The sequence below is a fragment of the Perna viridis genome, chromosome 11 (assembly GCF_037379345.1).
Source record: "Perna viridis isolate PV_CMFRI_1.1 ecotype Kerala chromosome 11, ASM3737934v1, whole genome shotgun sequence".
Classification (NCBI taxonomy): domain Eukaryota; kingdom Metazoa; phylum Mollusca; class Bivalvia; order Mytilida; family Mytilidae; genus Perna; species Perna viridis.
Window position 1 is genome coordinate 22,544,930 of NC_142455.1, and position 254,804 is coordinate 22,799,733.

At 32.5% G+C, this 254,804-nt stretch overlaps 7 protein-coding genes and 7 long non-coding RNA genes across 27 annotated transcripts; 3 read left to right on the forward strand and 11 right to left on the reverse strand.

Annotated features, from left to right (window-relative positions):
* Nucleotides 1–4,261: 4,261 nt before the first annotated feature.
* Nucleotides 4,262–8,559, reverse strand: LOC148603382 (uncharacterized). Of its 2 annotated transcripts, XR_015916798.1 has the most exons (4): nt 7,736–8,559; nt 6,599–6,707; nt 6,001–6,104; nt 4,262–5,429 (listed from the first exon to the last, which is right to left on the reverse strand). It is a non-coding gene; the product is annotated as an uncharacterized LOC148603382 (long non-coding RNA). The 2 variants fall into 2 exon arrangements; XR_015916797.1 differs by lacking the exon at nt 7,736–8,559 and having other exon boundaries at nt 6,599–6,822.
* Nucleotides 8,560–12,348: 3,789 nt separating this feature from the next.
* Nucleotides 12,349–15,374, forward strand: LOC148603383 (uncharacterized). Its single transcript, XR_015916389.1, has 4 exons — nt 12,349–12,520; nt 13,627–13,693; nt 14,374–14,447; nt 14,783–15,374. It is a non-coding gene; the product is annotated as an uncharacterized LOC148603383 (long non-coding RNA).
* Nucleotides 15,375–17,682: 2,308 nt separating this feature from the next.
* On the forward strand, nt 17,683–28,817 carry LOC148603384 (uncharacterized). 4 transcript variants are annotated; one of them, XM_088551808.1, is made up of 3 exons: nt 17,683–17,924; nt 23,480–24,499; nt 28,593–28,817. In XM_088551808.1, the coding sequence occupies exon 2, from the start codon at nt 23,484–23,486 to the stop codon at nt 24,492–24,494; it is 1,011 nt and encodes a 336-aa protein (XP_088407934.1). In that variant the 5' UTR covers nt 17,683–17,924; nt 23,480–23,483; the 3' UTR covers nt 24,495–24,499; nt 28,593–28,817. The 4 variants fall into 4 exon arrangements, with proteins under 4 accessions (XP_088407934.1, XP_088407932.1, XP_088407933.1 ...); XM_088551806.1 differs by lacking the exons at nt 17,683–17,924; nt 28,593–28,817 and adding an exon at nt 18,045–18,158 and having other exon boundaries at nt 23,480–26,407; XM_088551807.1 differs by lacking the exons at nt 17,683–17,924; nt 28,593–28,817 and adding an exon at nt 21,819–21,970 and having other exon boundaries at nt 23,480–26,407.
* On the reverse strand, nt 26,720–32,346 carry LOC148603385 (perlucin-like). The gene is made up of 5 exons (XM_088551813.1): nt 32,191–32,346; nt 30,541–30,638; nt 29,859–29,952; nt 28,128–28,335; nt 26,720–26,771 (listed from the first exon to the last, which is right to left on the reverse strand). Exons 1-5 carry the CDS (start codon nt 32,222–32,224, stop codon nt 26,735–26,737), a joined length of 471 nt encoding a protein of 156 aa, XP_088407939.1. The 5' UTR covers nt 32,225–32,346; the 3' UTR covers nt 26,720–26,734.
* A 932-nt stretch (nt 32,347–33,278) lies between these two features.
* Nucleotides 33,279–36,502, reverse strand: LOC148603386 (perlucin-like). 3 transcript variants are annotated; one of them, XM_088551810.1, is made up of 5 exons: nt 35,779–36,502; nt 35,111–35,205; nt 34,471–34,564; nt 33,925–34,141; nt 33,279–33,321 (listed from the first exon to the last, which is right to left on the reverse strand). In XM_088551810.1, exons 1-5 carry the CDS (start codon nt 35,831–35,833, stop codon nt 33,297–33,299), a joined length of 486 nt encoding a protein of 161 aa, XP_088407936.1. In that variant the 5' UTR covers nt 35,834–36,502; the 3' UTR covers nt 33,279–33,296. The 3 variants fall into 3 exon arrangements, with proteins under 3 accessions (XP_088407936.1, XP_088407935.1, XP_088407937.1); XM_088551809.1 differs by having other exon boundaries at nt 35,111–35,208; XM_088551811.1 differs by having other exon boundaries at nt 33,279–34,141; nt 35,111–35,208; nt 35,779–36,433.
* Nucleotides 36,503–39,874: 3,372 nt separating this feature from the next.
* Nucleotides 39,875–47,010, reverse strand: LOC148603387 (perlucin-like protein). The gene is made up of 5 exons (XM_088553268.1): nt 46,877–47,010; nt 43,383–43,477; nt 42,127–42,220; nt 41,406–41,607; nt 39,875–39,927 (listed from the first exon to the last, which is right to left on the reverse strand). The coding sequence occupies exons 1-5, from the start codon at nt 46,917–46,919 to the stop codon at nt 39,891–39,893; spliced, it is 471 nt and encodes a 156-aa protein (XP_088409394.1). The 5' UTR covers nt 46,920–47,010; the 3' UTR covers nt 39,875–39,890.
* Nucleotides 47,011–48,607: 1,597 nt separating this feature from the next.
* On the reverse strand, nt 48,608–50,825 carry LOC148603388 (uncharacterized). Its single transcript, XR_015916763.1, has 4 exons — nt 50,738–50,825; nt 50,276–50,332; nt 49,684–49,761; nt 48,608–48,710 (listed from the first exon to the last, which is right to left on the reverse strand). It is a non-coding gene; the product is annotated as an uncharacterized LOC148603388 (long non-coding RNA).
* A 1,625-nt stretch (nt 50,826–52,450) lies between these two features.
* Nucleotides 52,451–57,502, reverse strand: LOC148603389 (uncharacterized). Of its 2 annotated transcripts, none has more exons than XR_015916764.1 (4): nt 57,342–57,502; nt 55,281–55,343; nt 54,427–54,501; nt 52,451–52,558 (listed from the first exon to the last, which is right to left on the reverse strand). It is a non-coding gene; the product is annotated as an uncharacterized LOC148603389 (long non-coding RNA). The 2 variants fall into 2 exon arrangements; XR_015916765.1 differs by lacking the exon at nt 52,451–52,558 and adding an exon at nt 53,396–53,523.
* A 5,190-nt stretch (nt 57,503–62,692) lies between these two features.
* LOC148603390 (uncharacterized) lies at nt 62,693–71,327 on the reverse strand. The gene is made up of 5 exons (XR_015916826.1): nt 71,169–71,327; nt 70,518–70,571; nt 65,611–65,697; nt 63,180–63,220; nt 62,693–62,776 (listed from the first exon to the last, which is right to left on the reverse strand). It is a non-coding gene; the product is annotated as an uncharacterized LOC148603390 (long non-coding RNA).
* Nucleotides 71,328–75,950: 4,623 nt separating this feature from the next.
* LOC148603391 (uncharacterized) lies at nt 75,951–78,300 on the reverse strand. The gene is made up of 4 exons (XR_015916908.1): nt 77,728–78,300; nt 76,694–76,738; nt 76,398–76,421; nt 75,951–76,044 (listed from the first exon to the last, which is right to left on the reverse strand). It is a non-coding gene; the product is annotated as an uncharacterized LOC148603391 (long non-coding RNA).
* A 23,986-nt stretch (nt 78,301–102,286) lies between these two features.
* LOC148603392 (uncharacterized) lies at nt 102,287–130,746 on the reverse strand. 7 transcript variants are annotated; one of them, XM_088551868.1, is made up of 8 exons: nt 129,928–130,746; nt 125,732–125,841; nt 106,635–106,688; nt 103,928–103,978; nt 103,515–103,565; nt 103,102–103,152; nt 102,852–102,884; nt 102,287–102,397 (listed from the first exon to the last, which is right to left on the reverse strand). In XM_088551868.1, the coding sequence occupies exons 3-8, from the start codon at nt 106,648–106,650 to the stop codon at nt 102,339–102,341; spliced, it is 261 nt and encodes an 86-aa protein (XP_088407994.1). In that variant the 5' UTR covers nt 106,651–106,688; nt 125,732–125,841; nt 129,928–130,746; the 3' UTR covers nt 102,287–102,338. The 7 variants fall into 7 exon arrangements, with proteins under 7 accessions (XP_088407994.1, XP_088407990.1, XP_088407991.1 ...); XM_088551864.1 differs by lacking the exons at nt 125,732–125,841; nt 129,928–130,746 and adding exons at nt 112,501–112,740; nt 122,319–122,558; XM_088551865.1 differs by lacking the exons at nt 125,732–125,841; nt 129,928–130,746 and adding an exon at nt 112,501–113,717.
* Nucleotides 123,066–130,778, reverse strand: LOC148603393 (uncharacterized). Its single transcript, XM_088551861.1, has 3 exons — nt 130,744–130,778; nt 130,337–130,361; nt 123,066–124,444 (listed from the first exon to the last, which is right to left on the reverse strand). Exon 3 carries the CDS (start codon nt 124,435–124,437, stop codon nt 123,460–123,462), a length of 978 nt encoding a protein of 325 aa, XP_088407987.1. The 5' UTR covers nt 124,438–124,444; nt 130,337–130,361; nt 130,744–130,778; the 3' UTR covers nt 123,066–123,459.
* Nucleotides 130,779–134,213: 3,435 nt separating this feature from the next.
* LOC148603394 (uncharacterized) lies at nt 134,214–205,237 on the forward strand. Its single transcript, XM_088551541.1, has 31 exons — nt 134,214–134,511; nt 141,934–142,020; nt 144,709–145,041; nt 145,675–145,844; nt 146,160–146,349; nt 148,655–148,753; nt 149,468–149,575; nt 149,819–150,043; nt 155,216–155,373; nt 156,117–156,269; nt 156,585–156,738; nt 158,337–158,639; nt 159,718–159,929; nt 163,343–163,559; nt 164,084–164,521; nt 170,103–170,294; nt 171,489–171,567; nt 172,681–172,859; nt 174,028–174,180; nt 174,747–174,860; nt 184,476–184,592; nt 185,857–186,090; nt 186,585–186,858; nt 187,341–187,519; nt 189,509–189,637; nt 192,989–193,105; nt 194,810–196,369; nt 196,885–197,009; nt 198,527–198,605; nt 201,206–201,435; nt 202,139–205,237. Exons 1-31 carry the CDS (start codon nt 134,427–134,429, stop codon nt 202,322–202,324), a joined length of 6,879 nt encoding a protein of 2,292 aa, XP_088407667.1. The 5' UTR covers nt 134,214–134,426; the 3' UTR covers nt 202,325–205,237.
* A 22,655-nt stretch (nt 205,238–227,892) lies between these two features.
* LOC148603395 (uncharacterized) lies at nt 227,893–231,200 on the reverse strand. Its single transcript, XR_015916574.1, has 4 exons — nt 231,104–231,200; nt 230,023–230,085; nt 229,124–229,177; nt 227,893–228,049 (listed from the first exon to the last, which is right to left on the reverse strand). It is a non-coding gene; the product is annotated as an uncharacterized LOC148603395 (long non-coding RNA).
* Nucleotides 231,201–254,804: the final 23,604 nt, after the last annotated feature.

A 254,804-nucleotide genomic window follows, 5' to 3' on the forward strand; every position in this document is an offset into this window, starting at 1 on the left:
TGCACGTGACTATTTGTTGTTAAGACAGCTTTTGGTCTGTATTGTACGTTTTGGTGGTGATAAAGTAAGAAAAATGGTAAGTATTGTAATATGATTGAGGTGTCCTTGTTACTGTAAACGTGATAATGTAATAAATGTTAAATTTGGGAATGATTCAGGTTCATTCAAACATACTTCAAGCACATGTTCAAAAAACACTATTTGTGATGTAACTATATTTTTGGGGTTCCGCGTTAAGAAAAGTCATACTGCATGTAGAAAACATTACCTTTTGAGGAGTATTGACAAGTTTGATTTATATATCCAAACGTCAAATATTAATTATAGTATGTTTTTAACCAAGTATCATGAAACCGTCTTCAATGTTTATGAATGACATCATTTACGTTTACTTTCACTTCCGTTTTTTGGGGTTGGCATTTCATAAGTTTTCGAGCAAGATTTAAGTAATATGTTGATCTTGATATTGTTTAATGTAAATACTGACTCCTAGAAAGGTAGTAGGTCAGATATTTATTCCGATAGTTCAAATCTATAGATGTTTGGGCCAATGGACTATTTTTAGTGACCTATTTTCACCACTTCATACAGCAACAATGTCAATGGAAACGCTAGCCGATTTATTTTCAGTTTTATAGACAGTTATGAAATAACAGAAGGGGCATATCATGAGCCAAAGTTCCTTTGCTTCCTTTGCTTACGTGTAATTATTATCACGAGAAAGCGTATGAATACAATGTAACTTGGAACGTATAAATGCAGAGCAAGTAAGTCGGAAATACAGAGCAAGTTCACCGAACAAGTTCACACTACACGTTGACGTACTCCCAAATAGTTAGGGAGAGTAATCAGGGGAACCAATCTTCTAGCGGTAATTCAAAATAATGTAATCCAGGAACAAAGTCCAGACATGGGGACAGACTTACACAACAAAGAACATAAAGTAACTAAAATAATACATACAAAGTAACAAAAGCAAATGAGCAACTCGGACCCCAATAAAAACTTGGAGCATGGACCAGGTTAGGGTAAGCGTCCTCTGCTTTTCTAGAAACACACGCCCAGCTGGTCATAAAAAGTCGTCCGGGGTAGACGAAAGAGGAACGGAAAACTATGACACGTTGATTAAATCAGTTTTAATGGCGCAGATGGATACACCGTAACGATCTACGAGTTCATGATGACGACCATAAAACTTCTGTAGTGATGACTTCAATCTTGTAGTAACATAACCCTGTTCCAGAAGCCTATTTGTTAGAACTCTAGCGCGATACAAAAAGTCTGCTTAGTTTCGGCAAGCTCTGGCATAACATGTAAGTTGTGATATGAACAATCCATACGCAGGTGCTGAAGGGATGTTGCCACAGATGAAAGGAGAGTTGACAATTCTGAATGAAAAGTCTTGTTTGTCGTAAATTTCATAGTTTTCCTTTACCATCGATTTCTATGTGTAGTTCAAGATATTAGGCCGACTTCATAGTGTCTTCCGGGTCAACGTGGGGTCTGGGAGTAGGCCAGAGCGCCAACAAAGCAACCAAGCCCCTAGTAGGACATGTTCTGACTGAGTTCTTCGGTCAGGTGTCCCGTCGGTACCTCCATCAACTAACAGACATTTACCAAGACAATTCCCGTAAGGGGCTGTCGAGATCTGTCATGATAGCCAAGACCGTAGAAAAACACCAATCGGAAACCGAACATGGCAGATTGTATTTGGCTGTCAGGCGCGTAGCTGAGGCCAAATTGAAGTGTAGGCAAAATTACGGCAGGGGGTCTGGGCAGAAGGCCCCCAGCAGGTCCAGGGGGCGAAGCCCCCCCCCCGAAGCTCCGCGGAGATAGCGTTTTAGAGCATCGTTTATGCCTCTCCTGGATGTTTTTTATCTAAAAAAAAAATGGCAAAATTGAGTGCAGGCAAAAGCTTTTTTTGCCTAAGGCAGCTACGCGCCTGGCTGCAGTGCTGACAACATCACTTGGAATGTAATGAAACAGTCGGGGAATTTAAAGGACTTGATGCTGTAAGAAAGCGTCATTAATGCAATCTCCCACCACCCCGATACTGTCGTTTGACGCTTATTGCGTTTTACAATAACATACGATATTTTCAGCCAATAAGGGAGAACCACTGAAGGAATTCAATGGGAACCTGACTTTGAATTACAAGCATTATTTAGGGTGGATAAGAAATAAGAACGGACTTCAGGATACATGGTTAACATTATTTAGGATCGTTTGATATGGAAAAAGGACTAGGAAGTTTTAACTTTAGTTGGTAAATACCTTGCTGAAAGCTATTAGTATTACAGTCGGACTGGATGAGGGCAACAAAATAAGTCGCACATGGCGTACATTTTATTAAAATACAGAAACTGATATCACTGGGGGTCAATATCATTCTGTTATATACCCTGCTGAGTAGAAAACGCATTTACATGAAATGTGATAAATTTATTGTTCATTTTTAATTGGTTTGTTCTATATACGTATCATACACAGAAACGTAATATTAATAACCGAGGGCCATCTTATCCAACGGACCACTCGCCATTATACCTGTTACAATATATACATCACCACTAAAACATCAAAGCATTGAAATTCTTCTTACTGCATGTACATATTCCAATTTTTTAAAAATATTTTAACTTGACCTCTTCTCTTGACCCCCCATATTGCAATCCACATTAAAGTACCAGACAAGAAACCGTTCACTCGAATGATGTAGAAAATATTTCTAAGTAAACAACCATACATGTATGTAGATGTAAATCTTTTCAGGCACGAAAATGATGCTAACAGATTTAAAGGAACTGTAAAAGCGTGAAAATGTATATACAGCTATCGTCTCTGGAAAGACACAAGTCTTCAGAATCTTTCATGATAACAATTTCTTATGCAGAGGGTATCATCGGTAAACTTTCATTACGATATATTTCAATACATTTCTTAGCATTCTCTAAGGTGCCGAACATGACTTTGTCCGTGGTTGTTGTGTTTATTCTACCTTGTTGACATTTTTTCTTGATTTACATGTAGTTATCCCAATGATATCACATAACACCTTGATAGTTCATCCCTTGGTCTGAATACAAAAAAAAAAGATATCAATCATATACATGTATGACTGGATTCACTGATGAAACATAATACACACTGGCGGATCCAATTAATTTTGTGTAAGATTTTGGCTAAAATGAGCAAGTAGATGCTACGAGTTCCCTCCCCACTTAATTGCCTCCGATATACATTTGTAGAAATATATTCTAAAATGTCCTAACGTAATTCCTCATTGATGTTTAAACATACATGTAAAATGCATTGAACATGTATTATAATAATTGAAGACGAAGTCTTATAGACGGTAACCCGATACGAAATAAATCGTTAACCTCACCCGATTTCAGTCTGACAGGAAGTTAACCTGTAAAACCAAGATAGGATCTTCACTTGTTTCAAATCTTTGACAAAAACCAAATGTTTATCTGTTTAAAGCTCACATCAAGTTTTTTCTAGCATTTTCGGACATTTTAAATGCATGAATGTCTGCTACAGCCTCGTCGTGCTTATTTAAATAGCGACAATGCACATCTACAGACACTAGTCATAGATGGCGTTAATTTCTCTGTGAATAGTAAGTTATCATGACAAGTACACTTTGGCAATGTTGAGTCAAGAAATCACTTCTGCACTCATCCTTAGAAATTCCAGGCTGTTACATGAAATGTTTTTAAAACTGCTAATATTGGAATGTCATTGTCCTAACTGTACAGGTTTATCTTTGAACACAAGACAATTTAAATTTTAAACACTGAATTGCAGATCTTGCCCGGCTTTTTCTTCAACCTACCTTGTCATGTGAGTAACCATTGGATGCAGATTCGCATGGGATTTAATGAAATGCATTTTATTTTACAATTTTTGATAAAATAAACTTATAGTTTCAATTTAAAAATCATGGGATTTTTTTAACTCATGGGATTCTTCATTATCCCATGGGATTTTTTTTGTCCCATGGGATTATTTTTGTCCCATAGGATTTTTTGTTTGTAAATCAATACAGTTAGAAACATATAAAAATGGGTACATGTGTATGAAGAGGTATTATGATAAGATACCAGAAAGTACAAATGTGTGTGTAGATTGCATAAAGCTATAGAATTTAAATAATTTTCGTCTCTATTATTTATAAGCAAGTAATAACCAATGCATTCTCACATTTAGTAAGTATATTTATTACTATATTAAATTTTATAAGGAATATGCATGTTTTTATGTATTTAATTATTCAACTTAAAAAAGAATTGAAGCTTAATTATCTTGATAAATGTTATTTCTTGAACATGCTTTATAACATAATACAGTTCATTTTTTTGCATTGCAAAAGTACTGATATTGTTGATAAACTACAAAAAGGTTAGTCTTTCATCACAATTCATAACCATATCCACATTCAACACAAAAGTATCTGTATTTTTTGGCATTTTATGTCCATTCTTAAACAAAAAGTGTTAAAATGCAAAATCAACTTTATTTAATACACCCCACTTTTGTGTAAAAATTGGGTTGATTTTGTACAAAATTTTGGCAAAAATGAGCAAATTAACGCCTAAACCTTCTTTCATAATTTCCAAGGATATGAAATAGATGCCCATGCAATTTGACAGGAATTAAATGTCTGAATTAAAGTCTAACTTATCATTTTGAACCTTATATCATGGGCAAGAACCACAGTTCATATAAACTATTCCAATCTGGCTAACATAGACATAATAAAAACACCTAATATTGTCATGAATGTAAACAGATATAAAATTACTTAAACAGAAAATGAATGCTTGATACACATTACAGCACATCAAATCATAGTAAGGTACAATAATGTATGTTCTAAGTTTTTCCTGAATTGGCAGACATTTATTAACGATTATTTAAAAAAATTAAAACCTTTTTTGCAATGGTGGGGTTTTGAAAAAAATGTATTGATTTCTTCTGATGAATAAACGTGTAACTACATTCCTATTTTCAAATTTACATGTTTGTTGCTTATGTCTAAACCCCTACAGTTTCCTCCAATTTTACCCTTCTGTGAATGAGGCTGATACATCTAAACTATTTCTTGAATGTCAACACTTTAGCTTCTGTGGGAATAATATTAGAAGTCACAAGTGCATGTATGTACATATATCATATTTAGGTAGCAATGATGATTTCTTTACAACTGTACTCCAGTATCACCAAAAGAAGATTCTCAATTTCTCATTTGATGGTAATAATAGTAAAAGCTCATGTTATGTACTGCACACTTTGTAGTGATGATCTGATCATGATAGTGTTGCTCTTAAATATAATGTGAAAATCCTCCTAAAATTTTGCAGGAATTTCTTGCTGTATACCGGTAGCTATTCTGACCATAGAATCCCAACCAATAATGATACCTAAAAAATAGTTAAGAACTAAAAATGTCATAGTATTGGGTAGATTTTTAATTTTAAAAAATGCAAACAAAGCACAAAAATGTGATGTCAAGGTCAATGGTAATTAACCCTAGAGCATGTAGAAGGCTATACATCTTAAAAATGCTTAATAACATGCCAATTATCAAAGACCTACCTTGAAAAATAATAAAGTAACAACCTAATGTAAACATGATTTGTGTTACTGGCTGACTAATTACTATGAGGGTGATTGGTCAGTTTCAGCAGGCAACAACCACCCCCTCACTTTTCAAAGCCATGCCAAGCATAATCTGTAGGTCTTCAACTCTTAAAGGTTTCTTACAAATATTTATAACTTATTAATGTATTCTGATTTATATGGAACTCATTCATGTATAAAGACAGAACTTAATGTGCTAAGTTGAAAAATTGACTACAAGTAATATGCTTCTTGTGCTCAATTAACTAACAGAGTGCACAACATTAATAACAATTTGAAGTAAACTGATTACCTAAAAAAAACATCAAAATCATGTACGAGTAATGTTTTACCATGCATATATAGGAATACCTGTAATTACAAGTTATCACATGTTGCTCTCACTACAGGATCCAAAACCCAATCCATCAGGTTGGTCAATGTATTAATAATCATCGGGTATTCTCAGGTTGTCCCTACAATATACAAAGCTAAAAGTACTGCATTGAATCTCTACTGATGCATTTCTTCACATATTTTTTTTTAAAATGCCTCGAGTGGTTTTGGAGGAGCTGTGCTAATAAGGTTTTCACATTAAAAACCAATCAGTTTAATTATCTCCCTTTAAGGGTCTAGTGCATATATTATATCTTTACATAAAGCCTAATTTTCCAATTTTAATAATATAAAAAATTAGATGACTTTTTAATCATTCAAACAGTATGCGTGAAAGTTTCTGATAGTCTGTTAAACGAAAAACAAAATCAAACATCTCCACTACTATTTTGCGAGTTTAAGTGTGCTTTCTATTAAAATGTGCGTCATGAAAGCTTCCTGTGTATTCAAAGCAAAACTGTTTCAGCCTATTGACAATGTCATCAAGATTATGTTAAAAAATGCATACCTGTGGATGAAAAAAAATTGTTTAATTATTTAATAATCATTGGGTATTGCATGTATAAGTACTTACTGCTACGGTAAATGTGTCAAATGATAATCGCCCTTTTTAATTGGTCAATATTCTTCTCTAAGAAATGTGTAAGTGTCTCTCTTTTAAATACAAGTCTTCACTTAAAGTTCTGAAAAAATAAAAATACAGCTAGACAAATTTAGTTGTACAAGTATTAAAATGCCAGCCACATGTGTAAAGATTGAGATAAATATGGTTCTGTTAAAAAATTTCTGTTGGTATTGAAACCTCCCCCCTCCAAAAAAAACCAAAAACAAATGCCAATCAACATATTTCAATCTTTGCACACAGCATATCTTATTTTAAGTTCTATTTAAGAACTTTTACGAACTAACATGTATTAGGAACACATGCTAAGCAACAAATCCAGTTAAAACTTTATGCAGGATTGTCAGGTAGTGCCTGTTTTGTACTATAAGTAAACAAATTGTAAGTCTATTCTACTGACTGAAAACTTGCGACTTGTTCTTGTAATTAATGTTCAAATGAGGTTGAATTGATTACAAATACTTTAATTCTTCTTTGACAGATAAGTAGCTATATGCTGGGCAGATCCAGAAATTTGTAAAAAGGGCTGGGTGTTCATTTTTCACTAAATAAGTATAGCTGAAAAAAACTCCCCATTACTTAACAAGACATAATTTTAAATAGAAATATTGATTTTGCTTGCTGGTTAAATATAAATAAAAATATTGCACTTGCGAAGCAAAAATTTTCATCCGGGTCCCCCCTCCCACTTTGTAATGTCCATTATTATTTTTATAAGTCTTGCAAAGACGGTACATATAGAGTAAAGCTCATGGTGCTCGCTGATTTAAGCAATGCCTACTCCATATTATAAAATTGGTAAGGAGTGACCAGTCCCTGTAATATAAATTCCCTGACCACGATAACTTTAATCATTAAATATTACAATTACAGTGAACCTAATTCAAAAATTGGATTCTTCAGATACAATAAATATTCCCCCTTCATATAATGCTAAAAAAAAATTCTAATTTTATAATGGGTAAACACCGCACATGAATTCAGCTGTAGTTCCCAACCTGTGACTGTGGAAGGAGGAAACTGTTTCAGGAGCAGAGTAGTCAGAGCAAATCATGCAGATTTTCTGGAGCAGTACAACTCCTAACTTACTGTAGTCGGAACTTGATGTATGCATTCATTGCTGTATTGAATTCGTTAGTTTCTGAACGACTGCAGCATCAACAGGTACCAGTATCGTATTGCATATCCCTGAGCTGGTGTACGTCAAAACATGGATGCTATAAAAATATAGTGCATTTTCTTTTTGCCTCTCTACAAAATAATGTTTTGTCAAAAGATATGAACAATGACTTATAAAATAGAGCAAACATCACACTGTAAGATGAAGAACTTTTTTAAAAGAAAATCTAACATAATATCATAAAAATGTTCCACTGAAAAGGTTGGTTTGGTGAGTGCAAAACGAAAGTGAAAGTAGGGAAAATGGCTATTTATAGTTTGAGACTACTTTTCTGTCCGATCTTCGTGAACTCACCCTATTTTCTTTGCGGGAAATTATTTTTTCACATGTCCTTAGAAATGCTACATAAGTGAAAGTTTTATTGAATCAATTTACATATTTTTTTTAAAATCCTAAAAATATGCACTTCACTATAGAAGTCTATGGGAAAATTAATACGATACTGAGACCTTATCTCGCTGCTGGGACGAGGTCATAGCGGGGAATGAACCGTATACAAAAGCGTCTTGTGTCATGCGTGATTTCGGCACCCCGTTTCGCCACTGACTGACAATACATATCCCAGGTTTCCTCTGTAATTATCCTTTCGTCTAACACTTGTTGTTATATCGATGCAGGAACGCACAAGATGAGCATTCCTGTAACGTAGTAAATAGTTGTATAAAAAGTTATTTCATAGCTAGCGAAGGAGTTAAATTTAGGTAAATGCTATTTATAATATAAATCCTTGGGCTAACGAATGAAACTGCACTTTCTCAGGACTTTGTCTTGATTAAACATAGTACGTGTACATTTTAATACCCAGATCTAACGTAAGATGCTGGCATTTCCATTCGTCCACAGGATGGTGCCATATCAGAAAATAACCTCCATGAAAGCGAACCTCTTTCACGGGCTGCAGTAATTCGGTTTTGTAATGTAAATTAAAGCATGGACTGTAAAATCATTGGTGACAGTTACACGCATAGACCTGTAATTAATTATAACTCCCTGTTACATGTACGGTTCCAATTCGCTAGTAAAATTATGAAAACCTTATATAAATTAAAAGAAAAAAAAACTCATTCACTAGTAAGCAGATCCTTTCAGTAAATATAATTATATACAAGGACTTTTATAATAGCCTATCAAAATCCTTTGGTTGTTATCTTAAAAAAAGAAGTATTAAAAATGATATAATTGGATTAATGTGGATAATTTCATGCAAAATTTTGGTGAAAATGAGGAAATATTATACTACGACACACCCCTTTTAGAACCCACTTTCAAAATCTCGATTAAGTTTACGTACGACACTACACAGGCCAGGTGACGAATAGAATCGCCCTGAGGTAATTTAAAAAAAAAATAATTGTTTTATGGCTCAGACAGAACAGGTGACTCAACAGGTGACAGGATTTACCTGTCCAATATTGCAGTAGATGTTCGTTCCCTTACAGTTCTGATCATCCGTGTGTATATAGTGTACAAAATTGCGTTCCTGTTATATACAAGAAGCTTTTATAGATGAGACGATGACAAAGGTATACTAGTATATTCCAACATTACAGTAAAAATCCTTAATTGTATAATTTCAAAATCGTCTATAACATGTAGGGAAACTGAAGCTCTAAAGTTTGTCATACCTCTGGTTATAGCTACAATTTATATGATATGCATTAAACTGTATTGTACATACGTGTAATAAGATTCACCCATTCTACTTTTCGAAACACTATACGGTGGAATCTATATGTACAATCTATACCTGGTGTACACTGAACATACTATTTTGTACAGTTCATATTGGTTACTAAGTGTCTACACGTTGAAGTTCAATGAAAGTGTACATTGCGCGTTTTTCGATTCAACGTTTGCGCCAATTGGATAAAAAACTAGTTTAATTGTCCCAACATATTTCCCCGTGGTTGAATTGCGCTTAAAAAGACTGGCACTAATTGTGTCAGTCTACCTGTAAAAGGTAGTGATGTCAAGTATTTCATAAAAATATGAAAATAAAATAGAAGTTAGGAATGTATATATATCCAAAAAATGCCAAAAATCTACACTTTAATAGATTTACCTTGTATTGGATCTAGTATTGAAAAATATTTTAAATGGACATTAACTCCGCCCGGATAACTTGCCGGTCCCAAGTCTGGATGTCCCTATCATATGTAAAATCAATTTCAATTCTTCCTATGCGCGGTTGAGCCACGGTGCTTCACACGTCATACAATAAGGACACAGCCCATGTCATGCCAAAAACTGTTTTAAAATATAGGAGATTTCTTCGTGATGTTATCACTTACCTGTGATTTGAATTTGGTTGGCAAAAAATCCCTTGATTGACATGGGGCATCAACTTTATATCATCATAACGTTTTCGTTTTTTAAGACAATTGAAAAATTCTTTTGGTTCTCTACACTGCCAATAATACTCTTTTTATCCACGGAATTTTAAAATAAATATTCAGTAATTAGACTATGTGAGCATAAATAATTTTTAATGATAATAGAGGTTTACATATAAATATCATTTCAAATTTATATTTTAAGTAAAAGAGTAAAAAATTTACACACAAAATATGAATTATTTTATCTAAATGAAACATTTTACAGAACCAAAACTGGATATAAAATAACAAAGTTATAAAGTTTTGAAAATTGGGATTCTAATCATGAATTTGCTAATTGTTTATTTCGTTGTTTATTTGCCAACCAATTTGACACTTAATGATATGAAAATTAGTGAATATGATATCACTAATGAGATTGGCGAACTCTCCTACAGTGGTCCAATTTCTATTTAAAGACTCCATGAGCGAATCAATGAAATACCAAAAAAATGTCATCCTTAAAGATCTGACAAGAATATCATAACATTATATCCCTTACGAATAAGCCTATTCAACGGTTTAGTTTACTTATTGGGCGAGTATCGAGCTTTCCTTGCTATGTGTAGAATATTACCGTAAAACAAAGGGTGAGAGACAAACATGAATATTTTTCCATAACAAATGAATGGTTATTAACAAAGTTATCGAAGTGATAAACTCTATGTAAGAGTCAAAATGAAGAGTCTGCATAAAATTTAAATGGTATTATCAAAGTACAACCGGAAAGTTTGCAACCATTGTAATGGTCATCGTCACTCGGTACAGGCATTTCATTTGGACATTGAGGATTAAACCAGGTTTTATGGCGGCTGTCCTTGGTCTCCTTATAAATTGATTTTTTAATGTGACATTTGTGCATAAGAAATAATCAAACAAATAGTTGCTTCACATATTTTCGATAAAAGTGAATAGATTGTATCATTTTCATAATTTTCTTGGGTAAATTTAGGGTCCTATGTCAGCTCCTATTTTGTAAATATCTTGATCTGCCACACGAAACACGTACGAAGCCATATTACGGGATGTATTTATTACCTAGATTATAAGTTCCCCCAGCTAAACCGACCACTTCCTGTATATTGTACTTAATTAACAGTAAAACGGAATATCGAGCTGTTAATACCTGTAGTAATTTTCTCGTAATAAACGAAAATTTGAGTTTTACGTATACATTTTGACTGCAGATTTTAATTTTTTAAATTCATTGTAAAGATCAATCCAAATCAATATCTTTATAAGTTAAGTAAGGCAATCATGCTCACCAGTACAATGTTACAACAAACAACAGTGCATATCCCAGTATTCTAACACCTGAACAGAAGATAATATACGTTACAAATGCAAATGCCCAATCATAATTAAAGTAATTAAGTTAAGACTGTAAATACATGGAAAAGGAACCTACATAAATTATGCACCACCTTGAAATTTCCAGTGATTTTGAAATATATGCATGTACTATATTTTGAAAGAGGAGGGGCTTCTAAAATAATAAGGCTAGACATACTGGCGTCACAACTCGATACAAAATGAAATTCATCCTCGACACTTTTCATTGTGCACAAAGCACACTATCTATTTGACATCTCTATACCATAGTAACCCCCAGTTTCAACAAACAAGGAATGTGATGATTATCTTAGTTTACATCTAGTAAGGCATTTTTGTAATAAGTCCGTTTTGTTAAATATTTTTGCAGACTTGGTATAAATTCAACAACAAATTTGTACAAATAACACTTAGGAGAGCCCTGAAAGGTTCCGTTTAGATCAAATGTTAAATACCAGTCAACATAAAATTCAGACACTGCTAATGGAAAAGTGATTCATGTTGGATAAAAAGTAATTCACGGTGAAGAAAAACCTACCAAACAAACGATGCTTCTGTGCAAATTTCATTTACAATCTACATTTTTGTACTTACTTTTTCTCTATTTAGCGCAACAAACAAATAAAAAACTAAGACTGGTTATGTGATCAGTAACTGTTTCTAAACAAGAAATAAAATTAAACTGGGTTGGTTTTTGATGTGCTGTTTGATTTTTAGAAAGCCTGATAAAAAATGTACTTACGATTAAAATACTAGGAGTGTGAAATGTGGTGCACGATAGAACGTTTCCATGTGTTGTTACCTTTTGGTCCATGGTCAAATCATAACTTGTCACATTACACCATAATTCGTTTCTTTCCCCTGTATTTCCAAACTCATTGAGAAACTCTTCGCATGAGAATAAGCACGCGAGAATAAGAACTTTCACTGCTTTCAAAATCTTGGATGCAATTGATATTAAACTCGTTCTTTCCAAAATAGAAACAGGTTAGTATCATTCATTCCCGAGTATTCGATATTGTCGTTTAATAAACGGAAATAAACGCGAGTTGAAGGATCACTCAGTCATAACCATTTTACTGCTACAAGTGGGGCTGCATGTACTGGACAACAACAGCACGTCTCACTTCCAGATAATGTTTACTAAAACCATGTAAACATGATGGCTTTTTAAAGGGTATGGTCTGGATTAGACCCCCCCTTTTTTGTTGGAATTTTTTTTCAATATTTTGCCATTTTTTGGGCAAATGTGGCAGAGTCAAACTTTATAGTTTGCATATTTTAAGCAATGATTTTTATTTATGTACTGCAATGGTAATTCTTCTACAAGTGATGGAATAAATATCGAGTGAAAAATGTGACTAAAACAGTATAAGCAATGACCATTTTTGAATGCTGGAATAATACATTTTGTATATGTTCCATAAGTTTATCTGTGCACGCAGTAAGACAAACTAGATAGAGGTAGGTACTGTCTCACATAAGATACAGTACAAATGTTTTTTTTTTGTTAAAATGTAAATACGGATAGTTATGGGTACAAATGTAACTTGTTTATGTTGTTAATCTTCTGTTTTAACAATTCAGAAAGGCTTTAAATTTGAAATTAACAATATAGATATGATCATTTGAAACCATAATAGATTCAGTGCTTCTAGACCCAAATGTAGTACAGAGTTTTGATTTTAGCATTTTAAATATAAAAATACTAGTTTAGTTTTTCAACCTGTCCATCACACACTGAAGATTGGATGCAAGTTTTCATTAGTGGGAATTGGGGTGTAAGATTTCTTGTGTTTGAAGTGAAATTGTGTTACGATTTGGAAATTGTATATATATGGCATATAAGTTGTACTGATTTCATTTTTTCTTCTCATGGACTTTCATCAGTGGAATTGGAATATTTTTTTTGGCACCACTTTTTGCTCTTTTTTCTGAACATTGATTAAAAAAAATTGGTGACAGAATTTTGGAAGCCAGTGCAGCCCCTGTTTCAGTTACATGTTTATAACTCCATTTTACTGTCTATATACAGAATCTGAAAGTTATCTAATTTTGAAATAATGCATAATAAGTATAATTTTGTTTTGAAGGTGCTCTATGTTGCTCAAGAGAGATTAGAGGATGCATGAAAGGATTCTTAGTAATGACTCATAAAAGGTGAGTGACATATAAAGAACTTGCAAAATTAAATATTTAACCAACTTTGTCTGAGGCAAGATAAACAAGCTATAGCTAGATGTTAAGTTCTGGTAAAAATCACTATTACTTGCTATCAGGAGATATCTCTTTTTATATACAGATGCTTTTGTTATATGATTAAGCCAAAAACAAATATCTTTATTGTGTGAATATTCAATTGCAAATAGAGTTTGTCAAGTCCTATTCTAAAATTATAGTTGAACTGGACCATTATTTTTTAAGCTCTTATTTTTGCACCACTAACATACCTTGTGTTTCAAAGGTAATAAAGGGAACCAATGTAATAGCGGCAATCAAAGGAATGTAATTCAGGGACAAAGACCAGACATGGAAAACAGACATACACAACAAAGAACATAAAGTAACTAAAATCATACACACAAATTAACAAAAGCAAATGAGCAACTCAAGACTACACTAAAATTGTTACATTTTTTGAAAGTTCAACGACAGCTTTCTCCACAATCTCTTAATTAATTTTGATTAAACTTACCCCCAGCATGTTGGACTTAACATTGAATGTTACTTATGTGTATTACAAGATAACTGCTTTAAGGATGCTTGCAATGAAAATTAATTCAACTAAATTGAAAGGTACCATATGTATTATTATGCAGAATTGTTTTTCACCATTTCAGGGACCAGCCACCTGCTTGCCTCTATGGTGAATGACTAATTCAGTATATGCAAACTTGATAGCTTATCATATCAGGTATACACTATTCTCCAGAATTTTTGTACTCCTGCTTTTTGAGACGGGACATATTATGGCATACTGGTGTCCGTCCATCTGTTCTTCATACTTTGCACAATAAATCAAAAGTGCTGCCACGAACTTATATAGAAAGCACTTTATCTGTGTGTCTGTTTGTCTGTTCATGTTATCTTTTAGATGTCTGATTGCAAGTAATTTCAACTGTTGATATTAGAAATGAACATATATCAAGAAAGAAAAAATAAGATCACTTTGATGACAAATAAAATGGTATTGTAAAATATTTTATGTATTTTGTTTGCATAAAGATTTTTACTTGTTTTATTCTACAGAGATGAGAAATGAAGCATGTTTCATGGGTTGAAGCTGACCAAGAAGAAAAAGAAGCGCCAAAAGGCTGATTATGGACCTGAATTTAGACTTCCATTCGAATTTTTATAATTCATTTAAATACTACGATAAAAGTACTGCTCATACAGCATTCTAAGTTTATATTCTTAAACAGCATATTTATAGTCAGAGTGTCTTTGAATATTTTTTTCTATTTCGTTGTTTTACATTTGTGGTTGATAAGTGAAATTTTCAAAGTGATTTCATTTCAAAGCTATAAAAGACTAAAATCTTCAAAAACATCCCAAAACAATACAAAAAACCTCTCTCTTTTAGTCATTCAGCTTTTTTATTCATACTGCACAGAAGAAAAATGCACTAAGTGAATATGTAAGGCATACACTCTCTATGACTATCATTGTGTTTTAACACAAGATATCCCATGGGAGAAAAAAAATCCCATGGGAGAAATTAAAATTCCATGGGAGAAAAAAAAGTCCCATGGGAGAATAAAAATACCACGGGACACAAAAAAATCCCATGAATTTCAAATTGTAACTACAAATTTATTTTAGTAAATATTGTAAAACAAAATGCATTTTATTAAATCCCATGCAAATCTGCATCCAATGTTTACTCACATGACATGGTAGGTTGAAGAAAAAGCGGCGCAAGATTTGCAATTCAGTGTTTTGCAAATTTAAATTGTCTTGTGTTTTTGGTGACTTATCTTCACTTAATTTCTAGACTTATTTGTAAGCCTGTTTATCTCTTGCGAGTAAATTATCATCCATCTTATTCTGTTCTTGGCGCTACGAACAATCTCGTGCCAATTGTAGTCTGCTTTCATCATCTTCTCTGTTGTTAAGCTCCTCATGGAGTTACTCGGTCTGCCTCTTGGTCGTTTTCCTGCGGATTCCATAGAAAGGAAGTCTTGTAATTTAGATTTTTTTCTGAGGGTATGTTCTGTTCAGGTCCACTTTCTCTTAATTCCGAATCTACATGTTTAGTAAGCTGCCAGAGAAATGCGATTTAGCTATTCTCATTCTTCTCAGTTCTTTTAATAAATGTTTCGATCTTCTTGTCTGAGACAACATTGGTTACCCATGTTTTATCTCCGTAAAAGTCTTATCTAAAGGTCACTTATTCAGCCAAAAGTCATATATTTAATTAAATTCTTGGAAAATATAAGGTTAGTCCAACTAGACAGTTTAGAATATTTCAAATTGATTTGTAATAAACTTCCTGATTGTTCTCTACGAGCAAAGCATGTTAAGATTGTTTAACCTTGCTTTGTACTATGAGGTCGATCGGTCTGCACTCCGCGATTCAAAATATCAAAACAAAATAACGTTTGATTATACCAAATTGAATCCATTTTAAGTCGTAAAATATTGTTAGCGACTTCTTGCACTCGTAATTTCAGTGTTTTACATTCGCGTATGATTTGCATAGTTATATATTACTATACCACATTATGCTGCTGATCGGTGTCGTGTTTACCGTCAGTTCTAGATTCATACGAGATCATGTGTTCTACGTGTGGTTTTTGCTTGTATCGGGACGGGAAATTTACATTAAAATATGAAATGATCGGTTAGAAGTGAACTTAATGCAATATTACCCAGTTTCCGATTCAGACACAGGGACTTGTTACAATTGACTACATAGGTCATAAACTTTATTAGGGCTCTAATATATCATTGCCAGTTGCTTAATCTGGTTCCTAATCTGTTTTCCTGGTCAATATCATAAGGGACTCAAAGATCGCAAAAAAAAAATGAGAGGAACGAAAACATTACCCGCACTTCCTGGTAACCAGTTGTTTTGATTGAGGAACATGAAGGTCATCACGGTAACGAAAGAGTAATTATATCAAGGGAACCAAGATTCTAACGGAAGTCACCCGATTTTAGAGCATATCGCATCCGTGCCACTTCGGATGTTGAAAGCAAGCCAAAATCAGTGGCATAGAATATTAGACGATTAGCGACTTTGAAGACCAGTCTTTGAATAAATGTTGGACTGCCATCCATCTGAAATCAAGTTATAAGGAATGTATCGTGGATTATAAAAAGTGTTAACTTGCCAAAACAAAAGTAATTGCGTTTTTCAAAAATATGAAACCATTCCTTGTAATTTTGGGTTACTATTCCTTCTATCATTGTAAACTGTAATCCTTCAAATTTGGAGAAAACTTTGTAAATGAACACCGTATATAACTGCCAGAAAACTACATTAAAGTTAACCCATCACTGATAATAAAAGAAAAGTGGTGAGAAAAAAAAACGGCGTTTTTTCTGTCTTTCTCTATCTATAGACCCCTGGCTTTCGTTTACAATTTACAGTCATGATGAAGTCCGTTCTTATTTAATATCAAATGCATGTCTGGATTAAGAGTCTAGAGAAATCGATATTTTTAATTTGTATTTATCATTTTTATCATTCCGCTTTCATGAATATTTCATGACTTAAAAATATTGATTGTGGTTACTCCCCTTTCACATATTAAATTTAAGTATTTGTAAAAATCTGGCATAATTTATTTTATACCTTTCTATTTATAGTCGAAGCGGTCATAAGGATGACAGGGATTTCCCGTTTATAAATAGTGAAGTTACAATATACATAATTTAATATTTTGTTTTTTTTTTCAAATTTAGTAAACACGTCGATTTTGAACAGTCCGTTACTAGCATGTCTTAGACCTTTCTTCTTTATATACTCATTCTTGCAAAGGAAAAAGAAATGTTTATTCCGTTGTGCCCCAATGTTTTTGAAGTTTAGAATGTCACATAAGCGATATAAATGTAGATTACAAACACCAAAAAGTACTCTATCGGCGAAAACTTTTTCAGGAAGCTACATGTGTACTTAGCCCACTGCCTAATGTTTGTTTAGGATTAAACCGACAACACACACCCAGGCAACACCCACTAAAATTTTGTGAATTTTCTTTTATTGACAAACTACATGTATAGTTGTAAAACGCTATATATGTATTTACATGTATGGTAAAGTGTGTATGTGATAACATCCATATAAATAGCCTTATCAGGATCGGAAATATTGGTTTTGTGTGCCTCGTCATTTTTATCAAATGTAGTGTTTATCCTGGTTGTATTCGGATCAACGTGGGTTCAGGTAAGGAATCACTATTTTTGTTAGGATTTTTTCTACAGCGTCTTAATATTTTGATTAGATCAATATCTTACCTGACAATCGTAAGATTGAAAAAAAAGGTTTAATAAATGTTATCTTTCTACAAACATATTCCCTATAAACACGTATACTGTTTATGTACCGGAAGTCAGCAACAAATTTCATTGATTTTAACTGGAGACAGACAATCCACTGTACTGATTCCGATTAGTCGTTGTAAGTACTGCAATCTTGATTTTCTAATTGATCTTTGACCAAATTAGTCCTTAAATTAAGAAAAATATTGCTTTTCATCTCCAGTCTTAAACCGAAATCATATCAAGAGAGTCAATCATTTAATTACAGTTTTATGCAGTTTTATGTGGTCCATTGTTAACAATTGCTCAAAGGGAAAAGATAGAAAATTTCCTTTTGAAAATGGAATCAGTTTTACATAAAAAGCGGCGTATGTCGATATTAAATGAAGGTTTTGGATAATTGAATTAATGCTTACTTTCAAGTTTACTTATGTTGAACGTTGAATGTTCAGACATTCAATACAAAATCGCCCCGTGCAGGTCCGGGTGTTAAAAGAATAGGCCTGCAGCAGCGCTAAGCTTGTCGTAAAAGGCGACTAAATAGTGCTCAGAAACCTAGTCGGGGGCTAGGCGCTCTGCCCACAGAGCAACTGGGATGTGTGCCTCAGGTGGTGGAATGGGGTACCCCTGGCGTGTTACATGCTGGGGTTGTCAGGCTATAATACGGAAAACCTGACCGCAAACCATAGTGGTGCACCGTGTTGGGAAAGATGCCACGTTCCTCGCACGTTAAAGAACCCTGCTGTGGTATTCGATAGGAGTAGGAACCTTTGCCCTCCGCCACAGGAGGCTAAATTGCCCGATCTTACCCATCCCTCTTTTTCCAGTGGCAATCAAAATTTGTCGACCTTATTATCCTTGTGACCCATCCTTTTTTTTTTCATTTCATATTCATTTTATCATCCATTTCATGTTCATTGTCTGAATATAGCTGAAATATTGCTGCTCGGACGTTAAACCCCAACAAACAAACAAACAAACAAACAAACAAATCAATACAAAATCAATGTCAACGTTTGTACATTACACTTTACATATGGTACTTATATATTTAACTGTTGTTATTCTAATTGTATATTTGTCGTTTTCACATGTGGTGAGACTATTATGAAATATTTAATCTGAATCAGTATGTTCAAAGGCCTACTCAGTTGGTACTGTATATAACAGATGAGTAGCGCTGTCATATCACTCATCATTTATCATTTTGCAACACGAAAACAAAGCAATTTAAGCAGCAAGATGTTGCAGTACATTGGAATATATTAGCTTGTAGCTGAGACATTAACATGAATGAAAGAATCATTTGTGTGAAAAAAAGTCATTTTTGATCGAAATATCGTCTAGATGTTTGATCTATGTAAAGGTTACACGTGCATGCCATTATATAATAACTGCAAAAAAAAAAGTATATTAATTTTTTGGCATCAAGAGAGAAAGATGGCCACTATCGTGATACACTGCATAAATACATATATGATACAGCAGTTTTGTTAAAAGTTAACCATACTCCGGTACAGACCTACTATACCCCGGTATGGGATTTAAGGGTTTATCCACATTTCTCCAACATTTTACTTTTTTCACACCCTTGACTAAAACAACAATCAATCAAGGCTGGGATCAAGAGGCCCATTAAGGGGTGGTTTATGGTACATGTATTCATACATATAAACTACTTGGTATTGCCTTAATAGCCTGAAAAAATCAGAAAAAAAACTGTCAATTGTCTTGCGTGCCAAGATACAACATTGATTCAAGCTTGTGCCAAAACCTGCTAACTGGCAATAGGAGAATTTTTTTACATCACTGCTTGTATTGATTCCATTATTATTTTTTTATTTTTCAACTTTTTTTTTGCCTTTTTATATCAGAATTTAGTTAAAATCTACTTCATTTTTTTAATTATAGACTTCCTTAAAGTTTGCAAAAGTTCCCGATGATGATTTTAATGTTTTTAGTGTCAAATACTGCTTTTCTTAACTTTTAAATAAACATTTTTTTTCAGAGTTCTATTCAAGTTTTTATCGCCTATCAAAAACTCTTTTAAAAGAATGGCATTAATATATTTTTATTGCAATTTGTTCAATTTATCAATATTAATTTTACATGTAACATCAGGTTTATCAAAATAGCTTATGGCAAAGTTTTGGCAAGCTGGAGTTCCTTTCACTTTTTTTTTTTATTTTTCCTTGTTTTCTTCACAATTTTTCAAGTGGAACTACATGTATGTTATTTGAAAGAATAACGAATTAGTGAACAATAGCTACGTTTAAAAGGTAAAAAAGGAACTTGATACAAATAGAATATGAATAAAATGTAAAGATATTGGAAAGTATTTTTCAATATTTTCACGTTTTGCTGGGAGTGTTCGTTTAAACGCACGATAGAATCGTTCGTTTATTTTTGTACTTTGATTAATTCCTTGATATGTAACTGTTATTTATATATTTTTTGCTATAATAAATTTTAATGTTTTTATTTATTCTATTTTTTATTTTTTTCTTTCTTCATTATAATATTATTTTTCATCGTTCGTCTATTATGCGTTTAAATGCACGCTCTGAGCGTGTCTATCGTGCGTTTAAACGCACGCCAGGAGCTTTCGTTTATCGTGCGTGTAAGGAGGTAGACCAAGGATAGGGGACATACATTTTAAAATTGACGTGCTTTGGTCATATTCCATTTCACCAAAGCCTATCAAGCTTTCATTTGAAACAGAATGAAATCAGTCCAAGTTACGTTGATGCTTATATGAAATTAGTGTAAAATGCTGAATACAAACAATGACTTGCAAGAGTTATGTCCCTTACCCTAGGTCTACCCCCCCTTTAAACGCACGCTGGGAACGTTCGTTTATACGCATGATAGAAGCGTTCGATTATCGTGTGCGTTTGGGTATTGTGCGTGCGGGAAACTTGAACGTCTCTGGGTGTGTATACTTGTTACATTTCATGGAAGAAAAGACATCTTTTTCGAATTATTTTCAACACTTGGCTGCAGCTTTATTTGAACTTCTGCTTATCATATACATGTTTCATAATTCGTTGTACATAACATTATAATAATATTTGTACAGGTGGACTTGGTCAAATAAATTAACCATTCTTGTGCAAAAAAGGTTTGTGGCGCAAACGATATCTCTAAGAATATTGCACGAAAGATCGCTTTGTCCTGAATTTGTCATTTGGTGGGAATTTTATTCCCTGTTGAACGCTGAACGATTTTATGTTTTGTTTTTGTTTTTGTTTTGTTTTTTGGGGTTTTTTTTTGGCAATCTTTTTATTAAAAAATAATATGATGAAGGAGAAACCTTTTAACGCTCTCGAAGAAACATTAATTAAAGATATTTGTGTCAGCTCTTATTTGATATATTATACCTATGATAAACTTTGAAATGATATATCGTTTTGATTGTACTAAAGCATTATACTAATTGTCATGGTCTGATATGTCTATTGGCCGAAATTTCCGGCATTCGTAAGGAATTATTGGTTCTCATGGTCCGAAATGTGTCTGGATCGAACTGTCCGACAATGGTAAACCTTATGGTTCTTATAAATTGCGGAAGATTTCTTTTATTTAATTTAGTTTCGTTTAATTCTTTTTCGATTTGTATCGTTTAATTTTGTTTTTATTTCGTTTCGTATCTTTCTTTTATCGATTATTTTCGTTTCGTTTTGTTTCGTTATCGTTTCGCAATTTTAAATAACTAAGAATTATGATTAATATTGATTACAGAATTTTCGTAAACACCTTGGCGCCATACTACAGACTGTTATGGCCAAACCTATCTTGGAAAAGCTTTGATTCGATTTTGATTCGATTTGTATTGAATCATCGAAACTTGCAAATATTTTCCGAGACTGGTTTGGTTCTCAATCGCATATATATACAAGTATACGCAAATGAAGCTGCCATGATGCTGTTTTTCAGCTCCTGAAAATGAAGGTACAAACTAATATTGATGCATTGTGTTTCTTGCAATAAGTATGCAAAACCAAGTTGATAATACAACCATTTACGTTACGCTTTCTTCGGGAGCGTATTTTAAAAAATCTGCCCGTGGAGTTCTGAAGTTTTCTCTTAAAGCAATTGAAATTACTGCCAATTTATTTGTCATTTCCACGCATTTGAGACCATGGCATGCATAGAGTTCTCAAATTGATTTATTTCACATATTTCATCGCTTCATTATGTTTCCTCTTTCCAACGTTACATCAAGAAATAATGCATAATTTAAACAGTTTTGTTGAAACTAATTAAGAGTCCGTTGCCATGACCACATTTTGCGAAAATTAATGTTTATTTTTTGCACATATATATAAATTTACATACAGGTGCAAATTCGGCCATGTGAACGCATTACCGTTTTGTGTAAAGTTGGTCCCGACCTAGTGCAATAGTATTTTGGTGGATATTTTTTAGAAATTGATTTACACGTAAACGGAAAGCAAAATTTACATACCCCGTTTTCCGGTAAATAAAGTGAGGTGCAGATAAAACAAGCAGGTTATTATTAAGTTCTTCCATCGATCTCTTATTGAACCTGGTCCAGGCTCCTAATTTTTAATGTCCAGAGTCCGAGTTGCTTATTTACTTCTGTGTTTTTGTTTTTTTTTAATTTCTTTTTATTTTTTTTTGTATGCGTCATTTTGGTTTTTTCATGTTCGTTGTTGTTTGTGTCTGTTTTCCCTGTCTTGTTTTTATCCCTGGATTATTCCATTTTTTTATTTCAGCTAGAATCTTGCTTCCTTTGTTTACTCATACGCCTTTTGACCTCATTTTACCTCAATACAATAACAAAAAATCCGGAAAAAGTCGCCAACGGTCAGTAAATAAAGTAAACAAATAAAGTAAACTTAAAATCAAATGTAAATAAAAAAAAAGTTTTTTATTTTCAAACTAAGTAAATTTGTGATTTTTTTGCCCTGACAGTATAATGGTTGCAGGCATAATCATAGATTTTCTTATTATTTTCTTGAAACTAAGCTAAGGAAAAAGAAAACGATGGCGTTGCGGGGTTCCGTAAATTTTTACGTCATTCCCGCATTTGTCCTTCACCTTTCCGACGTACTAGAACTTGACCCAATGTTGTTGACCATCGACTATAAACGTAAAGTTGAACACTATTAATATCAAGTAAGTGTGCACCATATCGTAGTATGGATATTCAAGCGTATTAAAAACCGCATGTAATGTACAATAGACAAATAACCATGCTGGCACGCATGTTTTTTCGCAGTGATTGTGCATGGGTCTATTCTTCGCCTGACTTATAGTTGTCACTTTGCCTGTTGCCTGAGTCTTACCACATAAAGTAATAAATTAGCAGGGAACCAGAAATATGGCGGGAAATCATGGTATTTCAGCTAATTTTTTTTAAAGAGGGCCTCCAACTGTCTGCTCCGTAAATCCTTAAAATAAACTTTAAATTTTTTTCTCACTCTATTTTTCCAGGACAATGCGGGGAAGAACTTTAGCTGTGTTGACATTCTCATTAACTGCTCTTGTGCTTGTCATGTTAGTAGCGCGGAATAGTCAGATTTTCATCGCTCAGGAGGACTTGAAAACAAACAGTGATGTTGCCAAAATTCAAACAAAGTGTAAAGTCGACTACACTAATATCTATTCAATGGATTTAAAAAAGTGGTCGAAAAACTCCCATGTTTGTGCTGAATGTCAGCATTTCAATAAAGCAACATTGAAAACGCCGTATGGTAATACGCCAATATTTGTTTATCCGTCTGCACAGGATCCGTGGGTTTCTGGTATTATATCTTCAAGTGGGAGGTTTGAAGCAGAAAAATCAAGTATAATGTTCGAGCTTTTAAAGAGAGATGCAAATATAAATCTTATAGACATCGGGGCCAATATTGGTGTGTATACTCTGTCGGCAGCTAAAATGGGAAGACGTGTTCTGGCTGTTGAGGCTTTGGATAGAAATGTCCGCCATATTTGTGCTTCTGTCGCTGCAGGTGGTTTGCAGAACCGTGTCACGTTAGTGCATAACGCCATATCTAACAGCAACGGAGTTGTTAATTTGGGCGTAGATAAAAACAACATGGGTGGAACATTTGTTGACGTCGATTCAAAACACATAAAAAAACTTAAACTTGGACGGGCGAATGGGACGTATGGAACGGTGCATACGATAAAAATGGACGACCTTTTAAAAGTTCCTGGAATAGAAAATTTTCAAAATGTTGTTGTCAAAATGGACATTGAAGGATTTGAAGCAAAGGCAGTTGAAGGAGCGTCGTCATTTTTCGATAAATTGACAATTCATGGATTTATTATGGAATGGGAGTTTCATAGAGGGCAAGCTACTGCAAAAACGATTTTGAAATTTATGAAAGACCGGAACTTTTTACCTCATTCCCTTAGTTCCGGTAAACAACCGTTATCAGAAGACAAGTCTGCCTCTTGGGGATATGATGTTTTGTGGCTTCCAAAAAATAATCAGAAAATGTAGTTCAGGTAATACTTGAAAAAAACGTCCATCTCCACCTTCGTACATGAACGTTCTACCTGAAAGGTATTGCATACTGTAATTCGGTTGAGGTACCAGAGTCATCCTTATATAAGCAAAACGGGTGTTGCCGGACGTTTTATTTCGATATACTAAAGTAATTCTTTTCAAGTGAATTCTGCGCAGTGACATGCCTTTTTTATTATTTAAAAAACCAACGGTTTTGTCTAATCACTAAACGCGACTTTCTATGTTTGTATTATTTTCTAGACCAGCTATATTCGTATTCAAATTTATATGTTCTACGTTTCAACATGGATTTCTGACTTCAGTTTTTATTTGTGTCAACAGTACGTGTAGTGTACATTTTTAACTGTACCTTGGCGTACAGTATGTTTTGGCCCAGGATTTGTAATGTATAGAAAATACTCGCTTTGGGTTTTACTATAATTCATTTACATTTTCTTACTCTTGGATAAAAAAGTCTCCTTTAGTTAATGGAGAAGTTGATAGCCAGTTGCAAGATATCTTTTTTTTTGTTTTTTGTTTTGATATGAACATATCTATTATTTCCATGTACATTTACGTGTATTTAGTTCTAGTATTTTTTTTTTATCTTACTTGGCACCACAAACTTGACAATAATTGGATATAATAAACGGCTAAAATTATACAAAATAGTAAATGCTTTCAAAGATCACCAGACCAGAGGGTAAAATCATACCCGCACATGTACATGTACGTCTGGATGTACTTGTAAAACACTGGAATAGGGTACAGACCTACAAGTAAGATGAGCGCACTAAATCTTTGGCTAATAGGTTTCTTTGTGTATCTTTTTTTATATTTTAAGTGTTTAAGACTTTTTTACCCAAAGAAACTTATGCATTTTAGCTTTTCCGTCCGCAATTGAATCCTAATTAAATATTACAATAAAATAATTTAATTGAAGACCGTGCATGTGTACATGTTCATGTATGATTTTGTGAACTGTGGTATATGATTTTGTATTAAGATGATGTGTGTAAACAAAACAGATTAATGTTAAATTAGGGAGAAAATATGGTTTTAATGGGCATTCTAAATAATAAAAATACGGTTAAAAAAATTCACTAAGTTTGAAGAAGTATTTGTTAACACTATTTATGCCACTCTATGTACACATACTAAACTTCATTAACTCAAGGAGTTATTGGTTTATTGGAGTCACCTTGTCTGTCCGTCCGTCATTCCGTCCATTCAGAATTTGCCGCAATGATCTGGACTCGCAATGAATGGATTTATTACACAATCAGTATGTGGCTTTATATAGCTATATATTGGGTATATATTAGAAGTGTTTTTGACAGCTGTCCGATTATTTAAACTTCGTGTTTTGTCTTATTGTTTTTACTCTATGGAAATGGTAGAGAAAGTTTCCTCTGCCGCTGGACAGATTGATTTCACATGTGGCGTGTTGCTTTACATGTGTATAGATTTGACATACGTTGTAAGCGATTTGATTTTTGTCCAATATCAGAGTATTCGGGAGACAACTATTCCATTGAAAAGTATACGTACATGTATAATATACATGTAGGAGTATAACTAGCATGACAACGCCATCGCTCGCAACTTTACAATTTCATTTTTTCGATTTCTTTCGTTTAAGGAGGTAGACCTAGGGTAAGGGACATAACTCTTGAAATCAGTGATATATTCAATTTCACTAAAGCCTTACACGCTTTCATTTGAAACAGAATGAAATCAATCCAAGTTACTTTGATGCCTACACGAGATTGATATAAAGACCCTGAAGACAAACGTTCCAATAATCTGTAAGAGTTATGTCCCGTACCGTAGGTCTACCTCCTTAAATGGTTAACAATCAAAGTATTTGACGCAAATTTTCAATAAAGCGCAGTCGAAAAAGGTGATTCTAGACAATTATTTGCTGATTTTTGCCCAAATTTCTCGAAATTAACAAAATGTTCCAGTAATAGGGGGTCCCCTCCCCAGCGGATCCACCAATGCTCTCGTTCTGGTCTATGTTAGCAAAGAAACATTTTTTTAAGGACAAAAATAAGCATGGACATTTATATCACAAATACAAGAAACAATGACAACAGTTTATGTGAGTGAAAAGAAAGCATGGATATAAGCCTTGCATCTTAATTGCATTCAACCAATTTCAAATATCTTATAATGATAAACATGCGCAGTACAGCAAGTCAATGAAAATACCTATGAACGAAATTCATGCTTTATTTTCCAATGATTCCGCTTCCTAAACCAGGTTTTCTGAAATAAAGTACATGTAGTAAATATAATAGTGGTTCTGTAAATCATCGACCACTTCAGAAATTTCGATAAAACTAAAAAAAAGGTAATATTAATCATAAGTTCTGAGGTAAATTATTGTTAAGATATGACTGATGTACATGTATGATTACACTGTGAAAAATAACCCTTTAGGATCCGCGATTTGATTCCCTTGGTCAATAAACAAGGTCCATGTGATCTTCATAAATATATATTTTGTATAGTTACATGGTCTAACACCACTCCAATCTACTTTCTGTTTTGATGACCCTGCTCATCGAACAATCAGATTTCTTCTTTCGTGATTTTTAAAGCATTATTCAAAGGGAAAACTCCGAGGATTCTGAAAAGGTCATCTGATCTGAACAGTATGTAGAATGGAGTGCTGTTAGATCCTACATGCAGTGACCAAGTGGTGTAATAGACCTATTATTTTAATTATACTGAGTTTAGAACTGCATGGCTTCCGTAAATCGTAAATCGTCCTATATGTTTGTAATGATTAGTTTTCTATTAATTTGTGTGCACAGTATGATCATTTTGTGCGCACAAAGTATTATTTTTTTCCCTTGTATGTTCCTATGAGGGCTCCGTAGATTCTTCATCCGGGTTTATCATTCTCTTTTTTCAGTGATTATACGTCCCAAGAAAAATATTCATTAAATTTCATTCTTTACCTGTACTAAAATAAATAAAAACACAGACGTGTTGTTTGCCGAAAGTATCAGTACTACATGATACATGCACATTCGCAAATAAACATTTACGAATGTACAATAAGAGGTTGGCGACGATCATCATCCGAGTTATACATGTACATGTACCTAGTATCATTTCACACTTGACAATTGAAAAATAACGTCATTTCGCCAACGATTCATTGCAATTGAGAACAATGCAGACAAACATCAAAATAGAGCTAATTCATATGAAAGTTTATAAATGTTAAAAGTTAATTTTCTTAAGTGTTGCATTTAAAAGACTGTCCATTTAGAAACCAGACAGTTCCTATGATATGAATGGCACATGGTAAATTTTATCCCACGGAATGTTTTGCTCCAGTGTAATGTTTACATCATATACATATCCAATATAACAAAGATTTTTTAAAATCTACTTTGGATGGTAAAAAAAGTAACAAAATTTTGCACAAAATGAAGGGGTTATCTCCCTTTTTGAATGTAATTTTAATGCTTCCTATGTTATTTATTTCTCTTTAACCGTTACAGTTCATAAAACAAATGTCATGTGCCACCTGTTGACTGGTTTTTGCATGGACGCCTTCATAAAACGCAGCTAGATAGTTATACGATATATTATGAAGGGGTTACTTACTCCATTTTACAGATAAAATGGAGATGAGCATCACATTCTTTGTCGTTCCATTTCCAATTGTCACTTCGCTTCATTTCCATACAATCCTCTTCATTATCTCCATTGTCCGGCTGTCCTGGACCCCAGTTTGTATATTCAAGAATAGTATTGTCAGCTGCCCATTCCCATGTTCCTTTCACAGCGTCGTCCCTACCACCTAGCCAATACTCTGGAACGATTCGTATTGGAGATTACACGCGATGTCGTGTTTATGACACCCCTTAGTTATTATATATATATGAACGACTCTCAGATCAATTTTTTCAAGCTGGAAATTGACAAATTGATATTGAATAATTGAAAAAAAAACAAACAAAAACAAAACAAAAAAACAAACAAACAAACAAACAAAACAAAACAAAAAAGGTAAATACGAGAAATTGTACTTTTCAAGATGTTTATGCTGTTTGTTTGTGTTTGTTCTAGATTTGAAGCTGTTGTACTGAACAGATCTAGAGGCAGGGAAAAATGAACATAACGTGAAACACGATTTTTGTAGGACTAATTCAAACAGACAGAGTATTGACACCGCACTCCTTAGGAAATACTGCCCAATTGCAGTTTACATACACAAAGAAATTAACTAAAAAAAGCCTGTAATGTCAGATTTAATTCGACTAAATAGTCTGTATAAAAATCAGACAGATAGAAGGTGATTCATGCATTTAAAAAACCCACCAAATTCACTTTTATCACCTATTCAAGAATAGTTACCGATTACATTTAAAAGCAGTCTCTAGATGAAATTTTATCTATATAGATTGTGTATGAAACTGTTAATGTTAATAGGAGTTGAATGTAAGGTTTTCTTAAAAATACAAATATAAATACGGAAAGGACTATCGTTACATAAAAAATATAGCATAGGTAAAAGCATTGTTTCCTCCATCTCGAATCACCTCTGTTTACCATAGGCAGCGTCTGAACTTTATCTGAAGACTGGTACTTGAAATAATCATATTAACAAAATATATAAGCCGTAACACAAGAATACACAAATCATGTTTACATATATATTGAATATGATTAGACAAAGATAGGACTAACATTTATTTCCTAAATAAAATATATATGCCGGACTTCTATGTCCTTAATACACGTATGTAATAATGGTGGATCTTAGCAATTAACAAGGAGTTGGGGACAAATTAAAACAATGGCTCAAACTTTTTCGTCGGTAAATGAGAAAAAATATATGCATTTCAGTCACTTGTGTTTGTAATACAAAGCTTAATAACGGATTTTTATGATAATTTATTGAGTAATGTTGCTTTATGATAATTTTTCAATGTTTCAAACATAACTTGAAAAAAAAATGGAAAAAAATCTAAATATCATAAGGTACCAAAGACTTGAAAAAAAAACTTTCATACGGTCAACAGACCATCCATTTTCCCCTTCTCATTGGATCCGCCTATGTCTGGACAATTAACTTCAAGATCAGAACATAAACTTCCCATCTTTTGGAAGTCGTCCTTCTTTTTCCAGAGTTATAGTATCAACCTTAACACTATAGATGCATATGTGCCTCATAGATCTGGACGTGACCAATATTTGGTTTGTTTGTAAATAGTCTTTGCATAAACAAAGATGAATATGTGGTTGCTTCTTTGGAAGATGTTATACATGACGATCTTTATGTTTGCTGAAACTTAATTATGGGGAATATGATACTTTAACGCGTACATTTACCTCCGCCTGAGACTTGAGTAATATTCTGGAGAAATTCCTGTTCATCTGAACTTTTAACAGATACAATGTCGGCGTGATGTGACAAACAGGAGCTCTGAAAATAAATAATGATGTATGTGCATGTATGTACAGTACTTAGTTGATATGATATCAAATATTGTTGTATAATAAGTTTATAGAATTTTAATATTATGTTATAAAACATGTACATGTATCAGGAACTCAAGATGCTATATATGCTGGTGTGAAACGATGTGTTATGAACATAAATATAATTATGTTGTTTACTTTATTTTTAAAGAAATAGAATAGCTACATGTACAGGCGTGTTTTTTTTTAAAAACACACAATATGATACAGCTATGGTCGTTCAACAGTGTTTGTCGCTTACTTTCAAATGTTTATAATTCATTAATATGTGACAATTACGAATTTCAAGTTGTAAATGTATGTAAAAATATCATATTATATACACGTTAGTCATAGTATCGTTACAACGAAATGTATTTACAAAGTACTCAAATCATTTTAGAATATGAAGTTTTCATTCCTATCCGATAGCATGTTTCATGTAGAAATACTTCTTCAGGACAGAAAGGAGGGAATCGTGCAATTAAAATCATCATGAAAATGGGAAACATATAAAAAATAAACTAGTTCAAACTTGAAAAAAAAAACTTACTGCAGCCTCAAACCAAGTGACTTTAGCAGCAGTACTAAAAAGATAGCAGGATAGACCATAAGATTTCCATCCTACCGGACATTCACACAGTACAGTACCTAAAATATAGTTGTGATGTTGACCTGCAATTGCGTTTAGTCTAATATTGCTATATTTTTCTATATACTAAATAAATTCATTGTAAGTCTGTTCAATCAGATCGATTAATACATGTATACCACACTTCTCATACCATGTCCCATGATATTAAAAAAAAACACTTCATTAGATCTTTTATAAGATCGTAATTGATATAGTACCAGAAATAATGTATAGTAATGCATTATTGTGTACGTGCAAGATATTAATACAAGGAGGTACAATGTAAACCTACGGTAAGGGACATAAATCTTGAAATCAGTGATATGTTTGTATCATATTCAATTTCAACTAAGTCTACCAAGCTTAATGAAATCAGTCCAAGTTATTTTAATTCAAACATTATTTTATTTCAAAGAATACATCAATATATGAAATGACGATATTGTAATACACAAGGATTCGGAAACAAGCTGAAGCTTATGCTAATCCGTCTCCTAATAAATAACGAGCTATCTTAAGACAATAATTATAGCATGCTCTTATATAATTATGTATATTTGATGCAAGTATCTATTGGAGAATTAAAGGTTGAATAAAGAATATATATATATACACACACACACACACACACACACACAATTAAGCATTGACAAATCGTTTACTTTTTAAAATGTAAGTTTGCACCTTTAAGAATAAATCAGTATTTTGTTCAAAGTTAGAGCATCAGCCCCTTTGAGAAGAATGTCAATATCGATATGAAAAGCATGTATAGTGTTATGTCGAGTCTCTGAGTAATGTTACATTCAAGTAGAAAGTGGCTGTTTGTTTCTCTTTGTCCGCAGATACAGTTCGGACTGGCCACCAAACCTCGCCTGTACAGATGTCTTTGAATATATTCAAGTTACTTTGATGCCTATACGAGATTGATGTAAAATACAAACATTCCAATGATTTGTAAGAGTTGTGTCCCTTACGCATGTGGTCTACCTCCTTAATGTTCTCATTGGAACTCTGTTGGTCTCAATACCAATACATGATGGCATTCATTACATTAAGGCTTTTAACTTAAATTGTATTTGCTAATTAATTTTGTAACTAAGAACACTTCCGACAGTTCAATAACACATAAAAAATAGTACATGCCACACTCTGTATCATATGTCATATCAACCCGACCGAGACTTCTATATCAACCAAAGGCCATTGGCCCTAGGGGTGATATATGTCAAGGGTTGATATGTCATGGGTAAGCAGGAAATTCAACAGGCCTAGTTCGTTGAAAAAATGATAAACACATGTACACGATCAACTACAAATACTGTCTAAAACAATCACTTAGAAAAGACAAACAAACTCTATATCTGCAACATACAATAACGTTTAGCGCTAGTTGTCTCATGACTGCAGGATCAAAATAAAAGTATTGTGCTAAATCTAGTTACAAAAGGAAAATTACTTTATTTCACATGTACATGTACATGCAACTATCAGGTGTTAGCCTGGCTGATGCACATGCAGTGATAGCGTTGCTAAGGACGACAAAGATGATACATTGTAACTAATACATACCAACACAAAGGATAAATATTGCCGATAACAACATGTTCCCTGTTCTACAGTATAATCTTATCTTCCTACCAAATGTAGATCACATGTACAAGTTAAAGGTTAACCCAGAAACCGAATAAACAGTACTCATTGCAGGCTAGTATTTACCATGTGCCCGAGATATCCTTATCTGGACGCAGTTAACAGGATGTAACAGATAATGCCAGAACTCCCCAATTGTCACAGGGCATCAATTTTATTTCTTTCTCTGTGATTTATTTTTCGAATTTTTTTACTTTTCGACCTGCATCTATCTTGGAATTGCCTCCATTTGGGAATTTTCATTATAGCCGTTTGAAAGCCCCTGTGGTGTACTATTTGTGAACCAAGTATTAACATTCTTCTTTTTTTCCTGTTCACTTAGACTTTTTTTTCCGATTTTGACCGACTGCCATCTTGGAACGGACGTCATATTGGATTTCTATATATGACTTTGCACAACTTTAAATGATGCCCTGTATTTTGAGTCAAGTTTAGTTTCGTTCGATTAAGCTATTTCACAGAGCTATCGCATTCAAATGAAGGTTAAAGAAAGAATAATCAAGGGAACCAAGGTTATAGCGGTAATCAAAAGAATGTAATCCAGGGACAAAGACCAGGCATGGAAAACAGACATACACAACAAAGAACATAAAGTAACTAAAATCATACATACTAAATAACAAAAGCAAATGAGCAACTCGGACTCCACTAAAAACTGGGAGCATGGACCAGGTGCACCAGTAGGGTAAGCGTCCTCTGCTTTTCTACAAACACCCGCCGAGTTGCTCATAAAAAGTCAAGTCAGGGGTAGACAAACGAGGAAAGGAAAACTATGACCCGTTGAATAAATCAGTTTTCATGGTGCAGATGGATACACCATAACGATCCACGAGTTCATGATGACGACCATAACACTTCTGTAGTGATGACTTCAATCTTGTAGTAACATAAGAACAACAAAAAAAGTAAAAACAATATGACTGTTAAAGTTTGGGGAAGTTATTTTGGTATGATTTATACTTTTTGCCTTATACTTCATTTGTAGCACGCACCAAAGAAGTTACAAAGAAAAGAAAACTTTTATTCTATTTTCCAATAATGAATTGCTGTCTGCAATAAAAAAGCAAAATATAATTAATATAAAAAAAAACTTGCTTATGTTAACATTCACCATTCAAATACTAGTAAACAGACCACTATGAATAAGATGCATGTATTTCTAAACAAACTATTTTACAATGTAATAAAGATAGACAATTCTCACAGGCAGAAACCCTACCGCGACAAGAACAATGGAAATCGCTCTCTCGTTTAGTTAAGGCGGAAAAGTGAATCTTGTTGTTTATTGTCGTTGAGTATGATCTTAAAAGTTCAATTAACACGATTTTTAAATGAGACGTTAATATCTACTAATGTTCTTGCTTTTTAAAACCATGCTTGAGATCAATATGGTATTTTTGTGATTCTTTTTTAAAGAAATATGACTTTTACGACACCAGTTAATTTTGAATAAAGACAGACATAACGAGGTAACTCAGTAATTTTCTGACTACTATTGTTGAACATGTACGAGTGAGTAAATATGCTTTTTGAATCAGCAAATTTGTGAAACCCTGTGAAGTAGGTCATGCCTAACGAAAGATAAAGATCTTGGTCGATCATTCGAGATACAAATTGTAATACGTATTGTAGACATAAGTTTGTTCTTCTTACGTCTTTTCACAGATATATTTTTTGTGTTCATCACATTCATTGTCCACCCACTTCCAGTTGTGACTTGCTTTCATCTCCATACAATCCTCCTGGTCATCATCTCCTGGCCCCCCATCATCAGGCTGACCATCATCCCAGTGTGTATACGTCATCAAGCTGTCAGATGACCAAACCCACGTTCCCTCTATGACATCATCACGCGCTCCAAGCCAGAAACCTAAATACGAAATAGGTTTCGTTTAATGTAGGGTGCTGAGTGCTTAGTCGCTGTTAACTGGTAACTTGATTGTCTCCAATTAGCTTTACAGCATAATAAAAGTTGAGGAAATAATATGGAGTATATATATATTTTTTTGAATAGTTCAAAGCTTATTTTTCATGCATATACAAGAACAAAAGAGAACCATTGGTACGAACTGATGTCTGACATATGTAAAATGGTTTGTATAAATTTTTGCTAAGCACACGCAAAGTTACATGTTATGAAATATTCAACTACAATAGCTTTCTAAAAACATTTTACCCTGGAAGCTTACGTGAACCTACCATCTCCTAATCTCATGGTGATATTTTCAAGGAAGCGTTGTTCAGCTGAATCCTCAACCTCTACAAGATCGGCATGATGTGATAGACAGGAAGCCTGAAAAAGTCCTTTTAAGATACATGTATAGAGTATACATGTATCAATTTTGAAAATATATATCTACTAACATGAAATAGTGAAAGTATATACACGCAGCCGTTATACAACGAATAGCAACTAAATAATACCTTGATGTGAATGAGGACCTCTTTTTACAGTGTAGTAGTACATGTAGATCTTTATTAATCAGAGTATTCACCATCATGTTAGCACTAAAGATATTCATGTCAAAGTCACTATAAATGCTAGAAACGTATTGATTTTGCGGTGAACTAATTTTACGTACTATTCGAGGTGTATAGAATTACAGTACCCGTATTTTTAACACTGTAAAACGCTTATTTTTTGAAACCGAGAATATGTTTGACAAAATCCGCAAGAAAAAGCTACCGCGAAAATTAATACGATTGGTTTATTAACTAACGAAACAGTCCACACGAATTTGTTGGTAAACTACACTGGGCCAACGAATAGAACTTATTTATTTAACATCGAGCTCATGATTACAATAAATAGTACAGTCAACATGATCACGTGACTTACTGATGCATCAAACCACGTGAGCTGTTCGTTACTGAACAAATAGCACGATGTACCGTAAGGAATCCATCCATGGAAACAGTCTCCTGATGCCAACCCTACTAATTATGAATATAACAATATTACAATTATAAATTCATATACAAGTATATGCTTGGAAATTTGATAAGGTAATTGTTTTGACTTATACAGAGAAGACTCATGTAATGTGTTTTTACGTATTACTTCATGTAAAATTTTCACCCTAAATATATACCCCATCTTAAAATTTTATCATGAAACACAAACAATTGAATATTTATTTCTTTCCCTCGTTTGTCTACCCCGGACTTGACTTTTTATGAGCAACTCGGCGGGTGTTTGTAGAAAAGCAGAGGACGCTTACCCTACTGGTGCACCTGGTCCATGCTCCCAGTTTTTAGTGGAGTCCGAGTTGCTCATTTACTTTTGTTACTTTGTATGTAGGATTTTAGTTACTTTATGTTCTTTGTTGTGTATGTCAGTTTTCCATGTCTGGTCTTTTTCCCTGGATTACATTCTTTTGATTACCGCTATAACCTTGGTTCCCTTGATTACTCTTAGTTGTAAAATAATCATTAATACCAAGTATATGGTTTAACCAACTTGTCCTTGAACTGCATTGTTCGTGCTAACTATTGAATATAACTTACCAAAATGCACAGTTAATGCAGCGATTAATACACCAAATACAGAGGCTTTCTCCATTGTGTCTGCTTTATCTTACTATGTTCAATACTAGATGTATGTCAGTATTAAACCCAGGCGAAAACTATTTCAGTCGATAGGTCTTAGAATACAAAACTACCTAGCAGTACTTTCGTAAGTACATCGTCACTTGCATATCAGTTATAGTCTCATCATGCATATTCTGAAGTACAACTTAAGAAGGTAGACCTAGGGTAAGGCACACAACTCTTATAAATCATTGGAACGTTTGTATTCAGCATGTTACATCAATTTTATGTACAATGTAACCATAAAAGTACCTTGGACTGCTTTCATTCCGTTTCAAATGAAAGCTTGGCACGTTTTAGTGAACTTGAATATGATACAAACATATCACTGATTTCAAGAGTTATGTCCCTTACCCAAGGTCTACCTCCTAAAGCCATCCTGTAAAGTAGCACTCCTGTTAAGAATCATGCAAAGTGTGATATATGCTTGGAGAGCATACATATCTTCATTCATGGTATTTGGTTTCAAATGTAACAGTTATAGTAGACAGAAAATAACATGTGGATTGTCATAGAACCCTTCATGTAGTTCAGAAGAGATATGAATTATATAGGATGTACATTACTGTACTGTATAATTCAAAATTAAAGGAGCTATAACTCTGTGCAGAACAAAACCATTGGATTTTCAATGTGATTTATCTGCTTTGAGCAGACATATCAGAATGAATGACTGTGCATTTCATCAAATAGACGTGAAAAGCAACCTAATTACAAAAGTAAAAATGTGTAGCCTTTTTTTGTGGTGTATCACATATTACAAAATTTGCATGATTCTTACAAAGACTGTTACTTAATCACTAGATTAAATGGCTTTTATTCAAAATCTATCTTTTACTTAGGACACAATGTAACATTGTAACTATGTCTAAAATAAGATATGTTATATGCACATAATTTTATGAATATTTATCTAAAACAGGGGAAAAATGATGCCATTGATAGGAAAACATTCTGCGGATGGGGTTATTGTTCCTTATAACGCGCATGTCCATTCAGTCTTACCTAATTTTAATCACTGCCTGATCTTTTCTTAATCATTGTATATATAATAAAATGTTAATAAAACGTCCCTTTTTATGCAGTTAGTTTAGATATCAAGTATGAACGGATAAACAAACAACAGTAAAGCTGATGTTTTCTGATGCAGCTAATCCATGATCACCTTTTGCTTCATTGGAATTCGGATTCCTCATTAGATTCAACTTCTGCACTCATCTCTTAATGGCTGTATGTTTGTTGATTCTGTTTCGTTTTTATGTTCCACTCTCTTTCTTGTTTTTGGAATTTGGAATTTTATTTAGACCGTTAATATACTCCAATCTGACATGGTGTTTTAAATACAGTTGGTTAAAAAATCATCTATAGCCATGGACACAATACTGGATTGATAACACACACAATGCTTTTTGTGATTTCCATCCAACAGAACAAAAAATCGTTGTATAATAGAAGGGTGTTAATGTGACAAATGTAGACATCAGAATGGTCTATTGTTGATCTAAATCTTCTTTAAATTTATAAATCTAACACTTTGTATGGGTTATACTTCTTCGTTGGTAATTTTATTCGCTTTCTGATTTGCGCATCTACGGTTTTATTGTTTTTGGTAAAAAAAAGTAGTACTGCTTTCGTTTTCATTGCAATCTTCAATGACTTTAGATGATAAAACGAACCTTTTAAGATTTGTAATGTGGTCATGTATGAATGTGTTTGTACATGTAATATCTGCCACCTCCTGCCATGTTTCCGAACACGCTTTTCACATGCATTATATTAAAAAGAACTATTATTAGTGTCCATCAGGTCTGACTCGCGTTCTTAGCACGGCTCAGACTACTAGGCCGGGATTTTGCCCCTCCCCCTTTCCAGCACTCACGAGAACCCGAAAAGGCTTTCAACACCTCCTTCCACCACTCGTATAGAGGGCTTCAGAATGTCTACGATCTATCAAACTCTGCTACTTCTCAGACTTAACTTATAGAAAGCTTCCCCTGGCATCCTAATCGCTACTAAAGAGCCGCAGTTCACAAAGAGTTGTTTGATACCGAAGATACGCGTTGCGTCCTATATTCAGCAGGATGTATTAGCCTCAGTATTTAGATAAATAAAAACGTCTTCTTTGTCAATCTTTCACGTATACGGGGATTTATAGGCGACTCTCTGACAGGAACCAATTACAGACCTAATCAGCCAGTAACTGCATTAAAATAAAGTTGAACGTAAACATTAACTTTTTGCCTATCAAATTAACTCATAATATGAGGCAGGTATAACCTGTTAGAGGACAAAGTTGAATATATTAACATCTTTTTAAAATAATAATGCCTTTTAATTAGGATTTATTTTTCTACATAATTTAACAAAATTTAAGATGCGAGCTATTAACATGTCATGTTGTTAAAGATACGAAACTTAAAAAGATCTTGCTTTGTTTTAACCTCCAAGTTGGTATTACATATTAACTTGCTGTCCGACTGAAATCAGGCTCTCAGAGCACAGTTCAAAGGTTAAATTCGAATTGATTACCATATTCGTCCTCCTTAATGCAATAAGTGTGAATAATAAGCTAATAAAAAGAAAACGGTAAAAAGCAGAAAAAAACATTTACAAAAAGTCTATTATTAAAAAAAATAATTGGAAAACAAACTATCTATAAAGCAGTACAAAGATGTGAAAATTTAAAAACCACACGTAAAAAGTCAAAACCGAATATAAATTGTAATAAATAGTAAGAGATAGTGCAACTTGAAGATGCAATTCACAAGGTCTAAGAGAGACAACTCAATTAGTACAAAACATTTTATTGTTATTCTAAGGGGGATAATAGATAGTACATTTATTTACCATTTTCATAATTATTTTTCTGTACTTTTAGCTTTTTACCACAGAACGTTGTACGAAAACCACATAATTGAACTCAACACATCATGCCAAATTGAATTGTGAATAAACGTTATATGGTTATACAGAGTTACTTACTGCAATATGTGACTCGTGCCAATTGGTTAAATAACCGCTAAGCACCTGGCGGTATATTTGACAATATAAAAATAAAATGAGGCACAGATGAATCCTTTTGTCTGATATTCAAAATTACATCATCATGATTTTGAAATGAAAAGTGGACTTTTCCAAGTGCATGCGGACCCAGGCTGATATTTTTTGTACGAAAGGGGTATCATTATATTAATCCACTGTGACCGTATGAAGCTGGGTCTGCATGCAAGGCTATGTATTACAATACTAGTTTATTTTGTAGCCAACGTAAGTATTTCTCCATTAGCACAATACTAACTATTTATGGTAGCGGGGCTGTTCAATCAACAAAATTAATCATACACTGACAAAAATGAAAAAAAGAAAGATTTTCTAAGATTAGAAACATTAAACTTGAAAATGAAATACATAAACATATTACTGAACAAATTGTACAATCTAACATCAAGTAGGAAAGCTATCGATACCCAACTCATCCTTTATCTTAAACTTATATTTAGTACGTTGTACAAGATTTATTGTTTGCATTGAATACATTTAACTTGGCATAAGTAAATGGCTTATGTCCATGGACAAATATTGGAAACATGAATTGATTACAGTAAGGCTCCAACAGAATGATTGTTTCTCGATTCTTTTTTTTTATATATAAATAAGGTTGTTCTCAGAACAGGTTAATGTTCTAAAACAGAATAGCTAAATGCGTTCCACAATAATAGGTGAGACATCTGAAAACAATCGTATTTTTAAATTAAGTGCACGAGAAATGTTGCATTATTATATAATTTCAAATTGTTTTTCTAAGATACAAACTAATTTTCATAAGGGTAAGGTATATTTTTCATTATTAATTTTGTTTTACTAATATTTGGTCTTTGTAATGCTTAATTGTTTTTCTGTTGTTGCTGTATTTTCTATTTAGTATTTGATTTTAAAAAAAATGTTTAGAAAAACGACAACGCCATGCTAATTTCAATACTTAACTGCACTTTCAATAATAAACAAACTACGGTTTATAATGATAAATTTTATTTACCAATGATAGAACCCCCTAGATCTGTTTGCCTGAAATGTTAATGTTAGGAAAAATTAATAACTATCATCATATCAACCTGTTGTAAAATCACTGAAAGAAAGACTACAAGTAATAAATAACTTGTGTGTGTGTGTGTGTGTGTGTTTGTGTGTGTGTTTGTTTTTGTTTTGTGCATTTAAGATAACTACCACATTGTACATGTATGTGGTAGAACGAAGTGTTGGCGTTGGTTGGCAAGACAACGTTGGCCCAATGTAGTAGTCCGTAGTTATGGAAATGTTTCTTCTTGAATTATTTTTAACCAAAATGGTTTTTACTTGACAACCAAATGATTAAACACGACATTCTGAAATTTTAAATACTTTCATTTCATAAAAAGGTTCTACGTTGGCCCGACGTTGGTCCAACTTTGGCCTTACTATATTTGAACAATCGCTTCGTTTTATGTTTCTCTTTAAAAACTTGTTTTTGAAGCGAACTCTGCATGAGAGTATTGTGAAATTTTGATTTTTAAATCAAAACCATGATTACATTATTTGCATTATTCTACATTTGTCCAATCCAGAGCCAACAGTGAGCCAACACTTAACCAACATTGAACAAACGTCGTAACACTTTGGTAACAAACATGTTAAATAAGACTTAGTATTATTCTTGAAGCAAAAATGTATGTCGGTCTCAAGAAAATAAAACTAGAAAGCAAATCATGATGTATGAAAGCAAACTAAACTGCGATACTAAGTTGGGCCAACGTTGGCCCAACGTTGAAAAACCAAAATATATATATTTATTAATATAATTTTACTTCTTTCAAAACGTATTGTTGGCTCTTTTCTTGAGTTCTGTTAACTGCATGTTTAATATTCATGCAACACGTATTCGCATTTAATATGTAGAACTAAATAACACAAAATAATTATTATGAATAACTAAATCTAATTTACAATAACAACAGTGTACATGATTATCTCCCCCTTATGCAGGTTTGTTACTGAGACTACAACACACCTTTTCAAAACAAAAATTGTCTCTCATTTTAAACAAATGTATTCACGTTTTCAATGTAAATTCATTCTAAACACAAAACATTGACAGGTATTATTACATGTCTATTCAATGCAAATAAAATGGCAAATTTTCAATAATTAGTATACCAATGCTCATAGCATCTGCTAATTTTATAATATATTTTCTTGTTTTAATCTAGTAAATTGCAATCAGCTTGTCATTGGTATAATTTTTCTGTAAAGGGTTGATATGATAAACTGAGGGGAAATAGAAATTATGTTCTAATATTTTAAGGAATACAATCGTCTGCCCATATGAACTTCGTTGAACCAACGTCGGCCCAACGTAGGAATATGGTCCGGGAATTTTGGATAAAATAAATAAAACCGGAAGTTAACAGAAAAAACAACATGCTTCTACCACCAAGATGGATCAACCAAAATAAAATTAAAAAGTTTTTCAAAGCAACCTACACAAATGATCGATGTCATTTACTTACATTTTTTCGCAGATATATTTTCGATGTTCATCACACTGGTTATCATTCCACTTCCAACTGTACTTGTCTTTCATTTCTACGCAATCTTCGTCATGGCCGTTGTCCGGTTGACCGTCTGCCCAGTTAGTATAGGTCATTACACTGTCAGACGACCAAACCCATGTGCCTTCTATGACGTCATCACGCGCTCCAAGCCAGAAACCTTTGTAAGGAGTTTTACATATAATGTAATAAAAATCTTCTGTTTTACGACTTATTATCATTACATACGTCTACATCAATGATCATCAGACACCGAAGTCTGTATTTTTACAACACGGAAACGATATAAAAACTGCGTTATGCTTGATAGTTCTCGAAGACTATCTGTTTAAAATAAAATATTTTCTATTTAAAATCAGATGTGTCCAAAATGATAGTTTTGTCTTATAAAGATGAAGAACTAAATATTTATCCAGATAAAAGTGGTTATCACAAATTCTGTTCATCGTGTCATATGCATAACAAATGATGATTTTAAGCAAAATATTTACACTACATGTATATCAAATGCTATAGTATGCTAGCCCACAGAACTACCTGTCGAGTGTTAAGTATTTGATCAATACCAGTATATAGAGTGTTGACAACCAAAAAACGTTTGTAGTGATGACATTAATCTTATAGCAAGACACCAACGTAAGTATTGATTATTGTAAAATGAATCGACTGTTGTATTTACCTCCTCCCAATGATTTTGTGTTATTTTCCAGGAAAAGTTGTTCTTCACTGCCTTCTACTTCCACAAGGTCACCATGATGTGAAAGGCATGATGTCTTAAAGGTAAACAACCATCATGATGTTTTATCTCCATTCAATTATATAACTATCTCTATCTTTGCAATATTGCTTTATACATATCCACTAAAATATCAACTTATGAACTACCTATTATTTTCCTAATACAGATAATCAGAGGTTACTACTTCTAGATAAAGGTCTTTTTATATTTAAATAAAGCTTCGAATGCGTGGATAAGACATTATAAAACTAAACATTGTCAAATACAGATTGATTTCTGATGGGAGGCATATTGTTAAATTATAAATATAGTGCAGTTTTATGAAATAATCGTCTTTATAGTTATTTTGTACCGTTTTTATAGCAATTACATTCTATATATAAGTGGCTGTACACACATATTAGAATTTTTGAAGTTGTAACCGGAAATATCACGATAAACCTGATATGGTGAGATGTATAATTGTTCTGTCGGGACGTCAAGAACTGACACAATTCTATTTATTGACGACGGCACGGTTGATATGACGTTGGAAATTGCCTTAATGATTTAGTATCACGGCAGAAGCATGAGGTAGAAAGAACAATGGAAAACCGATACAGTTTCCATCAAACCAACATAACCAGCCTGTAGAGTATACATTTAACCAATGATCGAAATCTGGTGTTGCCGCGTATTTAGTTAATATACTGGCTCTTTTAAGAGAACACTGATAGTTTCAAATAAGCATCAAAGACGGGGATATGTTCAACCTCTGTTGATATCTGCACTACAGAAGTTTTGTTGTCAACATCATAGTTTGGTTTATCGATATGAATATCTATTGCACAACTCAGACAATAAATTCTCAATTAGTTTTTTGACGTCTTACATGACTGACAACTCATCGTACTTGACACTTATTGGAATTTTCCTAATTGTAATGTAATGGCTGCCACTGGTAGAACAAATCATGCTATCCTCCAGTAATATGTCACATTCATTTCATGTGTATTGTTTGTTTATTTATCCAGTTTTCATATGTCAATGTATTTAATCTATTGTCTCCTTTGTGTACTTTAGTATAAGGATCGGTCTATATACTATTTTTACGTTTTGGTCATGTATTTGGACTCTGATGTCCTTTTGTATTGATGTTCGTTAGTTTTGGCAATATTTATTAGTCTCGAAAAATCTCTTCAACTTAATCTACTCACAGATGCTTCAAACCAAGTGAGGGATTCATAACTGAACAGATAACATGATGTATCGAATGCTTTCCAGCCTATAGGACAGTCTCCATGTACTGCGCCTTAAAAAGTAATCAAGGGAATTAAGGTTATAGCGGAAAGGAAAAGAATATAATCCAGGGACAAAGACCAGGCATGAAAACAGACATTCACAACAAAGAACATAAAGTAACTAAAATCATATATACAAAGTAACAAACGCAAATGACCAACTCGGACTCCACTATAAACTGCGAGCAGGTGCATCAGTAGGGTAATCGTTCTCTGTTTTTCCAGAAAAACCCGCCGAGTTGCTCATAAAAAAGGACAACATTGAAGGAGTAGGACATCAATTATGAATAGATTCAATAACGACCGGTAATTGATCCCTACTTAAAACGAATACCTTTACAGTATCATGAAATTGGAGCCATCTTACTTGCGTGTGTACTGTAGAAATACATTTGATGTTGACGAGATACATTTTAGTCACGTGGTTCAGTTTGTTAATTTGAATAAGGGAATACAGTTATGATTTAATGGCATTCGTTAATTCGTGTCAAACGAATAACGAAAACATTGTGATGTGAATAGTTTCTTTCTTTAAAATAAAAAAAAAAAAACAACCCAAATGATTATATAGTTGCACGAACCACATACAATGCACAAGACATCGAGGGGTGAATAGTAAGTGAAACCTAGTGCACTATTCCTTTGCTCCAATAAATGTTCGGTGTTTCATTATTATAGTCTTCCGAGTTGTTGATTTCTTTCAGTTTACTTTCAACTTCACTAGCCAATTATAGTTTAACACAGGAATCTACTGGACCCTTTACGCTGAATTTATCCAACAAATATTTTGATGCTACTTGTTCTCAGAAGTCTTTCAAAAGAAGACGAATCAGCACATGCATGGGTAGTCTTATCAAAATTAATGCTTTTGTATGTTTAAATAATGATGTGTTTCTTGCTTCAACTTTGATATTTTAAATTACATTTTAGGATTTGTTTTGGAAGAAATCAATGAGAGCGCTCACAATGTGAATATACGTTTTATGGTCGTTTGACCTTTGTGTTATCACGTGTCTAATGTAATTTGAAAAAAAAACAATCACATGTTTTGGAATAATCTTGCTTAGCATGTTATGATATATTCAATGCTAGAATATTATCAGAATATAATAACATCAAGACATTTGATTTTTCAAAACCTTTTACTACTACTACCCATTCTCAGTTCCGACTCAAAAACATTATCAATCGTTGTTACTCCAAACAACCACATTACTCATAGATACAAAAACGCAGTACTCGGTAGAGATGCTAAAATTTGTAATAAACCGATTCCGAGTCATCTTCCAAATATACCGTTAAAAGCTTTGTCGAAATGCTTGAAGTTCTGGTCGACAACATATATATGTGTCTAGTGTGGTGGACGCGTTTTTTAACATACGATCGACATTCCAATGGAAACAAATTGTGACCCGTTACTCATTGACCTTTTTCTTTAGTTTTATGAGGTCGACTATAGCTGATCTGATTCAGTAGAAGTAACATCGTTCAGCCATATCCTTTGTTTTCAGTTTCCGCTTTAAAGACATTTTGTCTTTCGACAATCCTAATTTCGGGGATTTTATACATTGCATCTTCCACAAAGAACTTGAGATAAAAGACACTACAGACACAATGAAACAAGCCTCATATATTGACCTACACTTAGAGATCGTTAGAAAAGGAACACTCATGAACAACCTATATAACAAACGCAATGACTTCATATACCGTTTTATCAACTTCCTTTCATCTTTGGCAACATGCATTCCTTCAGTACCTGTGTATGGATTTTTCACATCACAACTCATACGTTAAACCAGACTTGTCATTCCTTTTTTTACTGTGCTAGACTTCTTAAAACTAGGCTTCTGAAATAAGGTTTGTTGCAACCTGACAGCAGATCGGACACACTGTTGTCTTGTAAGACTGTGGTGTCCCCAGATGTGAATCTTAATTAGCACGCTCAAATCTCGTATGGATAGTGCCCCGACCACTGCAACAAAACGTACCCAATCACACGTTCAGTCTACAGACCATCTATTCCAGTACAAAAATGCTGACTTTGTTAAAATAATCAAACCATGTTCCATCACTTTACAGCGCATCTACCCCAAAGAACTTGAGGTAACGGATACTACAGACACTGCGAGATCAGCCTCTTGACCTACACTTAGAAATCGATGGTAAAGGAAAACTTTACGACAAACGTGATGACTTTTCATTCAAAATTGTCAACTTTCCTGTGGCAACATCCTTTCAGCACCTGCGTATGGAGTGTTTATATCACAACTCACACCTCGGCGGGTGTTTCTAGAAAAGCAGAGGACGCTTACCCTACCGGTGCTCCCAGTTTTTAATGGAGTCGGAGTTGTTCATTTACTTTTGTTACTTTGTTACTTTATGTTGTTTGTTGTGTATGTCTGTTTTCCATGTCTGGTCTTTGTTCCTGGATTACATTTTTTGATTACCGCAATAACCTTGGTTCCCTTGATTACTCTTTCAAACATTATGCCAGAGCTTGCCGAAACTACGCAGACTTTTTATATCGCGCTAAACTTTTCACAATTGAGCTTCTGAGACAGGGTTATATTTCTACAGAAGTTTTATGGCCGTCATCATGAATGTGCTGATCGTTACGGTGTATCCATCTGCACCTTGAAAATTGATTTATTCAACGGGTCACAGTTTCCCTCACCTCGTTTGTCTACCCCAGACTTAATTTTTTATAAACAACTCGGCGGGTGGTTCTAGAAAAGCAGAGGACACTTACCCTACTGGTGCACCTGGGCCATGCTCCCAGTTTTTAGTGGAGTCCGAGTTGATCATTTGCTTTTGTTACTTTGTATGTATGATTTTAGATACTGTATGTTTTTTGCTATGTATGTCTGTTCTTTGTGCCTGGATTACATTCTTTTGATTACCGCTATAGCCTTGGTTCCCTTGATTACTCTTGCTATAAGATTAATGCCATCACTAAAAACATTTTATGGTTGTCATCATGAATTCGTGGTTCGTTATGATGTATTTATCTGAGCATGAAAACTATTTGTTTATCATGTCATAGTTTTTCCTCATTCATCTACCCCGGATGTTACATTGTATGAACAAATTGGAGGGTGTTTCTAGAAAAGTAGAGGACGCTTACCCCACCAGTGCACCTGAACCACACTTCTATTTTTTGTGGAGTCCGGGTTGCTCAATTACTTTTGTTTTGTGAACATGTTTGGTAATTTCATGTTCTTTGTTGTGTATGTCTGTTGTTGTGTCTTGTCGTCATCCTTGGAAAATATTCCTTTGATTTCTACGCAAATCTGTGCTCCTTTGATATCTCTCTAAAACAATTGACCCAAAATAATTTGACACAATACATATTTGCAAGCTAAATGTCTAAATTGTTTTTAAAGATAAACAAAGACAAAACCACATACCGAAGAACAATGTAATTATATGAATCCAAAGCTTCAATTCCATTGTGTTCCTTATCTTCTTATCTGTGTCGAAAATTTAGGTCAAGTTATGGCTTGTCAAAGAATATCACTACTTATCACATATAAACGTTAGTGATTGAACGTTTTCCCCTTTTGTAATCCTTGATATTCTGCAATTAATTGTATCTACACAAAAAGAACTTTTAACCCTTAATTACCTCTTTAGCCTAAATTATTTGTGTTATATATATAGAATTTTATCTGTTTTCCTGGCTTGGCTCAGTTTCCGGATTATAAGTAATTACAGCAGCAAGAAAAATGCAATGCATTTGTCCCCTACATAAACAGTAGCTACAGCACAATTTGCATTGTAGTCTCTCCGTTTTTTTTCTACAATGTCAACTAATCACTATCTATCTGTTTTGTACAGTGTACTCCAGGCGTCGGTTTCACAAAAAGTCGTAAGTGTGAAATTGATCGTAAATCGTGACGTCACAATGCTATTTTAGTTTATGACGTCATTACTAACGATCAACTTTACATTTACGACTATTTGTGAAATCGAAACCAGAAGGGTAGAGAATTATCATTTGATAATAGTGTAAATGAATGCATATATTAGCAAGTCTAATACCATTTGTACGTTGTCTAATTAGCGGTACTAAAACAATTATAATATTTACCAATAATTAGGACTCGTGATATGTATAGATGTTGAATCACAAAGTTTTGACTTTTGAATTTATTAATATTTTTATTAATTATTTAGGAATCGCAGAAGGGTATTTTATTCTTAGTATGGTATATAAATCTTTTTAGCATTACTCATTCTTACATTAGATATTTAATATTACATCTTCATCATATGTTTTGTAAGACCAGTGAAATGGTGATGGTGAAGTACCTCTTTTTTCGGCATACAAATATCGGCACAAAAATGGTCATAGTGGTATACAGCAGTCGACTTGTATAAACTTCGAATTCCAATTTACACCATATACCATATCCTTTCCCCATTGTTCCCCTGGCTCGAAACGGTTTTTGACGGTCGAAATTCACTCTTGACGCTGCGGGCCTCTAAAAAAATGCAAGAATCTTGCAAAGTCGGTAAAAAGTGAATTATTTTACGCGACGTTATCCGATTGTCAGACGCATGTTTTGAATAACGCCCGAGAATTTAGAAAGGCTTGTCTGTAGCGGTTAGTAAGAGAGGACACAAACGTCTGTCACTGCGTGGAGTTTGATTGCCCCCACCCCCCCAATAAAATATTCCATGGCATTTTTATTAGGCAATTTCATTATCAACTTGAATAACTTTTTTAAAGCAAATATTAATATGTATTCACATTTTCGATTTAATTAAATTAGTTATAAATTTACCGAAACATCTATTTATAAACTAATTTCCCCGATCCAAATCCCTATTCCCCTTACGAAATCTCTTTTCTACATACCCGTTCCCCATCCCGCCATTCTAGATTCTCCATCCGCCTATATATAAACCATAGAATATGATGTTTACTCGATACACGTACTGTATATATTAAATAACTCTATATGCTCTTTTATTGCGATACCTCTCCAAAAATTTGAGAAACTGAAAGGTATTATACATATAGATAGAACGCATACTAAATCCTATATAAAGATGATTTTGTAGCTGATTTGGTCGCAGGCTCTCTGATAAAGTGATCAATCAAAACATAACGCATATTTTCAAATTTATTATTCTTCATCTTTCTCTTCTTTCGGTGGTAGAGCGCTCAGTCCAAAAAGGAAGTGATTGCATGCAGCTTTTTATTTTGACTTTTGCCTTTTTTAGATCCTTCATCGCCTGAAAAAGTATTTCGTAAACTAATGAACAAATAAAATAAACACAGAAAAAATGCTATGTTGTTTGACATTCATAATAAAAAGACAATCGGCAGTTTATTTTTACTTACATTATTGCTTTTAAGGTTGAGGAAATTATCATTCATTCAGAAAATGTTTCATTTGTTTGGTGATCAGTATAAAGAGGTTGATCATTGAAGCCATCACTATGAAAATAAATGCCTAACCAAGGTTTTTTTTAACATGCAAAAAAAATATGGCATATATATTTCCTTCCTTTCTCAAAATAGATGGATTAATTTTGTCTTATCCGTTTCTCCTCCTGAACAAAAATGGAATTTAATGAAATTTTCACAGATTCTTTATTACATATTCTGTGCACCTTCTATCTTAGATTTGGATCTGAACCTATGGAGAGTCATCTAAAAGCAAAATATGAATTTCTTCATGTATGAAAATTGGAACTCATGGGATTCTGGACAAATTTCGCAGAATCTTCATTTAAAACTATATTTGAATTCTTCACCTTTTATTTTAGATTTAGTTAAAAATAAATTTGGAGGGAAAATGTACATGTTTTCAAATAGAGAGTACGAGTATCAAAATTATGACATCGTTGTTTTTTTCTTTGTAGTTTTGATGAAACACTGGTATTTAAAAAATGTATCATCGCACTACAAATGAATTGCTGCTATGACACTGAACGAAACATTTACTTCATTTAACTTACTTTTTAAGTCAGTGTTTGTCAATAAACCGCAGAGTCGTCTTAAAAGTCGTAAGTTCGCAGAAAATTTGGATTACACTTGATTCATTCGAGTTATAATAATATTCATTTGTATGTCTAGGAAAATCTATGAAATGACAAACGATATTTCGGATTAATTTAATCAATCGCTTTTCAAACCATTGTTTAAATATTTATGAAAAACTGCAATAGGATCTCTGCACTAACTTTGACAACTAATTCTTACCAGTATCATCCAAATTTCCTTCATGTCTCTGTTTTCTGCTACTCGATCGACGCTTTCTTCCTGGATTGAGCACAGGTCCTTCAAAGTAAAAATGGTATTATATTGATTATACGAAAAAAAAAATCTTAAAAATGTCCACACACTAATTTTTATTCTTTTGACCAAACAGTTAGAAGTCGTCCACTGATCTTGTGTACGTTAGCTTTTTTTAACGTTATTTTTATAATGTTATTAAAGATCTTCAATATACTTGTGTACTATTTTTCCATCGATGTAATTAAAGTAATGACTTGTGTTTATGTATGTTTAATATAAATGAATTATACACGCAACTAGGCGAGTGTTTCTAACAAAGCAGAGGGCGCTTACCCTACCAGTGCACCTGGTCCATGCTCCCAGTTTTTAGTGAAGTCCGAGTTGCTCATTTGCTTTTGTTACTTTGTATGTATGATTTTAGTTGCTTTATGTTCTTTGTTGTGTATATCTGTTTTCCATGTCTGGTCTTTGTCCCTGGATTACATTCTTTTGATTACCGCTATAACCTTGGTTGCCTTGATTACGCTTTCTATTTTCTTAACATCTTAACACTAACCGCAAGGCACAGCCAATCTTTTTTGTCTGTCAATGGCCCATTTATTGACCGGAAAGGCTAGGTGAAAAAACAACAAACATATATTTTTGTTAGTATGAGGCAACACATTTTTATTCGGCAGGTGATTACATGTATAAAACTGACAGTTTCAATTAGTAGTGAATATCAAGCATGTATCATATCAAAAATAGTCCTCGATGAAAACGACAAAAGTTTGGTTTTTATGTCACAAGTCCCTAAGTTGTTAGCATTAGATGTGTCCATGCCTGTTCAATTGAAATACACTTCTTAACTTCTGTATGATAATTGTCAAAAAAAACGTTTGACGCGGTCTTCCAATATTGATGAGTTCAATTACATTATTTTAAAGTTTCTGCACCATCACTTCTACTTTAGTTATCACTAGTGTTTACTTTAAAGCGTAATATTTTATACACCGACATAATCAAAGCATTGACTTACCCCGACTGTCTAAAAGCAACACATATAGAACCAGCCACAACACCATATGCATTCCGAAAGAATCACATTAAGATATAGGACTTCACAATATGATGTAAAGCACAAGCGTGTTGATAAATAGTCAGTTTCTGAGAGAAGATTAACATTATGAACTTGTGTTTTACATTCTTACCAATAAGAAAAGAATGAACGGATTAACATAGTTCTTTTTCGAACATACTTGTTTTTCTGATGTTTGATGTTCAATAGGTAAAAAGTCGTAGCATGCTTGACACAGATTTATGATAAAGGTGGCGTATTCATCAGTTAGATATAATAGCCGAATTGCCATTTTAAAATTAAAATCTGGGAACTGGGTTACATAGAATGTATAACCATGAGTTATTTTTTGTATAGACAAACCGGTTCCCTTGATTTCTATTTTGTTACATAAGTCAGGCATGGAGTGAAGTTTTATTTTAGAAATTTATCCAGTTTGTATCTGTGCTCTTTAAGCATTTCACACAATAGTTTGGGCATGAAGATTCCGAATATCATACAATGTAAATTTCAAATTTTGTTCGTTGCCTAGCATGGGACCAAAATTTATGGTGAGAATCTTTGTCGTAATTAAGAGTGAATTGGTCGTTTGAATAACAATTCTTTCTCTTGAAACTGTATGGATTTTTTTTTCAAATATGTAAATCTTTCTTGCAAGCGAACACATTAAGCGTTTAAAGAGTGCGTTCTTCTGTTCTCAATCCATACTTACTTTGTAAATGATGATAACAGAGAACCAAATACTTAATACACCGTTTTCAAAAGATTTAAAGCAGAAAAATTGCATACATATATTATCTATTGAATCATTTGACTACCAATACAAATTCTAGACAAAAACAAAAATCCCAAATGATGTATGAGTTATAAATGTATGTCATAATTGAAGTATGTATTTTAAACGATAACAGTCGTCTATATAATAATTTGTTTTTGTTTTTAAGTGGACATATCATGAGCATGACACGATTAGTTTGGGTCACACGGTTTAGGCTTCTTGAAAAAGCGCTTTCATTATTTACTTATTTTCTTTTTGTTTTTGTATTCATTTGCCTGTCTTTGTATCTGTCCCTTAACGGGTGTTTCTAGAAAAGCAGAGGACGCTTACCCTACCGGTGCACCTTGTCCATGCTCCCAGTTTTTAATGGAGTCCGAGTTGCTCATTTGCTTTTGTTAATTTGTATGTATGATTTTAGTTACTTTGTGTTCTTTGTTTGTATGTGTTTTCCATGTCTGGTCTTTGTCTCTGGATTACATTCTTTTGATTACCGCTATAACCTTTGTTCCCTTGATTACTCTTTTATTTTCTCATTGAATGTTTGTCAGTCTATTTGAATGTTGTTTTATGTTATAACACTTTTAAAACTCAATTGACTTTTCCAAATGTGATCGATTTTCTGTTCAGTTTATTATCTTTAATAGTTTGTAAATTGTTACCCTATCATTATTTAAGAACAAGGTTGATGCCATATCGATTGCTGTTATTGGTATTAAATTATAACTAAAACCATTGCACTAGTTAGAATACAAGACAAAATGTAGAGTAATATCCACTTCCACCATTTTAGAAATTATTCTATTTATTTGATACAGTTTTTTTTTACAAATACTGGAAACTATTGAAAAAAATTCAAATTTACTGAAGTTTTCATTAGTTTCCATATCCACCGTTGGTAATCTTGTGTCTTCACCTCTTTTTCGTAGGCAAAGCACTTAGGCCAAACGTGCTGTGTGTTGAATCTGGAATCGGCACAGAATTCCATATGGGGTTTACTTTGTAAACTGTAAGGAATATTAATTCCCTCTTAATTAAAATGATTTAATATTATTGTTTATTTCTCATCTGAGCAAGATATGCTATTTTCCCTTAACTAAGTTGGTACTGTGACGTTATTAATGTCAATCTGTCCGTAGTCCCCAAATTCACATATTCCACAATAAATAAGGCTTTGATGAGGGACAAATGCCAAATTTGACTTAAATCGATTAGAAGTTAGATCATAAGGATTGTCCTTAATTCCTCGATTTTTTACCAAATTATGCTCGTAAAACTAACTGTGAGCCTCATTAATCGGTAAACTGGTCAAAAACTAAAAACAATGTTTAAATAATTGTGTTTCATTTCTCGGTGGAACAGGTAGATTTGCACTGAATAAACGTTATACTAATGAATATGCCGTTTTCATCAAAGATAGTTTGCTGGAAATATCTATTTTTTTCTTATTTTAAACATGTGAAGCTACAATACAAATCGTAAGCCATCATACGTTATCATTTCTATGGGAGGAACCAAGTGCAGTGTTTAAGGAAAATCATTTTTTATGGACCAACGTTCGCATACATTGTACAGACAAAAGTTCGCATAAAATACAATTAACATAACTCTTACTTATGGCAAATGATGCATCCCAATTATGTTGATAACGGAAATAATGAAGTACAAAAACAAGAATGTTATTTTTTTCTTTTCTGGTAAATATTAACCCTATTTATAATTGGGCAATTGGAGCGCTTACATAGCAACATATACTTCGATTTTCTGTTATCAGGGCTGTGATATTTTTATTTCACATTTATTAAAGTGGGAAACAATCCGGCATAAATAACTACGAAAAAAAATTGAAGTTTTTTACGGTTGTTTTATTATAACATTATCTAGTCCAATATAATGGAAATGTTCCGTCACACAAAACCAACGTTTACATTCAGTCACCGAACAGAGTTTACACTCTCATTTAGTATAATACCTGTCCAAAAGAAATAACAGCATTAGCCTGGTTGCGTTTATAATCACTGGCCTTTTTTTCAAAACGGGAAAGCAAGGGAACCAGGATTCAAAGGGTTATAAATCATAATTTAAATGATAATTGCTAGTCAAGGAAAGTAGACTTATACAACAAAGAACATAAAATTACATGTACATACATTTGTACCAACAAAATTAAATTAGTAATCCGGACGAAACTAAATACTTGGAGCATAGTGCATATCCACCGTAAGGCTAGGTGTCCCCTGCTTTTCAGGAAACACCCACTGAGTTGCTCACATGCTATGTCTGGGTTAGATAAAAGAGGAAAGAAAAACTGACACGGAGAGCAAAGCAGTTTTCACGTTGCAGAAAGATACATCATAACGATTCACGAGTTTATGATAACCATAAACCATTATACTAATTGCTTTAATCATGCAGCATTATAAGCCAGCTCCAAAAGTGTAATTGTAAGAAATCTTATGCGGTAAGGAATCAATTTTCTTCGTAACATGAAAAAGTATGCCAAATATTCTGATTCCACTGGTGTCCTGGTTATATCTTTGTTTATGTTGTTTATGTAACTGTGTTTAAAATAGTGACTGTGTTGCTAAAAGGGTCAAGATGTTGCTTATTTGAATTTCTGCAGTTGCACAGCCCAAAGTTTTATTATCTAATTGTTTTTAATTGCATTTGAAATAACACTCCAACGTCAACTCATCAAATTAAATATATATCACCTGTTCAGATTTTGTTTCTCTAAATATAACATACTTAATACAAAAGTTGAGTGCACTATGTACAACATTATACGACTGTGCTCTACATGAAAATTCATGCTTACTTGGAATGGTAGATAATCCTCAAGCAATCGATAGTTTATACGTTAAGGCCGTATTACCTTTCGTTGAATCACTGCCACTCCTCTCATTACGGGTAGAACGCTTTCTGCCTTTCAGACTTGGCATCAAAGCAGCTAATAAAATAAAAGTGCGAACCATTTCAGCCTTTTTTACTGAATGTGGTTGGATTCTAGATAAAAAGCAGCTTTCATAAAACGAGGGTTGGCGAACCATCTAAGCTTTTTTATTGAATGTTTTATCAGTGGTGGGATTATAGGTAGAAGGCAGATTTCATCAAACGAGGTTTTAGGTTAGTACAATGCCAAATTTTAACATGTTATCTTGTTGATTATTATTACTGCAATTATATACAATTGAAGAAAGTCAGTACAGGTGAAAGGCAATATTGATGTCATGAATTTTAATAAAATAAGGTACAATATTTTTCAATATAGTTTTTTTTTAATATGAAAACATGAAAAACATAAGAGTTTTTAATTAAAACCAGTTAAAGAAAAAACGGATTAAAGTTGATATAAATAAACAACAAATATCTTTTTTATGTCAAACGAAAACGCATATTGTCAACTGATGTAAATGCATAGTGTATAGTCTAAACAATGCATTTTTTATTTAACTTTCGCGGATTCAGAGGGCACAGACCTGCAATATATTTTTCCCGAATATTATTAAACTATACAGTCATATGAAAATCTATGTTGTTTAAGGTGAATTTACACCCAACATGCTTATAATCATGTCAATTAGACATCGACATTCAACTTTTCCTTTTCAGTTTTTAAGTATCGCCTAACATTCGCGATTTTGGTTAAGTAACTGTGTTTCGAAACAAACCACTACAAACGACTGCAGTTGAACTTTTGTTATATGATTTAAACTTTCCTTTACCTACCCTGGTCATAAAGCAGATATGATCGTTTTCGTCTGATTGAGGCCCATTTGTTTACAGGGAAAGCTAAAAAATATTACATTATTTGGTTATTAATGTTTGGTTAGTTAAAATTATTATTCGATAATGATACACGTTATCAGAAATAAAGTGGAAAGGACGGTTACGAAATTTTATTAACCGAATACTTCAATATGTGTTGTGTAAGATTTATTCTATAGCTATTGCCTTTTTGTTTCATTTAAGTCAACGATATAAATAAATTTAGAAATGTCTAAAAAAAATAATTTTTACAGTCATTTATCATGAGAAATGAAAACAATAATATGATAAATAGTTTGCAAAATCTGCATGAAATGTATAATCACATATATCCAGATATTCCTTATCCAGCTGATACTCTAAAATATAACTCAAATACCCGAAAAGTAGCTAAACATGGATTGACGTAACCAATTTCTGTAAATCGATAAAGGGTAATAAAACATCAAAAGTCAAAATAGATAATCAACAAATGAAAATATCAAAGCAAAAACGGTAAGTTGGGAGCAACAGCAATGACCCTAATATGGTGAAGACATTTCCGATGGTTTTATAGCAACCTAACATTTCACTTCTATTACTATTAAGTATATTACAATTAAGACATACAGCATAAATTTGCCCCCGTGAACTCATGATTTGAACCAGGTTTTATGGCGGGATATAAAAAACAAACTTGTACATTTATAAAGGATAATTTTAGATTGAAGTCATCACTACAGAAGTTTTATGGTCGTCATCATGAACTCGTGGATCGTTATGGTGTATACATCTGTACCATGAAAACTGATTTATTCAACTGGTCATAGTTTTCCTTTCCTCGTTTGTCTACCCCGGACTTGACTTTTTATGAGCAACTCCGCGGGTGTTTCTAGAAAAGCAGAGGACGCTTACCCTACCGGTGCACCTGGTCCATGCTCCCAGTTTTTAGTGGAGTCCGAATTGCTCATTTGCTTTTGTTACTTTGTATGTATGATTTTAGTTACTTCATGTTCTTTGTTGTGTATGTCTGTGTTCCATGTCGGGTCTTTGTCCCTGGTATACATTCTTTTTATTACCGCTCTAACCTTGGTTCCCTTGATTACTCTTTACTGATGCTAGTGTATTAATCTTTTGCGTTACATACAGATTCTTCAGCAAACCCATAGAAATCATTAATAATTACAATTGTTGTTTTTTTGCCAGATTATTTAAATCCTTATATAACTTTGAGCGGTTAAGATGAGCGATCTTCTGACCAAACATTGCTACACAATTTTACTCAGTTACTGCACCATATGGTGAATAAAGTAAATCGATTGTAATCAGTTATGTGGGATTAAAACTGTTGAAGCAATATCTCAGAGAAAATGTAAAATTTCTTTCAATTGTTCATAAGTCTCACAAAGTATATATATATATCATCAGATTTTTTTGTGATATGGTTGTGTATAGAGTATGACAATACCTTATTATAATACCAATTTAACCGAAAGCAAAATAAAAGAAATCCTAAAAAAATGTTACAGAGCTTGTCCTCAGGAACCATATTGTCAAAAATACGGAACATTGATGTTACTCAAGTTACAATATTTATTCCCATGATATGGCACACCAATATATAATATCAAGTTAGTAGTTACAGAAAGAAAACTGTTATGCAGACGGACACCATAATCAATATACTCTCCTGTTTTATTGTGGAGATATAACTTGTGCTATAACAGTACACGAACTTCGGAAGCCAAGCATAATATTCCAGCAATTTTTTTTCATTCGTAAGCAATTCACAAGGTCATTTTTTTTTATTTCGTATAATGATAATTTTTTAGATCTTTTTGAGCACAGAAATCCATCATTTTTTCATGAGAAAAACCAAACATGAAGATTTTTCAATAACATAAAAAAAAAAACAAAAAAAAACAAACAAACAAAAAAACAAAGTGCTAATATGACCTAGAATTTTTAGTGTAATTGGTGTGACCATCTAGCTTTTATATTTAAAGAAGTTTTGCTTCATTTTAAGTATGTAATTCTTCTTACCTTTGTTTTCGAGAAATAGCAAAATCAGCAAAATAATCACAACTTTCATTGCAAACATTTGAATTGTAATTGACTTAAACTCCTATTTCAGAAATGATGCATGTTACAGAGAACGTAATATTGAACGTGACATTTGCATGAATAGAACAGTGGTATGCTACAGTTTTGTTTACAATGCAAACATGTCAGAAATATATACTTGGTTTCTTATTTAAAACAATCAATAAAGCATGCTTTGTCAGTAACACTAAGAATGATTTTTTTTGTTTTTAATATGCTGTATTGGTATTTTTGTAAAAATGTTTTTGTTTTTCTGTTTCTTTATATTGTCTTTTCCATACAAATTTGAGTTTTAGACATGTTTAAACCTTTGTTTTTGACCATTTGGCATTTGAATGTAGAAAATGAAATAAATAGCAAATAGCATTTGTCGGTAAAAAGCATATTTCTTGATCAAATCCAAATTTATATACGGGGCATGCAGATTTAGAAAAAAAAACATATCGTTTCATCTATATTTTTATTGGTAAAATACATTCAATTAGCGTAAGAGAAAGAGTAATCAAGGAAACCAAGGTTATAGCGGTAATCAAACTAATGCATCCAGGAACAAAAACCAGACAAGGAAAACAAAGATACATAACAAAGAACATAAAGTAACTAAAATCATACATACAAAGTAACAAAAGCAAATGAGCAACTCGGACTCCACTAAAAACTGGGAGCATGGACCAGGTGCACCGGTAGGGTAAGCGTCCTCTGCTTTCTTGAAACGCCCACCGAGTTGCTTATGAAAAGTCAAGTCAGGGGTAGGAAAACGAGGAAAGGAAAATTATAACCCGTTGAATAAATCAGTTTTCATGGTGCAGATGGATACACCATAACGACCCACGAGTTCATGATGACGAGCATAAAACGTCTGTAGTGATGACTTCAAACTTGTAGCTTCAAAACCCTGTCCAAGAAGCCTATTTGTTAGAGTTCTAGCGCGATACAAAAAATCTGCTTAGTTTCAGCAAGCTCTGGCATAACGTATGAGTTGTGATATGAACACTCCATATGCAGGTGCTGAAGGGATGTTGCCACAGATGAAAGGTAAGTTGACAATTCTGAATTAAAAGTCATCACGTTTGTCGTAAAGTTTGGTCAATAGTTTTCCTTTACCATCGATTTCTAAGTGTAGGTCAAGATATGAGGGTGACCTTACAGTGTCTGTAGTATATATCCATTATCTCAAGTTCTTTTGGATAGATGCCATGTATCAAATCCCCGAAATTAGGATTGTGTAAAGACAATACCTCATCTATATGTAGCGAAAACTGAGATTAAAGGATCTAGTCAAACGATATTCTTTATTTCGGATCAAATCAGCTATAAAGTCAGCCTCATAAAAGTGAAGGAATAGGTCAGCAAGTAGAGGAGCACAATTTCTTCCCATTGGAATGCCGACCGTTTGTTGAAACACACGTCCACCACACTGGACAAATATGTTGTCGATTAAAAATTCCAGCATTTTGTAAACATTTTCCTCTGTATGTTTGGAAGATGATTTGGAATTATTTCTCACAAAGGAGGAGGAATCTCTTCCACGAACTATATATTTGTATCTAGGTGTACCATCTTTTTTTTGAAAAAAAAACAACAAAAAAACAACGTTGTATAATGTTTTTAAGTCGGGGTTTTAACTGAATATGGGGAATAGAAGTATACAGTGTTGAAAAATCAATCATAGGTTTTACTGCTATTATATTCAGATAATAGTCTTGAACTGATTGTCTCCAAAAGATTTTTCGAATTTTTCAGCATCCACATTGATTTGATACCACTACGGGAGTAACAAGTGTTGTTTAAGGACTATAGACTTTGTTTGACAGTTGTGAGTATAGAAGTTAAAAGTTCTGAAAGAGGTTTGGTGGTACATTTTGCAGATCCAGCTATGAAATAATGTTTGTATGGATTCTTGTGGAGTTTAGGAATCCAGTACATAGACGGTAAATCACAATCATCGTCCTTGGTAGAGAGACTAAAAGAGGATATCGCAGATTTATGGTTTTCCACAATCTCTTTTTTGGAGAGTGTGGTGATAGTATAGGTCTTATCACTTCTATTATTTTCTACGTCTACCTCTGATAATAAACATTTGATGTAAGACGTTTTGCAGACAAAACCAATGTAGTTTCGGGCTTTGTCTGCTGGTACGACAACATATTTGTAATGTATAGTAGACAATGTTTTTTGCTACATCGGGGTCTTTGAAAACTGATGTAGCTTTGGCACGGCCTTTAACCACTCTGACAGAGAATCAATGTCTTCTTGTTCTCGTTTTATCCATTTTCTTGAATAGTCCTTGACGGCATCCATAAGAACTTTAAAGTTATAATTCAAATTTATGGAGCGTGGTTCACGGTACTTGGGACCTTTATAAAGGATATTACGCAGAGATTCGTTTTCGATGATGGTTTAATCTCCCGTAACGACGTCACCAGAAGGACTATATTTGAATGGAAAGTTTTTGCAAGAACAATCAGGTGGTTTAGTCTTGAAGTCCTCAATCTCGAGGTTCTGCAATAGCCTTTTATAATTGAAAATTTTGGATCCAATGGTTGAAGTATAGGAAGGAATATGAAATGATTGGTATGGATTTGACTTTGAAATATGGGGGAATTTTGTTGGTGACGTTTTTTGTGATGGAGGATGTTAGCCAAATTAATTGCATCTATACTTTTGTTGACAAACGGTAGTGGAAGAAATGATCGTTTTTCATCACATTTATGCTATTGTTATATTGGCTTGAAAGGTTTCCTATACTTTTGATGTTGTCATTGCATCCGTAAGGTATTGTAGTACCTAGTCTGCGTATCCAGTACACCTCGCGTTCCCTACGATAGTTTTTACGTAAAACGTGACTGATCGTAGGATGCTATTTTTTTTTTCTAAAATACGAAATTTCATAGAGAGTATCGACGTTGTTGATTAAAGTGTTGATAAACTGTCGGGAATTTGGTGGTGTTAATTCCCGAACGATGACCGCACATTCTTTTGTTTAATCGTTCTTGCGTTTCTCCGACATATACTAAACCACATAAGTTGCATTCTAATCCATATATCAAGTTTGTTGATTTGCAACTTAAGTCATCGTGATTATTGTATGGATGGTTTTGTCTGTAAGGGAACTGGAAAAGTAATAGTCGGTTATAAGAATGTTGCATGTTTTGCAATTTTTAATTCCATATGTTGATATGGAACAATCCGGTTCGTCATCGTTGTAGTCAAAGAGTAATCAAGAGAACCAAGGTTATAGCGGTTTCTTTATTTGTTTGTTTGTTGGGGTTTAACGTCCGAGCAGCAATGTTTCAGCCATATTCAGACAATGAACATGAAATTGACGATAAAATGAACATGAAATGATGATGAAATGAAAAAGGGATGGGACACAAGGACAATGGGGTCGACTAATTTGGTTGCCACTGGAAATAGGGAGAGGTGGGTAAGCTCGGGGAATTTGGCCTCCTGTGGCGGAGCCCTATGGTTCCTATTTCAGGAGAATACCACAGTAGGGTTCTTTAACGTGCGAGGAACGTGGCATCTTTCCCAACACGGTGCACCACTATGGTTTGCAGTCAGGATTTCCGTATTATAGCCTGACAACCCCAGCATGTAACACACCAGGGGTTACCCATGCCACCACCTGTGGCACACATCCCAGTTACTCTGTGGGCAGAGCGCCCTAGCCCCCGGCCAGGGTTCTGAGCACTATTTAGTCGCCTTTTACGACAAGCTTAGCGCTGCTGCAGGCCTATTCTTTTAACACCCGGACCTGCACGGGGCGGTTATAACGGTATTCAAAAGAATGCAATCAAGGGACAAAGACCAGACATAGAAAACAGACATACACAACAAAGAACATAAAGTAACTAAATCATACATACAAAGTAACGAAAGCATATGAGCAGTCATTTGAAGTGATGGATTTGTTTGTTTGTTTGTTGGGGTTTAACGTCCGAGCAGCAATATTTCAGCTATATTCAGACGATGAACATGAAGTTGATGATAAAATGAACATGAAATGATGATGAAATGAAAAAGGGATGGGACACAAGGACAATAGGGTCGACAAATTTTGATTTCCACTGGAAATAGGGAGAGTTTGGTAGGGTCGGACAATTTAGCCTCCTGTTGCGGAGCCCTATGGTTCCCACTCCGGGAGAATACCGCAGTAGGGTTCTTTACCGTGCGAGGAACGTGGCATCTTTCCCAACACGGTGCACCACTACGGTTTGCGGTCAGGTTTTCCGTATTATAGCCTGACAACCCCAGCATGTAAACGCCAGGGGTACCCCATTCCACCACCTGGGGCACACATCCCAGTTACTCTGTAGGCAGAGCACCCTAGCCCCCAGCTATTCTTTTAACACCCGGACCTACACCCATGCTGTGGGTGTCCACAAATTTGGGTTTGTAAATTTTTGCGTGTATTTTTACTTTTCACATGTTCACGGTTACCCCTATATTCATAAATGTCTAGCGTATTCGGCGGGCAATTGAACAGAATTTTGAAAGAAAAAGGCATAGTCTACACAGTGTATTACTTGTGTTAGTTGTCATGATTATGGGAAAATGCGTGTTGTTTGTCATGGTAATTCAGGGTATACATATATAATATAACCAGTCAAACATAGTACCACTTCACAGTATTGTTCTAATATTATAATTTTCGTCAAGAATGTTTTCTATGTTTGTTAAATACATTCCGGACCTCAAGATAGGAGATTTCCAGTTCCTGGGCATGTTGAAATATTGAAATGCATGAAGCCCTCAATTGGATAGATTATTTCATTGAAAAAAAGAGAATATCCAAACGTAAAGTACTGTTGTTTAAAGGCACAAAATTGGCTTTTTCAACTACAAATTTATTGAATTTCTTGAATTTTTAATATTGATTTCAGCACACTTTGGTCCCATTCTCTGTGTTGCGCATGGTAAACATCTCTATGCTTGATATGACTGTCTTTTCCGAGATGTATACAATTTCTGTTTGCAATAGCGATCTTCTACGATCATGTATTTGGTTATTAAGCTACTGATAAAAGGTTACGCTTTGAATCATATGAAGAACACAACATAATTTGCGATATTTGTTAATGATTGGCATTGATAAAATCAATATCTGAGTATTATTTTTACCTGACCCGATTAAAGACTACAAAGTAAAATTTAAAAATATACAAACGTCAAATATATATGTATATATAACCTCAACACTCAATAATCTTGGATTAAAACATCATAACTGTGCCTACACAGTTGAACGTATAAAATGCATTAAAATGATTTGATATAAATAAGCAACATTGAACCACACTATTTATTAAAATGAATTAATTGGTAGTTGTTTGTCGTTACCAATGGTGTGTTTAAATCTTTAGTTGGTCTTCCTAAAATACAATATATATATCTTATTCAAATATGCTTCCAATATTAAAGCTAGACATGTTTTCATTAATCAGTGTTGAGTTAAGCAAAGTAAAACATTCTTTCGCCAATGGTTTTCTAATAAAAGTGTTGATTAAACGTTAGTTCGTTGCTTAGAAATACATTTTAAAAAATGGCACTGTTAACATATTTTAACCATCATAGAAATGCCATTAACTTACATGTACCCCTCCCTATACGATAAAACGTGTACACGGCAAACCATTAAAAAGAAAAGACGTTATTAACATGATATTTCAAACTTCAAAATTTTACATTTGTTTTGTTCTGGTTTTGTACATTTGGCTATTTTATTATTGTATCTTTATTCCAGTAAATAAAAGTGTGTGTACATTTTTTTGATACCTTTAGTGCATGGCGTTTTGTTCTTGATTGGTCTACAGAATCTGAAAAAAAAACAAATATAAAAAAACATAAAGAAAAATTATAATGACATCCAATACATTTTAAGTGTCAGTCTCTGTAAGAATAAACCAGGGGGTGAAACTTGGAGGAAAAATAAAGAGCACTTTGGCGGTGTATGTTAACAATTTATACCATAAGAATCAGGAGAAAAGACACGATTCTTCAAATCAGTATTATAAAACAGTAATAATTTCATTGAAACGATTAAAAATGAACTTTTTAAGGATAATTACTCCAATTTTCCAACATTTTAATGAAAAAAAAATTCAACGTCACTAGTGATGGAGAAAAAAATCCACAACAATTGCTTGCAAGACTTGAACTATGAAATAAACTCCGCACACAATGATAGTTAAATTAATTAGTTCATATCCGTAGATATGGGGATTTTATTACAACCAGAAGTATCAAAGTACGCCATAAGGATATAAACTTATGTAATGCATATGTAACTAGTTTAAAAAAATATTTTACAATAAAGGACAAATATGAAGCGACTTGAAAAGAACGTTTTTTTTCTGCATTTTTTGGTTATTGTAATGCTTTTGAGAAAAATTTTTATTCTTCAAGTGCACAGATGTGCCTTAGTAGAACCCTACAGGTCATGATAAAATCAGGTTGCATGAGTCGTCTCTTTTAATTTTACATTCTGATTTAGCGCCGTCTTTGTATTATACTGTTGTCATACAACGACAAACAACCAAAATAAAGGTTTTGGTATTCATGTTTTAGGTTTGTCATATTAAGATTTATTCCTACAGAGGCTTGTACTTAAGTACCATTCAGTGTAAGAATCCGGCAATGAGTAGCACATCATTTTTCAATTTTTTTTGGCCTCAACTATATTAAAATACATCTAGAAAAAATCTGAAAAGTTACTTAAATTTATCCTGAAGCTTTGATGAAGTAGATATTTTTTGACTGCTTAAATAAAGACAAAGTTCGGGAAAATTTCCACACAATGTTTCCATAGTGCATTTCAACTTAATTTGAACTATTAATATCTTAAAAAGGCAAACTTTACAAACACTTTGACCAGTAATTTCTTGATGTTGTGAGGTATAAATACTTGGATAATGCAATAAAATCTCCGTGCAGGTCCGGATTTTAAAAGAATAGGCCTGCAGCAGCGCTAAGCTTGTCGTAAAAGGCGACTAAATAGTGCTCAAAACTCTACACCCCATTGTCCTTGTGTCCCATCCCTTTGTCATTTCACCGTCATTTCATGTTCGTTTTATCATCAATTTCATGTTCATCGTCTGGGTATAGCTGAAATATTGCTGCTCGGACGTTAAACCCCAACAAACAAACAAACAAACAGATAAAATTTCGTATTTTTACATCATTTACCACACCTTATACACATTTTGCCTGATTATTAGACGGTGAAGTACTTAAGTAAAGCTCTGTCATAAAACCAGACAGAAGTAAATGAGTCACACATATCTCAATCAAAGAAATCGTTTGATTGGAAATCCTTCAGTGGGCCTGATGGGAACTGTCTTCAGTAGGCCTGATGGGAACTGTCTTCAGTGGACCTGATGGGAACTGTCTTCGACAATAAAAGCATAAATGAAAGTTGGTCAATGGAGATTTCAACCCATAAACCTTGGTTAGGTTCTACTACAGAAAGGTACGGGAAAATTAACATCCATAACTTATATCCAGTCAAATATTGTCCATGACAGATAGTAGATCTAAAGAAATGAACACAGAAAGAGTTGTCTTAGGACGTTACAATTCTGTTTTAACAGTTTCATTGATTATCCTGAGGTATGTTTAACCCCCTCTGTCTGAATTTTAAACAGTGTCATGCATGCTGAAATATTACGTGAAGATACCATACTGATTGTGTAAACACGAAATAAGTAAAATCGACATGAGAATTGAAGATTTTTTCTCAATCAAGTAACACTGGTTTTGGCTTAAATAACTTAGTAAAGTATATGCAAGGGCCAAGGGGCTACAACATCATGACAAAATGATTGTGAACACCTTTCAAATCTTGCTATAATGTGTAGTTACAAATGTTGGAAGACTTAATGACTGCATGTACCAGATAGTGTCATTACTGTTTTACATTAAAGTTATACGTTGGTTCATTTATTGCGTTTCACCATACTCCATTCGTTCTGCTATCACTATAACATGCATGTATGTCAGGGAATGACAATAATGGTTAAACGTAATAAAGGAAGAAGTTTTACAGCTAATTTTAAATTTTACTATAGAACAAGATAATATATTCATTGAATTATCAAGAATTAGTATATGCTTGTTTGATCGAGTTATTGTAATAAATGAGTAAAAAAAAGTAATTGAAATACCATGAATAAAAATTATTAAACTTTGTTCACAAACAAAAACTTACCTTGATTGAAAGGAGGAGGTACATCTGGTTTGTCATTTCTAGAAATACTCCGTTTCACCTGGGCATGTTTGAGAAAATCGGGTGGAGCTGTTCACAGCAACATCAACAACAATAAAAACCATATAAATATCATATTAAATCAACAAAAAATATTAACTTTGAATTACTTCTGCTCGTTTTGAGATATATAAAAAAAATGCTCAAGTTCAACTCTTTAGATCACTCGGTCAGGAGGCTTTATTATAAATATATTGCCAGTAGCTAATGATATTATACTAGACTATTAGATTCTTAGAAGAAAGAATATCGCTTGAGACGAAGTGTGATATTCTAGTATACCACTCTCAACTGCAGGCAACATGTTGTATACTATACTAAATCGTTAAGCTCATTTTTGGATAAATTCTCAAAACGATCTGATGCACGCTTCTGTTATAGAAACTTAAAAATTCCTTTCGTCTTTACAAAGGTTGTTGTGTTCCTTTGTTTCCGTATTTGCCATTATATAACTGACATTTTTCTTGTTTACATTTTCGAAATCCATTTTTCATCAAATTAGGTCTGTTATTTTGGTATATAAAAGCGAAGCGCATAACGGAAAGATTAAGCAAGATATCCGTTAAGACGAATGGGTTTCTTGACGGGAAACTGCAGGTATTCAGAATAGTTCATCTCTGTACACCAGTGAAAAACGACTCTTATGTGAAGTATAACATAAAATCTATATTTCATTTTGATACTTATACAACGTGCACGTTACCATACGATGATGGGTCGCCGTAGGATGGTATCGGGTATGACATTACAGCCATAACGAATAATGTATAAATTTGAAGCCTATTATGGTGTTGGGAAGTTCAGCATCTTATCACCAGAACATTACTATATAAAAAGATATATGATATACTTAATGTTATAATACACTAGCAGTAAGAGTGTGCATTTCCCTACTCCATTAGAATTAATATGACTAGGCATATGGTGAAACGTAGTCAGTGGTCGATATCTGGTATATTACTCGGATCATCTAACCTAACCCCGTGTACAATGGAACAAAACAGCGTTTTAGGTGATCACAAAAGGAGGATAATGCAAAACACGGTTTAATCATAAGTGATAAAAGTTTAGATTGTTCCATACATTCAACAAACAAAATTACACACAAACTAACAAAGAATTGGCTCTTTAAAATGTTTGCTAATGTAAAATGGCATAGTTTAGGCATTTTTCTAAAAGCATTAAAGTGAGAGCCTAGTATTTCTTTCAAAAATGATATCTTACTGATAATGCAGTGAGAGAGTTTGTGCACTCTCTAACATTTTGGCCTTCAAGTGTCAGTATCTGTAAGAATCAGGTAGCGGATAACACATGGTATAAAAAACACCATTTGGAAAGTTTAATATGACTATGTGCACAATTAGAACCAAGAAAAAAGATTTTTCATATAACATTAGTGAATTGAGTTGCTATTCATTGAAAAGCACTGAAAATGAAAATATAAAGGGCAGATAACCTAATTTTCTAACATTACAACGAAATTTTTGGAAAAAAACCAGTAACGCAGAGAACAAAAAACGGTCTTTTCAAATAAAGAAATCATCTATGAGTGACATTATATTGTTAGATCAGTGGTTGTTTGACATGCATGTTTCTGACTTAACTCATTTTGCCTGATTCTTCCAAAAACTTACAACTAGTATTCTTAATCTATTATCACTTTGTACAAAAAGAGATGAATAAAAAATCACAATTACAAAAATAGACGGAGAATGCATTTAAAAATAGATTAAAAGAAAAATGTTTGATTTTATAAAAAGGGGCTTTTACCGTAGGTTGAGATGTGTCTTTTCATTCAAGTAGTAGTCTTTATAAAATTCAGACAGGAGGTGATTCATGCATTTCAAAAACCCACCAAATTTACTTTTATTTCCTATTCAGAATCAGTTACAGATCACATAATCAGTCTTATTTTTTTCATTTGGGGGTTGCCCTTTTGAGATGAAATTTATATAGATTGTACATGAATTTGGCATATTGCAAGAGTTATCGTTCTTGATTTCATTTGATTTTGTTGATTTTAGTGGGAGGTTAAAGTGCAGTTTTCTCAAAAGTACAGATCTATGACACCATGAATCACCTTACTATAGCCAGTGTCTGAATTTTATATGGACTGGTACTTAAGTTCACGTACACACTAATAAATTCAAATAAGACCCATGAATTCTTTTTCTGAGTAATATTTTTCTCTTTAAATTGTGTTAATATAAGTAAAAATGCACAGTTTGCATCTTTTTGTGCACATCACTGATTACATTAAAGGAAGAAAAACAGGACCACAAGGACACATGCACATTTTAAAATAAGGATTTGCATATTTATATCTCAATATAATTTATGACGTGAATATAAAGTCATAATAAAACGCAATGTCACGACTTAATTATTTAATGATACAAGCATTATTTGTTACTTGAAAAAATACAAAGAAATAAAGCACCAGGTGTTATATGTTAACGTGCATAGGTATAGAAAGGACGAAAAACATCAAACTCCCCAAAAAACAAAATAGACTATGAAATCAAAGGCATCATCGGATTAGACTTCAATGTTCTCCGATTCGATAGAGTCTCATTCAGAACTTGAAATATCAGCTGTGGGATCTAGGGTTTTTTTCAGCACTACATGCTCAAGGGAATTTAATTTTTTCCCTGTGATGAATGCAACGAAACATTAGTTACATTATATTATTCATAATACCAATTTATGAATAATAAAATTCGTAAAAGAGATATACATATAAAATAAAAAATCAACTCACAACAAAGGGCTGCTATAACCAACGAAAAAAAACACCACACATATACCAGCCTCATCCTCACGTTAGCAGTTCTTGTAGTTATAAAAAACAATAAGGGGCTCATTTGGGTATTAGGCCTTACATTACCTTTATCTACAAAAATCAATTATGAAGGGAAGTTTAACCTAGAAAATGGTTTATTTCTTGGATTTTGTCAAGCTTTGAACTCAAAAATCTTATTCATAATTGGTTGAAATCTATTTTATGATGTTTAAAGAACATATGTTACAAAAGCAATCATAAGCATTGAATGGGTAAATCGTAAAGTAGCGAACAATAACTTAATGACTTGAAATGAACTATGGTTCTGGAAAACATGCCTTTCCTAGTAAAGAAGGATATTATATTGTAATGACAATCTAATCCATTTCGCTTGATTTGGTTCTGTGAATGGAGAGGCATTTTAGGGAGACTTGACAAGTATTGACATTGTCATTTTTACGTCAAGATTCAATGTTGCATTGATTTTACATTTTTTTTATTTATTTATTCGCTATTCTTTAATGACAATGAAATTATCACTGTTATAAAAATGTAATCATCATGTGTTGGTAATAACCGTTGAACAGAGTAATTTTATTTGAGTACACGAGAACTGTTTTTATAGCATTTAGACAAAATATTAATAAAAATAACAAATTAGCAGAATCAACGACGAAAACAAAATCATTACAACCTGAATGAATAACTAGTAAAACGAATGAACAAATAGAACACATATTGTAAAGGTAATTCAATAAGCAAAAAGAAATTGACAAAAAAACTACAAACAAACAAAAAACAAACGAAAAACAAACCAAACAAAATAAAAAGCTTCCGTCCCAAACAATGTTCATTATAATAACGTCTTTCATTGGAGATATCTGCACATATCTTGACATATACTTAAAGATCAATGGTAACGGTAAACTATTGACCTAACTTTACGACAAACGTGATGACTTTTCATTCAGTATTGTCAAATTTTCTGTCATCTGTGGCAACACCATTTCAACTCCTGCGTATAGAGTGTTCATATCACAACTCATACGTTATTCCACACTATAAACAGACAAAATAATGAGTGATATGACCGGTGTCGGTGTCAATGATTTTAGAGTTGGTTTAAAACAAAATGTCTACGTCTACTCTTTTTGCATTCTGGCAGACAAAATGTGTCCACTGAAACGCACGAAAACTTAGTGTTAGACATGTTGTATCCTTCTCAACACTAAATTTACTTTGATGTTTTAAAACAACGTATTTTTGGTGTTGAGTAAGACACATTATGTTTCAAAATAAACATTTTAAGGGTTGATAAGGTCAAAATATGACCAAATAAAACAAAATAAGCGTTTAAGTAGGAATTATTTGTTTTCATCAGTGATATTTTGACTGTGCATGATCACTACAGTCATTTTTTGCAGCCAGCAGCGCCAGATCTTGCCGTAACTACACATACTTTTTGTATCGCGCTAGACCTCATACAATTAGGCTTCTGGAACAGGTCGTTGTTGCTACAAGATTGAAGTCATCACTACAGAAGTTTTATGGTCGTTATGATGACCTCGTGGATCGTTACAGTGAATCCATCTGTACCATGAGAACTGATTTGTTCAACGTGTCATAGTTTTCCTTTCCCCTTTCGTCTACCCTGGACTGAACTTTTTATGAGCAACTCGGCGGGTGTTTCTAGAAAAGCCGAGGACGCTTACCCTATCGGTGCACCTGGTACATGATCCCAGCTTTTAGTGGCGTCCGACTTGCTTAATTACTTTTTTACTTTGTATGTATGATTTTAGTTACTTTATGTTCTTTCTTGTGTTTGTCTGTTTTCCATGTCTGGTTTTTGTCCCTGGATTACATTCTGTTGATTTCCCTTAATTACTCTTTCTCTTTTGTAGACATTTATTTTGTAGTTTTCATATTAATATTCTTGTTTTTATAAATAAATTGCAATAAGGCATATCAATATGCTTTTTTCCTTCCTTAAAGCTGTGTGCGCCGCTGTTGAGTTTTGTTTAACAATAACAATCTTATGTCGTTCTATAATTAAAAATTTAATTCTTACGTTGTTCTGGAGGATGTACAACTTGACCATGCTTAAACTGATCAAACAGAGACACTGTAAAATCAATTAATAATGCATTGATTTATATTCGAACTCCAACCAGATACATTAGTACATAAGAAATCAACCTTCATAGTTATATTTGTCGGTCTAATTGGTATTTTCAATTATGCATCCCAACTTAGTTTGAAACGATTATTTTTTTGGTCATTATTCAATTCTGTCCGCCATTTTCCTGTCAACACCCCCACCCCCACAAAAAACCCAAATAAATCGATAGAAAAAAACTTGGGCCACAAGATTTACTGTGGTATTAATGTCTAACAATAACTAAAGTGTTGTGTTTAAAAAAAAAAAAGGACTGTCGTTTAAAAAAAATACTCGTTTAGAACAAAAGTGTTCAATATTAAGCTTTTGTTTAATCGTTAAAATTACTTCAAAGTTTTCCAATCAATACCGTCAGGAAATACACGAACAATCGATGTAGATTTATTCTCTAACCAGTGCCAGTGATATATTGTATTGATGTATTGGCTTATTGTGTGATGAAACACATGTTTTTGTGTTAGATAGATACAGCTAAATTTAGAATAAATATTTTAAAAGTCTTGATGTAAGCCTCACCGATATATTGTTATGAATGTCACTTACTTGTTAACGAAGATGCCATGAAACTTAACTGTAGTAACAATACAAACAACGTCATATTTCCTCTGTACTATCAGAAAAGCTTAATCGTCCACTGCTTGAATAAATCTGTTAAAGGTAAACTACAAGTCTTTTCTCTGATTTTATAATAATATAATAAGTATAGATCTGCAATCTTAATGTAAAAGTTTCTTTTTGCAGTCTTTTCGTATATTTCTTTATGCAGATATATATATATATATAATACGAAGTTATAATTAGTACGATTCGCCGACTTGATTTTATTTACACTGTGACAGATTGCAGGTATATTTTGATATAAGCGTTATTTCATTATAACCGACTATGTGTTCCATGTAGGTTCATAACCACTTTGATAGTAACACGAATAGAACTAATGTGGGTCTCGGCCTCGAAAAGACTGCATCAGGACATATTATAATCCGAACACATTCGAAAAATGAATCTGATGATCTGAGGATATGCAATTTCGAAGCTCACTTAATCAATAGAAAACATGATCAATGTTACTAAAGATATACCACGGGTGTATAACACTGCATGTGCGTCTATATTTCAAAACCACAGAAAGAAGAAAACTAAGACGTCATAGGCATTTTAGTTTGATAAAATCTTCCTACCTGAAAAATTGAAGTTGACAATTTCAAGTCGACTCAATGATATATTTTTGCATTTGATATCTGTTTTCTTAACAGTTTTATTATTTACATGAAAATATTGCGGTAAGCTCTAAATGTTTCACTGAATTATCATATAGAAAACAAGAACGTCCATGAGTCGAAATTTCAGTAACAATCAGATAGCACTTCATGAAGAAATAGCCCATTAAATAGCAATTTTATGACAGTTTTTATGCTATTTGTTGTGATTTTGCTGAATCTTCACTTCTGAAACTATGTGAACAATTGAAACCAACCTTATAATGATTTCTTACCACAAGAATGTGGAATTTTTGTATTAACTGACAAACATGGCCGTAGTAACTAAACAATTAACCAATGTGGTCTTCGACAGTTTGTTTTGTATAATATCTCACCGCCATTGGAATAGACAAAGCATGACATAATAAATGCATTGAGCAAGATAAAATCTTTTCATATTGAAATTTTTGTGAAATTCTGTTGATCCATGGTGGAGTTAACGTCTTTCTTCTATTTTGTCTAAAAATCATTAACCTTGGAACAATAAAATATAATCTACCAATCTGGGTATATACATGTTCTATAGGGTATCAAGCACAAAATGATGTGAGCATTATCAATCGGTTGAAACAAAAATGGATACCGTTTCTTGAAATAAACAGAAGGTGTCAAACAACATTTTCCCCCAAAATACCTGAAAAAAAATCATTCTATTTAGACATTCTGACTTGAGTTAAAAGTGTTCAGCATGACATTATCAAAAAATGATGCTGTTGAAATATGTTGATTCATGTTGATTTGATTATTTTTTTCTTCAACTTATCGTGGTTCTTTATTTAATATTTCTCTGAATAAAAGATTCTTACCAAAATTTGTGTACATGTTTGAGAGTAGTTTGTACAACACTGGTATAGATCAACCAGGTGAACGATGCAGCATTTTTAAATGTGCTAAAAAAATAGTGGTCATATTATTTTATTGGGCTGTCGTCGTCTTTAGTGAGTTGTCGTCTATAGAATTTTTGTTGTTGTTGTTCGGTTATCTTTACAAAATCTAAAAACAAGGTTACAACCCAAAACATAAAAAGAGAATTGATTTCGGAGGATTGGACCGCAATCTCTTTTTAATTAGGGACTGAAAAATGGGTCGAAACTTTTAGTTACTTACATTTTAGTAAAGTATATTGAATAACTGTGATATTGTTCCATAGTATTCTTTACAACAAAGGTCAGACTAGGATTGATCTATCAGATAGCATATTGCAGAAAATTATTAAATCAGCCAACCAAAGCAACGTTGGTTTCCAGGTGCGCAATTCAGGTTCCTGTGGACCTCAAGTGTAACGAAAATGGGGTTGTTCTTTAATTTTTTCAATTCCATATTTGAAACAAAACTTGCAAAATCACAGTTACATTGGAAAAAAACCTTCACATATAAAATTATAAGCCTCCGAATTTCACAATTAACACTTTTATCTGCACCATGAAAACTGATTTATTCAACATGTCATAGTTTTCCTTTCCTCGTTTGTCTACCCCGGACTTGACTTTTTATGAGCATTTCGACGGGTGTTTCTATAAAAGCAGAGGACGCTTACCCTACCGGTGCACCAGGTCCACTTTGTATGTATGATTTTAGTTACTTTATGTTCTTTGTTGTAAATGTCTGTTTTCCATGTCTGGTCTTTGTCCCTGGATTGCATTCTTTTGATTATGGCTAGAACCTTGGTTCACTTGATTACTCTTTAACACTTAACGATTAATTGTCAGTTGCATTTCAGACTTTTGACGCCCTTCTAAATTTGTTAATTAATACAATACTTTAATACAATAAAGATGTGATCAAAATGTTAGTAGATATTCCTTTTTTAAGATAAGAGGCATTTTGAATACGCCAAGATAAATTTCCATGGCTATTTTTGTTTATAAGTTACATACATGTAATCATCGTCTTATTTCTGTTGTTATATCGAATCAAAGTTTCCTTTGACGAAAATTCTCGCCACTTTGCTTCGCTGTTCGGAGCTACAGAGCCTAAAAGCTATGGAACGCCAGATCAATAACCAATCACATTCTTGGATGTGCTTGGTGGCATGCAGATCTCCTCTTTATGTTTTAATATATCAAACATTCGCTTGCTTTCGATATTTATCAAATTATCTGGTAGAAGTTTCAAGAATATTTAGTCAACTAACTAAGGACGTTCCGTAAGTGATTATCATTTTATCAATAGATAGCCAACTTGAACATTATCATTATATGCACTGCTAATTTGTTTCCTTTATTTGGTTTTGATACGCGTCAGAAGAAAACGGAACTGTTGTTGTTATCAGTTGGGTCTACTCTACTTATGGCTTGAAAAAATGTCAATTTCCGTTTTTGCGCCTTCATTCAAGAGCTAAAAAATAACATAAGGGCAACTGGATTTTTTATACTGTTAGGGATTAATGTAAATGCGATTGAAAACCAAACCAAACATCCGGTAGCTTCGACTGAAGCTGATCATAGCATTTTTCCAAGCTAGGATTTGCTCAAATAGTCAACATAATTATGACGCCAAATATTTACGAAAATGACGTTATTAGTCTTACCCATAATTCCTAACGAATGCCGGAAAAATGACCCCATAGACATTTTAGACCATGAGAATTGGAAACGTGTATAATGTTTTAATACGATTTTCAATACAATTTAAACCGTAAGGAAAGATAATTTGAATATTATAGCAGGACTGAACAGGTTGTATGAATTCATGTTTCTGTGGGAGGTTTTCAAGTTTCACCTCTCTCATATCATCATTTTAGTTCAACAAAAGCTCAAAACCATATAAAAGAACAAGTGATAATATTACGTAATAAAGAAATTTCAGCTAACAATCTATATTGTTTACGAATGGAGTTATTTCCCTTTTGCACATTGTTTGTGTTTTTAACTGTTCTAAATAAATAAATGAAAAATGTTTGTTAATTATGCTATAAAAAAACAAATGCTAATAAGGAAAGAACATTATTCCTTGATAAGCAGTACCTGGAATACAAGGTACTAGAGCAGCATAAAGCAAACCAAAAATGTATTTAATAATAAATATTCCATTTATCGAATTGTTCTCTCAATAAGTTACTTGTAGTATTAAATATAATGTTAATTGATCAAATTGAATACGAAGCCGCACATTTCAGTGAAATGTTAGTATTAGTGTTTCTTTCACCCTCGTCATTTTCGAACCTTGCAACTTTGCTTTTGCCTATCCTATTTTAGAATAATCATTCCAAAGCTGTCATTACGTTTTTTAACATTTGCTCAAAAATAAAATTTGTATTAAGCAGGACGTATCTAGGAATCTGTTAGCGAATGTCCGCTAGAAAAACCCAGAAGCCAACCTAAGAATATCGTCTACATTTAAGCTGAGTCATCATTTTTAAGCTAGTGTCGCCAAAGGCTAATATAATCTCACAACATTCCAATTGAAAGAGTATCAAAATAGCATGTGGTCTTGATAGGTTGTTGCAGTAAAAATTATTACCAACAAATATGTGTGAGAGACAGGCGGATGGACAATCGGATGGACAAAAACAAAACAGTATATCCCCCTTTTGGGAGCGAGGATATAAGGTCTTTTTACAGATTGCTGTATGATATGGATTATGCAAATCATTGAAAACCGTGTGGTGATTTGCCCATGTAGAAACTTTATTGTTCGTTGCCTGGCTTTTGGTGGGTGAATGTCTCATTGGCAATCATACCACATCTCCTCTTTTCATATATTTTAAAATCATAAGTATATGTATACAATTCGCAGACAGTGTTTGCCAAAATGTTTTAGCTAACGTCCAATCAAATGCTTACGTTTTTAGACTGTAAGTAAAATATTGATAAACACAAACCAATATAAAAAACGACAAATGTGAAAATAAGCTGTTTCTTTCAATTAGTTCTTCTTTCTGTTATGATAACAAAAATGTAATTGAAAATTATAGACTTAGATATAACGTGGCTGTATTAAAAAGTCGCTTCCAAGTACAAAATGAGGTGTGATAAGTTTTTTCTTTTAATCTGTGTGTATTACCTTTCCTTTTTTTTTCTAGAAATAGGATTAAAAGAAAAGAGACAAACTATTTCACCAGTTCATTTTTTATTTTCCAGGTGGCGGTAAACCCTCACTACAACATTTTCCTGCCTCTTTGTTTCCACCAGTATTATCGTTACCATCAGATCCATCTAATTGAATAATAAAATATTCTAGTTTTAACTTTCAACCTTCAGATGTTTGCATTTCATGTATACTACTGCAAGAAGAGTAACTATTTATTTAACGATTTTGTGAATCTTTAAAAGGGTAAGACAGTATTGTTTTTGTTAATTTGATAAATTGAATTGATTAAAAATAAATATTTTTATTATCGTCTTTATTATAAATTATTATGTAAAGAAGACAATAAAAAAATAATCAAAAATAATCAAAAATACGTAAAAATCAGAGGAGTGATTTTTGTTTAACCTTATGAAATTTAATGAACATTGTAATGGCAATTTAGTTCTTTACAGCAGCAAACTCCTTTTCACATACGTACCTCTTTTCTCCCTTTTAAGCGGTTCTGTAAAATACACAAATGTTTATTAATTATAGATTAGGAAACGATTAGACATTGTCGTCATTTTAAGTTTTAGTCTTACTCGTGTTCCAACAGTAAATCAAGTTGTCAGTACGGGGAAATCTCACGAAAATGGGGTATTATACAATAATTTCAATTTTCTTATTCATATAAGTTATTTGTGAGTCAATATAACGAGATTAATAAATGTTAATGAATTCGTGTAGAACATAAGGTGGAATGTTCCATTTTGCAATTTTCTGACATAAACTCACCTACGAATTGGTATATCGTCTGCTCACGTTCTAGACTGTTTGGTACTAAAGGGAAAAGATACACTTTAGTATTGGTGAAATGTTATGTTTTTGAGTTATGTTTATGTAGACAGAAGGAATTAATATCTTTAATACATTGAGAACTGTTTTATAAGGCATTTTCTTTGGTAGGATTTATTACTGATAGATCATCATTATAACCTCTTTATTTTTCAAAGCCATTTAGTTTCCAAGATGAAAAGCACAAATATTCAATAAAAATATAAACCAACGATATATTGCTTCTTAAAATAATTTATGAGTCCTTTAAATTCATATCGAATGTTCAAATTTTTCTCATAATGTGTGTATCAATATGTGTTACCGGTTTTTCGTTTTCTGTTTCGTTGCTTGTTAACTTGGCGATTAATTTCGTTTTGATAATTTCACATGACGTATATATAGCATCAGATAACCAATACATGATTCAACCTTTACTTTTTTCGAGGTACATCTTATTTCAATAACAAAATTAATAAAGCATTTGCAGAATTATAAAGCCTTTTTGGCACGACCATTTTCCAGAAACAACAGAGTAATGGTTCTTAGTTGACTTGCCGATAGGTAACAGCAGTGTCTTAATTAATTATTCATTAATGTTATCTATTGTTTACTTGTAGTGGTCAGTGTAAAGCCACAGTTTTTTGTCATTTATTAGAAAAAATAATCGTCGGAAAACTAGTTAATTTTTGTATTAACAAAAAAAAATTAAATAAATAAAATAAAAATAAAACAAAACAAAACAAACTTTTGTATGTGTTCGGATTCTTTCCATTCTTTCCAATACCTTACCCGAAAACCGAAGTCACCATTTAAGTGTTTAACCTGACATTTTACGTCATTGTATACCCACAGTCTTCTACAAAAAATCCAATAGCCCTACATATAGGTTTCTCTGTAAAGAGCAGTTATCATCATCGCTTGAAATATTGTATAGAAATCAAATAAAGGTGCAATTTCTTTTTTATCTAGGGTAAATAAAATATTGCACTCACCTGAAAGTGTAGAGACTAACAAAGAGCAACACAAAAATATTTTGAACAGCCTCATGTCACTCATAGCAAAGTTCAACTAAAGTCTGCTTCTATGACAGATTGCTCCCAATTATATTTCATCAACGCTGTGAAATGGAATCAAATATGTCTTTCGATTCAGCAGTTATTCTTTAGTGTAAATACGTGCTTGGTTATCAGAAATATGTTGTTCAATTGTACAAAGTTAACGACTAGAAGTCAATAAACTATAATGGGACATCGCAGATGACACGTAGGAAAGTAAATTAGTTTTTCTTCTAACTAATCTTTGTAAGGGCTTGTGATCTGGCACAACTGGTCACTTGATGACTAAAATAGTAAACAGTAAAACGACTAAATAAAAAAAAATAATATAAAAAATAAAACGTGGCGAAAAAAAAAAAAAAAAGAACAAAATATTAAAATAAGATAATCTCAGTTTAATCTTGAATAATATGTTAGCTTAATTTTTTTACCATCTATTCATCCTCAAAATAAGAACAAAATCATGTTTAACGAGACTCACCGTCTACTCACCTTGTATAATACCATACCTTTGAATACAGTCGCTGGATCGGGTTTCCGAGGACAAAAGAAATGGAACTCTTTATCGTGAAGGGTAGAAAAGTAAAACAAGTCAGTTTACACTGTAGATAGTTATTAAGGAATGAAGAATGTAATTAAGAGTAATGATTTAAATGAGGGGTGTTTTGGGGAAATGTAACGTGTTTTGGTCCTGTCAATTTGATTGAGACATTTTAAAAAGTGGATGGAAATTGTTGTGTTGTTTTATTAAGTCATGGGGGTTTTAGAAAAATATGGCAATGTATTATCATGGGCATTGTTAATATAAATTCAGAAAATTGCCAGCTGTAGCCTGCTTTGACTTGCGAGTCATTCCTGGGTGTCCTCATCATTCATTGAATTCCTATGGGCCTCCTTGGGTAGGTATTTGCAGCCTGAATGAGTTGTTGTCTATGACATATTCACCGATTCCACTCTTGTCATATTCACGTGATCTACAACCTCATGATCCCTTCATTTGAATGAGACAAACAAATAGATCATGGGCTAATTTAATACAAGTACGATCCCAAACATGACACAAAATCAAAATAATTATTACCACCAACTGGTAGAAAGTTTTTCATGTTTTATATGATATTGAACGGCAATGAATTGCATAATGTTCAGATCGAAGCAGGAAATAATATTACTTTTCGGGTTTCAGTAAGTTCTAAGAAGGTTTTAACAGAAAAAAATAAAACATATCCTTTTTACTCAAAAATCCTACACATCCAACATTTATTAGAATATTATTATGTCGTCAAAAATCGCATTATCTTGGCACAATGTTTCATCCGTTCTCCTTCTTTGTTTTTACCATTTTCCAGGGCACCAAACAAAACAACAAGGGGGGATTTCCTACACTTTCTTAGTCTATCAATTTCAAAATATATCATGTTTATGCAATTTCAAAAAATGAAACAATTAAATATAACATATCAGACACATCCATACTTAATCATCAAACATAACATAATCGCCTCTTGACATGCCTAGCAACAGAACCAAAAAAATGTTATTTATTTTTGCCCGAAGTCAAAGAAAGGTACTTATTTGTTACCTTCGTGTGTTATTGTATTCTAAATCCGAGAGTAGTGAATACAAAATGAGACCGTGAGATTTTTTTCATAATTATCTCTCATTGTTTCCTTCAATATATGTACTAGAGCTCGACATAAAGGAGAATACAAAAACAGCTTGTACAGCGTCTTTTGTTGACTTACATCTCGAATTTGACAGCTATGACCATGTCAGTACTTAGATGTATGATAAAGGAGAGGCCTTGAAAGAGAGGTTTTAAAATTATTATAAATGTTCCTTGCCTGTGCAGCAATATACCTTCATTTCATGCATATGGTGTTCATTTTTCACAATTGATTCGCTATGCTAGAGCAAGTACTTTCTTGAGTTTATTGAACGCCATAAATATCTGCGTAACAGACTCCTGAATCAGGTGTATGAGGATATACGTCTCAAAAGATCTCTTATCAAATTCTTTTTTTCTGATATCATTTTCTCCTAAAACAATAAGTTATGATTTGTAAAATTATTTTTTTGTATTGATGTGACCACTGATGTATTGATCATGAAACTAAAGCATGTCAATAATATTCAATCACTACCGATATATTCACGCTGCAATGGAACAGGAAGGTTTGGTGCGCTGTAAAATCTAGATTTAACCCACCTTCAAGTCAGGACCATTCCGGTTCCAGCTTCTCCGGAGATGTAATATCTATTTTTCTCAGATTTAATTTGGACTTGACTTTATTATGGATCTGATTATTGGTCTGTAATTTTTGTTACCCTTATTAATCTTTTGATACTGTTACCGTGTATTGTAATGTACCAACCCTGTTTATACCGACGAAGATGAGTTAACGTCATCTGCTGTAGTCGTCTCTGTGTTGTCATTTTACAAATTAATTAGTTAGCATTACATATTACTATTCGATTTAAGGAGGTCGACCTAGGGTAAGGGACATAACTCATGACGTCAGTGATGTTTGTATCATATTCAATTTCACCAAAGCCTATCAAGCTTTTATTTGACACAGAATGAAATCAATCTAAGTTACTTTGATGCTTACATGACATTGATGTAAAATGCTGAATACAAACGTTCCAATGATTTGTAAGGGTTGTGTCCCTTACCCCAGGTCTACCTCCTTAATAAATTAAATTGTTTCATGTAGACACTCTGTGCCTGAGCTTCTTATGTACAGGTAATATATTCTATAGCAGCTGATGAGAGGTTATTCATTGACATACGTTACAAGCAAACCAAAATATTACTTGTTTTTATGAGACCCGAATATCTTCTTCTGATTGTTATGTTTACAGTTAAACTGATAAAACGTTATTTTGATCAACCGACATATGCATGCATGTTAATAATTGATTAAGGTTACAAATATAAAGGTGGACATACAGCAGAGGGTAAGTGTATACGCATTATAAAAACATGATTTAATTTAAGTTACAGATAATTAACTTTTAAAATCAGTGATTCAAAAATAAAGCTGCTATATGGAAATGTTTTGATATTAATGAATAAAATCAGAAAACCAAATGAAAAATTAGTTTGAATGTTCATTTGACATTATTATACAATTTCTGACAGAAAACAGAAATTATATAAGTTTATATATTTAGGTATTTCAAGTTACATTTTATAAATTTGTAATGAGGTACATGCTAGTCTTCTTTTTCAAATTTATTTATATTGTTTGAATGATATTTAAATCAAATTAATTCATTTTGATTTTTGGCTTGTGTAAAAATGTCAAAGTGTTTATCAACGACTTTACAAATCCGCTAACTTTTGATAGTACATCCATAATGTGTTTAAGACTCCTGGGTGCCATGGTGAACGATAGCTGTCTTTGTCATGGGAAAGGAAACTTTCAATGTTAGGATAAGTTACAGTTTGTAGTGGAGTCCGAGTTGCTCATTTTCTTTTGTTATTTGTATGTATGATTTTAGTTACTCTATGTTCTTTGTTGTGAATGTCTATTTTTCATGTCTGGTCTTTGTCCCTGGATTACATTCTGTTGATTACCGCTATAACCTTGGTTCCCTTGATTACTCCTTGAAATAAACAGAAAATATTCCTTTTTCATTTATGATCGCGAATACATATATAAAGGATAATAATAATACGTAAATACGACCGCTTTAGTGCTCCATCTCTTCACAGATCTAAAATCATCATAACATGATCCTGTTTGATCCTACGTATTGAGTGTTCATGGCGGATAATCTCTAATCCTCTAATATATGTAATATAGAGTACGAGAATATTCATAAATAATGCATTGGATATGCTACATGCATCAGGGTTGGATCAGGACCGCTGAAATATGACTTAGGATGCACAAATCCGCAAGTTGTTTTTCTTCGGTTAATTAAGAATTTTCTTTTATGTATGTAGGATATTTATGAATTGAAAGCGTAATGAGCAACTCAGGACTCTTGCTTTTTAGAAACACCCACCGAGTTGCTCATAAAAAGTAAAGTCCGGGGTAGACAAACGAGGTAAGGAAAACTATGACACGTTGAATAAATCATTTTCATGGTGCAGATGGATACACAATAACGATCCACGAGTTCATGATGACGACCATAAAACTTTTGTAGTGATGACATCAATCTTGTAGCAACATAACCCTGTTCCAGAAGCCTATTTGTTAGAGTTCTAGCGCGATATAAAAAGTCTGCGTAGTTACGGCAAGCTCTAAAAACGATGAATATCAATTGAATATGTTCAAAGTGTAATCAACGGAACCAAGATTCTAGCAGAAATCAAAAGAATGTAATCCAGGAACAAAATCAGGACATTTGTTCTGAGCTTTTGTATTTCTTTTGTTTGCTTTTTTTTGTTTTACATTATTTTTTATATGTTTAATTGGTCTTATATCGCTTATATAATTGTACTATTTGAAATAAACATCCCGTTATACCGTGGTTATTTTGGTTAATTGTATATCACCTATATCAATTTAAAGTAATATTATCATGTAGTTTATTTTTTTAATGACAATGTTATAATTTATGTTGAAAATATGTATACATTGCAGGACCATATTGTAAACTAGTGATAAACTTAAATAGGTAAGTGGACGGTATTTATATCCATTGTATAAAAATTCTTTTATTTCTATTGCCAATTTTTTTTTCTCTTCCTTTAATTTCTGTGCCCTGTTCTCTTTATTGGGTTGTATATAGAATTTCTCAACATAAATATTATTTCCCATAAGATTATTTACTTCATGAGAGAAAGTTACGGGTACAGACGTATAATAGGTTGAACGCCATTCAGGTTAGGTATTTCAGTCCGAAAAAAAAAAGATTGATATATCTTTTGATCTGCCTATACAGCACTGGTGCAAGCTTGATTAATAATTTTGTAAAGGGTTGTTTTGACATGTTGTATGGAGGACTTTATCATACACGATATTATATATGAAACTAAATTTGTCGAAACTAACACATGTAGTAGCAACATAATAAAAATTAATACACATGTCAGGTTTTTCAGCGTCGATTTAATGGATCAGTTAATTTTAATCAAAGCAAGGCGGGATATAAGAATGGCTTTGGAAGCGTTAATGGAGAATATTGGCTAGGTACGTGAATTTTGTTGTTAAGTTCTATATATTTTTCATAACATGAATCATTTTAAGAAAGAATAAAACAATATAATGACTTAATTAAATGCTTAACGTTTCACTTAACTTTCGAAAATAATTTTAAAGCATTATTTCTTATTATAAGGAATAGTTCTACCATTCAGTCAACATCACATCATAATAACGATCAAGATCACATGAACGTTTGATTCGACTGCACTCAGTCAAGACCTAGATCTCTTACAAATTGAAAAGAAACGTATGATTCGACGTCGAGCGTGTGTTTAATGGAATATAGCAGTATATGACATCAATGTCATATCCCATCCAAAATCAAAGAAATATTAATTGTTTCCGTTTCGTTTATGTTATGCAAATAACAATCTTAACAGGAGATACTTATGGGCATGTGGAATATAGTGATTTGTTTTATATCAGTCTTTAAATGCTTCGAAAAAAATGTTGATGTCTGGCGAAAAGAGTCTCGGAAAATTGAACATATACATAAATAAATGTGTTGTCCTATCTATTTTCGTTTTCCTATGGATTTGATAACTATTTTAGAGAAAGTCGTATGTTGCTTGATGGCCCTCATAATATCAGTGAGTTCTAAGTTGAAGTCGTTGTTAATACAGCATTTCTTTTTTTAAGCAATATTAGGTATCACAGTAAATGGCACATAGTTGTAGGCGCATGTATGAGTAGTGTCTGGTCAGCATAGAAAGTCGCTTATTTATTTATAAAATTATGAAATTCATTAAAATATATGTTATATCATTAAAATAAATAATATATATAAATGATTCTTGAACTGCAAATGTATTTCTTCATTTACCAAAAAGATTGGCTATTTTGATATCATTTGTCTTCGGAACAGAGTTTCGGACGAAAGTAAAAGGGACGACATATATTGCAATTTGAGGTTCTCATAATGTAAACATTTTGCGTACTCCCCATCCTCCTTTGCTACGTATTGTTATTTGACATTCATATCAAGTCCGGGCGATGGATTTTTGTTACTATTATTCTGCACGTCACGACTTGCACGTGCATATTGCCGTAGAGCTCTCCGCTCCCGCTGCGGTTTTGCCGCAGCTTGAGCTGAGCTCGCTATGATTCTGCAGGTGGATTAAAAAACAACGAGCCTCTACAATTGCGATGAGTACGGTATAACGGAGAAAATCAAGACAAACTTTTTAATCCCTTTATTCTAAATTTACATGCCTATAAGACAGTTTTTAAAAATGATTTTTACACATTACCGCAATTATTTTTTTTTATTTTTCTTTTATTTTCAATGAAACGACATCATACATGAGATAACTAGTCACCATAATCATAAGCTTGAGATAGAGTAAGAAGACTTTGAGGGTGTTGAACGAAATGCAACTTATCTTTCATTTAGTATTTCTGATGAAAAAGAACATGTTTTGGGATACCACCATATGAAACATGATTCAGGTACATAATTACACTATACTGTTATCAGTTACATTTATAGGTATAGAGCTGGTGTTGTCGATTTTTTCAACGTTTTTGCCTTGAAACGTATGAAAAATCTGCCCGATTTCAGTTAACATAATTATTTGATAAATAAAAAAAAATAATCGATATGTACAATTTTGGACATTCATGGAAACTGTTGTATCTTCCTTCTCCATAAAATCTTAGTAAATTACAAACCAAGTGTTTGGGTCTTCCTCGAATACATTACCGTGTTGTTTAGAAGAGAGAAGTTCCAATGCAGTCATAAAGTCAAAGTGTTATGGATTAAAATGGCAAATATTCGTGCAAACAAATGATAAGGTATTATGTAAGCAGAGGGATATATGACACATTGACGCAAAAGAAAAGAAAAATAAACAAAAACAAAAACAAAACAAAGTAAATTTCTACTTATTGCGTTTTCCGTAAACAGCTTTACGTTTAAAAAATACCCGAAAAAGTTATGAATAAAATCTATCCGTGTTTCCATGACAGAATCTGAGAACAACGAGTAGACTATGAACATAGACAAACACAACAAAAACAACATGAAATAACACAAATAACACTCATAAAATAAGTGGGCAAACCAGAGTCTACTTAAACTGGGATCATTTTTGCTTATCCTTCCCGTGCATCAACAGATGCACGGGAAAGATAAGCATCCTCTGCATTTCTAGGGTCATCCGATCAGTTAATCATAAAACGGCACGTTCGGGAAAGACAAAATGGGAAAAGAAGAACTGCCTATTCTTTAGCGAATTTTAGTTCACAATGGTTTTCAGGAATGAACAATAAGAAGGAGGCTGGAATTTTCCACTTTACTTTTCAATTTTGTATTCTTGAACTACAAGAGATTCCTTATCGACTGAATTTAATAGGTCAATCCACTTTGTTTTATAGTAATCAGAAATTAAAAATAAATGACAAAAAAATCTGCCAGTTTGTTTTATGACCACAAATTGATTTGTAATTTGAAGGTTGACTGTAACCTGCATGTAAAAAAAAAGAGAAAAAAGCTTTATTCCTGGAAATGTAAAAGCTAAATCATACTGAAAGTATACGATTTATATACTTTAGAAGCATATTAAGAACGTTAGATTTCTATTTCAGCCTTTTTCAACGTACAGTGTATATATCCAGTTTCGGCCTTAATAACTATTAAAACTTCACACAATGACACAAAAATTATCAGCACTTTTTTTTCTATGTTACTCAGTGGTAAAACAAATGTCACCTTAAAACATCGATTTATACACGAAGGAAAATGGTAAAACTGGCATAGAAACCTCGAATTAATCATGCTGGTGGTTGAGTGCAATCAAAATATTTAAAAAAAAATTAACACCTTAAGCATCAGGCCAACTTGTACATATTATACTTTTTACGTTGGAAGTTTTCATTATTAAGTATATATCATTTTGTAATTATACGTGTTTGTCGTTTGTTCTTGGGAACGGTTGCCATTTTCAAAATTCAAATTCTGTATTGCCCTACACATTGTGGGACCCTTGTATTACATTAATAGTAATTGTTACTCTTTATTTCGACGATTGTCTTGAAAAAAAAGTAGAACATCTAAGTTAACTTCAAGATTTTAGTGGGCTTGTTTTTTGTTCGTTTTTCATTGTGTATTTGTATAAATGTTTTGTTTTTTTTTTACTTTTAGTTTTTATTAGACGTCTGCCCGCTGTTGTCGATGTTGTAATGTTGACGATTTCCCCCTATTTTGTACAGTGCAAAATAACTGTATTTGACATTTTGTATGTGTGTATGAAACGAAGATGGCCGGAAAAACAAATTGTATTATTGTGGATTACTTGAAGGCAATTGAGTTGTACAAACGGATCGGTTCGGGGACTGATAGCTTACAATAATTTGATCCATAATCATAACACAGGTTTTATTATTGTTTTATATTTGTATTGGCTTATATTTGAAAATGTTATATACGTAGGCACACTACATATAATTTTATATATGTTCAACTGAATTAATTGGGTTTCAGAAACGGTATTTCGGAATTACATTTGCTGCTATATGCACAATGAAAAGTTAGATTTGCTTGATTAAAACATTTTTATCATTCTGCACTACATGTAAGGATGAAAAGAGTCTAAAGTAATTTCACGTTTTAACATATTACAGATAAAAAACATTATTAACAAAGTTACAAATTGTAAAACTCTTCAATATGATTATTTTGGAATTCATATTTACATTATTATGTCCAATAATATTCGGAAATACATAAATTACCATATTTGAAGGTTTACATATGTATGTTCCGACAATTGCGTTCTCTCGTTTTTGCCAGTGTTATCGTCAGATGATTCACATGTCACTAAAACATGATTTGATGATCTCTCTGCTTTGATTGAACAATTTGGATCGTCACTACCGACACAATCGTTTTTTTATCACTTACATTATTCGTGATTTCCAACACATTAATTGGAGCGACCCCGTTCTCCTCTTGACTTTTATAATTGATTGTATTGCTCTCATCAAGGCTTATACTTTTGACTGAAGCGGTCTCACCTGTAATGACTGAACTAATCTGAAATTCATGACATAATGAACAAATGTCTTCATACAATGATGAGTGGTCACTGGACTGGGCAACTAATTGAAAGCTTTCGAGTATTGAGTTGTCGTTGTGAGTTTCTATACAGTCGTCATAAATGTCGATATATTCATTTCTGCTTTGATTGTCTACTTGCACGACGGTCGGTGAAGACCGTAACCGACGTCGTTCTCTAATTGTAGGAGGAATATCAATTAATCTGTTCTCTAATGTTTCAACTTCATTATATGTATGAACATTTTCTGTTCTGTCATTCCTTTCCTTAGCGAAAAGTCGATTTTTTTGGTAACAGTATTGTGTACCAATTAAAGAAACACATATTAGTAAGCCTACGTTCACAATAACACTGATCAGGAAGTAATTCTGGAAAGCTGGTTTGGGTAGGTTGTCTGAAATGTAAACACACTATTCAAAATATAAAAGTAAAATATAGCAACGCGTTTGTATTTTATGTACTTCAAAACATTTATATTAATTATTAAAATAGACATATCTTTTTGCGATATTCATTTTTAATTACATCATCCTATGCAATAAAAGAATAGTGTTCGCACTAATAGAAAATTCGATGTTGTAATATGATCTAATAAATTAATCGAATAAAATGTAAACAAAAATCATCATTTACCACGAAACACATTTGACAGTTTGCATACTTCATGTAATTGGTATTTCCAAACGTTCACGTAGTTCCTCTGGTAGAGGGACATATCATGTTAAGTTCATCAAATAAATATATTGAAACAATACTATATATGACATTCTTGGCAAATTCTAATATGTTATTTCTTTTATTACTAAATTCTCATATTTTAAATGTACCTTCTGTTTCAACATAAAATTTAAATACACTTTTTCCAACACTATTTTCCACCCAAAGGTTCATCAGTTTTTCATCAGCAGTGATTACCGGAAGACGAAATGAGATATCGTAACAATCATTAAACTTTCTTTGTCCATAACATAACGTCTTTAAAGCACGTCTGATGGTAAGATTATATATGTCAGCATTATTTTTTAATCCCTCATTTATTTCCTCAACCCATGCTGTGTTGATTTCATCATAACTATGTACAAACACTTCGATACTGATGTTTGTGCCGATTTTACCCCTGAATACATTTTTGCTTTCCATGACAAAAACGGGATGTCCTAAAATATAAATAAGATTCAATAAATATGAACGACACATTTATAATGGAGTATCATTTTCGCGATTTTTGACATTCGGTAAAATGGGAATTAATGGAGCCAGGATTCAAACGGTAATAAAAAATATCATAATTCAAATAAAACCACATAAACACACACAACATAAAATAGTAACAAAATAATACGCAAAAAGAAAAAAAATCTAGGCTTCTCTCATTCTGTGAGATTGACAACCATTTTGAGTCTCAAAAGGATGGTACACCAGATGCACCAGAAAGATGCTTTTCTATAAACGACTGCCAAGCTGTGCATTAAATATCATGTCTGTAATGGCCGACAGAGGAAAACTATCAATAGGTAAATAAATAGCAAATAGGTTCTAATGGTGCTGACGGACATATACACGAGTTAATAATTACGATCATAAAGCTTAAAATGGTAATATTATCTTGTACAACAAAACCCTGTTCATGAAGCCGCATTGTTGAAGTTTAGTATGGTACAAAAAGTCTAAAAAAACATCGGAGATGTGATATATTACTCCATACGTAAGTGTTGAACCGATTTAGCCAAAGATGAATGGAAAGTGATTAAATGAAACGAGAATTAATCGAGATTTTCTCAAATTTAGTCATGCAATTTTCCTATCAATCGACCTATAAGAGGAAATCAGTTATTGGGGATGACCAGAAAAGTTTTGCAGTATCTTTTATACCAAGTGCGTTGTATAAAATCCCAAAATTTAAGATTGTTCAGAAAAAAAACATCATATTTTAAGCGAAAACTGATATCAAAGGATCTGATTAAACGACATTCCTTCTATTAGATTAGATTAACATTACAGTAAGCCAGATATTGCAGGAGGAAAAGATCAGCGAAAGGCGGGTCACAATTTGTTCCAATTGGATTTTTGAATGACGACCGGCTGTTAAAAAACACGTCTAGCACAATGGACAAATATATTGTCAATGAAAAATCCAGCATTTTTACAATGCTTCTTCCGTAGATTAGGAGGATGATTTGGAGTCAAGCCATGAATTAAAATTGAAGCTGAAAGAATTTTTTATCTTATTAAATTAGTAATACATTAATGTAACTCATGAACTTGATCAACACAAACAATCGCCCTTTTCAAAATATAATTTAAAAATATAGTTTGTATAGATCTCATCCTGAAGAAATTAAAAGCTCTTTTTTTCATAAGATAATAATGAATTAAGTTTATTTTGCCAATATAGAATCAGTGTGGTAAGTTTTCGTTTTTGTGAAACTTAAGACTTCAATTTTTTCTGCTATGCTTTGATTGAAAGTAATCAAGGGAACCAAGGTAATAGCGGTAATAAAAAAAGTGTAATTCAGGGACAAAGACCAGAGATGGAAAACAGACATCCACATCAAAGAACACGAAGTAATTAAAATCATACATACATTGTAACAAAAACAAATCATCAACTCCGACTCCAATAAAACTGGGAGTATGGAATAGGTGAAGATAATATGGACAATATATGAAGATTGATTTTTAACGATACTTCACGATATTCTTTCAGTTAAATTGAACAACACACAACCTAATTCGTATCATCAATTGATTTTTTTACCTTTCACTTCAACATAAAATCTGAAAACATTTTCTCCAGCATGGTTTTGAATCCAAAGATTAAATATTTGTGTATTTAATGACGTCACAGGAAAATGAATGAAGAATTGATGACCATTGACCGACGTCGTCTCTTCATTGTATGTTTCTTGTGATACTGGACTTCTACTGAAATATCTAATTGGTACAGGAAGTAGTGAGTTGTTTTGTATTTGCTCAATCCACAATGCCTCGATTTGAGTTGTGCTGTGTACCAATACATTGATTATAGCCAAGGTGTAAGGCTCAATAACATACACATTTCTATTTTCAGGTGCAAAAACTGGGGTACCTAAAATTATAAATGGAATGTACTGAAAAACGATTAAATATCGTTTCAATTTGCATTTAGTTGTTCCTTTTTGACGTTTTAGTTTTTAAATTACACATAAACCGACAGCCTTTCATGATACGTATCGTGTATCATCAAAAATACATTCTATGACATTTCGGTTGGTGTAAAACCTTGCGTTTTAATATCAATTTCGAATTTTTTTCTGCATCACATTTAAAATGTTTGAGTATTGCACAAATCCTGATGACAAGTTAATTTGAAAAACGTTTACCACTTACTCAGTTAATACAAAAATGTGTTCGTGATACCGATGACATGAGAATTTTTGCGATTTTAATCGGAAAGTGAAAATAAAACCTAACTAATTTTTTACTACATAATGGAATAAATGCGAAAATATGACACTATCTAAATTGAAATTTAGAATATTTCTTCACGAAAATCATCCACTTTTGTACTTTTAAAAGGCATATGAATATGAACCCCTAAGAATACATGTGTTCATACCTGGGTATCTGTAGCCCCACGTTTTATGTGACGAAACCGCTGTTTTATTTGTATCAAGAAAACTTGTACATTGAAAATAGACATAACTATAGTATGAAACTGGCGGAATCGATAGATAAAGCGGTTTGCCTCCCCTGCCTTCGATCTGACGAATTATTTTTCCGTTGAGTCTCTGGTCGAGCTCAATTACAAAATTCGAACCATCATACTCATCTTCACATTTCACTGAATTATTGCCGATGGACAGATTGAGATCTGAAATGAGAAAGAAAAAATACTTCGTATCCGTATTCAACTGATTTTGTATTGGTTATCACGAAAATCATTTGATTATCTTATTTAGTATTTTTCATATATATTTTCATTCAATATTTTTGTTCTATACAGTAATTATGCAAAAATGAAAATTCGAATGAAGAAAGGTACCACGGAGGTTCGATAGAGAAATGTTCTATGGGGAGGGAGTGTGGACAATGGGGATGGTTTATACTGTAAATGGGAGGTTTATATCATTCTAGAGCTGTAAACGCTAACATCCTGATGTATGGATTCCTAAATTTCTAGAAATCGTCATCAGTTAATACTGATTGAAGTCTATTTTTGATATAACATAAAGTTACATATGCATATACTCTCTGCTGGTTTGATGACTTACAACTTAATGATATTCTACAGGCCCACAAAGACAAATTTATTCAATATACTTGTAATAAAAAGGATTCTCACCATATAGCAGTAGTTCAATAATATCTGTTATCCCCGTACCGTAACCTATAACATAACAACCTTCGTGAATCTTTGTTACATTGTTTATTACAAAGCAACTTGATTCTTCATGGCAGTCTGTCACTTCTAATGATTCATTAGTATTAACCCTGTTATAATCTGCATATGGGATAGCTGCCTTGAAGAAGTAGTTTTCCACGCTTCTACTTTGTACTTCCAAAACTGCATTTGAACCCTGTCTGACATAAGCTGTATTGATCTGTGATTTATTGGTAAATGATCCCTTCACTACAAAATAAAACAAATATAAATAAAATGATATAAAAGCAATTTAACTTGGTAAAAAAAAGTCGTGTGGACAAGCCTAAGGACAGCCGAATTTATACAGATCAGCGGTGCATTTTCGATATTTCCAAACGACTGTTTACACTAATTATTGTTTGCAATAATTCCTTGGCAACTACATTACTCAAAATAAAAGTGATCTTTCATACGGTAGGTGGGTAGGTAACAATGGAAAGTAGATACATGTACAACATGTCCGTTTTGGACATTTCCGTTTAAGAGTAACAAGAACTAATGTCTAATAAAGTTTCGTAACAAATAATGACTGCTCAAAATCAACATCGACAAAAGGCAATAACGCAAATATGTTCAATATGGCGTCACAAATTTTAACGAAAAGTTCACCTCAGATTTTACTTCTAAGTAAGAACGATATTTTGCCATTTGTTTTACATTTAATGTCGTCGTACACAAGTCTGCAGTTCGGTGATGCTATGCTATCTAAAGAGTAACCATTATTTTATGATACTTCCTGAGCGAAGTCTGTGTTCTGTCAGTCCTCAAAGTCTGAACAAAACTTTTGATTTTGTAATGAACAAATATTCCTCTAGCCTCATTTTCATCATTGTGCGGTCTCGACGTTGCAAAAATTCATTTTTGGATCTATCTTTTGTTGAATCGGTTTGCCTTAGACGAGTCATAAGTTAAATGTTAGATTGTTACTACATGAAAAGTACATCAACATTCGTTATACGAGCTCTTATTTTGTTGTAATCGTAGCATCAAAATCTGCATTTGTTTTAGACGTTTTAAAAAGAAGAAAAAATAATAACCTGGTGCAATAGCCAAATTACTGACAACAACAACAATTAAAATGTTTCAATAGTTAACGGTATACTCTTTTCAGATTGGCTAGAGAGTTAAACTGTTGGAGAGTATCTTAAACAAAAAAATGTAAAAATACTGACATTACTAGCTTTTTATTGTTTCTTTTGTTGATAAATATATAACCAGAATGAAAACCACTTTTACTAGCGGATGTTTTTGTTCTGGCAATTGCAAAAACAAATTGACAATTAACACTACTATCGTCACAACAAGAATATAATCAGTGGAAATGTATCACTTTTGAATTAATTTGACTACCCAAATTAGTCGAAAACAGTATATTTGTGTTATACAGTAATAACGATAATAGGTATGTTTATATCTTAAAGAGACAACAAATTGGTCTACATTAAACGGCAAGGAAATTGTCAGACCATACGACAGGTGCAGCTGGCCCGAAAACATCATTATACACAGTTTCAGGTAAAGAGTTGCTCATATATACTCAAATAACTTGAAAGATGAAATAAAGGTGGAAATGAAAGAAGACACAGAGGCCGGTAATTCCTGACTTGGTACAGACACAAACAATGCGGCGGGGTTAAAGAACTTTGGCGTAAAACAACCCATTCCTTTAAAATCTAGCCACGGTGAAAAACATATTACAGAATTAAAAACACCTAAAAATCAGTTCAAAAGGGTTTGAGTCCCTAGTTACAATGGAAATAAAGAAAATGAATATGTATTACACAAATGTACAAACTAAGGACTACTAACAGTTAAATGACATGCCGGCTCTAGACCAGTTTAAATCTTCAAAAAGTGATGTCTCCATGTATGTGCAATCGATCCCAATTCCCCAATGCGGGATTGGGAATCACGATACATCATTAGTTATACAATAAGGACACATCCCATGTTATGCAAAAAACTGTTTTATTTTCCATGTAAAGACCCCATGAGGGAATCAATGTTATAACCACAAAATGCTATCCTTACGATTTGATAACAATATCATATATATGTACGTTACGAATGATCTTATGCAACGGGTTAGTTAACTTATTGGGTGAATATCGAGCTTTCCATGTTTAGTTCAGAATATTACCGTAAAACAAAGGGGGAGATATATCCGCAGGTATTAATCCTTTACAAGTGCATCTGTATTTGAGAGTAAGTTCCTTGCATCGTTTGAAAATATCTGTAAATGTTTTTCGAGGTTGTGATATAAACGAACAAATCGACCCAATTGTGATAACACCATATGATGTTGACAAGGGGATGACGGAATGAAAAATCATCCTTTTTATCTTAAATTATAGTATAAAATTTACCATTATTGATATGAATACTAAAATAAAAAACAGACTTTCTTTATTTTCCATATTTGCTTTACTCAAAGACAGTTCTACAGGATATATAGTTGTTAAGAGCCAAAATATCGCCCGATTTATCTTAAGGTATTAAAATGGTATGGAAATGAATACAGTTGAAAAAAGCTAAAGTTTGAACAGATTCGAACAATCACCATGGGCAGGTCATCTATCAAGCTCTTCAAGTGAGTTTTTTACGCTCCAAATATAGTTGGACTTTTTTCATAAGCTTGTTACAAAAACATAATCAGACTTTATATAGTATTGAACGCACTAGTAATTAACTAAAAAGTCAAGTTGTAGAGCAATGTATAGCAATGAATTGAAGAGGAAATGAATCTTTATTTATAATGCATCTATTGTGGAGTTTGGGAAGCCAGACCATAGTAAGAACTCCTACACTTCTGGGTTCAGCTTGTAAGGAGATAGCGACGAGTTTGTGTTCGTTCACAATTTCACTTTATGCAATTTTTTTCAGTTTTAATGATTGAATTTGTAATTTAGTATTGAAGAATTTTAATATAAAATTTAGATCAATTAACAATAAATTTATTAGTAGTTTTCTCAGCAGAAACAAAAAAGAAATTCTTTGCTGGCTGTTTTCTATTTTTGTTTTATTCGAAAAATACGGTTTTGATGTCGTTTATTAGGAATGAAGTGTTCCTCGAAAGGTTTTATTCGGATGTCAACTATTTTCATAACTGTTTTGAAGAAAGAATCTAATGTTTCCCTGTCTACTTTCTCACGTTTTATCTGTTGTTTACAATACGAATGGAGTGATTTTGTTTTGATGTTACGACATTAAATACATTTGATAGTGCTGCAGGACTATACTTAGGTCCATTTTGAAGAAACATTTTCAACTCTCGATCTTTCATGACATTCAAATTACTTTCAAATGGACGATACAATGTTCATCGCAATGTGTAGGACTGTTCTATATCATAAGGACTATCAATGTTGCAATTGGCTCTAAAGAAATGTTTAAACTGATGTCCACAATTTAAAGATGATATACAATAATTATTACATATTTCAGTGTTTGCTTCGTATGAATATACTTACCAGATAGTTGGATAACAGTCAACCTGGTGGAGCGTGCACAATTAAAGAGATATACTCCTTCGTCTTCATTTGTAACATTTGATAATTCTAATACAGTTTTCCATTGTCGAATGGATAATTTGTATCTGCCATCAAAGAAGTAACTTGTATGGCTGGTATAGTTCATTCCTGCCACCCACTTGAAATTATTGTCGTTTGATTTGGAAGAGAGAAGGTTACCATAATCGGTACATAATTCGTAAATAGCCACTTCTACATTCTCCCCTAAACTTGCTGTCACGATTCTATCTTCACACATACTATGAACAACTAATTAAAATATATAAACAAAATGTTGTTAATCGATGTTGCTTAATTGATAATGATCACGAACAGGAGAAATAGAATAACTAGTAAATCACAATATCTCGCATATATCTCGTGTGAATTTAAAACACAACAAGCACAATATTTTAATTCAAAACTGGATTTCATTATTTAATGAATGTTTGCAGTTCCATGGATAATAACCATACCATTTTAATTTGCCTATTTTCCATTCGTCTGATACAAATGTTTTCCATTTTAAACTAAACACATGAGAAACATAATTGTTTGTGACTTAATATGTTCATAAATCAATAGCTTTTTGTTAATTATTTATCAATACGTAGCATTACTTTGATAAAAAAAAATGAAACACAAATTAGTCATGTTTATTTTTCTCTCCGAAATCAATGTGAACGACTTTTTAGGAGTCTTGATATAAACACATAAGTACATATATACATACGCAAGCAATGCATTGTCATTAGGAGATATGCAGTGAAAATTTTATCCATTATTGCTGATCGATCTGGAAGAAAGACTATTTTTATATATCAGCTTATAATATATTAAAGGTACATTCAATATAATATTAATTCTATGCTTAAAGAATTTAATTCACACGGTGAGCTTTAAAGTTTGGCTGGTTCGTAAAGTGATATATGGCGCGCGTGAAAATGTATTTGTTTGGTTGCCAGGCCTTATTTTATTGCTCTTTTCTTTCTTTCAATACTTCTGGTATAGAGATATCATTTGGAAAGTTTGTGTTGCATCACTAAAATTATCTGAGAGTATTATATAGGAAATGGTTAATTTTACTTCCGGTTAAAGGCCGTATATGGACAGGTCAGACGTCTTCTTAATTAAATTGGCTTCAGCAATGCATCAATACATGTAATCACTTCAGAATCATGTACCATTAACTGTAATATAAACAACAGTATAATGTTATTAACTACAATGTATTTACTGATTGTTATTAGTACTTTTAAACAATGTGAAAAAGCTTTCAGTTTTTAGAAATACACGTTGTTTGTTTAGTTAATTGCAATAGTTTTATGTTCACCATTGCTAGAAAACGTCCTCTAGACCAAAATGTCCAATGACAGTAGCAAATATATCTTATACATGACTTCAGTGTTAGTCTTATTTCATGTAAAAAAATAAGGATGTAAAAAATGACAACCAAACCAAATTGAAGAACAAGTATTGAGCTTAAGTTTACAAACAAGAAAACAAGCACAGAAATTGTTATTTTTATCAATAAATGTCATTGATGGCTTCAGTCCTGACTGTAATGACCATACAGAGTCAAAATATCAAAATTAGTTTAGATATAAACCAAAGTAAACTCTTATTTTCTTTTGCTTAGTCATATTTTGACAACTGTTTCATTAACATATTCTGTTTAATTCAAAGCAAAGAGGCTTTTTTTAGAGACAATCTTGGACCATCAAAGCATATCTGGTGTTGAAGGTCATTCAACATCATATGCACTTAGGTTAAGATATGTTTTTTGTAGACTTTTTTCCAGAAGCGCTGATGTAAACATTTTAAACTAACTAAAACATGTAAAACGTGTTCGTGTTCACCTAGCCAATATATAGCTTTCCTTTCCTCTTTCGTCTACCCCGGACTTGACCTTTTGTGAACAACTCGGCGGGTGTCTTTTCTAGAAAAGCAGAAGACGCCTACCCTACCGGTGCACTTGGTCCATGCTCCCAGTTTTTAGTGGAGTCCGAGTTGCTCATTTGCTTTTGTTACTTAGTATGTATGATTTTAGTTACTTTATGTTCTTTGTTGTGTATTTCTGTTTTCCATGTCTGGTCTTTGTCTCTGGATTCTTTTGATTACCGCTGTAACCTTAGTTCCTTTGATTACTCTATGAAACGCATGGAAGGTACGCAACTACTTTATGTACAAACCTAGCCACATCAACAATGTATACTGAACAAACTATCACTACACCAAATATATCAAGTAATCTTTAGAAATCGGAATGTTTCGCATATCTGTGTTGTGCTTCAGTTTAAGGAAAAATACATATAGTTTTTTTTAATATAGATCTGATGTCTATATCTTTTTGGCATAAGACATGGAAAAGCCTCACACTTCCTTATTTTCAAGCCTCGGACATATTTAATGTATTAGTTGCTTTTAAAATTGGTATATAACTTTTACTTATTAAATAATAAAAGCACATACCTTTCAGAAGTTTTAAACAAGACAAATGGTGCATTTTGCTATTAACAAATTACATAAACATAACTAACCTTTGCCATCAAATGGTGGGAAAATTAGTTGAGGAAATAATTGTACATGATTAACATTTGACCTTTTCATGATATCCGATAAGTTTAACGAAATTGCATTAAAAAAGGAAAAGTTGAGCGATGCTTATTTTTTACGAATTTCCGTGTATTCAAAATAAAAGCAACATAAATGAAATTGTTCTCATAGACCATATGGCGCTGAACATATTTTAAATTTAATTAGTGGGTGAAAGGGAAATTCGAATTTTTAGTCAATGTACTCCAATGTTTATTTGTTTTTTAAGGTTACTTGTAGTTTAAGGACTTTCATTTCGGTTTCACATTGATAAGTTAGAAATTGTAATGACCTTATAACGTGACCTAATAACATTATTATAGATTAAGCATATTTATTTAAATTCATTGGTGTATAAGAGGTTGCGATAGACTCACAAACTGAATAGATTTCTTTAATTTTTTGAAAAGTAGTCCAACATAAGTGTTTATACAGATATGAACATATCGTTAATATGCCCAAGTAAGTGCTTTTAGCCAATCAAAACAAGTATATCTCATTATGCAAATAAGATAAGAGTTATCATATTAACACCTTATGGTAGATGTTGAATACAAAGTCGACAAATCGAATTCACATCAAATCAACCGTAACTTAAATGTCTAAAATAACAAGATTATTAATTACTTTGCCGAATATAATTTGTAAAGCTATATTTGGACATTATTTCTTTTCTTTTCCTGAAATATTTATTTTAAAATTGTCAGCTTCCCTTCCACCATTCGTGTTGTCCAATGTTCCATGCATATTGCCGATTTCCAGGTCATATACATATACTTTTTTGATTTCCTCTTTAAGTTTCACTTTTCGACATTCCGATGCCTAGCGACTACTTGTACCATTTCTCTTGCATTTTTCCTAATTGACAATTAAATAGGAAGTAAAATTCATTCAAATACCGAAATGGATTGACTAAACTCAAATTCACATACACATCACTGACGTGTATAAATAATAACTGAATTATGCGCAAAATATTTATTTTTATTTGTAGACGTTTGAAATATATCGCTTTTTTTTAAATTGACTCACATGTTCTCGAATAGAGCGAGACCAAGTTCTTATAAAGAGCAGGCAATGTGCAGAATTCAGTTTGTCGTAGGAGGCTTTAAGCAACAAGTAACGAGCAACAAAGGTAAAATTCAAATACGTCAAATTTCAAATGCACGAAAAGAACATGAAAGAGTAATCAAGGGAACCAAGGTTCTAGCGGAAATCAAAAGAAAGCAATCCAGGGAAAAGACCAAATATGGAAAACAGACATACACAACAAAGAACATTAAGTAACTAAAATCATACATACAAAGTAACAAAAGCACATGAGTAACTCGGACTGGGAGCGTGGACCACGTGCACCGGTATGGTAAGCGTCCTCTGCTTTTCTAGAAACACCCACCGAGTTGCTCATAAAAAGTCAAGACCGGGGTAGACGAAAGAGGAAGGGAAAACTATGACACGTTGAACAAATCAGTTTTCATGGCGCAGATAGAAACACCGTAACTCATATTTTCTTGTGTTGGTTAGATTTTATTGTCTGTCCAATACTTCTTTTTCGTCAGGCTCAGGTCAAAGTTCATTAGAGGTACTTGGCCATACATATAAAAAAAAATGAAATGGAAGGACAAGGCTACTCGCTTCCATATTTTAAGAATAGCCCTTGTAAAAACTTGGCTTCATACGAGTGTAGAAAAAGATCGGCCAAGAGAGGCACACAACCCCATATATATTATAATAGTCTGTTGGAAAACCCCCAAATTCGACAAACATTTTGTCAACCGTTATTCAACCATTTCAACAACATCAGTCTTTTTTGTAAGAATCAGTGTGGTTTTTCACAATATAAACCTTTGTTCTACCTGTTACTAGATAAGCATATCTTGAGTTTCTAGTTTCGTTTAATACGTTGGTAAATTAGATCACGTAGAACAGTCTTTAGATTTGCATTTGGTAGTGTGGTGTTAAGAGACAGTCCATGTGAAAATCAGGCAGATCCTATGGTATGGTTGGCAGGGGGTAAATTTTTTCCCTCTTAATTTTTTGTTCCAATGTAATGTTTATATCAAATGTATTTCAGATACTAAAAAAACATTCTTCTACGTGACAATGAATGGCAAGGAAAACGAATTTTAAGCTCCCTAATAATGCAACTAAATTTTGCACAGTTTTCTCCCTTTTTCAATGAAGTTCAAAGACTTCTTCGTAATTTGTTTCCTCTTTAACCATTGCAGTTAATAAAAAAACCAACATTCAACTTTTAGAATGGATGCATTTGTGATATAAAATGGATGGAAAATTTTCGAATACAAAATTTGTCATGCGCAACCCACTGACTGTTATTTTGTATGAACACCAATTTTAAGGTTAATTCAATGGTTTGTACACTCTTACAAAAGGTAAGACTAAACGAGGAAAACCTTGGTCCGGCAATGGTAGGTCAACATGTATTGATAGTGTTACGCTTCATGCACGTCAAAGATCCAATCACGGTATTCTCTCCAAGATATTCAACCCTCATCAAGCATGACAAAATTAGAATATTGCCACTTGACGTTATAAATACAACAATCAATCAAGTATATATGAGTTTCATGTTAGATATAATTCACATTGATCAAACGTATGAGCCGTAAGCACAAATCAGTCAAAACATTGTGAAGAAGCTTTCGTTAAAATTGAAGTATGGTGATTTATATGAAGATCTCGACAATTAAAGACTAGTTCATTGGCGTGTCAATATCATCTCCAGTAATTGTTTAAATTATTATGTTGCCCCGAATAGCTAAGTAGCAATCAAAAGGTTGTTAAATCTATAGAATGTAGATATGGGTTATCCACAAACTTTTAGTTAATGTTAAGGTTTCATTGATTATATGTTATTGAATAAATTATGCAATTTGTTCCAAGTTGCCTTTAGATATCAAATAAATATAAGAGAACTTTCAAAACGTTCACAAAATTCCAAATGTCAATAAGTGAATGAATTACCCACTTGACATACACTTTTATTGTCAACTTTAATTGCAAATTATAAATCAAAATTGAAAATGACTATTTTAATTTTTCATCGGAAATACATGGTATATACATACTGTGAATAAATTAGACTAAATGGTTATATTGTGTAGAAATAATCGGGTTTTTTTTATTTTGTTTTATCTGAACCATGAGTCAGATGTGTTATATTTTGATTTGTGTACTCTTGTGAAACTTATAAAAATACTTGATTAAAGATTTAGACACTTGAAAATTTTGTGTTTCTTGAATAATAAATAAGTGAATAATAGCCACATTTCAAAGGTACAAAGAATTCAATACAAATGAAATACGATAAAACGTAATAAAACACAGAAAGTGAGGCCCAAATCTGCGGTCGTTCGGCCTTCGTCAGTGGCAAAAGGTACTAGATAAGATGAAATGAAATAACTACCGACTCGGACTGTAGAGAAGATTTTTTGAATGATTTACAACAAGTGAAATAGGTTCAATAAAAATTTTATGTTTCAGAAGCACAGTAGAATAATTAATAAATTATTTTTTGTTATACTTACGTTTTTTTTCAAAGACCTATAGTGTAAGTTTTTGTAAGTATCGGACTAAATTGGAAAAATCAGGAACATGCATGTCAAAATCCAACCGATCTCACAATATAATTACACTCAAGGATGTTTTCTTTTTTGAAAAGACCATTATTTGGTCTAGAAAAATGAGTTTTTTGACGGAGATATCTGCCTTTGAACTATTCATTTTTCTGTGCATTTCAATGAAATTATAATTCAATTTACAAAAATGATACGGAAAATCTTATATTTTTTCCTTTATTCTGATGGTGCAAATAGTCAAATTAGACTTTCAAAATGGTGGTATTTTTATACCATGTTTCACCTTCTGCCTAGAGACAACCATCTTAACAACAAACCTTTTTTTTCTTACCCGATCTCCTGCATACGATTTTTAAATTTTTAAGTAGCAGTAAAAATCGAACAGGAGGTGTTTTATGCACGTCAAAAACCACCGAACTCAATTTTATTTCTTGTTCAGAAACAGTTACTTATCATATAATAAATCTAAGTCTTTCATCTGGTTGTTGCGCTTTTAAGGTAAAAAAATATATAGATTGTATACTGAATTGGGCATTTTGCAAGAGTTACTTTTCTTAATTTTGTTTGATCTGGTTGGTATAAGTGGGAGATAAATGTATGATTAAAGATATAATTATTGTTATGTGAAATTATAGCATATGTAGACTGACAAATCATTGTCTTTTCTGTTCCATGAATCACTTTACCATTGGCAGTGTCTGAATGTTACGTGGACTTGTACTTAAGTTCAATTGTATTTCAATATTGTTACATATGCGAGCATAACATTATTGTTTTATGTATCATCTGTCTTAAAGTTCTAAGGTTTTTTTTTACGAAGTCGGTATAGTTTCGCTTTTTACCCTTTGACCTTAAGGACGCTCTTCCATGGAAACGCAAATCACCTTATCGTAATTCTGTTTCCTGATTGGCCAAATACTGATTACTGAGTAGTGTTCGAAAAAACTGTGTCGAAACTATGCCCTAATTTTGTGAATGCGATATAGAAACTTATAAGTATATAGAACAAAATTTTACTGCGTCGGCTAGCTTATTTTGTTTTAAAGATAGTACTTGTCTGAAATGGTATCATTGGTATTCATCTGTTTATCATTTTGCTGTCCAAAGATTTTACTAAAATATAAAAAACACATTGTAATGCCTTTATCATAATGTTTGTCATCTACTTGTTCCCCTTTAAATGAAAGTAAATAATATGTATTATATTGGCAAATGATTTATTATTTTTGTTTTTCTTTAAATGAGTCTTCTGACAATCTAGATTCGGCTACCAGTCTTTCTGTAAAACAGAGAAATCAAATTACATATACACAAATCAAAAGCGCACGTGTGTGTGTGTGTGTTGCATTCTGATATGTCGCACAATTTTCATCTAATGTTTATCTTTTGCATACCCTACTTTTTATCTATAGACCATTTTTATCGCTCAGATCTTAAGTTAACGCCCGACACAAGTATTTGTTCACAATGTTCGGCACAAGATCATTTCCGTGAAAACTAGAGAACTGTATTATCAGATTTTTTGTATGCTTGTTGATCTCCAAAATTATTAAGAAAACAAGATTATCATCATTAATCGTAAACTTTAGTAGGCGTGAAATACAGTATGTTAATCGGCAGATATCTAAAAATCATTTTCTCGCTATAGCTCTATTCAGCGCATTTCAAAACTGGGGGTAAATCAATTGTTGAACTCGTGTCATTGAACTATCCTCGATGTTACTGTTACTGACCTATTCTTTCGCCTTTAAGCCCCCCATGTCCACCTGTTGCAATAAGAAAAATAAGTCTATAATTTATAAGTATAATTCTTCTTAAGGGATATGTAAAAAGCATTTTAAGAGTACAAACTAACATGAACAGGAACAATCTTTTATAATGGATATATAAGTTTAACTTTTAAAATGTTTTAATGTTATAAGGTCATAGAATTGATTAGTAATTTATATTTTCTAACAAATTCTATTTTAAATCAGTACATACCCCCACCTCGTTTCATTCTCTCTAGAATTTGAGACTGGTCAACATCTGGTTCTGAAAGATATGGTGTTTGTTCTGGTGACAAAAGTTATAACTGAAGTTTCATTATTATTTGTATGTAATTCCATTTTTGTTTATGCCTTCATGAATTCATATAACTCATATCGAAAGATAAAGATACGTGGAATGTTCAACTTGTTAATTGTGCATTTAATGTGCAATAATATAACAACAAATTGTTGTTCGCCATCCTTACAAAATCAGGAACTTTGGTAGGCGGTTTCTCCTTTAATTTTAATTTTTGCAGCCCATTAAAATTAGCCACATGCAAGGTTAGGAAATGACAGTGCACATTTCAAATTTTGCATTCAGCATTTTGTATTTTTTGTGCATTGTAGTTTTAAATCAGTACATACCCCCACCTCGTTTCATTCTCTCTAGAATTTGAGACTGGTCAACATCTGGTTCTGAAAGATATGGTGTTTGTTCTGGTGACAAAAGTTATAACTGAAGTTTCATTATTATTTGTATGTAATTCCATTTTTGTTTATGCCTTCATGAATTCATATAACTCATATCGAAAGATAAAGATACGTGGAATGTTCAACTTGTTAATTGTACATTTAATGTGCAATAATATAACAACAAATTGTTGTTCGCCATCCTTACAAAATCAGGAATTTTGGTAGGCGGTTTCTCCTTTAATTTAAATTTTTGCAGCCCATTAAAATTAGCCACATGCAAGGTTAGGAAATGACAGTGCACATTTCAAATTTTGCATTCAGCATTTTGTATTTTTTGTGCATTGTAGTTTTAAATCAGTACATACCCCCACCTCGTTTCATTCTCTCTAGAATTTGAGACTGGTCAACATCTGGTTCTGAAAGATATGGTGTTTGTTCTGGTGACAAAAGTTATAACTGAAGTTTCATTATTATTTGTATGTAATTTCATTTTTGTTTATGCCTTCATGAATTCATATAACTCATATCGAAAGATAAAGATACGTGGAATGTTCAACTTGTTAATTGTGCATTTAATGTGCAATAATATATCAAAAAACTGTTATTCGCCATCCTTAACTAGTGAAATAGAAAATGGCATGACGGACAAATAAGAAGTCAGATCAAGGGAAAACCAGCATTCAATCGACTGGAACCAATGAGAACGGTAATAGGATATTTCTGATAATGTAAGAATGCAATGTGTAATTAATATTGTTGATCATCAACATTATAGTAGATTTTAATTTGCAAAAACTTGCAATACATACAAAATTCAAAATTTTCCAAATTACTAAGACTTCTCTTCTATTACGTATGGTAAAAATTATTGAAGCTGAATTCAATTATTTATTCGTTGGGACTTTACACGCTCGCAGTTTTCTAATACTCTGAATCCATCAGGTTACTTTAAGTTAAAGTTTACGTTTTCAATACGGCTGCAATAGGAGTCCAAAGTTTAAAATTGCCCAATTCGAATAAGAAATGAAATTAAAGGATTTTAGCTCTATTAATTCCAAAATAAAAAACCGTCTTTCTAGATTTTGCAATTTGGTCCCCGTTTTTTCCATTTTTTTTTGGTAATAAGCCATCATTGTTAACAGTAAATCTCATTGTCGTTTTTAATTGCATGTTGTTTGATTAAAACAAATTATTAACAGGACAACATTTTTAACGTGACGATAAATAAGTATGTTAATTCAAGCTGAGTGGGGATCACATTATAAGATACAAAAAACTTCATTGAAACAAAACCAATTAAAAAATAAAACAATCCAATAAGTATGTAAATAAATCTAAATAGCGGTAACCCACAATTACTTTTTGAAGTCTGATAGAATATCACTAAATTTGTTCTTTATAAAAAAAATTGTAAGTACTATTATGTACCAGTTTTTTTATTTTACGCTAAATGGTGAAAATTCCCTACAGAATCCAAATAAAATGTTGTAAGGAATTGTCTTTATTTAGTATAAATTATCTCAAAATCAATATATTTTTACATTTGAATTCTGAAGTATATTCAATCAAGGTTATCTTCGAGAGAGAAAAAAACAAGGAAAATCTGTCTACAAGAAATATTAGGTATAATCTACCTTATGAGTCCATGTGGAAACCAGGCAGTTCCTATGATATGAATGGTACGTGGAAACATTTATCCCCGTGATGTTTTTATTCCAATGTAATGTTTATATCATATGTATGTCAAATAGTACAATTTTCTTTCTTTTTTTAAATCGGCAATGAATGGCTCAGGAAATGATAACAACAAATTTTTGCACAAAATGAAAGTTATCTCCCTTTTTCAATTCTATGTAATTAATTTCACTTTAATCATTGCATTAATCAAAAACTAACATTTAATTTTGAGCAAGGATTAATTTGCAATATAAAATTAAAAACAAAATTAATGTGTCACCGACTGCCTTGTTTTTGCGTGGACGCCCTCTTAACCGGTCAACGTTAATATTCATGATAAATATAATACAAACATTAGAACTAAAAATTAATAGCGCGCTAATTGCTTTTTAACTTATCTCATTAAACTATATGTATTAATTTGAAGCAGATTCTTTGTCTACGGGAACAAGTGTACTTTAATCATATTAATTCAATAATGAAACTATGTTAACTAATGTTGTGGTTAAAAATATGATATTGAGCACCGACTAATTTTCAGAAAATACAGTTTAACATCAATAAGAGGTATACGATTTAACTTCAAATCTGTTTAAATGTGTATTTAATTACGTTGTAGTGACACTGTTGATTAGGGGCGTATGTCAGTTAAGTTCAACAGGAATTACAAAATGTTCCCTCGTTGCAATTGTCATGATGTATACAGTAGTAATATTTAACGATCGATTGTTGAAAACGAAATTCTGACAAAATCACAACTATATTCTAAGAATTTAGTTTCACAAGGGCATTCATATTGTAACTCATTAGAATATATATATATATATGGCTCTTTTTCAAAGAGTGAAGTAAAGGGTCTGAATACAACTAACGATGTTCTATATGTGAAATTAGCAAAGCCAATTTTGGTTGTTCTCTCCGCGCGGTTCGAATGTTGTGAGATATATAGCAACAACGCCTGCCATTAGTTCATTGCCCTTAGCAAAATAAGCTTTATAAAATAAACCTAACGCTGACCGTTTGATTCCTCCTCGAAGAATTCATCCAGGAACCTAATGCATAATGGAAAGTAGTAATCAAGGGAACCAAGGTTATAGCGGTAATCAAAAGAATGTAATCCAGGGACAAAGACCAGACATGGAAAACAGACATACATACACATCAAAAAACATGAAGTAACTAAAATCATACATACAAAGCAACAAAAGCAAATGAGCAACTCGGACTCCACAAAAAACTGGGCGGATGGACCAGAAGTGGTACAGAATAGTTTATTTAGGTTGCGTTGAAACGTAGTATAGAGAATCAAAGTTACGATCCATGTCACATCCCATAAATGCCAAATATACGTCTCAGAATTTGAATCACTCTATTCGCTATATATATTTTACATACCTGCGGCTCGTTCCATTCTTGCACGGCTTACAGATGGGCCTTTAGCCAGTGACACTGTAAGATATATTAAATGAAAAATTTAAGTGTCACTTTATATAAAGCTTAGTTATTGCAATTGATAAAAGTAATTCATTTTAAGAAAAGTCAACCGAACTAACGATGCCTTTTTTTTAGATTTACACACACCATAAATCACCTCCTGTCTAAATCTTGCTACTTAAAAAAATATCACAACATCATTACATTTTCATCACATAAGATTCCGTCTTTTATCTCGGAGCTATTTATATGAAAACTCACAGAAAAGAATTTATCATCGACACTTTATAATTGATGAGAAAAAATCATGTGAAGAATTGTCGATCTATTTGTAATTGATAGAAGATATTATGCACTACCGTGCACACGGAATGAATGTTGATTATCTTTATACATTAACCTCCTTAGTATAATGTATATTAACTGCCACCTGTGATACTTAAACACAGAACATAAAGTTCATCAAACGGTCAACTGTTATAATACATACAAGAAAATGAAAATGCAGCTTAAATGATATTTTGTAAAACCTTTATATTGGTTAATAACACATATGTGTTTCCAATCTGAAAAATAAACAATATTTTAACTTTTGGTATTTAAATTTCATTTTTTCAGAATAGAATATTTTTATTACATCTGTTTTTTATGGTTAAAAAACTCTAATCGGAAGATCATAACGTATTCAAAATCAAATTAATACACTTACTTGTCAAAGCTGACAGAATCAGAGAGAAAAAAATAAAAACGCCTAACACTTTCATTCTCAAGTGTTGATGTGCTGATAACCGACACTAACTCAAATGTCACTACATAACATTGTACCAAATTTATGTATACGACGCTTTAATTAAATAACAAATCAAGCATACGTCATTTGTTAGAATAGAAATTGGGAAATGATTCTTAATACTATTCATGTTTGCTGTTGCATAAACAATTACCTGAGCCATACCTACGATGTAATTTTAGATTAAATTTGGGGGAAGAAAATAGAGTCATCTGGTCCTGTCTGATAAAGAGACTCCTTTGATACCATTAGTTTCAAAAGCTCCCTACCTTATGTTCCCATAAACCTTTATTGATGTTCAACTGTTACAATATCATACAATTATCAGATAAGGAAGAATTTATTAACGAATTACACGGTGAAAATGACTCTTCTAAAAAAGTACATTAAAAAGAATTTGGAACTCATCAGTGAATAATAATACATGTTGTATTGATTCTGTAAATTGAAGAAGTACATAACGTCCGGTATTATTTTTTTCTCTTTGTATAAGAGAGATGAGTAATACAAACAATATTTTCAACTATGAATATTTAATTTGAAAGCGGTAAATGTTTTTGTTTTTCGATTAGAAACTAAAATTAAATTAACAGAAAGCTGACACAAAATATTAAATAAGATATTGCCCGTATCATATTCACTAGTTTAGCGTAAAGGATCCTTAAGTAGCGGTCTTGATAAAGGCAAAGAGGACATGGGTGATTCATGCCTTTCGATAACCCACCAAATATAATGTATTTTTGCCCATATCCAAAGTCTGTAATTTCTGGCCTTTACTTCGTTTTCAATTTCAGTTTTCTATGTTTTTGCTGAAGTATATATGGGCAACAATTTCGCTGTACCCATGTACAGTGTTGTTTTGGGATCAACTGCAAACTGCCGTATAGTTTACGTATTTCCTCGTTGTTCATTGAAGACCCGTAGTTGGCCTTGAGATAACATTTTTCATTCTGATAGGGTTGTTGCGGCTTTGACATATTCACTATATCTACCCTTGTTGCATATTTTATTTATCATTTCATTTGGCAACAGTTACAGACTTAGTTTGCCATTCGGTTGCCACGCTTTTGAGATAAGATTATATTGTGTAAGAAATTGATACTTTGCACGAGTTATTAAAGCAATGCTATTAATTTGCATTTTGTTTCTGCAAATCATCTTCCCATCTATTATATATTATTACAAACCTTAGTTTATAAAGTACAAAGTAATTTTGAAATAGCTGAAGACAGTCGATTTAATAAAATTTTATGAGAGTAAAGTGTTGCTGTGTATGAACAAAGGGAACTTGTATCGTTAGAATGTGCTAAATTATGTTTCACATGTATATTAGAAGATGACAAAACAATACCTCAAACGATTCTTGTACTTGCATTTGACTTTATAGTTATAGACACAAACGTAATTGTGCAAAAAAGGCCTAAAACAGGCGATATCTTTTGTAGAATATTTTCAGATTCGACTTTTTTTAATAAAATAATTTCACTGTCACTTTTATCGAGCTTTAATTGTAGCAAAACAATACGCAAAATGTTATTTATGTTTCCTTAGCGAGACAAAAACATAATTGAACTTTAAGTTTAAAATTGAGATGAAATTGGTTTCATTGAAAAGCACCTTTTATCATTACCTCCTGTTTCCTTATGAATGTGGATAAAACAAATGCCGTCGAACAATAACAAAAGTGTGTAATTGTCTTCAATACCTGATTAGAAAAAGGAAATAAAACAGGCGAGGATGTATCACATTCAATAAAAAAATGTTTTCTTAATTTTGACCTTCATATCTATCTTGCATTTAATTGAAACAATGCTACAATATATAACTTGAGTCAAAAACTCATCTTTTTCATAAAAAAATTAAAACATGATTTATATTGACAGTGGAAATAATGTTTACGAAATAAGACAGTGATGTAGGCGAAATAATATGTTAAGTATTATCAATATTTGCACACCCTAGGCTATTCCTCAAGTTGAATTTCAACAAAAGAATGTAAGCTTGATTGAAATAAAATCAACTCAAGTTCAATTACTGACATCATTATTATATAGTGTCATTGTATGATTATAATTGGTTACAATCTGTTACTGAAACATCGCTATATGTGGCAGTTAAAGTTTATCATGAAGTTCTTCAGCATGATTTTATATTTTTCCTTGATTGCTTTTGCATGTGCAAGTAAGTAAAATAGGTAAATATGTTTAGTGAAGCCTGTTATTGTGATGATGATTTCAGACATAAAAACTCTTACTTATAATTGTGCTTTTTTATTACAAATATAAATTCAGAAGCATCAAACAAAGCACATTTATCTCATTTTTGCAAAGCGTTGATAAAAGTTGGATAGTAAAAAGAGTGTGTTGACAATTGTGACTCATGGCTATTATTAATTTTTAAAATAACAAGGGATAATAACAGATCTTATGATATCATACTGTATCTATTAAATGCAATATCAAAAACACTATTTTTGCTAATGTGCTAATGAAACATGATTTTATAGTCAGTAGTATTCGCGTTCGGATTGATGCATCAACATATTAACATGAATTCTCTATAAGGACCATATGATTTATACAAGGGTTCAGAAATCATAGACTCTGTCCATATGGTCACTAATTGACTGATAAATCATAAAAATAAAAGCAGTATGATCATATATTCAAAATTTATACCTGTTGCCATGGAAACGGGATGATGCATTTTGGCGCTAGTTTTGCAGTTTTGAATAGCATGTTACTTTTTATGTATTTATGTATCAATTTAAAAAAATTAAATTTTACTCTAGAGTTATTTACGTCATATACTGCTTTGTAGTTTTGTGATATTAACATCGAGAATTAATGGTTAATATTGTGCCTTCCTGACACAATCTAGATGATAAAATGATAATTACAGTCGTCTGTGCATTTAAAAAAGCTAACAAAATTTTGCAGAGAACGTTGCCTCAAATTAGAGCGAATATGACAACTAATCGATATAGGAATATGTCAATATGTCAATAGCGGGAATTTTAGATTTTGTTATTGTTTTCATACATACTTTTATTTTCTTTTAAATCGACAATCATGCTATCAGGGGAAGTCGAAAAATATATACTTTAGTTTCTTATAAACTAACCCTTTAACACTGGATAATCTTTGTAATAAACCGAAATTTCTTATTAAAAGACAATTCGCATAACATGACGTGTTAAGACAAAAGTTGATAATTTATCTTATTCTCCTTATTCTCCTTATTTCGTGGATTGATAGCCGTATATTTTTTTTAATTTTTCTAACTGAAAGAGGCACTATAAAACAAATTTTTTCAAAAGTACTTTAAAAATTTATTCACAAAAAGGAACTGCTATTTTGAAATGTCAATAGTGCTTCTTTCCACTTTTGAAGTAATATAAATCTAACAGTTTTCCGTGAGATTTTTATTTCAGTGAATTGCTTTAGTATTATTTTTTTAAGTGTCATCTATTTGTAGGAATTCGAAATTTATTTTCAACCATTTAATCAATCAGACAATAACTCAGTCTATAAGAGTTTTATTATACAAACGTTATACCATATTCATCCATAACAACATTAACAAGTATTTCAAAGTAAAGTATGAAATTCAGAAAGGTAAAAATTAGAATACTAATCCGCCGTTCACAAAATTTTAAATTTATGTTGAAAAAACAATGAATAATAAAGGAAATCCATGTAATAAATATGATAATCGATTTGTTATCGTGAATAACCAAAATATAATCACTCGTGCCAAGAATACAATAAGATTTAACTCCTGCGCGGAACAAGTTCCGCACACTCGTTAAATCTAGGCGTTCTTCGGCACTCGTTATCATATTATGGTTATTCACTCTTTCATATTAATTATCCTATTATTGTTTGTTTCTATTACAGTCAAATTGGATGGCTTTCTTTAGATTGAGTTTACGTTATGAAGAACAACAGTGGAATTTAGCAATTATAACACATTTATCCTTGTAATGGAGATCTCATCTCAGTCTTTAAAATTAAATTTGACTTTGAAAAGGGTGCAGTCAGTTCAACTTAAGGGGGAACACGACACCTCAGGGAAATAACTATTTAAAAATCAACAAAACGTTTAATTTTGTGCAATTTAGTAATCAAAAGTTTGTTGATGAAGCGTCTATATGCTTATTGAAATTTTTCATAGAAACAGGTGATTAAAATGTTTGAAAGAGTAATCAAGGGAACCAAGTTTCTCGCGGTAACGCAGTCCAAGGACAAAGACCAGACTGCGAAAACAGACACACACAACAAATAACATGAAACAAGTAAAATATTACAAACAAAGTAAAAAAAAAGTAAATGAGCAACTCGGACTCCACTAAAAACTGGGAGCATGAACCAGGTGTACCGGTAGGGTAAGCGTCCTCTGCTTTTCTCGAAACACTTCCCGAGTTGCTCATAAAAAATCAAGTTCGGGGTAGAAGAAAGGAAAACTATGACACATTGAAGAAATCAGTTTTCATGAAATGTTAGACATTTAACTTCTTTTATCATCAAAGTAAAACACTTATTAGAATTTCAAGAATTTTAAACGAGCAAATAAATTTTACAGGAGACGTTAGATATACTACTTATAATTTGGTTGTAAAAACAAGAAATAAGTACCTGTGTTCATGAGACAAGAATACTTCAGTTATTTGTGTATAAAATGATGAACTAAATATATTTGCAAAATTCTATCTATATATATGCAACTTTGAATGATTAATTTGTTCGCCTTTTAGTGCCCATAGAACAAAATGTAATAAACCTGAATAGAGAGACAGAAGTGACAATAGGTAAGTAAAACCGTTTCATAACTTTAAACAAGGGGAAATTCTGTTTATATAAAAGCAGTCACATTTTTTGTCACATCTTTCAAGTAATGTTTTGAACAATTTCAATTTGAAACAACAAATAAACATTTTATAATGGAAAAGAGGAGCAATAATTGTAATTGGGCTATTTGTGTCACGTATCGGCGAATTTGTTCATTGTTGCAAGACTATCACCGGATCATACTCACTTGGAATATTACAGGTGCCGGTTTCAGAGTAGCACATGTTCACCCTTCTGGAGCACCATTATTTCATCTCTAGTGCTTAAGTCTGTGGTGTTCACTTTGTATATGTAATCTATTCGATTTGACCCGCTACATTGCTTATGTCTCGCTTTCCTGTTTTCACGCTCTGGCCAAGTTTTGGGATTCTGACGTACTTTAATTGCCACATTGATCACGCTCCGATATATCTTGCCGATAAAAAATCTATAAAGTATATTACTTGTCTAGATAAAATTTCATAGGCTTTCAATTAATTCTTAATTATGTTTACTTTGATTCATAACAGTTCAAAAAGAAAGGCCTTTGAATCGACCAAAAAGAGGTATTTTAATCTTATACTAATACGTCAATATGCTACAAACATTATTTTGCATTATTTATTGTTGTTTTTATACAATGTACTAAGATAAAGTTGTTGCCATTGTCCTCTTTAAACTTGTCTTTAAACAAGAACTTTTTTAAGTTTAAGTTTCTCATGAGAACTTTGTCACGTGGAAATATCACAATTATTGTGTAGAAATAAATAGAATATCCAGTTTTTCATGCATTTTTTCCTCCGAGAAACATTTATAATAAAAAATAAATGTTAAAAAGTTAATACAATCGTCAGGGATTTTTAAAAGAATAACAATTTCTTTAACTGGAATATCCGATGAGAGAAGACTTTTAATACAGCGGCCTTCATTAACTATTTGCATACTGTTAGACTATGAAATAGATATATTCGTTTTTTCGGCCCTGTAAATTTATCTGCCGAGTCAAATCAAAAATAGTTTAATACGTTCTTAAAATGCTCACTATAATGCGTACTGAGAACCGAAATTGATCATGATGTTGCAATACACGTATATTTTTATAAAGGATATACAATTATTGATTAGGTATCCAAACCGTTGAAGTATGCGATCTGTTGACTGGAATTTTGATCATGAATGATACAAGAACTCATAAAGCTTAGTTCTTCTTTTTCTTTTTTAAGGGGGGGGGGGTTGGTTAAGTCATCATATTTTTAAACATAATTACGTGAATAAGTTTAAATATTTAACTTAATATATAAAATAGTGCCATGAATTTGTGTAGGCAAATCTGCTATTCGAAGAAAGGTATGGGCATACAAAACAGATTAATTAAAAATACACAACGTTATAGAAATTGTAATAAACGTTAAGTGATACCTACCAAATACAAATACATTGAATACATTGTAAACAGCGGCAAGCTGAATACTCGATCATAAAGATGATTTTTGAAGTGACATCACAGTAATGTACGAATAGAAATATTGCCCTGAGTACCCACAATTTCTCTTTTCTTGCTCTCTTAGTAGAGCGAGGTTATTATACGATAAGATTTACTCATGTCATTATTGTAAAATAGTTTTCTGTATTTCAGAAAAACCCTGTTGTTTAAATGGAATTGGAGGTTAAAGTGGAAAAGTTCTAATTTAAGATACAACAAAAAAAATTGAAACGACATTTCTATACATGGGGAAATTTATCAATATCTTTAGTCACAAATTAGAATGTAAATTTCGTATAATTGGGTAGTGTTTAGGTAAGTTTTGTAGTGTGTGTAACCTCACTATATATGTGAGAGAGGATTGTCATTTTTAAAGGGAACCCCTGATTAGTTTTCTCGTGACTACTAGGGGTAATTGTCACGAGATTAAAGCTGCTAAATGTAAATATTTTTTTCTAATATAATGTGTCAAAGTATAGTCTTAATGATCCATTATTTTTAATGTCATAGTTATTTCGCTGTATGTAAAAAATGTTCCCATGTATTATGCGATTATTATACCAGTGCCCGGTTTCATAAAAAAATCTCAAACGGAGAGTTTCCTCGAATCCTTGATTTTGTCTTCAAAGCTTTAATTTTGAGTGATTTGATAAGTCGATATCTGAGTTGAGAAAGGATTTGAGAAAATCTCAATTTAAGAATTTTTACGAAACCGAATCAAGATAACATTTTAAATGTTTCATTTATACTATGTTTTATCAGTAAATAATTTAATAAGACCATTTTTAGTGTTAGAAAAGATCCTGGCGATTTAACTTTGGATACAAATTTTTCCTATCAACTGATCAAGGCCATGAATTTTAACGGGACTACTTTTTACCAAGAAATAATCCTGTCTAAAAAGGGCATGTGTATTAGAATAATTCATATAAGTTAATCGTTGTTGCTAAAATATTGAATTATATGGAATGTAACTAATATGTGAATATGTTATTTTGTATAAAGAACTTTGGAACGACTTACGCAAAACATAAACCGCTTCAAGTTCTTTACAAAATTACACGTTCAAAAAATTGTATCCTAAAAATCATTTCAAAGTTTTTTCGTACGTCTTATATTTTTATCTCCTGTATCTTGAACATCATCTTTCTAAAGGCGCTGTATGTTAAGTAAGCTACTAAGCATTTTTTTTATATGAGATTAATTAATTTGGTCGAAACTATATGATCAACAGAATAAATTTAAACAAAAAGTTGCCTATTTTGAAGATATGAAATCTCCAAACCTAAAAGTGTGTTTCCTTTTTTGTCACAATATTTATGCAATTCCTTACTGAAAGTGATGCAGTTTGGTGCGTTTCCCAGTTAATCACGTTGTTCAAAATATTCAAACACATACTATTTATTTGCAGTTAAGTATCGTGTACAATTTGTTGTGATTTTAGATCCCAACCATCTATCTGATACAAAATTCCCCGATTCATTTAAATTTGTATTCACTCCCCCCATTTGTAAAATTACATTTGACACTTACTGATTAGCAAGTGTTTACCCACACCTTTACTAGTATTGTTTTCAGACCTGATTATTCATTTTTGTTAATGTTTTGTAGATATCTGTAAATAAGATACATTATTGAACCTGACGACAAAATAGTGCTGTATCAACTTATTCTTTTAATCAGAAATTAATCAGCATTTTAGAGTTGGATGGAAGTCCCGCTTCTCAATTAAGCACACAGCATTAGACTTCGAGTGACTTAGAGTTAGCTTTTCTTTTGGCGTTTCCTTCTGCGTATAAGCGCCATGGAAATCCGACTAACCGTGTCGAAATAGTACAAAACAGAATTTTGCTTGATATATCAGGCGTGTATACAATAAAAATGCGACCAATCAATCAATCAAACGATCAATAGTGTTTGCTAGACGTTTTGCAGGGTACAAAAATCCGTGTTATGTCTGTCTGTCGGTAAACTCTTACACAAGTGGAGACCACCCCATACACAGGGATTAAAGGGATCTTACCACAGATTAATTTCATAGCATTTGTCGAATAGTTTAGTTTCGAATCTTCATATATCTTTGATTTCTAATACTGAATATATATACTAAAACTTTCACATAAATCTCTCTAGACGGGGGGGAGACTATACAGTGTTACAGAAACAAGACATCACACAATTAAGTAAAACATCTGCAATAAAAACTCCCACACAAAACAGCGTCGCCCCGCCATATTGCAAATGAGTAATATCCAATAATAATCTAGCAACACGTATCAAAGACTATTAACAATCATTCATTTTAACTATTATGTTGCAAGCGTAGTAGATATCTAGGAAACAGTGGACACATATCCGAAAATGACAAAGTAGATTAAGGTAACGAAAAATTCACCATAAAAGATACGCATCGTCTCTCTGAACGCACTAACGACGTTTCCAAATAATAGATACAATTGAGTTTACAAAAAGAATGAAACCAAACTTTAAAAAAGATTAATATTTAATTTACATGGACCTGAGGAAATATATATTTGTGTACCTCCAATAAATGAAACATTTCAACCACATTTTAAAAAATTAAGTGCAGACCAAACTGTAAAGTCATGGCATGTCATACTAGCGATGTTGTTAAAATATTGACGAGTGCTATGATTAGAACAAAAATCAATATCATACTAATTCACTTCCGGTAGACGATAAAATACATCTTATCTCTGAAGACACCGGCATGTAAACTTTATTAAAAACTTTGGTTTTTAAGCGCACTTTTTGGATAGTGGTGTGATTGATAATTGTAAAAGTAAAGCGTAGTTAATCCTATGATCTAGCCACTTCGACTTGTTTCAAACGAACTACTTTATTGCGGCTCGAAGGTGTGAAGTTCGGTAGGTAGTCAATTCTGAAAGACGTCTTTTCTTTAAGAAGATCAATACTTGGTCACATGTTATATGCAGACATAGTATCAATCATTTACAATAATACTATTGTTATAAACACACAAATACATTCCAGCTGATTTGATTTGCATTTACGCTAAAAAAAAACTTGCTTTCAATTGAAGTTTTGGAAAATATTACAACCATCATGATAGAACTCGGTAACCCTGTACATACCTTTGTGCACTTATGAATATTTTTCAGTGTAACCAAGAGTACTCATCTATGTATAATTGAACAAAAATAAGGTTATAATGAAAAAAAAATGATGGAACTTAAAGTGAAAAACAGGAGTTTGTGTCTACATGTTTATCTACATTACTGAGTTCTATCTTGTTTCATAACATGATACAGTTTGTGTTCTATTTATACATATATCACATGATAACAGTGGAAACTTGCTATTTCGTATAAAATTGTTGGCATTTTACTACTCTATACTGTACAAGTCCTTTATAATAGTTTTTACTACTTCCAATGAAACTTGTTTTTAAAAACACCTAGCATTATATATGTATTGTTTATTCTTCAGTAATACCAGAATATATACAGTATTATTAACTCCGCATGTAATGTTTCCAAATAAAAATATCTTATTGTTGAAAGGTATGCTTATATTGATTGTAACCATGTATCTATGTCTTATAACAAATTTTGAACTACATTACAATTCCATAATAAATGCTCTAGTATTTCTGGTTCTTCTTCACAAAAAGTACAATTTTGATTGTCAACTAATCCAGTTTTATGTAATAATTAATTGGTGGTTAACATATTATGGTTAATATGATATTGTAACCACTGTAGTTGGGTATGTTTTGATATCAAAATAGAACCTAAAAATAATCTTTCAATTACAATTCTTCAAAATTTAAAATGGTCTCCCATATTTGGCCATTTGGAGTCCAATCATGTTTAAAAAAAAACATAATACATATATTTGGTCCCCTCTGATCTGTTTAAATAAGTATTCAGAATGATGGAAAACAGGATATGATAAAACAATTTTATCAGATTTAAATTTCCATTTTTGCCTTATATAAGGCAGATACAACGCCATTATATTCCATAATATCAATGCGCATATTAGACTTGTCTTGGAATTCCATGACTGAAAGGACATTTCTATTATAATTCAAGATGTGACATACTAAACATATTCCTTTTTAAATTTATTTTTAATAAGAAACCTTTTTTTATCTCACAGTGACTTCATTATTTCTCTACATCGGGTTTGTGTGAAATATTCTAAAATGCAACTCTTTTCTTTTTCAACATCATTCCATGTTTGAAAACATCATTCCAAAATTTGTATGTACAATTGATAGAAATAGCATATTCATTTCCACATTTCATTAGAACATCTTTATCTACTATGGCAAAAAGTATAATAGCCCATTTACATTTAGATTTAAGAATCTTTCTTATCCGTGTGTTTCCTTAATACAGTAAAGCAAGTTATAAACTCATTTTAAGACCACCTTCTTAAAAACTTTTTTTAAACTTTCCCATTTCATTCTACCATTTGTTGAGTTCCAGATATATATAAACAAAGTACTATCAAATTTAGAAATCACATTTACTAGTCTTGGGTGAAGTAAGCAATAGATAGTTAAGACTATATAATATCAAAGTTTTTGTGCACTGTAACTGTGTTGACTTCAATATTGTAACAACACAACCCTGTTCCCGAAGCCTAATTGTAAGTAGTCTAGCGCGATGCAAAAAGCTTGCGTAGTTCATAAGCTCATAACATATGAGTTGTAATATAAAAACTCCATATGTAGGCGCTGAAGGAATGTTGCCACAGATGAAAGGAAATTTGACAATTAAAAAGGCCAAAGTAATATCTTAATAACAAACTCTAATCCACTTAATTATGGAAATTGAAAAAATCTAAATCATTAAAAAGAGAACTCCAGGATATTGAGTCAAAAACTGTCTCAAAAACAATCAATAAAGGTTATCCTTCTCTTCTGTGTGATGTACGATATCATGAATGATATGTGATCATGTGATCATATATAGTTTCTTATGTACCTCCCTTCTATAGAACCGGTTTGATCAAGATTTATCTAATGTTTAAGTACAGATCTTATTCTTTTAGTAATAACACCAGAACCTATTTTATAGACGGTGTAAAGTTAAGAAATAGGCCGCTAATCTTCAAAAATTGTTTTGGTTTGTAGTCTTTTCGAAGACAAGTAATAATTCCTTGTCTCTGTGTATTTGATAAACGTCCTGATTCAGAGGTAAACTATATGTTGTTTTTATTATATTTGGTTATATTTGTTTTGATTTCCGTGAGTTATTATGTGACTGTGGCCCTGACTGTATGACATAAGTTTCCGTTTTATTTGGACTTCAGTACTTTGATTTTTTATTAATCTTGCCTGTATTTCTTCCTGTTTATTTCCTGGTGTTATTTATATCTTGTTTTCTTAATTTGATAGGATTTTTGGGTTTTTATTTTTGTTTTTTTTTTATTGTTCTTTTGTTTTGGTTAGTAAGGTTTATTGGACTTTTGTGAGCGGGAATACATACACATGTAGAATATTTGCCTTCTATTTGATCGGGTTTAAGAGTTCTGAAAGAGTGATAGATTTTGAATGCATTAGTTCATGTAGACTAAGTGCTATACTTTTTCTGAGTCCTGCTACATGTATTCAGATTTACAGTTCACATTTATGTCCATTTGGTATATTCCTATTTTTTAATAATTACACTTGGGATTATGATTGTTACATTTTTTTTTACATATTACAGTATGAATATGTAGCCAGTCAAGCCAGACAAAATTAGTTTATCGACAGAGCCCTTGTATCACATGTGAAGAAAGCGATATGTGTGTTTTGCATATGTATTCATTTTGTCTGCATTTGTTTCTTGTAAGTTTAGTTTCATTCATCTCCATCATTTTGTTCTATATTGTAAATACTGGATACTACTATTTTTGTCTTTGTGTACGAGATTTGTAGTCAGATTGAGTTACTTATTACAAATTATTACATTTATCTATCATTTTTTTTCACTTTGAAGTGTGTACATGTCGCCGGGTATTTTGTGATATTAGGAAAAATGTCGTCCTGTATATTTTTTTTATTCTGAAAATACAATTAATCGACTTTGTAATATAAAATTACAATAGCGAGCTGAACATTTCTCGTATTGAACTATTACATAATTCCGAACATTTTTTATATCTATAATTGACTAACCTGAAAATACAGGGAACTGTTGCAAAACAGTCCACTATGTTCCATGTATACCCATACAATGTAATGGCTACAGGTGTGACAGGCAGTTAGTAAACAGGTGATATTTTTCATGCAAGAGTGCATTCAAATTAAGGTGCGTTTGACTTTTAAATTTGGTCCGTCAGTTAATATGAACTGATGATGTAATGAATGATTAATGAATGATATGACTTGGATAAAATGTGTATCATATTTTATCAAAATCAACAGTTTTAATTAAATAAAACCAAAAATACGGAAAGCTAAATGGACCTTCCCGTGACATACCCTTTAATTGACATTGATTGAATTTTAAAATTTGAGAATAAGATGGAGTTGTCTCTCTTTGTGTGTGTCATTGTAATATTATGTGTGATTTTGATACAGTGTTATAACTGATATGCGACTATAGTCTAAGAATATTACAATAATTTTTATTTGATAGTTTCTATAGAAGTGTAGTTCAAAGATTGAACTTCTTATCTAGTAACTTCTACCCCCACATTATCTAATACGTGGTGTTTAGAGTTATGCAAGTTTTCATAGAACATTTTAGTTTCTTTTTATATATAAAATTGGTCTGTAGCACTATTTTCAACTTTTTTCATAATTTTTAGTATGATCGTACTTGAACAATTTCTAGACTAAAGACTGCAGAAATATTTAGTGGGTTTCTTCCCTTCATTTATCTATTTGAATCTAGATCTGAAATATTTATCTCGATTTTGTCTTCTTTACACAGGTTGTCCAGATCTACCTTTTCCATTCTAACTTAATCAAACTTTCTACAGATAAATTGGATTATAAAAAAAAATCAGTTTGTTCACAAAGTGTAGGTTCTATTTTATCTGTTTTCTTCTTCAAATTACGTGAATATGATATTGTTTTACCTCTTATCTCTATTAGCAAAATCTTTAAACAGTAACTGATGGTTGATACATAAATGTAGGCCCCCATTTTTCTAATTTTTATGACATTAATATTGTTATAAACTAAAGTTCAATATTGCTTTTTACCTATAAAATTTTATCTTTTATACATTTGACATAATAAGCGACATATCACTATTTCCACAACCATCAATTCTAATGAATGGTTTAAAAACTAATTTTAATACAACCACAGAATGGTTGAATCGATAACTTTAACCTATTTTATATTGAGAAGCATATTGTCAGGCATTAAGAAAAAGTAAAGCCTGGCCTGCTTCAGAGATCTTTTCTTTCGCCATTTTCTCAGTATTTGGAGAAAAGTCCCTGAAAGGATCAACTAGACTCCAGTTTTCTGTTGTCTCTAAAATTTAAACCTTGAAAAAGGGTAATTTATATTTCGATAGTTGAAATGATCAAGTGTCTATAAATGAAAAAAAATTCATTACCAGTGTAAATTTTGTACTATCTACGGCCATATCTAAGTAATTACTACATGTATCATTGTTCTTCTTATGCAATTTAATATTTACTATTAAGTAGCACTCCACCTAAGAATCATGCAAAATGTGATTCATGGTTGGAAAGCCTACATATTTTTATTTTTGATATTTTGTTTAAATTTTTATAGTAAACAGAAATTGACATGTGGTTTTTCATTTAACCCGTGCTCATGGGAGATAAAATTTATATAGAATGCACTGTAGATTTTAAAATTAAGGGAGATAACTCTGTTAATGGCACTCAAATACAATACAATCTACTGGATTTCCAATGTGGATTATCCCCTAAGAGCAGGCAGATTTGAATGAATAAGTACACATTTCATAGTATAGATCCATACACCAACCTAATTACAAAAATAAAAATATGTAGCCTTTTTTGGGGTGTATCACATTTTTCAGATTTTGCATGATTCTTACAAAGACAGCTACTTAATTATTAAAACAATTTCTCGTCTAGCATTTGAAGCTACAGATGAACAGAAACATTCATATCCCTAAATAGATCTTACTATTGATTTATTTTCTTTAAAAAAATAAGTATTTTGTAAGTAGTAAATGCTATAATGATATGTTCCAATAAAACCTTGATAATTTGGCTTAAAGCCGAAAACTGTCACATAGCTCTTCAAACTTTGTGTAAACAAATCGTAACAATATCTACTTTGATAAAGAAAAATAATAATGATAATATACAATATTATGTTGTGATCTGATAATGATTTAAAATGAAAATATTTCAGAACCATTAGGTACAGCATACATTACATTTCTGTATTCGTGAACATAGTTATTGGAGTTACTCAAATTAAGAATGATACCATCACAAAGTCCAAATTTCAACTGCTGAGCATCAAATGTTATAGCATTAACTCAACATTTGTAGTACCAGATAGAATTAAATTTATTATCATTTTCTAGTCTGCTAATACATACCATGTCTCTTTTGGTGACAGCATCAATAAACCTTCCACCATGGTTGAACTCCTGTCTAACTCTCAGTATAATTCGTAGGCCGGAGATGTGGGTATATTGTCACTTACAAATGGGAAGTTTACCGAGCTAGACTTCTTACAGTTAGGATTCTGGAACAAGGTAGTATTGGTACAAGATTGAATAATCACTACAGAAATCATGAACGTGTCATACTTTTCCTTTCTTCTTTCGTCTCTCCCGGACTTGATTTTAAGAGCATCTCGGCAGGTGATTCTAGAAAAGTAGAGGTCGATTACCCTACTGCTGTATCTGGTCCATGCTCTATGCTTAAGTGGAAATTAATCATCTATATAACGAAAACTGGAATTGAAGGGCGGCTGGGCTACTCGTTTCGTTGTTTTCCCGTATGAGCCTTTGTAAAAGGGTTGATTAAAAGGAGTGTAGGAACAGTTCATTAACTTGATAAAGATATCATGTCATGCCAGGCGAAAAAGTGAACCACGTGTTTCTTAACAGAAACATTAAAATTAAAACTTGATTTGCAAAGTTGAGCGTTAAATTAAACATTTATTTGCGTGTAGTGGACACCTTAACTGTAGACAGGATAACAAAAGTATACTTAACACGTTCTCTTACGGTAATATCCGTCTATACTGAACCCAGAAAAAGGTCAACCGTCTATACTGAACCCAGAAAAAGGTCAACCGTCTATACTGAACCCAGAAAAAGGTCAATTAAAACTAGACATAACTTTATTCATTTTATTATCAATGTATTACGAATCTGTGCACACCGAACGCCTGTCTAAGCTGAATACATAAATCAATTCAAGAGGGATTTCGTTTTAAATATATTGCAATTTATCAAATATTTAGATTGAAACATATATATATAAAATAACAAATAACAAACATAAAACGAAATTCTATGTGAGTGCATTTCACAGGAATTCATATAGATATATGCTTTTTTAAACATAAATAATTTTGCTCTACAAGACTAAACATTAGAAGATAACACAAGAAATCGAGAAGAATGATATACTGCAAATTAGTATTTTTGTACTAATAAAAACGACAACAATAAAAATCTTCATGACAATCGAAATCGACAACGTAATAGAATCTAACCACGAAAAAGGTTAAAAACAAACATCTATATCTGTTCCGGATTGCATTATATCAATCAGAGATAACCAGGGTCGGTCTTTTCTCATAATGTCGAGGAATTCGTCTTTGTTCTCTTTCACTACCACTGGAATACGAATATTTTGATTGAATTTTCTAGCCTCTTTGAAAGCCCACAGTCTTTTGTTGCCATCTGTCACCCAGTTTTTATTGAAAGCTTTGTAAACAATGATGGCATCCACCTGTTTTATCTGACTACTATCAAAACGTAGTGTAGAGCTTAGACAACGAAAAACATTCCCTATTTGTATGGTTTCTTTAGTATATCGGATGTCAGAGGGATCGAAACGATTGGTTTCCTGGCTTAAACTAAGATATTTCACCAAAACAGCCTTATGAGATAGTGTAGAAGGATCTGTATGCTCTTGTGGTAATCGATTGCAATTGAAATCTTTGAACATCGTCAATGAAGGCATGACTGTTCGAGTTTTGAAAAGAACATCATCATGTCTGCTCCCTAACGGTGACGGGCTTTCACGAATACTGAAATGATCGGAAGACGGTGAAATAGAAGAAACCGGTCTCGACTGTAGCGGCAGTGAAGAGGACAAGTCTGGGTCAATACTGCCTACTTTTGAGTGCCATTTACCTGTTGCACTTTTTCCAATATAAAATCGAACCGTTCTACCACCAGTTGTTGAGTTTAACTTATTTGGATTTATGAAATAAACTTGATTTACAGGAATGGTATTGCATTTACCCAATTTTTCAAGATGGCGAAAAACCCAGAGTCTTCTGTTATCAGCCGTGACCCATTGACTGCCTCTTTTTATAACATTAACAGTGGGAATATCCTGCACCCAACATCGCCCTTCAACCAAATCGTCTAGGGTTTTTCCAACATTTCTATAAGCATGTTCGCTGTTCTTATCAAAGTGGTTATTTATTCTATCTTGACTAAAGTAGATTTCCGAGGGACGAAGATGGAACATTGGTAAGCTATAATTTAAAAAAAAAAAACAAAAAACAAAAACGTAATTAATATTTTAGACATAAGTTTACATGTGAAAAAATAGTATTTGTATTATATATTATATATGTATTTCACAAAATAAACAAGGTAGTTATAAATTTTGAACCTGTGTTCATTACATATGTCAATAATGTATTTTAGAATGAAACGTTTCAGGTTCCAATAAGAACAGACATCTGAATATAAATAATTTTAAATTGACTGTTCGGTTGACAAATAATTTATCTATTGTTTAAATAAATTCAGGAATTAAAGCAATTAATGAGTCATTTAAATACAAATAAGATAAAACAAACTTAGAAGGCAGAATTGAGTATTATCATAAAGCGATCTTATATATACTCTTATTTATCTACATTAATCAGTACATATTCAATCACATTTTACATATGTTTCCACTGAACAAGACATTTGCCGAGAAAATCACCATCTTATAACCAAGAAAGGTTAAATCTCTTGTTTACTTAATCATAAGTCTAATAAACTGGAGCAAAACTGGTTAAAACTAACATAAGATCATGTCTTATGAAGAATACCTTCTATTCTTTATAAACCCTTCCCAAAAAAAAAAAATGTTTTAAAAAGTTGTGTTTATAGGAAGTCAGTTCCGATTTATTGGTAAATAAGTGATTATACTTTAACGAAAATAGGTATTTTGTATATGTCAAAGAGACAACAACCCCACCGGGAAGAAAATGTCAGACCAAGGCTACCCACTGGTCTTCAATGAACGACGAGGAAATCCTCATACCACAGGGCAGGCTGCAGCTGGTCCAAAACATATACACAGGTACAGCTAAAGAGTTGCCCATATATAATGAAGTGACATAAAAATGAAGTAAACGTGAAATTGAAACAAGACATACAGAGGACCGAAATTCCTGACTTGGGACAGACGCAAAGAATGCGACAAGGGTTAAGGTACTTTGGCGTGATCACAACCTTTGCATACTGTGAGTTTCTCTCAAATAAAATGGTCAATTTACAGCTCTTTCTACGTATCCTTAGCGTTGTTAAAGGCACATTAGAAGGGCATGTAAATATATTCATTTCTTATTTTACCAGTTCTGTACCTTTATTAACTATATATTCAGCGATTAGTACTAGGTATTAGTATTAGTACTAGTATTATGGGCGGACAGTAAACAAATAACAAAAACACTTTCACTTTGATGTAGTAAAACTGGGTAATTCCAATTTTTTATTTGCATAAAATATTTAATTGTGGAAACAAACAAAAAAAACCTCCTTACCTTCATAAATATGCTTCCGTATTCGTTGTATGTTAACAACTTTAGTTTTTATTTTCGGTATTGAATTGAAAATTCCCAATACTATAATTAAGCTCACCAGAAATTGAAGTCTAAATATAGAATTGAAAATACTTGGTTAAATATATTCATATACATGTAACTTGCATATATAGCCTTGTATGCTAATGAGTCTTATGTTTTCATTTTAACATAGATTTAAGATTGCTTTGGCGCATGAATTACAACTCCGTATTATTATTGATTTTTATTATACAGATCTTTATCTACTTTTCAGATCAGTCAATTGCATGTTTAACTACATAAATCAACTAGTTACGTAAGCGAATTGCGGTTTATACACTTGTAAAAAGTTGAAAAAGTTTAAGGGTGTTTTTCTTGTAAGGTAATAGGCTTGGGGTAAGGGAGTTCATCGACAGACGTTTATTCATTGGAACGTTTGAATAAATCTAAATATGCAAGGTTCAAAGTAATACAGATGTTAAAGAGAAATAACACAGGTTCAACTTCTAGAACAAAGATATCAGCGACTCTGATCTTTGTAAAGTAGGAAATTGAAGAATTGACAACATTGTTCATATATATATATATATATATATATATATATATATATATATATATCGTCTCAGAATGTGACGACTCTATTCGCTACACTGCTCATTGATACAGGGAAGATAACGTAAACTTATAGAAAGGTCTGAAACATTCCCAACGATGTTAGAACTATCACATTTGCATTGCAAATTTGATAGTTCTAACATCGCTGGGAATTTTTCAGACCTTTCTATATATATATACACATATATACATATTTCTCATTAAGTTAGAAATGTTTGAAATTATCCTTCTATTGCAAACAGATTCTGTAAAATAACAAAAATTAAAAAAAAATATGAAGTATTCTGTCATTTTGTCATGAGACAGTACCACTAACCGATATCTTTTATAACCATTTAACTTTTAAGAGTGTTCATATGACAACGCATAAGTTATGCCATAGCTTGCCGAAACTATGCAGACGTTTTGTAACACGCTAGACTTCTAACAAGTAGGCTTCTGGAGCATAGTTATGTTACTACAAGATTGTCATCACTACAGAAGTTTTATGGTCATCATCATGGACTCGTGGATCGTTACGGTGTACCCATCTTTGCCCTGGAAACATGTCATAGGTCTCCTTCCCTCTTTCGTCTACCCAAGACTTGATTTTTTATGAACAACTCGGCGAGTATTTCAAAAGGACGCTTACCCTACCGGTGCACCTGGTCCATGCTCCCAGTTTTTTAGGGGAGTCCGAGTTGCTCATTTGTTTTCTTACTTTGTATGTATTATTTGTTACTTTATGTTCTTTGTTGTGTACGTCAGTTTTCCATGACTGGTCTTTATCTCCGGATTAATTTCGTTTGATTACCACTAGAACCTTGGTTCCTTGATTACTCTTTAAGACTTGAGAAAAGATACCTTTTTCATACCAGGTTTCAATCTTTTTGCTTTCATTTTGTAGCACCTGTGCTTAGCATACGACTCCAATCAGCAATTTATTATGTTTATCACAGGTACTTGTTTCTACCTCTGGACGGTTACTTTTAAATATAAGTATAATGAATGCTTCAAAACTATACTCATACCTGTGGATAGAAACAGTCATCATAATTTGATATATGGCAATCTTATTGAATATTTACATGATTTTAGCCATTAATTTGACTAAGGAAGAAATATTTCCAAGATCATTTAAACATTAAAAAAATTACACGGTGAACTTTTCTGAATCTGTGTTTATAGATTTGGATATAAATAGTCAACATAATATAAAATTTGTACGCAAATTGAAATATGGATCTTGCAAATTCGAGGCTTTTATATAGGCAATAAATGAAAATTATCGATTTTGGTTTTTTATTTTGGTAAAGTGCAAATTATGGGGGTACGTCAAGTCTACTACCGTAAGCAAACTATTGAAAATGACAACGAGAAACTTAAAAAACATAAAAATCACTTTATTTCGATCTGATGATTCTTGAAACCGAAAGATTACCCATACATTTAAAACGCATGCAAAATTTCTGGACAGAAGCATAAAAGTGCTTTTGAAACGGTTACAACATAAAGGTTTGGTTATCTAGTTAAAGAATAGATGGAAGAAGTTTTAAAACTGCGTTTTGGTATATCCATGTGCGTTATAAAGCTTGCTCTAGGAACAAGAATCTTAAAAAAAAATGCAGTTTTTGCATTTGGGTGGAAAATTGATTTATTGAAAAATATGCGGGACTATAATTACCTGAAATAAATGCTCTTTGATTCTTTGTGTAAGAATAGCAACTACAATATTCAAAAGTTTTTCAACAAACACTTTGCTGATTCAATATCTGACTAGAGACGCGTTTCTATTTCTTAAATCTCTGTTAAAAATTTATGTTTATTTTTCGTCTTTTGCGAATATGCTGTCCCAAATAATAAAATTGCTAACTATTTTATCATGATACACTAAAGAAGCCATATTATTACATCCTTATTAACAAAATACCTTTATAAAGATGTAACGAGAATTTTGATTTGTGCAGTTTATCATGTCATTTTATGAACCTTCTGTGACATTGTCACACTATAGAAAAATCCCTTTGGTCTTCCGTGCAATTAAGTTCGTTAGAAACAAAAATACCTGAAAAGTATTAATTTTCGCGGGTTTCAATTTTCGTGGTTTCAAAAAAATCCATCCACGGCAAAAAACAAAAATAGTACACAGCCAAAATAAGTACGATCACAGTACTCTGTATTTAGTCAACCATATATTTTAACCAACAAATAAATTAAAAAAAAAAAAAAAAAAAAAAAAAAACCTACAAAAATTTACATTTACTTAGCAAATGGTAAAAGCAACAAAGTCTGCATGCATTTATATCACATTACTTGTAATAAAAAAAAGGTCAAGCAGTTACTTTTATATTTGTTCCTGATTGCAAGATATCAATTAAAGTTAACCAGGGCCGGTCTATTCTCATAAGGTCGAGGAACTTGTCTTTGTCCTCTTTCATAACAACTGGAATACGAATATTTGGTTTGGATTTTTTCACCTCATTGAATGCCCATAATCTTTTGTTTCCATCAGTTACCCAGTATTTCTTGAATACTTTGTAAACGGTAATAGCATCAACTGACTGCATCTGACTATTATCTAGCAGTATTGTTGAACGAAGATTTTCGATTAAGTGGTTTATTTGGATTGATTCTTTAGTGTATCGGATTTCAGAAGGGTCAAGATCGATATTTGCATTTGATAGACTGGCACTTCCTAACGAGAAAGATAGGCTGGATGCAGAACTTGGGGTGTAACTTGCACGAACACCACTGCTTTGCCTGTTGTACAATGTTTCATTTGGTCGGTAGTAATTATTATTGCTTACTGACTGATTGAATGATGATGAACTATATATTGACTGTACACATGGAACGAGAGGTGCACTTGGATCGATATTGGGAACTTTAGAATGTCAAACGCCATCGGCATATCTTCCACTATGAAATCGTACTGTTCGTCCACCGTTTGTCGAATCTAACTTCCTGTAATCAATTACGTGTACTTCAACGACTGGAACTGTTTCGCACTTTCCTAGTTTTTCAAGATTGCGAAAAACCCATAGTCTTCTGTTATCGGCAGTTACCCATTTACCGCCTCTGTTCATGACACTAATGTTTGGTATATCCTCAACTCGACATCGTCCTTCCACCAAATCGTCCAAAGTATATCCAATATTAATACCTCTATGAAAGCTTCTTTTATTGAAACAATTGTCAATTTCGTTCTGGCTGAAGAAAATTTCTGAGGGTCGAAGATAAAGCATCTTTATGCTACAAAATCATAGAAAATATGCGATAACAAAGATTGCTTGAGAAAACTAGGTATGATCAATTGATACTTTAATTCGCGTTTTTTTATAAGCAGTTAAGAATATTCGGTTATTTTACAATAGTATCTTTTTTGATTGGCAGATATATAGTTTTTACGTAACAATACAGTAGTTTAGTAATTAGTGTTGTTATACAATGCTAAGGTCTGATATATTTATTTGTGAAGATGACTTGAAACTGTATTAAAATAATATTTGTATAACTATACATTTATAAACATCAATTCATATAATTTTTAAGAATCAATAATTGCAAAAAAGTTTACCTACTTTCTGAAGTTCCTATGAAGTGAAACTGCAATGCGGAAACCACCTTTCTAATTTTAGTTTAAGCAGGGTTTCAGAAAACAAATATCAATACATTCATGTAAAAACGTTAGACATTAAAATATTACGTAAATATGTACAGTTTAGGCATGATTTTGAGATATTATGTTTGAAAGAGTAATCAAGGGAACCAAGGTTATAGCGGTAATCAAAAGAATGTAATCCAGGGCAAAGACCAGACATGGAAAACAGACATACACAACAAAGAACATAAAGTAACTAAGGTCTGATAGATTTATTTGTGAAGATGACTTGAAACTGTATTAAAATAATATATAACTATAACTATACATTTTTAAACATCAATTCATATAGTTTTTAAGAATCAATAATTGCAAAAAAGTTTACTTACTTTCTGAAGTTCCTATGAAATGAAACTGCAATGCGGAAACCACCTTTCTAATTTTAGTTTAAGCAGGGTTTCAGAAAACAAATATCAATACATTCATGTAAAAACGTTAGACATTAAAATATTACGTAAATATGTACAGTTTAGGCATGATTTTGAGATATTATGTTTGAAAGAGTAATCAAGGGAACCAAGGTTATAGCGGTAATCAAAAGAATGTAATCCAGGGCAAAGACCAGACATGGAAAACAGACATACACAACAAAGAACATAAAGTAACTAAGGTCTGATAGATTTATTTGTGAAGATGACTTGAAACTGTATTAAAATAATATTTGTATAACTATACATTTTTAAACATCAATTCATATAGTTTTTAAGAATCAATAATTGCAAAAAAGTTTACCTACTTTCTGAAGTTCCTATGAAGTGAAACTGCAATGCGGAAACCACCTTTCTAATTTTAGTTTAAGCAGGGTTTCAGAAAACAAATATCAATACATTCATGTAAAAACGTTAGACATTAAAATATTACGTAAATATGTACAGTTTAGGCATGATTTTGAGATATAATGTTTGAAAGAGTAATCAAGGGAACCAAGGTTATAGCGGTAATCAAAAGAATGTAATCCAGGGCAAAGACCAGACATGGAAAACAGACATACACAACAAAGAACATAAAGTAACTAAGGTCTGATAGATTTATTTGTGAAGATGACTTGAAACTGTATTAAAATAATATTTGTATAACTATACATTTTTAAACATCAATTCATATAGTTTTTAAGAATCAATAATTGCAAAAAAGTTTACCTACTTTCTGAAGTTCCTATGAAGTGAAACTGCAATGCGGAAACCACCTTTCTAATTTTAGTTTAAGCAGGGTTTCAGAAAACAAATATCAATACATTCATGTAAAAACGTTAGACATTGGCTACATTAATTACTTTGACATAAAAAGGAGAGAATCGACATTTTTAATTTCTTATCAAATATTTATATGTTAGAAAAAAGTACACATTATAAAAAAAACATCCTATTTCATTTTCATTTAAAGAAAACGTTTCCAAAGGATAACCTCTGCGGCATTTCAATTCATAATCAAAGAACGTGAAAATAAAATTGAAGCTGTTGTCTTCAGAAAGTGGGTTAAATGTATAAAATGCCTAACATCATCACTTGATTTGACATTTACGTTGAATAATATGAGAAACAAAAACACGTAGTACATATAAGCGTTTACCCACTATCATTTGCACAAAGTTTGAAACTTTAATAAAAGGATACAAAATGTCAATCCAAAACATATTCTTATTTACAACACCGTCATCTTAGAATTGAATTGTAACTATTGACTTTTAGCGTAAACAAGATTAAACATAATAATTTATATATACCTGACTATTTATATTTTCATATTTCATAAGTCGATTCGATGTACTCCAAAAAGAAAAAAAGAAAAAAAAAATTCTGTACATTCTGATGAAAGCTATGGGTATATATTTTCACAGGATTTGATTTTACTTCCGGCATCGAATTTACGAAATCCTCATTTAAATAAAACTTTTACTGTGATTTATTTTATCACCTTTGTATACAATCGTATTTATAAACGCAAAACTTTAAAAAATAATACGCTTTCAGTACTTATGCTTCATGTAATTGGCAGTACAACGGACAGATTCGGAAAATGGAGGATACACAGTCTAAATAGAATACCAATAGTGCCCAATTATTACAGCATTAGAAACATCAAGTTCTTGTTTTCGTTAAAAAAGCTCACAACCATACTCTACCAGTTTCTATTAAATTCTAAAATATTACCCTTAGTTCAGGTTGATTTGCTTCACTTGAAAAAATGGCTTGCAATAAAAAGGGTTTCTCCAATTTAAAAAAAAATCAGAATTCGATTTTATCCGAATTACACAGAAACCTAATGTTGTTTATTTTATGTCTTTATACTTTGGACCAACAATCTCCCTGTATGATATAGGGTAAGATAAGGGTAACAACAAAATTACCGAACACTAATCCGATTTATAATCAAGTTAAGTCCAAACTAATGATTAAGTCAATTCAAAATTGTCATTACCGCAGTACATTTAATGGCAATGTCAACAGGCATTCCAAATTTACCCCCTCCCCTTTTCCAAAAAAAAAATAAAATAAAAATAAAGTACATAATGTATGAACAGATGCATCATTAGAGTAGTTAGGTGTAAAATACATATTTTTGGACAGACACATACTTTGACCTTAAGGTAAATTACTGAATCTGGTCTCATCTGATAAAACGGTGTAGTGTTGGTTTTTTTGTTGTGAGACCATCAAATTGTATAACGTGGGAACTTTCATGGAGATTTTACATACACAATTATTCTACTAAGTAAGTATTATAATAACACAAATTTATGAAAATAAAATTGTAACATAGCTTACCAGGTGATATTTAAGGAGATAGACCTAGGGTAAAGGACATAACTTATGAAGTCAGTGGTATGTTTGTATCATATTCAACTTCACAAAAGGCTAACAAGCTTTCATTTTACATAGAATGAAATTAATCTAAGTTACTTTGATGCTTACATGACATTGATGTAAAAATGCTGAATACAAACGTTCCGATGATTTTTAAGAGTTGTATCCCTTACCCTAGGTCTACCTTCTTCAGTGAGGTAACCAGAAGTTGTATTGGACATTCTAAGTCTACATACTTCACAAGTAATTAAGTCAGATACGATTGAAAGGTAATACCTTGCAGACCTTTTTGTTCAGTAAAAATACATTTAAGTACCAGACCACGTAAAATTCAGACACTACCAATAGGAATAGAAAAGTGATTCATGGTGTAGAAAACCCCACCAAGCAAGCGATGCTTTTTCAGTCTACATATGTTATACAATAACATAACGATAGTCGTTTCTACATTCAGATCTGCACTTTTTAGAAAATCATACATTATCTCCCACTAAAAACAACCAAATCAAACCAAATCAAGAACAACAACTCTTGCAACATGTCAATTTCATATACAATCTGTATATATTGAAATCGCAACAATCAAATGTGAAAAGCTACGACTGGTTATGTGATCAGTTACTGTTTCTGAACAAGAAATAAAATTGAGTATGGTGGGTTCTGACATGCATGAATCACCTTCTGTCTGATTTTTAACTCAGATAGACAAAAATGAATAAACCGTAAGTAAAACATGAATTTTAGTTACTCATATTTTTACTGATTTACATTTTATTTTTTCTCAAGAAGCTTGAGGAGTGTAACATCACTAACTATGTTATTACCCAGCTTCACAATAAACGAACATTTTAACTTATAATTGACATCACATAAAAATGCGAGTACTTTCAATTTTTATTTTCATTCTTGTTTGCAATCCATTTGTGTTTCATATCTATACGTACTCGTTTCAATGGCGTTTTAACTCAAACTATATGTAATTCTAGGAATAATCGAAGTTATATATTTTTTTCAAAATCAAATTACACGACTAATTCAAAAGAATAATTTATAAGCTAGTTACCATAAACAACACATACTGAAGTTAGCACTGAAAAGGCTTCATTTTGTTACTAATTGTTTAGCCGACAGTAGAAATTGATTAAAATGAACATTGGGATGAAACTTGATAATACAATTCTTGAAATTAAAACACCAAAAACAAAAATGTTGCAATTTGTAGATTTTGTGTTTGCATGAAATGGTAAAAAGATAACAATTTGTCTGTGACAATTTGAAACTCTACGCTACAACATATGATGTAACTCATTGTACTGTGATTCAAATATTAATCATTACTATTCAATTCACCAAATAATTCATTTTCTGTAATGGAAGGCAGTACATATTGAATTGAATAGAAATACATATTGATGAGTTCAACTAAAATAAAACGACTAAAATCTATTCAGTTCGTTGGTATGTTTGCTTGGCTATTTTAAATAAAACAAACTGTGGATTTGACAAAAAAACAGAAATTTCAATAAGATACTTTACAAATGAAACCTGATAATCCAACTAAGTTTATATCGTAAGATTGAGCAATCACACAATAGTAATCAAAAGTGAACGAAATATGCATCATCCAATGTGGACATTTACTCTAGTGCAATATTTCTTTTTTGTTGAGCCATTCATCATTCCATCGGAATTTGAACCAGGTAATCAATATAAGATATAAAGCTTTTATTTAAAATATAATCTCTATATAGTGCATGTAAATGTTTCTTTAAATATGTATACATCTTTTTATTTTTTCCAAAATAGCATCAACTGAATGTCTTGGACTATAAGAAAACTCATTTAACTCTTCAAGTAATTGCATATTATTTAACTTTAGATTATTTTAAGTTAAAAACATTTAGCGGTCGTCCTTTGATGGCTGAAGAAGTTTTTATTTCAGTCACAAATTCATATATTACTCTTTTAACTTCGAACACCTGTCTGGAAATTTCAAAGTAAATATCCGATATCAAGGTTTTATCAAATAATTTTAAAAATACGTTTAAAACGCAGCTTAAAAGAATGTTATCAGAAACAGAATTTGTAGTGCTTGTCAATGAAAATGAAACTCAATTTAACAAAATGATATGGAAAATCTTATATTTTATCGTGAATTCTGGAGGTGCAAATAGTTAAATAAAACTTCCTAAACCGTGGGGTTTTCCACATCATATTTCACTTACTTCCCGATTCTTACCGACACTGACAATTGATATCTTACCGTAATACGAAACGGGTGAAAGATTTGACTATTAACTTGAAAAATTCCGAAAACAGTACGGGATATTCATGGCTACAATTCTCTCTCAGCAATGATTAATATTTGAAACGAAGAAGTGTATTTGTAATTTACTTGAAGATCCTATTATCTGATCATAAAAAAAACATAAGCTCATGTTCATGCTTTCAACACAGTTGTCTTCAATGAAAAAGAATCCATTAATTCAATTTGTATGTGAACATGATGATACTACTTTACCATATTGTATGCAGGCCTGCCTTTTTTATCGAAAAACATATAATATGGATAAGTCATTTCACTGAATAAAAACAGTTTTATTGAAGATGGACACGCATTTTATGTACACAGATTTCAACACGATGGCATGTGCATATACATATATATGGACAGGAATATCTACATGTTTGGGTTCAGGGTACAAAAATCGATTAAAAAATGAATGTTCACACAAGAAATAAATAAATATCGCATATTATCATGCAATTTATCTTTTTGGTTTTTGTTTTTTATTCGTCATAAAAAATGCATAACCTACATGTACTGTACTTGTATAGATACAAGGCATGGTACAATCTTACAATTAATTCAAACATTTCTTATTTTTTTTCATTTCACACACTTATATCAAAATTCAGCCAAAATATGTTTATATTCTTATCGTTTTTGAAGGACGAAATATAAATATATCATACTTTCACAACAGATATATGTGCACAGGGTCATCAAAAAGACATATTATGAGGTTATGCCATGTGATCTGCAATACAATATGAGGTCATGGGATTCTTGAACCGCCTTATTTTGGCAATTTAGAAATACATGTACATATAAATTTGATCACCGGTCTACTTATTATCCTAAATTGTGTTCTGCATTTGCAGTCCATTATGTATAAGAGAAATGTCGACACAATAACCGCAAAGGCGGAACGGTGTAAGTGTTTCAGGATGTATAATTTATACTCTATTTTTAATTGAGAAGTAAATACTATATGTACTTGTAAATATGTTAAGAAAATGATTTACATCCTTACAGTGCATATATGCCTGTTTTCGTAAAATAGCTTTATTTTGTATGTTTTTATGTTATATGTTTTTGTGTTTATTTGTACATGCTATAAAATATCGTCATAGTGAAAACTTGCAGAGGTCATCAGCAGTTTGGAATAATGATTCAATATTGAACAATGATTCATCTTATAAAAGCATCAATAAATGTTAAAAGCCTGGCAAGTAAAAATAAGATGAAAGAATTTTTTAACTTTCAAGACGAAGATAGATAATTTCATGTATACATGATTCTAGAAACTCATTTCACAAAAGAAAAATAAAATAAAATAATTGAAGATGGTGGGGCGGCAAATGATTATTTCACACTTCACGACATAAAGTGCTAATGTTGCTTTACTTTTCAAACATACTTTTCAATTTTCCTTTTTAAAGTAATCAAGGGAACCAAGGTTATAGCGGTAATCAAATGAATGTAATCCAGGAACAAAGACCAGACATGGAAAAAAGACATACACAACAAAGAACATAAAGTAACTAAATTCATACATACAAAGTAACAAAAGCAAATGAGCAACTCGGATTCCATGGAAAACTGGGGGAGCATGGGCCAGGTGCATTGGTAGGGTAAGCGTGCTCTGGTTTTCTAGAAACACCCACCGAAAAGTCAAGTCCGGGGTAGGCAAACGAGGAAAGAAAATCTATGGCCCGTTGAACAAGAAATGTATGCGACGGAAATGGTCGATGTATGATTTGTGAATTAAAAAAGATGAGAAATAATAACTTTATCTAATTACTATGGATTAAAATCTAAATATATTGGGCTTCTTGAATCATTCATTAGAGAGATAGAAAACTTTAACGAAAAACCACTTACATTTGGAGGAGATTGGAACTTGGTTCTAGATTCTGGTGACAAAACGGGGGAAGTCCAGTACTAAACCATACTAAAAATAGACAATTGAAGAAGTCTTTTATTGATAGAAACAGCTTATCTGACGCATGGAAAACTTTGAACCCATCCACAAATAGGTTATTATAGCGACAAAAACCCCAAGTATTCAGTGCAGACTAGACTTCTTCCTTGTATCTTTGTGTCTATTGAATGTAGTGAACAGCGTAGACATAAAATATGGTTACAAAAATGAGAGATGGAGAGAGACCATTTAGAGAGAGACAAAGATTTCTTTAAACTCAATAAATATCTTCTATTGGACAAAACATAAGTCAATATGACTGAAAAAAATATTGTACTAGAGTTATACATTTCTTCAAAAATGTCTTGATTATTTTCATTTTGGACCATCTTTTAAAAGGTGGATCAAAAAATTCTTGAACAATATTTCGAGCTTTGTTCTTAAAATCACTATATCGTCAAGCTGTAAAAAAGATGATCTCAAACTGCGACAACTGAAGAGGTATCACCTTACTCTCTATACCGAGAAATATTTTCACTAAAATTTTGATCGATGGAATAAAAACTACTGTTGAAAATCAACTTGGAAAGGAACAAGCAGGATTTAGAAAAGAAAGAGCTGCTGCGATCATTTTTTCTTTTGTATTCAGAAATATCATCGAGTAATGCACAGAATGGTAAAAACAACTGGAAATGAATTCCATCGACTTTGAAAAAGCTTTCGATTCCATCCACAGAAACAGCTTATGTCATATTAAGGAGTTTATGGCATACCTGTAAAGATAGTCCAATTTCGTTGGAAACACAACTGACACTAGTTTTCTTTGTAAAATCTAGAGTACGTCAAGGATATGTAATGTCATTTCTCCTCATCATAATAAAAATTGACTGGGTTATGAGGTCAAGTCAAAGTGAAGGAAACACTGGTATTAGATGGACCTTATTTACTCATCTAGAAGATTTAGTTTATAGATGATATTGCCTTACTGTCGCATCTGGAGAATAACATGCAAGACACAACAAAATTACAAAATAATGCAGCTTCAATAGGATTAAATATCAACATCGAGAAAACCGAAGTGATGGCCCTAAACTGCAGTGTACTTCCTGATATTCAAGTAAATGAAATTCATCTAGAATGCTCTCCATCATGTACATACCTAGGAAGAACTGTGAAATATGACGTTAGTGCTGACAACGATATCCTATCAAGAATAGAAAATGCAAGAGGTGCATTTGTTAAACTCCGGAACATCTGGAAATCCTCAGTTATCAGTAGGACAACCAAAATCAAAGTATACAACAGCTGCGTCCTATCTGTTTTCCTATATGGAGCATGATGTTGGAGAATGACAGAGCGAGACACAAAGCTTTCCACTTTTCATTACGGATGCTTGAGGATAATCAAGATATTTTGGCCTTGTAAGATCACTAACACAAAGCTTCATCAATCAATAGGATCTGAGGACATGGCAACACTTTTAAAATGAAAAAAAAATCGAGATAGATTGGCCACGTTTTAAAAATAAACTGCTGATGATTTGAACAGAGAAGAAAAAGATGGACACCAGAAGGAAGAAGAAGACAGGAACGCATAAAACAACATGGACACGAACAATAGAATTGAGGATGAAAGTGTTTGGCTACTGTTTTGGAAAGTTGGAAAAGAAAGCGCAAAACAGAGGGGACTTAAGACTACTAGTCCTTGCCCTATGTGCCCTCAGGCATAACACGGATTAGGTAAGTAGCTAGGTGTTCTACATATCGGCTGGTCAACAGAATTTGTTTCAAGTAGAAAGGGGAGTATGCCCTATATCGCCCAACTTAGTTTTAATATATGCATAAATCCTTGGAAATTCGGGGATTCAAATATAGGGACAAGGAAACCAAATTGTTCCAACATGCTGATGACACACAAATAATATTAGATGGCTCTTAGGTCCCAATTAGGGATTCATTTGATATACTAAACAGGTATTCACCTGGTCCATGCTCCCAGTTTGTAGTGGAGTCCGAGTTGCTCATTTGCTTTTGTTACTTTATGTTCTTTGTTGTTTATGTCTGTTTTCCATGTCTGGTCTTTGTCCCTGAATTACATTCTTTTGATTACAAATAAGATAAAAAATAAGATGGACTTAACTTGGTATTAAACCTTATGAAAAGGCACTTGAATTTCAAAGGACAGTAAAACTACTCAAGGATGGATATCATATTTTCTGGAAAGAGTTGATATTTGCACGTTGCCCTTTGTTGGAAAATAATTTCATATGGGAGTGAAATATTGACTCTCAAGATGCACAAAACCTATATATTAAATAAAAGTTCTGGAAAGACTTGCTAACATGGTATGTATCTATAAATTTTGATAATGATAACAATGATGTATGGAAAATGGACTAAGTATGGTATAACTCAAACACAGAAATAACTGATAATGTAATTCTACATCGAATGTTTATTATTAGAGGTAGACGTAGAAAATAATAGCAGTAATAAGACCTATACTGCTACCACACTCTTCAACGAAGAGATTGTGGAAAACCATAAATCTGTGCTACCCTCTTTTGGTCTCTCTACCAAGGACGATGATTGTGATTAACCGTCTATGTACTGGATTCCTAAAATCCAAACAAACCACGTTTCATAGCTGGATCTGCAAAATGTACCACCAAACCTCTTTTAAAACTTTTAACTTTCATACTCACAGCTGTCAAAGAGGGTCTGCAGTCCTTAAACAACACTTGTTACTCCCGTAGTTGTATTTATTCAATGTAGATCCTGGAAAACTCGAATGATCTTTTGGAGACAACCTGTTTAAGACTATTATCAGAATATAATAGCATTAAAACCTATGATTTATCAACATTGTATACTTCTATTTTCCATACTCAGTTAAAATCCCGACTTATAAACATTATACATCGTTGTTTTTTCCAAAAAAGACGGCACACCTAGATACAAATATATAGTTCTTGGTAGAGATTCCTCATACTTTGTAAGAAAAAAATCCAAATCATCTTCCAAATAAGAAGCTTTGGCTTACTTTATAGCCGATCTGATCCGAAAGAAAGAAAATCGTTAAACTAGTTCCTTTGTTCTAAGTTTCTGCTATATAGATGTCGTATTATCTTTAAACAATCCTAATTTCGGGGATTTGATACATCGCATCTACCCCAAAGAACATGTGATAAAGGATACTACAGAAACTGTAAAGTCAGCATCATATCTTGACCTCCACTTAGAAATCGATAGAAAGGAGAATTATTGACCAAACTCAACCACAAATGTGTTGACTTTTCATACAGAATTGCCAATTTTCCTTCCATCTGTGGCAACATCCCTTCAGCACCTGCGCATGGAGTTTCCATATCACAACTCATAAGTAATGCCACAGCTTGCCGAAACTACGAATTATTCTTGTATCGCGCTAGAATTCTAACAAATAGGTTCTGGAACAGGTTTATGTTGCTAAATCATCATCACAGAAGTTTTATGGTCGTCAATATGAACTCCTGGATCGTTATGGTGTATCCATCTGCGCCATGAAAACTGATTTATTCAACGTGTCATCGTTTTCCTTTCCTCTTTCGTGAACCCCGGATTTGACTTTTTATGAACAACTCGGTGGGTGTTTCTAGAACAGCGGAGGACGGTTACCCTACCGGTGCACCCGGTCTATGCTCCCAGTTTTGCTCATTGCTGTTGTGACTTTGTATGTATGATTTTAGTTACTTCATGTTCTTTGTTGTGTATGTCTGTTTTCGATGTCTGGTCTTTGTTCCTGGATTACATTTATTTAATTACTGATATAACCTTTGTTCCCTTGATTATTCGTTAAAACCCTTTTTATCAAAGGTATAAAGAAAGTGGAAGACTTTTTGATGAGAATAATAAGGTGTTTCATATCGCAATTTATTTCATCACTATGATGTTAATACGAATTTCTTTAAATATTATGGTATTTTTAATGCTGTTCATAGAAATTATAAAAAATGAGGGATTGAAATTGTGACGCTATTAATTAAGAATATATTACAGGTTAAAGACGTATCAAAATACGTGTACAGTTTAATCAGTGAAAAATTTATTGATTCTGATGCTGTTAAAGGTATTGAGAAATGGAATAGAAATAGTAGTAGAGATAAATTGTGGTGTTGTTTTTAATAAAATATATAGATCTAAAAATGACATTAAACTTAGAAATTTAGCAATTTTCATTTCAAACTTTTACACTATATTCTCCCAACAAACAGACTGTTACAAAATATGGGTGTGAGAGATAGTAGCTCTTGTAATTCTTTTTATGAAGAGGAAGATTCTCTTTTGCATTATTTATTGGCATGTCCTATTACAAAACAGTTTTAGGAAGCATTCGAATTATGGCTAATTGTGACCTTCAAAATGGACACTTTTTATTTATCAACAAAAGAAACCATTTTAGGCATTCTTTCTAGACAAATATCATCCATACACAAATTGGGTCCTTTTTTATTTCTTCTAGCAAGAAATTATATCCATTGTTTCAAATAGTTAAACGGTCTTCCGATTTTGAACATTTTTTAACTAATGATAACGAAAAGAGAGAGAATTGAAAAAAAAATAATGCGATGGTTGAAAATTAATTATATAAGCATAATGAAAAGTGGGAAATTTTGTTGATAATACGTAAAACATATTGTATGAGGCTTATGTTTTGAGAATTCCATCTAAAAAGCCTCAGGTATTCTCTTTAATTTTTATTTTTAGTGTCTCACTTGCCTTGATATTAAGTACAATTGCTTTATACCTTACATAAGTTTATACATGTAGTTCATTTTTTTTCTTCGGAATCATACTTTTATATTGGTATGTATCGAAAACAAACATTAGCCTGCTAGATGTGTACTTTGAAATCCAAAATGTTTATATGTTTTAGATTGTCCTGGAATAATATGTCCTTTGACGAAAGTACTTGACAAAGATACGTGTACGTGTACATGCAAGGTGAACACTACATGCAAAGGTATAAAAATAATAGAATTTATCAATACCGATAGAAGTCTTACTTAGAATCTTCACAAATTGGTTTGTATATACATGTAATAATCAAACAAATCAAAATATAACTAAACATTACTAAACAAAATCTCACGCTTTGGTGCAATAGGAATACCAAAAAATTCGTAAAGGAAGTTGAACTTAAACCCCGTATATATAAAGCTATACCACAATGTGCAATCAATATGTCCATTGAGAACCTTAATTTTTGGGAACAGTGTACAAAATGGGAAAGTTTCAGAAAAAAAAAAAATTAAAAATCATTTAACAAATTTGCTATATTTATTTGAAGACAAATACAAATTTAGCAGCAAATCCATTCATTGTGAGTCGAGATAGTTGCAGCGGAATTCGGATGAAGGTCGGACCAGGTGATTCAAATATACCGCCACTCTTCAAATAGGAGTATAATACATGCATATTATTTTTAATGTTGTTTTATTTTGTTATTTTGATTACAAAAAAATGACTGTAAACTCATCATTTGAAACAAAAAGTATAACTGATGAGTGCTTTAGTTGTCCAATGAAGCTGGTTTGATTGTTACTGTACTTGGTGAATTAGTGGAGTTGTTTATGCTCATTTCTACCTCTATTATGTATCTTTTATTTTGTTTTCCTAGTCTTTGAGTAATAACCTAGTTTACACTTGCATATCTAAAACGTATTTATGATTGATATGCCTTATCTCTGCTCTGTATTTTTTTACCAGAAAGTATCGCAAGACACAGCATTAGGTACATTTTATTAAAATTATTTTCTGGAAAACAAATAAAATATTTTTGTATCATCTTGTAATTATATAGTTAATTTTCTAACTTCCCCCTGAGAACACATAAAATGTCTTGGAGAATCTATCAAACCGGTAAGAAGCCATATTGTAAAATACTGCGTGACTTGGGAAAGTATTGAGGCAGTCAACAAAGAGGCTGTGGATGAATAGTTGTTATATCATTTTACAGACAATTGTACGTTTACAATATGACATCCAAGATGAACATATTTTTCAGGCAGTTACATGTAGGTCAAAGAGTAATACAAAATAAAATAATTCATATTTTAAATGAAGGAGGACGAAGACCTCAGAACAGTAATCTGCACTCAAAACAGTGATCGCGACGTATTAAATTTATGAGAGTAAAGAGAGTCTGATTTTATTTTGATATAAAGAACTTGATGTGTATATGTGGAAATTATCCGTTTGCTTACCTCGTGACAATGAATATATGCTAGAGTAACAAACAGTTCCGGTTACCAGATTACCACGTGATTCAACAAGTATTGGAATCAGTGTTTCCCTTATTTTCTGTCAAAATGCTTGATTTGTTTAATTCGATATAATTGTCAAGGGTGTAGGACGTGCTTTTAAACAGACGATTTTATAGATCATCTTACCAAAAAGAAGGATCATCGCTTCGCAAGATCCCTTGATTTCAGTTTCCGCTATATATATGACATTTTGCCTTTAAACAATCTTACACTAGGGGTTTATAGAACTTTTGAATGGTACAAACTTCCCAGTTATTCCATAAACCATTTCACTATTTCCACCATTTCCTTTATGTCCCCATGTCCATTCTCCATAGAAAAATGCCCGTCTTTAATACAATCCCCATTGCATATTTCGTATTGAATATTTACATTATCAAATTAAATTTTATGTTTTTTTTTAAATTTTTAATCATTTTAGCTGTTATTTTAATTTAATTTAATTAGATTAAATATATTTTTGTTATATCAATACATATTTTAAAACTAATTTCCCCATCCTCCCTATTCAAAGACCCCATCTCCCCCTTGTACCATCCCCATTCTCATCCCCCATTCCCCATCACCCATATACCATATAATGGGAAGCTTTCTCCATACAAGTACTGTTCATCGCACCTAACCTCATATATAGAATTTGAGGAAGCGAACACAATAGACACTATTAAGTCAATCTAATATATTGAATTACTTTTGGACTTCAGTAAAAAGGGTTAACTCATGACTAAACTATATGACAAACGCGATACCTTATAGTTCCAGATCGTCAACTTTCTTTAACTGTGACAATATTCCTTTACGAAAGGCCTTACTTTAAAATACGCGATTATTTTGAACCATGCTTTACTTCAGCTTAAATTCGGCTTTAGGAACAACGTTATGTTGCTATAAGATAGAAGTCATAAATGCAAATGTTTAATGACTGTATTCAAAAACTCATTTACATGCATTGTTATTGTGTTTCCGTCTACATTATGAGCGAAAATTTGTTAACCGTGTTATGTTTTTTCTTTTCTCTTTCCCTTACCCCGGACGTTGAATTTAATGAGCAATTTGATGGTTGTTTCGAGTAAAGCAGAGGATAGTTAACTCTAAATCATTAGCCCGACAAGTCTATGCTGCTCCCAGTCTTTAGTAGAGTCTCGGTTACTCATTTGCTTTTGTTTAATTCGTTGTGCGTGTTATTTTAGTCATTTCATGTTCTTTGTTGCGAGTGTCTACTTTCCCTATCTAATCGTTCTTCTTGGATTATATTTTTTCATCAATGCGAATCCTGAAATCTAGGATTTCCAACTCTATAAAATTAAACTAGTAGAATTTTGGGAGGTAAGTTTTGTGACTTACAGATATATATAACTTGAACGTGATATTTTTTTTATATACAGATGATGTAAAAACCTCTTCCGGTTGGCCATCGGGACAATATGCAGTAGTTGCTAGTATGTACGGATGCCCTGAAACAAACTGGAAAATTAGCTACATCAATCTAAGTCTTCTGACAGACGAGATTTACTGGACAAGCACCGGCATTTCTTTTGCCTATTATTCGGGAGCAACCCCTAAGACGTACAACCATTCTCATGGTATACATATATTAGGTCCATATTCTAAAAGATCATTCCAGTTTACTTTCTGTAACAGAAACGATACAAACCCATCCTCGTCTTGGCCAGTCGGAAACTATTGCTTGTTTGGAACAGATGATGAATGCCCTGAGGGTACGTTGCATTTATCGCAATATTTAAATAAGTTGGTACACAAAAATATTTGTAATCCAATGCATAAATACAACCGTATATTTTTGTTCACTGAAGATTAGGTTAAGACAAGACTGCCTGGGTTATGAAAAACCGATTTTCCTTTACAATTTTTATTTTAAACAAGGCGACAAAAATGTTGGAAATGTTATTCAAGTGACAACAAGATTATTCAGGTTTGATTAATAACCAACCCGAAAAATATTCAGCATGAAGTATTACTGTACTATACATATACTATTATGTTATTCATTTCATCTTAATTATATTAATGATTTCAAATTAAGAAAGATCGCGCTCTGAAATTCAAGACCAAAATTGTAAGTTGATATACCCGCTACATGTACGATATGCCGTCTGCAGTTTTTTCAAATCATCTGACAACATTTTCCAATATTTTTTATATGTAATTGACCAGTACTAAAATTACATTTGTTTAAAGTTAAGGTGTAACTACTTTACATGAATCATAGCCAATGCTGAATTCTAGATATAATAAGACTATATTTTACGTCGCTTTATTAAGATAGTTGAAATTTGCCGGTATATTAAAAGATTCCAACAGAATATCTTACGTTTGTATATTTATATAAGGTTTCAAAGTATATATTTTGAACCTTGATGGCTACAGTATTGAGTTACAAGGCTTCTCGAATGACATGAACAATTCTGGGAAGATAAATGTTTTGTTTTGCTGTAAAGACGATGATTTAAATTTGCCTTTGGACACACTGCCTGGAGATGTTCCTTTTGTTCTCGTCAAGGTGAGTACATTTATGTAAGCGTTTTGTTGTTTTTTTTCACATCTAAATGTATGATCCATTTTTCCATCAAAAAGCTTTGTTTGAATTTATAAAGTGATAAATATTATTAGCAAATCCAGCTTTTGATATTAAATACCTCGATTTATTTTATTTCATTCTGTGTTTTAAACAATTTTCCGAAATTAGGTTTCACAACAACAAATCTATTTCAGAATTAGTTTTAATGAAACAAATAAATACAATATAGATGAATGTCCTGGAAAGAGTTCAGCATGTTAAAATTCATAGATATGTATTTTTGTACACCACTGACAGGGATCGGCTTCCAAATCTTGTCAGCAAATGGATACAATGATGGTTAGTGAGGATACCATATATTTACCTAAAAGGACCGTGGTAATATCCGGGACTGAGCCACATTTGTATATAACAGATACCCATGTTGGACTCACGTTTTGTTACTATCAACCGAAGACGTACAGCCAAAAAGACGGCTACTCGCCAGGTAAGTTTATTGTTCAACCACTCTAAATGTATGTACCAAATAAGAAACGATGTGCTGTTATTTGGGTTAGACAAGTTACCACATAAAATCGTGACTGAAGGATAATTCACAGAACAGATTAATCAGTTTACACTAAATATTGTTTTTTTGTTGGGGAGCGTAGCAGCAGTAGAAAAATGTCTCTACATTAAAGTGACAAATAGTCATACAAAAGAAAAATATAACTGCATATTTTTCAAACTTCGCAATCAGTCTGTATGCGTGATGAAGATGTGAAACTGCTATTGTTTGAATACTTGATACAAAATTATAACATGCTGAAAGTATCGGTATCATTAGTTGCATACGTTGTGAAATGTGTAATCCACACTGTAGTTTTCTTATCTTGCTCTGTGTTTATAAACAAATTGAAAAATTGTGTGCTGACAGACATATGACAATTGTGAAAACCTGGACACGTATATGTCATGTTATATTTGATTCCTCATAATACTTTATTGAATATATTTACATATAAAATATGATAATTTTGGAAAGCTTGATTACTTAAAATCTCGCCGGAATCTTCTAATGTTAGTAAAAAAATATAAAGTATCCGATTTTTTACAGCAGTGGTAAAACTGTAATTAACTCATACAGAAAGTCATATATTAAAATCTTACCGACGTCAGCTCCGTTTCTTATAACACATAGTCTGCGTATTTTTAAAAATATCAAGAAAATTATTCTATTAGAATTAAAATAAATTACCAAAACTCAATTTTATATTTCATTAACGGCGGGTTTGCCATTAATGTCGATACTTAAGCCCCGCTATCGATCCGGGTAAAATAAATGCAGCATAAAGGGCCGTGGTGCAACAGTGATAAAAAAGAGTTTTCGTGATTTATTTTGAATAAATCAATCAAAATTCAAATGTATCATTAATGAAACACGATTTTCAATACACGTTTCACGATAGAATGGAAAGTGTACACTATCCGGGTATTGTTTATACTGAATAAAAAAGTTTTTACAGCAAAAACATGTAAAACAATTAACGCGGTCGAACATTTTTTTTTTTTGCTTCGGTTCTGCTTTGTAAACCTGGAGATATTTAACGATCACGCTGTTTTCTGTCCGTTCTTCCTCAATTTTAGTAACTTCTCGTCAAATTATTCCATTGTGATCACTGTTTTGTAACTTTGACAACTAAAGTGGTATGTGATGTTTCCATTTACAAATGAGAACGCGAAGGTATTATCCGTTGAAAACTATACGCATTGATTTTTGGGGCAAATTTTCAGAATACAATACATCCATATTATCTGCTAAATTTCAAATAACAAATAAACTTACTGAACTCCTACTCTGATACATTGATATTTTCCGTTTTTGTTTTAGAAAATATGAGTTGTGATCTGTAAGAGTAATCAAGGGAACCAAGGTTATAGCGGTAATCAAAATAATGTAATCCAGGGACAAAGACCAGACATGGAAAACAGACACTCATAAGAAAGAACATAAAGTAACTAAACTCATACATACAAAGTAACAAAAGTAAATGAGCAACTCGGACTCCACTAAAAACTGGGAGCATGGACCAGGTGCATCGGTAGGGTAAGCGTCCTCTGATTTTCTAGAAACACCCGCCGAGTTCCTCATAAAAAGTCAAGTCCGGGGTAGACAAGCGAGGAAAGGTAAACTATGACCCGTTAAATAAATCAGTTTTCATGGTGCTGATGGATACATCATAACGATCCACGAGTTCATGATGACGACTATAAAACTTCTATAGTGATGACTTCAATCTTGTAGCAACATAACCCTGTTCCCGAACCCTATTTTTTAGAGTTCTGGCGCGATACAAAAAGTCTGCGTAGTTTCGGCAAGCTCTGGCATAACGTATAAGTTGTGATATGAACACTCCATACGCAGAAGCCGAAGATATGTTGCCACAGATGAAAGGACAGTTGACAATTCTGAATGAAAAGTCATCACGTTTGTCGTTATTTTTGGTCAATAGTTTTCATTTACCATCAATTTTTATGTGTAGGTCAAGATATGAGGCTGACTTCACAGTGTCTGTGGTATCCTTTATCTCAAGTTCTTTTGGATAGATGCGATGTATCAAATCCTCGAAATTTGGATTGTTTAAAGATAATACGTCATCTATATAGCGGAAACTGAGATTGAAGGATCTAGATCTAGTAATGTATGAACACGACATTTGGCATGCGCCACTCATTGCCTAAAAAAACATCCTCTCATGATAATTTGTTATTAGATTTGGTTGCAAAAGATAACGGAACATTTTATTTTTCAGATAAACGCAATCTTTATATATACAGTAAAAAGAAACCAGTTTACTCATCACCGTACAAAATGTCTTCTACGAACAGTCCGCACTTTGTCGTTGACAAAAGTAGGTTTCATTTATTGAGTAAGTTTTTACATGATTTTTACATAAATTTCTTACTTCAAATGATACTGAAAGTGCAGGACCCGGGTTTTAAAAACAAAGACCCGAAGCAGAACTCAGCAAGTTGTAAAAAAACAACTAAGAGTTCTTAGAAATATAGCCCGTGGTCAGATGCCCATCCTCCATTTATTTTGTTTAGAATACGAAATAATTTCAAATTTAACAAACATGTTATATTGTTAAAATGTTATTCTAAAAGGTAAGCAAAAAAAATAATAAATAAATAAAAAATAAAAAAAAAATAAAAAAAGATGAAATTACAAATGGTGCTTAAATACCTGTTCTAGGTAATACAATACCTAAAAGCGTTAGACTTTTCTTTTAGTGGGGTATTAGGCAGTTGACATTTAGATATGGGCGTTATGCTTTTACACCAATTTTGAAATGTTGAATTATTTACTTGCGCCACAAGGTTGTACTTTATTTGGCGCAGATGAAATTCTTATTTGTACAAAGGCGACGCATTGTTGTTTTTCAACTTATTCAATCGTATCAGCAGTCAAACAAAAAAGTGTTATAGCCGGAAAATAAAGTATGCACCCTTTAATATTTGATAAGGTTGTATGTTTCTGATGTTTTCCTGTAAAACTGCATACCAGCCTATCAGTTAGTCGACTTTATATAACCAATTGATTAAACATTTATGTCTTTTTCAAGGACAAGTAACAAAACACTTTACCTCGTCACGTGTTCTTAGACCATGGATTCAGATAGATCTTCAACAGCTTGTTTCAGTTCATTTTATACAAATGAGTGACAGCACTCGTAAGTGCGTCTTTATAGTTTACATTTACAATCTGGAATAAAATTAATTCAAAATAAATTAAATAAACGTCTAAATATGTTTAACATCACCATAAGATGGTAAAATTTAAATTGAATATTTTGGATAATTAATATCCTTCTTCAGCGTATGAAGTATTTAACATATGTTTTGTTTTGTATAGTTCCGTATTTTGTTTTTTTTTATTTTGTTTGTTTTCTTTTTTTCTTTTTTTTTTTTGGCAGCACCTTTATATGGTTATTTCATTTTGTGCGGAGTGTACGTTAGCAAGGAAAAATGGGATTTCATAAACAGAGGAGCTGAGACATGTTTTTTCGGGGGTTTAAGGTTACAACATGATACGTTTGTATGTCGTCGTCCTATTGTCGGACAATACGTAACATTAGTATTAGAAGAAGATAAGATTACCTCATTTGAGTTTATCAACTCGATCAAGGTGTATGGGCTGGGTAAGTCTTGTTAAAAACGATTTGGTTTTGTATTGAGGTACGAATTGATATCAATCAAATAATGATTGTAATACAATTTAAGTGAAGGGTATATCAATTAACACATTCTAGTGCAATAAATCGAATACATTCCTGGGTAAAATGATACCTAAGTAGCATTCCAGATAAGAATCATGCAAAGTGTGATTCAAGGTTTGAAGACCTATATATTTTTATTTTTGATATTTTGTTTAAATTTTTAGTTTGAACAGATGTTTAAAAATACAATAATGACAAACGTCGTCAAGTGGCTTAAGTTAAACGTAAATATGACTGAATTAGTGAATAACAGGCACGTTTTAAAGGTACAAAGGTACTAAATACAAAATATTGGAAAATTTGAACACAAATTTTCAGCCTTACGGCCTTCATCAGGAAAAAAGTATTAAGGAGAAAGCTACCTATCCCTACCACAGAGACAAGGTAGCCATCAAATTTGATCTTGATCATATGAATTATGCGTCAAGATCAAGTTGAAATTTTCTAAACGAAAAGCAGTTGAAAACCGGGTTATGGCGACTAAATAATGCAGGTTTTGACAATTATTCCAAAGGGATGGGCAGTTCTAGGAAATTTCGTTGGTTTTTGCCAAATCATGCTTTCAAAAGGACAGTTACTTTTATGTCGTAAACTCTGTGGTTTGACTCCTAAAATGTTCCCCGACTGGACAATCCTTTCCATTGGTAACGCTTTGTTTGTATTCTACAAAACTATCAACATACATTTTACAGCGTTTGCAAATTACAGTGTAAGCGGCGTTTTCTGGGGGAACTTGTGAAACCATCTTTTAATTTAAAGAGTTATCAAGGGACCAAGATTCCAGCGGAAATCAAACGAATGTAATCCAGGCACAAGGACCAGACATGGAAAACAGACTATCGCAACAAAACACATTAAGTAACTAAAATAATACATACCAAGTAACAAAAGTAAATGAGCAACTCGTACTCCACTAAAAACTGGGAGCATGGACTAGGTGCACCGGAAGGTAAGCGTCCTCTGCTTTTCTAGAAACACCCGTCGGGTTACTCATAAAAAGTCAAGTCCGGGGTACACGAAACGGAAAGGAAAACTATGACACGTCAAACAAATCAGTTTTCATGGTGCAGATGGGTACACCGTCACGATCCACGAGTTCATGATGACGACTATAAAACTTCTGTAGTAATGACCAATACTGTAGCAAGATAACCCTGTTCCAGAAGCCTAATTGTAAGAAGTCTTGCGCGATACAAAAAGTCGGCGTAGTTATGGCAAGCTCTAGCATACCGTATAAGTTGTGATATGATAACTCCATACGAAGGTGCTGAAGTGATATTGTTACAGATGAAAGGAAAGTTGACAATCCTGAATGAAAAATCATCATGTTTGTCGTCAAGTTTGGTCAACAGTTTTTCTTTACTATCGATTTCTAAGTGTGTCGATCAAGATATGAGGCTGACTTCACAGTGTCGGTAGTATTCTTTATCTCAAGTTCCTTTGAGTAGATAAGATGTATCGAATCCCCGAAACTGTTTAAAGATAATACGTCATCTATAAAGCGGAAACTGATATTAAAATATCTAGCCAAACGATATTCTTCTTTCGGATCAAATAAGCTATAAAATTAGCCTGATAAGAGTGAAGGAATAGGTCAGCAAGTAGAGGAGCACAATTTGTTCCCATTGGAATGTCGACCGTATGTTGGAAACGCGTCCACCACACTGGCAAAATATGTTGTCGAAAATAAAAATACTGAATTTTGAAAGCATCTTCTTGTGTATATTTGGAAGATGATTTAAAATTATTTTTAACAAGATATGAGGAATATCTACCAAAAACTGTATATTTGTATCTAAGTGTACCATCAGTTTTTTTGAGAAACAACGATGTATGTTTTATAGTCGGGATTTTTACTCAGTAGGGGGAAAAGGCGTATAGTGTGTTGAAAAATCAAACGTTTGAAATCTATTATATTCTGATCTTGAATTGAGGATCTAAGGAAGATCTTTCGAATATTCAGGATCCACATTGAATAATACCACTACGGGAGTAACAAGTGTTGTGGTATGACTGCCGACCCTCTTTGACAACTGTGAGTATAGAAGTAAAAACTTTTGATTGAGGTTGGGTGGTACATTTCGCACATGCAGCTATGTAATTAGTGTGGATTCTTGTGAAGTTGAGGAATCCAGTACATAGACGGTAAATCACAACCATCGTCTTTGGTAGAGATACCTACAGTATATAGCACAGATTTATGGTTTTCCATTATCTCTTTTTGGAGAATGTAGTGGCAGTGTATATGTGATCACTGCTGTTATTTTCTACGTCTACCTCTGATAATAAGCATTAGATGTAATACGTTTTGCAGACAAAACAATTTTGTTTTGGTCTTTTTCTGCTGGTGTAACAACATATTTGTCATTTATAGTAGACAATGTATTTGCTACATCAGGATCTTTGAAAACTAATGTAGCGTTGACACTCATTGTCCTACTTAAAACTTTCATTTGTTTCAAAATGAAAGACCTAACGGCCTTTACCCACTCTGTGAGAATCAATGTCTTCTTTGATTAATTTCTTGCGTAGTCCTCTACGGCATCCATCAGAACTTTAAAGTTATAATTCCAATTGATGAAGCCTGGTTAACGGTACTTTGGACCTTTAGAAAAACCTCACACAAAAATTCGTTTTCGTTGACGCTTAAATATGACGTGACCAGAAGGACCATACTGAATGAAGAGTTTTTGCAAGAACATGCAGGTGGTTTAGCCTTGAAGTCCTCAATCTCGAGATTTTGTATTACTCTTTAATAATTGAAAATTTTGTATGCAATAGGTGAAGTATAGGAATATGAAATTATTGGTTTTGATTTGTCCTTGAAATATGGTGGAATTTTGTTGGTTACGTTTTTGTGATGGGGATGTTAGCCAAATAAATTGCATCTACACCTTTGTTGACAAAACGGTACTGGAAGAAATAATCATTTTTCTTCATCTTGACCTTTTACTCTAACTGGCTTATAGAGTCTGTGGAAACTAATATCTAAAATGACGGCAACAAGTCTGTATGATGATGAGGTAGGTTCAGAAACAGCAGTATCAAGACTTGTTATGTAAAGGGAGTAAAGTAGAGTAACAGGTATCGACTATAGTTTAGTTCGAAGTCCAAAGAGGTTTTGGTATGAAAAGAAGATCATCTATGGAGACATTATATATCTTAGGTGACGTACATTGGCGATGGCCATGACTCCTTTTCCGTCTTGGATTTTGTCACATTCATGCGCTGTTGTTATATTGGCATGTAAGGTTTCCTATACTTTTGATGTTTTCATTGCACCCATAAGGCGTCTGAAGGCCAGACGACCTCATCAGTTTCTCAAGTAAAAGGGCATGTTGAACAGCGTGTTCAGTTACAGTGTAGTATGCCTTTGTAACTGGTAGGGGGCGTCTAGTGGCACTCTTGAGAGAATTCGTAACAAGGTGCGCTTTCAGACTCTTTCCCTTTCTGTAGGCAATAATTGGAAGCAAATCTTTGCTGACGACATGTATTCGTCTCCAAGAATTATGGATTTAAATTTACGAATCAGGATGTTCAGGATTGCAACGTTGTGAGAATGATATGTCAACGCCAATAGAACACGGTCACTTGTGTTTTTATACTCTTTTGCATAGATTCAGATCTCTTAACTTGTAAAATTGACGTGATTGCTTGATTCAGAACTTTGTTCATATAGCCTCTCTTGACAAAAAAAAAGACTTCATCGTGTTACATTGAGCCCTAAAATCTTCGCCATCGCTGCAAATATGTGTAAAAAAAATGCATGACTGACAGTTTAAGTAACAAGGTGCATTCGTGGGTTTGTGAAAAAAAAACTGAGGTTGATTTTTTTTCCATCTTGAATTGTTCAATTGATGTCAAGGAACGAAAGGCTCTCTTGCGTGATGTTGAAGGTATTTCTGTTTATCTGTTATCTGAAACAAAATTGATGAACGACATCAAATCATGTTCTTCATCGAATGACACCCCAAAGACACCGTCTATGTATCCTTTTTTAAGATCTTGCACGGGCCTATGAACTCACAGACACACAAAGCTGGGTCCCATGTTAGTTCTTATTGCCATCCAATTCTGTCTATAGTGGTTGCCATCGAAATAGAGAGTATTGAGGTTGTGGACAAGTACGCAAGCCTAAAGACGATGTCAATTTTGACATATGGGTTGAAATCTGAACTCTCAGACACATATTAATCAAGGATATTAAGGTCTTGAGTAGTATCCATGATTTATGTTGGTAAGTTCTCCACGATCGGCATGAACATATTATGAAGAAAACTAGAAATGTATTTAATAGGACAGCTACAGGCTGAGACAATCGGTCTCTAAGGGTTCCCAATTTTATAAACCTTGAGAAGCATATAGGAGCATGAATTTTTTGGGTTGAGATACAACCATGTTGAGGGCTTCTTACGGGAGATCCTGATTGTCTATTGATGTTGAATTAATTCTTTGATTATTTTCTGATTGTCTTTTGTATTATTAGCCCGGAGTTTTTTTTTTTTTAAATAAAATTTAGAATCAGAAAGTTAAATAAAAACCTCTGAGACATAGCATCGAGCTTCCCAGGCAACCACAGATCCACCTTTGCCAGCAGATTTGATGACAATGTCTGTACGAGACTTGAAATGACCTGTTCCTCACCCACGATCTCGCGATACGTAATGATGAATAATCTAGGTCGTCGTTTGGTTTGGTCATGAGTGTTTCCCCTTTCCAACGAACTTTAAAGAGTTAGTCAAGATATGAGGCTGATTTCACAGTGTTTATAGTATCTTCAACATATTTTATTAGAAATTGTATACATGTCAAATATAATCAATCCTTCTGAGAATAACCACAATTCAGCTCATGCTACACACTACTTAAATCAACACGTTCTATACATACACATACAAAACCGTTACAACTTTACAAGTAAAAGTAAGTGAACAACTTCGAATAAACACCTGAGGTTTGAAGCAGTAAAAACAAAATAATTATAAAATTATTTTTAAGATAAAAATATCGAAATGTAGAAACGTTCATTGTTTTAACCTAAAATGATCTGCACATTAACACCAACACTGAATGAATGCACCTTTATGAATTAAGGGACTGGTTGTGGACAACAAATAGGAATGATTTCTGGAAACATCAAAGAATATCAATTGGAAGTATCGTCAAATAAAAAGGACATACAACTCATGAGAGCACTGCATGGAACAAGAGGATGGTGTTCACATGAGAATGACAAGCAACCCTGGTCAATGGTTTGTGCACTGATACTTTTTAAGAGAGGAAAGTTAAAAATGAAGTCCGAGTCCGTGCCTTACAAAATGTAATAATCTCATGATCATAATCCGTTAATCAAATATTGGAATTGTCTGCATTGTTTGTGGACTGGTACTTAAAGGCCAAATCTTTGAATTCTCTGCAATCATAATTTGACAAGGAATTACTATGGTCTATAGAATATAAAAAAAAATGCTGATCAAAACTGCAAAACTAGTGACATTTTCTTTGAAGTATAATTATATGTTTTCTTTTTTTCTCTCTCTCTCTCTCATGAGTGTATATTGTTTTCTTCATCTTAACTTCTGCACTTACAAAAAGGTTAAATTTGATTTAGTGCTATTATGAAGCTCATGCGTAATCTAAATATCTATATTTTACTTTGTATTGACTATATGTAAGAAAAATTCGTTCTCAATTTTTAAAATTTATATTGAGAAAATAAAAACAAGAATGGAAATAATACAATGATATAAACTTGGCTTGTAACGACTGTTGTTACTAGTAAACACATATTATTAAATAAAAACAACATCGAATGCAGGCGATTTGACAGATATCGGGATCCATCTACGAATCGACTTTCTTTATGTATGACCGAGTATTGTGAAATAATAATTAAATTTGAAACATTGCAATTTGAGCGTTATATACATTGTTGACGGAAATACTTATATATGTTTGACGATGACAACAATCATTTCAGATTGCCCTATTTCAGATTGATTTAATACTTCCAACTACGATCCAGGCAATAGTACTACATGGTTGGATTCAGCAAGGAACTCAAATAATTATCGACAAATTTATTATTGAGTATGGTGTTGTAAAAAAGAACATGACCTCCTATAGTGAAGAAAATGGATTTCCAAAGGTTAGTTTGCAGTTTTTGATCACTTAAAGGAGCCATGAGATCTGTATATGACTGTAAGATTGAAAACAAAACACCTACTATGGTTGTTAGCACAACCCTGTATTATTTGTTGTCCTCCTGTTATTCTTACAAATGAATGTTCTTAGCCACCAAGATATAATCAGGAGATATATAGTTATTTAAATCTTCAAATAAAGACATTACAAAAAAATGACGATTATGATAAAATTTCTCACACATGAACCAAAACAGCATAAAGAACAAGGACGTAAATACTTAATATAATAAAGCCACTTTTTATTCTCTCATTTCCAGGTGTTCAAAGTAAATAGAAAAAATGATGTCTACAGTTTGCAGACGTTTTGGTTCTCAAAAGGTCTATTAACCAGATACATAAAGATAAAAGCTATGGACTTCCAATATAATTTAGCATGCATGAAAGTGGAACTCATTGGGTGCCCAGTGTACTGTAAGTGCTATCGGAATTTATATATATATATATATATATATATATATATATATACAACGTCTCAGAATGTGACGACTCTATTCACTACACTGCTCCATCGGATCAAATTGATACAGGGAAGATAACGTAAACTTCTGAAAAATTCCCAACGATGTTAGAACTGTCAAATTTGCGATGCAAATTTTTGGTCGTTCCCTCCGCGGGACTCGAACTCGTACCGCTCTGACATCTATGGCAACACCGCCTGCACTAAGTCCAGCGCCATAGACCACTCGGCCAGCTAGGCTATATAAAAATATAGCTTTCGCTGGCCGGGTCATTCCTCCTCGTAGGATTAATCTAGGGCTGTAACTTCGTACACGATGTATGGTAGTACGGGACAGTTCATTTAGATGTTATTATGTAGGATAGAGGATCAAATTAATGATGCATATCACAACAAATCAATATTATACAAACGTCTCAGAATGTGACGACTCTATTCACTACACTGCTCCATCGTATCAAATTGATACAGGGAAGCGCATACCCTACCGGTGCACCTGGTCCATGCTCCCAGTTTTTAGTGGAGTCCGAGTTTCTCATTTGCTTTTGTTACTTTGTAGGTATGATTTTAATTTCTTTATGTTCTTTGTTGTGTTTGTATGTTTTCCATATCTAGTCTTTGTCCCTGGATAACATTATTTTGATTGGGGGGACACAGTATGAACAACTTCCTCTCAGGGGTTTCGTGTCAACTAAGTTTTAATCTACTGTTCAATACAAGAAATGATTCAATTCTCATAATTCACGTAGAAGTACAAAATCCTTTAATTGGTTTCAGGGTAGTGTTCCACGCAATAACACACCCCAATGCTGCTTAAAGCTCGCGTAAGGGTCTTATTGAAAAAATCGGTATGATCAATTACATGTTAGGCCTTACAACTCTTCAAAAATTGCGCAAAATCCATGCATCCAGCATTGTCAGAGTCGACTTAGTCTCACTATATTTTTCAATGCAGATAAGCTTCAATAATTCTCGATAAATGTGTCGACTCAAAATGTTCGTATGATTAGTGCCGAACAATCTAACAAAATTTAGCTGAATCTGTAGATCTGTTTTAGACGAGTTGCGTCCATCAGACGAACGGACAGACAGACAATTAGTTTCTCCGTCAGGTTGCAACAGAGGACATAAAGACTATCTCAACAAAAAGTGGTTTACTATTGTACACTAGCTTACTTCTTTACCAAAACAAGAGAATTTCTAAAAATCTAGATCCATTCATTCGAAATCCATTAGTAGAACTCCTCCATTCATATAATATGGTATATATTCTCAGATACTATGTTACAAAATACTCAGAAAGGGCACTCGTATGACAACTGCAACATGTAAATGAAGCTAAATGAAGTCAAGGTATCTATGAACTTTTCTTTAGGCGATTGAAGGTGTACTTGGCGGGCAAATCGGAACATCTGAAATATTGAATCAAGTATAATTAAAATTAAAATTAAAAATTAAAATTGAGTAACGAAACAATTTGAAGGCACGAATTATATTATGGTCGTCCAAAAATATTTCTTTTTTTAAGTTAAAAAACTTTCTTGTTTTCCAGTTAGCCGCAGTTTGAATTGCAACGACATAGGTCGACGAAAAGAACTGCTCGATTTCGGTTTTGCATGTACTCAAAACATGTACGTTGATGCAGACCTTGGGCTAGTTTGCAAGAAAGATGTCAGTTCCTTATTGGAATGCCAGAATAAGACAGTTACAAACGTATTTCTCGGAAATTTGTTTGATAACAAAACAAAAATATGTTGTTTGTTCAACGTTTCCATGGATAACAGGCATTTTAAACATCTATGGCAAAGAGTAGAAGACGACAATGCAATGGTGTCAGAACGACTATGTTTAGAAAGTATGGTTACAATTATTTTTACAATACTTTTCAGGTGATCAAAAGGTTATTAAAATTTGTAAAATTGAAATAACAAGACATTAATAATAATTTAATTCAGGTACACATTTGTTTTCCTTTTTGGGTGCTGTAATTTAAAACTAGTAAAATAACTGGATCGAAAAAAGGTGTGCATTTCGTTCATATAACCCACACATAACTATCGTTTATTGGCAACCTTTAATTAATACTCTTACCACAACATGTGAAGTTTTTTTACAAATGATGAATCAGATGACCCGATTATGAATTTTATTCCAGTACTAGTGTACTTCTCGAAAATTGACTGGCTGAGAGAGTAATCAAGGGAACTAAGATTCTAATGGTAATCAAACGAATACAATCCAGGAACAGAGACCAGATATGGAAAACAGACATACACAACAAAGAACATAAAGTAACTAAAATCATACATACAAAGTAACAAAAGCAAATGAGGAACTCGGACTCCACTAAAAACTGGGAGCATGGACCAGGTGCACCGGTAGGGTAAGCGTCCTCTACTTTTCTAGAAATACCCGCCGAGTTGCTCATAAAAAGTCAAGTCCGGAGTAGACAAACTACTGGATGATAAAATGATATACCATGTTAAAGAAAGTAGGCAATGCTATTTCTGGGATCATTCAGGCAATTATTTGTAAACATAGTAATAAATAAAGCCTTTTGATTTTTTTTTCTAATTATTGTCAAAATGAGTTCTACTCAAGTTTCTATGCCACTGCACGTATCGTAAAGACAGTACGAACCTATTACCACTATCATTAATGAATCAATATAAGAGCCTTTTAAACGATATCACTCAACTTTGGGTTTTCATATAGAAAAAGTGGACTTTATCAATTATGAATATTGGGACATGCGGGGCATGCCATATATAACATTTGAAATGTCAGATATGTCAGGGCATGTCAAATGTGACATTTAAAATGTCAATCATAGTTTGAAAGAAATTTGAATGCTTGTTTTTTTTTTTTTTTTTTTTTTTTTTTTTTTTATTTTATTTTTTTTTTTTGATTTGGTTATTTTGTTTTATTTTCAGACAAATTCGTTAAACCAAAATTCTGGTCACGTGATATCCTTTCAATTATGTCAGGGGAAAGAGGCATGTTGTATTCACCAATGTTTCCTTCCAATTATCCCAGAGGAATAACAAAACACATTGAGATTCAAATTGACGGACAGGACTATATAAAACTCACAATTACATACGTGTCGCTTGCTGAAACAGCTACATCATCATATCTTAGACAGGTAACTATAAGCATTTTATTAATTTTATTATATTTCTCTATGAGACAAATTTTTAGGATATACAAATATAATGTATACTACATTATCATAAATATTACATTTCAAACAATTTATAAAATGTACCACATTTTATTTACAGATTTGTTTTTATATTTATCGTGTCTCTCCGACTTGAACGGAATCGAGTCTCTTTGATCTAGACACTTATTTCGCCCTAGGCAGTTCGCTCTTAAATAGACGTCGATTTTCCTATTACTTAACATATTCCTGAGCTCCAGAGCGGAAATGTATTTTGATGTCTATGTACAATTAACTTGATTACAATGACCACCTATCTTATGTAACAATAAGTTTACTTTTCATCTAAAAATCTTAAAGATGGTATTTAAGTGCATTATTCATAAAGAACAAAAAACCAAAAACCAAAAAAACAAAAGACTCTAAACTTAATCATAAATTAGGGAACTCTTAATTTTTTGAGCCACTTATTGTCGATTTAAAAAAATCTTTGACAAACATACCTTTTGTTTGATATAAATATTACATTTGAGTAATGTAGTTGGAAAAATTTTTTTGTGCCCCCATATCATCGGATTTGCCTGATTATTATATGGGCATTCTCAATGCCGAGTACCATGCAAAAAATATCAGGTCTATTTTGTCGGTGTAGTGCAGATATAGATGATGATGGTGTTTTTGATGCCTGATGGTTCATATCTGTCTGTAGAATGTGGGATGTATCTTGTACTATCAAACTACAGGGACACATTGGAGATTGTATTGTACTACCATCATCCATATGGCTAAAGGATAGTCTAGTCTGTTGTTTCCTGTTCTCAGTCTGAAGATGATAGTTGTGTCAGGTCTCGACAGCTAGTGGAAATTGTTTGGGGTAGTTTACTGTTCAGAAATTTGATTATGATTAATTGATCAACTCTGCTAGGTTGTTGTCCACTAAAATTTAAGCTTGTTCATTACCAGCAAGAAGGGGTCCTTTGTAAACACTATTTCCCGTTTGTTGTTTAGTACTAATGTCTGATATCTGGTTACTGACATATTTCCGTTTATATTCACCAGGGTAGTCATTTACAAAATGAGCTATGGTTTTGATTTGCTTTGGTTAACTATTTTATATATTCTCTCTGAAAAGCCCTTTCCTCTTATACAGAATCTGATCGTTTAAGTCTGCCTTATGCAATTGCTTTAGTCTAGTAATCATGGAACAATCTTGAGTAGATTGGTATTTTGTTGCTACTGTTATTGCTGTGCACCCATTTACTCTTAATTATTGGTAGTAATTGCGTTATCTCCTCAATATTCTGTATAAGTATTGACCTATGATGGTTCTTAATGCCTGGTTTTGAATTTGAAATTGAGATGTTGGTTTCCTTAGTTAGTTCATTTTCAAGATTTTTTTTATTTGTACCTTTCTATGAAAATAATAAATCACATTTAACCAACACTTATATTCAATAGTTTAAAGTATGTTTGGAAACGACCCACGAGTTGAATATTCGAGCGCTTCACATTAGACGTCGAGTGCCTAGACATTAATTTGAACCTTGACATACAATTTATTATTTGTCTTTAATACATATGTACCTTAAATTAGCTTTTAACTCAGCAGAGCAATGCGTACCGTGAGTTGGATCCCTTATACGGAATATAAACAAATGCTAACATGAAACCCCATTTTTCTGGAACCCCTTTTTCAAAATTTATGGATCCATTTCTGCTGCTGCGATAATCTGCTTATCGAGAGAAGTTCGCGAAAATATAGGTTATCTTAGAAGATTGCTAATAGTGTGTAAAGATTGTTGGCTATCTATAAAGAAATACACTATGGTGTGATGTAAATAGTTCCAGGCTTTTCACCTGCACTAATTATAAATTATTCACCCGTACTTTGAACTTCTAAGTGCCTATTAATTTTGATTTGGAACTCTTTTGAATGTACTTGGATTTTATGTTGAAACACTTAGAAATATTTAGAAGTTAAAAGGAAGGCCATGGGAGTAACTTAAGTCTGATAAATGTTGATTAGTTTCATTCTGTATTTCCAAATCAAAACGTCAGTGTTAATTGGAATCATTTGGAAAAGATTTTAACATTATCAGGTGATTTTTCAAACTCGAGGTCAAACATGCACAGATAAGAAAACGGTAGTAGCAGTATATTTGCTATTTATTATTTTCCCATCCAACAGAATTTTTGAAGTCAGGGATTTTGAGTTACAATCATGCAAATAAAAAAAAAATTCGGAGTTAACTTTCGCTTTCCTAGAAGGAACATGAAAATACTGTGTATTATTATATTTTACTATCGTCAGACTGTGTGGATTTCTTCGTGAAAGAATTTTCGATAAAAATCTAACAACATTATTGTCGTAAATGTATAAATAAATGCCTTTTAACTCTATTACAAAACTCCAGGTAGTCACTTTGTTAATTGAAATTTGCCATGTAATTAATCGTGTGTTTCCAATATGTTTCGAAATATACAAGCTATTAAGTATATCACAACAACAAAAAAATTATTGAAATAACGTGGCCGCAATGCACAACTAACAGTGACTACTACTATTTGTTTCACTATATCCAAAGTAATACGGTTGGGTACATGTATAAATTCACACTTGGAAGTAATTTAGAATTCATTAAAAAGTCATTTGGAAGTCATTATGAAATAATTCCAAATAAGCATTTGGAAGTCATTATGAAATAATTCCAAATAAGCATTTAATAAGCAAATAATTTCCAAATCAAACTTCCAAGTTGATTACTTGGAACTTCCAAGTCGCATTTGAAAGTAATGTATACGGATAATCCCTTATTTTACGCTCTGTCTCATACGGTTCAGTTAAGGCAAATTTCGTCGAGTAAAGATTTAAGAGTCGGTTCTGTGATAAGAGGAAATCTTTTACTTCCGAACAGCGTCTGACGTTTAAAATTCACCACAGACGCTGCAGCCAGCCCTCTCAGAAAATGCTAGAATATTGCAAAGTTTTGAAAAAGTGAATCATTTTACGCGATGTTATCCGATTGTCAAACTACGCTTAATTTGAATTATGTCCGAGGATTTTAAAATTCCTGTCTACAGCGGTATTAAGAGGAAACGAACGTCTGCAGCTGCAGGCAGCTTGGGAAATCTTTAATACCACGTGCGGCACACATTCAAAGAAAAACTTTTTTTTTGCACCTGTTCGACTCAACTGTTTTTTCCGCATTTTCATCGGTTTGCTAGTTAGTGGGATAAAAAAAAACTTTCGTATGTTAGAATCAGGCAGTGATTAAAATATGATAATCAATAAAATTCCTCGTAAACAAATAATGTAATATAAACAACACGTTTTTTCCACTTACCGGCTGTTACTTGTCAATAAAGGAAGAACGAATATGAATCCATGCTTTCAGGTCGGTAATACTGATATTAACCCAGGCTTTTGTCAGGATAATCTAGTCATTGATATGGGCACTGGTAAAGATGTCAAGATAACCAACGACAACCAAAACAGATATAGATATGCGTCCTTTATTTCAAATGCAAAGACTGTTAAAATCATTTTCACTTCCTGTTTCCAGTATAAGTCAACGGAGGGATTAATGTACCAACTTCAGTATGAAACCACAAGTAAGAATATTCTCTTTAATGATTTGTAAAGCACTTATCAGATAACCATATTTTCTAATGCAATGTTATGTTTTAATATATATAAAAACGCATGTTTGAAAATGTGAAATAGGAATAGTCGTAAGTCGATGTATCTTTAAATATAAATTATTTAATCATATGTAGATTTGTTATTTGAACCCATCGGATCTTTTTCATTTGCAAAATTAGAATAAATAAGGCAGGTTTTTCATAATCACGATGTAACAGCCGATCATGTATCTATAATTTTTGCTTTTGTGATGAAGAAGTACCAGCGCTTAAGCACAACACCTGTTTGTGACTTAAGATCGAGGGCTGTTATAAAAAGTAAAGTTTTTTTTTTTAAATAAAAGCAGTCATTCGAATCCAATACTAAATGAAATCATCGGTTACGAACAATAAAAAGCGTTCGCTTATGATAAATTATTAACATTTTTTTAAAAATAATTAACGGTATTTTGCTTAATCAATTTTGTTTATTCAATTCATTTAATCGTGGTTAGATCACCCAGGATGTGGAATGGATGGTTCGATTTTTACAGAGTGTTCTTCTCGGTCAGCTTATTTGGCTTCTTACTTATATCCGTCGATGTTTACCGCCGCAGATTCAAGTACTTGGAAAATAGAAACAAGTCATGATCAATACATTGAACTTTCTATCATTGATTTGAATATTCCTGATAGAACTAAAACTGGTACCTACTTAGAAGTATTCGATATTGACAGACATGGAAAAAGGATTGCGTCATTCGGACGATTTACCGAATATACGCAGCCACGAGCTGGTGTAAAATCTAGTTGGAATGTAATGGAAATAGAATTCAGGGTAGGAAAAAATGGACGAGGTAGAGGATTTTTTGGTTACTATGAAGCTAAACGTTTCCAATCTTTCCAGGAATTCTATATCAGTATCAATATTCACTCGTCAGTATCAGTTGCAGGTAAGTGCTATCATTCACGAAATAAGTTTACATTATTTTTTTTCTTGCGTCAACATCAAATAGAGCGTGTCTAGAAGCCGCTCGATTCTGTCTGTCCGTCCTACACGTTCACCGTGTATCCAATGTGAAATCTGAAACTCAAAAAAATATTATTCCATTGTATGTCAAACGCTGTTCAGTTTTTTTTTTTTTTTTTTTTTTTTTTTTTTAAAGACTTGTATCTGCTATAATGGTGGTCTTTCCGAATGTTTTCTTTCATTTATAGTATGTTGAATTAAGCCTTTTTGACACTTCATATCGCGGACAGTACTTTCTTCTTCTTGTTGGTATCTCAATTTTTTTTTCAAATATTGTTTACACTTTCCACCGTGTTTATAAATACTGAAAAACTGATACACCTGTTTTTATCTAATGATTTGGTGTCAACTTATGTTGTGTGTGGTATTTCAAAAGGTGTTTGGTAATATGTATCAATTTTTCGGATATTGGTGATGTGCATGTAATTTACGGAAGGATTTGTATAATGAATATATTCATATTAGATATATTTATTGCTTAAACAAATATAAATGATAGTGACGCAAGTTCAATCTTCTTTATATTGAAAAGAAAAAAAGAAAAATAATAAATGGTTTGCTTTTTTAACGCTTTATACGCCTGTCAAAGACAAGTCGATACAAATGTCCATATGTCCGTTTGTCTGCATTAGAGAACAACCGCATTTTGACATTACTCTACGTATCTCTACCTATCAACTATAAAGTAAGTAACTCAATTAGCCCAACACCTGTTTGTCATGATATTATTATTGAATAAGATTCAATATTCAATTTTTACAGAACATGAATATTTCAACATTGATCAAGATATAAAGTAATCAAGATCAATTCATTCCATAATAAAAGTTCATAAATATTTCCGATATTTCTATTTTCGCTATTTGTTTATTGCATTTCTTTTTTAACTTAATGTTTTCTTGCAATTATTTAGTGGTTGAGAACTTAAATAAAAGTAATAACTATATACTGAATAATGTAGTGGAGGTTTGAATTAGAAGCTGAAGAAAATTAATTCCGAAGTGTACCTAGAGGGATTATCCGAACCAGCAACGGGCAGATACGACATTGTATAGAAGTAAAATTAGAAAAGGTCACCCTCCATGAGCTATAGTAAAGTACTAACCTCAAATGGTTAACCCATATATTGTTTTCATCTTTTTTCTAATTGTTGGTGTTTTAATTTCATTTATGATGAGTGCCCGTCTTGAACTGGCGATAATAGCAACACTTCAATACTTTGAAGTGATTACGTCATATGCGAGTTTAACATACTGTTCAAAAAGCTGAGTGAAATGCGACATACTTGATTTAATTATCAATAATGCTAGGTCGATTTTTTATCAGTTTGCTTGTTTTTTTTTGTTTTTTTTGCGAAAGAAAAAACACCATTTCATAACGGAAAATTAGTTTTAGTCTCACAGTGTTTAGATTTCAATAACGGAAAACAACATACACTTCAATATTGACTGTTACATGTAGACAAATAAAAGAAATAAGTAGCAGGCCAGCTAAGAAACGTGCAAAGGGCGACGCTACATATGTTTTATCTATGCAATCTGTTCAATTTGGTCAAAAACAAATCATTTATAATATAAGGGCACTTTAGACGGGAAAATTTTTCCTTTCTTTTTTCCTTTATTATCAAGTAAATTATATTATCCATGACCGGGGTCAATTGCATGCAGGCCTACAGCGGGAGCCATTTGTTTCTTCTCCAACTAACAGCTGCAGACGGGACTTTCGAAATTCTCGAAAATGAACTAAATCCTTTGACAATCCGATAATGTTGCGTAAAATCATTCACTTTTTCTCGACTTTATAATTTATTAGCAGGCTGGCTGCAGCGTCTGGAGTGAGTTTCGAACGTCAGACGCTGTTTCAGAGCTTCGATCAATTAAAGCTGTTATCATTGTAGGATATGATTAAATAAAAAATAAACAAGTTTAGGAGAAAAACACCATTGTACTCTTTGTTTTTTGCATGAATCGGTCATTTTGCAAAAGTTTAACAAAAGGGGAACTTTTGTACAACAAAGTTCATAATTTAGACAATGGTTTGTTACCCGATAACCCTTTAAGAAAGAAAAATATTTTCAGTTTGAGAGTTATTAGATTTTATCATTATATTTTAATTGATTTTTTCTCATAGCACATTACAACTTGAGAGTCCTATGTTTTTAAAATGGTCTAACTGTCTATATAAAAATGTATTTTTAGTTTTAAATGTAATGGATTTTTCAAAACTGGCATTAAATCCTTGTCACATGCAACGCTATAACTTGAGAACATCGGGTCTTAGTAAATTTTACACATTGGGATAAAATCCTCCTCAAATATCTCATTGATCAGTAGTTTAAGATGATACGAAAAATTCCGTTGTAAGAGATAACTTCAACAGAACATAGCATATCCGATAAAACATTTTCAATTTCCTTCTATTATGGTAGACAGGCGTATCGTGCACTTAAGCATCTTTAATTCAATTCCTAAACGAGCGATTACATTTTGAAAAAAAAATTGTTCAAATATATGAAGTTATGAAACTTTATCTTGCAAGGTGCAAGTCGACGCTCAAGCACATTTGACAATCGTAACAGCCTATATTTCTTAAAAATGTATTATATAAATAGGAGATGTGGTATAGTTGCCAATGATACAATCTTCCGCCAACGAGCCCCGTGTAGGTCCGGGTGCCAAAAAAATAGTCCTGCTGCAGCGCTAAGCATGGCGACTAAATAGCGCAAAGAAACCTGGCTAGGGTGTTTTCCCAGAGAGCAACTGCGTTGTGTGCCCCAGATGGTTGAATGGTGTTCCCTTAGCATACCATATGACAGGGTCGTCAAGCTATAATACGGAAAACCTGACCGCAAACCATATTGGTGCATTATGTTTGGGAACATACCACGTTCCTCGCACGTTAAAGAACCCTACTGTTGTACATTGTATTCGATATCACAGGGAAATTCAGGAGGCTTAATTGCCTGACCCAACCCGACCCTCCCCATTCTAGTGGCAATCGAAACTCATCGACCATAAATTATCATTGTGTCCAATGCCATTTTTCATTTCACCATCATTGCATGATAATTTTGTCATTCATTTCCTGTTCATTGCCTGGATAAAGCTAAAACATATAGCTTAACACCAACAATCAATCAATCAATCAATCAATTAAAACTGTTGCAGGTCACCACACAGTCTTCAATGCTGTGCAAATCTATTCCCTGAAGCAAGCTGTAATAGGCCCCGAAATAAATGAGATGAAACAATTCATGAAAGACGAAAATCGACCTATCCGTAAGAATAAGTTAAACGAATAACAATGATCATAACAAACAACTACAACCTCTTGACTATAGTTTATACGTCTAAGATGAGACAAGCATTTGGCGAGTCAAACATGTTTGTGAGCGTTCAACCCTTCTTTTTTTCTGGACCAGTGGTGGAAAGTACAACAATAAAACAAACTACATGTATAAAAATCTGTTGAATTTAGATTTTACTCTTGAGATCGTTACAGAATACACTTTAACAAATAGGGCAAAAGACAACAAGCTGTATATACCACGGAAGAGATTCGCTCTTTCTGTAAGATAACTTAAATCTAAAAGCTCGTCTTACCCATCCCCCCTTTTTCCAGTGGCAATCAAAATGTGTCGATCCTAATATCCTTGTGTCCCATCCTTTTTCGTCATATCATGTTCATTTTATCATCCATTTCATGTTCATGTCTGAAATATTGCTGCTCGGACGTTAAACCCCGACAAACAAACAATAAATCTAAAAGCAGCTGATAAAAAAAAACACCTTGTTAAATCAAACAAAAATGTCAATATAAAACACGTCCAACAGGATTTAATGATATCATTAAATATAATGTTCGTTAAATTAGGGAAAAGTCAACATTTGTACCACCAATTTCACAGTTATTTTGAAAATGTATCATTTTGTTTTTGTCTCCAAGGACAAAAAAGTAGAGGCTCGACTTTCTGTTAGATTTTTGTTCATTTAGCTTAGTTGTGTTTGAAACCCCAAATAACATGTATAAATACTTGTAAGTTTGAACGACTTTTTGTGTTTGACCCGTTACCTGTCCCATAGACAGTTTACTTTTTACTGAAGCAGGGCCACTATCAGCGATAAAGAGTACAAACATTTGTGCACTACTGCACTACGACAATTGACACATATTATGCTCAAATAATAAATGTTTTGCCTAGGCCAAACAGCTTTTAAGTTGACTCTTATACTGGTAGTCTAAATTATGTACACGGTTTCTAACCATAAATAGATTCGTTTGAAATTCTTAGCATGTTTAACTGGCTTAACCTTTCGTCCAGGTCAAACTATTCATTGGTTGGCGCAAAATTTTGATAGTTCTTTTCTATATCAAAACTGAACTTAATGCCGGTCGTAAGAATTGTTCAAATCATTTGAGAAATTTCATTGCATAAAAAAACAAAGCTTAATTAATATTAAATTTTAAAACAATTTTATTTTAATTTTGGAACATGTTGAATGCATGCTTGATTTTATTGTTTATTTTAATATGGCGAAATTCGTTGTAAGCGACTTTCTCTCTAGCACAAAATATCTGCGAATGGACAAACATTCTATAAACTTAAATAAGTAGTATGTTACAACACACGAAGGAGAGTAGACAACAGGAAAATCAAGATCGTTTGTCAAGGAGTTTTTTTCGTCGCATAATTGCCCCTTTTTTACCTCACGCTTGAATGAAAAGCAACCGATTTTATAATCAAGTAAAGTTATATTATAACATTTATTACTTGTCGTTAGATGCACTATTTGCAATATCCTTTGCTATTATCTATGTGATTAGAATCTTAAAAACACTTATGTCAATTAATTTTGCAAACGTTCAGTTTATTCCTTCGGAGAGTAAAAATACCTTGAAATAATAATTGTATATAAAAATATGGATATTATATAAAAAGATATAACAACAATAAACTGTAAATGAAAATAAAAAAGTCGTACTATGATATTGATTTTGTTTTTTATTTTAATTTTTTTTAATTAAATTTTAATATCAATTCTTCTTTATTCTGTCGATATGCTTATTTGTTATTGGCTTTGGCAATATTCATAATATGCGACCAACGCTTTTACAAGCCGATGAAACACTTAGTTAGCAATTTCATTGATAATATACTACGGTCCACACTTTTTACACACCGATCAAACATTAAAAATAAAGCACTCAATTCTTATAATTACACTTGACATGTTTCTTTTATTTTATTTCACCTGTATCCAAACGTCCATGCTGGGGAACACCGTTTTAGTTATTGTCTCCATGATACACAGCGATCAATTAAATTAGACTGGTAATTGTGGCGTGTTTTACATATACATAAAAAGTAGAATTGCGTTTTATCAACATTCAATCGTGTACAGAGGCGTTTATCTAATGAGATTAGCGTCTTTTAATGATATGCACATTACGTGTAATTATTTAATGTTATTTTATTTATGATAATTAGGATATTTTTTTTTCAGACTGTAAATTTGGACAGGTCCGGTTTCAGCAAAATTGCTACTCATTCCATACGAAAGAATTGAAACAACATAAACAGGCCGAGGACCAATGTCAGATTAACGGAGGTCATTTGGTATCGATTGGTTCAGAAGAAGAAATGAACTTCTTGTTCGACCATTTGGTCACGCTTCGATCTTATACCTTTCACATAGGTATTAAAAAGTTAGATGCAAACATACTAGTTATAGTAAGACTATCTGGCTACCAGATGATTAGTTTATCCCGATATTTGATTCAAAAATGTTATTATTTTGTCAAAAGTTATGTTTATCAAACAGAAATCATTTCAAATTTACACTTTCTCTGATAAAAATCAAATTTTAAATTCTTGAATTATAAAGGACTTATCTAAACAAAACTAAAAAAAGGCCCGAGTAGGAAAACCCGCGTTCTTCTATAGACAGTTACAACCGGAAAACGGTATGAATTGGTCTTAAACGACTCTAGATACAACTAGGACGCAATTGGAGAAAGCAGTTAACCATCAGTTCCAGAATAATAAACCTTGCAACTATGCATTAAAAGTCATTGCTGATAAATATTATCTAGCCTTAAAACTTGAACAACAATTGACTCCACTTTTAAAAAGGTATCTTTGTTGACTTTATATTTCTCAATTCCAAGTTGACATTTCGAATGTAGCCTTCCGGTGCACCTGGTCCATGCACCTAGTTTTTAGTGGATTCTGAGTTGCTTTTCTTACTTTGTATGTATTATTTTGGTTATTTTATTGTCTTTGTTTTCTATATGGCGTTTGTTTTCCATGTCTGGTCTTTGTCCCTAGATTATTTGTTTTAGTTCCGCTAGAATCGTGGTTCCCTTGATTACTTCTCCAAGTTGGAACTGAGAAAAGTCAACTTTAGACTGAGAAATGTCAACTTTAAACTGTGAAATGTCAACTTTAAATTGTGAAATATCAACTTGGAACTGGGAAATGTTTCGCATCAATCGGGGAATGTGAATGAAGTAATCGGTTTTTCGCACTGTTTAACTTAATTGGATTAAATGATTCAACTACTTAGTAATTTTACTTTAGTAATTTTACTTATTTGAGTTTTCAGCTGCAATCGAATTAATGCAAAATCGTCTTCAACGACAAATCTGGAACAATACATACATACTGTACAAAAGGCCTTAGTTTGATCCGTAAATTGAGAATAAAGTCAATGCATTTTTATCGGCGTGAATGTATGGTCTGTTTTAAATACTAATGGAAAGTCTTTCAAAAACCACGTATGATGTTTTATTTTCACATATAGTCATACGCTGGTTTATCATATTGTTTTAGATAATTTGAATCAAAAAGTTATTACTTATTACTCTAAAACCACATAATGTACCAACAGGACTGGTGAAGCATAATTCATCTAAAGGGTTTCAAGATTTTGGCTGGACAAATGGAGAAGCTTTGGTATACACAGCATGGTAATATAATATATTTCGTTTTATTTTATTTATCTGTTTTTTCATTTACAATACACAAACTCGAATATCCTTTTTAACAGACGGCAATTCAAATACTTTTTTGTGTTTTATGAATAAATATAGAATTAAATACTCTAACATATGTATAGTGTGGTGGACGCGTTTTTCAACAAACGGTCGCCATTCCTATGGACACATATTGTAATACTCTACTCTCTGACCTATTCCTTCACTTTTGTGATCCAAAAGAAAGAAACTTAGTTTAGCTAGATGCTTTAATCTCAGTTTCCGCTATATATATGAAGTATCATCGTTAAACAATCCTTGTTTCGGGAATTTGATACATCACATAAACCTCAAAGAACTTGAGATAAAGGATACTACAGACACTGTGACGTCAGCCTAAGACCTACATTAAGATGACTAACACTACACAAAATTATGGTCGTCATCATGAACTCGTGGTTCGTCACGGTGTATCCATCTGCACCATGAAAACTGATTTGTTCAACGTGTCTTAGTTGAACTTTCATCTTTCGTCTATACCGGATTTGACTTTTTATGAGCAACTTGCAGGTGTTTCTATGTAAGCAGAGGACACTTACCTTATCGGCGATTCTGGTTCAAGTTCCCAGGTTTTAGCTGAGTCTGAGTTGCCCATTTTCTATTGTTATTTTTCATGTATTATCCGGTTATTTTATGTTCTTTGGTATGTGTGTGTGTTTCCCATGTCTGGTCTTTGTTGTTGGATTACTTTCTTTTAATATCCGGTAGAATCTTGGTTCCCTTGATTACTCTTTTAACCACAATGATGAAAAACTATGTTAAATTATCTTTATTTTATAATGACAATAGCATTTACTCATGTCTTTTACATGTAAACAAATTGGTTGTAATTTTCTTGAAAATCAATGTAACCTACTTGCAATTTTGAGCAGTGTAGAAAACATAAACGTGAAATGCACGATATCTCACGAACGCATTATTTTAGAACGGCCTACATGCACAGATATGAAGCAGATCCTGATTCTTTTACACTACTTATCGTTTAATTTATGGTAAAGCTGAATATTATGATCAAAAAAGATTTTAGGAATATTTTTATTCGTTCAGGTTTGAAGGTTCGACCAATGAAGCAGCTCAGCCTGATGGATTTCAAGAAGAGCTGTGCACTGCGATTGTTTTAAATAATGCTTATAATATTCGGAACTGGCATGATGTTCCGTGTAGTTCCGGAGATATTTTTTCGTTTGTCTGTGAGGAAGAGTTAGACTTGAACAAGACAGAAGGGGGTAGTTATTTATTTATTTATCCATTTTCAAGTAGATCATAATTCATCATAAATATTCTCCCATAACCTATTATGCCAGTGCTTGATGTAACTACCAGCTTCTGGTAGAAGGCTATATACCACAAAATTGAATTCATCACTACGGAAGTTTTATGGTAGTTATCATTATCTCGTAGATCGATACGGTGTATCCATTTGTACCATTAAAACCGATTTGTCCAATGGGTCATAGTTTACCGTTCCTCTCTCATCTACCCACGACGAGCAGCTCGGTGGGTGTTTCTGGAAAAGCAGAGGATACTTACCCTACCAGTGCACCTGGCCCATGCTTCCAGTTTTAGGTGGAGTCTGAGTTGCTCGTTTACTTTTGTTGCTTTGTCCATATTATTTTGGTTATTTTAAGTTTTTTGTTGTGTGTGTCTGTTTTCCTTGTCTGATCTTGGTCCCTTAATTACATTCTTTTTATTTTCGCTAGAATCATAGTTCCCTTGATTAATCTGTCATTGGCACTGTCTTTCTAAGACGTATATATTTGCTTTTCAGTCTGAAGTATACTAATGTTTTATTTAAAATGTTCTGAATACTTTTCATCGATGTTCAAATATAAAAATAATAAATATATAAATAGCAAATTTCTATACGCTGCATACGTTTTCCAAGAAGGTAACTATCATCAAAAGCATAAATATAAAATTTGCTAAACGACCATTTTTGTGCACCAGGCGGGGTTAACTCTTGTAACCGCTGTGAAATCTATGGCAACATTGTCTATTCGCAGGTGTTCTCTGGAGTTGTAACTTAGTATACAAACTGCCTAGGTTATCTTCTCTGTATCAAACATGATTCAATTGAGCAGCGTATCGAATTGAGTCGTCACATTCAGAGACGTGATATTTATTTGATATAATGTGTGTCGTTAATTTGGTCCTCTCTCCTACATAAAACAATTAAATGAGATGTCCTGTACTATCACACATTTTGTACTGTTACAGCTATAGTTGGATATGTTTAAACCCTTATGCATATATGCATATATTTTTAATGCGGTTGTTATTCTTCACATCAACTATTGTTAATAAAATAACTGTCTTTATGTAATATAAAGAACAAAAGTAGAGGTTTTGAAACAATCTTACTGATTTCGATATCATTTCCTATATTTTTTTCAGGTTTAACGTGGAATTTAACTCATGCATCAAATAACCTAAAAAACGAATTAGGCACCAGTTATTTTGTATGCTTCAGTGGCGAGATCGTGTCAGCATTTGTTGTCTGTGATACGTTTCCAGATTGTTCCGACAAATCTGATGAAATGAATTGTTGTAAGTGGACTAAAAATCTTTCAGAATATTTCGTGTTTTCTTTTGAATGGTAAGTATGTGTATCTTGTAAGCGAAAAGTGAAAACAACAAATAATGAACAAATATTTCTTTTTCCATTAGAGTTAATTTTAAGTCTGTATGAAATGTCAAAATATAGTTTTCTGTAAAATATTTTTACTTTTTTTTCAACGGACATGGAAAGTTCAGTTAAATGAGTATGTAAAAAAATCGTTGCCTAAAGTCATTTATATTTTCTTACAAATGCATTTTGAATCATTTTGGTATCTTGTATGTAGTCTTCCAAGTTCAGCGTAATAAGCGCTTATTCCAGCATTTTTACACTCAATTTGGTAAATGTCTTTCTGATAGAGGTTCTACGATGATACGATGATGGCAAAAATCATTTTATAATAACAAAAATGTTTATTAAGACTGTACAAAATAAAATGTATTAATCCCACTTCCGTTCCTGTTCTGTCTTGTGTTTTTCACCTAATCAATTTTTGTCTTATTTATGGTAACAGATTTGAAATAATTTAACAAACTGACATAACATGTTTCATTAGTGGCAAATTGTACTGGATATCAATATCGATGTGCTGATAATAGATGCATTCACTGGTCACATTACTGTGACCATGTTAAGCATTGTGAGGACGGCTCGGACGAGGATAATTGTTGTGAGTATCTTATAAAAAACAAATTTAACCGAAATGTTGTTTTTTTTTACAGATAAAATCAACCACCTTATTTTATTTTCGTGAAAACTTATGCTTAGTCACATCATTTTTTTACCAATCTAACTAAATTGCCTATATTCATGACTTATCTGTAATTCACATTTAGGTCATAATCATTAGTCAAAATAGCTAGATTTCTTAAATTTCATAAAAAGAGAAACAGGGAGGAAGTTATGCGTTCCATGTGAAATAAAAATGACTCATGTAATAACTCGATATTCTGAAGAATTCTTGGCTATTTAGGTCGGATCTCCAAATTTGGCAAAATGATCACTTTTGTACCAAATTTAAGCTCTTTTTGCACATTTTGAGTTTTCAACTATATTCAACTAGTACTAACTTAAAAATTATGAAATTATGAAAAAGATATGGTAATGTAGTTTTACTTCAATTATACTCGGCGTCACATAAATAAGATACTGTTAAAATTTGAATAAAAATATTGTCTACGACTTTATTGGCATCAACCGTCGTTAAAATTGTCATAAATGACTTGCTCATTCGTTATGCCAAACGGCTTCTCCCTATACATTGAATACGCTTAAATGGTTTGTCCAAAAACCGAAGAACCCAGAATGCATTTCGGCGTTTGTTCGGAAATTTCGGATTTATTCTACACAAACAACGTACAATGCCGAGAAGTTGATCAAGCAGACGAACTCCATTGTTTTGGTTATCCAGATTGAGAAGAAGATCATAGTGTGTGAAAATGGTTAAAAAGATGAGATATTTTGAGGTAGAGAATCTCCAAATTAATACAATATTGATGATAATCCGATAACTGAGTGACTGGCAATGCAGCGTTTCCAAATCAAGCATAAATCAAAACACTGAATCAAAACTGAGAGCCTTATCAGACAACTTGGTCTTAAGAATCACAGGCATTAATATCAAATCAATATGCAACCTTCCCCTTTCTTTAAATAAGACTGTGTTAAAATATTGATAATACAAGTACATACATTGCAGAACTTGTCATTTTAAAAAAAAATCAGATCAGTATGAAAATATGGCCTAAAACCTCCTATGCTGAAACTAAATATATTTTATGACCTCAGCCAAGTTACTTCATATACCCAAAAGGTATCAAATAATCATTGCAAAATATGGTAGACAATGACCCGCAAAATTTCAAAAATAAATATTCTGAGTCCACAAAATATGCAAGAGCCCTCAGAAGCAAATGATCACCCCATAACCCATGAAGTAAGTATTGATACATATACGTAACTCAAAATGCTATGCAGTGATTGAATCTTAGCTTTCAAATATCATTCTAAAAACTAACCTTTTTGTTTTGTCCTATCATCAGACTGTCTTCTTACTGTGATAGACAATAAATTAAGATCAAGCATAGGTTTAAAAGAGAATCTGATAAGCATGCCCTATATGATAAATGCTGCTCATGTCAAATATTGAGCCAGGCACTTCAATTCTTTTTGTTTGGAATATGAATTCTTATATTATAGTTATTATAACTTTGCACATTCCTGTAATGATAGAGTATAGACACTCATTTTATGTTTCTTTCTTGCATAATAAAATTTCCAATTGAACATTAATATAAAGTGTACCTAGTTTCATTTTTAATTCTAATTATTAAATGTCAGACCCTTAGAATAGAAAAGTTAGGTTAACTAAAAATCGAGAACATCACCAGACCACATCATTTTTCTTTATCAACCAGGGTTATTTTGTAGAACAACAATCCAAAGAATTACATAAGTCCGTAAATTTCTTGCAACGTCATAAACATGTTTGACTTTCTCCATAAAAGTCAAATTTCTCCTCTAAATATCTTTATTATACATATGTAACATACATAATAAGAAACTAAAACTGTGGGTCTATAATGAACATTTCAATATGTATTCCATGTGGTGATTACAGATACAATCAGTTTATGTTTTTATCAAAGAAAGCCATATTAATCCATGAAAAGAGAAGTTCCAACTCGGCGGGTGTTTCTAGAAAAGCAGAGGACGCTTACCTACCGGTGCACCTGGTCCATGCTCCCAGTTTTTAGTGGAGTCCGGGTTGCTCATTTGCTTTTGTAACTTTATATGTATTACTTTAGTTCTTTGTTGTGTATGTCTGTTTTCCTTTGTCCCTGGATTGCATTCTTTTGATGATAACCTTGGTTCCCTTGATTACTCTTTCAAATTGTGCAGTTTGATATGACCACATACATGTAGTAACAATTCAATTTAAATGTGGTTAAGATCTAATTTTCTATCTTGTCTCTTTTTTTTAGGAAACTATACGCCTTGCCCTAAAAATATAAATATAAACATAAATACAAGATACAGTAAGACAATAATAGATACTTCTTTTTTATTTCTTGCAAACTTAAATTCTGCTTTTTCATTTTAATTGATCCTAACTGCCCTCTTTTATGAACCAAAATGTATAAAATGTACTTCCTATTCCTACCTTTTTGTAAAAAGGGAAGATTAGGATTTATAGTTTTTATTATTTAATTATTATTTCTTGTCATATAGGGGTGGTGAATTTATCCATATTGGGAATAATGGGCCAGACAAACAATCATTTTCCTTATATCTATATAATAACCTGAATCAAGCAAATGGACAAGAAATTGTACAATAAGATGCTACACCACTAGGGGAACAACAATTTGAAATTTATGGGAAGAGTGGGCTGTGATCACATTTTCTACTTTTTTTGTAACTGTTGTAAGATTTTGGTGAAAATCTGTTGACCTGTGTTGGAGTTATTGACCTTTTTAGACATTGTTTGCTGTTTTTCGATATTATTACTTTCACAAATTTTTTTCTTTAGTAGGTACAATACAGAATTCAAAAAAAAGATTGTATTTTTGTTTTTTAGGGTATCCTAAACAAAACGACTATTTAAATTTTTGATTGTTAAAAAACATTTACATCATTACTAAAATAAAACAGGGCTTGGACAGGCAAAAAATTGGCCAGGTGAACGATTAAGGCTCCTGGGAGCCTCTTTTTTTCTTGCTACTTCAATCCTAACGTTTTCTTTAAAATCTGTTCCTAGCCCCACCCCCATTAAATACAAATACTTTATTGGCACCAACTCACAAAGGAAATATGGTTATGACCCAGTTACAACATATACATGTATGGAATATAAACAATACTAATAACATTTTTTTTACAAATGGTCATGAAAAAACAACATGTTTAATCAAATATAAATTGACATTTTCTTAAGAATTGATTTCAGGTATTCCAATTTTAGAATATGGGTTTGAAAGTTGTCAATTTGATTCTGGTCAAATACGTATCTTAAGGGATAAAAATTGCAATCGCTCAGTCGCCTATTGCTTCTAAATTTAGAGATGGGCTACCAAACTTTTTTGAAAGGTGTTAAGCCTGAATATATAGAGTTCACACTTGACCTAATTATTAAATGTTTGAAGTTCGTGGTTGTGTCAAGCTGTGACCTGCAAAGCATTTGAATCCCTACAAAAATGAAGTATATGTACATGTATTTATATTTTTTTTTTTTTTTTTGAACTGCAATACTGTACTCAGGTATTTTATGGTGCAGATCGTTATTATTTAAACTAATGTAAATTCTTTTTTTCAGGTTTGGATATTGTGAAAAATATGTTGAAGTTTTTTTTTAAATGGAAGAAAGATTAAAAAGAGCATGTTGTCTTAAAAGTCCTTCTAGTCGTATTGCTATAGCAACAGGTAATAACAACACATTTCAATTTCAAATTTAGAAAGTGTATGTGATTCATACATAGTTGGAAAAGAAAAATGTTTATATTCTAATCTATTGCATCCAACCCATTAAATAACTGTTTTATTACCTAATTTGTCTATTAGATATAATAAAGAATGGAAATGGGGAATTTGTCAAAGAAACAACCATTCGACCAGGAAGAGGAAATTGACCGCTCCATTTTTACGAATTGGCAGACGAAAGTCACATCTACGTTTTCACACACCAGTTTTTTGTGTGTAAATTCCAATTCAATGAAGCGCTTAAAAAAGTCAAAACAATAAATCAAAGGCTTAAATAAAGGTCAATATGGGGTCAGTGCAATAGACTCCTCAAGGAGACCGTGCAATAGTACATCGACAGTGCAATAGATCACCCTGTCCTGAATAAATTTTGAAAATAGAGAAAAATATGTGTATATTTAATAAACAAGATAAAACCTTATAATAAGGTAATAAAGTACAATATTACCTCGATCTAGCAAGAATATTTAAGTTATTATACCCCCTGCAAATATAGTTATGGGGTATAAAAGAATCACCTTGTCTGTCAATATTTTATGTAAGCGCAAGACTCCAAAACCACTCAATGTATTTTAAAGAATTTTTTTTAGGAAGGTTGGGTATCATTTGTAGATGTGTATGAAATAATATAATTACTGCCTCAGGACTGCCACGAGAGATAATTAAAGTTATGGGTTTTACTTACAAGGAACCTCGTAAGCACAATTCACTTCTGTATGAATGACAACATTGAGCACCAAATCAAAGAAGAAAGCAGTCACTTGAAGTGATCAAGGAATTCAGCAAAAAAGTGAACAATTACAGAAACAATTAAAATTGGTTGAAAAAATCTTCGGGAGTCCACCCCTGGAAGTGTCTACTTCTTTTCCCAGAAATATTTTCTTAGCTCGGTATACATGAACATATTCATAGCATTTAACAGTCAGGAGGTAACATGTTCTTCTTTTTCAGGAATTAATAAAAATACCATTATTTGGATGGCTTAAGACGAATGAGGAGAGGAGCGACTCTGTGCAAGATGTGGTGAAGTCTATTCATCTGGCCACTGCTCAAAAACCTGTTCCTAGCAGGAAGAAGTTGGATAATTTTGACAAAGGTGTGGTTAGAACAGTTTACGAGATGCACCAGAAGTCACAGCCTGTGACCATGCCCGCACTGCAGCAAGCCTTGAAGAAGAACGATATTGTTGTTTCAGTATCTACTGTGGCAAGAACAGTGAAACAACTGGGGTTCCGGTAATTTTATACATTACTTATGTTTACAATAAGACAGTAAAATACTGAAACATTAGCAGTAAAAGGTACATGTAGTGCATCTATAAACCAGATAATTGATTTTGATCTTAAAAATCATGCAACTAAGTTTGTCATTTAGTTGATCATAATGCCTGAGGTAAAATCTGTATATGAAATAGTACTTTGCAAGATTTGTAGTTCTTGTACTTTTTAAAAATAAAAAAAAGGGGTTCAACGCTTTTATTTTCTCAATCTTTTTGGGCAAGGTTTTGCACAGTTGTACAAAATTTTTCAACAGATAGGATGGATTTAAACATAGCCTTGACCCTACTATTTGTCAGTGTACTTGACATGAAATTGCTATATTGATAAAACTTAGATCTAGAGGGAAATCACTCTTTAGCTTCTTATAATTTTGAACTTTGAATCAAAACCAATAGTCAGGATAATCATGACGAGATGAATAAGGAGCACTTTACAGAGTGGTTCAAGGACACCCTCCTCCCCTCAGTCTGTGGTCGTTATGGACGATGCTCCGTATCACATTGCTAGGAAATAATAGTAATGATTTGGCACTAAGGTAATCATGAATTAAAACTTTTTGTACATGTACATGTATGTATGACATGTGTTATTTACCTTCAAAAGCTGTTGTAGAGTGGACATGCTTGCAACTTTTGATTTGTGTACAACTCAACATGATTTTCCTCAGCACACATTTGTCTAATCTTCTGCTACTGCTTGAAAAGGGACGATTTTTGGAAAGTTGGTTTGATGAATACATTAGCCCATCTTGCACGTACGATTGAATTGTAATACAAGCAATATCTGTGATACAATTTCAACATCCGTGATAACTTTTCCTGTCAATAATTGAAATCTTGTTATTTGTTATAATTTAAACTGATTATATCTACAATCATGTTTCATTGATTATGTTGATAACCTGAATGTTTACAATGTTGTTTGATTCCTTGATACTTTAATTTAAGCCAATACAGTAAACTTATATTTTATATTTACTAAATATTTACTAAATATGATAGCATTGTGTTTGATTTCTTTAAAATGCACAATTACTCGATATTGTTATTGAAATGAACATATACATGTACCTAATCATGCTGATATTGGAATTGTTAAATTATATTATAGTTGTTAAATGTGAAACTTATAAAATATTATTTTTTTTCTCTCCATGTCTCGACTCTTTGATTGAAAATTTGCTAGGTGTCCGCAAATAGATTAATGAATATGTGTACAAAACTCAGGTGAATTTTAGTAAGCCTCATACTAAAATTGCGTGTTAACCCTTTTTCTCAACCTACTTGTTTGTAACCAACAAAATGTTCCTATCCTCCTCTCCAAAGAAACAAAATCTGATCTTTCTGCAATTGTTTTTGTCTGTTGAACACTTATATATTTGATAACTTCAAATTGTGAAATGTGTAATACAGATTTCCTATCTATACAACAACAACAAAATGAGTCAAGGACAGTCACCATGACACTAAAAGTATTACTTTGTCAAAGACTAGTATAATTGAATTAAATATTTACAAATGATAATTTGTGGACTTAGTCTGACAGAATAGTGTGACCATATTTTACTATCATATATACTTGTAGAAAATGTGGAGTCAAATATTTGTCAATATTGTGTTTGATGGAGTTGTAAAATTATACATGTATGGGTTAACAATATACCGTTCATTTCATATACATAATTTTTCTACAGCGCAGAGTACACGTAGCGAATTTATAATTCATACTGACAGAAGTAATTATATACAAGTACAAGATCTGGTGTCTTACAACATAACAAGTCCTATGTACCGAATTACAAATGTACTTAAAAGCATCTGATTTATCACAATGTAGTTATAAACTTTGTTAAAACATACACCAGTGAAAAGAAAATATGGACAAGATTGTTGCACAGAGTTTTGGTATGTCTCGACAGTTCTATCTTGAATCAAACACATATCAACTAACTTAAAGAGGGTTGCTGTTGGGAACACACCTGTGCATTGAGATGGTGTACATTTTGTACTTCTATATAGTCCAATCCAAGGAAGATTACTGAGAAATATTCTTTGGCTGTTGACATTCATTCCATGGTAAAAAATATGACAACAACTCTACAGCAATGTCTTCAGTAACAAATCTGTGTATATGTACGTTCGATCACATACGGCACAGTACTTTTATTTACAATTTTCAAAATATGTACAGAAACACCGCTTGGTTTACTTGGTATGGTCATCATTTTAAAGTTTCAATGCAAAACTATTATAAATTTAAAATTTTTGTGGGGTGGAAAAGAACCTAGTGGTTTGTGTAGGTCAGCTGACTATTTTAAAGTAGCTTCAAATTTCATAGACCTGTAATAAATTTACATTTTCATGATCTTTTCAGTTGTCAATTCATTCCACAATGCTATACAGTGATAACGACAATAATACAAGAGAATACTCAACGTGTCCTTAAAATTAAAATGGAAAGACATCCCTCTAAGTGCTTGTGTCTCCATAAGTTCAGAGTACTCTGATAAGGATTGTTATGAAGTATTCAGGGAATTTATATTGCAATTAGTATTGTACATATATGTACATGTACATTTTATATATATAGTCCCTGTCAAATGTAAACATGTTTTTATATTTTTTTTCTATCGTGGAAGCCTTTGCATGAAATGCCATGTGTCATATGCAAATTTCGTACTCTAAACTGTAACCTCTCGCGCTTTACGATCGAATAATAACTCAATCATAGTGATTCAAATAATCCGACAAAAATACGTTGCATGTGAGTTACTGACAAAAGAAAAATGTCTGAACCCAAGAATCCTGGCTGTCTTACTTTAAATCCAGTTCAAAATTGCCTTATTCGTAAATGATACACAAAAACAGTGTAAACAGGCATGTCTAGCGATTTAAAAACTGCACAGCATTGTGTAAAAAGCGTACGGCAAATCAGCTTTTGTTTACATCCAATATGGCAGGAAATAATACGATTGTCACCGGAGTTCGACACGAACTTACGACCTACGTCTGTAAACAAATCGTCCCGTAGAAACCAACGAGGCGGATATTAATATAGGATTTTCCCGTAAGGATTTGTTACTCGCGATTTCAGCCAACAAACGACTCGTTGGTACTATCACGTCATGCATATATGCGAACTATCTTCAAATTAGATAAAAGAGAGACAACTCTAGCGGTAAGTCCCGACAGTTTAAAAAATAGAGCTTCAAATCGAAATTGTGACGTCGAGTATAGTAATTAACATAAATGCTGATTGGTGATGTTCTATTGATATGTTTAAAAATTCAAGCTGACAGGGTTGAAAACATTCCTTAGTGTACCTAGTCCTTTGTCAATCAACGTTCCATTTTTATCACTTGATGATAAAGAGTAATCAAAGGAACCAAGATTCTACCGGAAATCAAAAGAATGTAATCCAGGGAAAGACCAGGCATGGAAAACCGACAATTACTACGAAGAACATAAAGTAACTAAAACCATACATACAAAGAAACAAAAGAAAATGGGAACTCGGACTCCACTTAAAACTGGGATCATGGACCATGTCCACCGGTGGGGTATGCAGCCTCTGCTTTTCTAGAAAAACACGCTGAGTTTCTCATCAAAAGGTAAGTCCGGGGTAGACGAAAGAGGAAATAAAAACTATGACACGTTAAACTGAACAGTTTACATGGTGCAGATGGATACAACGTAACGTTGGATAGAGAATAATACATGGCAAAATCCGTATCATATACCGTATTATCCCAAGATTCCAATATATTTTTTTTGCACTTTCTGCAATTCGGGAAAGTCCCGAGAAACGCCGAGTTCAAGCTGTATTTAGTACATAATATAAGATAAAGACGGGTAAATCGTCTTATATCATCTGATTTACTGTAATCCAATGGAAAAAAAGCGCTTTAAAATGATATGCGATAATAATTCTATGGTTCATCGAATGAATCCAGACCGAAATTATTATCACGAGTGTCAAAGACCGGTACGAATTATCTACTACGAGGAGCTTGTCAAGCAAATAATTCTGTTGGATTATCCAATTTGTCATTATTCAACCCAGATTGGTAATTCGAATCTGAAAACTTCAAAGACAGTAAACATTACAAATGAAAAATGCTGACTCTAAGTGATTTAATTTTTTTTCAACTGTTCATCATACAAATTGTAAACTGGCCCGAGCCAAATCATTCGTATAACGTGTTCAAAAATTAAAAATATTCCTTACAATTTCATTTTTAATTGATTCCCGTGCAAGCATTGAAAGTGAATTGCTATTCAAAACGCTATGTAGTTTTGGATTATGTGAGTGGCGGCATTTATGGTGTAACAGTACCGAATCAGGTTATACAAAATAAGCTTGTTTGTTCACAGGGAGTCAGCTAATCATAAGAGCTAGTTAAAAAAAAAATTATATTGTTTCCGTTTTAAATTGTTTAATTGTAGGTTCAGGGACTTTATTTTTCTTTTTTAAATCAAATTATAAACAGAAGAAGTCTAAATTCTGTTTCTTTTGAATAACAATAGCATGGCCAGAGTGTTCAGAGAATGAATGGACTTGCTTGAATCACCAGTGTATACCAACTCAACAGAGATGTGATGCTATAAAACATTGTGTAGATGGTTCGGATGAGGTGGACTGTGGTCAGTATTTCTTTTATATTTATATTAAATCGTGAGGACCAGAAAACACAGTCAAAATAAATGCAACCTTTCTAAATTTCATATGAAATCTTATAGATATGCTTACAAGACATAGATAACAATACCAATTATTATTAATTCAATACTGTTGTCATTCACACAATCATATCAAACTGTTCTAGTTCCAAAAACAAAATGAAAATTCGGAAAATCTAGGCATACCACCACTTTTTGTAAATGTAATTATGATATTGATTGATTGATTATTGGGGTTTAACACCCGAGCAGCAATACTTCAGCTATATGCAGGCGATGAACGAAAGAGATCATAAAATGAATATGAAATAATGATGATGAAATGAAAAAAGGTATGGGAAATAAGGATATAAGGTCGACAAATTTTGATTGCCTGTAGAAAAAGGAAGCGATAGGTAGGGTTGGTAATTTAGTCTCCTGTTTTGGATCGCAAAGGCTCCTACTCCTATCGAATACCACAGCAGGGTTCTTTAACGTGAGAGAAACGTGGCATTTTTCCCAACACAGTGCACCACTATGGTTTCCGGTCAGGTATTATAGCCTGACAACCCCAGCATGCAATACGTCAGGGGTACCCCATTCCAACATCTGGGCCACACAACCCAATTTCACTGTGGGCCTAGCCCCCTAGCCCCGGCTAGGGTTCTGAGCGCTATTTAGTCGCCTTTTACGACAAGCTTAGCGCAGGTGCATACCTATTCTTTTGACACCCAGACCTGCACGGGGCGCAATTATGCTATTAAAGTGGTAAAAATCTAGTAAAAAAACTGAAATTATATAAAAGAAAATGCAGCCTGAAAATTACTGTATGCTAAAATTTAAGAACACTCAACCAAATAAATAGGTGAGAAAAAAGACATGCAATAGTTTTAATTATTTTTTAAATATTAGACCAAAAAGTTGTCATGGTAACCAACCAAAAGTTTTTTTTGTATTTTCTTTGTCCAAATATTTTTGTTTTGTTGTATTTATTTATTTTTTTATGATGATTTAAATGTCCATCAAGGTTAAAAAGTATTAACAAAAAATACATTTGCAGCAATTTATCATAATATAATGTATGTCCGTCCATTTGACCCTTTAAAACGTAATTCAAATTGTCCACTTCACATGTTTTTCTACCTCGCTATTTGCTTTTATTGGCAAATCCCCAATTCATCAATGAAATAATTTAGCTATCTACATATTGACTTTATTCTAATATGGTTAAATGGAATTATTGTTTCAGAATCTTGTTCAAGAAATAGCTACCAGTGTTTTGATGGATCATGTTTAGTAATGAATCGAGTATGTGATGGGATTGCAGATTGTCCTGGAAAATCCTTTGAAGACGAACATTTACGCTTATTTGATATAGAAGGTGAAAGAATAATACAATTTCCATGCTTCGCTAATCACCGAAGGTCATGCGAAGAATGGTGGGATGTAGGAGCTAGAACAAATGGAGTATATACTTTACAATGTAAATCATTCATATTTTTAATATCGTCATATGATATCATTTAAGTAGTATTTCTACCATTATTTCTGAGTATCTCATTACATTTTACCTCGACAGGTTCCATTACTTGATTAAATAGGTTTGGTGATCACATCCAAATGATAAAGGACAAGGAAACAAATGTTTTGGTCTTAATTTTTTCTTATGACCGAAAACAGTGGACCTTAATTTTTTTTCCTTTATATTTTAAAAAAATGTCGTATTATATTGTGATACTTCTTGAGTAACTATGAAAGTGTTCTGAATCAAACAAAAAATAAATTTCTATATCTGAATACCAATTGTAGTAAAAAGGAATGAGTTATCCCCTTAATTTCAACAGATATCTAATTATCATTAATCTTTAAGTCTTTGGACAAGACAGTTTCGTTTTCTTTTCTTTCATTTTTATAGAAAAATGGCAGTAAGGAGGGAACCCAGGCTACATAATAAACTCAAAAATTCTATTTTTACAGTTGACGTTGACGTATTTTGTGAATTTGAAGTAATCGGGGGCACTGTGAACATAACAACACATTTTTTCGCTACCCACTCCTGGATCGGTAGTAGTTCGACTGGAGCTTTCGAAACATTTCATGAACATTATAGGTTTCCTAAGATTGTAAATGAAATTGTTTTCAATCCAGCGTATAAATGTAGCCAATCATTAGTATTAATGTGTTATTACCAGGACAGCATCGAAACTGGATTATTTCGGAACAAAAACATTATTGACTCATGTAATGAAAGGTATACGTATATGTTTATATATATATGTGTGTGTGTGTGTGTGTGTGTGTGTGTGTGTGTGTGTTAGACAAATAGGTTATTTTCAAAGCTGATTCATTTTTATCAGATCAATTGTCTAATTCATCTAAACGAAAACTGCATATTTATAAATGGCAATACTAAAGAGTTCTTGTTTATTGGATTTTGTCAATTTGAAATTGATGGTCATTCTATAAATTGGTAAAACATCTCTACATTTGATCATTAAATCCGAATCGATTCTTCCAAAGTTTCATATACATTTCTACTTCTATTATTCAAGTTTATACATGTTTTAATTACCTTATGATTAGAGTAAGATATTTTTATTTTGAGATATAAAAAGTATAAACGTGCAAATCGTGAATGTGCATAATTATGAAATTTTAAACGACATCTTTAATTGTCCTCGATTTAATAAAATTACGAAAGTTTTAATAAAATTTTAAAAATTTGTTCTGCAGATGTCAGTGCGTAGGAAGAACTGATTGGACTCAAGCAGAACTAAATGTGCCATTAATCGACCAAATTATTGTATCAGATCCATCAAAGTTACCAATTGATTCATATGTGTTACCGTCTAACGCCTTGAATGATGAAAGCTTTCATGCTTTCAAACCAGGTCCTGTGGTTTGCACAACAGGTAATTTGTTATAGTATGCATGTAGAAAACATTTTTACAACATGTATTATTGAAAGTTAGAGACAAAAGTGTTTACATTTTAGTTTTTCCTTTTTCATTCGTTTAAGAGAATGTTCATGTAAAAATCGACAAATCCTATGTTATTAGGAGCCCACTAAATGTGTTGTTGTAATAAAATGCTTAAACCATGTGGATGTCAAAAAGTATAAAGTTTGTTTTAAAAAGACAATGGATGGCTCAGAAATTGATTTAAAATTTCCTTAACAAAGCAACCAAATTAAAAGCGCAAATTAAAACAAATATCCCACTTTTTTCAATAAATTTCAATGAAAACTATGTAATTTATTTCTCTTTTTTTCATGCAGTTAATCCAAAATCAACATTTAAATTTGAGAAAGTTTTCATTTGTGATATGAAATTGGTGAACAAATTAAAAACAAAACAAATCGCCCACTGCCTGTTCATATTCGGAAGCGTTATTCAAATCCCTTCATTTAATACATAGGTCACTGATACAGCAAACTTCATATAAAAACCAATGAAAAAAACTCATAATACCATCAATATAACTCTTTTTTCATGACATTTTTTATTATCTTTGCCAGGTAGCAATTTTGTAATTTTTGTTTGTAATGCCATACAACGAAATAAATTAAACAGGAAGAAAATAGGAGGTGAAACGCGGTTAAAACAATAGTTGAATCCAGTTTCGCAAAAAACGTCTGTACCAATCAAGGACCATTGTGGTTGTTTCCACTTTCGGTCTTTGTCGCGATATTGTTAGTATTAATCCAGATTTTCTATGTTTTTTACTATTGCCTTTGACTTTTGCACTGGACTTTTGTATCTTTCAGTAAGATTATTTTGTTTATACCCTTTATTTTCACAGCTAACATAAGATTTTAAAGTTACTCTACCATCTTACTTGCTAGTACATTATTATGTAGATACATAGCATGCACGGCGAGGAGCAACATAGTATTTTAATAAGAGTAATCAAGGGAACCAAGGTTATAGCGGTAATCAAAAGAATGTACTCCAGGGACAAAGACCAGACATGGAAAAAAGACAAACACAACAAAGAACATTGAGTAACTAAAATCATACATACAAAGTAACAAAAGCAAATGAGCAACTCAGACTCCACTAAAAACTGGGAGCATGGACTAGGTGCACCGGTAGGGTAAGTGTCCTGCTTTTCTAGAAACACCGGCCGAGTTGCTCAAGAAGTCTAATGGGGTGAGGCAACTCTACCATCTTACTTGCTATTACATTACTATGTAGATACATATCATGCACGGCGAGGATCAAAATGTTATGTTAATACAAGGATGCATACATATATATAATCAAGTCTAAACAACACCCCAACTCTAGAATCGATGCGAGGTTGCAAATTTGTGATGCAAATTTGGTCGCTCCCTCAGCGGGATTCGAACCCCTTGCGAAACATACCAATAAATTAAATAACCGTAATAAATATGTTTAACATCACCTAAAGATGGTAAATGTGTTTCATTGTGTAACGACCAAACGTAGAAATGTCAATCAATCTTTTGAAAATAGGCTTTGTAATTAAAGTGCCAGTTTTTGTAAGATTGGAAGAAATAGAAACATTCATATCAAAACATCTCCGATCTGACGATGTAATTTCACTCAAGGATGCTTTCTCTATTCGAAAAGACCATTATTTCATTTCTGATACACTTTATTTGCCCAGATTTTTTTTTCAATATAGTGTCAAAAATGAGGTTTTTGACAGAGTTATCTGCCCTTAATACGATCATTTGTAGTGCTCTTCAATAAAATTAAAGCTAAATTTACCAAAATGATATGGAAAATATTAGCTTTTATTCTTGATTCTGGGAGTGCAAATAGTCAAAATGAACTTTCAAAATGTAGGGTTTCTTTTCAAACCATGTTTCACCCAGTACCTGATTTTACAGAGACGGACAATTAAGTAGTGTCTAATGCAACATATTTTTGCAGTGATACCTGTTACCTCAACACCACAGATTCGCAGTTGTACAAGTCAAAGAGTTTACAACTACACAGATCATTGTATTCTGCATAAGGATTACACAGCTTGTAGAGATATGTCGCATATTCAGAATTGTGGTACGTTTTAATCTTTTTGAAACTTTAAGGCGATTATAACAGTTGTAATTTAAAACGCAATTCTCAGCAGGCCTTCAAGTAATATTTCCTATAATGTCCATATATATTGGATTCTCTCCAACAATTCCAGTATTTTTGCATAGCAATGATATTTTGGCAAAATAAATTCAAATAAACTACTCAAAAACAAACTTCCTTTTTTTAGTTTAATGCAATTGCTTTAAACAACGTAGTTTACGTTTTACATCAACAGGACTTGTTAACAACCCCACCCATATATATATATGTACAGTACAACAACATGATACCATGACAGTTAAGACAATCTTTACCAGATATATCATATATTCAGGCAAAGTCCTCATGATTGCCTTGTAATTTCCTGAAACTTCCTGATACAAGGAAATCATTCACAATTTTTATGTGTGTTAAATTGGGTTATACTGTTTGCCAGATTTAAAAGCAGAAAGGTTGTGATCACGCCAAAGTATTTTAACCTGTCGCATGTGTTGCGCCTGTTATCACATGCAGATGAACTTGTAAATTATTATTGCATTTGGGTAACTTCCAGCCTATAACTTATGTGTATATTCTTCACAAAGGTTGGGAAGCTTAATGCTCACCCAATTATTTGACTGAACCTTTGAATAGGCTATACTCAGCATATTTTTTTCTCCTTTTTTTCATTTGATTCAATATTTACTCGTTAATAGGGTATTTACATAGTAACTAACACATTATATTTAAAAACAGTTTTCGGAATGACAAGTACCGTGTCCTTGTTGTTTGACTTATGATGTACCGTGATTCTCAACCCCACATGTGAAGTATTGGGATTGATATTGCATACAAATAGACATAACTTTCTGTAGATTATAATTGTTTAGAGCTGGTATGTCCAGTTAACAGTTAGTAATCATGTTTATTCATTTGTGTAACGTATAATGTCTTGATCTTTGTTTTTACAAAGTACTCAGATCTTTTCAAACTGATATGTGTGTTAAATTAATTTTTACTATTCCACGTTTGCCAGATTTAAAAGGAGGAGGATTGTAATCACGCCAAATATTTTAATCTGCCGCATTTGCTAAATATGTCCCAAGTCAGGAATGTCTGTCCTTTGTTTGAATTGTTTCATTGCTTCGTTTTCACTTTCAGTTTCATTTGTTGCTGGAGTATATAGGGTAAACTACTTTGCTTAACCTGTGAATAATGTTACTTTGGGGCCAGCTGCAGTCTGTCTTGTGGTGTGAGGGTTTCCTTGTCGGTCTTTCATGGAAGACCCATGGGAGGCCTTGAGATGACCAGCTGCAGTCTGTCTTGTGGTGTGAGGGTTTCCTTGTCGGTCTTTCATGAAAGACCCATGGGAGGCCTTGAGATGACCAGCTGCAGTCTGTCTTGTGGTGTGAGGGTTTCCTTGTCGGTCTTTCATGGAAGACCCATGGGAGGCCTTGAGATGACAAAATTCATCCCGGTGGTGGACTCTTTGACATATTCAACATGTTCATTTTCGTTATATACATTGCAAAAATTCTTAACAAATTACTTACTGTCTACCGCCACAAACTGAAACTTTACATACTTATTTTAGATGGAGTCGAATGTACCAAATAAATTGATCCCTACAAATCGAAAGTTAATGTTTCCTTAATTCATACCTGTAAGAATAGGTTGATGAAATCAATACCACTCTTTATATAAAATAAAACTATGGTTGTTCATGTGCAGTGTGGAAAGTCACTCGAATCAATGAATTTCTTATTAAATCACATCAGAGTATGTCAATGGAACCTCTATTTTTCAGACAATATTTAATACGAAGGATTATGGTCTTTTCCGTTTCAAATAACTTTATCATTATTATTATTGTAATTATTTTTATCTGCGGGTATTCATTGTTAGAAGTGTATTGCGACAAATTTCGATACTTAGTATACAAATTACACATCTGAAGGGATCTTTCAGACTGACCCTGTTAAGAGATTGTTATCTTCAAATGAAGAAGAAAATCTTTTTTCGTAAAAATCTTCCTATTCGTAATAGCTAGGTAAAAACCCGAAAGCTTCATGTTGTTAAGACAGAGATTGGAAAACTATTTAATAATGTTTTGGAAAGAATTGAGGCCTCGCTTGTTAAGTGACTTTGGCGTTGGAAAATGAAACGAAGTCGGTTGCTCACTTAAACGTTTAATCAGTAAACGTAGAACCTTTGGATCTTCATCTTTAATCATACATGAAATAATGTATGTTTAAAAAATGCAAGGTCAAAGGACAACCGTGACTTCGAAAATTGACTTTGACCTTATTATGACACAACTCGAAACCGAAAAAATATTCTAATAATTAAAACCGAGTAAGAAAGATGTTTACATACAAATGTACCAATATGTTCAGATTAACAAACTTTGCGAGAAGAAATAAGGTATCTATTCAGCGTTTTTAAAATTTTAAGACCCAATTTTTCAATGCAATTTTTATGGAAAAGGTCTTTTTTATTTGTTTTAATGAAAAGTAACTATGAATATTTTAGTTTACATCACTAAATTTTGGGTTAAGTTATTTTGAAATTCCAATTGAGACTGGCAGATGAAAAAACATGGTAGGAAGAAATATGAACTGCAGCAAATGAAATGTCTATTATAAGTACATTCAATTACCTTTTTGAGTGCTCTAATTCTGAAATAAATTACTTGCTTGATTGATTAGTTTAAGACTAGTAGAGTACATTGTGTGACCAAAATGACTGATATTTTTTTCTTTGTGTTATACGAAATTATTTTTAAAGTATCTATATTTTTTAAAGGCTTACTTTAAATGTTGAGGTAATAGTGTTCTATCTCTTTTCAATGTATTTTTCCTTGTGCGTACTATTTTGTACTTCGACAATGTTAATTTTTTTTAATTCGTTGTTTTGAATTGTTTTGCTACATCCTGTGCCTGAATAGGAAATTAAAAACTTTCTCTTGGAATATTAAATCTTGACTTATGATATTTTGAAACTGTAAGTGACTTTTTCTATAGCAGCAAGCTTGAGCTTCATTTACGTTCCAAAACTATACAGATAGTTTGAAACTAAAAGTGATATTTTTTTAGCCAAGTTAATAGCTTATATCTTATAAAATGTCCTAGGCTATCATATTTATTTGCGTTCACATGGTCAATATCTTTTTTTCTCTTTTATACTAATTTCACATCTTTTTTGTAAACCACTTCCAGTTCCGATGTAGAATATGCTATTGTCTGGTGTCAGGAGTGTCCAGAGAATGAAAAATATGGGTGATTCGGTTTGAAGAACTTTTGATTATTCGAAAACAATTGACATTTATCTGTTTGTTTTTTTTTTTTTTTTCAGATGATTTTATATGTCCCCCGGGATTTTATAAATGTCCTCAGAGCTTCTGTATACCGTCTGATATGGTGTGTGATGGTATAAAACATTGTCGTCGTGGCGACGACGAATTGGATTGTGGTAATTACTTTCAAATAATGCAATATTCGTTAGGTAGAGGATGGAGTCCTAAAAACGTTATTTTTATTACCAATAAGCATTGCATCACTAGGAGTCTTCTTTAAGTTTATTTTTTTCTTCGGCAGATAATGAACATAACTAAATGGAAGAGTAATCAAGGGTACCACAATTTAAGCAGAAATCGAAAGAATATATCATAAGGACAAAGGCCAGGCAGGGAAATTAGACACACAACTAAGAATACGAAACAACCAAATAAGCATGTACAAATACACAAAAGCAAATGAGAAACCCGGACTTTACTAAAATCTGGGAGAATAGACAAGGTGCAATGGTAGGGTAATCATTTTGATTTTGTGACACCATTACCATATTCCAGAAGCATGATTTTAAGAAATCTAGCATGGTATGAAAAAGTTATCACGACAAGCTCTGGTATGAGTTGTGATATGGATATGAAAACTCCATAGGTAAGCGTCTTCTGCTTTTCTAGAAACACCCGCCGAGTTGCTCATAAAAAGTCAACGTAGACGAAAGATGAAAGATATATTATGATACGTTGGACAAATCAGTTTTCATGGTGCAGATGGATACATTGTAACGATTATTTACCCATTAACAAATAGGGCCGCTGTTACTAAAATAGTCTATACCGGTCAAACAACAGTTCGTTTACAAATTTCTCAAACACCTTTTGGTCTTAAGAAATTTTAACATTTGGTTAAAGTGTTGCAATCCATTCTTTGCCAAATTTTTGTAAAAATATGTTCACCATTTGTAGCCCTTTTTTGTTTTTTTTTTATTTCTTTTTTTTAAATCTTTTTTCTGAAACTATAAAAAATGACACTATTGAGCACTGAAATGATATGGGAATATTCGGGTGATTGAAAATCATTGCTACCATCACAAAAAATAAACCAGCAGTTTTTGCCCCTAATTCCCAAAAAGCATTAGATTAATAAACATTCTTACTGGGTCAAGGTGTTTGCTATTAATTTTAAGAATCTTCTCTGAATCTTCAAAAAGATTATTACTAAACGATGTTTATATGTGCTTTAGAGTATCATGCACATAACCGAAATGAGAAATTTTTTTCTCAAAATGTTAACCATGCATTAACATGGCTGCATATAATTTACCAAAAAGGCCATGCTGATCAAGTGGCAGTTTATATTCGACTGTCAGAGCATTTCCGGTCGTAAAATTAAATAGCCATATCCTTGTTATCATCCCTAGACATTTTTGTTTTATGCAATGATTTAAATATTAATAATTTGATCCTTTTAAAATTTATCAAGATTTCTAACCACTTTGACAGACTGGCTATGAGGTTATGGCCTCAACTGATCTGAAATTAGGGACCAACGTTTAGTGCAAAGCATGGATTAAATTGAATTTTACTATTAGACTCCAGCAACAGCAAATGGATGTCTATTGAATTTCAGAAAATGAACTTTCATAGTTAAGTAAACTTTGTTTTGTTCCGAATGATTCACTAATCATATTAATTTTGCAAAGTTTGATACGCTGAACACGTGTTTCAGTGAGTAATCTCTTATTCGAAAAATCAGAATAAAATACACAGGAAGCCACTTAAAGAAAAGAAAGCCGTGAAACACGAAACAAGATTAAGAATTTTTGGATTACCTTTGCCCGCGTTACAAATTTCGAAAATATAAAATAATGAAACATGTTTGATTTCAGATTTTATGCGTTGTCCTGGTCTCTTTAGATGTCAACGATCTACTATTTGCTTGACGATAGAGAAAGTATGTGATAGTAAAAAACATTGCCCTATGGGAGATGATGAATCTATATGTTACACGCAATGTCCAGAGGTATGCTCTTGTAGTGGAAGCGTACTTATTTGTCACAACGTTGACTTGAGGTCTGTTTTCGAATCCGCTTCTCCGATAGTAAGGAAAGTAGATTTAAGCCATTCTAAATTTCCGGAAAACAGTTTTTTGATACCTCAATACCAATTTGCAGCAGAAATGATATTTCACAATTGTAGCATAAAACTTTTACCATCATTTTCGTTTCTAAATATGACTAATATGTTGTATTTGGACTTGAGTTACAACCTAATTGAGAGATTGCTCGCCAACACATTTTTCGGTCTTGTGAAATTAAAAAGATTAGATATTGATGGAAATAATCTCTTAAGCGCTATTGAACCCATGACATTCAGATCACTACAGCACATACAAACGCTCGACATAACTGGTTCCAAATTAAAAGTTGTAGAGGACGATGCCTTTGTTGGGCTTGGAAGCCTTCTATTTCTTAATCTTTCACGAAACAAAATTCATACTATTAAAAACAATGGCTTCAATGGACTTAATTCATTGCAGAATATGGACTTTACCAGAAATAAAGTACAAATATTTTCTTTAAGCATATTTTCCCCGTTAGAAATGTTGAAATATTTAAAAACAGATTATTTTCTTTTCTGTTGTCTTAAACCCGTATCGGTTTCAGAAGAAAATTGCTATCCGAAAATGGACGAGTTTTCTTCCTGTAGTGATCTAATGAGAAATGATATTTTACGCGTTTTTCTTTGGATAATTGGAGTTTGCGCATTAATAGGAAATTGTGGAATTATCTTGTACCGTTTGAGTAACCAGAGACATTTATTACAGAAAGTTCATTGGTTCTATGTGTTTAATTTGAGCATATCAGATTTCTTTATGGCTGTTTACCTTATCATAATTGCTACATCAGATATGTACTATAAAGGGAATTATAGTTTCCATGATATAGACTGGAGGACGAGTATATATTGTAAGCTGGCTGGTGTGTTATCAACTTTATCATCGGAGGCTTCAGTTTCATTTATTATGCTGATTACGGTGGACTGCTTTTTAAAGATTAAATACCCATTTGGAAATAAACAGATAACATTGAAAGGAGCAAAATTGTCCTGTATAATATGCTGGATAATTGTGGTTTTTCTCAGCCTTTTCCCGCTATGTTATACTGCCTACTTCTCGGAATATTTTTATTCAAATACAGCCGTATGCTTAGCTCTCCCATTCTCAAAACGGAATACATATGGATTGGAGTACTCAGCAGCTATTTTTATCTTTTACAACTCAGTTACCTTTCTCATCATCGCATACTGTCAATGTTGTATCTATAATGCAGTCCAAAGGAGCAACAGACAATTTAGTACAAAAAGAGGTCAAAATCTCGCATTAGCTAGAAGGCTATTCCTTATTGTATTGACAGACTTTTTGTGTTGGTTTCCGATTGGAGTTATAGGTAAGTTGTTCATCAAAGAAAAATGCAAGGTACACGTACATTGACATAATTATAAAAAGTCAATCAATGCACGATCAAATACAGTCTTTGAACCGATCCGCGCAACGATTTGACGGATCGATGACCGTTGACTGATTGATCGCTGACGGATCGATGACCGGTGACCGGTCTGATCGCAGTTTTGTTATGTAAAATGACGTACACTCTGTTTAAAATAAGATAAATGTAAAATAAAAGCATAAATTGATTTTTAAATATATTATATTATGTAAATATGTGTAAAATTGACAAAGACAACAACAAAAAAACGTAAAATACAATGATTGCCCTGTGGTCACGTGATGGATCGGTTTTACGGATCAATGACTGACCGGAAACTGATCGGTGATCGATGACCGATCGCAATTTTTGTTGCACGGATCGGTTCAGGTACTGTAACAATACACAAACTGTTTCGCCAATTTATGTTGTTTTTTGACTTGGTTTGTCGGATTTTTTATGTGTTTCCTTTTTAGGTATTTTTGCTCTAAGAGGACACATATTTCCATCAGAAGTATACTCTTGGGTGGCTGTATTTGTATTGCCAGTAAATTCAGCTTTGAATCCCTTCTTATACACTTGCTCTGTTGTTCTTAACCCGGTAAGTATATTTCGGGAAAAAAAACTAATCAAGGGATCCAAGCGGAAATTATAACAATTATATTCCAAGGATAAAGACAGGACAAAGAAAATAATAACAAACAACCCAAGCTACCAAAATAAGGTGTACAATGACACAAGAGTAAATAAGCAACCCGGGCTCCACTAAAAACTGGGAGCATGAACGAGGTGTACTGACGGGATAAAAGCTATCTGCTAGGATAGGAAACCTAACCGATGTGGTTGATAAAATTTGGTATACGAAAGAAGAAAGGAAAACTATGACACGGTGAACAATTCGGTTTTCATGGTATATGAATACACCAAAAAGATCCACGAATTCATGATGACGAACATAAATCTTTTGTAAACTATAGTGATAACTTTGATTTTATATAACATACCCCTGGTCAAGAAGCTAGTTGAAAATGATTAATGTCTAGCACATTTTTGACAAGCTCTTAAACCACGTAAAAAAGATAATAAAATAACTCCATATACAGGTGTTGAAGTTGTATCAAATGAAAAGAAAGCTGACAATGGGGAGTGAGAAGTCATCGCGTTTGTCGTTAAGTTTAGTCATGGGTTTCCCTTTCCATCGATTTCTGCTTAGATGTAGAGAAACAACTAGTTTTGTATTAAACTCAATCCACAGATGCAATGGACGTTGATTTAAGGTTTTATTGAATGTAAAAAAAAAACAACTTTTCTACAAAACACCATTCAAAGCTTAGAAAATAGTACATTAATTATTATCAATAATATACCGGATTCTCGTTATTGTGCAGCTAATGATACTGCCATATTTAATTGTTTTCGATATTGTATATTTTCATCAGCAACTGTAAAACGTGATGATATGTTGATTAATTATTTTAATGTAAGAGAATGCATACAAGTTATTATTTTTTTTAATTTTTTTTAAGGACTGATCAGAACGTTCTATGCTTTGATCTGATTAAATGAATTGTTTCATATCATAATTTTTGTCTTTTACTAAAATGTTAATGGGATACTATTTTTAATTATTGGCACTAACTCACATTTCTGATAGTATATCCATACTAGTTTCCGTAACGTTTCCCACTTCTCACGAATTTTATAACTATCAAACCAGGGATATGAAAAATAATATGTTTCGCTATACCCAATAATTTTGTTTCAATAAAAAAATGAAACAAATAAAACATGACCAAATATTAAAAAAAAAAACAAAAATATTGAAATCTGACCCCCATACAGATTCTTTTTGAACAATAATTTGATTTCAGCAGCTTTCTGCGCTTTCTAATTGGATAACAAATTGTGTCCATCATCTTATAGACAAAATTTTGTTATGTGACTATGACGTCATCAACCTTTTTAATATGTTTCCGCGATGAATTTTGATACTATTCAAATTATAAGGAATGACAGTTATATTTTTGAAGTTATTTCTTCATAGACCGGCGAAATACAACAGTGATTCCTTAATTAAGCTTTGTGTGTAAGTTACTGTTTGTCAATGTTTTATCGTAGAAAGTTCGGACTGTATCGATTATTAGGGAAAAGTTAATGAATAAACAGCTGAGAAACAAAAGACGGCACAGAGGTACAGGTAATATTATATCAGTTATACTACAATCTCCAAATCTGAACAACCATAATGCATTGAGAGTGTATATATTAGTAATATATGATCACTGACAGTATACAGTAGCGTCACTATCGGGACCCTTCGAAGGGAACAAATGTAACAAATGTATGAATAATGTTTAACAATTTAACTTACTAAAAATTATTATAATTGCAATATAAAGAAAACATAGAATCGAACAAAAACGCAAAACATCGCTTTACCCCAAATCTAAGCCTCATCCGCATAATGTTTTAATTTCAATATATTACACTGTTATTGTCTGTATATCATGTTTAAGAGTAATCAAGTGAACCAAGGTTATAGCGGTAATCAAAAGAATGTTATCCAGGGACAAAGACCAGACATGGAAAACAGACATACACAACAAAGAACATAAAGTAACTAAAATCATACATTTAAAGTAACAAAAGTAAATGAGCAACTCGGACTAAAAACTGGGAGCATAGACCAGGTGCACCGGTAGGGTAAGCGTCCTCTGCTTTTCTAGAAACACCCGCCGAGTTGCTCAAGAAGTCTAATGGGGTGAGGCAACTCTACCATCTTACTTGCTAGTACATTACTATGTAGATACATATCATGCACGGCGAGGATCAAAATATTATGTTAATACAAGGATGCATACATATATATAATCAAGTCTAAACTACACCCCAACTCGAGGAAAGGAAAATTATGACCCGTTGAATAAATCAGTGTCATGGTGCTGATGGATACACCATAACGATAAAACATAGTTCTTCCGAGTTGCTCATTTACTTTCGTTACTCTATATGTATTATTTCAGTTACTTCATGTTCTTTGTTGTGTTTGTCTGTTTTCCATGTCTGATCTTTGTCCCTGGATTATATTCTTTTGATTTCCGCCAGAATCTTGGTTCCCTTGATTACTCCTCCGCATAGATAACTTCTTAAATGACGACATTTGATTCTAGCATCATCAGACATTAATCTTTATCGTATCTGAATAATCTAGGGTTGATCTGATTACGCATGGTTAGTTTGTTGAATAATAATTTCTCAGTTACTAATCTTTTATATTCGCGATGTGCATAATAGTGTCCACACCTTTCGAAAGGGACTATACACCCTACCATCCTGCAATGTTTTTGTGACTATTGACTTTCTCTTCTTGCCGATAAAAATTTTTCTTCATATCAAGTATAGCTATCGACCGCACAAGAAACAAGATGACATTACTAGACAAGTCAACTAACAATGTTTTCAAAATTATTTTTATGATCAAAGCATTTTTATTATGAGTCATACGTGTACAAGGGTAATCAAAGGAACCAAGATTCTAACGGAAATAAAAGGAATGTCAATACAGAGACAAAGACCAGACATGGAAAACAGAAAAAACACGACAAAGAACATAAAGTAACTAAAATAATACATACAAATAACAAATGAGAGACTTGTGAAGTCCAAATGAACTAATAAGACATCTTCACTTAAGATCAGTTCACAAACGTTTTATGGTAATCATCGTGGACTCGTGGATCGTTACGTTGTATCCATCTGCACCATGAAAACTTATTTGTTCAACATGTCATAGTTTTCCTTTCCTCTTTCGTCTACACTAGACTTGAGTTTTTATAATCAACTCGGCTGGGGTTTCTAGAAAAGAAGAGGACGCTTACCCTGCCAGTGCACCTCGTCATGATTCCAGTTTTTAGTAGAGACCGAATTGTTCATTCACTTTTGTGACTATGAATTACATTACAATTTTTGTGGTGAGGGTCAGAACATTTTTGTAAGTAAATATCTTCTTATATGTGGCATTACAAGTATACTTTAATCTTAATCTTTGCGGTTTTGTAAACCAATTATAGATAGCCCAGGCCTGAGCACCACAACACTTTATAAAAGACTTGAAAATTAGATTATTCTCCATAATGTTATGGTAACTCCTATCAAAATTTTTTAAATTGATGATGTCACAAACAGTTAGGATTTACATCGAGTCTACACTAGACTTGAGTTTTTATAATCAACTCGGCTGGGGTTTCTAGAAAAGAAGAGGACGCTTACCCTGCCAGTGCACCTCGTCATGATTCCAGTTTTTAGTAGAGACCGAATTGTTCATTCACTTTTGTGACTATGAATTACATTACAATTTTTGTGGTGAGGGTCAGAACATTTTTGTAAGTAAATATCTTCTTATATGTGGCATTACAAGTATACTTTTAATCTTAATCTTTGCGGTTTTGTAAACCAATTATAGATAGCCCAGGCCTGAGCACCACAACACTTTATAAAAGACTTGAAAATTAGATTATTCTCCATAATGTTATGGTAACTCCTATCAAAATTTTTTAAATTGATGATGTCACAAACAGTTAGGATTTACATCGAGTTAGGTTTTTTTCAAATTTTGTGGCACTGTGACATGACCACAATGACAGAAATAATCTTTTAAAAGATCTGCCTTAAAATAAGATAATTGGAACAAATGTTTTTTTTAAAACATTGGTACTTAGGAGGAATCCGTACGAGTTAAAAATACTTGTTACTTGTTGCTGCATCATACGTTTCAAAACAGAACGATTTTTTTTTCAGATTGTCAAATTGAGCTCAAAACCCCCTTGGTGTTTGTTGATCGACTTGAAGATTTGTTTCTAAAGCGTAGCAGTCTAAGAGAGATGCTAGAATTGAGATTATTGAAACCGAAAGAAAGTTATTTTCTGCTTTTCACTATTGTTAATGCTTTGTCCTACCTGCACCAAAAGGAATACACTTTGGAGAAGCACATCACCCAAGACTCAATCATAATCCTAATAGAAAACGAGGTATTTTAAACAAAAAATATTGATTATTTTAGCTGTCTGTATAAATTTTAAGTTGAACAAGGATTCCTATTGAGAAACCTACTTTGATAAAAGAAAATAGGAATAGTGGCCAACTCAAAAGGAGGAGAAGAATGAAAATTATATAGAAACAAAAGCAATGCATGGAGAAATCCTTCAAAAATAAAATTCAATTAGCAACATAAGTCATTGTTAGCAAAGAGTATTGACTCCCTTTGAAGCTTTTGCGTATTTTAGTCCATTTCGTATTATATATACATTTACTTTTTTTTAATTTAAATTCGGCGCTCTGGATTTTATATGGACTGGTACTTAACCATATATATAGTAGTCTGTAAGTAGATAGCTACAACATTATGATGGAACGATTCATATATTGCGATTTCTGTACAACCGAAGTACTAAGTACACAATGAAGTCTGAGAATCGGTGTATCTAATCTCCTTTTCTTTGTTTCAATAACCATTGTTTTTCTTCAACTCGATTGTATAGCTAACTCGTCAGTTCTTTCTACAAAAAGACATGTAGACCTTTAACCGTGACGTTTGGGATTTCAACAGAACAGCGAAAACTTGATACATAGCAAACAAAATTTCATTGTTAAATAGTTATAGTTTGAACTATTTTCATATTTCTAATACTTTACCTAGAAACGAAATATTGTTTATATCCTTACTTTTTGTAGGCAATTGTGCAAGTGAAGATCATATCACCTATAAAGGACATTATCAGTAACAATGACAGAGGTAAAGATATTGAAGACATAGGCATAATCACAAAACTAATTCTTAGATACACCAATAAGAAGCTACGAGAGGAGCATAAAATTACAGAGTCCATACAGATGTATACTGCTACAACTAGTTTGTGATAATTTTAAAAAAGAAAACTTGAATTTAAGGATCTGGAAATGGATGGTTTGTAAAACAATATTCACTTGTAAATATTTACTGCATTAGTATTGAACTATAATACACCCTTTACTGGAGGAATAAAGAATCAGATTACAATATTAACAGAACAAAGACTAAATCTGTCAAAAGGGTGTTGTCGAAAAATAGTCTGTGTTTGTGTATGATGCTTAGGAAGAAAATACGACGCATGCCTGGCATTATTTTGTAACAATAAACAATACTGAAATATGTACATTTTTTTCTATCTCGAGTGAATCATAAGATAATTGAGCATATCCGTGAAAAAAATTGTGAGTGGTCGTGACTTCCTCGATCATTTTTGAGTGTCGAATTACAGACATTGTGTTGTCGTACTATTAGATATTGTAATACAAAAGTAGTGTTCTGTAAATAAGTTACACTTCATTGAATAAAAATGACAGATTTGGATAAAGGAGTAGTAGTTATATACTAGTGTACTCGTCGGTATATTCTCTATGATATTTATGATATTGTCAGTATCTAAATCGAAAATTACTTTTGTTAGATGCTTATCTACCATTAAAATAAGAAAATGAACTATGTATTTAAAAAGAAATATTCAAATTATGTTTTCTATTGCGCTATAGCTTAAATATGTTGGTCAATTTTTCAAATGATATTTCTTGAAAATAAGCAGTTAGTTTTCACAAAAATTGGTTATTGTTCACTAATTTCAAGTTATCAACTATTTAGCTTTAAAAATACCTTTTTATATATGCATTATATGTGATTGTTTAAACCATATATCGATTATCCTATATCGCATACCCTATATAACACCTCTTAATCTATATTGCATACACTATATCAAACCCCTAGACCTATATCACATGTATCAATCCGAGTCTCCTATATCACCCCGCGGGCCGGTTGCCCTTGGGTTAATATAGAAGACTCGGATTGATACATGTGATACAGATTTTGTATTATGATTTGTATGTATGATTTTAGTTACTTTATGTTCTTTGTTGTGTATGTCTGTTTTCCATGTCTGGTCTTTGTCACTGGATTACATTCTTTTGATTACCGCTATAACATTAATTCCCTTGATTACTCTTTGACATGTTATATTCAGTATGTAATGAAAGCAAAAGTAAAATATTTATCAACATTTTTTAAACATTTTAATTGTTACATAAGAATATTAGTAAAAATAGGATATTACACATATTTATAGCACATGCTGTTGATTTCATGTTTTATAATCCATATTTCCCTAATGTTCATATGAATTTAAGGAAAAGTAGTTTAAAAGTAAATCCATACATTTATCGGTGCTGCTAAAATTTACATTTAAGTAAAATACAGCTAAGCTATTGTCGATTTTATTAAATTCATAATATTTGTATTCAAAATTAACAATACTTTCAATAACAAACGCTTTTGATATGTACTAACCCCTGTCCTGTTTTAAGTATAAACATTCCTATTATTCTATCATAATATTTAAATTCAATTACCAAAGACAAGTGATTAGTTCTTGCAATCGGTGATGTGTAATGTAGTATGTACATGTGTCCTGAAAATGACTGTTGTTGCATCTTTTTTACTTAATGAAGTTCAGTGTGAAATTATTTTCATGTCGTGAAATAAATAAAGGAAAAAAATAATCAAGATGAACTATAGCTAAATATGTCTTATTCAAAATAGAGTAAAATTGCTAGATGCAAGAAACACTTCATGCATACTACCTTACATGCTTAGAGTATATCAATTTCTCATTTGGAACAAAAACTATACAATGTAAGACTTTATCTATTTCATTTGGAAAATCAACTCGAGCAATCACACATTCTTTGTTGAATATGTGTGTCAAGTATATGTTTCATGTAAAATCGGTCATAGTCATACAAAATGTAGATATACAAGTTATATAATTGATACTTTGAATGTTGTGTATTATAATTATTCAGTGATTGTTTATCAATTCATTTTAGTTACTTATCTAAAGGTATTTCAGTACGTGACCATTGAGAATTATCGTTTATTTTGGTAACGAATGTTTCTTACACTATTCAATGAAATACAAAATCAAGGTATAGATCACGTTCGTTAATTTTGTCATTAAAGTGTAATTCACAAATGAGTATTTCAAACTGTTGTAAAAGAATAACGTCCCCTGACTTTTTGTCAGAATGCCCATGAATTGATATATCCGAGAAAGGGAGTATTAAGTGTAAATCAACATAAGACATTCAGATGCTGCCAGTGGTGAAGTGGTTCACGTTAAAGAAACGTCTCTTTGAACAAGTAATGATTTTGGCACTATATACATCGTATTCTTTCCATATACAGATCTGTATTTTCGAGAAATTCATACATTCATTTCCGACTTAAATAGACCAAATAACGAACGATTACTCTAGGAAATAGTCCTTTATATGTATAATCTACATAATTTCATATCAAAAGTGTGCCAACTGTATGACAAACTTAGACTGGTCCGTAACTGATTCTGGATAAAAAATAAAAGTGAATATGATAGGTTTGTGCCAAGCATTAATCCCCTCATATCTTACTTATACATGTATACTGACAAATACTTAACACCATTAAAATAACCATAAGTGATATTATATATGTATCCTGCCTTGGCGCTAATTCACGTTTGTCTTTGCTTTGCCACATGGCGTCCACGGTTCTCTGAATTATGATACAAGTAGGTTTCTGTCGTAGCTTTCTCTGATTAAGTATTCCTTTTTGTAAAATTCGAATTATTTTTTCTGTATTTTATCAATGCTAAGATATGTTTAGATTTCATCCTATTTTTGTCCAAGAGGTTGTCTTTGTTAAATGTTGTTGATCAAATTTTAATTGTGTGTTGCTTCAATAAACCAAATAGAAATATAGTACTGTTTTTTTTCCAGTTTTATGATTATTTATTGAAATAAAGAATTTGCATTGTATGTTTAACAATCTGACGAAGTACTGTGATAATGTACACTTAGTTTTTTATTTATGTATTTATTTTATTTTTTTTTATTTAAACTACTGTTCTAGCTAAGAACCAAGCAATCATTGATTCATAATTTCCATATTATAGGCAAATGCCTTTTAAGTGCATTACGATTGGTTGTTCACCTTTTACCACCTCAGCGATGAGTTTTTACAACATTGTAAATTCCATGTACATATCGTAACAACGTTACTACCATCGCTTCAACAAAAACTAACGCCGTTAAGAGGCATAAAACGATATTATCTGTTTTTTTTTATATTCATTTAGGCATTGTTTTCTTATAACAATAATTTTGGAAAGAACAGGTTATCAGTAGCTAGTTACTACTTTGGAAATTAAAACTGACAACAATGTCACGTTGTCAGTTGAATGCCACCATTTACAATGTCAAATTTGGGTGTCAATTTCACTGAACGAGAATAACAATACGTTTGATATATTTCAGATAGCTAGAGATTGGTATTATGAGGATTACATATTGTTTTTCTCAGAATTTTCAGAATTTATAGGTTTGAAAAATCGGATCATTAACTCACAAGCCTGACATAAAAATCCCTCCGATAAATTCTAAAAAAAACAATGTTTAATCATATGATAAAAACGTGAAGAGTGACAACATATTCATAGCAAACAAAATGTCTACTCATTTTAGTGATGACGCGGGAAAATTTAATAGCGGTTCTAAATAAATGCCAATCAGGTATTGAATAAAGGTTGTAACATGATGGTTGTCAAATTGTAATTTTAATTGCTTACATTTGAAAAAAAAGCTTAAATTGATCAGATATATCACTAGTTAATGTTTTATAGCCTTTTTGCTTTGTAAAACTTTCTTTGTAAATATCAATGAAAGCAATCAAGAGGACAGATATTCGAGCAAACATCAAAAGAATTTAACCCAGGAGAAAAAACAAGACAGTGAAAACAGACACACGACAAAGACCATTAAGTAACCAAAATAACATGTACAAATAAAAAAAAATGAATGAGCAATTCCGATTTCACGGAGCTTGGACCAGGTGCATTATATGGTAAGCGTCCTCTGCTTTTCTAGAAACACCCACCGAGTTGCTCATAAAAAGTCACGTCCAGAATAGATGAAAAAGCCTTTCTAGTTACACAAAAGAAAAGCTAGAGACACTAGACGAAACAGTCTGTCCGGAATTCGACTGATCTAATTCTAAAATTATACTTTTACTTGTTAATTTTTTTACCATTATTTTTTTCCTAGCTACACGCTTCATGCAAAACTTCTTAACAGAGTTATTGCTCTTCATTTGTAGTGATATCTAACCAAATGTTTTAAACCTGGTTGATACTACTACTTTGAATGGCGTATTAGTACAATTTCGACAATATTGTCAAGACAAATTTCTCCTTTCAAGTGTATGAGTTGTGATATGAGAACTCTATACGCAGGTGCAGAAGTGGTGTTGCCATAAATGAAAGGCAAGAAGACAATATGTAATGAATTATCACCACGTTTGTCGTATAGTTTGGTCAGTATTTTTCTTTTTCCACCGATCTCTAAGTATAGGTAAAGATATGCGGCCGACTTTACATAGTAGTATCCTATATTTCAAGTGCTTTGGGGTAAATAAGTTGTATAAAATCCCCGAAACTAAGATTGTCTATAACGATAATGCGCGTTTTATATAGCGTACCGGAAACCAAGATAAAATTTAACACGCGCCTACCAAGGTAGAAGTAAGTGTCATATCACTTAAATGAAACTGACAATTTAAACGTTGTTGAACTAAAACAATGTTTGTTATTACAAATTAAAGTTCTCATTATAATAGGCTCCCCATACCATAACCTGTATTCAGTCAAAATATCATGGTCCAGTTTTCAAACATATAATAAATGAACAATACCTGTTAAAATCGTTTCAGATTCAATATACACGACTTGTATTATTCCTCTGGCAAGAGATTCTTGATATTGGTGTCTCCTGGTGATACAGCATGTAATACATTATAAACCATGAACTTTTTTGTATTTATTCTTTGTCATCTTTCTAGAGGATCATATATATAACAAAACAAACCAACAGATTTCTACATAATCTTTTATTATGACCGTTCCTGTCATTTTAGATAGAGGCCTAGCGGTGGACGAAAGAAAAATCAAGCTTTTACCATCTGAAAAGATTAATATTTTATACATTTTATATTATTAAATGATAATGATATACTTTTGCTCAGCTGTTGCAAAATGAAATATGATTGGTTACGGCTCGATATTGTAATGCAGTGCTACGTCATTTGACAAGTTATTGGCAGAAGTAAGTTAGAGGTGTCGGTCTCATGAATATTCGTAAAAAAGTGACATCATTTATCAAACAGAAAACAGGTTGATCATAGCAGCTAATGCATAAACTTACCTATGAAAACAAAGAAGAAATAACTATAAAACCAATAAAAAAACGTTGTGAATAAGTAAAAAGAAAGAAACAAGTATTATCTTAAAAATAAGTTAGCCGATGAGGTAAAATGTTGTTCTTTTTATTTTTACTTTTCTGCATTTCATTCAGGAAATAACACATGGCACGCACTTTCGATACAGCTTTGTCAAGATTTTCAAGATTCAAGATTCTTTATTTCACTCAGACACAAGATATGTGTAACATGAGGCAAATACAAATACAATTAATGAAAATGGCAAGGTAGACAGATATACAAAAATTACATAAAATATAAGCATTAAATTACAATATAGTTGAAAGTTTTTTGATAAACATGGAAATTTTAGATAACAAAGTTGTATGACAATTTGAAAACATACCCTTGAACTTGTGTATTGATGGGTGGGATGAAAAATACTTTGGTACATATAGCTTCCTAAGATTTACAACAGTAGAATTTTTACATACAAATAAATAATGAAACTCATCTCCTAATAAACCTTCGTTGCATAAGCTACATATTTGTTCATGTCTAGGTATATTGTGCCATCGTCCAGTTTCTATAGGAAATTTTATATTGGCCGATCTAAATTTGGTTATCCAGATTCGGGATTTCTCGAACGCCACTATGCTATCAGTATTTCCAATCGGGGAACAGAATTGCGATCCAGGTGACTTGCGTTTCAATGGAAGAACTTGAAGGTCAAAGGGTTAAAGGCGAAAATATACTGACTGCGTCATTATATTTATCATTTATGAATTAAAATAATATACATTTCGTAGTTGACGAACGTGAAAAATACATAAAATGTTATTACCATTGTTTAATCAATTTAACAGTATAGTAATACAAAATCTAACAAATTTAGGATACAAATATTGTGGTGTTATAAACCCCAATTAGATTGATTTGATGTACGTATAACGTACATAAATACATAAAATCATTAATGTCTGCGCTATTTACTCGTCAGTGCAGATATTTTTCAAAGAGAAAACTTTGGACGTTTTACCTACTTCTTTGACGGCTAGATACAGTGGACGATATTTCAACGTTGCGATTGGGTGTTGTGTGATTGTGTATCATTCTCTATAAACCTAACTGATTGAAATCGACGTAGTGACGTTTCTGACGTTTCTGACGTTAGACTAACGTCATCTTTGAAAAAGTTTTTATATCTTGTGAAAGTTAAATATTACTAAATATCAACTCTTGTATTTTTTTTCCAATACATAAATGGTATATGGGAAAAGTTAAATATAATGAATGTTTCAGTGTGAAGTACACCCAATTCGAATTAATATTGACACCTTACAGACAATCTATCTTAAATATTGGATTTGAGAGAAATCAAGATGCACCCATTATTGTTCAGAAAAATTGTTCTATTTTGTCTTAATTCTAAGAAATTTCTATTTGTAGAAAAAAATTTCCAGTTTTCAGACTTAAAAATATTATTTTATCTATTTGCAGATAATTTGAGAGTTATGACATCCACCTAGAGTATTACATTTTATCAAAAATGTAATGTTTTCATTTTTCAGAAATTGCGTGGTTTGGTAATCTTTTACTGAGAATTTTATATCCCGTATCAAGTACAATTTGACATTTTCTCAGACTAAATTCACGAATTTACGATTTCGACTGAAATTTGTAGTAATTGTATTGACCTAAACAACTATATTTTTCCCAAATGTGATATGTTCATTAAAAAAGTTGAGAAATTCTATTGTTTTGATTAATTTCAATACACAAAAACTGTTTGCAATATCCTGTTTCCAGAAAAAGATGACATTTTCCAGACTAAAAATATATATTTTGGATTTTTAGATATATATTAGAGTAATTGCATCCACTTAAATAACTAGATTTTCCAAACATGATTTTTTTTAATTTTGTTTTAATAGCTATCAATCACACATATACTGTGCGTAATATCCTCTTAACAGTTTATGTTTTGAGACTAATATCATATAAAGTGGATTTTGTTTTTACTTTTTACATATAAAAAGTTTTTTTTGCATTTACATGGAGTACTACATTTATCCAGATTAGGTATTTTTTTAGGGGGGAAAAGTGACAAATTTTGTTGTTTTGATATCTTTTAATTGAGAAAAAACTCTGTTCTCAATATCCTGATTCGAGTAAAAGTTGATATTTTTTTTCAGAATGAAAACATATATTTTGAATTTATGACATATCAATAGTTATGGCAGTCAACTGGAGTATTTCAATGTTTCCAAACTAAAAAGATATATTACAGATTTTTAGATGTATCAAGAGTAATCAAATCCACCTGAGGTAACATTTTTCCAAATATGGTATTTTTAGATTTTATTTTCGTTATGAATGATTGTGTAAAAGATAAAGGCCTAAAATTGAAAGTCCTGTGTTTAAATTGTTGTGGTATTAAAGCAAAATTGAAATATCCAGAATTTCAAACTCTTATTTAAAACTTGACAAAGCTTGCTTTTTACAAACTAAAACTGACGTCCTAGATACTATAGAACTCCCAGGTTATACATAGAAAACAAACTGCAAGAAGACGTTCAGGTGGAAATATAGTTGGTTATAAAAATGAATTAGAGAGTTGTGCAGATATTGCTTTTACCAATTGCAAATAAATTATGTGGTTTAAATGTAGCAAGGAACTGTTCAAAACAGATAAGCCTGTATTATCTAGAGTCGTTTACATTCGTCCAGAGTACACAAAATTCTCATTTGAAGATGTCTTTTTAGATATTGAACAGGAATTTCGTACATTCTCAAAATATTTGTCTTCTTTTTTTGGTGACTTTAATGCAAGAACTTCTGACGAAAATGACTTTAGTTTATTGAACTGAATGAAAGTAAACACTCTGACAGTAATATTACTGAGTTTATAGAAAACTCCAATCATTATTTGGAAAATATAGGAATCCTCTGTAAAAGAGTATGGACAGGGTCAAAAACAGATACGGAAATTATGGATTTTTTACTTTTTTAAGAGTTATCGCATCCACCTGAAATTCTTCTTTTTTTTTCATGTTTTTTTTAATGAGCCAGTGTTTCCACTGAATTATGAGTAATATCCGTTTTTCAGGCAAGGAACTAAGAATTTATGTTTGTAATGCAACATGAAATGTAGGAAATTGGATTTTTTTATTCCTAAGCATTTCCCAATCTTATCATAAATCTGAAATATAAAAAATATCAGTTTTATATATTGTAAATGTCGATATGCTGTACACTTGTTTCAAGGAGTAACCTCTCATCAGCAGCATTAAAATCAAATATGTAGGAAGATCATCATCAAAATATTAATTGCATACAAGAAGTACTCAAAACCAAAACTATCGAAAGATGAAGTCAAATTTATCACCGAGAGGTTCTGCCATATTCAACGCAATGAATGAGGCCTGTGTTTGACGTATTTTTTTTTAATTTGGAATACTGCAAGATATTATAAATAGGGTAGATAAAATATCAAAATTATTCGGGGGCGGACAAGTCTAACTACTGGACTGATGAATACCCACGAGGACCTCAGGTCCAGCATCAGCGGTATCGACCTAGTGGTTCTTAAATACAAAGACAATATCAGTTCTATATATTGTAAATCTTGAAAGATCAAAATATTAGTGTTATAAAAGAAGTACTCAAAACCAAAATATCTAAAGAGGAAGCCAAATCCATCACCGAGAGGTTCTACCATATACAACGCAAGGAAGGAAGCTTCAGTTTTGTACTGTAAGATTTTTAAAATGATGTATATAAGCGGTCCTGCCGTAATAATTGCTGTCTTTTCGAACATTTTCATGCAAACTTTAGCTTCTATATTTTGTGTGAACAAAGTTTTTTTCTGTTTCAGTCAGCTGCATCCTGTGTGTAACGTTTGTATTCAATCCATGTCTTTCCACACTTTTGTTATGCGCCTCTTGAAACTCTACCAAAGACGAACCCTTCTCAAAATGTTGTGAAACAGGGAGCATTTTCACGACATATTTTAGATGTCTGCACTTTTTGTTATAAAACTATATTAGATTTTGTGACAGTATATTTCCATACATTACAACATTAGCTTGGAATAAAAAAAATAAAATAAACTGTTATTCTGATCCAAAATTGAAATGTGTCACTTTTGAGCTTTATAACTTCTTTATTCATCCCCATTGTCAATTATGAATACCAAAAATTTCGAAAGCGGCAGGTTTTAAGCTTCCAATGGGAGACGTACAAGATTGTCGAAGATTACGGAATATATGATTAAATGTCGGGTGGGTCTAGCCGAAGGCAGGAGAAAGCGGGACATTTATTACTTATATAAATGCATTTATTTCAATCTTTTCCACATCAATTATTTCTATTCGTAATCATCAGGTCTAATGAAAAAGTGGTTTTTTTTTATTTTGCTCATTTATATTTAAAACTTCGCAAATATTACAGGAAAGAGTAATCAAAGGGAACCAAGGTTATAGCGGTAATCAAAAGAATGTAATCCAGGGACAAAGACCAGACGTGGAAAACAGACATACACAACAAAGAACATAAAGTAACTAAAATCATACATACAAAGTAACAAAAATAAATGAGCAACTCGGACTCCCCTAAAAACTGGGAGCGAGGACCAGGTGAACCGGTAGGGTAAGCGTCCTCTGCTTTTCTAGAAACAACCGCCGAATTGCTCATAAAAAGTCAAGTCCGGGGTAGTCGAAAGAGGAAAAGAAAACTATGACACGTTGAACAAATCAGTTTTCATAGCGCAGATGGATGCACCGTAACGATCGACGAGTTCATGGTGACGACCATAAAACTCGTGATGACTTCAATTTTGTAGCAAAACAACCCTGTTCAAGAGGCCTATTAGTTACAATTCTAGCGAGATACAAAAAGGCTACGTGGTTTCGGCAAGCTCTGGCATAACTTATGAGTTGTGATATGAACACTCAATACGCAGGTGCTGAATGGATGTTGCTACAGATGAAAGGAAAGTTGACAATTCTGAATGAAAAGTCATCACCTTTGTCGTAAAGTTTGGTCAATAGTTTTCCTTTACCGTCAATTTCTAAGTGTAGGTCAAGATATGAGGCTGACTACACAGTGTCTGTAGTATCCTTTATCTCAAGTTTTTTAGGTAGATGCTATGAATCAAACCCTCAAAATTAGGATTGTTTAAAGATAATACGTCATCTATATAGCGGAAACTGATATTAAAGGGTCTAGCTAAACGATATTCTTTCTTTCGGATCAGATCAGCTATAAAGTCAGCCTGATAAGAGTGAAGGAATAAGCCAGCAAATACAGGAGCACAATTTATTCCCATTGGAATACCGACCGTTTTTTGATAAACGTGTCCATCACACTGGACAAATATGTCATCGATTAAAAATCTTCTTCTGTATATTTGGAAGATAATTTGGAATTATTACTAACAAAGTGTGAGGAATCGCTACCAAGAACTATATATTTGTAACAGGGTGTACTATTTTGTTTTGGAAAAACAACGAGGTATAATGTTTTTAAGTCGGGATTTTAACTGAGTATAAAGAATAGAAGATTACATTTTTGAACATTCATAGATTTTAATGCTATTATATTCTGATAATAGTCTTGAACTGATATAATTGAATATGATATAATTCGGGGTCAGAAAAGTCTGACTACTTGATTGGTGAATACCCTGGGGAACCTCAGGTGCACCAGCAGCAGCATCGACCCAGTTATTATATATATAATATATTACTTTTATATATTATGAATTTCAATATGTTGTACAAATGTTTCAAGGAGTAACCTCTCACCAGCAGTTTAAGAATCAAATAATAGTAAGATTATAATCCGTAACTACATGTAAATGGTGTACAAGATAGTGCTTTGGACAAATATTCAATAGTGCTTTAATTTCCGAGTTTAATTTTCAATGATTAAGAGATAATAGGCCACCGTATAATATTACAATGTATGTTTGAATATTCTGTACTGAATAAAAACTCCATTCATCCACAGATATATTTTTTCCAATGAAAGATTGTTCTTTTAATAACTCATTAGCTGCCCTAATAGCATAAGACTGTATTAAAATTCAGGTTTATCTTTGGTCGAACCTTTGCATTTTATTTCATACATAAATCGCAATTGCTTTGATTATTTTCTACGATTAAATTCTAGTTTAATTAATGTGCTAGCGATATAGCGACATCGTAATATTTAAATAAAATAATACAAAAAGAACAACTGCCAAAGCCTGGTACCAAAGTTGTGCATACTTAATTTAATAAATTCATTTTCAACAAAACATTCGAATTTTATGTTTCCTAGTTTCATTTGTTAACAAACAATTGCATAATGGGTAACTAACGCTTGTCGAAAAATAGTGCTATCGCGTATCGCACAGCATATATTGTGCATCGTATACTGTATCTCATAAATCGTATATCGGTATTGTACATCGTACGGGTAGTAAGTTTACACGATCCGAGCACTAAACTATATGTTCTCACTTGTTCAATTCATTATTATCGATGTAACGGCATGATTTAATGGAGAGATGCCACAAAATTTTTTCTCAATTTTTGGTTTATTTGATTTATTACAACTAATATATATAATAAAATCACCCCTTGTAGTCACTAACGTCGTTTAATTGAACATAAATTGATTCAAAATCGACGATGACCCAAGCCGTACGAATTTTATTTACCTATGTGATCACGTGACCGTGTAACGTCATTGGTACTTAATTCATAGATCGAGTTGTTGAAATTCGTGGGCTTTTTGACACGATTTCTACAACTGAAAGTGAACTGAGAGTTTTGATTTGCCAGCGAATATGTACTTACAGTTGCATCTATTTAAACAACTTCCAGACGAAAATGATAAACAATGACAGAAATTATTCATGTTTGAAGACTGGACAGACTAGACTACCCACAATGAGAAGACGCCATTTCTGTTCGAAGATTACATAAATATATTTCATTATGTTCTCTCATGTGAGAGTTAACCTTTTATATAAAATTAATTAAATTCATATTCTAAGATCGAAACTTCCGATCTCGATTTTCAATGAAAATATTGATTTCACACGTTTTTACGGAACATTACTATTAACAAGTGTCCCAGTACCCAGTGTAATATAAAGTTCCCGCAAAAAAAAACTATCTTCCTCTTACGTTGACTACATACATGTAACGGCAGTGATGACAGTATCTCAGAGGAAAATCGGGATCCGTTTCAGTCAAGATCTTATATTTTATCTAGTAAGATATGGACAATAAACTGAATATTTAACTTGATTTTTGGCAAAACTGAAAACTCTTCTTATGAATGGAAATACATCACATTTTCATAAATTATTTTCTTACAATATACATATAGATCAACATTGTTAAGAAATCTACACAACATATTTACAAATAAAGGAAGCATTGACTATATACAATAATAACAAACATATACATGTATTGTAAATTTCTATATGCTGTGTATGTGTTTCAAAGAATAACCTCTCTCATCAACAGTTGTAGAATCAAACGGTAGTAAGATCATGATCCGTAACTAAATGGTGTACAAGATTAAGATATGATACGCCACCACATAATATTACAATGTATATTCTGTACTGAATAAAAAACAAAATAAAAATAATGTTCTCGATTCGATCTGATGTTTCAAATTTTCACCTACAAAGCACGATTTTACTTAATTTACTTATTGAAGTGTATTAGTGTCGATTGACCTTTGACACCTCCTGTAATTATTGCAAAATAGCCGAAAATTTTACCGATATTCAGTACGAAAAGTATGACATTCAAATACTGCATTAATTTATCTTTCCATTGGTATATGGTGTAGCCGTACACACTCTGGGCCCTTTGAAATTTAAAAATATTTTGCCGTCGGCTGCATTAAGGAGTACTCAAAATAAAAACTCTCGAAATATAGAAAGCCAATTACATTACCAAGAAAATCAAAGAATAATATTTGAGTAACATAATTCTATGCAAACGTAATCGAAAGCAGAAGCTTAAACATAAATACGATATGATTCAATTGTGTTTCAACAATAGCATTATAATGACTTGAAAAGGTATTGCAATTATTCTCACAATGAATACACTCCAAAATAATCTGGTGTTCTAAAATTATCATGATATAAAACCAACAAAATATCAGGTTATTTAGCTTTTTTTTGTTTTATTATATTGTCCAAATGATGCATTATGTCTCTAGCTGTAAAATGCCATTACGATAACAAAATGTACGCTTAAAGAAACACGTGAAATAAATATATCAGACTTTGATGGGAGTCAAATTTTATTTCAAATGGTCATATTCTACTCATTGATCTGAGTTGAAAATATGGACTTAATGACCCGATTTTTGCTTCTATCACGGGATAACTAGACGGAACTATAAGGATTGATGTTTACACATCATTGTCTTTTGACGGAGCAATGTTAGCATTCTTTTCGCAGTGTCAATTAATTATATATCAATTTAAGTAGCACTCCAGCTAAAAATCATGCAAAATGTGATACATGGTTGGAAAGCCTACATATTTTCATTTTTTATATTTTGTTTGAATTGCCATAGTAAACATTCGGTTTTTCATGTAACCCATGCTCTTATAAGTTAAAAATTATGTAGAATGCATTGTAGATTTCTAAATTAAGGGAGATAACTCTGATTCTAAAATACATTAGAATTTATAAGATTTTCAAAGTTTATTATCTCCTAAGAGCAGACAGATTGGAATGAATAATTACTCATTTCGTAATAAATACCCATAAAACAACTTACTTACAAGAATAAAAACATGTCGCCTTTTCAGTGTGAATGACATATTTTACATAATTTGCATGATTCTTACCAAAGACTGCTCCTAGAATGATTGGTATTCAAAATGACTTCATTCAATTTCCTTGTATTATGATATCAACATATCTTACAAAGTACTCATTACCATTCTATGTGGGAGTTCATTTATTTTTTTTATCTTTAGTTTACTAACTTGATATACTTTAAACATTATCAATTGGCATATACAATTTGAAAACAATCAATCCTTAACAAACGAACCGATCGGTTGCAAAAGCATTTTTATGAATACGCGTACCGAGATCAATCAATTTTTTGCGCAATCAATTGTCCAATGTCCCACATCACAAGTGCAGTTTTGCAGGGTGATTGTTATAATTTGCAAAGAACCAAAAGTACTGATTGCACCAATCAAAATCGTGGTTATTCATAGTCATTGAGTGGCTACATTGCTCCATCGGAATAGAGAATAGAGTCGTCACATTCTGCGTCGTTTGTATAATATTGATTTGTCGTGACATGCATCATTAATTTGATGCTCTATCCTACATAATCACATCTAAATGAACTGTCCCGTACTACCATACATCGTGTACTAAGTTACAGCCCTAGATTAATCCTACGAAGAGGAATGACCCGGCCAGTGAATGCTATATTTTATATAGCCCAGCTGGCCGAGTGGTCTAGGGCGCTTGACTTTTTGCAGGCGGTGTTGCCACAGATGTCACAGCGGTACGAGTTCGAGTCCCGCGAGGGAACGACCAAAAAAAGGAATCTGCCAACCGGCAAAGTTAATGGATATCGGATCGTCGATGCAGCACAAACAAAACAATTTTATAAGTCTAAAGGATTGTACAGCGTTACCGATAAAGATGTTAATACTATATAATAAAATATATTATGAGCAAAATTTTCAGTCAACAAATGACATTCTTTAGTGACTTAAATAAACTGAGTGTGGATAAAAGTCAAGCTCTTAGGCTAAGGCTCATTTGTTCAAATGACGAATCCTTAAAAAAAAACTTCTAGGTCAACTGAAGAACAATTTAAGAAGAAGGGGATCTAGATACAAGACCATCAAAGAAGGGTTTAAAAAAATCACAATATCCCAAGAAGTAGTCTGTTACAGTACAAGGCAAAGAAAAAATGTAAAAGAACCTCTTGTGTTCTGACATACCACCCCTGCCTTAAAAACAGCCAAAATACCATTCGTGAGCACTGGGCCTCTGTCTAGAGAAACTCAACATTATCCAAAGTTTTCCCGAACCACTTATGATTGGTTTCAGACAGCCAGACAGTCTGCGTAGTCTGCTTGTGAAGGCTGAAATATCTAAGCCCAACTTGACCCTAGGCGAGAGTCGCTCTTGTGGTGACAAAAGGTGTAAATGTTGCAACCAAATGCACCACTCGTCATCATTCACCAACACAGTCGCGGGGAAACGCTACAAAATATGTTGTAACGTGCACTGCAAGCGTGCTTATGTAATATATTTGCTCCACTGTCCCATCTGTGGCTTTCAATATGTTGGTGAATCTAAACAGCCTTTTCACAAGCGCTTGAATGGACACAGAAGCGACCTACCAAAAAACCTTTACTCCCAGTGAGTCAACACTTCAGAATAGCAAACTACTGCCTCAATGATTTCAACAAAATAAAAATCTTCATCTCGGAACAAAACACGGTCTGGAGCGATCTACAGAGAGTGAAGTAGGAAGGATTTTGGATAAGACAACTCCGTGTTTTATACCCACACTGAATTAACAAAAAACATTAAGTTCTTCCTATTTTCTAGTTTCTTATTACAGTGTTTGTAAATATTTTTAGTTTTATAGTTCAGTGTTCAAGATCTACACACAGTATGTGCCTTTAACACAATGTTCCAGATCTTCGTTAACTGTCAATAAAATAGTTTACGTCACAGGTATTCACCTGCTTAGGTAGTGAGTTGTGTTCACAGACAATTTACTTCCATACACACTCAGATTATTTAAGTCACTGAAGAAGGTCATTTGTTGACTGAAAAGTTTGCTCATTATATATTTTATTATAGTGTATTAACATCTTTATCGGTATCGTTGTATAATCCTTTATACAGAGAGAGAGAGAGAGAGAGAGAGAGAGAGAGAGAGAGAGAATTATCAAACATTGACTTATATGAAACGTTTGTCTAAAAACGTCTAAAAGGTTTATGATTTATTCATTGATTCAGACGTAACTTTATGCATATAAATACTTATAAATACTTTTCAAACTGCTCTACCTATTCTTCCCATTTGACATTTGCATCTCCCCATACAAAATCGCCTTTCCTAATACCCATTAGCCAGTTCCCCATATGACGTGGAGTACAAAGTTTTTTTCAAGTGCAAGTGATGTTTACTTTTGAAGTAGGGTATTTAACAAAAATATCAAGCGCTGCAACGGTAGTGTAAAGTGAAAATATTTAGCGTTGTCATAAAAGCTTATATTCTCTTTAACGTTATAGCCATATTGAATACAGTGAAACATGTCGACACTGAGCCCATCTTGAACTTTCGGTTAGTAGTTAGCTTTGAGATCACAGTAGCAGTCCCGATAAATTATATAACGCTTGTTTAAATATCTATGAAGAAACTTTCAAAATACAATTATGTAAATGCGAGTTACAATTCCATGAAATGAGTTGTACAAGTTATATAAGAAAAATATAAATATTTTAACATGACAATAATCGAGTAAGTATAGAAGATAGAAGACGACATTATATATTTTACTGAATAAAAATATTCATTAATTTTTGAAAGAATTGGGTGCTGCTATTTATTCCAGAACAGTATATCACTAAGCCAATGTATTTCAAAACATGACATGCAAATTCATAATATGCCATATGTGTTACAGATAAAAATGCATCGTTGATAATAAAATCAAAAACTGGTAAAGAAAAAATAATTAAACGTTAGTCACCTAAATGTATGAATGAAATACGAAACCATCTATTGTAGCCCGTGTATAGGCGTATATAAAGGACTCGGTAAAAGTAAGATTACTTGACAAGAAACATAAGAAATGAGATTCTTTGGTATGATTCTGTTTTGCTCTCTGATGATATCTGCTATGTCAGGTAAGTTCACATTTGGCCACAATGTTAAACATTTTATTTATATAGCTTTTATAAAGTCATGATTTTGTCTTATATTTCCACCCGTTTTTTTTTGTTTTTTGTTTTTTTGTTTTTGTTTTTGTTTTTTTTTTTTTTGTAGATTTTTTTATAGTTTGCAAAACAACCACGAAGTTGCTTGTCCTTATATTGTAAGAGTTTTATTACCACACAGAGAAGGTTCTTAAAAACCAATAATAATTTTTCATGATTTCTCTCGAATACAACACTTCTAAAATATGTGCAGATTCCTCATACTTTGTAAAAATAATTCAAAATCATCTTTCAAATATACAGAAGAAAATGACTTCAAAATGCTAGAATTTTGACAACATATTAGTCCAGTGCGGAGAACGCATTTTCAAAAAAACTGTCGGCATTCCAATGGGAACAAAATGTGTTCCTGCACTTGCTGACCTATTCACTCTTATGAGGCTGAATTTATATTTGATCTGATCCGAAAGAAAGAACACCGTTTAGCTAAATCCTTTAATCTCAGTTTTCGCTTTAAAGATGATGTATTATCTTTAAACAATCCTAGTTTCGGGTATTTGATACATCGCATCTATCCCAAAAACATACTACAGCCACTGTGAAGTCAGCCTCATATCTTGACCAAACTTTACGACAAACGTGATGACTTTTCATTTAGAATTGTCAACTTTCCTTTCATCTGTTGTAACATCCCTTCAGTACGTGCAAATGGAGTTTTCATTTCACATCTTATTGCCGTACCTACGCAGACTTTTTTGTATTGCGCTAAAATTGGCTTCAGGAACAGGGTTATGTTGCTACAATTTTGAAGTCATTACTTCAGAAGCCCTAGCAATCAGTTTTGTATACTTGTCTTTATTATAAACTGTATAATCGTTTTATCTTTCTTTCAAGTTAGCATTCACGTCAACTATGGTTCATACACCTCTTTGTGGGCTTGATTTAATGTATTGGTGATGAACCTTTTCTCTGTTCACATTTACATCAATAAGATGGGTTTCTTGCATATAGTTATTTAATCCAACTGTTACTATGTTTAATTTAACAATACAATAAGAAATATTTAGGTACAGAGGTACAGTTGGCATCATAAGTAAAAACTAATTAATACGCCTATTAATCGATGTTATAAGAGTTATTGATATGGATGCAAAACTGACTAAGATTGAACTGGTACCCAATTTTTACAGCAACCGGTTTAGCTTTATACGAGAGGGTAATAGACAAAAACCATCGCCCTCTGAGTCATATGATAGAGCAGAATATTACTCTCGTATTAGTATCACCTGGTCCATGCTCCCAGTTTTTAGTAGAGTTCGAGTTGTTGCTCATTTGCTTTTGTCACTTTGTATGTATGATCTTAGTTACTTTATGTTCTTTGTTGTGCATGTCTGTTTTCTGTGTCTGGTCTTTGTCCCTGGATTACATTCTTTTGATTACCGCTATTACCTTGGTTCCCTTGATTACTCTTAAACCAATCAAATTTCGGCAAATTGACATGAAGTATAATATGAAATATCATCTCCAATAGTGCTTTATTCTAGAAACAATCTTAGTTAGAATGGTTGATTTTTTGAAATGACGAATGTGACAGATTTTATAAGATATCAAAGGAAAGGTATACATATTTGTCCTGAAATACTTGCTTATCCACAAAGCTATGCATAAACATGTTTTTTAAAAGAACTCAATTTAAAGTCTTTTTTTTCCCTTTGTCCTGTACTATTTCGTCTGTTTCAGTAGCAAAGACTGTAGAACAAGAGCAGCTGGTCGAGTTAGAAGGTCGAGTTCACGGTTAGTGATACTTTTACACCATGTGCTATGTTTCTTTCACTTGTATATGGTTTATATGGAGGCTGTCCACAATAAATATACCAGTTAAATATACAGGCTTATAACAATGCAAAAAGGTTAAGAAAGTCTTCAACAATATTCTAACCATTTTATTATGCATATTAACCTATCTAAATCTTACAATTTTATCAATTATCAATTTATGAAAAAAAAGAAATAAATGAACGTTTTGAACAGCAAAACCAGATCGTAAGATCGGACTCTGTATTTAAATTTTGGCTTGACAAACTGAAGTCCTTTTTATGTAGGTGTCTAAGTACAACAATTTCTCACATTTGATATTGATTTCCTTGATTTTTCTCAGACAGTTTTATCTTCCTTATCAATAATTGCATACAAATTCTTTCATAAACATATAAAATTAAGCATTAATTTTTTTAAAATGTATTCTACAGATCACGAAAACCTGATGAAAAGAGTAAAAAGAGGTGAGCATCCTATATTTTGCATATGTATCAATGTTCATGTGAATTTAAAAAAATATAAATATTCATTGATAGATCTACAGCCTTTATTATAAAAGTTCTTTAACATTCATTCAAATAAAAGTTATTGGGAGCCTATCATAAAAAGAATGATAAAAAAAATGTTTTAGTTCAATAACGTTTAAATTGTCTGCTTCATTTCAGTGATACTGAACTTTTATCTCAGTTTTTGCTATATAAATCACGCATTATTGTTATACAATTTTAGTTTCGGGCATTTTATAGATCGCATCTATCCCAAAGCATTTGCGATAAAAAATACTACAGACACTGTGAAGTCAGCCTTATATCTTGACCTACACTTAAAGATCATTTGTAAAGAAAAATTATTAACCAATCTATACCATTTTTTTATTCCATATAATCTACTTTTCGTATATTTGCGGAAATATGTCTTCAGCACCTACATATTATCAAAACTCATCAGTTCTGCCAGAGCTTGACTTTTTGTACCGTGCTAAATTACTTACAATAATATTGATGTATCCTTTTACAAAAAAGTTGCTGCAAAATTGTATTCATCACTTCAGAACCTTTATGGTCTTCATCATGAACTCGTGGATCGTTACGGTGTATCCATCTGCACTATCACAAACGATTCGTTCAACGCGTCATTTTCTTTACCTCTTTCTTCTACCGTGGACTTGACTTTTTATGAGTGTTTCTAGGATAACCCATCTGATTCACCTGGTCTATGTTCTTGGTTTTTAATGTAGAGAGAGTTGTTCATTTACTTTTGTTGCATTGTATTATTTTGGAAATTTTATGTTGTTGTATATGTTTGTCTTCCCTCTCCAATCTTTGTATCTGGGTGTCCGTCAGAATCTTGGTCACTCTCGAACAATTGGCAAACCAAAAACTTAACAATATCTATCATATTGATATTTATCATAATTAAAAAAACTTACAAGAATTGCATAAATATTCCTTTCAGAAAGATCACATGATGGCAAGGGTTTGCGTCTTTTCCGCTCTGAACATAGGTTAGTAAAGAAAACATTTATGAGGTCTTTTGGGTTTTTTCTTTGTATTTAATTTGTAATCCCAAAGAATAATGACTCCCTAAAAAAAACCTGTAGAATTATGCGAATATAGAATATAATCCCTTTCCCCTACACGTATCTTATTCACATGTTTTTTCATGTTACTCATGGAAACATTTGAAAAACATAAATTTAGACAACATCCCTTCAGCACCTGCGTATGGAATTTTCATATCACACCTCTTATGTTATGCCAGAACTTGCCATAACTACACGGGCTTTTTGTAACAATAAGGCGTCTGGAACAGGTTTATGCTGCTACAAGATTGAAGTCATCACTACAAAATTTTTGATGAACTCATGGATCGTTAGAGTGAATCCATCTGCACCATGAAATCTGATTTGTTCAAAGTGTCATAGTTTTCCTCTCCTCTTTTGTCTATACCGGACATTTTATGAACAATTCGGCGGGTGGCAAAGGACGTTTACCCTACCGGTTCACCTGGTAGTCCATGCACCGAGATTTTAGTCGGGTCCGAGTCGGACTTTTAGTGTTGTTACTCTGTATTTATTATTATGGTTATTTTGCGTTCTTTGTTGTGTTTGTCTTTTTTCCATATCTAGTCTTTGATCTTTGATGACAGTTTTGTGAGTTACGCTTGAATCTTGGTTTTCTTGCTTACTCTAAGATATGTTTCATGACAATTTTCTTGAACAACTTTTTCCTTTAAAAATAAAATTGTACTATGCATTAAATTATTTTTTGATTATGCTGCACTTCCTGTTCTTATTTCTTAAGGGTCAAAGGAATTTCTAGCCGCACGACTCCGCCTCTTCTTACATCCGTAATGCTTATAGGTAATCTGAAACTCAAAAAGTATTGAACTACTAATATTTAAACTTTGCACAGTGCTTACATATTAAGGATATGTATTGGTTCTATTTGACAGATTATCATTGTTTTTTTTTCCAGAAGGCCCGACTCTCCACAGGGGATTTGGTGTTAACATCATATATCCATCTCTTATTAGATTAAATGGCACCGTCAAGAATAAAATAAATGTATTAATGTTGGTTGTTATGTAATATATTATAATAAATTGCAACAAAAATGTGAGTTTTGTAGTACATTAAAACTTTATAGATTACCATATTGTTGAAAAATCTCAGATGTTCCCATGTGATGCCTAGTAAGGTATTAATGCTTACTGTCATCTAATACCATCATCTGTTTCCAATAAGATTTGATTACAATATATCCGCAATAAACAAATGTATGTATATCTCCTATGAATTACGTATACAGAAGCTTTTTGCAATTTAGCAGGCTTATCCAATGGTGCGCACGGATAGGTTAACCAAAAAGCAAAACATGTCTAAAGTAACTTTTCTGCCTATGACTTCAAAACAGAATTCACTTTGATTAATTTTTATACTCAAAACAGATTACAATATGTCACTTTTTCTAACTTAAAGATTAGTGATCCAATACGACATTTGTAGCTACCTTATGTAATTGAACAAAAAATTCAACATGTCATGTATGATGCGACACTGAAATACCACTTTCTATCGGTGACGTGGGATTAGCAGAATTAATTGACAAGAATGTTTAAAATTTCAGAAAACATTCTAGAAGTTTGAATATAAAGGAACATGCTATTCTGCCCAAGACACAGAGTTGATAGTGATATCCTTCGTCTGTACTTCCTTCCGTAACGCAGATGGATACCCATATTTTATACAACTTGAATGACTTCTATTCATAAAATGTATATACGGAATATTAAGGTCTGAAATATTTGAGTTTTCTTTGTATATAAAGGTTATAGAATTCTTTCAAGTGCAGTCTTGGATATGAAAACATATGTAATGAAGGTAGACACTGTCAACGTAGAAACTTGGCAAGTCTGTTAATATGGGGGGAACAGGATTGTTTACCAACGGATACTTAACTCATTATGATGTCAGAAAAAAGGGATCTTTCTGTATCGATAGTGAATATTGGATGACTTATCATCTGCCTGGATAATCGTGTATACAAATGCTGTGTGGGTTTAATTTCAATTTAAAACAAAAACTGATTTATATGCTTTAATACACCTTTCTTTTCTATTTTTATACTTCTCATTATTTTGGTCCATATATACCTCTTTACGACCTTGTGGCTTACTCAGCTTCCGATGCTAAACACCGAACGTAATATTACTAATAGATAAATTCTGTGTTATTGTGGGCGTTGTCTCTGGGTGCGACAAAAAATTTGTCAAGCACAGTATTTCTGCTACTTTAGAATCTTTGAAAACAGATATTGCTTCCCCGTTCAATGACATAAAAATCCAAATGTTTAAGATCAACTTTTGTTACAATTGTTTGATTTTGGTGAAATAACGTATTTAAGTAATTGACTTTTTTATATTATATTTTAATAGGACTTTCTTTTCATGATTCGCACCGATACTTGAGTACTCCTTGTACAATAAATTTTTAACCTTACACAAATGTTTTTTATTGTTTAACTAACAATCTAAATACTTTTTGGGGAACATTTAATTTTAGTGTTTAAACTTTTAGTGTCTTTGTACATGATTTTTTTTTCGCGTGTCGAACTGTAACTTGTGGCCGTACTAGTACTCAAACATTTCATTAATGAAGTATAACATGTTAAAAAAAATTCTATTTAGGTCAAAGTTCAACGTAACAAATGAAATTTGATATAAAAACTTTATTTTTTGCAATCACATGGAACAAGTTTTTCGGTTTTTTAGTTATTTTGGGAGGAATATAATGCGACTCTTAATAAATCACAATTTTTCAATACTGCAGACAAAATCGATATAGCTAGGGGCAGTGAAATTTACTATTTCATTAGTGCAAGGGCAAATAAGATTTTTTTAAATAAAACGCTGTATTTCCGATACAAATATGCTTACACTTAGTTCTTATGTATTGTATATCATTTTTCTAGAGGAATAAGTTGCAAACAAATTTAACCATCGAATCTCGCAAAATGGATGTGCCTTACTATAATTTAAGTGGAAGCCTGTTATTGGAATGGTCGTCATCATTATATTTTTCTGGAAAAAAAATGAATAAACGATTTTTAATGTAATAATCTAATTGCAGAATTAGAATGAATTTTTCCAGAAAGAAAATATTGCAAATCAAACAAAAGGACCACCAACAATTTAATGATTGCACTTTAGACAAACCAAAATACATGACAAATATAATATCCTATGATTAAAACTGTATTTATGAAATGTTTGGACATTTACCCATTGTAAAGGGTGCCCTATTATGAAAAGGTAGTCTATTTCAAAGTCGTTGACTTTTACAAAAGTTTTAAATTTAAACTTTAAGCTTTTATCTTCACATGCTTCTTCAATTTTTCACAATAAATGTGGGCTATATATACAATGGACGAATTTAACCATTTGCTAATGCGGAAGTCTTTTTTTTTGCTGTAATTTACACTACATTCGCGGAAGACATCGTGGCACAATAGTGAAAAAAAAAGAAACTTTTGATCAACAAAATTTGAAGTTATATGGTAGATTCGCAAAACATTATTTTTGCTTAAAATAAACTACAAAACTCATAACAACGACAACTTCGATATTTATTCCAACATTGTATATCCTGTAGAACTGTCTTTGAATAAAGCAAATATTGATAATAAAGAATGTACGTTTCGTTTCTTAATCTTAGTATACCTACCGATAATGGAAAGCTAAATACTACATTTTACGACAACAGGGATGATTTTTCCTATTGTCAACTATCCGTGTTTGGATGGGGACGTCCCTTGTTACCAAATCTGGTGTTAACATATCACAATTGTTGGATTTGCTCGTATCTGATACAATGTATCAAATCGAATTATGTCTTTATTGTATGACTAATGATGTACTGTGGTTCTCACACATGCATAGGAATTTGAATTGATTTAATATACATACGGACACAAGTATTGGTAGATATGATATTGGTCTACAGTTGGCATGTCAGTTAACTGCTCGTAGACCTTAGTTTGTACATTTCTGTAATTTATATTCATTTTCGTTATACCCTTTGTAACAAGAGACTAAGACACTTTTTAAACTGATTTTAGGTGTGTTTAATTAGGTAATTTTTTTCCGCAGTGGCCAGATTTTAAAGGGGTAGGGAATGATCGCTCCAACGTACTTTAACCCCCGCCGCATTTTTGCGCCTGTCCCAAATCAGGCATGACTTCTATATGTCTCCTTTAATTGTCACTTTTATTTTATTTTTATGTTATATAAGTATATTGGGACAACTAATTCGCTGTACATGTGTGAAACAATGATACCCTGCAGCTTGCCCTGTGGTGTGAGGGTTTTTCCTGATCGTTCATTGAAGACCAATGGTTGACCTTTGGGCTGACATCGGTGGATTTTTGTCTCTTTGACATATTTACCATACTTATTCTCGTTATCTCATGTGGGTGTATCAATTTTCATGGTTTGTAAAGAATTGATGGACTGTGAATTCTTTAATTCATGGATCAATCAGATCTTTACATTTGTAGATGTAAATTGGCAATTTGAATTCAGAAAACACAAAACTTCTTGCCTCATGAAGAAATAGTTCTTCCTTGGCATTATGTCCAGGTCTGAAATGCTTTCATTCTTCACTTAGAATATGTGCATGTTTAAAAACCATTCGCTCTGTCGAGTGGACAAATTCTCACGTATTTACAGGTTATATAAATTTTAGAATAATTAAACAATATTTATAATATGTTCTTGGTATATGATTTTAGAATCTTAATAACTAAACAATGATGTAGAAACAAATCATATATTTTTTTTTATTTTTTTTTTCATTTTTACTGATTTGAAAACAGAAGTAATGACTATTGTAGCTTTCATCGACGTAACTTTATTCATAAGGTATTATATTTCGATGTCTGGTTAATAATATATATTTCCTGAAACAACTACCACCAATCTTTGTGTGGTTTTTAACATGCCTTACGTCTTATCGGTTTTATATTTTCACCTCGTTCAGTGGTCCTGAAAAAAAGATTCAAGTGAAAATCGTATAAATATGAAATAGAATGAAATCAGTCCAATTTTCTTTGATGCTTACATGAGATCGATGTAAAATGCTGAAAACAAATGTTCCAGTGATAATTATCTGTAGAGTTGTGTCCCTTATCCTAGGTCTACCTCCTTAAATAGAAACGTACAAATCGTATAATTATCCTAATTTACGGTATGCTGTGCACGTGCTTCAGGGAAAAATATTTAAAAAAATAAAATAGGCAATAGCGAGTGTGTTGTTGTTTATCGTGGAAATTGCAAGAACCTTGTTGATATCTTTATGGTCAGATTTTGTACACGTGCTTGAATTTTTTTCTGTTCCACAGAAATAATTCCGAAACAATACAAAAGATTCAGAGTATTTGTTAAAATACAGATTAGCAGAGGCGTATCTAAGAAGCGATCTGGGCCTTGGAATCATTGCGTTATTGGATAAATTAAGGAAATAGCAAATAATCGCCTCAACAGAATTACACTTAAAACCGGTACGATCAATATTTCGTGGCGAAATAATGCAATAAAAATATTTTAAGAGACAATAAAATGTATTAAGAAACCAGATTAAAATTTTGCACCTTAATAATGTATTTACATACGTACATTCGATTAAAGAAACACAACAAATATCATAAAGCTCGTCTTGTCTCACTCTAACCTACTAGGGATCGACAAATTTAGTAAGTTCTTTTTAGTCCCCCCGCCCTCAACTCCCACCGGAATCCCATTTTTTTCAATTCCATGTGGACAATACCCTTATCATCTCAAAGAAAATTCCCATTTCCCCTCCTAAGAATCACATTTATCATTTTTAATGTGAACAAATTATCAACATTTTTTTTTTTTTTTTTTTTGTGAAATGCTATACCCATGTCAGATGTAAGCATAACTTTAATTAAAGTTGACAGAACAACAAATAACGAAAATAATTCACAATTCCATTAACTCTAATCTCCTATCCCAATCCCAATTGACAATCCCGGATTGCAAGTTTACCAAATACTGAGCATGTTAATAAGTCAAGCTGTCGCATTACGAATTACTTACTTGCATTACGTAGTTCTTCCTCGACATCCTCTTCTTGGTTTACACTTTCTGGCTCTAAATCAAATGACATAGTGTAAAATTAGTAAATTAATAAAATGTAGTGATACAAAGCAAGCAGCATTTTAACTGAAACCAACGTAAATGTACATGCTTTGAAATATTATATTCTTTTAGAGTCAGAAGAAAATATCCAAACAACTTTATTACTTTTTACGGGCTGACCTTTTAACCTTTATGTCGAATTGTGTTACCCGGAGCGTTTAATCAACTTCATAAATGACCAGTCCGTGGTAAAACAATGATAAAACGTTTTCGTGACTTATTTTGATTCTAATATGACTAGTTTTTTTTTTCATCTTTTTTATAGATGCAACATATGTTTTGGCCGACATGTTAGTCACTTTTTACCATAGCTCAGGTCTGAAGAGCTTTGACGCATGTCATATCATTATATTCCAAAATTAAAGGGACCATGTAAAGCGTGTAATGAACAGCAACATGACAAAAATATTACAGAGTAATTAAAGAAATCCATATATAATAGTTCAAATGCACGGGGAAAGGATCAGCAATCAACTTGTGATAATCATAATATAATAGTATTTCATTATTTCTTTTTTCTTCCGAGGTTGTTGTAGAGAGGGCATTACAGAAGGAAGTACATTTCATTTTCAATACATTTTAATCATAATATATACATAGCCTCTCATGTTGAGATAATATTTCAAATGTACCAGATAAATTGGCAACCCGTTTGTTTTGTCTGTATTTTTGTATCAAAATAATTTTCATGTCCTCTTATATGTAAATTAGGTGTCTAGTACAGCTCTGATAGTGTCACTATTTAACTATCTCCCATATTTTATCAAATGAATATTATTAATCAAACTATTACTGACCTATTGCGCTTATTGATTGGACTTCTCTATCAGCCAATAGCTCTCGGTCAAGATGTTTTGTTGCTACAAACCACGAATAAAGAGATCCTCATAATATGATCAGGACTTATTATAAGTTAATGATTTAAATTCAATTATTCAAGAGTAGTTGACATTTCAATTGGTCTTGATTTCGCGTAACCTTCTTTTGTACAGTTACTCTGACTGCTCTTTATCCTTTCACGGCGGATATGACGCGAGTTTCTTGAGGGAAAAAAATAAGGCTTGTGGAATTTGATCGGAAAAAAGTGTCTGTCTTAAGGCCAGCATACCGTAGCCTGATTAGGAAAATCACCGCAACTTTGGAGTATGGGAAACCAAGTGAACCGCGATTTCATTGGTTATCATATTGAAAGGACCTAGAAAACAGACACACACAAAAACAAACATGCCATTACTAAAATACCACGTACAAATAAAGAAAATTAAATGAGCAACACGACTCCACTAACAACTCGGAGCATAAACCAGCTGCACCGGAGTAATAGTTCTTTACCTTTCGAGAGATCCTAACTGAACAACTCGAATAACTACCGAGTTGAGAATGCAATTGTAACGGAAACTCTAGCATAAATAATGTCAAAAGTTCCAAATTTAATGTTTGTCATTTTGATAATGCGATTTTACGTCTGTCACTTTTTGGCAATAATACAAACGATTCAATATTTTTCTTTTTGAAACTTCAGTATCAAATTCCAAATGACAAAAAAATAAAAAAAATAAAAATACAAAAACCAATAGAACAACACAAAAGCATAAGTAAATTAACAACTAAACTCGACAGGATTCAGATGTATGTATTTTTGGTACGCGTCTTCCGGTTTGCTAGAATAACCCAAAAGTTGCTTGTGTAATACGCTATAGTAGTAAACAATTCATGATAATAATCATTATGTTCAATTTGACTTTTAAACAGTTTTAATTTCGCACAAGACAAATTTGTGTCTTTTGAATGATTAACACCTCTGCAGCAAGGAAGAATTTTGAGCATCCACAACAAAATGACATATGACTTAATATGATAACCTGTTAAAGCACTTACCTGCCAATGAAGACATAATCAGGACGAAACACAAAAATGCTACAAATGACTTCATCTGTACTGTCACAAAGAAGGCTGGTATGCCCGCTCTTGTTGAATCATCAATTTATATAGGTGCTACAACAGATTGTAATGAATTAATTTGCTTCCTTTACAATACATGTATCTTAATTTTCCATACAGCGAATAGGGTCATATTGATTGACGTTTAAAAACAGATCAGACGCGCCCAAAATGAAAGTTGTCACATATTTTCTAAAGTGTAAATTGATAGACGAAATCCACCGTTCATTTCTTAACTTGGATTGGTAAATATATCTAAATCGATATCGACCATTATCCCGCTCTTTGATAATTTATCTACGCCCTCATAGTTTTGATAATCTGAGTATTGAATATGACTTTTCTTATGACCAATAACAACTTCGATGGCGGCTTCTTTGGTCTGGTCATTATAAAACACCCGAACAGTTTTATTTAACATAAAAACTTATGGGCGAGTTTTGATACATTCATTATCAAATATTTTATATGAGTGTAAGCACACCTAACATATAAGGGAAGGTATATATAATGCAGAACTTTCTTTGAATAAAGCAAATATTGATAATAATGAAATTCCCTTTCTCATCTTAGTATTCTTATCAATAATGGTAAACGTTTTACAAATATTTACGATAAAAGGGGTGATGGAAGTTTTGGTATTAATATTGATTCGCTCATAAGGTTTTTTACAAAGCAACTGACACATTACACTTGTGTTCGGCATAACCCTGGCTGTCTCGTTATTTTATAACTTTTGATGTTCCGTAGTTTTTAACGCCGCATGGAAAGAATAGGGATTGATATCACATACGATGAGGACATAACTTTTTGTAGGTTTAAACTAGTCTGGAGATGGTGTGTCAGTTAACTGTTAGTAGTTTAGTGTTTTTTTCATATGTGTAACGTATAATAAGTTTCTTTATTTTGTATGACAAGGGACTCATAACTCTTTTAACTATGTATGATGTTGATTTTAGGGCCACTCAGCCTGTCCATGGTGTTAGGGTTTCCCTGTCGTTCAATGAATACCCATGGGTGACCTGGATCTGATATATTATTCCGAGGAGGTTGAAGATTGTTCTCTCTTTTCCATATTTGCTATTTCTCGTGATAAATAACTTATGAAGTTTATTCGAATGTTAGGCACTGTCCATTTAAAATTATATGAATGAAGTCAAGTTTCAACCAACCAATAAATGTTACATTTTTAATTTATATTATTTGCAATGTATTAATGCATTTATGTAAATTCTTTGCTGCTGGACATTTCTTATATCAACTTTTCTAGCTATATTTTCTAGGAATGCTGCAGCTGGTATCCCTTAACGCCACCTTTTCTTCAGTCATGATTTTATCTTAAAAGATTCAAATAAATTCATTAACTTTTTAACTAAATAAAATTATAAGAATACATATTATCAAAGGGAACAAAATGTGTTACTCTTTCTATCAATGTGTGGCGACTCAACGTCGATCTCTGAATAGTATATATTTCCAAATAAAGAAACATGATTTATTAGACTTGCAGAATTTGTATCTACTTCTAAAACCCTTTTTACATAAACTGTTTATGTATTATACAGTAAATGAAGTTCATTAGAAATGTTTTAATCAACATGTTTCCTATCAATAACTAGGTTTGATGCTTAAAAGGACTTTACAATAAAAGTTTGACAGGTGTCCAGCTGTGGTGTTTTGTATGGATGTTATGAAGTATAATTTTAATATTTGAGACTAGTTTTATCTATATCAACATGTTTTATAAGACTTTTCTACGGATCTGGATATTTCATGTAGTTACGGCCTTCGTGGCTTTCTTCTTTTATTTCAGAGAAGGGCATGCTTACCCTTCCCAAGCATATAATGTCACTCCGGCTTTAGTTCAATATATTTAGTTTGAATTATATTCAATATATGATAATAACGTAAAATTCAGTTTTAAATCATATAAATGATAATCAGGTTTCGAGTTTGACATGCAGTGGCTGAATGACAAAATTTGTTGGTACAATTCTTTAAGAATGTAAACAAAAATATTACTTCGTTTTATTTTGCCTTTTGATTGGTTGTGTCTATTTTTTTTTAAGATTGTTTATTTCTATTAATCTTATATGGTTTCTGTGGCGGCATTCTTTGAGAACCTGTATATTGGGTTTTCATTTCAAAACAAATATGTAATGCCAATACCTGCCATAATTATATAGACTTTTTTACTGCACTAGACTTCTTACAATCTAGAACAGGGTTATGTTGCTACAATATCAAAGTCATCACCACAGAAGTTTTATGGTCCTCACTATGATCTCGTGTATCGTGATATTTTACTCATCTGCACCATGAGATCGATCTTCAACGTGTCTAAGTTTTCCTTGCCTCTTTCGTCTACCCCGGACTTGACTTTTAATGAGCAACTCGGCAGGTGTTTCTAGAAACGCAGAGGACGCTTACCCTACCGGTAAACCAGGTCCTTGCTCCCAGTTTTTAGTAGAGTCCGTGTTGCTCATTTACTTTTGTTGGTTTGTATGTATTATTTTAGTTACTTTATGTTCTTTGTTGTGGTGTGTTTGTTTTCCATGTCTCGTATTTTTCTCTGAATTACATTCTTTTGATTTCCGCTAGAATTTTTGTTCCTATGATTACTCATTAATGACATCGTCAAGAATAAAATAAATTTCTAAATGTTTTGTTATGTAATATATTTCAATCAAATGCAACAAAAATGAGAGTTTTTATTGCATTATAATTCCAAAGATTACCTTATTTGTTTCAGGAATCCCTGATATTTCCATTTGATGCCTAGTAGAGTATTAATGCTTACTGTTATCCATAAGTATCCAATCAGATTTAATGATACCATCCGCGATAAACTAATGTATAATTGTTTGGTTATAATGTTATATAATTCAATAAATTTTAACAACTAAGAGTTTTAAGTAAATTCAACGTCCACAGAATATGTTATATGAACAACTTATACAGAATAAAATGCTTCAAATGACACTCGACATTTCATGACGATACAAGATTTAACGAATGAAACCGATTTCTAAAGTTTTGGCTGTAATGTTATATAATTTGATCAAATGCAACAAAAATGAATGTGTATATTGTTGAAGTACATAAATATCAAGTAGTGTATCTTCGATAAACAGGTTTATCCAGTGGTTGCATGGGTATGATTACCAAACAGAAAAACCTGTATACAGTAGTTTTTCTGTCCGTAGCTTAAGAACAGAATGCACTTTGACTAGACCATTGAACCGACCTCAAAACCGTTCTCAAAACAACGATGTATAATGTTTTTTAGTCGGGATTTTAACTGAGTATGGGGAATAGAAGTATACAGTGTTGAAAAATCATAGGTTTTTATGCTATTATATTCAGATAATAGTCTTGAACTGATTGTCTCCAAAAGATCTTTCGAATTTTTCAGGATCCACATTGAATTAATTCCACTACGGGAGTAACAAGTGTTGTGGTAGGATTGTAGACCCTCTTTGACAGTTGTGAGTATAGAAGTTAAAAGTTTTGAAAGAGGTTTGGTGGTACATTTTGCAGATCCAGCTATGAAACTTTGTTTGTATGGATTCTTGTGAAGTTTAGGAATCCAGTACATAGACGGTAAATCACAATCATCGTCCTTGATAGAGAGACCAAAAGAGGATAGTACAGTTTTATGGTTTTCCACAATCTCTTCTTTGGAAAGAGTGGTAGCAGTGTAGGTCTTATCACTGCTATTATTTTCTACGTCTACCTCTGATAATAAACATTGGATATAAAACGTTTTGCAGACAAAAACAATGTTGTTTTGGGCTTTGTCTGCTGGTACGACAACATACTTGTCATGTATAGTAGACAATGTTTTTGCTACATCGGGGTCTTTGAAAACTGATGTAGCCTTGGCACTCATTGACCTACTTAAAACTTTCATTCGTTTCAAAATTAAAGACCTCACGGCCTTCAACCACCCTGACAGAGAATCAATGTCTTCTTGTTCTCGTTTTATCCATTTTCTTGCATACTTGGGACCTTTAGAAAGGATATTACGCAGAGATTCGTTTTCGATAATGGTTAAATCTCCCGTAACGACGTGACCAGAAGGACCATATTTGAATGGAGAAGTTTTGCAAGAACAGTCAGGTGGTTTAGCCTTGAAGTCCTCAATCTTGAGGTTCTGCAATAGTTTTTTATAATTGCAAATTTTGGATGCGATGGGTGAAGTAGAGGAATATGAAATAATTGGTATGGATTTGTCTTTGAAATATGGGGGAATTTTGTTGTTAACGTTTTTGTGATGGAGGATGTTAGCCAAATTAATTGCATCTACACCTTTGTTGAAAAACGGTAGTGGAAGAAATGATCGTTTTTCTTCATCTTGACTTTTCACACAAACTGGTTTAAAGAGTCTGTGGAAACCAATATCCAAAATGATGGCAACAAGTCTGTATAATGATGAGGTGGGGTCAGAAACAGGAGTGTCAAGACTTGTTTTGTAAAGGGAGAGCTTCTGTACAAGATACAGTAATGATAGATTCTTTAATAGTAAAGATACAATTGAACAAATGTGGATGGATTATTTCGCATTGTCCGAAAACACATAAGATTTACATACAAAATTTTGAAGGCTGAAATAATTTTCTGAGATTCTCTTATAAATAAAGGTTATAGAATTCAGTGAAGTCTTGGATTAGTAAAAAATGTGCAAAAAGATAGAGACAATAAAATGTGAAGCTCACATCCAAATAGTATATCCAAAAGCTTTTATAAGCAACTCGGCGGGTGCTTCTAGAAATGTAAAGGACGCTTACCCTATCGGTGCACCTGGTCCATGCTCCGAGTTTTCAGTGGAGTCCCAGTTGCTCATTTTGTTTTGTTACTTTGTATGGATGATTTTAGTTAATTTATGTTCGTTGTTGTGTATGTCTGTTTTCCATGTCTAGGCTTTGTCCCTGGGTTACATTCTTTTGATTACAGCTATAACTTTGGTTCCCTTGATTACTCTTAATAACAGGAGAGATGATTTGCTACATAAAAAACACAAATAATAAAAATGAACTGTGTAACCTAACTGAAGCGTTTAAAAAATAGACAGAAAATATTGGAAACAGAAATGCGACTTTCAAGTTAAAAAGAAATAATTTTTCACATGATAGTGAAATGAATGTAGAAACCCTGCAAATTATTTAATATGTCACAGGTTTTATCACATTCATTGTTTTTCCCAGTGAAATAATTATATCATTATGATGTCAGAAAAAAAGTTATTTTTTCTATATCGAAAGTGGATGACATAGAATATGTATTCAAAGTTGCTTAACAAATTCACTAAAATTTTAATAGATTTATACTCCTTGGTCTTCAATCTTTTAGAGTTTTCTATGTAATTTATTTTATTGTTACCCTTTTAGTACGTCACATAAAACAACATTAATTTCTTAGAAAATACTAGTTGGTTAACCCTAAAGGATGAACATGATTAAAAAACAAAATTTTGCATGGACCACCCACTGTTTGTGTCTGCCATAGATATAAATGGAAAACTATATATGTTTGTTATTAAATACAACCCAGTGGGTGAGAATAAAGGAAAGTAGAAAAGAACTTACTCCATTGTGATAAAGGTGTTCATATGTGCTCTTCAATGTGTTTCAACTTGATACTTTGGAAAAGTGTTTATACAAATGTTCTGTGTGTTTAGTTTTTATTTGGAATAATAAATACTAAAGCATATGCTTAAAAAGATCTGCTGCATGTACAATAATCTGAAATTTTCTTTTATGTGCTATAGACTTCTTATTATTTTTTGTAGTTTTATTTATATCCATTAAATGTCATGGAATATTTACGGAAAGTATGCTGGTTACAATTGTTTTAACATATACATTCCTGTTGGTGAAAAAACTTTTTTTTCTTTTTTAAGAAGTTTTTGAAAATTTAATATTTTTGATTTTATTTTTCGGATATCGAACCGTAACTTTAGTAACCCGTGTGCAATAAAGTTCAAAATCCCAATAATTATTTTTTAATTATCCAGTGGTCTGTATAATTTTATAAGATCAATTCTACTTTTAAAGTCTTTATATATAATTCTTTTACAGGCTGCAGCACAACTTGGCCCTGCGTTTTTACCCGATTCTTAGACGGAGAAGTACTTAATACTCTTAACATTTCTTTTGACATGTTTGTGCTTGTTTTGTTATGTTTTGTATGTGAGGGAGTGTTTTAATTCAGACTCTTAACGACAACTATTGAACACTGCAAACAAAATGGATAGAGGCGGTGAAATTTACTATGTAAGAAGTTTGAGGGAATATAAGGTCTTTACAGACTGCAATATACCCGATGCAAAATACGCATGCACATAGTTTTTTTTTATAAAAAAAATTATGATTTTTTTTAGAGGATCACTTTGAAAATAAACAAATTGATTTGACAAGTTCTCACAGTAATGAATGAAACAGTGCTTTATTCTAAAGTTGTAAAACTTAAAACGTTTCTAATTTCCATTTAAGGCTTTCAACTTGACAGGATTCCTTTAATTTTCGCACAAAATGTGATAAATAATTGCAGCTGTAGAATTTAATATGTTAGTACCGCAGAAATGGATCTTTTCGTTGTATTCACTGTAGACGCCGGGACGCAAAAGTGAAAAAAAATAGCATATTTTTACTCAACTAAATTTGTTTTTACATGGTAGATTCGCAAAAATTGCATTACGCAAAAAAAAAAAAAAAATTATAAACACATACTTTTACCAGAAATTATTTAACCTACGAAAGAACTTATATGTATTGATTGATTGATTGATTGTTGGGGTTTAACGCATGTGCAGCAATATTTCAGCTTTATTCAGGTGATGTACTTGAAATAGATAAAAAAAAAATCAACATGAAATAATGATCAAATAAAAAAGTGACACAAGGTTAATGGGACCGACAATTTTAGATTGCCACTGGAAGACGATTTCTAATAAAACCTAACCTCATTTCATTATTTTTCAATTTTTGTTCTAGGATTGTGAGACATAAGATCTGATCAAAACGTTTTGTCATATAATTATTGATGGAAAGTGAAAACGTATAGCCAAAATTATGTATTACTTTACCAGGAAAGAACAAGAATGTTTTCCATAGCAGTTTGGTGATTGACTTTACACATATTTCAAAAGTGACTGTAGTCAGATTTTACGTTGGAATAAATCCCCTATTGCCACGTCAGAAACCACACCATTCTTTCAAAGTCTGCGTGAAAATGTCAAGCAGATGCTTAGAATATTTCAATATTTCAAAACGATTTATTTAAGGCGTTTTTTCTATATAAGTGTATAATGTGACAGTGAATATCTATCTATAAAGGTACTTATATTTTACAAAAAGGTATGAACTTCGACATGCATATCTGAAAGTTTGACAGGAAGGATTAACTAGATATGTTTGTAGTTTGGGGGTTTTCTATGAGGGTTGCAATCTATTCTTACGTCCGTTGTAGCTTGTTTCGTTAAGATCAAAACGATCTTCATCCGGATCCGGAAATCGTGAAAGATACATCACTCTTGCTTTGAGCGCAGTTCTTTCTACAGATTGGCATCTTTCAATCGGAAAGATGTGTAAAGTGGACGATTTAACAGCTTTTAACAGGGATTGGGATTAAAATTCATATGTGACATATTTAATGATTTTCATAATTTAAATTTGCCATTCTTGAACATTCTTTGTATATTTTCTTTATTTCAAATGGACTTTTTCAACTGGGATGTGATGAAAAGCACTTGGCCCACTCAAATCCAAATTATTTGAAAGGTTTATTATTCTCTAGACGTGGTTACCGTGGATCTCATTACTAATGTTGTCGAAACCTATCAGATCTTACTGGAAGGTGTGTTTATCCTTATGAATGACCTTTTTTTCTATATCGTGTTTCCTTAAACTAATAGATACACCATTATTTATTTTGGATTGCATTTATCGTGTATGCTGATGTTAATTTCAACACAAAATATCATACTCAAATAGTCATCAATGATTTTTTTTCATGACAAATGTGTTGTCTCACCTGGCGACAAGCCAAACAACATCGTTTTCATTTGTAATGCATTTTGTGTTTAATATTGGCAGTAGATGCAGAAAATTAAAATAGGACATATGATATTAACAGACTCAGATGTATATTTTAACCTGAATATATAAACACAAGTTACAAACTGGGTGTCACTCCTAGAAACTATCATGCAAAATTGAATATTAACATAAAAAATATTAAAACGCAAAAAAATAAAGTACTTTATATTATATGAAAGTATAACGAACAATATTTCATATCAGTTAAACCTTCATAGAATTTACCCTGTACACTCAGATTGTTATAAATCAATATAAGTTCTATGAAACATACGAGACAAAAAACATTAGTCATATGGATTTACAACTACCCAATCAAACTTCAGGGAATTACAGTCGTATAAAGACTATCCAGTTAATATCTAAATTTTAAATCTACCTGCCTATACGTATACAAGTGACTGAGTTCAACATTAATGAAATTAAATATTGAACGTTATGGTATTCTAAAGACAAAGTAAAATGCATTCTTGATTCAACAATTTGTTTTAATTTGTGAATCCAGTCGAAGACGGAGAGCATGTTGAGAAAGAAGTTCTAACCGTTTACTGCTGACCGATATAATGTTTTGGTTGTTATATCAACAGTTTTATAAGATTCCTGTCTATTTTACACATTTTACTATTTTCAGCTTTTCCAGTTTAATTGCACGGTATTTAAGAGTGAAAAAACAACAAATCTACTTTATATGTAAAACGTAGCGGGCGAAGGAAGAACAACAAATCCAAGGGGTTAGACAAAATATGTCAGTTGGCGACTTTATGTCGGTGGTCGCACAACTTTTAGAAGAAAATATCGTTTTAAAAAAATAGCCTTATCGATGATACGTTAAATATAGTATTTTTTATTTTATAATAACGACATAAACAAAAATTGTTTCGAAACTAAAAAAGTTACATCGCTCTACATTAACGAGGCTTGTAGTTCATCTGAAATAAATACTTTGATTCATGCATCTGTCAAATTTGAGAAATTTCAGACATTCTATGACCTTTTATCATAACCAAATGTTGTAATAAATAAGTTGAAAATATAAAATATTCATGTTTAATTATCAAAGAAATATAAATAAATAAAGAAGATATCACAATACTTCAATTACATTGATTCAACACGCAATCAACACTGAACACACCGAATAAAACCCAGAAACCCTACAAAAAACTGTGATGAATTCATTTTGCAAAGAGAACAACGCCCAAATGATTAACCATGCAATACAAAGCAGCTGACTTTTTAACCAAGGAAAAATTGGTAGTACGAAGTTAAAAAATCCGTACGAGAACTCACATGTTCCATAGGGTAACTAAGGACACTTTTAAACAGGAAACGTTTACTTTTGTCTAAAGCAAACATTTTATCACAAATATATGACCATATTAACACATACTCGTATTCCCTTCTCTTATTACATACTTTGAACTTGTTATGGCTCACTACTTTTATACTTGCTTTTTCACACAAATTTTGCAATTGAGATCGTCCATATTCAATATAAAAAATGCTCCAATTTTTATTGCTATCTATATTTGTTCAAATCTTTTTTTAAAGTATGGTTATTTTTAGATATTAAGAAAGTAATTCCAACTCTACGCACTGTAAATGTCGTTCTATATTGGTGTTCTAATTTTCATGGTTTGTCAAAATTTCGTTTGGCCGTTGATTCTTTAATTCTCGGCGCTTATCATTTTTAAATGTGAATTATACATTTGTTACCAATTTGAATTGGGAAACCACAGAAATCGATGCACATGAAGTAATAGTTCTTCCACGATATTATGTCTAGGTCTAAAATTTTGTTATTCCTCATTTAGAACATGTGTATATTTTTAGACCATTTTCTCCGAAGAATTGATGATTTATCATGCGTTCAGTCATGTTAATTTAATTTTAAAATAGCTAAATAGTGATGTAGGAACAAATAATATTATGTTTACCTTTCTATGACTTAATATTTTGAATACTGCGTTTTAATTGTACAATTATGGGAAAGTGGGAAAAAATTTTTTTTTGTATTTTAACTTTCTGAATTAGTGGGTAAAAGATTATTCTAATGATAAAGGATAAATACTTCTATTTTCAGTTTGACAAATGTCCCATCAATTATTTTAAAGAAATCTAACGTGCTTATTTTGACTTTCATTTTATTCAATAATATATAGCATAAAGGATGACAGAACAATTTGTTACGATCATTGTCATTCCGAGGCGTAGAGCCAAAGGTAACAATATATGCTGAATTGGTACCAAACTTTATATCATCCTCATTATTATTTTTACTTAATAACCCTATTATTGACAAGACACGTATATCAAAAACATATATATTACCGAATGTACAGTTTAATGTCAAAGCCTTAGATAAAAAACATGTAATATATAATGAAATACACACGAAAAACAAATCGTGAAAATTGGAAGAAACCAACGAAGTACCCACGCAAAACAAATATTTAAAGTGATAAACCGGAAATGATTTATTGACTATAATTTAGCAAAACAACATGATGGAAGTTGTGAAAGAGCTATTTCAGCCGTAAACAATGAATAACACATACGTTTAAGGTAGCCACATATGAAAGGTAAACATGGAAAAAATACATGTACAAATTATTTATAAATTGACCGTATTAAAAACGTTATAGGGGACCAAATGTTTTGACAATTCGAGACCGTAGTATTGTTGTATAGCGATTGAGTGAATCTCATTATAAGCTAAATGTAAACAAAAACGAAAAGACATGGTCCAATCACATTGAGATTGAAATTTGATGAGCAAAGTTTAGATCTTCACTCTTGTTAACATCCATGCGTTTACAATGATAAAAATGGGGAAAAATACTGATTTTGAAATAATAGTAATGACTATTGCAGCTTTTACTAAATCAAATTTATTCATAAAACATTATATTTGACGATTTTATGTTAATCTAAATGTTTATTCTCTGGAAGCAACTACAACCAATTCTTGTGTGGTTATTAGCATGCCTTACATCTTATCAGTTTCATGTTTTAAGGTGATCTATTAGCTCTGAAAAAAAGAGAAGAATCGTGTTTAAATACGAAAACACAAAACATAGAAATATTTTAATTAACGGTGTGCGGTACATGTTTTTCAATATACCATATTTAAAAAGTAAACGATATGTGCAAAATATTGGTAGAAGTTAAATAAAAACATATATTTTGTTGGTGTCGTTATGGAAGGTTTATGAACACCGTTTTTTTTTTCTGTTCCCTAAATTATTCAGAAGCAATCATGGTGTCATATATGAAAATACTGAATAATTTAAAAATATTTTAAAAAACATACTTCTAGTTGTCAGATTAATTTTTTTCACTAAAAAAGCGTGTAAAAAATTAAAGTTCTTCCTATTAAATTCAAATTTCAAATTGGTTTAATTAACGATTTTTAATCATATCTGTACATACGCAAATTAAACAAAAATGTAACAGATAACATAGAGCTCGTTTTGTCTCACTCTAATTCAAAAGCTGACACATCATACCAAATAATTCAATATTGAATAGATCCTTATAACAGGACGTAACATAAATAAATCGGTGTTTATCACAGTAATGAGAAAACCGACTCCACTAACAACTTGGAGCATGGTCCAGTTGCACCGGTAGGATGAGAGTCCTCTGCTTATCGAGAGATACTAACCAAGTTACTCTTTTTTATATTTGCCATGATACAGCAGTAATCAGTCCTAAATTCATAAATTGTTACATGTTTAACTATAACGATTTAGTTGATAATCACATTCTTTAAAATGATCGATTTAATACATGTTATGTTTGTTTGTCATATGATATTCATCTGCTTCTGGTGTTTTTACGAGTGCTTTGTTTATGGTTACACTTCATGCACTGCATTACGTACAATCTACACCATATTCCCTACCTTCCAACCTCAACCCCCACCCAAACATCCTTTTCCAATTCCGTATACACAATTTATTTTTCTCGTCATATAAAATTCTCATTTTCCCTCCCTAGGATGACAGCATTTATCATTTTTTATGTCATAAAATTATGAACTACTTTTTAAGTGCTTTATCCTTTTCACATCTATCTTAGTATTTCTTTATTTAAAGTTGTCAGAATTTTGAAGAAAAACAAACAAATAATTGAAAATAACTTTTGATTCCATTAATTCCAATCTCCAACCCTAATCCCTATTGACTATCCTTGATTCTAAGTTTACAAAATACTAATTATGTATATAAATCTGTTGTTAACCAACATGTGATAATAATTGTAACAAGCTGGCGCATTACGAAGTACTAACTTACATTACGCAGTTCTCCCTCGACATCCTCTTCTTGGTTCACACTTTTTGACTCTAAATCAAACGACATAGAGTAACATTGTATATATCTATGTCATATATTGGTAGTGGATGTGAACACATAGTTCACAAATATGATTAAAAATAATTAACTCTTACAACGAGATTTCTTTATTTTAATAAAATGTAGAGATACCAAGCAAGCTGCTTTTGAACTGAAACCAACAAAAATATACATACTTTGACTTTGTATTACTTTATTCTTGAAGGATTGTAAAGTCAAAATAAAATATACAAAAAATTTTATTACTTTTTTACGGGTTCGCCTTTTATGTTGGATTGTTTTACCTGAAGCGATTTAAAAGCGACATAAATGGCCAGTCCGTGGTAACACAATAACAAAAAAAGGAGTTTCTGTGATTTATTTCGATTCTTGTATGACTAGTTTCTTCAATTTTTTTTTTTTTTTGATAGACGCAGCATATGTGTTTCACGAAATGTTGGTCATGTGTTTCTCTTTTTTACCATAGCTATCTTCTAAAGAGCTTTGACGCACGTCATATTAGAATATTCCAAATTAAAGGGATCATATAGAGCATGTCATGAACAACAACATGACAAAAACATTAAAGAAACATAAAATAATAGTTCAAATGCACGGGGAAAGGGTCAGCAATCAAGGGGAGAAAATCATGTTATAATAGTATTTCATTTTTCTTTTTTTTATACCTGTAATGTCGAGGTAATATTTCATATTTACAGGATATATTAGTAACCCGGTTTTTATTTTTCACAGTGATTGTTGAGTCGGTATTTTTTGTATCTAAACAATTTTCATGTCCCCTTGTATGTAAAATAATTGTCCGATACAGTTCTGATACTGTCACTATTTAACAATCTCCAATATTTTATCAAAAGAATATTATAAACCAAACTATTTCAAACCTTTTGCATCTATTGCATCGACTCCCCCTCTATCAACCAATAGCCCTCGCTCAAGATGTTTTGGTGCTATAAAACCAACGATAAAATAATCTTCATAATAGGATCAAGACTTGTTATAAGTTATTGGAATTAAATTCAATTATAAACAGTTTATATTAAAATTGAAGTCTTTTGTTACAAATCATAAAGTCCCTTCTTCTTATCAACCTATGACACAAATACTTGATCTGGCTGCTCTTTATCCTTTCACGATGGTTATGACGAGACCTCCAGAGAAGGATTGGGTTATTTTAAGATTGCCAACCTTTTCCAATTTTGGTGTAACATGAATTAATTGCAATTTCGGCTGATCATCAATTTAATCAGCATCGATGTTTGTTAAACTTCCAAGTGAACTACCTTATAGAAGTTACGTGTTAAAGTCAGTGTACTGTAGAGTCGAGATTTGTTTACTGAACCGTCAAAACTAAATAAAGCCTGTGGAACTTTAGAAGGTAGACCTGGTGTAAAGGACATAATACTTCAAATCAAGTCTTTCAAGCTTTCCTTTAAAACAGAATAATATCAGTCCAGGTTACTTTGATGTTGGTACAAAATGGTGAATACAAACGTTCTAATGATTTGTAAGAGTTGTATCCCTTACCCTAGGTCTACTACCTCAATCCAACAGAAAGTAAAGACTTGCTTACTGTAACCTGAGCAGGAAAATAACAGCAACTATGGGGTAAGAGAAATAAAAAACAGACACACACAACAATGAACATGAAATTATTAAAATAACACGTACAAATAAAGAAAAGGTAATGAGAAAACCGACTCCACTAACAACTCGGAGCATGGTCCAGTTGCACCGGTAGGATGAGAGTCCTCTGCTTATCGAGAGATACTAACCAAGTTACTCTTTTTTATATTTGCCATGATACAGCAGTAATCAGTCCTAAATTCGTAAATTGTTACATGTTTAACTATAACGATTTAGTTGATAATGCAATTTTATTTTGTGCAGTTTAGAGGGAACTCAAGCATGAATAATATTAAAAGTTCCATAATGCAATTGCATTTTATTAAAGCGATTCTAAGTCTTTCATATTTTTTCATAATTTTTGGAATTTTTTTGGAATTTGACGTATTCAAGAGTAATCAAAGGAACCAAGGTTATAGCGCTAATCAAAAGAATGTAATCCAGAGACAAAGACCAGACATGGAAACAGACATGCACAACAAAGAACATTGAGTAACTAAAATCATACATACAAAGTAACAAAAGCAAATGAGCAACTCGGACTCCACTAAAAACTGGGAGCATGGACCAAGTGCATCGGTCCTCTGCTTTCCTATAAACACCTGCTGCCGGGTTGCTCATAAAAAGTCAAGTCCGGGGTAGACAAACGAGCAAATCAATCCATTGTTCACGCTTCCATATATGTTTTGCAGATATTTATGTCTGTTCATATCACCAAAAAAGTGTTGTGGTGTGCAACTAGTACGGCAAACATTTAAAAATATGTTCCATAAATAATAACCGAAAATTAAAAACAATCTTAAAATCTTAACAAATATAAAGCATATAAATCAGATTTCTGGTTTGGTGATTTTGAACCCACTAAACAAAGGGGCAGACTAAAGATTCGTTTGGCAGAAACGACATTGTTACATATTACATGCAGTGACTGAACGGTACAATTAGTTGGGACAGACCTTTAAGGTTCTGCTAAATTCAATATCTAGAACATTCCTTAATGAAATGCTTTCATTCATAGTTTTATTAATACATTAAATTAAGCACTGAAACATTGCTAAATGCATCTTTATATGTCTATAACACAAAAGTCAAACTGAGGAACAAATGTTTTATAACTTCTATATAACATTACCAACAAAAATGTAAACAACATACTTTGGAATAAATCTACAGCTGTCAAAAACAAGATTTGAAGTCTGAAATTTATATAGTTCTGTTCCTAAATGTATAATGCAGTGATATGTAAAATACCAATTATTGCATTTAATTACGCCTATTGATTAGTAGTGTCTATTGTTTCTTTAAAAATATATATTTATGTTTAACATGTGTATACATTGATTCTTGATTCTTTCTTGTTATTATGGTTGTTGAAATATGTTTTTAATAACTTTTTTTTTAATTATAGTATTTCGTTTCATAGGATAAATAAAACACGTCTACACAAATAGACTATATTACGATATACCATCGTTTCTCTTTCAAATGAATCTTACAGTATCCATTGGAATATCGTAATGCATAAGATGTACAAAAAATAAAGTTGTCAGATACTGTGCTCGAAAATTTTTATCCTCATTATAGTAAATTGATTTATCTCTTAATTTTCAGAAGCGGTTTTCTTTCCCTTTCTTTTGTTTATTTATTGGTTTTAAACCATAGTACTCTTTAGTGGCTATTTATTAGGAAACCATGCAAAACCGTTCAACATGTTAGCATTTAATTCATCTGGTACCCCGTGCGAGTCCGGGTGTCAAATGAATAGGCCCGCAGCAACTCTAATAGCTTGTCTAAATAGTGCTCAGAACCCGGGCTAGGGCGCTTTGCCCACAGAGCAACTGGGTTGTGTGCCCCTGGTGGTGCGATGGGGTACCCCTGGCATGTTTCATGCTGGGGTCGTCAGGCCATGATACGGAAAACCTGACCGCAAACCATATACTAAAATTACGAAAAAAAGGGTGATTTTTCATTCCTTATTGTTAACTATCAGTTTTTAGATGGTGACGTCCCCATGACACCATCATACTGTATTTACGTATCATAATTGGTTCGATTTGCTCTTATTCGTAACAATGTTTTGAATTTTAACGAAAGGACTCTTTATATAATCGAGAAATTACCACATTAAGGTTTTCGATATCACAGGCTCGTAAAAACATTCTCAAAATTTTTCAACCCACACAAGGAACTAATTCTTCAATACAGATGTACTTGTAAATGATTATTACTTGCAGGTATCTTCCACCCTATATTTCTTGGTAATATTCTTCGCAACGCATTAACTCAGAAAGCTAACTAAACCGTTGTCAAATCGTTTATTTTTAATTTGGTTTAATCGATAGCATTTTTGGCATCAGCATTGATCCGCTCATAGGGGCTGTGCCTAGCAACTAACAGACTATATACTAAGTAGTTTTCGGCATGATATGGATTGTGTCCTTATAATATGACTTATGATATACCGTGGTTCTCAACCCCGTATGGGAAGAATTGGTTTTGATAGTACATACGGTGAGGGCATTACTTTTTGTAGGTTTAACCCGGCCTATGTTAGTCTACTTCTTGTAGTCATGTTTGTGCATTACTGAAACATATAATCAGTTTTTTTTTTTTTTTTGATCAAGCAAATGTTTCTTAACTCCGCCTCAATTGTTTGTGCCTGACCCAAATCAGGAATTTCTGGCCTTACTTTAATGCTGTTTGAGTATTTACGGACAACAATAGTTGTAATCACTTCTAATTTCTTTTAAATTCTGCAAGATCTATTGGGAAAACTACTATATTACAGGAGATCCTGACAATCCTGAGAGTGTAAGACAGAGGCTGTCTTCAGGACACATTTTGCCCTATTCCCTGACAGTCCCTGACAGCAAATGTCCTGTGGCATGACAAAGACTTACGAATAAATGTTCTAAACTTGAAGATTCTTTGTAATTTTTCACAAAGTTCAAGATTAAAGTAATTTGCGAGTGTAGGTACTTTAAATTTACATCAGGTTATAAAATCATTGTAAAAAAAAAATGTCTAAAAGAGTAATCAAGGGAACCAAGGTTATAGCAGTAATCAAAAGAATGTAATCCAGGGACAAAGACCAGACATGGAAAACAGACATACACAACAAAGAACATAAAGTAACTAAAATCATACACACAAAGTAACAAAAGTAAATGAGCAACTCGGACTCCACTAAAAACTGGGAGCATGGACCAGGTGCACCGGTAGAGTAAGCGTCCTCTGCTTTTCTAGAAACACCCGCCGAGTTGCTCATAAAAAGTCAAGTCCGGGGTAGACAAACGAGGAAAGAAAAACTATGACCCGTTGAATAAATCGATTTCCATGGTGCTGATGGATACATCATAACGATCCACGAGTTCATGATGACGACCATAAAACTTCTGTAGTGATGACTTCAATCTTGTAGCAACATAACCCTGTTCCAGAACCCTATTTGTTAGAGTTCTAGCGCGATACAAAAAGCCTGCATAGTTTCGGCAAGCTCTGGCATAACGTATGAGTTGTGATATGAACACTCCATACGCAGGAGCCGAAGGGATTTTGCCACAGATGAAAGGAAAGTTGACAATTCTGAATGAAAAGTCATCAGGTTTGTTGTAAAGTTTGGTCAATAGTTTTCCCTTACCATCGATTTCTAATTGTAGGTCAAGATATGAGGCTGACTACACAGTGTCTGTAGTATCCTTTATCTCAAGGTCTTTTGGGTAGATCCCCAAAATTAGGATTATTTAAAGATAATACGTCATCTATATAGTGGAAACTGAAATCGAAGGATCTAGCCAAACGATATTCTTTCTTTCTGATCAAATCAGCTATAAAGTCAGCCTCATAAGAGTGAAGAAATAGGTCAGCAAGTAAAGAGCACAATTTGTTCCCATTGGAATCCCGACCGTTTGTTGAAAAACACGTCCACAACGCTGGACAAATATGTTGTCGATTAAAAATTCCAGCATTTTGTAAACATCTTCCTCTGTATATTTGGAAGATAATTTGGAATTATTTCTTACAAAGTATGAGGAATCTCTACCAAGAACCATATATTTGTATCTAGGTGTACCATCTTTTTTGGAAAAATAACGATGTATAATGTTTTTAAGTCGGGATTTTAACTGAGTATGGGGAATAGAAGTATACAGTGTTGAAAAATCATAGGTTTTAATGCTATCATATTCAGATAATAGTCTTGAACTGATTGTCCCCAAAAGATCTTTCGAATTTTTCAGGATCCACATTCAATTAATACCACTACGGGAGTAACAAGTGTTGTGGTAGGACTGCAGACCCTCTTTGACAGTTGTGAGTATAGAAGTTTAAAGTTTTGAAAGAGGTTTGGTGGTACATTTCGCAGATCCAGCTATGAAACGTTGTTTGTATGGATTCTTGTGAAGTTTGGGAATCCAGTACATAGATGGTAAATCACAATCATCGTCCTTGGTAGAGAGACCAAAAGAGGATAGCACAGATTTATGGTTTTCCACAATCTCTTCTTTGGAGAGAGTGGTAGCAGTATAGGTCGTATCACTGGTATTATTTTCTACGTCTACCTCTGATAATGGTTAAATCTCCTGTAACGACGTTACCAGAAGGGCCATACTTGAATCGAGAGGTTTTGCAAGAACAGTCAGGTGGTTTAGCCTTGAAGTCCTCAATATCGAGGTTCTGCAATAGCCTTTTATAATTGAAAATTTTGGATACAATGGGTGAAGTATAGGAATAAAAAATAATTGGTATGGATTTGTCTTTGAAATATGGGGGACTTTTATTGGTAACGTTTTTGTGATGGAGGATGTTAGCCAAATTAATTGCATCTATACCTTTGTTGACAAACGGTAGTGGAAGAAATGATCGTTTTTCTTCATCTTGACTTTTCACACAATCTGGTTAAGAGTCTGTGGAAACCAATATCCAAGATGATGGCAACAAGTCTGTATAATGATGAGGTGGGGTCAGAAACAGGAGTGTCAAGACTTGTTTTGTAAAGGGAATGTAGTAGAGTGAGAGGTATAGAATAAAGTTTGGTTCTCATGTGATGAAGTCCAAGAGGTTTTTGTATGAAAGGAAGGAGACCATCTATGGAGACATCATGTAACTTAGGTAACGTATAGTGGCGATGGCCATGACTCCTTTCCCGTCTTGGATTTTTGTTAAATAAATTCATCACATTCATGCTATTGTTATATTGGCTTGAAAGGTTTCCTATACTTTTGATGTTGTCATTGCCTCCGTAAGGTATTGCAATACCTAGTCTGCGTATCCAGTACTCCTCTCTTTCCCTACGATAGTTTTTACTTAGATAGGGACTGTTCGTAGGATGGTAATTTTTTTCTAAAATACGAACTTTCATAGAGAGTATTGAATGATCTTGTTGATTAAAGTGTTGATAAACTGTCGGGAATTTGGTGGTGTTAATTCCCGAACAGTGACCGCACATTCTTTTATTTAATCGTTCTTTTGTTTCTCCGACATATATTAAACCACATAAGTTGCATTCTAATCCATATATTAAGTTTGTTGATTTGCAACTTAAGTCAATGTGACTTCTTGTATGGAAGGTTTTGTTTGTAAGGGAAGTGGAGAAGTAAGGGTCGGTGATAAGAATGTTGCATGTTTTGCAATTTTTAATGCCTCATTTTGATATGGTACAATGTGGTTCTTTATCTTTGTTTGTTTGTTTGTTTGTGGTTTAACGTCCGAGCAGCAATATTTCAGCTATATTCAGACGATGAACATGAAATGGATGATTAAATGAACATGAAATGAAAAAAAAGGATGGGACACAACGATAATTGGGTCGACAAATTTTGATTGCCACAGGAAAAAGGGGGATGGGTAAGGTCGGGCAATTTAGCCTCATGTGGCAGAGCGCAAAGGTTCCTACTCCTATCGATTACCACAGCAGGGTTCTTTAACGTGCGAGGAACGTGGCATCTTTCCCAACACGGTGCACCACTATGGTTTGCGGTCAGGTTTTCCGTATTATAGCCTGACAACCCCAGCATGTAACACCCCAGGGGTACCCCATTCCACCACCTGGGGCACACATCCCAGTTGCTCTGTGGGCAGAGCGCCTAGCCCCCGGCTAGGTTTCTGAGCACTATTTAGTCGCCTTTTACGACAAGCTTAGCGCTGCTGCAGGCCTATATTTTTAACACCCGGACCTGCACGGGCGCGTTATCTTTGTAGTCAAATATATCGTTTAAAGTGATGGAACATGGTTTGATTATTTTAAAATAGTCAGAATTTTTGTACTGGAATAGATGGTCTGCAGACTGAACGTATGATTGGGTACTTTTAATTGAATTGGTCGGGGCACTTTCCATACCAGATGTGAGTGTGCTAAGATTTCTATCTGGGGACACCACATACTTACAAGACAACAGAGTGTCCGATCTGCTTTCAGGTTCGGACCTTTTTATACTTATTCATTTAGAAGTGGATTCAGTTTCTATGATTGGCTAGTTAACGATTTCTACCTATAAAAGTTCCTGACAGAGAGTTTCACGACCCTTGACAGATTATGACAGAGTTTGTCCAGAGCCCTGACATATATTGACAAGGTGTGTCGCGGATCAGAATATTATCTAACAGTTTAAAACTCTTCTATGACAGAAAACCCTGACAGAATCGAAGAGAAATAAGACGTGATCACAACTGCATTTTAGTGCACCTGTGCGTAATGTTGCTTTGGGGCCATGTGTAGCCTGTCCTGTCGTGTAAAGGTTGCCTTGTCATACATTGAAGACCCATGGGTGGCAATGGGTGGCCTTATGCACGGTGGGGTTCTAGTCTCCATGACATATTCATCATATCCCATCTCGTTATATGATTAATTTCTATGTCTGTTTATAAAAATTGATGCACGTTTTCCGCATTGTTGTAATATTTAGTTAAATCACTACATAGGTAGTATCAGGATTTAAAAACTTCATTCAATTGGAGCCTCAAAAGCACGTATACTTTACTAGTTTAAAGAACAAATTAACCCACGGCTGTTATTTTCTCAACTCAAAGGTATATTTATCAGCATATGAAAATTAAATTACCAACCGAATAACGATTTCTTTTTGAATGAATCAAATGCAATATTGAGAACTTCTATTAGCATTTATCAATTGATTGATGGTTAATTTTTCTACTTTTACTTTCATAATTTCATTTTTAGAAACGCTTCAATAAGGGAATGGGAACTCCTCAACAGATTGAACCTGTCGTGTAAATGTGGTGTAAATGACAGTATCTTATTTTTTAAAATAGTGTCTTTTCCGTTCATTTTCACTTTATTGAAAAGTCATTAATTTGTTAGTTTTTTTAATCTTTTACATAATACCATTAATGTCGTACAAGTATGAGTTTATATAAGTAGACGTCTATCTTAACGCTTAAACACTTGTGTACATTGCATTATAACATACAGAATAGTAATATTATAAGAACCAACTTTTGATTTGCAAAAATATAGAACGAAACTGAAACAAAACCTTTTGAAAACACATGACCTGAGCACATGACATTGTTGGTTATAATGGTTGACGTGGATTTTTCGGCTTGATGAAAAATTCGAAGAATCAAAGTAAGCACATAGATTTAAGAACGTGAAAACACTTCAGATAAAATAAGACAAAAATTCATTAACGTCAGGATTGTAGTTGTATTGTATAAATTTGTAAATCTGTCTATTTAGATATCGTAATTAACAGATATAAACTTATCATAAAGATCATGTCCTAATAGGACTTCCGGTAATTATTTCCCAGGACGGAAGCAATTTATTCATAGAAATTATTTGTAGTTTTATAACTCTTTAGTCTTTTCCTATATGCCAGTATGACTTTCTGTGACATTAGTGGCAGACATCTTGAATTTTAATGATGAGTCATCGCATGAATCAGTATTTTTATATTGCATTTATATTATTTTGGTTTTGCGTGTTTACTACGGAAAGAGGATTCGATTTCTCTTTACTTTAATAACACTATCATTATTTTTAATACTAAAAAATTGGCACAAAAAAAAACCACTTCATTCAGTATTTGAAACCCAACCATCACGTGACTCATTAGAAGCATCAGAATATTAAAAGTTGTTTTATGAGTTAGGAAAAATTAAACAAAAACAAAAAACAACGAAAACATCGCTTCAAAGAAATAGTTTTTGGTAATCCAATGGTGGATTGGTGGAAGGGTTTCGGGGTTGAAACCCCCACCCTTTTTGTTGAAATATTTCGTTAATTTCGTGCAACATTTGGCAACAATAAGCAGATAATAGCCTGAAACTCCGCAGCTTTTTGCACACCCTCTGTTACACCCCACCCTCCCCTTCCCTTTTTCGAAATATCTGGATCCACCTCCGCTTCCTAAAAAGCTATTCTCAAAATACTGAGCCTTCGAATGAACAATTGATGTTTCGTTTCTACACATTAATGACATTGAATAATGTCAAATACAAATTATATACTATTGACAATGTGTCTTAGTTAAGACATATATTGATTTACATTTGAAAGTAAAAGTAGAACGGTTTATCATCAAGATAATCATTAGCATAGTTTCATTCTATTGATCTATTTGATATCCAAAGCTATGAATTGATGATTAAATTTGGTTCATTGTAATCAACATTAATAAGCATCTTTGAAAGGCTTTATAATAATAACTTACCGATTAAAACAACTATCGGACAATAAGCATAATTTTGTTTTTTTTAAGTTGCATTTTCACCTGAGAATCATGCACTTTTCACTGTAAGTGATTTATTGATGTCAGATATTTTATCCAAATTGACTTTAAATCAGTTGGATATATTGGAAAAACAATAAATAAAATGGTAAATGAAAAATATTTTCACCGTTACCATAGCAACAACCACTCCTTAGCAACCACCAATTCAGGGCCTATATAACAAAAACATCAATATTTGAATGTAATTTTATATATCTAATGGTGGAAATTTATCAAACTACATAATTTTCCTCCTTAAAAATTTAGAGAACATATTGTCCATAACAGAATGATGTTTACATGAATATTAACCCTGCTAATTGGGATTAAGCACAATATGGTGATAAAGGGCAAGTGATTCTTTTGTGAAATATTGCATGAGTTCAGTCATTAACTTAAGCCAAAATTATGTATGTCATTTGACCATAAGGTCAAAGGTCAAGTTCCAAAGTCACACAGCTTGGTAGAAGACGCTCCGCCCTTAGCGTGAAATAGCCACATACCTAATGTCAGATATCTAAGTAAAAAGACAAAAAAGTTATGGCGAAGACAAAACTTTCGGTGGTATTTTGCCAAAATTTGTATGTGATTTGACCTTGAGGTTAAAGATCAAGGTCAAAAGTCCCCTACTCTGGTACGCAACACTCTGCCTTAAGTGGATATACCAAAATATCAAATATTATATGTCTAGGTGAAAAGACAAAAAAGTTATGGTCTGGACAATTTTTGTATGAAAAGCGTCAAAATTTGGTATGCAATTTGACCATGAGGCCAAAGGTCAAGTTCAAATGTCAACCACTCTAGTATGTGACCCAGACAAAATTTT

Bases quoted from the DNA above. Each gene is read 5' to 3' on its own strand.
- LOC148603384 (XM_088551808.1), top strand. From the start codon at position 23,484: ATGCGGGGAAGAACTTTAGCTGTGTTGACATTCTCATTAACTGCTCTT.
- LOC148603385 (XM_088551813.1), bottom strand. From the start codon at position 32,224: ATGTTGTTATCGGCAATATTTATCCTTTGTGTTG. The intron at 28,336-29,858 runs GTAAATGTACGC...GAATCGTTCCAG, and splicing joins TACTCAAGTCTCAGGCGGAG to AGTATTGGCTAGGTGGTAGG. The intron at 26,772-28,127 runs GTAAGTAACCCC...ACTTTATTTCAG, and splicing joins CATTTTATCTGTAAAATGGA to AAAACCTGGTTTAGGAAGCG.
- LOC148603386 (XM_088551809.1), bottom strand. From the start codon at position 35,833: ATGGAGAAAGCCTCTGTATTTGGTGTATTAATCGCTGCATTAACTGTG. The intron at 34,142-34,470 runs GTAGGTTCACGT...TTTCGTATTTAG, and splicing joins CACCATGAGATTAGGAGATG to GTTTCTGGCTTGGAGCGCGT. The intron at 33,322-33,924 runs GTAAGAAGAACA...TTTTTATTGCAG, and splicing joins AAATATATCTGTGAAAAGAC to ACAGCAATTCATTATTGGAA.
- LOC148603387 (XM_088553268.1), bottom strand. From the start codon at position 46,919: ATGGAATTGAAGCTTTGGATTCATATAATTACATTGTTCTTCG. The intron at 42,221-43,382 runs GTGAGTAGATTA...TTTACCTTTAAG, and splicing joins TCACTTGGTTTGAAGCATCT to ACATCATGCCTTTCACATCA. The intron at 41,608-42,126 runs GTAAATACAACA...CTCCTTACAAAG, and splicing joins CACAAAATCATTGGGAGGAG to GTTTCTGGCTTGGAGCGCGT.
- LOC148603392 (XM_088551862.1), bottom strand. From the start codon at position 107,437: ATGAAAGTGTTAGGCGTTTTTATTTTTTTCTCTCTGATTCTGTCAGCT. The intron at 106,689-107,382 runs GTAAGTGTATTA...TATATCTTACAG, and splicing joins GATTCTGTCAGCTTTGACAA to TGTCACTGGCTAAAGGCCCA. The intron at 102,398-102,851 runs GTCAGTAACAGT...TCTGTTTTACAG, and splicing joins GCTTAAAGGCGAAAGAATAG to AAAGACTGGTAGCCGAATCT.
- LOC148603393 (XM_088551861.1), bottom strand. From the start codon at position 124,437: ATGTTCCATCTTCGTCCCTCGGAAATCTACTTTAGTCAAGATAGAATA.
- LOC148603394 (XM_088551541.1), top strand. From the start codon at position 134,427: ATGCATCATCCAATGTGGACATTTACTCTAGTGCAATATTTCTTTTTT. The intron at 159,930-163,342 runs GTAACTATAAGC...CCATGCTTTCAG, and splicing joins CATCATCATATCTTAGACAG to GTCGGTAATACTGATATTAA. The intron at 186,859-187,340 runs GTATACGTATAT...TTTGTTCTGCAG, and splicing joins ATTGACTCATGTAATGAAAG to ATGTCAGTGCGTAGGAAGAA.